The sequence below is a fragment of the Erinaceus europaeus genome, chromosome 11, assembly GCF_950295315.1.
Source record: "Erinaceus europaeus chromosome 11, mEriEur2.1, whole genome shotgun sequence".
Lineage (NCBI taxonomy): Eukaryota > Metazoa > Chordata > Mammalia > Eulipotyphla > Erinaceidae > Erinaceus > Erinaceus europaeus.
Window position 1 is genome coordinate 64,560,600 of NC_080172.1, and position 288,358 is coordinate 64,848,957.

Consider the following 288,358-nt stretch of genomic DNA (forward strand, 5'->3'; position numbering starts at 1 on the left):
AGGACTTAAACCCTCCCCCCCCCCCCCCGCCCAATAACCTCTGGCCTTTCTGCTTGCTGAAACTTAAAAAAAAAAAAAAGTTAGCCCTTTTGCCAATCCCCAAGGAGAAGTCTGAAGTCTTAGTAGAAATGGTTGAAAAATATCATGGATTTAAAGAAGAAAAATGCTATGCAAAAAGTTAATTGGTTTAGTGGTAGATGTGGTTTGGAACTATACACTGTAATCTTACAATCTTGTAACCTACTATCAATCACAAATCATTTTTAAAAGTTATTTAGTGGAGTATTGTTTACTAATTGTGATTTTGAAGTAGTCAAAGGGAATATTATGTAGCTGCTATAGATGATTTTATAGAAAGAAGAATATAGAAAAATGCTTATGAGAGACATTGAAGTAAAGTAAAAAGCCACATTTTCTTCTACATTAGGAGTACAACTATGCAAAATTTTGCATGTCTTAACATAAAGCACCATAGAAAAATGAAGATAATTTACTATAATAGGATTGTGGATACTGTTTCTCTTTTGAATTACATTATTGTTGCTGGCCACCATGTATATGCTCTAAACACTGATAAAATATAGCAATAATTTAGGATTGGGGAGATAGCACAATAGTAGCATGCTAATAAAATAAATAAATGAAAATGCTATTCCAAGTACATGGCCAAACTCCCTGCTGCCTCAGAAGTTCTTAGACTTTTTTATCTTAGCATCTCTGTGATACTAAGATCCTCTGGGCTCATGGAGGAATCTTTTCTTAGCCTATTTAAAATATATATATATATATGACATATATATTTAATATATATTTAAAAAAATAAAGGTTAAAAATATATATTTGGGGGTTGGGCGGTAGCGCATTGGGCTAAGTGCAGGTGGTGTAAAGCGCAAGGGCCAGTGTAAGGATCCTGGTTCGAGCCCCGGGCTCCCCACCTGCAGGGGAGGCGCTTCACAAGCATATCTGCAGGTGTCTGTTTTTCTCTCCCCCTGTCTGTCTCCCCATCCTGTCTCCATTTCTCTCTGTCCTATACAACAATGACGACATTAATAACAACAACAATAATAACTACAACAATAAAAAACAAGGGCAACAAAAGGGAATAAATAAATATTTAATATATATATATATTTAAAGAACATATATCTTCTTAAATTCATTTTAGATAGAGACAGAAATTGAGAGGGAAAGGGGAGAGACAGAGAGGGAGAGAGACACCTGAAGCACTGTTTCACCATACATGAAGCTTCCCCCAGAAGGTGGGGACCAGGAGCTCGAACTCAGGCCCTTGCACACTGTAATGTTTCTCATAACTGTGTGTGCCACCATGAGGCCTCCCTCTTCTTTGACTATTAAATCACTAATGCATACCAGTACAATGCTAGTTACTAAATTTGGGTGCATATAAATACATCACTGCCTTACACTCTAAAGGTGAAAAGACTGACATATAAGTAAACATTATAACAATAGTAAGACAATGTCATGGGCATGATAATAGTTTTATGAAAAAATACTGTGTGAATCTTAGATATAGTGCTCCAAGGGAATCTGGGAAGGTAGAAAGAGGAAGTAACATTTATTCTTGGTCTTGAAGGATAAATAGGAGTTTGTCATCTAGAAAACAGATTAATATAGGGTGGGAGTGGAGGAGAAACAGGCATTCTAAACTGTTTAATGGCAAAGAATTATTAAAAGCATGGAGAGTAGGGGCCAGATGGAGGCACACCCAGTTAAGTGCATATATTATCATGCACATGGACGCAGGTTTCAGCCCCTGCTCCCCACCTGCAGCGGGGATACTTCACAAGTGGTGAAGCAGGTGTCTGCAAGTATCTCTCTTTCTCTCCCTCTGTCTCCACTTCCCCTTTCAATTTCTATCTGTCCTATCTAGTAAAAATAGGAAGAAAAAGAAAAATATATGAGTACTAGGAGAAGTGGATTCATAGTTCAGGTACTGAGCTCCAGCAATAACCCTGGTGGCAGGGGGGAAATAAAAGGTATGGAGTGTCCAGGAAATACCAAATAGTCCTGGGTGAAATATACTCATTTGTTAATTTGTGCAGCCAGTAGTTGTATATTTCTTGTGTCTCAGACATTGGGCTAGATAATAGAGAGCTCAAGAATTATCAACCATGTATATTACTTTTTCCAAAATAATATTTTAACAGGAGTAGGACAGAGATAGATACAGAGGGGAAGACAGCACAGCATCAAAATCTCCTTCAAGGCAGTGAGGTTTTACATATATATATATATATGCAGGAAGTAGGGTGCACTGTCCAGGAGATAGTTTGCTGGCCCCCATGTATATACCCTAAACACTGTTAATAAAAATAACAATAATTGGGAGTTGGATCCCCATCTGCAGGGGGATCGCTTCACAGGCTGTGAAACAGGTCTGCAGGTCTCTATCTTTCTCTCCCCCCTCTGTCTTCTTCTCCTCTCTCCATTTCTCTCTGTCCTATCCAACAACAATGACATCATCATCAACAAAAATAATAACTACAACAACAACAACAACAACAAAACACCAAGGGCAACAAAAGGGAAAGTGAATAATAAAAAAATTAAAAAAATAACAATAATTCAGAATTGGGGAGATAGCACAACAGTAGTATGCCAGACTTGAATACCTGAGGCTGCAGGAGTCCTAGATTCAATACCTGGCATCATCATTGCCAGAATAAACAGTGTTCTCTCTCTTTCTATGTGTCTTTCTCACAAAGATAAACAATTAAATAATAGCAGATATTCACTGAGTGCTTAATATATATTAACTCATGTAATCTTCCTAATAGTTGTACAAAATGGTGCTACTCTTGTTCACATTTACAAATAATGAAATTAAAACTTAAGGAAGTTCAAGGAATTATCCAGGGTCCCATATTATCCTGCAGTGAAACTCCCTACAGCCTATTAGAAGAAATATACAAGGTGAACAGACAGCATAGCACTAAGTTCAAGATACTGATAAAGGAACGTTGAGTAGGGCTCTTGAAGCAATCAAAGGAGAACTTTTGGAGAAGGTGAGTTAAGATGAGTCCAGGAGGGTCAGTAGGTAGGGAAATGGAGGTGTGAGAAGGAGGATAGGGCCATTATGGGGATGACGGACATCAGAGCTTGTGAGGTTTCTTGGAACCAATTTATGAAAAATCTTGAACTGTCTTGTTAGAGAGATGAGATGTTATTCTGTAAGCGATGGTGAAGTGACAAGTTTTCTGCTCTGATTTTCATCAGGAGGCTTAGTTAGTTGGACTGTGATTCAGCCACACCAATTATGAACTCTCAGTGACTTGGGATAATGTGGAGAAGAATAGAATGGAGCGCTAAAAATAATGGACAATGGAAAATAACCCCATCTGTTTATGGAGCCCACCAGGCAACAATTTTCAGTGATGGAAGTGCAGCTGATTTGCTTTATTTGTTTTAGACCCTCTCTTGCTGATGTTATATCTGCTTCTTCTTGAGTACCTGTGACCATCAGCTCAGTCTTAATATCTCAGGAGGTGGCGAGGGTGATAGTCCTTCTGGCCCCTGGGTAGTCCATTTTTATCTCCAGATCCATCCTCCTTCTTAGGTCACTGCTTATCTGCGAAACTGGCTTGAACCAGGATCCTTACTCCTGTCCTTGTGCTTTGCACCACCTGCACTTAACCTGCTGTGCTACAAAGTGCAAGGACCCATGTTTGAACCCCCAGTTCCCACCTGCAGGGACACTCAGCAAAGGTTCTAGACACTCAGCAAAGGTTTGCAGCCAAGAGTGTAGAAGTGAACAGCTCTCCTAGGACTGAGGATTGGAGGTAGGCTATGGCATTAGGAAAAATAGGGAGAATTCTTCTCAAATACGGTTTGTATTCACTAGGTATTTAAATCTAAGTACTCAACAAATACGAAAGTTAGAGAATTATGGCATTTTAAATCTCTCTTTTGGAGATTTACTACTCAAATTATTGTATTAAAGTTGCTGAGTTCCTATAATTGCAAACAGAACTTACCTAGCAGGTGAACAAATATGATTATTTAGGCAGAAGAAAGTTTATTTTCTCCTCCCCCCCCCCTTAATTAGCTTTTTCAATTTCATGAGCATTTAAAGTGGTAGCCAGCTAAGTTAAAAGTTTTTTTTTTTTATTTAACTAAATGGGAAAAGGAGACTATGAGGATGGAGGGGGCCCAGTAGACCTTGGTGGAAAGATATTAGTACTTCAGGGGCCAGGCCATAATGCACTTGGTTGAGTGCACAAGTTTTCATGTAGAAGGACCCAGATTTGAGCCCCTGATCCTCACTTGCAGGGGGAAAACTTCATGAGCTGCGAAGTAGTTCTGAAGGTATCTCTCTTTCTATCACCCTCCTCCCCTCTGAGTTTCTCTCTGTCCTATCAAATAAAACGGAAAAAAAGGAAAGGGGGGAAATGGCCACCGGGAGAGGTGGACCTGTATTTCTGGCTTTAAGCCCCAATGACAATCTTGGTAAAAAATATCTATCTATCTATCTATCTATCTATCTATCTATCTATCTATCTATCTATCTATATACTTTAGTGGTGGGCGTAGTGTAGTAATATGTCAGAAAGAGGTGTGAGTCCCTGTGAAGGTGACTATCTCAAGAAAAGTTATTACAACAAGGATTGGCTAATCACTTTAGCCAAAGGAGAAGTAGTTCTTTCTGTTAGCACTGGAGAACTAGGGAACATGAGTTGTTAATTTGTTAGATTTTTCTAAGCCCACCAAAATATTTCTATTCAAACTCCAGGTCCTACACCTTTGTAGTAAATTTTATTTATTTTAAGATTTATTATTAATAGCTTGTTATAAGTTTGTACGATTACAATGTATAGTTCCACAGCACACCCACCACCAAAGCTCTGTATCCCTACCCTCCCATCTTCCAAAAATAAGCACCGTAGTTCTCATAAGTCTTACAGTTTGTTTGCTTCTGTTTTGTTTGGATTTTTTTGGCAAGTTCATGTAAATCAGATCTCTAGATACCACATATGAGTTATAAATATATTCCCTGGGATATACTAGAACTTCCTTAGCTAGTCATCTGTTCATGGACATTTAGGCTGCTTTCACTCTTTGATTATTGTGAATAATGCAGCTATGAACATAAGGGTGCATATGTCCCTTTGAATTAGTATTTGAGTGTCCTTTGGCTAAAAGCCTAATAGTGGTATTGCTAAATCATAAGGTACTTCCATTTTTATTTGTTTAAGTACTCTCCGTACAGTCTTCCAAAGGGGCTGTGCCAATTTGCATTTCCATCAGCAGTGAAGCAGAGTTCCCTTTTCTACACAACCTCTCTAACATCTGTCATTTACTGGCTTGTTGACAGAAGCAAGGAGTGATAGTTTGATTTCTTCTTTTTCAACCTGTTTGCATTTGATGTCTCTTTCTTTTCTGATTGCAGTAGTGAGGACTTTAAGGGCTATGTTGAATAACAGTAGAGACAGTTGACATATTTGTCTGGTTCCTGATTTTAGGGGGAAAACTTTCAGCTTTTTCCCAATGAGAATGAGGTTAGCTGTGGGTCTGTCATAAATGATCTTGATTATATTGAAGAATCCTTCTGTTTCTAGTTTCTGGAGGACACGTATCACAAATGGGTGTTGGCTCTTGTCAAATGCCTTTTTGGTTTCAACTGATATGACTATGTGATTTTTATCTTTCTTTTTATTGATATGATGAATTACATTGATTTATTTGCAGATATTGAACCATCCTTGTTTCCCAGAGATGAATCCCACTAGGTCTTGGTGAATTATTCTCTTGATGTGTTGTTGGATTAGACTTGCCAAGATCTTGTTTAGGATTTTTGCATTAATGTTTACTGGGATAGCTTCACAGGCAGGAAAGAGAGACGACCAGGGACTCATGGCTGAGTGGTACACAGTGCAGTCTTTATTCATGTGTAACACAGCACAATCTAAGCTATCTCTAATCACAATCTTGTCCTTATATATTCTGAGGCGGAAGAATCAGGTCCGAAGAGGATGTATGTAGGATAGGGGGTGGGGAGAAGGAAAAAGCATGCAAAACAGTGAGGATTAAACCAATGCCCTGGAGGCAGGGTAGTGCTTAGTTAACAGTGGTTATGTAAATAGAATACAGTGTTAATCAGGGGGGATTAAACCAGTGAAACAGAAGGGATCTTAGAAGCAGAATTCAGAAGCATACCAACATTTCCCCTTTCTTTTTAACTAATGGCCATAGTATCAGGAGTGTGGGGTGAACAGAAACCTATATCATACAGGCATTTTCAAAAGAACTGACAGAAGACATGGAGGAACAAGTAAGAGAGCAGCAAGAATCAGTGTGATTCCAAAGGGAGGTCTGAGGGGGTGTTTCTTGCCTCAAAGGGCAAGGCCTATCAGGCAAAAGGGCATTTCCTGTCTCTGGGTGCATTTCATGCCTCAAAGGGCATTTCCTGACTCTGTGGGCAGAGCCTGCAGGTGAGGAGGTGTGGTCTATAGAATCCCAAGGCTTTGGCTGCAAAGTCTATGCACTGCTGCAGTCAGTCTTTGAGAAACCCAGCAGTGCAAAGGGAAACTGCTGTAAAGTTATGTAAAGTGTCCAAGAGGTGTGCCAGTAAGTTCAATAGAACTGTCAGTCCAAAGCAGATGACCACGGATGAAATGCCAGGGGATGAAATGCTGCCCATCTGTTTCAATGGGGAAGGTCAACCACTGTAATTCTGCTTTTCTGTCGAGAGTGAGCTTTGGAGTCTGTGAATCAGTTTCTTCAGATCGTGCCAGGTCACATCACTGGTTTCTTGGGGGCTGCTGTAGTCATGCCATCTTGTGGTCAATGTCAGAGAACAGGGGTCCAAGTGGATTTCCTGGGGTTCTATTTGAGCAGATGTTTTTTCATGTGAAGACGACAACTGTAATTCACTTACTTGTGAAACAAAACTTTTTAAGGTTGTTTAAACAGCATAAGCTCAATAGAAGAACCATGGTTAGAAGCCTCAAGCATGAGAATCATTAGCATAACCATTATGCTATCTACCCCACCCATATTCATACAGTTTTCAGGATTAAACATTTCACATTTATGCCAAGACGTAAAAAAAAAAAATCAACAGAGAAAAAAACAATTTTTGGATTGTTTCGGGATGTCTCTAGAAATCATGGCTATGTCCAGCATTTTTTTTTTTTGTAAAGTCAATGTCATACAAAAATTTAGTCATTCAAATCACTCTCTTATGAAACGCAACTGAAAGCAGACAGCAAACTTAAGATATTCAGAGAGAACAATGAGGGGTGAATCGAGAGAAAAGCCATAGGCAGCTTTTGCTTCTTTTACCTTGAACCAGATTATCCAGATCTCACCATGTAGCATCATGAGTCCCTGGAGGACGTCCTAGTCCAAAAAGCTCTTTGAAATTCCATGTAGGGTGCTTCTGATGGTTCCTGCTGGATCCCATTTTTAAAAACGTCTTCCCATCAAAGAAAGAATCGAATCAGGAGAGTAGAACTAACCATGTGTCTCCATTTTTGGGGACTTCCAGGGTACTGGAGAATGCTCTTCAAGTTAGAGTAGTCCTTCTCCATGGGAAACATGGGAGAGGAAGTCCAGAAAGTCCCAGGAGAAATCTCCACGCATCTCCCAAGCTCTATGATCACGGTCATAAGGAACCAAAGTTCCCGTTCAGGGAACCAAAGTGTGGCCCAGAGCAAAATGTTCCAGAGACAGAGAAACTGTCTCATAAAGAAAGAGTAGAGGCTTTGGGAAACCTCTTCATAAGTAGAAAGGCAGCCCATAGTGGATAGGAAGCCAAACAGCCTTACTTATCTGGGGGATGGGCAGGTTGGATCCCACGTTGGTGCCGGTCCCTGTTCAGGTGCCATTATGCCACCACAGCTTCGCAGGTGGGAGAGAGAGATGACCAGGGACTCATGGCTGAGTGGTACGCAGTGCAGTCTTTATTCATATGGAACGCAGCACAATCTAAGCTATCTCTAATCACAATCTTGTCCTTATATATCCTGAGGTGGAAGAGTCAGGTCCAAAGAGGATGTACGTAGGATAGAGGGTGGGGAGAAGGAAAAAGCATGCAAAATGCCCGTCGAGGCAAGTAGACCTAATGCCCGTCGAGGCAAGTAGACCCCCAGAGGCAAGAAATGTTTTTTTTTTTTTCAGATATGGCCCCCTCAGGCCTTCCCTTGGCAGCATGCTGGTTTTTTTTATATATGTTTCTGTTCACCCCACACCCTTGATACTATGGTCATTTAGTTAAAAAGAAAAGGGGGAATTGTCGTATGCTTTACATTGGCTTGTTCTAGCCCTCCCCCTCCAAGAGAATTGGATGAGTCCTGTTAATTTCGCGGGCCTGCTGGGCCCCGCCCCGAAGAAACCCAGAGAGAGGGTTCCCGAGTGACAGGGTTCCTGAGTTCCGGAGTTCGAGAGTGCCAGAGTTTCAGAGGGCTCTCAAGTACGAGAGTTCCAGAGTGCCAGAGTTCCTGAGTTTCTGAGTTCGAGAGTAAGGGAGAGGGTTCCTGAGTTCCAGAGTAAGAGAGAGTGCTTGTGCCGCCGCAAAGAGACAGCAGAGTTCTGTTTGGTGATTAGTTTGTCTTAGTTTGTGAATCGTTGTTCCTGAATAAAGAAATACAGCTTCCCTGCCCAGCCGTTGTCTCCGCGTCTCTGTTACCCACTGCGAAGCCAACCCAGCCAGCTGGAGCCTAAAAATTTTAACAACACTCTTTTTACAACACTCTTTCTTTTACTCTGGAACTCAGGAACCCAGGAACTCTGTCTCTCTGGCACTCTCTCTTACTCTGTAACTCTGAAACTCTCGAACTCAGGAACTCTGGCACTCTGGCACTCTGGAACCCTCTCTCTGGGTTTCTTCGGGGCGGGGCCCAGCAGGCCCGCGAAATTAACAGGACTCATCCAATTCTCTTGGAGGGGGAGGGCTAGAACAAGCCAATGTAAAGCATACGACAATTCCCCCTTTTCTTTTTAACTAAATGACCATAGTATCAAGGGTGTGGGGTGAACAGAAACATATATAACAAAAACCAGCATGCTGCCAAGGGAAGGCCTGAGGGGGCCATATCTGAAAAAAAACATTTCTTGCCTCTGGGGGTCTACTTGCCTCGACGGGCATTAGCATGGGGGCGGGGAACGGCCTAGGGTCCCAAAGGCAGCTGGCTGCAACTTACTTACTATGAAACAAAACTTGTTATTAGCATATCTACTGCACGATCTAACATTTATAATAGAGAAGGAATTTGAGACTTTTACATATCAACAACGTCTTTTAACCTTTTGTTACACCCATTCAAGATGGAGACACACCCTAGGTGTGGGCCGGAGAGGAAACCTCAGGCATGAGAATAATTAGCATAGCCATTGTGCGATCTACCATTTCTAATAGAGAAGGTAGTGTTTTACATATCAACAAGTCTATTTAACCTTTTGTTTAGACCAACTTAGTTAAAATATATTGATTGTTAACTAATTTTTACCTCAGACTTTAAATGTAAGTTAATTTTTATCTTTATGAGAATTACGTTGAAAACCTTTTTCATTTAACTTTGACTAGTAAGAATTTAGCCTTAAAGCTACTGTTTACCAAACTTTAAACATACACATAAACATGTTCATTAATACACAAGGAGAGAAACCTTTGTTACGAAGACATGTCATTTTAAACACGAATTTAAATCTGTACTGTCTTAGTTGTTGGGGGGGGGGTTCACCATCCGGAGGTAGCTTCCCGTGCAGCTCCACTTCTAGGAATTGCAGGTTGCGATCTCTGCACAAATCTCTGTGTACTCCAGCTTGTCTGCCTTCAGACCGGACCGGCGGCTGTAGATCTCGTGTGCCCAGTTTTGGCAGGGAGCCCGGGGGTCCGGGAGGCCCGGGATGGTTCCAGAATTCATAGAAAGAGGGCAGGCAGGCCATCTTTGTAGAAGGCGTGGGCCTAGGTGCCCAGGGGTGGCGGCCATGATGGGGTGAGGGTTAAACCAATGCCCTTGAGGCAGGGTAGTGCTTAGTTAACAGTGGTTATGTACATAGAATACAGTGTTAAGCAGGGGGGATTAAACCAATGAAACAGAAGGGGTCTTAGAAGCAGAATTTAGAAGCATACCAACAAATGTTTGTTAGGGATATAGGTTTATAGTTGTCCAGTAAAGTCCTTTCTTGTTTTGGGGATTAAAATGATGTTTGCTACATAGAATTTGTTTGGTAGTGCTTGCCCTTCTTCAGTCTTCTGGAATAGCTAGAAGAGTATTGGTGTTAGTTCTTCTGTGAAAGTTTTATAGGATTCATTAGTAAATCCATCTGAGCCTGAACTTCTATTTCTGGGTAGATTTTTGATTACTGATTCAATTCCTAAACTAGAGATTGACTTGTTAAAGGTTTCTACTTACTCTGAGTTAGGCTTAGAAGGTGGTTGATTCTAGAAGTGCATCTATCTCTTCTAGGTTGTCCATTTTATTTCCATAGAAGTATTCATAGTACATCATCTCCCCCAGACAATAATTAGGATCCACTTGCATATCAGATTTCAGGCTCAGGCAAAAAAACCAACCAACCAACCAACCAAACAAACAAACAAAAAACACTAGTTTAGCTACAGGCCCTTTGAAATATAACTGAACCATGCCTATTAGCTACCTACAAAATGGAGGACCCCCCAACGCTTTATCTACGCTATTACAACCTTTAGGTCTATGATTGTTCAACAGTTTGTTTGGCTTTGTATGTTCACCTCTTTTCAGCCACCAGGTTCCAGATGCTAGCAGGATGCAACCAGACTTCCCTGGACAGACAACCCCACCAGTGTGTCTTGGAGCCCTGCTTCCCCAGAGCCCTTCCCAACTAGGGAGAGAGAGAGACAGGCTGGGAGTATGGATCAACCTGTCAATGCCATGTTCAGTGGGGAAGAAATTACAGAACCCAGACCTTCCACCTTCAGCATCCCACAATGATCTTGGGTCCATACTCCCAGAGGGTTAAGGAATAGGAAAGCTATCAGTGGAGGGGATGGTATACAGGAATTATATGGGAATTGTGCAAAGCTATACCCCTCTTATCCTATGTTTTTGTCAATGTTTCCTTTTTATAAATAAAAAATTAAAAAAATAAAATAATAAAAAAAGTGTTCATAATATCACATATGATGCTTTGTATCTCCCATCTTGATTTGTAATTTCATCTCATTTCTTGATTGCTTTTATCATGGCTTTTTCTCTTTTGTGTTTTGTGAGTCAAATCAGTGGTTTATCTATCATACTTTTCCTTTCAAAGAAACTGCTCATGGTTTAATTGCTCTCTCTCTCTCTTAAAGATTTTATTTATATGTGAGAAAGATAGGAGGAGACAGAGAAAGAACCAGACATCACTCTGGTACATGTGCTGCTGGGGATTGAACTCAGGAACTCATGATTGGGAAACTAATGCTTTATCTACTGTGCCACCTCCTGGACCACAGGTATCATTAATTGTTAGGATTGTCTTTTTGGATTCTGTATCATTAATTTCTACTCTGATTTCGACTAATTCCTTTCTACAGATGACTTTTGGGTCTCTGTTGCTCCTTTTCTAGATAGCTCAGTTGTGATGTTATGTAGCTTGAGATCTTCACTGCTCATTAATATGGGTCTGTATTATTATAAACTTCCCTCTTAGGACAGTTTTTGCTGCATCCTACAGGCTCTGGTAGTTGGTCTTTTTATTTTCATTGCCAGACCCATCTTCCTTGAGTGGTAGAGGATTTTGGACCAACCTCCCTTTGGAAAATGGGTCAGTCGGTACCTTTGTTGATCCACATTGAGGGCAAGATTCTGTAGGGGTGCATAAAGTTGTCCATTATGTTGTTCCTGATGGAGATGACCAGTGACAGTAGAGAGAGGGATATGATAGAGGTCTAGGTCCATAATGTCCGTGTGTGAATCCCAGGATTCCCTGACTAAGGCCCCAGGAGATGAGGTGGCCTGGTAGTAGTCAAAGGAGCCATCATTAAAGTATACTGATCTCTTGCCCTTATCCAGATTTTGTAGTCCTTACTTTGTTTGACAAGGTTAGCTTTGGAGTGATTAAAGGAGGTAAAATAGGAAGTAGGTGAGGAGAGTATCCAGGTCAAAGTAGAAACTACTTGATTAAATACTTTGTGGTGTCTTTCTTTAAAAAATTTTTTTATTTATAAAAAGGAAACACTGACAAAAACCATAGGATAAGAGGGGTACAACTCCAGACAGTTCCCACCACCAGAACTCCATATCCCATCCCCTCCCTTGATAGCTTTCCTATTCTTTAACCCTCTGGGAGTATGGACCCAAGGTCATTGTGGGATGCAGAAGGTGGAAGGTCTGGCTTCTGTAATTGCTCCCCCACTGAACATGGGCATTAACAAGTCAATATATACTCCTAGCCTGCCTCCCTCTTTCCCTAGTGGGGCAGGGTTCTGGGGAATTGGAGCTCCAGGACACATTGGTGGGGTTGTCTGTCCAGTGAAGTCTGGTTGCGATTATGCTAGCTTCTGGAACCAGGTGACTAAAAAGAGAGTTAACATACAAAGTCAAAAAGTTTTTGACTAATTATAAATCTAAGGGCTGGAATAGTGCAGATGAAGAGTTGGGGGGGTGTCCATTTTGCAGATAGGTAGTAGGCATATTGCCCTCAATTTGGATCAACAACATTAGAGAAAGTTTCATCCTCTGAAGGGAGAATGGATAAGATACTCTATGCTCCACCTGAGGAAGATGGGTCCTGATATTGGGGTAGCTTGGAAGGTTCCTACTCATGACCACAGAATGTGAGCTCAGATCTATAGGGATGCAGAGGTCACATAGGCTCCTAAGCTGAATATGGGCCCCAGACCAAATAAAATCAGTGGGTTTTATAGTTAACAATATTTATACCTCTTTCCCATATTTGGGAGCTACTCTCTTCCCTGACCCAGCTTTCTGGTCATTTTTTCAGCCATGACATCATCTCCCCAGACAATAACTTGGATCCACCTGCATATCAAATATCAGGCTCAGGGGAAAAAAAACAAAAGAAAAAAACCCAAAAACTAGGGTAGCCACAGGCCCTTTGGAATATAACTAAAATATGGCATCTTTCTACATGGTTGTTACACTTATTGGGTCACTGCAAACTATTGTGTACTTTTGCTTCAAGGTATATATTTTCCCCTAATTTATGGATACATGTGCACATGTGCTCTGTCTTTTGAGCCCTGATCCATATCTAGATGCTGGGGCTTTGTTAGGAAGTGCACCACCCAAAATAGAGTTGAGGAATCCTATTAGCTAGGAATAATCTCACCAGAGTATTGGGACTGAAGGGTTGACATCACAGGTCTATCGTCTGTGGACACAGTCCGAAGTGAAACATGTAGAGGTGGTACTAGTTGCAATGATTAGGTTGAGATCAGCAGGTGTAGTATCAATTGGTATGGGTTGAGAGAAAAATGAGCCATGCCCCAGAGGTTAGTTGAGGAATAAAATCTCTATTTTTTTTGTCTGCTTCTAGAGTATATCCAACCCCCTCCACTCCCATTTAAACACCATTTTAATGCTTCCTATTTGTCTTTGTGATATATTTTGTTTTGTGGTTATCATGAATATTGTGCCTAACTTATAGTCTTTTTCAAGTTGGCTTTGATTCATCAACACTGGACTGTGTTACTGTATTTTGTTCTTTCATTTCCTGTGTCTGGTTTACCCTGTTGTGTTCCTGGTTCTATTCTAATACTGATAATTGAATTAAAGAAATCCCAGTCTTTTGCTTTTTCTTTTCATGTGGTATTCCTATTAGAATTTCTTGCAAGGCAGGGTTGATAGTGGCAAATTCCTTCAATTTCTAAATGTTTTGAAAGATATTTATTTTCCCCTCATACTTGAAGTATAATTTAGCAAGTTACAGTATTTGTGGCTGGCAGTTCTTATCTTTTAAAACTTTGAGTATGCCATTCCATTCCCTCCTTATCTCTAGGTTTTCTGATGAGAAAACTGCCTTTGTATGTGACTTTCTTCTTTTCCCTTACAGCCTGAAATATTTTTTTTCCTCTCTCTAGTTTTAGATAGTTTTACAATAATGTGTCTTTCTGTGTGTCATTCTGCATATAAGAATTTAGGTGTACATTCACATTCTTGGATATCTATGCTTTGAACATTGCTCATATATGGAAAATTCTCTGTGTTGTGCCTAAGGTGTTTGATTTTCATGTTTAAATATCTTGGTGGGGGAGGGGAGATTTTATCCTGAGTTACAGGACTGACTCTGAACTTGATGTCAATATAGCTACTATCTACTGCTATTCCAGCCTCTGTGGGACAATAGCAATGGAGAATCAAGAAGTCACAGCTGTAAAATAGTAAGGTTTTAAGAAATTTTTAAAAATAGTCTTTTTTTTGTTAAAACTGAGATTTCTAAGTGGTGCTTCTCAGCCACCAATTTAATTTGGTGCCTGCCATCTCTGAGCATCGGTTTTTAGTCTTGGGAAGCATTCACTCACCCCATTTCTGTCTACAACCCACATGTGTTTGTACTCATCTGTGGCTTAGGTGATTTTCTTTTTAACAGTTGTTTCTTTTTTCTTCTTCTTCTTCTTCTTTTTTCTTTTTTTAAGTGATTCAATATTGATTTACAAAATTACATGTCAACAGGGATTTATTTTAATTCTATACCATTCCCACCACTTGTGTTCCCCCACCATTCCCACCACCAAGTCCCTCCATTGCAAACCACTACAGTTCTCCCGTAGTTACAGACATGTGTTACCTGTCATCTCTACAACTACCTGTCTATGCTTGTGCGTAATTTCCCCCTTTTCCTTTCAGGTCCAATCCTCTCTTCACCTGCAAGTCACACATGACCCTACTACTATATCCAAATATCTCTCCTCTTTTCATTCTCTCTCTCTGGGACCTGATGGAGTTGGAATTCAGAGCCCTCTTAACCACTTCCTCCTATCGCCTTTCCTCCATTGAGAGTATGGATAAAAATTGTTTTTTCAGTGCAGAAGGTAGGAGTTGTGGCTTTTGTAATTGCTTCTCTGCTAGATGTGGGCGTTGGCAGGTCAGTCATACCCCTAGTCTGTTCTATCTTTCCCTAGTGGGGTAAGGCTCTGGAGGTGAGGTTCCAGGACACATTGGTGAGGTCATCTTCCCAGGGAAGTCAGGATGAAATCATGGTAGCATGTGCAACTTGGTGTCCAGAAGGTGACAGGACATAAGGCGATACAAAATGGTTAATGACCAGGAACAAAAAAGTAGGAACAGAGTAGATGATATTAGGAATCTTAGGCTGGAAGAAAGCTTGGAAGTCCATTTTAAACATTTTTCTTGGGTACCACAGCTATGGTAGTTTTTACTTGATAAATCTTGGATAAAGATATTGTCTGAGAAAATGGTGTCAGAGTAGAGCAAAGGCCTAGAGAGTTGGATTAGGGCAAAGAGTAGCTCCTAGTCTTAAAAACATTCTGTGGAGAGAATTAACTATTTAGTTCCACCAACCTGATCCAGGGCATATATATATATATATATATATATTTGGCACCAGAGCCTGTGTAATCTCTAAGTCCCTATTGGTCTGGGTTCACAGTTTATGGTCACAACTTTGTGGATCAAGGTGATGTTAGCCTCATAAAATGTGTTTGGGAGTGGTTCCAATTTTTCTATTTCCTAGAAGAGTTTGAAAAGGATGGGCATTAGTTCTTCTTTGACTGTTTTATAAAATTTTTTAGTATAACCACTGGGTCCAGGCTTTTGTTGTTGGCGAGGCTTTTGATTACTGCTTCAATTTCTTTATAGTGATTGGCCTCTTAAGTTTATCTATTTCTTCTTGTCTCAAAGTTGGCAATTAGTATGATTCAAAAATGTGTTCATTTCTTCTAAGTTGTTAAATTTAGTTCCATACAGATGTCTATAATAGTCTTGCATAATTCTTTGAATCTCTACTTCACCTGTTGTAATATCTCCTCTCCCATTTCTGAGCAATTTCACCATAGCATTCTTTCTTTTTCTCTCAGTGAGTGTAGCTAGTGGTTTATCTATTTTGTTAATCCTTGCAGAAGCCCATCTCTTGGTTTTATTAATCTTTCTGATGGCATTTTCATTGTCTATTTCATATATTTCTGCTCTTATTTTGACGATTTCTTGTCTCCTGCTGATTGTTGGTCTCTTTGTTGCTCCACTTCTATTTGGTTCAGCTGGGTTGTTAGATGGTTTAATAGAGATTTTTCCTATTTATTCATGTGGGCCTGTATTGCTATGAACTTCCCTCTGAGGACTGCTTTTTCTGTATCTCACAGGGTCTGGTTGCTTGTTTCTTCATTTTCATTGGTATCAAGGTAATTGTTAATTTCTTTTTTGAGCTCTGTAATGACTCATGTATTTCTCAGAAGCATATTGTTTAGTTTCCAGGCTTTCAGAGAATTTCAGTTTATTTTTATCTTCACTTTTTTTTATTTATAAAAAGGAAACACTGAAGAAAACCACAGGATAAGAGGGTACAACTCCACACAATTCCCACCACCAGAACTCTGTATAACATCCCCTACCCTGATAGCTTTCCTATTCTTTAACCCTCTGGGAGTATGGACCCAGGGTAATTATGGGGTTCAGAAGGTGGATGGTCTGGCTTCTGTAATTGCTTCCCTGCCGAACATGGGTGTTGACAGGTCAATCCATATTCCCAGCCTGTCTCTCTTTCCCTAGTGGGGAAGGGCTCTGGGGAAGCAGGGCTCCAGGACATATTGGTGGGGTTGTCTGTCCAGGTAAGTCTGGTCAGCATCATGCCAGCATCTGGCATCTGGTGGCTGAAAAGAGAGTTAACATACAAAGCTAAACAAACTGTTGAGCAATCATGGACCTAATGGCTGGAATAGTGCAGATTAAGAGTTGGGGGGGGTCCTCCATTTTGTAGATAGCTAGTAGGAATATTTTAGTTATATTCTAAAGGGCCTGTGGCTATACTAGTGGGTTTTTTCCCCCCGAGCATTAAATCTGAAATGCAGGTGGATCCAAGTTATTGTCTGGGGAGATGATGTCATGGCTGGAAAAAAGGACCAGAAAGCTGGATCAGGGAAGAGAGTATCTCCCTAATATGCGAAAGGGGTATAAATATTGTTAATTAAAAGCCCCATTGATCTGATGTGATCTGGGGCCCATATTCAGCTTAGGCACCTATGTGACTTCTATATCCCACTAGATCTGAGCTCACATTCTGTAGTCATGAGTAAGAACATTCCAAGATGCCCCAATATCAACCCATCTTCCTCAGGTATAGCACAGAGTATGTTGTCAATCTTCCCTTCAGAGGATGGGACATTCTCTACCATAGTTTTTCCAAGTTGAGGGCAAGGTCTTATGTGGGCCCACAAAGGGATCTATTGTGTTGTTCCTGGTAGAAATGACCTGTAACAGTAGAGAGAGAGATTTATTTGAGGTCTAGACCCATCATGTCTATTTGGGAATCTCAGGACTCCCCAAATAGGGCCCCAGCTGATGGGGTGGCCTGGTAGTGACTAAAGAGTCATCATTAAAGTATGCCAGTCTCTTGCCTTTATTCAGCTTTTGCAGTCCTTGTTTTGATAAGGTTAGCTTTGTAGTGAGTTAGATAACTATAATAGGAAGTAGGTGAGGAGTATATCTAAGTCTAAGTAGACACTATTTCATACTTGATACTGACTCATTATAGAGTATTGTGTATTTTTGCTTTCAGGTATATATTTTGCCCTAATTTATAGATACATGTGAACATATACTCTATCTTACAGGACCTGGTCTATATTTAGGTTTTGGGATTTTTGTTAGGAAGTGAACCACTTGGAATGGATTTAGAGAATGCTATGAAAGGAAAGGTTTCACATGAGTAATGAGGGTGAAGGGTTGACATTCCACCCCTGAAGTCTCTGGACACAGTGAAGTGAAGGATGCTGAGGTGGTACTCATTTCATTGATTAGGTTGGGATTGGCAGATGCAATATCATTTGCTATGAACTGAGAGAAGCATGAAGGAAAGTGAGTCCCACTCTAGAGGTTCCAGGACTAGGGGGAATATAGGCTCTCTAGAGGAAGTGGAAGGTTCCTGGTGTCTTAGGGCTTAAGGAGACAATAGATAGTTATTGCTACAATCACATTATTTGGTAATTGGGTTAACTTTGAAATATGCCTTTGTTAAGATTTGTTGTATGATACACAACACCACCATAATTTATGTCTTTTGAGATTATTTGTATATAGCTTTGCCACCAGTTGCTTCTGTTCTCCTTGGTCTAATCTTTTACGAGAGTCAACATAGCAAAGGCTCAGCCTATGTATTAAAAAAGACTCAGTCTGTGCTTTAAAAAGTTTGAGACATTCAATTTTTCCCCTCTCTTATTAATCAGTGATTTATATGACTACAAATTAATAGCAGTGTACATAAAAACCATTACCACCAACAAAAGACTGTTTCCCATCCCATCCTCCTTCCACATTCCCCCCTCCCCTCTGCCCTGTGAAGCTGAACATCCACCCTCACCATCAACTTAGGGTTTTTACTTTGGTGTCCTACTCCAAATTTAGTCAAATCCTGCTTTTAGATTTTCTTTCTCAACATCTGTTTATCCTATACTCATCTTTATCTTTCTGACTTAGCTCACTTAACATAATTCCTTCTAGCTCCATCCAAGATGAGTCAGAGAAGGTGGGTTCATTGTTCTTAATACCTGCATAGTATTTCATTGTGTATATAAACCACAGCTTTCTCAGCCACTTACCTGTTGTTGGGCACCTGGGTTGCTTCCAGGTTTTAGCTATTACAAATTGTGCTGCTATGAACATAGGTGTACACATATCTTTTTGGTTGGGTGTTCTGGAGTCCTTGGGGTATATCCCCAGAAGAGGAATTACTGGGTCATATTGAAGGTCCATGTCTAGCCTTGTGAGAGTTCTCCAGACTGCTCTCCACAGAGGCTGGACCAATTACATTCTCACCAGTAGTGCAGAAGGGTTCCTTTCTCCCCAAAGCCTCTCCAGCATTTGCTGCTGCTGTCCTTTTTGATGTATGCCACTCTCACAGGTGTGAGATGGTATCTCAATGTTTTCTTTACTTGCATTTCTCTGACAATCAGCGACCTGGAGCAATTTTTCATGTGTTTGTTAGCCTTTTGGATCTCTTTTGTAGTGAATGTTCTGTTCATATCCTCTGCCCATTATTTGGGTTTATTTGCTATTTTGTTGCTAAGTTTGGTGAGGTCTGTGTATATTTTGGTGATTAGTCTCTTTTCTGATATATGTCATGTGAGGATCTACTCCCATTTTGTGAGGGGTCTCTTTGTGTGATAGTCTTTGGCTGTCCAGAAGCTTTTCAATTTGATGTAGTCCCATTGGTTTCTTTTTGATTTAGTCTTCCTTGCAATTGAGTTCGTATCATCAAATAAGTCCTTGAGGTTTAGTTGGGAAAGTGTGTCACCAATGTTTTCCTCTAAGTATTTGATAGTTTCTGGTCTAACATCCATATCCTCGATCCATTTGGAGTTCATTTTTGTTTCTGGTGAGATAAGGTGATTCAGTTTCATTCTTCTGCATGTTTCAACCCAGTTTTCCCAGCATCATTAATTGAAGAGAGTCTCCTTCATCCATTTAATACTTTGGGCTACCTTATCAAAGATTAGATGTCCACAGGTGTAGGGGTTTAGTTCTGGGCATTCAGTTCTGTCCCAATGATCTGTGTGTCTATTTTTGTTCCAGTACCAGGCTGTTTTGATGATGGCCTTAGTTTGAGATCCGGGAATGTGATGCCTCCATTTCTGTTTCTTTTCCTCAAGATGGTTTTGGCAATTCTAGGTGTTTTCTGGTTCTAGATAAATGATTGTAGTTTTTGTTCTAGTCTCTTAAAGAAGTTTGGTGGAACTTTGATGGGTATTGTGTTAAATTTGTATATGGATCTGGGGAGAATATTCATTTTGATGATATTAACTCTTCCAATCCATGAGCATGGGATGTCTTCCCATCTCTTGGTATCAGTTTCTATTTCCTTGAATAGTGACTCATAGTTTTCAGTATATAAGTCTTTCACTTCTTTGGTCAGCTTTATTCCTAGGTATTTTATTGATTTTTGCTGCAAGAGTGAATGGGAGTGATTTCTGGATGTCTTCTTCTTCAGATTTAGTGTTTGCATATAGAAATGCCACTAATTTTTGTACACTGACTTTGTAGCCTCATGCCTTGATATATTGCCTAATGGCTTCCAGTAGCTTTCTGCTGGATTCTTTAGGTTTTTCTATGTATACTATCATATCATTTTCAAATAATGAGACCTTGTCTTCTTCTCTTCCAATCTGTATTCCTTTGATTTCATTCTCTTGCCTGATTGCTATGGCAAGAACTTCCAATACTATGTTGAAGAGTAATGGTGATAATGCACAACCCTGTCTAGTCCTCGATCTGAGGGGGGAATGTTTTCAGCTTCTGTATGAGTATGATGAGTATGAGTATATTGAGTATGATGTTGGCTGTAGGTTTGCTATATATATGGATTCCACTATCTTGACGAATTTCCCATCTATTCCCATTTTTTGTAGTGTTTTGAGCATGAATGGGTGTTGGATTTTGCCAAAGGCTTTCTCTGAATCTATTGAGATAATCATGTGGTATTTGGTTTTGCTTTTATTGATGTGGTTAATGACATTTATTGACTTATGTATGTTGAACCAGCCTTGCATTCCTGGGATAAATTCCACTTGGTTGTGATGAACAATCTTTTTGATACACTGTTGTATCTGGTTGGCCAGGATCTTGTTTAATATTTGGCATCTATGTTCATCAGAGATACTGGTCTGTAGTTTTTCTTTTTTGTTGTGTCTCTATCTGCTTTTGGTATCAGGGTGATGTTGGCTTTATAGAAGGTGGAAGGGAATTTTCCTGTTTCTTTGATCTTGTGGGAAAACCTTAGAAGTATAGGTATTAACTGTTTCCTGAAGGTTTTGTAGAATTCATTTGTGAAGCCTGATCCAGGACTTTTGTTGTTGGGGAGATTCTTAATAAATGTTTCAATTTCTTTGTCTGTGATTGGTACAAGTAGATTTTGTAGTTCTTCTTGGTTCACTTTTGAAAGGGCCTATGTTTCTAGGAATTCTTCCATTCCTTTCAGATTCTCTAGCTTGGTGGCATATAGTTCTTCATAGAAGTTTTTATTGATTTTCTGGATTTCTGTGGTGTCAGATGTGATATCCCCTCTATCCTTTACAATTCTATTTTGAGTCTTTTCCAATTTTTTTGTTTGTTTTTAGTGAGTCTGGCTTGGGGTCTGTCAATCTTGTTTAATTTTTCAAAGAACCAACATTTGCCTTCAATCATCTTCTCTATGGTTCTCTTATTTTCGATGTTGTTTATTTCTGCTCTAATTTTAGTGATTTTTATTCTTCTGGTTGCGTTAGGATTCCTTTGTTCCTCTTCCTCTAAGTCCTTAAGGTGTGCAGTAATGTCACTTATTTGAGATTTTTCGTGTTCTCTGATATGTTATTGTTTGGCTATGAGTTTCCCTCTCAGTACTGCTTTAGCTGTGTTCCAAATACTTTGATAGCTTGTATCTTCGTTTTCATTTGTTTCCAGGAACATTTGAATTTCTTGCTTGAGTGCCTTTCTGACCCAGCAGTTCTTAAGCAGTATATTGTTGAGTTTCCAAATTCTGTGATTTAGATTTCCAAATTTAGTAATTTTATGTTTGTTGTTGAATGTTAGCTTTACTCCACTGTGGTCTGAGAAGATACTTGGGATGATTTCAATGCTCTTGAATTTGTTGATACTGCCTTTAAGGCCTAAAATGTGGACTATCCTTGAGGATGTGCTGTGTGGATTTGAGAAGAATGTGTATTCCAGTTTTTTTGGGTGAAGTACTCTGAAATGTCCAGGAGGTCTAGTCTGTCCATCTCTTCATTTAATTCTCTTGTTTCTTTGTTGATTCTCTGCTTCTTTGATCTAAGTGTGAGAGTGAGGTGTTAAAATCTCCCACTATTATTGTATTACTGTTGATGTATTTTTGTAGTTCTTTCAGTCAGTGTTTGATGTATTTAGATTGTCCCTCATTGGGTGCATAGATGTTAATAATTGTTAAATCTTCTTGGTTGATTGATCCTCTAATCATTATGCAATGGACTTGCCTATCTTTTATTACTTTATTTAAAGTCTATTGTGTCAGAGATTAGAATGGCTGTTCCTGCCTTTTTTTGTGGTCCATTAGCCTGTAGGATAGTTTTCCATCCTTTCAATTTAGTTTGTGTTTCACTTGTAGGGTCACATGGGATTCTTGCAAGCAGCATATAGCTGGGTTGTGTTTTCTGATCTATCCTCCCACTCTGTGCCTTTTAATAGGTTATTTAGGCTACTGACATTTATTGATATTATGGATTTAATGTGTTGTAGTGCCATTATTTGACAACTTTTTATTTGCTCTCCTATATGGCAAGTATTATAGTGATGTTCTTGTTTATAAGTAGCCTTGTAGAACCTCTTTCAGGATAGGCTTGGTGATGGTTGCCTCCTTTAACTGTTGCCTGTCTGAGAAGGTTTTGATTCCTCCATCTAGTTTGAATGAAAGTCTATCAAGATATATTATCCTTGGTTGAAGTCCTTTTTAATTTGGAGCTCGGTAGGTATCTCTTCTGGCTTTTAGAGTTTGAGTGGAGAAGTCTGCTGATAGTCTTATGGGTTTTCCCCTATATGTGATTTTTGTTTTTCTCTTGCAAACTTTAGGATCCTTTCTTTATCCTTACTTCTTTTCATTGTAACTATGATGTTTCTTGGTGTCTTCAGGTCTGGTATGGTTCTGTTTGGGACTCTCCAGGCCTCCTGAATCTTTTTTTTTTTTTATTGTTGTAGTTGTTATTGATGTTGTTGTTGTTGGATACTACAGAGAAATTGAGAGAGGAGGGAAGACAGAGGGGGAGAGAAAGATAGACACCTGCAGAGGCCTTTTGAATCTTAATGTCCTTTCTGTTGTTTAGGTCTGGGAAGTTTAGGCCATCCACATTTATGGTGATTATTGATAATGTGGTCTATTTATATGCATTCTGATTTTTGTTTTGAGTTTGTTTTAAATTATTGATTCTTTTCCCATTTGTTTCTATCTATCCTTTTGTGTGGATGAATTTCTGTGGTGAATTCCTCATTAATTTTTCTTACACTTTCTATACATCTCTATTCCCTGCTTTGTTTTGTGGTTACCACAAGTGTAATAACTAGCATTGTGCATCTAGAAAAGTATTTTTTAAGTTGATCTTGATGAAAATACATTTGAAAGAATTGCTTTGTCCTTTAATTACTTCTCTTTTTTTGTTCTTTACTATTTTTATTATGTTCTTAGTTCTGGTTTACTGCTGCTTACCCCACTTAGAATGTGTATTTCTTTGCTTCCTCTTTTCTTATGGAACTCTGTTCAGTAGCTCTTGCAAGTTACTGTTGATTGTGGCAAATTCATTTCATTTTTGACTATTTGAGGAAACCTTTATTTCTCCCTCATATTTGAAGGATAATTTTGCAGGATGAAAGGTTTATGACTGGAATTCCCACTCCTTTAGAACTTTGAATACATAATTCCAGTCCTGGATGTGGTGATCCTCACTGCCAAGCTCATTGTCTGGTGCCATCTGTCTCTGGGACTATCTTTATTCCTGGGAATTACTTCCTCACCTCTTTTCTGTCCATAAACTTCAGGTGTTTGTACTCCCCTGTGGCTTGGTGAGTTTTTGAAGGGATCCTGGTCATATTTTGTTGAATTTTCATGTGATTTTTGTTTCTTTTCCTAGTTGACTAGGGAGAGTAAAATTCAGCGACTGCTACTCCATAGCCATGCCTCCAGAAGTCCCCTGTAGTCACTGTCTAATTTTTGCATAGGAGAGTTTGCGAAACTGAGGTTAAACTTGTATTGTAGTCTGCAACATGCACAATGACATTTGGAATCTTATTTCTAGTCATGTCTGCTCTGCAGCTACAGAAGTTAGGTAATTTTAGTGTTGATACAGACAGTTTTTAGTTCCTTGATCATTCATGCCTCCCTCTGAAAGCTGAAATCTTTAAATTTATCATTCTGTGTAAGTTATTTAGTGTTGTCAGACATAGCCAGACTCTGTAAGTCACCATCACTGTCACCACAGTCAAGTGCAGCAACTACTCGGCTTTCCAATGTCTGGCCTTGAATAGGTTCTACATCCCAAACAACCACAAGTGATGATTTGAGAAATTGTAAGGATGTCACAGATTTACAGCACTTTACTTCCCACTTGTAATGAGAATATTACTGTATGTGTGCTCAAACAGGCCAGCAACCCTAATTCAGAACCCCAAAGTTTTCTTTCTAGGAACACTCCTGATACTATATCAGTTGTGTATCAGAAATATAAAACCACTCTAGATATTTTCAGTAAAGGAAATTTAATACAAGGAGTTGGCTATATATTTATCATAGGAGCAAAAAGGAAAGGAGAGACTCTGGAAAGCCAAACTGGAAGAAGTGGCACCTAACAATTAGGAACTGCTAGTATCCTTAGAATGAAGTTTATGATAGCAGTTGCTACAGTGCCCTTGTAGAAGTCACTTCAGTATGTTCATCAAAGGAAGCTGTCTATGATAAAGACTGGAAACAGATAAAACATAATGCCTTGACTCAGACTTCAAGAGTTTGGAATCTCCCCAGCTGTGTGTGAAGACTGTAAACAGATAAAACATAATGCCTTGACTCAGACTTCAAGAGTTTGGAATCTCCCCAGCTGTGTGTGTTATTCCTATAAAAACCAGCAACTGCCACATATTTAGGAGTCCAAACAAGAACATTTCCTTTTTGTCCCTCTTGTTTTTCCAACAGTAATTTAAGATTCCCTTTAAGGTAGTACTAGGGACATAGCCTGAGGATTATGCAAAAGAGTTTCCTGCCTGGGGCTCCAAGTCCCTATGTTCAGTCCCTGGCACCACTGTAAACCAGAGCTGAGTAGTGCTCTATAAAAGTTCCCCTTTAGTGGAATCAAAATAAAAGCCATTTTGCAGAGACAGTTCAAAAGCGTGGCTAGCAGATCATAGTATATAAAACCAGATATGGGGTTGAGGAACACAATACATAAATTACCATGTGGTAATGTGGGATACTGGCTTTTGTTTCTCTACCAGGGTTATCCCTGGGGGTTGGTGCAGGTACTGTTGCAGGCCACCATTTCTGGTGGCCAGTTTTTTCTTTTTTTCTTCTTTCTTTTTATTTTTTGGCATTAAAGAAACTGACATCATAATTGATAATCCCTACATCCCAATCACTTCCAAAAAACAATCTCCAATAGTAACAGATGTTAACAGTGAACTTTACCAAGCCTTTAAGGAATGAAGCATGTGTCTATGTAAACTTTTAGAGATCATATAAAAAGCATCTGGATGAAATGTACTGACTCCCATCTTGAAGAGATGCAGAGAACAGCAATCCTTTCAGTTGACATTCCCTCAGCAAGGTGCTACTGCAGTTGGACCCCAAAATTCTGCTGTTATTTTTTTAAAATTTATTATTATTATTTTATTTTATTTTTAATTTTTAATTTTTTATTATTAAAAAGGAAACACGACAAAACCATAGGATAAGAGGAATACAACTCCACACAATTCCCACCACCAGAACTCTGTATCCCATCCCCCACCCCCTCCCTTGATAGTTTTCCTATTCTTTAACCCTCTGGGAGTATGGACCCAAGATCATTGTGGGATGCAGAAGGTTGAAGGTCTGCCTTCTGTAATTGCTTCCCCACTAAACATGGGCACTGACAGGTTAATCCATACTCCCAGCCTGTCTCTCTCTTTCCCTAGTGGGGCAGGGTTCTGGGGAATTGGAGCTCCAGGGCACATTGTTGGGGTTTTATGTCCAGAGAAGTCTTTTTTTTTTTTTAGAAACTTTAAAACAATATTATTTTTCCCCTTTTGTTGCCCTTATTGTTGTTGTTGGATAGGACAGAGAGAAACTGAGAGAAGAGGGGAAGACATAGAGGGGGAGAGAAAGATAGACACCTGCAGACCTACTCCATCCTTTGTGAAGCGAACCCTCTGCAGGCGGCAAACTGGGGGCTTGAACTGAGATTCTTACACCTGTCCTTACACTTTGCACCATGTGCAATTAACCAGCTGCACCACCGCCCAGCTCCCTTCCTTTCTTCTTTCTATCTTAATACATAAGACACAGAGAGGGAGATTGAGAAGGGGGTGATTAAGAAGGACACCTGTAGACCTGTGTCCCCCTGCAGGTGGGGAGTGGGAGCTCAAATCTGCCCTTGTGCATGGTACCATGTGTGCTCAACTGCTTGTGCCATGCCCAGTCACCTGAACAGAACCTTTTAATATTAGCAGCAGCTCTCTTTCCCTATACCTTACCTTATATGTCTTTATAGTTTATATCTCCATTCCAAAGAATATAACTAGGTTCTTTATAAATTTATCATTACAGTTCTGTTTGGTTTATTTCTATTGTTTTTTTTTGTGTGTGTTCCCTATTTTCTTAGTGTTTAAAACTTCTGAAAATCAGTTTATGAAAATTTCTTTATAGTTTTAGTTACCTGTGAATTTTTTTATCTTGAATTTGAGTTGTCTTTTTTTCAAAGACTTTTCATTGTAACTATGATATGTTTTGGTGGTCTTCAGGTCTGGGTTGATTCTATTTGGGACTTTATGGGCCTCTTGAATCTTAATGTCCTTTTTGTTAAAGAATAGGAAAGCTGTCAAGGGAGTGGTGGGATACAGAGTTCTGGTGGTAGGAATTGTGTGGATTTGTACCCCTCTTATCCTATAGTTTTTTCAGTGTTTCCTTTTTATAAATAAAATAAAAAATAAAAATAAGAAGACTTTTCTTTGAGATGACCCTATTATTTTCTTTTTTAAAATTTTATTTATTTATTTAAGCAAGGATTAATTAACAAAACCATAGGGTAGGAGGGGTACAATTCCACACAATTCCCACCACCCAATCTCCATATCCCACCCGCTCCCCTGATAGCTTTCCCATTCTCTATCCCTCTGGGAGCATGGACCCAGGGTCATTGTGGGTTGCAGAAGGTAGAAGGTCTGGCTTCTGTAGTTGCTTCCCCGCTGAACATGGGCGTTGACTGGTCGGTCCATACTCCCAGTCTGCCTCTCTCTTTCCCTAGTAGGGTGGGTCTCTGGGGAAGCGGAGCTCCAGGACACATTGGTGGGGTCTTCAGTCTAGGGAAGCCTGGCCGGCATCCTGATGACATCTGGAACCTGGTGTCTGAAAAGAGAGTTAACATATGAAGCCAAACAAATTGTTGAGCAATCATGGACCCAAAGCTTGGAATAGTGGAGAGGAAGTGTTAGGGGGTCCTCACTGCAAACTCTAGTGTACTTCTGCTTTCAGGTATATATTTTGCAGTCATTTATGGATACGTGTGAAGATATGCTCTCTCTCACAGAAACTGGTGTATATCTAGGTTTTGGGACTTTGTTAGAAAGTGAACCACCTGAGATGGAATTAGAGTATACTATGAAAGAAAAGGTCTCACCCGAGTAATGAAGCTGAAGGGTTGTCATTCCACATGTGAAGTCTCTGGACACAGTCTGAGCTGAAGCATGTTGAGGTGGCAATCATTGTGTTGGTTAGGTTGTGATTGGCAGATGCAATATTATTTGATATGGATTGGGAGAGGCATACGGGAAAGTGGGCCCTATCCAGACCCTATTATTTTCTATATTAGTCTGTAATTGTGGTAAATTAATGGATAGATTTTCCAGTGTTAGTCCAGTCATAGATCTCTGAGACAAAACTAATGTGGACAGGGTTTTTTCTTCACTTTGTATGGTCATGTAAGACTACAAAAATGATTATGCTGTATTATATAGATAGTTATAGAAATAATAGTCAGTGCATGTCTTTGACCTTGGGAGCACTAATTCAGTTTCCAGTAGAGGGAATGGGGGCACAGAATTCTGGTGGTGGGAAAGATATGGAATCATATCCCTGTTATCTTATAATTTTGTAAATCAATATTAAATCACTAACAAAAATAATAAAAAGCCAAAGTCTTTAAAAAATGATTATGCAAGTTGAAATCATGCAAAGCAACCTTAAATGGGAAAACTTTTCTGGGAACTTTAAAGCTTTTTGACAAGGCAGAGACTAGTAGAGCTGAAAGCTTGTACACTGTAATTTATAACATTGAGAATGAATGTATCATTTCTTTAAAGATATTAATAAAAATATTAGAGTAGTTTGAAATTTGCCTTCTTATCATATATATGCTATATGAAGTTAGTGTTTTGGTTTTTAACTTTTCTCCAATGGAGACTTGTAATATTCCTTTCTATGTTTTGGTCATATTCCAACATTTTATCTTTTATGCTTTTAATGTTGCAAAATACCTGAGAGTTCATCATGTTTTTGTTAGTGTCATTTCCTTTGGGAACTGTTCATGCTTCATAACCACCTCTCTCATCTATGTTGATAATTTTTTCCCCATTAAGTTTCTCTGATACATATCTAGAGTATCTTTAAGGCAGAAATGCCAATATACTTTATTTTATTTTTGTTTTATTTTGACTAGAGCACCACTCAGCTCTGGTATGTGGTGGTGTTAGGGATTGAACCTGGAACTGCTTACATGCAAGACTTATGTACCACGGTGTTATTGCCTCTTCCCAATATTAATTTTCTTATAGTTTTTTCCCCTAAAATTTCATTTACATCTTATTTGAATTTCACTTCTTATGTTATCACTTTTTAATTTCTCTGTTGCCATTTCATCTTTGTCAATTCACTTTCTCAATTGCTCATTTTTTTTTAATAACAAAGAGATTGTCACTAAAAGACAAAGAAGCAACACAACAGAACTGTATGCATTGCTTGCTATCTTTGTGTGGACTCAATAAAAATATGCAGTGACAAATCACTAGAAGACCTGAAAGAAGTGACATGTTTAGTCACCAGTCATGATGAAATCTGTTATTGCACCATGATTTGTTGACTACAGAACTAGCAATGTAGTTGGTATGTTAACATTTACTCACAGTTAATTTACCATTGTAGCTGAAATTTGAAGCATATTATAGGGGAACTGCTTAGTTTACACTATAATAATTGAAATGTATGCATCTATGTATAAACTGTTCAAAGTAAGACTGTCTATTGGATTTAGTTTACTAATACTTATTTAAGAGTTCTGCATTTATCTTCATACTGATATTGTCCTATAATTTTTCTTTATAACTCTTTTGTCTTTTTAGGTTAGTATTATGCTATCTCATATAGTGAGTAGGGGACTATGACTTTTTCCTATTTTCTGAAAAAGTTTGTCTTTTCCTTGAATATTTGATGGAACTTATTGGTAAGACCATTTGGGAGTTATATTCTCTTTGTGAAAAAGTTGTGGATTACAAATTCAATTTTTTGTGGGCTACAATGTGGCTTATTTGAGGACCTGGGTTCAAACTCCCACTCCTCACCTGGGGGGTGGTGGGTGGGTTTGGGAGAGATGTTTCACAAGTGATAAAGCAGGTTTTTCAGGTGTCTATCTTTTCTTCTCCCTCTATACCTTCTCCCCCTCTCAATTCCTGTCTTCCTGTCTTATCAAAAAAAAAAGAAAAGAAAAAGAAAAAGAAAAAAAGAAAAATGGCTACCAGGAATATAGGAGACCCAGGTGGGCAGGCCCTACTCTTCTACACATGGGCACAGGCAAGGCCACCTGCACATGGGAGACCCACTCACTATCCCTTACAATGTGCCTGGAGCTCTCTTCCTGGTTGTGTCCACCCGCCCAGGGTCCCTGGACAAGTAGTGAGACTAGCCTGCTGAGATTGCCAGTTAACCTGGCAAAGACCAGGGGCCCTTCTCAGGGGATAGTGGGGTATTCTGCCACCTAAAAAAGGTCCAACAGGTCTGGCAAGAGAAAACACCACATGTACCTTTTCTGGATATTACATCCAGGAGTTTCCTCTTAGTACTGTGTGGGCTTAACCCGGTGTGCCACTGCTAGACTCCACATCCAGGAGTTTCCTATAGGGCTTGTCTTGGGGGAAAGGAGCTGATCATGTTTACTGGGATCAGGTCAGATTGGCAGCATGAACTGCTTAGCTTCCCTGGACATGATGGAGTGTATTACTAAGGGGAGGCAGGGCAGCAAAGGGACAAGGCAGTCATGCTGCACCGCAAGGTGAGGCTGTCGCCATGGTCAGGGCACCTAGTGTGCTGGGAACAGGCCTATTACACCATCTTGGCTATGAGTGGAAATCTAGATGCTTTGTTTTATTTGGCATTACTACTACTTTTAATACTTCTGTTTGCATATTAGATTTTATTTCTTTAGTAGTCTTTATGTTTCTCTTCTAACTGGGCTGAATAATTTATTTAAACACAAGGTTTTTCACCAAACAAAAAGACTGAAAAAGGATGACAGAGGACCTAGTGGGGGTTATATTGTTATGTGGGAAACTGAGAAATGTTATGCATGTACAAACTACTGTATTCACTCTCAAATGTAAAACATTAATCCCCCAATAAAGGAAAAAATTTAAAAAATAAACACAAGGTTATTACTGACATATTTCAGTCCAAACTTACCATTTATTTTGTGCTTCCTACTTCTCCAAATACTCTTTTTTCCTTTATTTTCCCATATAAACATTTTTAACTGATTTTTTAATCTTCATATTTTTATTCTCTACAAATTTTGATGCTATACATTATAATTTTAGTATTTTTGTGATTTGTCTAAAAACATATATTTACTTTATCAAAAGTAATGTAACTTTACCTTCCTTTTGGTCAACCCTAATTATCTACTATGTATAATAATTTCCTTGTGCATATATATGTGCAGTAACTTTGTGGGTCTAATTTATAAATCAAGTTTGGAAGGAAATATGTAATGGAACTTAAGTATGAAAATTCTCTGAGCCTAAGTTTAAGTTGCATAGTACTCTACAGAGACTTTGCATATGCTATACACAGTCTGGAATTATGGTCAACTTGAGACCTCTTTAACTTATTATTGGACTTTAAAGAACTTTCTAGATAGTGTGAATTATATACGTATTCTTCCTGAATGAGGTCTCATAGGGAATCTTTATGTTTCCTCCTTTATTTTACCTCAAGATGGGCAAACTTCCTTTTATCTCCTTTGTGGGGTTATTCTTTCTAATTCAATCCTTTCATTGAGGGAATCAACTTTTGAGGATTTCAGATTTATGCAAGGGTCTTAGCTTCACCTTAGCATGATTGATAGGCCCTGGCCTTTTCTCCTTTTCTCCAGAAAAGTTCATGAAAATAGGAGCTGCAGGTAGCTAGTGGTGAACAGGCATTTTCAGAGGAGCTGGTAGCTCAGCATTCACAGTATTGGGTTGGTACTTTTGTCGGTTTTTGACTTATATGGATTTTTATATGCCATCTCAGCTATACATCATCCATCTCAAAAATATTTTAAAATATTTCAGATATTCTCTTTATTTCTTTATTTATAGGTAGTTTTTTTTTTTTAAATCTGTTCTGGAATACCATCATAAATGGGAGTCAGAGACTTTAAATTATTGTCTGCTCTACTGATCACATCTCTTTCTCTTTTTTAAATTTTTATTTATAAAATGGAATCACTGGCAAAACCATAGGATAAGAGGGGTACAGTTCCCACCACCAAAACTCCTTATCCCATTTCCCCCTTGATAACTTTCCTATTCTCTAACCCTCTGGAAATATGGACCCAGGATCACTGTGGGGTGCAGAAAGTGGAAGATCTGGCTTCTGTAATTGCTTCCCCACTGAACGTGGGCATTGACAGGTTGATCCATACTCCCAGCCTGTCTCTCTCTTTCCCTAGTGGGGCAAAGATCTGGGGATGTGGGGCTCTAAGACATGTTGGTGGAGTGGTATGCCCAGGGAAGTCTGGTTGACATCATGGTAGCATCTGTAACCTGGTGGCTGAAAAGAGAGTTAACATATATAAAAAAAATTGTTAACTAATCATGAACCTAAAGCCAGGAATATTGCAGATGATTTGGGATCTCCATTTTGAAAATAGCTAGTAGGCCTATTTTAGTTATATTCCAAAGGGTCCATGACTTAGTTCTTGCTTGAGCCTGACATCTGATATGCAGGTGGACCCAAGTTATTGTCTGGGGAGATTATGCCATTGCTGGAAAAAGGGCTAGAAAGCTGGATCAGGGAAGAGAGTAGCTCCCAAATATGGGAAAGATGAATAAATATTGTTGACTGTAAACCCCATTGATTTGATCTGGGGCCCATATTTGGCTTAGGAGCCTATATAACCTGTATATCCCTGTAGGTCTGAGCTTGCATTCTGTGGTCATGGGTAGGAACATTCCAAGCTGCCCTAATTTCAGGACCAATCTTCCTCAGGTGGTAGACAGAGTATGTTATCCAACCTCCTTTGGGAGGATGAAATATTCTCTACCATTGTTGATTAACATTGAGGGCAAGGTCCTATGGGAATCCCCAAAGGGGTAAATTTTGTTGTCTCTGGGAAATGGAGATTACCAGTGACAATGAAGAGAGGGATCTATTCGAGGTCTAGGCTTATCATGTCTGTGTAGGAGTTACAGGACTTCCAGACTAGGGCTCCAGCTGATGGGGTGGCCTGATAGTGACTAAAGAGTCATCATTAAAGTATACCATTCTCTTGCCCTTATTCAACTTTTGTAGTCCTTACTTTGATAAGGTTAGTTTTGGAGTGAGTGAGGAAAGTTTAATGGGAAGTAGGTGAGGAAGGTATCTAGGTCTAAGTAGTAACTTTTTCATTAGGTACTTTCTGATGTCTTTTTAGGTCTTTCTACTTGCTTGCTTCAGTTATTGGCTCACTGCAAACTATTTTGCTTTCAGGCATATATTTTGCCCTAATTTATGGATACATGTGTACATATGCCCTATCACATGGGACCTGGTCTATATTTAGGTTTGGAGGTTTTGTTAGGAAGTGAACCACCAGAATTGGAATTAAGGAGTCCTCTGAGAAAGGAAAGGTCTCACCTGAGTAATAATGCTAAAGGGTTGACATTCTATGCCTGATGTCTCTGGACACATTCCGAAGTAAAGTATGCCGAGGTGGTACTCATTGCACTGAATAAGTTGGGATCAGCAGATGCTGTATCAGTTAGTATGAATTGAGAGAAGAATGCAGGAAAGTGAGCCCCACCCTAGAGGTTCTAGGACTGGGGGAAATATGGGCTTTATAGTGGAAGTGGGAGGTTCCTGCTGTCTTAGGGTTTAAGAAGGGGATAGGTAGTTATTGCTGTAATCAAACTATTTGGCAACTGGATTAACTTTGAAAATCCCATTGTTAGGATTTGCTGTATCATACATGACCTCACCATAATTTATGTCCTTTGATGTTATATATTTCTGGTGAATGTTGCTCACACTGAAGACAGTGTTGGGGAGGCAACTCTTAGAAGGAATTACTGATAGTGCTGCAGAGATTATCACATATTTTAGATTATTACTCAAGTGTCTAATGTATATGTCTTAAGTTGTAAACTTCAGAACACAGGTATCATCTTTACTACTCAGTGCCTTCAACTATCAGAGTACTGTGCTCATTTACTAGTAGAGCAATCAGCCCTATAAGAATCTGTTAGATGATCTCATCCAAACCCTTATTTTACAACACAGTAAAATGAAGCCGAGAGAGATGGCACATCCAGTTAAGTGCACATAGTATTAAGTGCAAGGATATGGGTTTGAGCCCACAGCTCCCCACCTGCAGGGAGGATGCTTCATAAACAGAAAAGCAGGTCTGCAGGTGTCTGTCTTTCTCTCTTCTTCTCTGTCTCCCTCTCCTCTCTCAACTTATCTCTGTTCTATCAAATAAAATAGAAAAATGGCTGCCAGGAGCAGTGGATTGGAAGTGCCAGCACTGAGCCTCAGAAATAACCCTGGAGGCAAAAAAGAAAAAAAGGTGGTACAGTCAGTAAGTCTCTGACCTTTGACTGGAACCAAGATCTTTCAGCCTGTAATTTAGTGGTCTTTCACTATGCCTGGACATATCACAGTGATCCACTGATAATGCATATATATAGCTGCATTTCTAATTAATAAATAATCCAACAAGATTTTATGTAAACATGAATGACATTACATGAATAGTACAAACACTTTAAGGGAACATAGAATTTGAAGAATACTTAAAGATCCACTCATATAATAAACTACTTCATTATCTGGTATACTTTGTATTTGAAAACAAGCATGAACTTTAATGCTTTATATACATAGAAAAGGATTCTAATGATGTGCCTCATATCAGCATGTCAATACTTATTATCTCTGAGGTTGCAAAATTAAGAGTATTTCTTCAAGTTCTAGTTAACTTTTTGGTAGTTTAAGCAAATAGCTTTTTTGAACAAAGCTAAGTCAAATTTCTAGTCCTATAGGCATTTTCAGCACTATGGAGTTCTTCAGCAACTCTGTGATAAATTGTAGTTTGAATGATCTATATTTGGACATTAGTTCTTAGCATATTATATTAAGCTTGAATCTATTTCCCCATGGTCTTTGTTTTTTTGACCCCATTTTTACCAATGGTCATTCACTGAAACTTAAATTTTTACTTTATGTATAAACCTTTTAGACATATGAAGATAGTCTGTTCTCCTCCCCACCAAAGAGCTATAAATCTATTTTATTTATACCTTTAGGATACTTTGTGATACTTGTAATCATTTGAAATTGTCGGGCATTAAGCCAGACCCCCCTCCCCCCGCCCTCCATCCTGTATTTCTGATAGTATGGCATAGTTACATAATCATTGTTTTGCCTGAAAGTTCCCCACCCATTGATCTATCTTCTTTCTACCTCGAGACCCACTCTGCCTGCAGGGTAACATTAAAACCACCATTTAAAACCATCACAACAGTTGCTAAGGAAGTTCTACCTTCCCAGCTTGCCTTTTTCCTTTTTCCACCCCCTTTCCTATCCATTTCCGTTTCTGACTTGCACTTCCGGTTTTCTCCTATAAAAGCCACTTCTGTTTCTGGTTTCTCTCTCTTCCGCATCCTGACCTAGAGGAGGGCAGGTGTGCAGGGGGAGGCAGATTCTGGCCATTGCAGTTTTTGGCTCCACATGGCCTAACCCACTGCACTCATGCCCAACTCTGGGGCTCCTGCATGAATAAAGATTTGTATTGCTACTGCCACAGAGCTTGGTTCCTGGATCATCTCTCCCCTGCCTGTGATGCTAGCCTGGCATGAAATACCTCAGCAGTTCTCTGGGTATCCCAGCCAGAGCAAATATGGTTAGGTGGATCCAGAGTAGATATCAACATACTATTTACTAGCTAACTATTAATAAAGTAGTCAACAAATGCTACGCTACCTGGGGATACAGAATGTTAAAATGTTTCTAATAGGATTCACCATTTTAGGCAGACTTAGGACAGATTATGATCATGTAGATTTATAAAAGTGTGTAAAACCAGTGGTAGCACAGAGTTGTGATTAAATCTCTCAGGGTAGGGGAATGAACAAAGTGTTGCAATGGAAGGGACATTAAATGTCAAGCTGTGCCATGGAGAAGAGAGAGAGGAGATCCGGAGTGAAGAGGGGACACAAATCTTTATTTGTGCTGGCATCTCAGAGTTGGGTGAGAGAGAAGCAGCTTGGGCCACATGGAGGTAGCAAAAATGGCCACCTCACGCAGCAACCTTCCCTGTGTCTAACCACTGAAGTGAAGGGCCAGCAAGAGAGTGAGATGTGGAAGAAGAAGGGCTTTTATGGGAATAGCTCTAGTGAGAATGGGAAGGGGGAGGAGTAACCATAGCACTCCAGGGTAGGATAATAACTCTCGTGGGAATGGGAAGGGGGAGGAGTAACCAAAGCACTCCAAATATTGCGGGGAATAGACAATGCCCTGAGGGCACACCATGGCAGAACAGGCGCTCTGAGAATGTCCCAACTCTCACAGGAACTAGCAATAGCCTGAGGGAACAACATGGCAGATGTGACTGTATCTGCACAATTTCCCAGCATCTCCCCCTTTCCTTTTATCTAATGGCCACAGTATAGGAAATTTAGAGTGGAGCCGGCTTAAATGTTTTTAAGGAATGCCATGCTCAGGTGGGAAGATGTAGAACGTTTTTGTGGGGGAGGGAAGACTTACATGGCCTCTAACCTTGTGAGATTATGTGTCCCCCCTGTGCTCAACCCCTCTGTAGAGAGAGAGACTTACCTGGCGGGACTCATCTCATAGGTTAAGCTATGCCAGGCTCCATCATCTTCTCACAATTTTTCTACATCTTTCCCTATCTTTCTGTCTAGTCATTGCATTAAGATGGGTTAATGTCTGTAAAAGACTCCATCTGTGACTGAGGAATAGTGGTGTAGGGGTGAGCAGAAACCTTTTGGTCATAAACCTGAATGATATAATAAAACAGGAAGGGATAATTAGGGGAGCAGTAAAAGCCAGTGTGATGTCAAGGGAAGGATTTGTGTGCAAAGGAACGTTCCCTGTCTGGGGGGACACGGGTTCATAATGAGGGGGCGTTTCCTGCCTCAAAGGGCAGAACCTGTAGGCAGGAGGGCATGACCTGCCAAGCAGAGGGGCTATTTGGCATTGTATAGTCCTCAAGGCAACAGTCTGTAAAGTCTATGAACTACTCAGGGTCAATCTATGAAAAACCAGCAGCGTGAAGGGAAGGAAGCTGCTGTAAAATTGTCTAGTGTCCAAAGGGTATACCAGCAAGTCCAATAGAAGTCTCAGTCTAAAGTAGGTGACTAAGGGGAGAAACGGCAGGGGGTGAAATGCTGCATAAGGGAGGTCAGTTGCTGGAATTCCACTTCTCTGTAGACAGTGAGCTGGTACCGCCAAAACGTGACAGGCAAAGCAGAAGTAGAAAGGGCAGACAGGCAGTAAAAACGTTCTGTCCTTGGAGTCTGTGAATCAGGTTCTTCAGATCATGTCAGGTGACATCTAGGGTTTCGGGGGGTGTGCCACTGTAGTCGTGCCATCTAGTTGGTGATGTCAGAGTGTGCAGGGGTCCATATGGGTTTTCCCAGGATTCCTGTGAAAGAAACACAAACAATCTGCTTCTCATGGTTAGCAGGACATCTTATTTGAATTTTTTATAGAAAAATAGGTTTGGTGCCTTAGCCAACTGAGTATTGGGGGATGTATCTTTCCTATTTATTTATTATTATTATTATTTTATTATTTTTTTCACTTAATTGAGCCTAGGCGTTTGGCGGGCCTTCTCAACAGCCATTTGTCTTTGGGGGTAGTAAGAGATGTCTGTGGCATGGGTGATGTTATAAAGGGAAATATCTTTAAATTGTTTGCTGACAAAGGCAGGCCTATAGTGGCAAGATGAGACACATCAGTTATGTGTAGAAGAATATGTGAATGCTGTTAATTCACATAAGTTGTATATGGAGGAACTTTTTATAGTTTAATACCTTACCATATGAATAGATGATTCTTCATATGAAGGCTTGATAGCTGTAATCACTTACTTGTGAAAAAAATAAAACTTGTAACAAGTTAGAGGTTTACTATAATTGATACTGCAATGATTATAATTGGTTTAAATATCTTTATGATTTTGTTTAAAGGTAATCTAATGTTACCTCTCATAGCATTCTCTACAGCAGGATCTTCAGACCAATTTTAGTTAAAATATATATTTTGATTTTTTAACTATTTTTACTTTGGACTATAAACAGACTCAGGTTACTTAGAGAGTTAACACATGTTAGTGACAATGGTTTTAACATTTACAGTGCCAGATTGATGCCAGATCTGTTGTGGATTAATTTCCACAAGATAGTTTACAGGGCACATTTGGGTGCCCTCCAAAAGCGCCCTGTATAGAGAATCTGCATTTTAGTTTTGGGGATATATTGTCACGTTGAATATTTAGACTTTACCTTAAATAGTTAGTTACTTTTAGCAAATTAATTTTACCTTGCCTGGTAATAATGTAGCTTCAAGGTTACACTTTTAACCGTTAAGTTAGTATTTAATAAACTCGAAATATACCTGTAAACATTTAGTTATAACACACAGGAGGAGAAAAACTTTTGTTATAAAAACATATCATTTTAAAAACAAATTTATATCTGTCTTTACTCACACAGTTTAAGACTAAGCACTTTACATATATACCAAGACTAATATATAAAAATCAAAAGAGAGAAAAAAAATTTTTTTGGATTGTTTCTGGACGTCTCCAGAAACTTTGCCTGCATCCAGCATTTTTATATAAAGTAAATTACCTTTTAGAGTACTCTGAGAAGATGGGTCATACAAAAATTTTTGGTCATTCAACACACTTACTCGCAAATCACAACTGGCCAGTCATAACACAAGACATCCAGAGAAGGGGTAGGAGAGAGGGCTCTATGAGCCAGATTTTCCAGATTCTGCCATGTTGTATTAAGGGTCCTGGGATGTATCCTGCATCTAGTCCTCTTGTAGTATTTCTTGTTCTTCAGGGGTAGCAGTGCCATCATGCAGGTATTGTCGGATATAGCAGGCAGGAACCCAGACAGGTTTAGAGTAATTCTGTAGGAAAATGCATGCGAAACCCCTCCCCATGGTCAATAGGGGGTCAGGCCCTTTCCAAATCTTATCAAGTGGGTCTTTCCATTTGACCTTAATAGCTGGGAGGGTAGATGGTGTTTGCCAGTGAAGAGTAATAGGAGGTAAGTCCGAGTTATTGTAAATATTAAGGAGATTTAATGTAGTTAAGGCTTTTGCTAGCTGGATATTGGGAGGGTACATTCCTTCTTTATCTTTATTTAATTGAGCCTTAAGGGTTTGATTGGCCCTCTCGACAATGCCTTGTCCCTGTGGATTATAGGGAATGTCTGTGGTATGAGTAATGTTCCAGAGGGAACAAAAATCTTTAAATTGTTTGCTGGTAAACACAGGTCAATTGTCAGTTTTCAGTTGAAGAGGTAAGCCCATTACAACAAAACAGGAGAGCATATGGCTTATAAGCTTTTTAGAGCTTTCTCCCGTCTGAGCTGTCGCCCACATAAATTTAGAAAAGGTATCAATTGAGACACATATTTTTGTTTGCCAAAGTTTGGTATGTGGGTGACATGGATTTTCCAAAGAGCATTGGCTTTTAAGCCTCGGGGGTTAACCCCAAGAGTTTGAATAGCAGGTGTTTTTATGAGAATTGCACAGGAAGAACATGTAGCAAGGGTATATTTCAACTGTGGTAAAGGAACATCAGGAAATCGAGCTCAAAGGCCTTTAAGATTAACATGGGTTAGGGAATGAAAGTCAGCAGGACAGAGACTAGGAAGGTTCCTGTGGAGGCAAGGCGGTCAGCTGCAGCATTCCCTTCAGACAGGGAACCAGGAAGAGGGCTGTGGGAATGAAGGTGTTGAATATACAGTGGTTGGGTTTGAGAACAGAGCATAGAGGCGATTTGAATCAAGAGAGGGGAAAATGGGTTGTCATCAATTTTCACATAGGAATGAGCAAGCCATGGAAGTAAGTTAACAGTATACACACTGTCAGAAAAAAGGTTGAAGGGTTCCGGTACAGCTTTTAATGCAAGGAAAACAGCATAAAGTTCTTTGTACTGAGGGGAATTATCAGGAAGCTCAGTAAAGAGAGGTTTAGGGGATTGTTTGTCTGGGTAATATATAAGAGCAGCAGCTCCCTTTATTCCGCCATCAGTGAAGACTGTAGGAGCAGAGGGGATGGGATCTCGAGAGAAAAGTTTAGGTACTAGTAGAGGCAAAGGAGGTAAAGAAGCTATCAATTTATTAGAAGGAAAATGGTTATTTATTTGTCCTGGAAACCCCATGAAGCTTATGGCAAAATGGGAATGATGGCATATGAGCCACTCTGTATCTGTGAGAGAAAAGGGAAGAATAATTAAATCCGGTTCTTCCCCTAAGACCTGCACAGACCTATTTCTTCCTTGGCAAACTATGAATGCTAATGTGTCTATCTCGGTGAGGAGTCTTGGAGCTCTGTCTACCAGCATGTGAAGCCACTCGAGAACCCCATGGTCTTGCCACAATGCCCCTACTACTGTGGGGGTGGAGTTAAAGATTAGAAGGTTTACCAAAGAGGAGGGGGGAGAATGGAACAAGGTGCATGTCCTGGAGGGCCTGGTTAACCCTTTCCAGTGCCAAGGAGGCCTCGGGAGTTAACCTACGTTTTGAGGAGGGCTGTTTGTTTCCTTTTAACAGGTCAAACAGTGGTTGGAGGCAGCTAGTAGGCAGATAAAGATACTGCCTAATCCAATTTAAATTTCCAAGAAAATTGTAAAGAAGCAAGAGTGAGGTTAGAAGGAAAAGTAACACTAGGTTTTAAGGGATGAATTTGCATTAGAGAAATCTCTGAACCTAAGAAGGATATTGGGGGAATTAGCTGTATCTTCTCAGGAGCTACAGTAAGGCTGCTTTTCTTTAAGGCTGGAATGAGAAAATCACATAGGGCACAGAGATCTGTATCTAATTCTCCCCATCTTAAGACGTCATCCATGTAGTGAAAAACATTAAGGCCCTTATGAATATATGGAAAAAGGGCAGATTTAACAGCCTCTTGACAAATTGTAGGACTATTGGCCATGCCCTGGGGCAGCACCACCCATTCAAATCTATCAGCAGGGCTAGCGTTATTAATAGAAGGAACAGAGAAGACAAAACGTTTACAATCTTGCGGATGCAAGGCAATAGAGAAAAAACAATCTTGTATATCAATAGCTACGACTGGAATCCCATGGGAATTGCAGAAGCAAGAGGCAAACTCCTCTGGGGGGGAGCCCCAGACCTGCACGGTTTTATTTACCACATGGAGATCTTGGAGGAGGCACCATTTTCCTGAGCGCTTTTTAATCACAAAGACAGGAGTATTCCATGGGCTTCTGGAATGACGAATGTGTCCCAAGGACAACTGCTCTCAGACAAGCTCTTTCACAATTTCTAGCTTACCCCTAGGCGACGGCCACTGTTGCACCCAGACAGGCTCATTAGAAAGCCAGTCTAAGCAGGGAGTTTGGTTACGAACAGTGGCAGTTAGTATTGGGGGTGCTGATTAGATCTAGTCTCACAGGAGCGGGTGTTACACTCTGCAGAGGCATCTGTTGGTATCCTAACATCAAGACATTCCAGAAGATCCCTGCCCAGTAGGTTGGTGCTAATATCAGCTACCAAAGGGCGGAAGTGTCTGGTAGTCCCTTCAGGGTCTTCCCACATGAGCGAATCTCGTGTGAGAAAGGCTTGGGTTAACCCTCCAACTCCATGTAAACAGGGTCCTGGGAGGAGTTCCCAATTTTGGGGAACCTCTGCTTGCCTTAAAATAGTCTTTTCTGCCCCCGTGTCAATCAGACATTTAAAAGGAATATTGCCAATCCTTACTGTCATAGTAGGGTGACCTTGTTCTAAAACAGGAGTGGTTCACAATATCTCAGGCCCCAAATTTGTACCATTCAGGGGTGTGCCATCTTTATGAAACTTGGACCAACAATCTCTCTTCCAATGAAAACCTTTCTGACATCTAGGACAAGGTGTTTGTGGCCTCTGGCTCCCTGACTGAAGGCGGGGTTACCCTGACTGGAGGCGTGGTTGCCCTAACTGGAGGTGTGGTTGCCCTGACTGGAGGTGTGGTTGCCCTGACTGGAGGCATGTTCGTAGCTTATCTGGACATTGGTTACGCCAATGCCCTTGGCGACTGCACTGAAAGCAGGCCCTGTTTTGATTATGTGGGTTAGCTGCATAAGCCTGTGTCATAATGAGTGCCCCATAAGAGCCTGGTCTAAGTTCCTGTGTTGCTAAAATCTAATTATCTGGGTGTTGGTGTTTAAGACTGAGGCATGCCTGACGGAATTCTGGAATCTTGCCACATGAGAAAGAGGAGAGAATGGACTTGAGGATTATAAATCTTTCTCTCTAAGGTTGACTGCACCCTGGAAATGAAGTCCGCTAAGGATTCATCGTTTTTTTGGTGAAGGGAGTTAATGGGGACTGAGGCCTCTACTATGGATGGGGTTAATCTCTCCCATGCTTGTGTTGCGCAGATGCGTACCTGTTCAAAATAACTGGTTGGAAACTTGGCTTCTGCCTGCTGTATTCCAGTTTCAAACTCTCCTGCTCCAAACAATGCATTAAGATTCCATTCTAGCTGTTTGTGATTATTTTTATGGGATTGTTTTGAGCATTCATCATGAAAGCATGCCTCCCATTGCAGGTAGAGGGGGTCTGGGAGTGCAGCATGAGCTAAGTCCCTCCAATCTTGGGGGGTATTAAGGTGCTGGAAAAAGCCTCGTATAATGGACTTGGTCCATGGGGCATGAAACCCATCCTCCTTCACTGCCTGCCTGAGTTCTCTGAGTTCTTTGGAGGAGTATGGATGCCACACCTGAGGGTTTTGTCTATTAGGGGCCACATTTACCGGGAAGGTGTGGACTTGGTTTGATGACGTGGGGGAAGGAGTCATGGAAGTGGAAGCTGCTGGGGTGGCAGCTGTCAGAGCTGCCAGAAGAGAACTCTTGGGGAAAACTGTAGAGGAATTAGGGTGGTTAAGCTCCAAGAACATCTCTTTTAACTTTTGTATCTCAGCCTCAAGGTCTCTTAATGATGAGGTATCAGCGGGGGGAGGAGTCATGGAAGTGGAAGCCACTGTAGTTGCTGCAGGAGAAACTGAACACGTGTCTGAGGAAGCAGAACTCTCGGGGCAGACTGCAGAAGGCTTAGGGTGGTTAAGCACCGAGAACATATCCTTTAATTCTTGTATCTCAGCCTCAAGGTCTCTTAATGATGAGGAATCAGCGGGGGGAGAAGTCACGGAAGTGGAAACCACTGTAGTGGCTTGGCTGCAGGAGAAACCGAACACGTGTCTGCAGAAGCAGAACTCTTGGGGTAGACTGCAGAAGGCTTAGGGTGCTTAAGCACCGAGAACATATTCTTTAACTCTTGTATCTCAGCCTCAAGGTCTCTTAACCTTTTGGCAGGACGCCTTATACATATCCTGAGAGTTGCAAACATAGCCAAGAGAACTCACGGTGCAGCTCCAATTAAAGTGTCTCTGAGATAAAGAGCCTGTCCCATGAGAAAAGAATAGAATGTCTGGGATGCCTCCTCGTAAAGCGGAAAAAATCCCATGGTGGGGGGGCAACGCGGGGCCGCAGAGTCAGGCAGCTGCCACTTACCTGTGTCTGGGCGGCTTTTCTGGACCTCAGGCCGGGCCACCCAGCAGGGTGTGAGTAAGGGACACGTTGGGCACCAGGTGTCGAGCTGCGCCGTGGAGAAGAGAGAGATGAGATCCAGAGCGAAGAGGGAACACAAATCTTTATTTGTGCTGGCATCTCAGAGTTGGGTGAGAGAGAAGCAGCTTGGGCCATGTGGAGGTAGCAAAAATGGCCAACTCACGCAGCAACCTTCCCTGTGTCTAACCACTGAAGTGAAGGGCCGGCAAGAGAGTGAGGTATGGAAGAAGGGCTTTTATGGGAATAGCTCTCGTGAGAATGGGAAGGGGGAGGAGTAACCAAAGCACTCCAAATATCGTGGGGAATAGACAATGTCCTGAGGGCACAACATGGCAGAACAGGCGCTCTGAGAATGTCCCAACTCTCGCAGGAACTAGGAATAGCCTGAGGGGACAACATGGCAGATGTGACTGCATCTGCACAATTTCCCAGCAATTGAAGACACATCTTAAAAGGGGAGAATGAATTTGCTTTGGGGCTATGTGGAAATAGACTGGGGCCAACAGCTTCCCCCTAGTGTGTTTTGCTCTTAGGATACAATGGTGTCCTCTTACAAGCTTCTGTCCAGGCAGAAGTATATTGGTAAGTTCATTTCTTGAAAGAAGGTGAAGAGTGGAAATGAGAGCATGACAGAGAACCACTACAGTGTCATAGACAAATCTCTAGGCATTTTCCTCATTTTCTCCCAATCTGTGCTAAAATATTCTCACAGAAAAGTGAAAGAATATAGTCAAACTGTCCCACAGCACTTGATAAGTCAGATTTAGTTCAGAGAGTGGTTTTCAGCCAGACCCTTTGAACTAAATATGTCAACCATTTTCTCTTTATGCCACCTTATTCCAACAACAACCTGGAAAGGGTGACTATCATTGCCACATGTCAGTTCCTTTAAAGTATCTGATTGCACTAATGTAAGCATTTAGCCTTCCAGGAGATCTATTCAGGGAATATGGAATAGGGCTATAGTTATTATGCCATTAATTTGGAACAGATGACCTGCAAGGCTCCATTAATGGGGGAAGAGGTTGAAGTCACCATTTCAGGACATTCATTGTGGATTATGGATAAATAGGTGAACAAGTACAGCGACTAGTCTGGGAGAAAACTGGATGAAGAAAATAACAAAAAAGCTTGAAAGGCCTACAGTTTGAGATGGAAAGATGATGAGGAAGAAAAGACATATAATTATATTCTATGTTATTTTCCTGGGTTCTTAAAATAATTTATCTTTTATTCAGATTAGCTTGAGTGAATCTGCTCTTGAAAACGCCCCCCCCCAAATGCCCTTAAGATCTTCCTTACTTAGTTTACCTCTTAAAATCTTTTGGGGTGGCTAGGTAAAAATTGAACTACTGGCACCTTCCTCAGAAGCTTTATTGCTCTGACTTTGAATGAGAATACAGTTTCTTTTCTGGTCTGTTGGAACTGGTGTTTGGTTAATAATGATAAAAATTTGGAAATATGATCTTGGATATTTCTGTCTGTTTTCTACTCTGTTCACACATGTTTGGCTTCATAAATGCAGAAACCAGTGGCAGCTGACATAGAGAACTGCTGTGATTTTCAGAAATGCAATGATGTCTCCTTTCTTCCAAGGCTGTAGCCCTAAGAGGGATGTTGATTTCTTTTGAGAGTAATGCTTGACTGCAGTGGTAGCAGAGTCACAGTAGTTACCTGCTATCAAGACAGAGACGTAGAAAATATGTTCAGTGTCCCTTGGGCCAGATTAACTTTAATGTTATTCAGCCCAGGTGGTTTCAATTAATTTGCATGTACTTATTGAGCATCTACTGCATCAATTATCTCATTTTTTTCCCTTTCCTTATTCACTCTTCTTCTGACTCCTATCTCTTAATTTATATCCTAAGGACCTTTTCTTCTCCATTACTCCCTGGGGTTACTGACTTATTTCTTAGTTTTACTGCTGAACTTTCTAAAAAAAGTCATCCACAGTTGCTATCTCTACTTCTTAACCTTTCACTAACTCCAAATCTCTGTGCCATCTATTTTCTACTTGCCTCTACTATGATTTGGTTCTCTGAATTTCCCAGTACTTTTACAATGAATGCCTTTCTTTAGTTGAAGTGACTTTCTGTTCCTTGTAACTTAATAATTTCTAAGATGTCCTCATCTTTGAAATTCTCTTCTCTGAGCTCCCTACACAATGATTAGAGTGCTCTATGACTCAGAGTATTTCTTTCCCTCAAGAATCCAAAGATTTCCTTGTTAAAGGCCAATGGGGGAACATCCAAATATTATCTTGCTTTAGCTACAGATTCTCTTTCCATGTTTCTGAGGTAACTGTACACAAACATAGGGAATAGAAAACTGTGAACCTTTCTGTTATTAATTTAGCCCAGGCTTGACACTTTTCTGTAGGAATTTGTAAGCTGAGTTGAAGTATACAGCTTGGGCACAAACTCATGGAGAATTTCTTGCCAGCTGGTTTTCAGGCTTGATTAGGCAGGGGTCTAGTCACTGATGCTGAGACAGGAAACAGAGCAATCTAGTCAGTGGCCTGAAATCTCATCTATGATGTGAGATGAGCTTTCTCTCATTTCCAGTTGGGCCTTGGAGAAAGAGATGAGGGAAGAGGCAGGGATCATAGTAAAGACTTCACTGTATGGAGTTATTACAGTGGCTAGTTATAAAAAATGATTTTCCTTGAAGGTGTGGGGATATATAGAAAGTATATTATTTTGAAAAAGATTTTACCAATACCAAGACATAAAAAAATTGATATAGCTATGTATGTGCTCTTTTAGTCAATATATTAAATGACGAGATCTATTGATGGCACTGTGAATTTATCATTCCTTATGTAGTGTTGATCAAATAATATTTTTAAATGGCTATAACAGTTGTAATGTGACATGAAAATATTTGTAATTTTTTGTTATAGAAGTTACCTGTATTGCACATACAGCTATAGTTTGTCATCTACATTGATAGTAGAAGGAAATGCTCAACTTCAGTTAGAATCTAGTAAAAATGAGAGTAAAATATTTTTCCTGTCCTAGTTCATAGGTGGTTGTAGACATCAAGAAATTCTACCTCCGATGACACTATGGCTTGAAATGCTTTACATCTGCATGTTGCTTAAATTCCTAAGTTTATATCTCTGGACCAGAATATCCACTTATATATTTCATAGGCATTTGTTAAACTAAACATGTCCAAAAATTAATGTCTGCTCTTGTCCTCCAAGATAACTTCTCATTTTTTCTAGTCTCAATAATTATCATATCAGTCATCCTTAGCACTGGAGCCCGAATCCTGATATTCACTATTTATATTTCCTTTTGAAAATCACTTTTGCCTCTAATTTATAAATCATTCCATCATAACTTTACTCACTGAACATTTACTATATGTTAGTTATTTTTCTAGACGCCAGGGAATAAGCAACATAATGTCTAATTGCTTGGTCTCATGGACATGGGAGACATGAAACATCAATAGTAAATAAGAAAATATAGAGTATAAATTATGTATCAGTTAAATGCCTCTAAAATATACCTACCAAATATTTCTCTAGTTGCATTACTTCTTTTCAACTCTATTGATATTCTCTCAGTCTTTAGACCCTTTTATTCCAGTTGTCTCCAGGGCTTCACCACTCTGGAGGTTCGGTAGATATCACAATGGCTATGCAAAAAAGTCTTCTATACCTGAGGCTTCAGTGTTTCAGGGCCAGTCCTCAACACCACCATAAGGCAAAGCTGAGAAATGCTCTGGTAAAATAACAACAACAGTAAATGTGCTGTGACTCTGGCTTAGAGCTACGCTGACTGTGTGGCAAAGTAACACACTATACATGTGAACTATTTTCCTGGTCCAGTCTCTAGACTCTAGAATCTTGCTTGTAATAGACTCCTAATTATAATCTTGGTGAATATTCTCATTCTACTTCTATCTTTTCCCTGAACACCAGCCAGAATGAGGAGAAGATCATGTCCCTCTACTTTTCAGGGACTTTACACTGGGCTAAGAATAAACTTAAAGGGAGTTGAGCAGTAGTGCAGTGGGTTGAGTGCATGTGGTGCAAAGTGCAAGGACCAGCATAAGGATCCAGGTTAGAGCCCCCGGGTTCCACACCTACAGGGGAGTCGCTTCACAGTCGCTTAGGCGGTGAAGCAGGGTCTGTAGGTGTCTATCTTTCTCTCCCCTCTCTGTCTTCCCCTCCTCTCTGAATTTCCCCCTGTCCTATCCAACAACATTGACAACAATAATAACTACAACAACAAGGGCAACAAAAGGAAATTTTAAAAAAAGAATAAACTTAAAAAACTTAGCTATAGGGGCCTGTGCTGTCAGATGCTTGCCTACCTCACAACCTCTTCCTCCACCAACCCCTGTCACTGAATTGAAACTCACTACCTCTACAATCCATAAAAGCATCCATCTCCTGCCTTAGGACTTTTATCTTATTTTAATTCTAGCTAATTCCTAATGACCCTTCAAATCTTAACTTAGTTAACCTTTATCTAAAATGCCACCTCCTTGCTTGTTGGGGAGCCTTTTCCTCACTTCTCTAAATAATATCCCTCTCTCATTCTCTCTTACAGTAACTTTTCCTCCTTTAAAAAAGTGGGATAGTAGTTATGGTCATTATTTTATTTGATATTCAAGTGTCTATTCAATATCTGATTGCCCAACTACACTGAATTTTCCCATAAGGCAAGAATCTTGACAATTTTGCTTATTAACAACGTAACAGTTCCTGGCATATTGTTAGTGCTTAATGAACATTTGGCAATTGAATGAGCTATAAGTTACTCTCCTTTCATCTCTGACATCTTCCCCTAAACTCATTACATATTACAGGCACATGCATATTAAAATTTCTATCTATATTTAAATTATTACCAAGCTAATAAGATACAGTTATCTCAGGTTCATCTATTCATTCATCTATCTAGTCATTCATTTAACCATTACTTATTGAGCACCTTCTAATTACTAGGCACCATGCCAAGCTGTATATAAAATTAGAAGATGAATAAGATGTGATCCTTGGCCTCTAGGCATTTATAACCTACAATAGAATTTAATAAGTTACCTAGTAGTTACAACAGAAAAATGGGTGCTTTTTTGCCATGATCAGCAAGCTAGCATGACAGAGGTGCAGAAGAGATAGACAAGATTTACAACTAGAGGATGAGGGTAGATAGTATAATGGTTATGCAGAGAGACTCTCAAGCCTGCTTTGGAAAGTCCCAGGTTCAATATTCAAAAGTCAGAGCTGAGCAATGCGCTGATTAAAAAAAAATGTGGAATTCAGAAATGTATTTCTGAAAATATTTCTAGAGATGTCAGTAAAACTTTTATGCAGAATATAAACTGGATCTTGAAGGGTATATAGGATTTAGATACTCAGGGGGTGTAGAGGGACCTTACCAGATGAATAAAGAGTAAGTAATGTGCAAAAGCAGAAAGCCACAATGAATATGGTGAACTTCACGAGGGCCTAGTCTATGTAGAGAAACTATAAAAGTGAAGGGTGGGACACGTGCTATTTTGTTGTTTAGTTGATATCTACTGGGGCAATCAGCAAATATTGTTGTCGGACAGAGTCATGTAGTAAGAGGTAGGAGGAGGAACAACAACAAAAAAGACCTGCCTGTATCATTTTGATAAAGATAGATTTGCCTTTTTCAATGAATATATGAACACAATAGGAAGGGAAAGTAGGAAGAGTTGAGAGGAAAGGTTTGTCTTCATGGTTAGGTAGATTGGGGCCAAAGAAAAAGCACTTGTAGAAGAAGTAGAATATTCTTTGGTCTTTAAATTGGGCCACTAACATATAAACATTATAGTATTTTTTTTTTTAGTATTCTTCTTAGATTTCTGTAAATCCAAGAGGGGAAAAATGGTGGTCCCCATTGTGGATATGAAGAATGAAGGGCCCTCCTGGCACAGAACAGCTGTCTATCTAAACTCTTGTCCAGATGGGAGACTAGTATCATAATACTTCAGCAGAGCATTGATCTTTTATCTTGTCTTCAAAGGAGAGTCTATATACCACTTGATCCATATATGCAGACTTATACAACGAGTTGACAATGTGATGGACTATTTAATAATTTGGCTTTTTTTCTTCCTGAAAAAGTATGCCCGGAAAATTAAGTCACAGATGCCTAGTAATGCTTTGTGTTGTCTGTCAGATGCCCAGAGGAGTCAAAAGAGGTTTACTCTTTGGAGATAGGAGAGATAGATCTTTTTAAAAAATTTATCTAATGGGGAATTAATGTTTAATATTCGACCATAAATACAATAGTTTGTACATGCATAACATTTCCCAGTTTTCCATATAACATTATAACCCCCACTAAGTCTTCTCTCATCCTTTTTGAACCTGTATTCTCTCCCCCACCCACCTCAGAATCTTTTACTTTGGTGAAATACGCCAATTCCAGTTCAAGTTCTACTTGTGTTTTCTCTTCCGATCTTGTTTTTCAACTTCTGCATGAGAGTGAGATCATCCCATACTTAATATTTCTGTTTCTGACTTATTTCACTTAACATGAATTATTCAAGGTCCATCCAAGATCAGCTGAAAATGGTGAAGTCACCATTTTTAATAGCTGAGTAGTAGTCCATTGTGTATATATACCACAACTTGCTCAGCCACTCATCTGTTGTTGGACACCTGGGTTGCTTCCAGGTTTTGGCTATTACAAATTGTGCTGCTAAGAACATATGTGTATAGATACCCTCCTCACCTACTTCCTATTACAGTTCTCTCACTCACTCCAAAGATAACCTTAGCAAAGCAAGGATTGTAAAAGCTGAATAAGGGCAAGAGACTGGCATACTTTAATGATGACTCTTTAGTCATTATCAGGCCATTCCATCAGCTGAGGCCCTGTTCAGGGAGACCTGAGATTCCCAAACAGACTTGATGGGCCTAGAAGTCGAATCAATTCCTCTCTACATTGTTACTGGTTATTTCTATCAGGAACAACAAAATAGACCCCTTTGTGGGCCCCCATAGGAACTTTCCCTCAACTTGGATCAATAGTGGTAGAGAATAATCCATCCTCCAAAGGGAGGAAGCACAACATACTCTATACTACACCTGAAGAAGATAGGTTCTGATATTGGGGCAACATGGAATGTTCCTACTCATGACCACAGAATGTGATCTCAGATCTAGAGGGATGCAGAGGCCACACAGGCTCCTAAGCTAATTATGGGCCCCTGATCACATCGAATTGATGGGGTTTAACAGTCAACAATATTTATACCCCTTTCCCATATTAGGGAGATACTCTCTTCTCTGATCCAGCTTTCTGGTCCTTTATGCAGCCTTGACATCATCTACCCAGACAATAACTTGGATCCACTGCATATCAGAGTCTCAAAACCAGGTTCCGTGGGATAGGGCATATGTTCACATGTATCCATAAATTAGGGCAAAATATATACCTGAAAGCAAAAGTACATAATAGTCTACAGTGAGTCAGTATGAAGTTCATAATGAAATAGTGTCTAGTGAGATTCACTCCTCACCTACTTCCAGTTACACTTCACTCACTTTCAAGCTAACCTTATCAAAGCAAGGACTGCAAAAGCTGAATAAGGGCAAGAAACTGGCATACTTTAACTCTTTAGTCACTATCAGGCCACCCCATCAGGTGGGGCCCTATTCGGGGAGTCCTGAGATTCCCAAACAGACATGATGGGCCTTGACCTCAAATAAATCCCTTTCTCCATTGTTAGCGGTCATCTCTATCAGGAACAACACAATAGACCCCTTTGTGGACCCCAATAGGACCTTGCCCTTAACTTGGATCAACAACGATAGAGAATGTTCCATCTTCTGAAGGGAGGCTGGAAAACATATTCTATTCTACACCTGAAGAAGATGGGTTCTGATATTGGGGCAGTTTGGAATGTTCCTACTGAAGACTGCAGAATATGAGGTCAGATCTACAAGGATGCAGAGGTCACATAGGCTTCTAAGCTGAATATGGGCACCAGATGACATCAAATCAATGAGGTTTATAGTCAACAATATTTATACAACTCTTCCATATTGGGGAGCTACTCTCTTCCCAGATCCAGCTTTCTGGTCCTTTTTTCCAGCCATGACATCATCTCCCCAGATAATAACTAGGATCCACTGCATATCAGATTTCAGGCTCAAGGAAAAAAAAACTAGTATAGCCACAGGTCCTTTGGAATATAATTAAAATATGCCTACTAGCTTTCTACAAAACAGAGACCCCCCCAACTCTTCATCTGCACTATTACAGCCTTTAGGTTCATAATTAGTCAATAAATTGTTTGTATTTATATGTTAACTCTCTTCAGCCACCAGGTTCCAGATGCTACCATGATGCCAACGAGACTTCCCTGGATAGACAACCTCACCAATTTGTCCTGGAGCTCTGCTTCCCCAGAACCCTGCCCCACTAGGGAAAGAGAGAGACAGGCTGGGAATATGGACTGACTTGTCAACACCCATGTTCAGTGGGGAAGCAGTTATAGAAGCCAGACCTTCCACCTTCAGCATCCCACAATAACCTTGGGTCCATACTCCCAGAGGGTTAAAGAATAGGAAAGCTATCAAGGGAAGAGATAGGATACAGAGTTCTGGTGGTGGGAATTGTGTGGAGTTGTACCCCTCTTACCTATGGTTTTGTCAGTGTTTCCTTTTTATAAATAATAATAATAATAATAAGTTCAAAAAAAGAAAGAACACAAGGTGAAGACTGAATTAGAAAGGGAGGGGTAAGGCAGAACAAAAGAGACAAGTCAGTCTATTGTAATAGTCAAAGAGAAGAGAGATATAACTTGACCTTGAGTTGTGACTGTGGGAATGAAGAGAAGTGGACACTTGAGATTTATTTGAAGGTAAAACAGACAGGTTTCAGTGATGAATTGAAGGTAGTGGGAGAGGGAGTGGAAGAAATTGAGGATGACTCTACTAAGGCAAATGATCTTTTCCTTGAAGTCATACATTTTTTCAACATGCTACTGACTTAACCCACCCTGCCTTCCATCATTAAAAACCATTAAGACTTTCACTATTCCTTTCTTGGCATTAGTTAGCATCTTAATTCAATAATGCACAATCTGTATGGATCATATTTCAATCTTCACAGCTCATTGAACCTCTTTAAATGGTCTGCAACACACATGAATTAAACATGGTGGGCAAAAGTGAGACTCTTAAGTGGCACACATCTATGTTCTCTAAGACAAGTGTCCTGAGTAGAATTCAGGGAGGGGTTTATTATGTCTCTTAGGAAAGGCAGAGAAAATAAAGCGTCTCAAAGATAGGATATAAGAAATGAAAGGAGCGCAAGTTAAAAGTGTTAAATACTAGGACTGCCAGTTAAGTACCTTGACTGAATTTCTCTTAGGCTGTATAAAGTGATCAGTGTTTTCTTAAACCAGGCTGTACATGTGTAGATACAGAGCCAAAGGGAAGGCAAGAGAGAAATGGGTGGGAAGAAATAAAACTGATCATGGGAAAAACAAACAAACAAAAAAACACCTCCTACTATTTCTTACTATTTGCTATGTATTGTATGGAGTCTGTTGGACAATATTTAGTCTTATTTTATTTTACAGATGAAAAAAATGAGACACTAAGAGGTTTTATTAACTTGCTTACAGACAAATAGCTAATCAGGTATAGAGAAAGAATTTAAATCCTGATTAGTGGAATTGCAAAGTCTGATGCTTCACTAGATTATGCTGTGCTCTTCAGACTGAGCAGGACTAGATAGAAAACAGAGAAGCAGGTAAGTGGGTGGGGGGGCACCTAGGAAAACAAATTCATTTGATACTGCAAAAAAGTTGACCTAAATGAAAGTGAATTTATCCTTAAGGGGGAAAAAAGTAGATTAGTATAAGACATGAGAGTGGATCAAATCTTTTCTTTTTAATTTTTTATTTATAAAAAGGAAAAATTGACTAAACCATAGGATAAGAAGGGTACAACTTCACACAATTCCCACCACCAGAACTCTGTATCCATTCCCTCCCCTGATAGCTTTTCTATCCTTTAACCCTCTGGGAGTATGGACCTAAAGTCATTGTGGGATGCAGAAGGTGGAAGGTCTGGCTTCTGTAATTGCTTCCCCACTGAACATGGGCATTGACTGACAGATCGATGAGAGTGGATCAAATCTTATGAAATTTCTAGAGATGGATACAGTATGTTAGCAGCCTCCTACTCTATTTCCCTGCTGACTGTAGATTTATAACTTCTTCCTTTATTGCTGTTTCTGCTTCCAGACACAAAAGTCTTTTACCTTGAGATAAGCAACAGCACCTGACTCCTTAGACCAAAACCCACCCTGGGAATGGAGGGGTTGAGGAAGAGAGCACTGTAAACCTAAATCCCTGTACAAAAAGCTCTTGCTAAATGAACCAGTTTTATAGGAGCAAAGTTGCATTGTAGTTAGCTGAGATTTGTAACTTGGCATAAAAAATTCTCATGTTAGATACTCAGTTTTAAACACAATGAGCCTTAATTTCTTTATCTGAAAAATAGAAGCTTTCATTTTATGCAGTGAAGGTATATCAAACAATTCTGGGGTTACTGTAGCTGGAGTGACAATGGTAAGCCTCACTGGAGGTGATGTCTGATGTTGGACATAACTAGTGAAAATACCTCAGTTGTGCAGAAGTTGTGGCACGGAGGCATATCAGAAGGGAGTGTGCTTGCCAAAGACCTGAGTTGTGTGAGCACAACTCTGTCCTCCACAACCACAGGCAGAGTACTGTGTACTACTGATCCAAGAATACTATTGTTCGGTAGGTATAATTTATTACTTAATTTTAAAAATTTTATTAGTGATCTAACATTGATTTACAAAATTGTGAGATAACAGGGGTATAATTCCACACTGCTCTATGACCAGAGTTTTGTGTCCTCATTTCCTCCACTGGAAACTGCAGTAGAGGTCTTTCAAGGTCACAGAGATGGGTTGACTAATATATAGGCAGTGGCACACCCAGTTAAGCACACATAGCACTAAATGTAAGGATATGTGCAAGGACCCAGGTTTAAGTCTCCACTCCCTATCTGAAGTGGGGCCTCAAGCAGTGAAGTAGGTCTGCAGGTGTATATCTTTCTCTTCCTCTTTCTTTCTCCCCCTTCTTTCTCATTGTCTCTCTGTCCTATTAAATGAAAAAGAAAAAGAAAGAAAAGAATTCCTGACAGTAAAGAAGTTTATTCTAATAGTGTAATTAAAAAATTAATATATATATATAAGACAATACCATAGAAAAAATGAGTATATATATATATATATATATTCTATGGTATTGGCTTCTCTTCCTTTCTAAATCACACCTACACCTATTACTACTTCTGAATGTCCTTCCTTTTTTCCTCTTCTCTCTCTGGATCTTGATGGAATTGGAGTTCAGAGCCCTCTGGGCATCTTCCCCTAACATTTCTCTCCCTCTGGGAGTATGGACCAAAGATCTTTGTGGGGTGTAGAAGGAAGGTCTGGCATCTGTAATTTCTTCTCTGCTGGACATGGGCATTGGTAGGTTGATCCATTCCCCAAGCCTGTCTCCATTTTTCCATAGTGAGATAGGGCTCTGGAATGGTGAGGTTCCAGAACATATTGGTGAGGTCATCTGCCCGGGGAGGTCAGGATGGAATCATAGTAACATCTGCAACTTAGTGGCTGAAATTTAGTAAGATATAAAGCAGGACAAAAATGACTAATAAATAGGAACCAAAAAATTAGAATAGAGCTGATGAGAATAGGGATTTTAGGGTGGAAAGAAGTGAGGAAATCTATGTTAGGTATGTTCCTAGGGGCCCATGACTTTAATATAATTTTTGCCTGAGTCTGATATCTAACATGCAGGTGGACTAAAAAATTGTCTAGGAAGTTGGTATCAGAGTTGAGAATATAGTGCTTCTTAGCTCTGGCTTATGGGTGTGTAGGGAGACTGAACCTGGGACTTTGGACCCTTGGGTATGGAGGTCTTTTTGCATAGCCACTATGCAACATTCTTCACCCTGCAGTTATTATTCTGACAAATGTAAGTATTCTGAATCACAATCTGTGTCCTATAAGTCCCATTACAACTAGGAAGATAATATCTGAATTTTTTAAGAGAAGGATATAAGATGAAGGATGGCAAAGTGTCAACTGTGGGACATAGAGAAAATATGCTGAAGTTCATAATTTGGGGGAAGAGACATTAGTGAAGGAGAGAGAGGAATATACACTTTTTGGGTTGATGTAGTAGTGACTGTGGTCTGGTCTGGAAATGTTTCAAGCAGTAGAAACCTCAAAAACTGCTGCAAGCTGCAGCCCTGCCTTACTGTGGCATAAAAACCTGCCTCTAGAAGAAAGTTCATGGTATTGGAATGGCTTTGGCTCACAATGGAGCCACTGGTTTTGGAAAGAACCGTTCTGAAGTGTGGGGAAGATACCAGATCTAGAAGTAAGAGACCAAAAGAATTGAGGAAATCAAAGAGGCAGCCCAAATAAATAGGAATTGACTCAGTTTGTTCATCTCTTGGCCATCAAAAGTCAAGTTCTCATTGTTTCTTGTTGTCTCCAAAGCATTGATGTATACAAATGACATGATTTAATGGATCTAGCTATTTACTTTTGGCTTCATTTCAACTTAAGATTCAATTTTTTTCTTTAACTTATATATGGAACCATATCGGCATTGCAAGCATCTCATGCTCACAAACCAGTAAGTACAAATAAAAACAACTCACAATTTATTCTCTCTTGAAATCAGGGTCCCCGTGAACAGCAATAGCTACAGAGGAGGCTGGAAGCTCGCTGTCCCACAAACTCTGAAGTGGAAATCCTTTCACCACATTTCTCTTTTCTTTTTTAATTGACTTAATAATGATTGATAAGATTATAGGATAAGAAGGTTACAGTTCCATACAGATCCCACCACCAGTGTTTCATATACCATCCCCTCCACTGGAAGTTTCCCTATTATTTATCCCTCTGGAAGTATGGACCAGGGTAATTATGGGGTGCAGAAGGTGGGAGGTCTGGCTTGTGTAACTGCTTCTCCACTGAACATGGCTTTGGCAGGTCAATCCATACCCCTAACCTGTTTCTATCTTTCCCTGGTGGGGCAGGGCTCTGGAGAGGTGGGGTTGGTGAGGTTATCTGTCCAGGGATGTCAGGTTAGCATAATGGTAGGAATTGCAATTTGGTGGCTGAAAGGTGGTAAGATATAAAGCAGGACAAAATATTTAATAATCAGGAACCTAGAGATAAGACTATAGCAGATGAGGGAGTCGGGCAGTGATGCAGTGGGTTAAGCACACATGGTGCAAAGTGCAAGGACTGGTGTAAGGATCCCCACCTTCAGGGGAGTTGCTTCACAAGTGGTGAAGCAGGTCTGCAGGTGTCTGTTGTTGTTTTTGCCAGGTTATGTTGTTTTCGCCGGGCTGGCTTCACGGGCGGGTAACAGACGACCAGGGACTCATGGTTGAGCTGTAGGCAGTATCTCTTTATTCATGCAGGACGCAGCACAATCTAAGATGAGCTAAGCTAAACTCAAGTACTGTAAAACTCACAATGCTGTCTTTATATATACTTGCCAAGTAGGGTGGAAACAGGATGTGACATAGAGAGGGTGGAGAGAAAAGTGACTGGTGAAAATCAGAGTGTGACAAGGAGGGGGCAGAGCAGGCGAGAATCCTATCACTGAACCACCAATGCCCTGGAGTGCTTTATGTAAATGTAAAAGTGATTTATGTAAATAGACCAAAGCTCTGAATGGGATTAAATCTATCCCTATATAGGCATATGGTTAAGCAGAAGCCAGGGGGAGCTGGCATACTATCCAACAGTCTGTCTTTCTCTCCCCTTCTCTGTCTTCCCCTTCTGTCTCCATTTCTCTCTGTCCTATCCAACAACAATGACACCAGTAACCACAACAGTGTTAAACAATGAGGGCAACAAAAGGGAAAAATAAATAAATAAGAAAAATTAAAAAAAGAATAAAAAAGAACATAGCAGATGAAATCGGGATCTCCATTTTGAAAAAAGGTAGTAGGTCTACTTTAGGTATATTATAAGAGGCCCATGACTTTACTAATTTTTGCCTGATCCTGACAGTTAACATGAAGGTGGGCTAGAGCTATTGTCTGGGGCAATGGTGTCAGAGTTGGAAATAGGACAAGAAAGCTGGATCAGGGTACATTGCCCTTTTCTTGGGGATCTAGACCACACAGAAAACTGTAGTCTTAGCCAAAGTACCAGGGACTCAAGTTTCTAGCAGGAAGGTGCAGTGTGCCCCTTCTTTCAACAACATGCAACTCAATCACCTGGAAGTAGCAACCTATTCTCCTCCTCTTCTTCTTCCTCCTCCTCTCCCTTCCCCCTCCCCCTCCTCTTCCTATAGCTCCTCCTCCTCCACTTTCTTCTTCTTCTTCTTCTTCTTCTTCTTCTTCTTCTTCTTCTTCTTCTTCTTCTTCTTCTTCTTCTTCTTCTTCTTCTTCTTCTTCTTCTTCTTCTTCTTCTTCTTCTTCTCCTTCTCCTCCTTCTCCTTCTTCTCCTTCTCCTTCTCCTCCTTCTCTCCCTCCTCATCCTCCCCCTTCCTTCTCCTCCTCCTCCCCCTCCTCCTCCTCCTCCTCCTCCTCCTCCTCCTCCTCCTCCTCCTCCTTCTTCTTCTTCTTCTTCATCTTCCTCGCCTCCAAAGTTATTGCTGGGGCTGAGTGCCAGCACTATGAACCCACTGCTCCTGGTGGCTTTTTTTTCTTTCTATTTTATTTTATAGGACAGAGAGAAATTGAGAGGAGAGGGGGAGATAGAGAAAGATAAAGATAAACACCTGCAGACCTGCTTCACTGCTTGTGAATCTTCCCCACAGCAAGTAGAGAGCAGGGACTTGAACCCAAGTCTTTGAGCAGGTCTTTGCACTTGGTACCATATGTGCTTAACTAGGTGCTCTATTGCCCACCTCCCAGTAGCAGTGCCTTCTAATAATTTTAGATAAGTGGTTTCATGAGGCTATGTTTTGCTCCTTGGTGAGTGTGTCTATCTAAGGAAGGGAAGGGGACAAACTGTAGGTTTGTAGACTGTTTCTGGTAGAGAAAAATCTCAAATCACAGAAAAGTTGATAGGAGAGAACCTTCCTCACATGCATGTAAGAATGGTATTAGCGTCCCTGTGAAACTATGATTGGAAAACTATCTACTGATGTTAATACTTGAATTCAATGAGATAGATATAATGATCTCTAAATCAGTCTACAGGTATTTATTAAACATCTACTATGTGCTAAGGGCTCTTCATCTCAAATATTTTCCCCTAAAGCTGTACTGTTGCCTGGAGAAGAGCCCGTTCATTTATCTGTTGTTTGTGGAGTCTCTCCCACTACACTGGCAGAATGGAGTGGTGTGACAGATATAATAAGGCATAAGTGCCCTGGAATCAAGTAGACCTGGGTTTTAACCCTGCCTCTTATTAACAGCTGTGGATCTGGGGCAAGGGACCCAATCTCTATGTATTTCCAGTTGTGTGTCTGTGAAATAGTTTTGTCTGTTGTGCTTATAATGTGTGGGGACAAGGTATGTTGAGCCTTGTTGGAACCCTGGATACCTCTCTGTGAGGATGGAAGTTGCTCACCTATAAGTCTCCCCACCCCTTCCTGACCTCCATCTTGATAGACCCAGAGGCTGCAACTGTTCCCCCTCCACCTGGTATAACTTGACTTGCTCAATGGAATATGAATAAACTTGAAGAGCACCTTTCTCATTCTTAAGTCCCATGTCCTGGGTAAAGGGAAGTCAAGAGCTGGAGTCGTTAGAAGGAAGCTAGTGTCTAAAAAGATCTGATTGGTTCTTGCTGTCAAACGTTTGCCCCTATTTGACTTGTTGCCCTGGCACTCTGCCCCAGCACCTGGCTTCTTTATACCCCATATAAACCCTGCCTTTTTCTTCAATAAATTCACTACCCCTGCCATAGTGTCCAGAGTTCTCACTTTGCGTGCTTACCCCCACTGCGGCCTGTTCTCCTCCTCCTCCTCTATGACACCTTTCTGGTGGACAGGGCAGGCCTTCCAGGGCTTGCCCCACAATAATGTAGGATGGTGAGGAGGATTGAGGTGACTGAAATAAGCACTGCCTAAAGTAAGCCAAGTGTTCTGGAGAGAGAAAATTGTTATTTTATTACTGATTCTGTGTCTTATGCAGTATGTTACACATTTCATCTACATTTAATCCTTGAACTGTCTCTATTAGGAGGGTATGATTATTTGTACTGTACAGGGAGGGCTGTATAGCATAGAACATGCTTTAGGCCAGAGAACTTAAGGTGAAAAAGTGGTCAATGTGAATCCATACTTTGTGGACCCCTTAGGAGGACACTTAGTAAACGAACTCCAGGAGTCAAAATGGGGGCACAGAAGAGAGACAAAACACTTCTCAGAGCCAGAGCAGGACCAATATTGAAGCCCCAATACTTGTTTCCTAAGTCAGCGAAGATAGGTGAGGGTCCACAGAGGGCAACAGGATAGCATATCTAGTAGCCATGGAACAAATGGGCCTCTGGATCAGTACACTTTGAGAAATAGAACAGCAGTGGCCAGAGACCTTAAAACCTTATATTCAGGGAGTTGACAAGATCTGCCTTGGGATGTGGGGTGGAATCATGGGTTCTTCCATTTCTGGTCATCCTCGCCTTCATTTCTACCTGGTCTCTTCATGTCATTTTGACATAGGAAATACCTGGGTTGGGGAAGGGAGGGTAGAATTGGGAGGAGGATGGTGTTTAATAGTCATGGTGGAGAAGGGTAGTGTCTGGAGGCTAAAGCATATATATTTTAAGACAAACTTCAGAAGCCTTATTCAGTTACCTGGTCTTTTGATGTCACTTGGACTGGATAAATATATTTGCCTTGAGAATTCAGAGGAGAAAAATCTATGTGGGACCTGCTCTGTAGGGAGAATACATTGGTACCAGAGTGACAGCAGCGTGAGGAGGATGTTAAGCATCTCCCGCCATCTCCCTGGACCAAGTAGGTAGTTGTTATATGTTCCCATACAAAAGGACCCGGCATTTATTGAGATCCTTTGATGTTCCATGCTGCTCACTGTATATTAGAGTCTCAAGATGAATGCAACACCAGGACTACTCTTAAGGGGGTAAGGTCTGGGCTTGCTTTGGGGCTCCAAGACAGACTCAGCTGTTAAGGGCATTGGCAGAGGAGGGGTGTGGAGAGAGCTTGCGTGAAGACATCCTTACCAGCCCTCTCTGTGGTACTTTGTGGGTTGATACAAGGAATAGGTAGTTTCTCCAAAACAAGCTTCCCATGGGGTATATATAACACACAACACCCAAGTCTGAAAGGCTGAGTCATCAGAAGTTGTGTAAACTCACATTATTATTTTTCTCCATTTCTTTGTTCTTCTTACCCCCCTTTTTAATACCACATGTAGGAGGGTTTCATTGAGCTAATTAGCAAAGTGCCAGGGACAAAGTATGATAGCAAACCGCTTGGGCTTTGCTGAATAATATAGGTGAAGCACAGGATCAGCTTTCTTGTTCTACAACCTGAGCTGCTCCTATCCTGTGGCTGTGGTTGGGTGGTGCAGGGCTGGGGGGAGAAGCAGCAGTAAGGACAAGGAGGGGGGCAAAGACACATATTTTCTCAAGAGGAGAGTTGGATCTCAGACTTCTAGCCCCTGAAGCAGTCTCCATACCCTTGCTTGCCTTCCTTCTTGCACTCATACCATTTCCCCAGAAACTGCAGAAATTGCATTTAGCTTTGGAATAATCATGCTTAGATAAGGCTGCTGTTTCAGAACCTTTCTGAGACAGGATACCATATATTCCTTAAACAATATGTGGTGTGCCCAGGCATGGGGGGCAGGTCCTTCTTATACTTGGTTCAAGTCTTTATTGCTGTTGTTAAAGATCATAGATATCTTGGAGGGGAAGAATGGAACAGAGACTTGAAAACATGGCAATTAATCTTTTTTTAGCAATCACTTTGGAGAGCTTCTCTAACCTGAGATTTTGCTCTATTCCTGGTAAGACATAGACTTTAGACTTCATCATGATGGCACACAATTTGTAATACAACCCCAGATTAGTGCACTGCATCCTGAGCAATGTCCACAGGAAAGATGTGCAGCCCCTGTCCTTGTACAACTCAAAGTGGGAGAATATGGTCTCAGGCTTGACAGGGCTAGGGACAGTCACACATTTTCTTTCTCTGCAGCCAGTAGCTACCCCTGGGAAGAAGGACCATACTCTGAATTCCATTTTTTTCCCTTCATCAGCCCTTAGGGCATCACTAGTCATTGTGTGACCCCAAGGGAAGCATTTACTGTAGTGTTTCTCAACCCACAAAGCAGCCCAGACTCACTCCAGGTCTTTGTTAGCCAGTCTCTGCTCCCAGTGTAACAGTCTAATTAGTCAATGTCTGAAAATTTCAAGACTCAAACTCCTCAGATCATTTGGTAGTCTCTTTCTTTTCTGAGGAAGGAGAGAGAGAGAGAACATGGCTGACTTATAAAATTTACTGTGTCATCATTAAAGCAAGGCACTCATATATTGGATGGATACTACACTGTATTTGTCAACATTTTATTATGGACAATTTTAGACATACATTAAATTTAAAGAGTCCTACTGTGAGTTCTTATGGACCCACAATCCAAGTTCTGTGCTTAACAGTACACTGTACCTTTCCTGTTGTTGCCATTTATGTTCTTCTAGTCATTTTTCAAGCCATCTCAGTTCCTATTCCAAACTACAGATCAAATGAATCAGGAACTCTACAGGTCTTATTATTTTTTTCACATGAGAGACAGACAGACGAAGGTACTTTTATGCCACTTATTATGTTTGCTTTGCCTCTTTTTTTTATGGTGCTAGGGACCAAACACAGAACCTCACATATATATCCAAGGCATGGGCTCTACTACTGCACCACCTCCTCAGCCCATCAACCTGTGTTTTAATAAGCTAGGTTATTCTGATGCTTGCTCAAATTTGAGAAGCACTCAAACTTTTTGATATTCTTCATGGCAAATTGCAGAAGTCAGTATATTTATCTCAAATACTTTAGTCATTAAATATTTATTGGGTACTTACTATTTAAATCCTAAGAACATAGTATTTCACAGCCTAATAGGCTCGAGTTAACTGTCATTACGTTGAGAGAGACAGGGAGGGGAGGGAGAGACAGGCATGTGTTAGGAAGACAAGTAAGTAAAGCAGAGTTGAACATTTTACTTGTGATTATAGCAAAGCAACTGTCTAGAAACAAATAGAACAGAAGCCCATTATAAGTTTTCAAGGTACTTGCACTACTAAGAGATTTCACAATGCTTACCTAGTGGGATTTAAGAATTTGTTACAGATTAGGAGCTGCTGTGGTCTTTCATTCTTCCTTTTTGTCACTGGGAAGTATTACTGCCATTACATTCTCCTTGTTCTGCAATTGTGTTTGGCACAGAGGCTGTTTTCCAGAGTGCTGAACTTGGATCCCCTCATTCTCTGCCAAGAACTGACCTATGCAAAGCAACTTTAACAACTGGATAGATACTTGGGGACCCCAGGCAAAACTCAGAAATGACCTTCTAGGACTTAAAAAAAAATAAAGCCTTTCCACATTCCATTAATAAAAAAAAAGGATAAAGGAAAAAGGAAAAAGAGAAGGAATGACAGAACCTCAAAGTAAGTTTTATTGAATTATTTTGTAGGTCCACAGAGAGTTAAGAAAATAATAAGACCTAAATAAGTAAATTTCCTGAGTCAGTGAATGGCATTTCTTGTAAATTTAAAGATTTTAGTTGAATTGATGTTGGTATATAAGTTAAATGCTTTGTGACACTTTACAGCAGTGGGTCTTAAAGTCTGGTCCCTCAGCAGCGCTAGCATCACCTGGGAACCGGTTACAAATGCAAAATCTCAGCTCCCGGCACAGATCAACTAAATTAGAAGCTCTGGAAATGGGTCTTCCAAACTGTGTTTTTCACAAGCACTCCGGGTGATTTTTGTGTATTCTAAAATTTAACAACTTCTGAGTCTAGAGCAATAACTCTCTTCTGGTTAAACATTAGAGTCAGCTAGAGCTCTGTAAAATATTGAAGCCAGGTCCCACCCATACCTGTCAATTGAATTAAAGTCTGAGAGATTGATGTCCAGGGTTTGATGTATGATTACAGTTGAATATAATATATAGTCAGTGCTGAGTCACCCACATTTTTAAAGAACACATAGAAATACCTACTGAATCAATAAAAAACTGCAGTTCTCAACACTATGACTTCCAGCTATAAGTCTGCTCTTCTGGGTCCCAAAGCTTTTTTGAGATTCACTGAAGACTGACCAGATACTTCATAGCTGCACAAGGATATTTCACTGATATGAAGTAGGATGATACTGGGGATATTTGAATAAAATTGACATAAAAGCTGTATTTTTTTGCCATCATGAATTTAAGGTCTAATTTAGGTCTTGTTTAGATCTAAATACCATCTTATTACAGCTGTCTGAGGAGGTCATCACATTTTTGTCTCTGGCATCCTCCTTCCCTGCACCTCCCTCCCCCCATCCTCTGATTCTTTTTTTTTTTTTTTAAATTCTTATTTTAATTCTCTGATTCTGGATCGACAAGAAAGCATCAATTTGTGGAGTAGGATTCATAAAGCCAAAAGATGTAAAACTTGGGGGGTTGGGCGGTGGCACACCTGGTTAAGAACACATAGTACGAAGTGTAAGAACTCACTCAAGGATCCCTGTTTGAGCCCTCGGCTCTCCACCTTCAGGGGGGTCGCTTCAGAAATGGTGAGGTAGGTCTGTAGTTGTCTCTTTTGTCTCTTTCCCTCTCTATCTCCCCTCTGCATTTATCTCTGTCCTATCCAATAAATGGAAAAAATTGCTGCCAGGAGCAGTGAATTTGCAGTGCTGGCACCAAGCCCCAGCCATAACCCTGGAGGCAAATAATAATAATTTTTAAAAAAAGATGTAAAACTTTGGTAGGTTATACTGAGTAATAAGAATGTGGTGGTTTGAACATATCATCCCTTCATTTCTCTTACGCTGTTGAATCTTTAGTGGGTTTGACTAAAAGGAAAAAAAAAGATAATAGGTGGGTTTGTGCTTTTTTTTTTTTTTTTTACAGGTTTATTCAATTATGAGAGAGGCAGAGAAACAGAATGCCAATCTGACACATGTGATGCTTGATATCAAGCTCAGGAGCTCATACATGCATGTTCAATGCTTTATCCACTGTACCACCTCACAGGTCACATGATTGTACCTTTAAAATATTTTTTGTTTATTTGAGAGACAGAAAGAATTAAAATGGAAGAGGAAGATAGAAAAAGAGACACCTGTAGCACTGCTTCACTACTTGTGAAGCTTCCTCCCCAGTAAGTGGGGACTACGGACTTGAAACTTGGTTTTTGTGCATGGTAACATGGGCACTCAAAAAACTACCTGGCCCCTATGACTGTGTGTGTGTGTTTCAACTGCAAAGCTTTTTTTTTTTTATAAGTCAGGATTACAACTTTTTCTCTTCTTAAATTATTAATGATGTAGGTGGCCATCCTCTGCAGTGTGGTCTGATTCTAGATAAATATGAATGTCTCACATTAAATGAAGCATCATAGCCTCATTGCCATTAAGTTGACTTTGTCTCGGAGCTATGGACTGCGTTTGAGTATGATATTTAAGACCAATAAGAACTTTACCTCTAGGTCTCTTTCTGAGGTTTATAAAATAGCACAGATCTGAGGTTATATAAAAAAAATACCATGTTTCATCATTTTTAAGGGGACCACTAAATGGTAATTTAGAAGGAATTAGGACAGGTTGAGGTCATATGGGAAGGGCAACTGCTATGTTGCTTTACATCTGTCTCATTTGTTTTCCCCTTAAGTCTCAGAGACATTTTTAATCAGGGGTTTAAGAATTGCATATCATTTAAGGAAGCTGAGATTTCAGTCTTAGCAGAGGTAGTGCGGGTGGGGGTGGGGGTGGGGAGACTCATTTCATTTCAGTATGAACATTTGCCAAAGGTATCTTTTCATTCTAGTGTAAAGTTATTTGTGATACATTTAAACTGCTCTTTTCCAAAGTTGCTTCTAGAATCTCCATGTTATTTTCCTGCATTATTTACCATGATGAGCACCCAAAATAGAATTAGCCTGACAGATATAGGACATGGAGAAAAAGCTGGGGTTGGAGAGGTAATTACCCGACCCATCAAGAAAGCTATGACTGAGTTAAATAGGAAAGTTGAGCTCCTTCCTTAAGCACCTCTTAAATGGAAACTGATTTTTGATTATTTAATGGTGAAGGCCTTGGGTTACTTTAGGAGAGGTCTAAGGCTAACTTGGTAGTACCATTTTTCTCCTAAACTACTACAAAATGCAAAGGAGGGAGAAAGTGACAGGGGTCTTTTATATTTAAGGTTGGTTCTTGGTATCATTGTGAAAAAATAACTTTGAATCTGCCATATTTGTCCTTACTCCATGATTTTTTATTTCTTTTCTGTCTCTTCTTCCCTAGGACCAGGACTAGGGTGAGCTAAACACAATACCCAGGTTAGAAACTTAAAGGAAGAATCCTCCTAATTGTCTAAATTCTAGCTATATGCTTGCTTGAGCTTCAGATTTTTTTTCCTTCTTAAAATCTGGACCTGGTTACTGTGATTGGCTCACCCTAATCTGGCCCTTGTTCAACTCACTCTAAACAGTAAATGTTTATCATCTGTGGCCCACATATTTCTTTCCAGCCTTATCACCAGAAAAAAACATATGATAAGTTAATTCCTGCCAGAGTATTCAGAGCATATTGAGTTACTCACTCTCAGGAATATGTATGAGTATGAAGAGGATTTATTTCTTTTATTTACTTAATTTTTAATTTTATTATTTTTTTTGCTTTACAAAATTACATGTCAGCATGAGTTTAAATCCATACCATTCCCACCACTAGACTTCTGAATCTCCGGTCTCCCCACTGCAAGCTACCATAGTTCCTGTGAAGTTGTAGACATGGGCCATCCACCATCTCTACATGTCCACATTTATACATAATTTTCCTTTTTTTCTTTCTGAGCCAATCCTCTCTTCCCTTCCAAGCCATGCATGAAACATTACTACCTCCATGTGTCCCTCTCCTTTTCCTTTTCATTTCTGGGTGCTGATGAAACTGGAGTTCAGAACCCTCTTATCTTTCTCCTATCACTTCTCTCCTGCTGGGAGTATGGATCAAGGTTGTTTTTGAGGTTAAGTAATTAGGAGTTATGGTTTATGTAATTGCTTCTTCTCTAGACGTGGGTGTTGGAAGGTCAATCCATACCCCCAGCCTTCCCTAGTGGGCCAAAGCTCTGGAGATGAAAGGCTCTGGAACGTATTGGTGAGGTCGCCTGCCCAGAGAAGTAAGGATGGAATCATGATAGCATCTGTAACTTGGTGTCTGGAAGGTGGCAGGACATAAATTGAGACAAAATGGTTAATGAACAGGAACCAAAAAGTAGGAATAGAGTAGATGAGATTAGGGATCTTAGGCTGGAAAAAATTTCAGAAGTCCATTTAGGCATGTTCCTGGGGGCACACAGTTATGGTAGTTTTGCTTGAGTTTGATAGCTAGCCTTAAGTTGAATAAGAATACTGTCTGAGAGAATGGCATCAGAGTAGAGAAAAGGGCTAGAGTTGGATTAGGGAAGTGAATAGCTACCATTCTTGAAAAAAAATTTTGTGGCTAAAATTAAGTATTTACCTCCATCCACCCTCCTGACCCAGGGTGTTTAGCACCAGACCCTGTGCAACTTCTAAGTCCCTATTGGTCTGAGCCAATAGGGAACACTACAGACTGCACTCATTTCAGGACCAGTGGCAGGGCAGGTTACTCCAGCCTCCCTTTGGAGACTGGGGCTACCCCTACCATCACTGCTTTATAGAGAAGGCAAGGTCCTGGGAGGACCCACAAGATGCTGTTCCTGATGGAAGTGACCAGTGGTGGTGGAGAGAGGGATCCATTAGAGGTCTAGGGCCATGATATGTGTGTGAGAATCCAAGGATTTCCTAACTCAGGCCCCAGATGATGAGGCGGTGGGATATTGACCAAAAGGGCCATTATTAAGTAGGCCAGTCTCTTGTCCTTATCCAACTTTTGTAGTCCTCTCTTTATCTGATAATCATAGACTTTCTCCCACTTGTTTAAGCATTGATTATCATTTGTTTAACCCAACCAGAATAAGGTTTTTGGGATCTGTTCAAGAGGATTTCTAGGAAGGTAATATTAGCCCTTCCCTAATCCTAGCAATATCTCCACTCATTTAACTACCAGATCACTCTTTGTATCATCTACTAATCAGCTGGGATATCCTCAGTGAACTTGCAGGTTTCCTTGAGGTCTTGCACTTCTGAATATCCTTCATAGCTTCTAATTTGTTTTTGTATTAAATAGGAATTTGTCACTGCCCCAATTAACTGAGAGTCTAAGGCTTAACTTTCAGTTATTAATGGGGAATTTATTTCAGGAGTGGTATTCCTTTTGGAGCAAAGAAACCTATAAGAATAACCATTACATAGACTAGAAAGTGAAAGTCATGGGATGGGTGTTTTCAAGTAGGAAGAGACCAACCTCAAGTGGGGAAGTCAGGGATTGCTTTGTGTAGGAAATGGACAATGAGCTTAAAGAGAGGGTAGAATATAAATCTGGATAAGTGTATGGGGATTCCTTGCAGATGGAACAGTATAAGCAGAGGTGTGGAGATAAGAAAGCACAGGGTATTCCTTAGTAGCTGTACTAATTTACATTTCCATTGAAAGTAGACAAAGATTTCCTTTTATCTACATTCTTGCCAGCACTTGCATATTTTTTCCCAGACCAGTAGCTTTCTTGACATGTGTGCTGTGAGGTGTTATCTGATATTACTCTTGTGAGTATGATTTGCATTGTCCTGTGATCTGTGATGCTGGGCACTTTCATATACCATTTGTGTGTCTTCTTTGGAGATTTGTTTATTCAATTACTTTGCTTATTGAGAGATAAGCAAAGTATCTTATCCTTTTTTGCTACTGACTATTAAAAGTTACTTCCATTTTAGAAATCAACTCTCTACCAGATATATGCCTTGGAAATATATCCTCCTATTTCATAGGTTACATTTTCATTTTGTTGGTTGTTTTCTTTATTGTGCAGAAACTTCTTAGTACCAACTTGCCTGTGCTTTTGGAATACCCAAGAAATTTCACATCAAAGAAATTATTGTTAAGATCCAAGGTTCCTTGAAATATTAAAAATAGAATTGCCGTATGATTTATCAATTCCACTTCTGGGTATATATACACAGGAAATGAAAACAGGGGATCAAAAGATATCTTCACCCTCACATTCATTGTATTATCATTCACAACAGCCCAGATACAGATTAAATTGACATATTCATAGTAGATAAAAGGACAAGGAAAATATATTCTATATATACAATGGAATATTATTCGAACATAAAAATAAAACCCTTTGACCTGTGAGCATATGGGTGACCCTAGAGGACATTTCTCTTTCTTTTTAAAATTTTTAAAAATATTTATTTTCTCTTTTTGTTGCCCTTGTTTTTTTTAATTGTTGTTGTAGTTCTTATTATTATTGTTGTTATTGATATCAACAAAGAGAATTGGAGAGAGGAGGGGAAGACAGAGAGAGGGAGAAAAAGATAGACACCCGCAGACCTACTTCACTGCTTGTGAAGCAACTCGCCTACAGGTGGGTTGCCGAGGGCTTGAACTGGGATCCTTATGCCAGTCCTTGTGCTTTGTGCCATGTGTGCTTAACCTGCTGTGCTACCACCTGACTCCCTCTTTTTTAAAATTAAAAAAAAATTTTATTTATAAAATGGAAACACTGACAAAACCATAGGATAAGAGGCGTACAATTCCTACCACCGGAACTCCATATCCCCTCCCCTCCCCTGATAGCTTCCCAATTTTTTATCCCTCTGGGAGTAAGAACCCAGGATCATTATGGAGTGCAGAAGGTGGAAGGTTTGGCTTCTGTAATTGCTTCCTTGCTGAACATGGGCATTGACAGGTCAATCCATACTCCTAGCCTGTCTCTCTCTTTCCCTAGGGGAAGTGAGGCTCCAGGACATATTGGTGGGGTTGTCTGCCCAGAAAGTCTGGTTGGCATGATGGTATCATCAGGAACCTGGTGGCTGAAAAAAGAGTTAACATATAAATCCAAACAAATTGTTGACTAATCATGAACCTAAAGCCAAGAATATTGCAGGTGAAGATTTGGAGCCTCTGTTTTGGAAATAGCTAGTCGGTTTATGTTAGGTATATTCCAAAGGCCCCATGACTTTATTAATTTTTGCCTGAGCCTGACATCTGATATGCAGGTAGACTCAAGTTGTTGTCTGGGGAGAAGATGTCGTGGCTGGAAAAAGGGCTAGAAAGCTGGATCAGGGAAGACAGTAGCTCCCAAATATGGGAAAGGTAAATAAATATTGTTGACTGTAAACCCCTTTGATTTGATCTGGGGCCCATATTCAGCTTAGGAGCCTATGTGACCTCTGTATCCTTGTAGGTCTGAGCTAGCATTCTGTGGTCAGGAGTAGGAACATTCCAAGCTGCCCCAATTTCAGGACCCATCTTTCTCAGATGGTAGAGGACATTTTTCTAAGAGTGGTAAACTAGACATAGGACAAGTACTATATTATATGCTTATACAAGGACTCTAAACCTGTCAAACTCATAGAAGCAGGGAATGGAATAATGTTTACTAGGGATGAGAGAGAGAGAAGAGAAACAATTATGTATTTATCAACAGTACTAAGATTTAGTTAAGCAAAGTAAGTAAATCCTAGAAATCTTGTAGCATACTGCTCATAGTTGACAATACTATATTGAATGCTTACTTGTGTTGAGAGGAGAGATCTTAAGAGTGATATTATCACAAAATTCGTAAGTAAAGAGTATGGGAAGACTGAAGCCCCAGCTCCACCTGCAAGGGGGTCATTTCACAAGCAATGAAGCAGGTCTGTATCTTTATCCCTCTCTCTCTTCCCCTCCCCTGCCAATTTCTCTCTGTCCTATTAAAAAAAATGAAAAAATGGCCACAGGAACAGTGGATTTTCAGTGTAGGCCAAGCCACAGAGACAACCCTGGAAGTCAAAAAAAAAAAAAAAAAAAAGTATGAGAAGAAACTTTTGGAGACCATATTTATAGAATATATTGTAGTGAAGGTTTTGTGTTTATAATTAGCAATTATATCCATTATCTATGAACATGATACACATGTGTCATGTGTATCAATAATACTTTAGTAAAGTATTTAAAGAAAGGAAATCACAGGGAATGAAATTTGAAAGAGCAAGTGGTTCCACTGGCTAAAGGAAAGAATTCATGAAGTAATGTAAGACAAAGTTGAAAAGAAATGGGGTAAAATTATAAAGAACTCTTAATAAAGGCAGTGAATACCATGCTTTTACCTGTAAACTTCAGGTCAGGGAAAATGATATAACTGGGATGAATATATTTCATTTGAGGAACAGAAAGGCCCATCCACCTGTAATATCACTCCTTTACCCCATTAAGCAATTTGAAGTTCCTTTAGTGATTTATAGATTTAGACTAATAGGCCCTGAATGTTGAACAGCTCCAGAATATAAACATTTATTTATACTTTATTGTAAAGTAGTAAATGACCATGGCCTCTCTAATACTTAATGAAGATTTGGCATTTTGGGGGGGGTATAGTTATAAAAAAGAGGTACTGTCCAAGAAGAGTAGATTTTGCAAATGTTCTTTAGTTTTATCTTCAGGGCAACAAACTGGGGCTATAAAATGTTTACAACACTGGCAGCTGCCATGGAATAAAATGTCAATGATAATAACTAATTTATAATTCACAAATCAATTTCTCCTCCATTATTTCTTTTTATTCTCACCACAACTTCAAAAGAAGGGTAATATTTTTTTTAGAAGTCCAGTGCGCTACCCACTATGCTACAGAGCCCTGCTGTAATTTTTTTTCTTTTTGCTCAATTCTGGATTATGGTGGTGCTGGGAATTAAACCTGGGGTCTCTGGGACCTCAGGCATGAAACTCTGTTGTATAAATTGTGTTTCTATTTCTCCCAACTTGATACAATGATTTTTAAAAAATAATAATAATAATAATTTTTTTACCACTTGGGGCCTCACTACCTTCCCAGAGATAAATACCATAGTTCTCACAAAGTCTTACAATTTTTTGCTTCTTTTTTTTTTCAATTCATGAGTATAAATTCTCTATATTCCACATGAGTGAACCCATCTGGCATTTATCTTTCATCTCTTTACTTATTTTGCTAATCATAATTGTTACTTATTTGTTCTAGCAACATATATGCAGGACCTATGAGTAAAACACTGCAAGAGATAACTCCTACAAACCCTCCCCCCCCACAAAACAATAACTCATAAACCAACTAAAGTTGAGAATGGTGTCAGGGAAGGAGGTGCGGGTAAGGACCTGGAGCAGTGCCACTGAAAAGCCTGCTTTATGCAGAATGCCTCAATGCTGTACAAGAGTAGGCACCCACTTTTTTTTTATTGATTTAGTAATTATCAACAAGACCATAAGATAAGAGGGTTACAATTCCACACAATTTAGTGGGCACCCATGTAATTCCACTGAGTCAATAATGAACAAATACTTGAAAATATGCTGCCCAGAAAGACAGGAGAGGCTGAATGACCTGAGTATATATTTGCAGTCATTAAATTTTTATGGTATTTTGGAAAGAATAGTTTGCTTCACTTCCTCTCTTTGGTTGTTTTCTCGGTCCTTTCCTTCAGCGTGATAAGTGTCTGTCTGTCTTCTATACTGTAGAAGTATGCTGATTCCATCCATGAGCTTGAGCTTGATGATGACTTGATTTAGTCATTTCCAGAGCTGGGACTGCTACAGACTCTGGCTAGGGTTTTCCTAGGTCTGTCAACAGTAAGAAGGGAAAAAGGATAGGGAGGTGAGAAGAAAGTAACTGATACAATGTTAAGCTTCTTTCCTCTGAAGTCTTTTATTGGATAACTTTGCCTCTGGAGGAGAAATACACTGCTGTGGTTCATCTTTTATTTTCTCTCTCTTGTTATAGGACCTCAAGGGCACAAGAATGTAATCCCGCTCTCTCTCTTTCTGAGAGATGCATCTGACATGTGCTCACAGAAGAGACAGATGATGACAATCTTTATATACTCTTCCCATATTTGGGAGCTTTTCTCTTCCCTGATCCAGCTTTCTGGTCCTGTTTCCAACTCTGCCATCATCTCCCCCAGACAATACCTTTAACCTACCTGCATATTAGCTGTCAAGGTCAGGTAAAATTAGTAAAGTCATGGGACCTTTGGAATATACCAAAAATAGACTTCCTAGCTTATTCCAAAATGGAGATCTCATATCTCATTTGCAATATTCTTACCTATAGGTTCCTGATTATTAAACAATTTGTTCTGCTTTACATCTTAATGCTTTTCAGCACCAATTTGCAGGTATTACCATAATGCCATCTTGACATTAGTGATAGGACCTCACTAATGTGTCCTGGAACCCCACCTTTCCAGAGCCCTGTCCCCTAGAGAAAGAAACAGGCTAAAAGTATGGATTGATATGCCAATGCTCATGTCAAGCAGAGAAACAATTACAGAAGCCTTCCACCTTCTATACCCCACCATGATCCCGAGCCCTTGCTCCTGGAGGAATAAAGAACAAGAAAACTTCCAATGGAAGGAATGGGATATGGAACTCTGGTGGTGGGAAGTGTGTGGAATTGTACCCTTCTTATCCTACAGTCTTATAGATCATTATTAAATCAATTAAAAAAAGACCTCCAAGGTTGTTATCACACTCCTCAACTTCAGTTTATAGTACAAAGCAATAGTACTTAAAGCAGCATGGTACTGGAACAAAAGTGGACACTTGGATCAATGGAACAGAACTGAGAGCACAGAAATGAACCCACACATACACAGCTACCTCAGATATGACAAAGGGGGCAAAACCACTCACTGGAGTAAAGAAGTTCTCTTCAACAAATGACGCTGGGAAATTGGACAGCCACATGTAGAAAAGTGAAACTAGACCACCACTTAATATTATATAGCAAAATCAGATCAAAATGGTTAAAATATATGGTATTGGACCAGAGATTCTAAAATATGTAGAAGAAAACATTGGTGAAACATTGCAGGAGCTTCACATCAAGACGTATTTGAAGACTTGACCCCATGGGCATGGGAAATGAAAACAAGAATAAGAAAATGGGAATACATCAAAATAAAAAAAACTTCTATACATCAAAATCAAACTACACAGGGATAACCAGGCACCTTAGTAAGTGGAACATCACACACCTGAGAAGCAACTGCTATCAATCATCTATAAAGAACTGGCACAAATCAACCAAAGAAATAAAACTACCCAATAAAAAAGTAGGCTGAAGAACTAAACAGTTTTCTAACATGACCCACAGACCTATGAAGAAATGCCTCATTTCACTTATCATTAGAGAAATATAAATTAAAATTACACAGAGATTCTATCTGACACCCATGAGAATGCCTTACATTAATAAAACTGGAAAAGGCAGGTATTTGATGAGGTAGTGAAATAAAAGGGATTCTGTTACACTGCTAGTGGGAATACAAACTGTTACAGCCCTTTTGGAAGACTGTATGGAGAGAGTCCTTAAACTAATAAAAATGGAATGACCTTATGATTCAGCAATATCACTCTTAAGTAATTAAGGAAGGACACTCAAACACTAATTAGAAGGGACATATACAACCCTATGTTCATAGCTGTATTCTGCACAACACTCAAAGAATGGAAGCAATCTAAATACCCACTCACAGATGATTGGCTAAAATTTTATGGAATATATATGCTATGGAATACTGCTTTGCAATCAGAGAAGATGATATTTTGTCCTTTAGGACAAAATGATGAAACTGGAGGTGATTATGCTTAACACAATAAGTAAAGAGATGAAAGACAATTACCAGACAGTTTCACTCATATATGCAATCTAGAGAACTGATATATATGAATTAAAAACAAGCAAAAAACAAAACCAGAAGAAAACAAATTGTTTCTAAGACTGTGAGAACTATGATAGCTATATTTGGGGGAAGAGAGTGTGGGCACACAAAACTTTGGTGGTGGGTGTGATGTGGAGCTATTCTTTGTAGTCTTAGAATCTTGTGACCCACTACCCACTATTAATCACAAATAAAAAATGGAACAAAGATAAAGCAAAAGGCCTTGAAGTCCTCATTCCAATTTTTTCTATTTTTAATTAGATTATCTATAATACATTGCAGAATGCAACATATTCTATATGACTATACATATCACAGAAGAGAAGGAACTCAACTTTACATTCAACCAATTATTGAATATCTACTATTTGCCCAATGCTTTCCAGGTGTTTCTGAATTATTGTTCCACTTTAGCTTCACTCAATAACTTTCTTGATAACATTATAGTTTAACAATGATAATAGGGATTATTTCTTGAGATTTGCTCCAGTTAGGCAATATTCTAACCCTGTATGGATGATCTCATTTAATTTAACAAAACTCTAACTAGGATATTATTTCCAAGTTTAATAATAAGGGAACTGAGCTTGAGGGAAAGTAAACAACTTGTCCAACAGAAGTCATCTTAGGGTGGTGTAGATAGCATAATGGTTATGCAAAGACACTCTCATGTCTGAGGCTCCAGTGTCCCAGGTTCAGGCCCCTGCACCACTATAAGCCAGAGCTGCTCTAGTAGAAAAGAAAAAAAAAACTTCTTAGGCACTGAATACCTTAGGTCTTGACCCCATTTGCTTGGCATCAATATTGGGGCTTTTAATGGCTTTGACTGGAATACATATGGAATCTGGAGACATGTTCTGTGCTTGGTTCCTGACTCTGTGACTGTGACCTTGAAAACCTCATGCTCTCTGAAATTTACAAAATAGGGATATAGTCACTTAATTCAATGATTGTTATAAGGATTACAGGATATTCAGAAGGGTGGCTCATTGAATAAGGGGGTCTGCCTTGTCATATGCACAGCCAAGGTTTGAGGCCTGGCACCATATGGGAGTACCATCAGACTGGGGAAACTACTGTTTGTGGTACCTTATTATTTCTCTATCTGAATGAAAAATTTGATCCAGGAGTGGTGAAATCATACATATGCCAAGCCCCAGCTCTGGATAACACACAAACACCTGTTACATAGTAGTTGATCATCATCACCTCCTCCTCCAGCTCCTCTTGCTCCTCCTTCTATCCTCCTCCACCTCTTCCTCTTTCTTCTAAATAAGCAAATGTTAAAAAATAGACCAGCATATCAGTAATTACTCTTCAAACCTTCCCTGTTGGGTCACTCTTCTCTGCCCCTGACAGAATTGTATAGTGTTTCTAGTCACTTTGAAATGTTATAAATTTTATTTTCAGATATTAAAAAGGCCAGGTGGATCTAAATAAATACTTTCTTTTCACATCCAATTTAAAATTTTCTTTTTATTTCCAACTCATCCTTACTCATACTCAGCAGCTATCCATGTGGTAGAGGTGATTGCATCTTTAAACTTTATATTTCATTCCCTCCTACCCATTAGGCTACCACTAGGGCTCCTCTGGGGCTGGGGCAGGAGGGAGGATTGGAGGAAGAGGCACATCCATCTGACCATTATTGTTGTAATATAGCAGCATGGTCTTGTGTGTGGTTTTTTGGTGCCCAAATACAGGCTCTTTCCCAATTGGTACTTTTATGGGTGCTTTGAAGGTTTCCTTCAGGATCTTCCTACACTGGAGACTCTGAATGACCCCCAGTGACTTCATCTAGCTGATTTCTCCACTCTCTCTGCCAGGGTCACTTTACTTAGAGCAGGTCCATGAGGACAACTCTAGGTCAGCTCCTTTCATGGGATTCCCTTGCCACAGGGAAGGACCACCAGTCTCAGGGCACTCAGGCAACTTCAGCCTGCCCCTCAACTTCAGATTAAACCAAGTGAAAGTTTGATGTTACCCTCCTATCTCCTTTACCCCTGTTCTTTCCCAAATAGTATTTGGGTTCTCTAGAAACTCTTGCCCTGGGGGCCAGGTCATGGTGCACCTGGTTGAATGCACGTGTTACAATGCACAAAGACGAAGGTTTGAGCCCTGGCCCACACCTGTAGGGTGAAAGCTTTGAGAATGGTAAAGTAGTGCTTCAGGTGTCTCTGTTTCTCTTTCTATGACCCCCTTATCTCTAAATTTCTGGCTGTCTCTATCAAATAAATAAATATAAAAAGGAAACAGAAAAACTCTTGCCCTTATTTTCCCAGGTTTCATTAAGGGAAGATTTCTTCCATGTACAGACTATATGTATCATCTATAAGTGATTCTCCCTAAGAGAGAGACACTAGGGAACATAGAACTAACCAGGAAACTCAGGAGAAAATCTATACCTCAATGGCCTAGCAGTGGGGCTGTGAAAGTCTCTTTGAATAACCACTGGATTATCTTTGTTCCACCCTGCTTTGTCTCTTGGTCAGGAGTCAGTGATTATGCTAAGAAGACTATTTATAGTCTAAAAGTCCTCAGGCTCCCATAGCCTAAAGGCAATAAAAAGAATAAAAGAAGCTTTTAAGCCACTGAGCTCCAAATCAGGGATTAAAATAATATTGAAACACCTGTCAATTTCCACAAACATGAACCCTTTAAGTACCTGACTTAGACACAAGTCAATTCAGGCAAGAGTGATCAGTAATTTATGAAGTACTGAGAGAGGGACCTCATAACATACTATATAAAATGGTTAAACCAACAAGAAGAAATATTGGAGAATTGAACCGGGAGAAGAGGCCAGCTAAAATCCCCCCAAAGGGTGAAGCATAAAATAATGAGGTCAACATACAAACACTAGTTAAGGAAATAACCACAGGAGTGATTAAAGAGTTTGAAAGAATTGTCATCAGAAATATAGAAACAACCAGTGAGACTCTGGAAGAAAACACTAATTATCTCAAGGTTATTAGAGAATGGAAAGCTGAAATACCTGAGCTAAGAACACAACTAGCTGAGCAAGCTAGAACAGAATCAGAACAGGGTAACAAAATAGATGAACTCCAGAAAACAGTAGAGAGGAGAGAGAATAGAACCAATGAGGCTGAAGACAGAAATAGCAAGATTGAGTATGATTAGAGATAACTAAAGAAGTAAGAGATCTCAGAAAGAGAGTAAGAGATACTGAAAACAACAACAGAGAAGTATGAGATGACTTCAAAAGAAATAATATATGCATTATTGGCTTACCAGAGGAAGAAACAGAGGGAGGGGAAGAAATCATTCTTCAGACCATAATAGCTGAAAACTTCTCTAGTCTGGACAACATAAAAGACATAAAGGTTCAAGAAGCCCAGAGGGTGCCAAACAGAATTAACTCAGCCTTAAAGACACCAAGACACATTATATTGAGAATGGGAAGGAATAAGGATAAAGAAGGGACCCTGAAGGCTGCAAGAGAAAAACAAAGAGTCACCTACAGAAGAAAACCCATAAGATTAGCAGCAGACTTCTTCACACAAACACTACAGGCCAGAAGAGAATGGCAAGGTATCTGTCAAGTGTTCAATGAGAAAGACATCCAACCAGGACTACTTTATTCTACTAGACTGTCATTCAGACTAGATGGAGGCATAAAAACCTTCTTAGACAAGCAAGAGTTGAAAGAATCAACTGTCACCAAGCCTGCCCTGAAAGAATTTCTGAAGTTATCCTATAGTCAGATCACCATAAATAGGCCATATATCAGAACACTCTAAAACTCTACAAGAATGTCATTAAAGCTTCAATATTTGATATCAATAAATGTCAGTGGCCTGATTCACCTATTAAAAAGCAGAGTAGGAAGATGAATCAGAAAATACAACCCAACAATGTGCTGTCTACAGGAAACCCACCTAACTCAACAAGACAAACACAGACTCAAAGTGAAAGGATGGAAAACTATCATACAGGCCAATGGCCCACAAAAAAGGGCAGGAACAGCTATTCTCATATCTGACAGGATAGACTTTAAAATAAATAAAATTTAAAAAGATATGGATGGACACTATTAAATGCTCAGTGGATCAGTCAATCAAGAGGACTTAACAATTATTAACATCTATACACCCAATGAGAAGCCATCTAAATACATCAAACTTCTACTGAAAGAGCTATAGCAATATATTAACAGCAGCACAGTCATAGCAGGGGACTTCAATGCCCTACTCTCTCAACTTGACATACATTATGGCAGAAAAATCAATAAAGAAATGAGGGAGCTAAATGAAGAAATAGATAAACTAGAACTATTGGACATTTTCAGAGTCATTCATCCCAAGAAACTGGAATACACATTCTACTCAAGTCCACATGGCTCATTCTCAAGGATAGATCATATGTTAGGCCACAAAGACACTATCAGAAAATTCAAGAGCATTGAAATCATCCCAAGCATCTTCTCAGACCACAGAGGAATTAAACTAACATTTAACAGCCAACAAAAGATTAGTAATAGAAAGTATATGAGAGAGAGAGTGTGGCAGGGTACTGAATTCTAGGTTAGAATCATTTATCTGTTTATTCATTATTTTCATCAAAACATTACTCAGTTCTCATTTATGATGGTTCAGGGAATTTAACCTGAGATTTTGGAGCCTTTGACATGAAAGTCTTTTGTATAACTTTTATGCCGCCACCTTCATCCAGAAGAATATTTTTAAAATTTATTTATTTAAAAAAGAGACATTAAAAAAACCATAGAATAAGAGGGGTACAACTCCCCACAATTCCCACCACCAGAATTTCATATCTCCTCCCCTCCCCTGATAGTGTTCCCATTCTTTATCCCTCTGGGTGTATGGACCCAAAATCATTGTGGGATGCAGAACGTGGAAGGTCTGGCTTCTGTAATTTCTTCCCTGCTTAACATGGGCATTGACTGGTTGACTGGGAGACTGATACACCCAGCCTGCCTCTCTCTTTCCCTAGTAGGTTGGGGCTCTGGGGAAGCAGAGTTCCAGGACACATTGGTGGGGTCATCTGTCCAGGGAAGTCTGATCGGCATCATGCTGGCATCTGTAACCAGGTGGCTGAAAAGAGAGTTAACATACAAAGCCAAAAAAATTGTTGAACAGTCATGGACCTAAAGGCTAGAATAGTGCAGATGAAGTGTTGGGGAGTACTCACTGCAGACTATTGTGTACTTTTGCTTTCAAGTATATATTTTGCCCTAGTTTATGGATACGTGTTAACATATGCTGTATCTCACGGGACCTAGTCTATATCTAGGTTTTGGGACTTTGTTAGGAAGTGAACCACCTGCAATGGAATTAGAGTATACTATGAAAGGAAAGGTCTCACCTGAGTAATGAAGCTGAAGGTTTGTTATCCCACACCTGAAGTCACTGGACACAGTCTGAAGTGAAGCATGATGAGGTGATACTCATTGTGTTGATTAATTTAGGATCGGCAGATGCAATATTATTTGTTATGAATTGAGAGAAGCATGCAGGAAAGTGTGTCCCACCCTAAGATTTCAGGACTGGGGGAAATAAAGGCTCTATAATGGAAATGTGAGGTTCCTGCTGTCTTAGGGTTCAAGAAGACAATAAATAGTTACTGTTATCATCACATTATTTGGTAATTGGGTTAACTTTGAAAAGTCCCTTTGTTAGTTTTTGCTGTATAATACCCAACATCTTGTATATAGCTGTGCCATTGGTTGCTTCTGTTCTCCCTGGTCTAGGCTTTTGAGAGTCAACATATCAAAGACTCAGTGTATGTATTAAAAAGACTCTGTGATTTAAAAAGTTTGAGATATACAATCAGTTTTCCCTTCTCATATTAAATAGTGATTTATATGACTACAAATTAATAGGAGTGTATGTAAACACCATTCCCACCACCAAAAGACTGTGGCCCATCCCATCCACACACACCCCCAGCAGCCCCCCTTCAATGCCGAATGTCCACCCTCACCCTCACCCCAGGGTTTTTACTTTTGTGCCCTATTCCACATTTAGTCAAATCCTGATTTTAGTTTCCTTTTCTGTTCTTCTTTCTCAACTTCTGTTTATGAGTGGGATCATTCTATATTCATCTTTATCTTTCTGACTTAGCTCACCTAACATAATTTCTTCTAGCTCTGTCCAAGATGGGTCAGAGAATGTGGGTTCATTGTTTGTAATAGCTGTGTAGTATTCCATTGTGTATATATACCACAGCTTTCTCAGCCACTCATCTGTTGTTTTGGCACCTGGGTTGCTTACAGGTTTTAGCTATTATGAATTGTGCTGCTATGAATATAGGTGTACAGATATCTTTTTGGTTGGGTGTGTAGTAAGGTAGTTTATTTGAGCTTTTTCTTGTTCTCTAATATGTGATTGTATGGCTATGAGTTTCCCTCTCAATACTGCTTTAGCTGTGTCCCAAATATTTTGATAAGTTGTGTCTTCATTTGCATTTGTTTCCAGGAGCATTGAATTTCTTGCTTGAGTTCCTCTCTGACCCAGAGGTTCTTTTTTTTTTTTTTGTATTTATTTATTTTCCTTGTTGTTGTAGTTATTATTGTTGTTGCTATTGATGTCATTGTTGGATAGGTCAGAAAGAACTGGAGAGAGGAGGGGAAGACAGAGAGGAGGAGAGAAGGATAGATACCTGCAGACCTGCTTCACCGCCTGTGAAATGACTCCCCTGCAGGTGGGGAGCTGGGGCTTGAACTGATCCTTATGCCAGTACTTGTGCTTCATGCCACATGCGCTTAACCACAGCATACCGCCCAACTCCCGACCCAGAAGTTCTTAAGCAGTATGTTGTTGAGTTTCCAAATTCTGTGACTTTTAGAAATTTTCTGTTTCTTGATGAATGTTAGCTTTACTCCACTGTGGTCTGAGAAGATACTTGGGATGATTTCAGTGCTCTTGAATTCTTGATATTGCCTTTTTGGCCTAACATGTAGTCTGTCCTTGAGTATGTGCTGTGTGGATTTGAAAAGAATGTGTATTTAAGTTTTTTGGGGTGAAGGATTCTGATAATGTCCAGGACATCTAGTCTGCCCATCTCTTCATTTAATTCTCCTGTTTCTTTGTTGATCCTCTTTCGGGGTGTCTCTCTCCTTCTCTGGCAGGGTGGCCTCCAGGAGAAAGGTAACAGGCTGGTTCTTTCTCGCTCACGACAGGGGTGACACGAAGTAAAAGACACCAGGGGACTCTTAGCGTGCCTAGAATCTGAGTCCTAGAGTCCCAGAATCCTAGAGTCAGTTTATTAGCAAAATTGACATGAGTTAAATAGCAAAGCAATGGAGGCAATTATTGTTGAAATATGACATAAATTACAGGTTTCTTAACAGTCAGCATGCCCCTAAGGTAGGGGGCTGGTATGACAGGAATTGATGAGATACAAGACAGTTATTCTCCATAACACAAGCAACTTAATTATCCAAAGGTATTTGAGAGAAGCATAGGGGTTAAACCTGTAGGGTGAGACAGAAAGAAGATGGATATCAAAAGGCCATATAGTTTGGAATTTCTCTTGTCTGGGGTCTGAGGTGTGTGATGAAGTGTGTGATAAGGTGTGTTCTTCTGTGATCAGAAGGTGACTTTGAATGAGTGAATCTGCGGCCATGTGGCCTGCAGTTAATGGAGGGAAGTACTGTGGTATCTGTGGGCCTGAGAGTCAAGAAGGAAAGAACCAAGTCTGAGTTTCCCCCCTTATGCTCACCTTGGTTGAGAAAGACTTACCAAGAGGTTATCTTCTCAGACCTCCATCCAAAGATGGGGGTAGTTCCCCCTAAGCTCTATCAGGCTTACACATGTTACCAACAATCCTCTGCTTCGTTGATCTTCCTAAGTGTGAGAGTGGGATATTGAAGTCTCCCACTTTTATTGTATTAATATTGGTGTATTTTTATAGTTCTTTCAGTATGTGTTTGATGTGTTTAGAAGGTCCCTCATTGATTGGTGCATAGATTTTAATAACTGTTATGTCTTCCTGGTTGATTGATCCTCTAATCATTATGTAATGGCCTTGCCTATCTTTTATTACTTTATTTAATTTAAATTCTATTGTGTCAGAGATAAGAATGGATGTTCCTGCCTTTTTTTGTGGTCCATTAGCGTGTATGATAGTTTTCCATCCTTTCACTTTAAGTCTGTGTTTGTCTTGTTGGGTCAGGTGGGATTCTTGGAATCAGCATATGGTTGGGTTGTGTTTTCTGATCCACCCTCCCAATCTGTGACTTTTAATGGGTGAGTTTAAGCCATTGACATTTATTGATATTATGGATTGAATATATTGTAGTGCCACTATTTAACAGTCCTTTGTTTGCTCTGATATGTGGCTAGTATTATAGTGATGTTATTGTTTATAAGAGGTCTTTTAGTACCTCTTTCAGGGCAGGCTTGGTGATGGTTGCCTCCTTTAACTGTTGCCTGTCTGAGAAGGTTTTGATTTCTCCATCTAGTTTGAATGAAAGACTAGCAGGATATATTATCCTTCGTTGAAAACCTTTTTCATTCAGGGTTCGATAGATATCTTGCCATTCTCTTCTGGCTCTTAGAGTTTGAATGGAGGAGTCTGCTGATAGTCTTATGGGTTTTCCCCTGTATGTGACTTTTTGTTTTTATCTTGCAGCCTTTAGGAGCCTTTCTTTACCCTTGCTTCTTTTCATTGTAACTATAATGTGTCTTGGTGTCTTCAGGTCTGGGTTGGTTCTATATGGGACTCTCTGGGTGTCTTGGATATTAATGTCCTTTCTGTTGTTTAGGTCTGGGATGCTTTCTTTTATTATTTCTTCTAGAATGTTTTATTCCCCCTCTCTTTTTCTTCCTCTGGTAGGCCAATTATATGAATGTTACTTCTTTTGAGATCATCCCATATGTCTTTGCTGTTGTTTTTCAGTATCTCTCAATCTCTTTCTGAGGTCTTTTACCTCTTTCTTTGGTACAAAGCACAAGGACCTGCTCAAGGATCCAGGTCAGAACCCCTGGCTCCCCACCTGCAGAGGGATTGCTTCACAAGTGGTGAAGCAGGTCTGAAGGTGTCTATATTTCTCTCCCCCTCTCTGTCTTCCTGTCCTCTCTCAATTTCTCTCTGTCCTATCTAACAACAATGACAGCAATAACAAAAATTATAAACAACAAGGGCAACAAAAGGGAAAAAATAGCCACCAGGAGCAGTGGATTCATAGTGCAGGTGCTGAGCCCCAGCAGTAACCCTGGAGGCAAAAAAAAAAAAAAAGTGAGACAAGAAGATGGAGAAATAGAAGTAGAAATAATGCTATGTGTTCAAAGACTAGTGAGAAGTTTTAATTGGCTGGTGTTTGAGGTGTTCTAGGGTGAAAGTTTAGAGGACTGATTATAGTGTCCCTGAAAAGAGATCAGGTTAAAGAGTTGAGATGCTGTTCTGTATGCAGTGTGAGTGAGCCAGTCATATTGGTGCTTTAGAGGAGGAAGACAAGGAGGCTGTGAACAACTTGAATAGGGTAAAGACTTGGGAGAGATAGCTGAAAGATACTAAAAGAGTCCTTAAAAGATATGTGAGCAGTGTTAATGCCTGTGTGTCAACTTTCACCTGCTCCCTTCATATATCAAACACTTTCTAATCCTTTAGGGGTCATTTTGTGGGTTGCCTCTTCCAGAAAAGCTTCATAGCTACCCCTCTGCTAAGTCATGGTATTGTCCTCTGCAAGTTCATGGTTCCTGGGTTTGGTCCTGCCAGAATCCTTCTTTAATGTGCTGTAAGTAATTAATTTGTCTTCAGGTCCCTTGGACAGAGCCACTACTTTATTCAATTATGTTTCTCCAGAGATTAGCAAGTCTTGCCCATAGTAAATGCTCAATAAGGTTGCAGATGGGTCCTCACCCACTGGAGAAGATGATGAATGAGTGGCAATCAGGGTGCCCCATTAAAATGTGTTTGTATTCTATCTTCCTGGTAGTGGTCAGCAGCTATGAGCAGAAGCAAGGAAGCAGAACCTAGGCCCATATGGAATAGGAGCGGTGGTTCTGAGAAGATTAAGGTCTCATGGTGTTAGAGGAGACAGCATCCAATCAGATTCCAGGAGCTCAGACTTGATCAAGAGATATTCCTTACAGATTCGGGTGACAGCTATAATTACCAATAGTATTTGTTGGTCATGGGAAAATTTTCAGTTTCTTACATCAGATGCTTCATGACAAGCCTCTGAGCTTGTATTGTAATACTTTTCAGCTGAATTGATTAGACTCAGGTCACACACAGATACTAAATGCCAGAGTAATAATTCAAACTCATTCATCCAACTGCAGATCTAAGGTTTTTCAGCTTTGCCACACTCTTTCTCCTGACACTCGCAGAACTGTATACCAGCCAACAATGGGACCCCCACACTTTCTCATTGGAGGCCCAAACAATTTTATTTTCATGGTGGGTCTTTCAAAAACTCTTGTCTCACCAGCTGTCAGACTGCAAAGGCTGCCAGAGAAAGGGGGGTGGGTGGGAATCAAAGCATCTACTTGACAGCTTCCATTAAATGAAATATGAAGTGAAACACGATGAAATAAAGTTGGGAATTAGATGACAGAGTTTTTCTATAGGATAGAAAAATTTTAAAGCCATCAGCCTGATTATCACTTATTCATCATCTTCTCTAGCTGGTGAGAACCCATCTGCAAGTCCCTTCTTTACAGTCACCAGAGAGAAAAATCTCTTTGAAAAGAGGAATTCCCTACTCAGTCAGTTCAGAAAAAAATTCTGTGTCATGCACAGGTTTCAGACCTCCTAGATGCAAGAGTTTTCCAGTTTCTAGCACCACGTTCCCATTTCCAAAACATTTCTTTCTAGTTTCTGGTTCTTATGTAGTTTCCACATCCCCAAACAGCCTTGCACCTGCAGATCCTATTCTCAGAGTCCTGGAAAGCACCCTCATCACATTCTCAAATATTCATTAATGTAGCCCATTTCTTGGGTTAACATTCATTTTCAAATCATCCCATATTCAAAGCCCATTTCTTCCTATTAATTTTTAATTGGTGATTTATTTACTTAAGATTTATTTATGAGAGAGAGAGAAAGAGAGAGAGAGAGAGGGAGAGGGAGAGGGAGAGAGAGAGAGAGAGAGAGAGAGAGAGAGAGAGAGAGAGAGAGAGAGAGAGAGAGAACCTGGTCAGAGCAGTGCTTACCTCTGCCGTATGATAGCACCATGGACTGATTCTGAGACCTCTGGAACCTCAGGCCTATAAGCCTCGTATCCTATAGCTGATCCATATCTCCCTGTTCCACATCTTTCCATTTTAAACTCTATTCTATTTTCAGGACAGTGCTCCATGCTCAGAATACAGTTCCCAGTACCATGATCACAGTACAGATTTCCCAGGTCACTCTTCCTATCTCCTGCTCATTGTAAGCCTTGGTTTGAGGAGTCTATGTTGGATTTCCTGGTCACCATTACCTTCCTCTCTGAAGCCAGGTTATTTTCTCTGCCATCATTTTCCAATCCCCAGGGAGTGAGAACTGCAGAGAAACTGGGTAAGCTCTAAGTTCTCCAAGAATAAAAGCAAGCCTAAGCAAAATCAGCTCAGGTCTTGTGCAGGGTTTGCCAGTTATTTTCTAAATTTTTAAATTTTAAATGGAGTCAGTGAAGAGGCTTGACATGCATTCACATATTATGTGGGCACAGGAGACATTACCCCTTCCCATTGGGATCAAGTATGGGAAAAAAATTCTCTGTCACTTCCCTCCTTAACCCTGCTTCTCTTATCAGTTTTAATCCTTTATCAAATGTCCAATTTCTACTTCATTACCAGCTTAGAAAAAAAAAAATCTATTCTTATTTCTAATGATTTTTCCCTACAGACCCTTCCCTGTGTATCTCAGCGCAGTCACTGTTTCCCCATATCTGACAACCACTTTCCTGTACTTAGCGTCAGGAGCAGTACATCCTTGTCTCTTATGTGCTAGGTCTGTGACCTAGAGGAAGTCACTAAATCAATGTATTTCAGTTAGGGGGAGAGGCCATTTAGCTCTTGTCTTCAGGGGTTGTGATGAGGCTTGTTGAGAGAACATGGGTGAAATGTGCATGAAAATTGATGGGGTTTACAGTCAACAATATTTATACACTTTTCCCATATTTAGGAGCTACTCTCTTCCCTGATCCAGCTTTCTGGCCCTTTTTGCAGCCATGACATCATCTCCCCAGACAGTAACTAGGATCCGCCTGCATATCAGATTTTAGGCTCAGGGTAAAAAAATACTAGTCTAGTCACAGGCCCTTTGGAATATAACTAAAATATGCCTACTAGCTATCTACAGAACAGAGACCCCCCCGCCCCCGCGCCCTAACTCTTCATCTGTACTACTCCAGCCCTTAGGTTCATGATTAGTCAACAATTTGTTTGGCTTTATATGTTAATTCTCTTTTCAGTCACCAGGTTCCAGATACTAGCATGATGCCAACCAGACTTCCCTGGACAGACAATCCCACCAATGTGTCCTAGGGCTCTAATCTCCCAGAACCCCACCCCACTAAAGAAAGAGAGAGGCAGGCTGGGAGTATGGATTGACCTGTCAATGCCCATGTTCAGTGGGGAAGCAATTAGAGAAGCCAGACCTTCCACCTTCTACATCTCACAATGACCTTGGGCCCATACTCCCAGAAGGTTAAAAAATAGGAAAGCTGCTCCAAAGTTCCAGGTTCAATCCTTTGCACAATCATAAGCCAGAGCTGTGCAGTGCTCTGGTATTTCTCTCTGTGTCTTTCCTTCCCTGCATCTCTCTCAAAAATAAAATAAATAAAATACTTTAAAAAATAGGAAAGCTGTCAAGGTAGGGGAGGGGATACAGAGTTCTGGTGGTGGGTATTATGTGGAGTTGTACCCCTCTTATCCTATGGTTTTGTCAGTGTTTCCTTTTTATAAATAATAAGAAAAGAACAAATGACATTTAGCAAACAGCAAAAAAAAAAAAGCTAGGTGCTGGGGTACACACATGTTCAGGTCTGGTAAAAATCAGCCTGTAACCTGTTAACGTAAAATAAATGTTGACTCCCTGCCAAAAAAGAAAGAAAGAAAGAGAGAGAGAAAGAAAATACCAACCACTGGTTTTCAGTAAACAGTATCTATTTCTGCCTGTCTGACCTGACCCCACCTTCAATATGTAGCTTGCTCTTTCTAAGCTTCATGCTTCAACATGAAGAAAGATGAACCTACACAAGCCACCTCAAGACCTGAAAAGGACTCCCAGGGAGGAAATACAGAACTGGTTCATGCATGAAGGGTTGGGACAGGAGCTAGTAGGTCCCCACAAACCCTGTCTGGGTCCATGTCTGGACCATATGGTGTCTCCTCTCTATTTTCTACCCCTCACTCCACTACTCCCTGATCTTGAATTATCCTAGTATTTGAGCATATGACAGAAATGCCCCTCCAGCCCCACTCTAGATGCTCCTTCAATTCTAACACCTAAAATCAACTCACTTTCTTCCTTAAATCCCAACTCCAGTCTATAGGAAGGAATCTGATGGATGTCACATGCCCTGTCTCCTCCTATTCTTATAGATACTTCTCTGGCCCTTTGCAGATATACACCCTGCACAGCTTCTTGTTCTCTCTCTGTGCTGTTTCTACTGATTATGCAGCAGGGAGGCAACACAACTCTTGTGCCTTCAGCAACTACAATGATGATGCCCACATATATATAAATTGCCCCTGCCCTCCACCTCTTCTCTGTACTCAGTATCCACAGGTCCAGTGACCCACCTGATTTCTTTTTTTCCTTCCCCCTCTGAGGCACTTTAAATTAAAAAAAAATTCATTTATCAACGAGAGAGAGGTGGGAGAGAGAGAAAACAATGTATTGCTCTCTCATTCCTTCACAGGCAACACTGGGATCTAAACTCAGGGCCTCATTTTTGAGAGTCCAATGCTTGTCAACTTCTGACCACAGGAACTTTTGGTTTCACTTGTGCAAAACTAAGCTCGTGCTATTCTGAGTGCTCCCAGCCCACCCCCATCTAATCAGGTGATTTTCCCTCCATTCACCACATTATTCCCCCTCCAGCATGAAATACTCTATTGTTCTTGAGACTGTCCTTTCTTCTATTCATTCCCTATATCTAGGCCACCATCAGCTTTGTAGACTTTATTTCCCAAAGAAATTGGTCCTCTTTTCTCCATCTTCCTTGAAATCATCCCTTTTGTTCAAGCTATACTTATCTCTTGACTATACTACTATGATAGCTTCTAAACTAGTCTCTCTAGAGACTTTTGTTTTACCCTTTCTCTAATATTCTGTTCATTCTCTCTATTGGGGAAAAAAACTTAAGAAAAAAAAAAAACCAAATATTTTTTTTTCCAAATACTTATTTATTCCCTTTTGTTGCCCCTGTTGTTTTATTGTTGTAGTTGTTATTGTTGTTGTTACTGATGTCATTGTTGTTGTTGGATAGGACAGAGAGAAATTGAGAGAGGAGGGGAAGATTGAGAGGGGGAGAGAAAGATAGATACCTGCAGACCTACTTCACCACTTGTGAAGCAACTCCCCTGCAGGTGGGGAGCCGGTGGCTAGAACTGGGGTCCTTATGCTGGTCCTTGTACTTTGTACCATGTACGCTTAACCCACTGTGCTGCCACATGACTTCCCACAAACCCAAATCTTAAAACTCTCTAGTGGGTCTATGTTGAGGTTAAAATAAAATTCTATGTCCTTGATATACTACCTTCCTTGTCCCTTCAACTTTATCTTTTGTTGTTGTTCTAACTTTTTATTCTCCTTATTCCTGTCACACTGGGTTTCTTTTACCCAAAGCCATTAAAAGAAAAGTTAGTGAGAAATATTTCTGGGTAATTAGTCATGAAAGTGCATTGCTTAACCACCCCTGTCTTGTACTGCCTTCCTCCTCCCTTGCTTTTCTTTGGCCTGGTTTTCAATTTCTTATAGGTGATGAGTTCCCTATAATGTTGGTATTCTACACAAAAAAACCTATATTCTTACTATTTGTTGAATATCCCTGGCACCAAATTTCACCTGGAGTGTGGATAAAGATTTTCCACACCAGCAGGATATCTAAGAATTTAATTCAATTCAGACATTATCTACCCAGAGTTAGATACAAAAGATATTCCAGATTAAGTACATAGTCTCCTAGAATTGCCTTCCAATGTCAGATACCAGCTGCAAGGTAAGGGTGCATGGGTATTTGTCCAAGGGTTGTAAACTGAAGATTCTAGGGATCCTTCTAAGACTTCAGGTGCATGCTGCAAGCCCAGATTCTTATCTGAGATTCTGATTTACAGGATATATGTAAAAGGATCCTAGGAAACCCTCCTCAGGCCTGATTAATTTGTGAGAACAGTTCATAGAACTCAGGAAATCTGCTTACTCACTGGATCACCAATTTATCACGATACACTTAACTTGGGGCTGGGCAGATAGAAGAGGTAAACAGGGCAAGGTATGCAGAGTGCCCTCTCCAGGCTTATCATCACCATCACTTCCCCAAATCTTTACATGTCCACCAACCTGGAAACTGCTCAAAACCTCTCCTTTTGCATTTTAAGTAAGGTGTATGACTGATTAATTTGTTGGCCTTAGCAATAGAACTCAACTTCCAACTCCCTCACCCTCCCCAGAGGTCTAAGTTGGGACTCAATGGTCCATCCCTTTAATAACATGGTTGGTTCTCCTGTAAGTCACCTCTCCCTTCGTCATCAGTTGCTTTTTCTAAAAGCATAACTGAACATAACAAGAAACACCTTTAGCAATCTCTACACTTTGAAAATACCAAGGATTTGGGAAGCTCTGAGCTAGGAACTATGGATGAAGACCAGAAATTGCAAACATATATTTATTTAAATCATAATAACACTTCCCCATATTCTTATATCTTACTTAACCTACTCTCAATTAAAATACCACTTATTCAAAGACTTCTTTGATCTCCCAGTTTTGTAGAGTCAACTTTGTCAAGTACTCTCAGAATTTTGTCCCTGTAATTGTCATTCAGAGCACTCACTATCACAAATGAATTTTATAATTTCATCACAACTGTTAATAGTAGGATTAGTTTAGATGAGGAGAGTCATTTCTATTTTTAGTTCTGTTATATCCTCACTGTCTGGCTCATATTACTAGATATTCATTAAAAATTGTGCTGTGAAATTCCAGTTCACCTTGACCCCATCACTTAAAGCCATGGGGGTTAGAATCTAAAGAAAAGTAGACTGAGTCCAATTTTCCATAAGTTAACAGGTACTGACAAGGGTTGAGAAGTTACCCTATGAATTGTTGCACTCCATGTGTGCTTTAAAATTATAAGTCTGTATTACCCTATATTTTCAAATTTTAAAAAACAGGCAGTACATGATTAAAAATAAAATGATAAAGCTGAACTATAAGAAATGACACACCATTCTTTTTAAAAAGTATATTAGTGATTTAATATTGACTTACAAAATTACATGTCAACTGGTATAAATCCACTTCATTCCTACCACCAGGGTTCTGAATCTTCAGTTTCCCCACTGCAAACCACATGGGCCAGCCATCATCTCTACAACTATCTGTCCACATTTATACATAATTTCCTCTTTTTCTTCTTGATCCAATCCTCTCTTCCCCTCCAAGCCACTCATGACAATATTACTGTCTTCATATGTCCCTCTGCTTTTCCTCCTCTCTCTGGGTGCTATTGAAGCTGGAGTTCAGAGCGCTTTTGTCTTCTTCCTTCTATCACTTCTCCACCACTGGCAGTATGGATCAAGGTTGTTTTGGGGAGCAGAAGATAGGAGTTCTGGCTTCTGTAAATGCTTCTCCATTGGATGTGAGCACTGGAAGGTCAATCAACACCCCCAGCCTGTTTCTATCTTTCTCCAGTGGGCCAGAGCTCTGGAGAGGTGAGGCTCCAGGACACACTGATGAGATCATCTGCCCAGAGAAGTCAGGATGACATCATGGTAGCATCTGCAAATTGCTGTCTAGAAGGTGGCAGGACATAAATTGAGACAAAATGGTTAATGAATAGGAACCAAAGAGTAGGGATAGAGCAAATGAGATTAAGGATCTTAGGTTAGAAAAAAGCTAGAAAATCCTTCTTAGGCATGTTCCTGGGGGCACAGAGTTATGGTAGTTTTTCTTGAGTTTGATAACTAGCCTGAAGTTGAATATAAATATTGTCTGAGAAAATGGATGACACAACATTCTTTATATCCATAATACATTGAGGGCTCAAATATTTATTATGATTATTAGCTTGTTATTATTACCAGGACTTCACTACTCCAGACCCACCTTCACACACACATAGGCGCATACACATACATATATATGAATATATATATGAATATATATATATATATATATATATATATATGGAGAGAGAGACAGACAGACAGACACCACAGTACCAAAGTTTCCCTCAGTACTGGCCTCAAACTAGCCTCAAACCTTTGTCATACACATGGTTAAGGAGGTGTGCTTCCAAGTGAACTATCTCATCAGCCCTCAACAAATATTTATTAAGCATTATTTTTAACATTGCACATAGTAGAAATCTATAGCAAGCAGGGTGTTAATAGGAGCTATTTACTATTATTCTGTTCTCACAACAACTGACATCTATCAGTATTTCCCAATTTGGCAGTCTGATAATTAAGAATATCTTCTTCCTATGGGTACAAACTTATATTCTTTTCAGTTCTGAAGGTCATCATTTCTATCCAGTCACAGCCCCAGGGCTGTAAATGGAAGCCTGCTACACCTCCAAGGCTTACATTCTGAGCAGCAGAGACAAAAGCAAAGCTATCTGTAACTCAGACCTCAGCATAAAGCTTTCCTCTGTAAACTCTTGCTCAGAGATTCTCTGATGGTCTGGATGGAGGGCCTTTTTAGCCAAGGGCACCAAATTTGCATGCTCCTAGAAGGAAGTAAGGGAAGGAAGGAGGAAAGGAGCATAGAAGGAGAAAAGGAAGGAATAAGGAAAGAAAAGGAAGGAAGGAAAGAACGAAGGAAGGAAGGAAGGAAGGAAGGAAGGAAGGAAAAGAAGGGAGGGAAAATATGGACGGAAGGAAGGAAGAGAAGAAAGAAGGAAGGAATGGGAGAAAAGGAGGAAGGGAGGAAGGATGGAAGGAGGGAAGGAAGGAGCAGAAGGCTTTATTCTTGACAGCCTGAATTACCCTTAGATCTGTTTGCTCTCTTAATTGTGATTCCTGTAATAAACCTTCCTATGGAGCAAAGATGCTCAGAGCACATGGCCTTTCTTTTTGTACAACAGGGTCTCATTTATCTTCCCTGTCTGAGGTGAACATCTGTTGAACTAAATTGATAACAATAGGGAAGCTGTTATTAACATGGTGCAGGGAGCACCATCCACCCAGATGCTTAGTAGCTTAGTCCTAGAGCTATTTCCTGGAAGACTGGGGATGAAAGAGCCAAGTGGGCAGACTAGGTGATCTGGATGGAATTCTTAGTTACTCAGCCCATTAGCTCTCACAGTTACTCTTTGTGCTTGTCACTTTCCATTTGTTTTCCCTTTGTCTTAAATCAATTCATATTATTCTGCCTCCCTGTCCAGACATGATGTTACCTGGTGCCATTCCAACTACGATCCTGCCTGCATATTAATCTTGACAATGCACCTGTGGTTTCATTCATTCTTACTTCAGCTGTTAATCCAAACAGTTGCATCTGTTTATATCAAAAGAAGAGTTGGGAGCAAGGCACTGTGATTTCACACTTCCATCGACCACTAGCCAAGGTAAGCAATCTGTTAGGTAACTGATATACAAGCAAGAGAGATCACAGAGTTGGTGTTTTGATCCATAGGAAGTTTTCCTTTGGTGGTTATGTGGCTCCTTGTTTCTTCTGAGAGACAGACAGAAATAGAGATAGATAGATAATGTGGGAGTGGGCCTGTGTTTCTTATTTGGGACTGTTCACTGTGTTCTTACTTTCTTACAGAAGCCTATTCATATCAGGCAAGGGCATGTCACTTATATTTTGCCACTTGGCTCTTGGATAGTACTTCTTAGTAAGGTTCCCAGAATACCAAAGCTCAAATCCAATAGTAATGGGCGGATTTTCTAAAATGCAGATTCTCAGCCCTCAATATCTGACTGACCTGAGGATCAGCTCTCTGACTTTAATAGCATCCTTAGGTAGTATGATGCACAGCAGGGTTTCCTAGCCTTGGGGCCCTTGACATTTTGGCCCAGATAAATCTTTGTTGCAGGAACATCCAATGTATTTATTGTAGGGTGGTTAGCAGCATCACTGACCTTGACCCACTAGATGCCACTAGAATGACTACTAACATTGTTTCTAGCCTAGTATCCAGGGAAGGGAAAAAATAACCCCAGGAGAGGATCTTTGATGAAGAAAACAGAGCAGGGGAGTTGCTGAATGAAAGAGCTTTGAATCCCAGTTTTTTCAAGACTAGCTGAGAAGCTTTTGGCAAGAGGTTTTGCTTCTCTGAGCTTCATGCCCCTCATTTGTAAGGTGAAGAAAACATTAACACTGACCTCCCAGTAACTGCTTCCCTCCTGGACATGACAGCTATAACTGGATGTTTGGGAACTGGGATAGGGGGCAAGAAACCTCTCCCCTCTGTGGGCAGTAAGTTGGTGGAAAAGAAAGATAATATGCAAAGAGTGAGTGCAGGTGTATTCTTGGTTGTGTGGGTGGCATCAGTCACAAACATGAGGGAAATGAAAGCTCAAGTGTGCCCATTACCCATGCCCTAAAGATGACCTTCTTCCCTGCTGCTCTAGGCATGGTGACTATAGATTGTCTTTTCACCCATGTGTGCTCATGGCTTGTGATCAGATCTGTGACTTGCTGTGTGCCTACATGTTACCAATGATCCCTGAGGTCACTGGTGTCTGCCAGTGCTTCTTCCTCTGCCCTCCTCCCCGCAGCTGGGGCCATGCAGCTTCAGACTCTAGGGCTCCTAACACCCCTACCCTGCTAGCCTGCAGTCTGTGGGGGCACAGGAAAGCTGTATGATAGGAAGTATATTTTTAGCTGCCCTAGCCCCCTGATGCCTATTTTTAGTACCCAGCATCTTGGCTCCACTCACTGGGAACGTGGCAATTAATTGCTGCTCTACCTGGACTCTGCCAGCCCAGTCGAGTTGGCTCAGCCTCAGGCAGGGTAATTGCAGCGGTACATTCTGGTTTCACAGCTCCATTTCCACCAAGATGATGGTGATCACCATCTGAGAGTTCATTTTTCTAGCATAGGATTTGAAACAATCTGATACCATAATGTTCCATGTCTGGGGGATGGGAAAGGCATCTAGGTTTTGAGGAGATAGTGATGAGCCAGGAAGGAGACAGAGGAAGAGAACTCAGAAAATAAAGCATACGAGAAGGGGAGAGAAAATGAAGGAATAAGGGAAAGGTTTAGAGGTGACTGTGTGGGAAGTGAGGCAGACCATGAGAGGAGAATAACAGAAAAGGAGAAAGGGATCAAACCATACAGTCCTATCAGCTCAGGTGCCTTGGAAAGACTATTCCAAATCCTTATTTACATTTTATCTTTAAAATTATGTGCTCACAACACATAGGTTGTCATTACTGATTTTTTTTTTTCCTGAGTGGAGTAGGGAGTGGTTAAGCCACTTGTCGAGGATTGCATGAAGGAAGTGGAAGAGCCCATGTTTGACCTCAGAGCCTGTTCGCAGTCATGTAAAACAGGGTAGAGAGGGTTTAGGTCATGGTACACCTGGTAGAACACAAAAGTTACCTTATAAAAGAAACCTGGTTCAAGCCCCCCAGACTCCACCTACAGGAGGGAAGCTTCATGAGTGGCAGAAAAGTGCTGCAGTTGTTTCACCTTGTCCTATCTTTGTCCCCCCCCCTCAATTTAATTGTGTCTCTCAACCTGTATAAAAATTACCATTGGTTGGTGGTAGGTGTGATGTACTACTATACACTTTTATCTTACAATCTTGTAACCTATTATTAATCACAAATAAAAATATAAAATAAAATATCTTAAACATTAAAAAAAACAAAACTACCAGGAATGGTGAAGTAGTGCAGGCACTGAGTCCCAGCTATAATCCTAAAGGCAAAAAATATTTTGAAAAAAGGAAATACAGGGGGTCAGGCAGTAGCACACTGGGTTAAGCACACATGAAGCACAAGGATTCCAATTAAAGCTCTTGAATCCCCACCTGCAGGGAGATAGCTTCACAAGCAGTGAAGCAGGTCTGCAGGTGTCTATCCTTCTCTCCTCGTTTCTGTCTTTCCTGCCCCTCTCAATTCCTCTCTATCTTATCCAACAATAGCAGCAGCAACAACAACAATGGGGAAAAATGGCCTCCAGGAGCAGTGGATTTATAGTGCAGCCACCAAGCCCCAGCAATAACCCTGGAGGACAAAAGAACCCTTTCCCTAGCCCTGATTGAATCAACATGATTCATGCAATCTTAAAAAAAATTTTTTTAAAGAGGAAACACAACAACAAAACAAAACAGAACAAAACAAAATCACCACATAGGTTAAAGGATTGGGAAGAGATTGACGTCATAGCTAAAATCCCTGACTGTGTGAGGCTAATACCTTGTCTGTTTCCCTGGGAGGATGATGCTCTGAAAAGAGTGCTATTGATCCAGGTGTCAGGACTGAATTACAGCACTTGCCCTCAATGTGTGTCATGCTGACAGAGTCCCTGTGCTGCTGCTACAGCTGCCTGCCATGCCTCAAGTCAGCAACCAGAGCTATCATCGCTCCGCTGATTCACTGTTTAGAAACACCATCTCCCACCATGTCATTAAGTTAATTGAGCGGGCCAACTTTTCTAAGAAGGGAGCGGGGGCTTAGGGGAACAGAAGTTAATAGCTTCAGATTTGCCCATTTTCATTCACTTCCTGACCTAACACTGCCCAATGCTCTTCTTTGAAATCATCAGGCCCCTGCAGCCCCCTTTTCAAGGAACAGATGATAAATGCTAAGCAGGCAGAAGAGTTTCTTTTTGCTAATGAGTTTGGCTTCAGAAAAACTCAAACCCTGATGGAGACCCTTAGTTCATCTTTCCAATAGAAGTGACAAGAAAACCATTTCCAGCAACAAGGGCCTGCTTATGTAGACAGTGATTGCAAGTCATCTTTCTGGCTCCTGGCTACTGCCACTTCCACCCCTGCATGGCCCTCTATCTCCATTGATCTCCTGAGCAGGTGAAGATTTATACAGGATTTGTGGCTGTCCCTGTCAGGGGCAGAGGGATAGTAGAGGAGATCCCTGATTACCTCTGACATCTTTAGGAAGAGAATTGTTGGATTATGTTGTGTTATGCTATACATGTCATGTCATGTCTTGTCATCCCTAAATTGGGACACATGAGGCATCAGGCTGGTGCTTCATAATATGGTATCTTTCAGGGAGGCAGAAACCAGAGACCAGATCCTGGACCAGTCTGGGGAGCTTCTGGGGAGAATGAGGGAAACAATTTTGAGGTAAGATGTACTGACAAAACAGCTGTGTCAGCTACTTCCATTGCAGGGGATGTGGGAGAGAGGGCTTTGCAGAGGTATTGTCTCTTGAAAGGGGTAGATGCCTTCTAGAATGGCTACCTTTAGAGCACTGAGAGAAGTAGGATATGTGTTAAATCAGCACAGTAAATCAATTGTTATAATATTAAGCTGTGTCATTCTACTTGGGAACTAGTGTAAGTGATCAAGGTCTTAAGCTTCCATTTGATGTTGCCTGGAGCTGACCACCATGGTGAGTGATGAGGTCTGGGGGGTATGGGGGATAGATGTGAGGAAATTCCAGTAGCTGCTGTGCAAGTTGAAATTGTGGGGTGGGGATTGTGTGTGCAAACTCCACTCTTTCCTCCAGAAGGGCCTGACACTGATGGAATAATGGAACAGGTGAGAGTAGGCAGGACTGTGGCGCCACTTTTATAGGCCCTAGTGTTATATTGACACAAAACTGCTGACTAGCGATAGAATAGGAAAGTTATCAGGAGAGCTTGAATGCAGTGCCTACAACTGAATGTAGTCAGCTAGATCCATCATTTAGCTAGTGACAACTGCATCAAGCAAAAGACCACCCCAACAGTTGTTGTAAATCAGAGAACAAATCAGATAGTATTGAAAACGTTTGATGAATGACCTAGGGTGTAACTTTCATTGCTTGGCATGGCAGCTTCAGTTTGAGAACAACAAAGAATAGAAATTACAATTCTTTATTTGTATGTTGACTCTGTACTAATTTTTATTACTATACCAGTTATCATTTTGCCTCTTTTGAATATGACAAATATGTGTAACCCAAAATGAAGAATAGTTTTGGATCAAAATAGCTGACCCAAGTCCAATATCCTGATCCAGCTTAAGGACCAGCAACAGAGAGCATGACCTGGGGATGGGGAAAGCGGGCACAGAAAAGACTTTCTGGAAGAGAATTTTGACCCAGCCTTGGAAGGTCAGCAAGAACATTCTGGGGCATAGCATGCACAGAACAGGGTGTAGCAGGCACTGGACACAGGACACTTCCCCTTTTCTCAGAGGGCAGAGCTCAGCATTTAGGTCCTTGGGACCTACTAGCAACAAACCAGTGGTTTGCCCTTCCCACTCCCACCCTGCCCTCAGTGGCCCTTTGAAAACAAAAATAAAACCAAACAAACAAAAGAACCACCACTGAATCCTTGAAATGTTGGGAACAATTAGAGTAGTTACTACCACAGTACAGAAGGCAATGGGAAAAGGGAGATAGTGAGAGTCTTAATTAATAGTTCCTTGTGGCTTATTCCTGATTTGATCATGGGGCTGATATTTCTGTACTCTATTATAAACTTCATTAAGTTTATTTGCCTGCCAGGTGCCTGCCCTTTCTCCTGTCCTATCCAGTCAGAGATAAATGACTCTAGTGGTTCAGCTGATCCCTTCTCATCATTGCCTCCAACTGTGGACTGGTGGAAAACACGCCGAAGGGAAGTCTAAATGCAGGCACAGCAGGAAAACTAACTTGTCAAATGAGCCCACCAAATTTGCCTATTCACCATTAAGACATTGAGAGGGCTTTCAAGCCAGGTTCCTGAACAGAGCTGAGTTCAAAGCACTAGTGCACACTCCTGAATTTTTGCCTCAAGTTGAAGGCAAACCAAATGATGTGAGCTCAAGACTGTATTCAGGTCAGTGAAATGGTTGAGCAAGCAATTTATCATGACAAACATGGAATCTCAGCCTTGGGAGGGATTGGAAAGGTCATCTCCTCCACTCACCCATCCAAAATTCAAGTCCCTTCTGCACAAGTGATTGTCGAGGCTATGCTTGACCTCCTCCAAGTGACAGGGAGCTAGCTCATAATTTCAGACGCAGTGCATTCCATCCTCAGACAGCTCCAAGTCTACATCCATTCCCATTAACTTCAAACTTATGGCCCTAGTACTGTCACTGATTCAAGATGTTAAAAAAGATAAAGGCTAATTTATCTTTTGTAAATCTCGTCATAGAGTCAAAAGGAGAGATTCACTTGCACCAGGAGTTTTGTTTTCCACCTCAATAAACAGCTTCAACTTTTTTTTTTTTTTTGCTACTAGTTATCACTGGGGTTCTGTGCTGGCACTATGAATCCACTGTTCTTGAAGACCATTTTCCCCCATTTTTATTGGATAGGACAGAGAAAAATTGAGAGGGGAGACAGAGAGAGAGAGAGAGAGAAAGATAGATACCTACAGACCTTCTTCACCACTTGTGAAGAATCCCTCCTATAGGTGGGGAGCTGGGGGCTCAAACTTGGATCTTTGTACATAGTACTATGTATGCTTAACTGAGTGCACCACCACCTATCTCCTCTTCAGCTTCTTCACAAGACATAAGCCATACATCTTCAAATCTATCATTCCTAGATTTGACAAAATATTCCAAATAAGGCCAAACCAGCAGAGAACAGGACTACTAACTTCCTTTGTTTTAGATCTTATGCTTCTAATAACCCTAGCTTCTGTGTCAATTACAGTATTCTGGTAATGAGCCTTCTGAGACAGGCATGGGCCAGCAATAGTGCACAGTAAGAACGTTGCTTATCAGAGCCAGAAAGTAGCTTAGCAGCTTTGGTAAGACCAGTGTTGTATGTTATCGATGCTGATAGCAGATAAACAAACCTCAGAAAGCTCTATCAGTTTAATTAATGGATTGGGGCACAGTCAATCCATGACTACTTTTCAATAGTTTTCTATTAATTAACTGATTATATTTAAGAGTATGCTTTTAGGACCTGTCAATCTTTTAAAATCACAATTAACAGGTAACTTGTTTGTCATAAGGACAATCACCCAAATAATAATAGCTATTAAATGCACATTAACATATAATAATTGTGTGAAGAATAACTAAGTAATTAATTAGCATTTAATGTAATTCATAGCAAATTAGATAGCAAGACTTATTAAATGTTAATTAGCTGTATTAGTTACTGACACCTAAGTGATTCAACACGATAATGTTAATTGATTTATTATTTTTTACAAGTTAATGACTTAACAGAAATATACTTAAACATTTAGAGATTCTTAAAGTCACCCAGATAGGCCAGCAACATGAAAAACTATTGGCATGGGGATTTGGGGAAAAAAACTAAGAAACAGTCCTTCCTGTTTAATTTGGGGCCTCTTCTCAGTATTCATATTTTTAAACTGAATTTCTCAGAGAGTTTTTAGAAGGAGAGTTTGCACAAAACTTACTGAGAGATGGTCTTGGGGTGCATTATGAGGAAACTGAGAGTGAATCAGGGTTAGAGACTGTATAAAAAATGTCTTCCTGTACCCAAAATAGAAGTCCAAAGAAAATTAGCTAAAATGTACAAGACTATTGCAGATGTCATCTTTGTGTTTGGATTCAGGACTCATTTTGGTGGTGACAAGACAACTGGTTTTGGATGATTTATGATTCTTTGGATTATGCAAAGAAAGATGAACCCAAACAAGGCATGGTCTATATGAGATGAAAAAGACCTCAAGAAAACAGCAGAAGGAACGCAAGAACAGAATAAAGAAAGTCAGGGGGACTGCAAAGGCCAAAATTGGTGCTGGCAGAAAGAAGGAGTAAAGATTCTGCAGTGATTTTCTGTGGTTCTTGTCCATATTTTTCATCAAGATGAATAAATTTTAATAAATTGAAAAAAAAAGTGTTAATGGGTGGGATTCTTCTGTGAGTAGTCAAAGCTCACTCTTCATGGGACCATCTGAGTCATCATGTGAATCAGAGGAACACTAACTCTGTGAAGGACAAGAAAGCCATTATTTTTTTGTACCAGCTCCAACTTAGGAGATGATTCTGTCTATCTAGTTCTGTCTGTCTGCCTCACTGCTTCTGCCTGGTCATGTTTAGTATGAGTATTCATTGAAGGCATCTATTATTTTTGGTCATTATACTGTTGAAAATCCAAGCTGGCAGGTGACTAAGAAAGCCTGGACTCCAGGAACACTCTGGCCAGGGCATGACTAGTATCTCCACTCCTTTAAGTTTTCTTACACTAATCATTGGCTTTCTTCATGAGCATCAGAAACATGCCCTTGAGCTCAAAGTTTTATATTTTGGAATTCCATCCTACCAATAAATGGCTCTGAAATGCTTGTGGTTTCAAGTCCAGCAACCTGACAAAGGGATCCACACCCACATGCTGTGCCACTGGGACATAGGCTCTTCCATGGCAAGCTCACAGGACAGATGTTGCTGTGTGCTGCTCCAAGTGCTTCACTAACTCTACAGCACCCCCCAAGACCAGGCTCTGCAGCCAGAACTGCAAAAGTGAGTGAGGTCTTTCCTTTTACTCCTCTTGTCTTGTTTATAGTCTGTGGGAGAAAGAAAAATTATGAGGGGACTATAGGCCATAAGATAAATGTTCATAGATTACCACAGAAAGCCATCTAGACACAGAAAAGAGGCACCCAGCTTAGCGTTCTAAGAGCTGAAGTGAAGCCTGGATCTTAGAGGGGATAAGGAAAGAAAGATGGGGACAGTCATACAGGTGAGAGCATAGTCATCAGAGAATTGTGGGGAGGCCTACATGGTTAGCATGTGGGGTCCCAGAGCAGCCTTTCTGCTCCATCTATCTTCCTCCTTATTCCAGCAAGACAGGAGAGAATGAGTTATAGTAAGTAGGTTTGTCCACTTGAACTCTGTCCATACAGAGAGAATAAAATTTATTACTTAATATCATTTTGTCATTCTTAGCATTGAAAAATTCTACACCTGTGGACATCTAATCTTTGTCATAGGTGCCCAGACTATTAAATGGGGGAGAGGAGAGTTGCTTTAACAAATGGTGTCAGAAAAATTGTGTTCAAACGTGCAGAAGAATGAAACTGAACCACTATATTTCACCAAATACAAAAGTAAATTCCAAATGGATCAAGGACCTAGCTGTTAGATCAGAAACTATAAAATAATTAGAGTAAAATATTGGCAGAACTCTTTTTTTTAAATTTTTTTTTATTTATAAAAAGGAAACATTGAATAAACCATATAATAAGAGGAGTACAACCCCACACAATTCCCACCACTGGAACTCTGTATCCCATCCCCTCCCTTGATAGCTTTCCTATTCTTTAACCCTCTGGGAGTATGGACCCAAGGTCATTGTGGGATGCAGAAGGTGGAAGGTCTGGCTTCTCTAATTGCTTCTCCAGTGAACATGAGCATTGACAGGTCTTTTCCATCTAAATTTTAAAACTATCAATGATACAACTCCATTTACAAAGAAGACTAAAACAAAAATAAACCAATGGTATTATACCAAAGTAAAAAGCTTCTGCACAGCAAAAGAAACTACCTCCCAAACAGAGACCCCTTACTGAATGGGAGAAAATCCTTATATGCCATACATCAGAGAAGAGGCTAATAACTAAAATATAATATATAAAGAACTCACCAAACTCAGCAACAAGAAAACAAATGACCCCATCCAAAAATGGGGAGAACATATGAACAGAATATTCACCAAAGAAGAGATCCAAAAGGCCAGCAAACATATGAAACAATGCTTGAAGTCACTGATTGTCAGAGAAATACAAATAAAGGCAACAATGAGATATCACCTCACCCCTGTGAGAATGTCTTACATCAGAAAAGATAACAACAACAAATGCTGGAGATGTTGTGCGGACAAAGAAACCCTCCTATACTGTGTGTGGGAATGTCAAATAGTCCAACTCCAGTGAAGAGCAGTCTGGAGAACTCTCAGAAGGCTAGAAGTGAAAATCTGTATAAATTGACATCATCCAATGTTTTCCACTCATATTATTCATTCCAGAAATGACCCTGAAATATGCTCTGGGAAATTCTTGTTTTATTTTTAAATTATTATTATTATTATTTTGTTGCCACCAGGGTTATTATTGGGGCTCAGTGCCAGTACTATGGCTACATCACTTCTAACAGCCATTTTTTGTTTTCTTTTTATTAATGATTTAATATTGATAGTAGAGTGTAATGTAATTATAATAGGGGTGTAATTCATACAGTTCCTACTACTAGAGTTCTGTGCCACTCCATTGGAAACTTTCCTATTGCTTATCCCTCTAGGAATATGGACCAAAATCATTTTTGGGGTGCAGAAAGTGGGAGTTACGACTTCTGCAATTGCTTCTCTGCTGGATCTGGGTATCGGCAGGACAATCCATACCCCCAGCCTATTGCTTTCCCTAGTGGAGTAGGGCTCTGGAGAGGTCAGGTTCTAGGAAGCAGTGGTGAGGTCATCTACCCAGGGAAGTCAGGATTGAATCATTGTAGCATCTGCAATTTGGTGGCTAAAATGTAGTAAGGTGGAAAACAGGACAAAATGTTTAATAACCAGTATTCATAAAGTAAGAATATAGCAGATATTCGTCAGGATGCAGCATCATCTAAGTTCATTTCCCAAGTCTACGCTCGACCGGACCTGCCAATATACACGGATATCTTCGCCCACCCTGTCCAATGCTTGACGTCTCGTCACCCAATCTGGTCCCCTACACCTACACTGAACTTCTCTGTTCCAGTCTCTTGGAAACAGAGCTGGCAGTCAGCTGAGGTAAAGAACAAACCCCTCATCACAGACCCCTGCAAGCGTCAACCCGGCTTTGACCTAGCACGTTATGATTGGGCCCTCCTCAATCGCTATGGAACAGGCCACGGCCGGTGCGCCGCTATGTTCCATCACTGGGTAGCCAGAGATGACCCGAATTGCCCCTGCGGCTACAGACAGACTATGACCCACATAGTCAATGACTGCCACCTCTCCAGATTCAAAGGAGGTCTCAAAACTTTACATCAGGCTCAACCTGACGCTGTTGACTGGCTACGGAAGAAGGGTAAACGCTAGAAGAAGAAGAAGCATCTGCAATTTGGTGGCTAAAATGTAGTAAGGTGGAAAACAGGTCAAAATGTTTAATAACCAGTATTCATAAAGTAAGAATATAGCAGATAAAAGTAGGGCCCTTAGAGTGGAAGGAGGCTAGGAAGTATAATTTAAGAATGCTCATAGAAGCCTATGTCTTAATAATCTTTGATTGAACCAGCTAGTTAACATGGGGGTAGACTTAAAATACTGTCTGGGAAGATGGTTTTAGAGTTGAGAGTAGAAGTAGAAAGCAGTATTAGGACAGAGAATTGCTTTCAAATTTGAATATATATATGCAGTTAACTTTTCCATGATGATCTAATCTGGGGCCATATCCATTCATATTTCGCAAGGAGCCTGCAAAACACCAGTCCATATCAGACAGCTTACAGTTCATAATCACAGGTGGGAACATTCTAGGCTGTGCTCATTTCAGAGCTAATGTTCCTCAAGTGGCAGAGTAGGGTGACCTGGCCTCCCTTTGGAGAGTGTGGCAGTCCTTACCATTGCTATTTCATACTGAGGGTATGGTCTTGAAGAAGCTTACAAAAGAGCTTAAAATGACATTCCCTATGGGTGTTACCAGTGATAGTAGAGAGAGGGACCTATTAGAGGTCTAGGTCCATTTTACTAATGGGGAATTCAAGGATTCCCTGTCTAGACCCCGGGGTGATAAAGTGGCTTGATAGTGGGCAAAAAGGCCATTGAGCCAGTGTCTTACCCTTAACCAGCTTTTGTAGCCACTGATTTATCTTTAGGCTTTCTCCCTGTTGTTAAAGCATTAAGGTGTCCCTTGCTGTATCCAAACAAGTATTATGTTTATGGGGTCTGGCCTCAAGTTAGGGAGGAAATAGATCCAGGTTTCTAGTGGGATTAGCTTTTTCTGCATTAACTTGATGATTCTCACAAAGGTTTTCATAAGGACAATAATTTTCCTTTACTAGATATAGAGTTTTTGTCAGTATACCACTTGGCCAATTGTATCATGTTTCTTCTTAAGCTTATCAAGGGGTAAAAATAATGCTGATGCTCTGTCAGAAGAGATTAAAAATAGGGAAGAATATTTCTTCCTTCCTTCCTTTTTTTATAGTTAATTGAGTAGATAGAGTGACTGAAGGAAGTGAAGTAAGGGGAAGGAAAGAAGGGTGTTTAGCCCTAAGTATATTAGAAAATTTATGATGCCTTCTTTAGGTCACTTTACTAGAATGACAGACTTTTAAGGTCTGGCTTTTGGATTAATATGTCTGAGGATTGCCTAAGTGAGGAAAATTCTCAGCTAAAATTTCCTTGAATATGGTCTCTGTTCTTATCACCTTGGCCTCTTTCTCAGGAATTCCTATTACTCTTACATTTAACCTTTCGATTGAGCCTGCAATTTCACAGAGTCGCTTAATTCTTCCTAAACCTTTCTTCTCCCTAATCTTTAAATTGAAAGAGTGGAATAATTGTATCTTCTAGATTGGATATTCTTTTTTCTGCATGAGTGAGTCTGCTTGCTAAGTCTTCTACCTGAGGTTGAACTGCACTCAAAGTGTTTTTCACTGTATATAATTCTGTTTGGAGTTTTTCTTTCATGATTTCTAACTGCTTAGTGAACTCTGTTTGAAGTTCTTCTTATGTGTTTCCTAACTCCTTAGTGAAGTATTCTTTCAATTCTTGAACTTGCTTCTCCATACTATGCTTGATTCTTAGAGAGTCCTCACAATGAGTTTTCTGTAGCCTTTCTCTGATAGTCTCTCTATGTCTATAACTTCTTGGAGTCCTTCTGTTTTACTTTTATCTATATGCATTTATTCATATCTGGAAGTTTGTTATTGCAATATTTGTCTATATGAATTTATTGTGTTGGTTATTACTGGCTGACAGATGGTGCTATTGTTGTGATTACTGGGCTTCCCTTTATATTTTGAGTGGTGTGTAGTGGGGGTCGAGGTTATGTTTCTTGTTATTTTCTTGAGCTGTGTATTGTGTATATATGGTTTCTCTGTATGATCTCAGTCTGAAACCAAGCCTCAGGGTTTGCTGTTTGGTGGCTGCTGTGTTCAGAAAAACAGGGATCAATTTGCCACTTAACCACCAGCTGCCGTGAATTTATTTTATGTATGTGTGCATTAGTTTGTTGACATAACAGACTGCTTTCATCAGAGATGACTCATGAACCAAGCTTGTGGTGGCGAGGCAATGCAATATCTTTATTGATCAGAGAGCCAAGGCTTTTAAAGGGCAGACCCGGAAGTGGCAAGTCAGAAATGGAAATGGCTAGGAAAGGGGTGGAGAAAGGCAAAAGGGAGCTGCAAAGGTAGGAACTTTCTTAGCAACTGTTTTGAGGGTTTTAACTGGTAAGATTAATAATACCCTGGAGGCAGGGAGGGTCTTGAGGGTAGAAAGAAGATAGATCAAAGGAATGGAATGGGTGGGGATCTTCCAGGCAAAACAATGATTATGTAGATAGGCCAGAGTATCAGGAATGCAGGGTGGAGCAGGGGGAGATGGGTTAATGTTTTAAGGAATGCCAGGCTCCTGGAGACAGAAAAATGCAGGGTGATTTGTGAGGCTTCTCACAATTTCCTGACACTAAGGGCTTGAACACTGATCCTTGAACATGGTAATATGCATGCTCTACCAAGTTCACCACTGCACAGCCTCTTATTGTACTTTATTTTGTTTTGTTTTATTACCAGACTACTTCTCTGGCTTATGGTGGTGCTGAGAATTTAACCTGGACTTCTGAGCTTTAGACATGAAAGTTTGTTTAACTACTGTGATATCTCCTTGGCCCAGCTTTCTGCTTTTGTAACGCCCACAACTGCCTACAGTTATGATTCTGGCTTACCTGGGAATGCTCAGGCACTATTTTAGAGAGAAAAAATAAAATTTACTGCGGTATAAACAACAAATCACTGTATTTATCTCTGTCAAGAGTGTTTTCATCCTAAGGGGGGTATACTTGGAGACACCATATCTTAGACTCTTGGAATATCTTTATTTGTAATATTTTTGGCACTTTGGCAATTGGAACAGGAACTGTTACCAAGAAATATATCACTTGGTGACTGTGAAACCAAATTGCATCTTCCTCAGTTATGTTTAGGGCCAGATAGCTGAACTGAAATCCCAGGTAGGCCTGATAACTAGTTATTTATTAGATCTCAAGATTGGGGAGCATGTTGGAGGACTGATGAGGAAAAGGGAAGGATAAACTGGGAAGGGGAGGAGTCTATCAAGGGATATGATCTTTGAGAATAAAAATCAAATGTTACACCTATCCCTGAACAGGTTTACAGAAAAGATAGGCTACAGACAAAAGTTCACACTTGTTTCATATAGGCAGCAGCACAGATTTCTTAAGGGTACCAAGCCTAACTAAATGGTTCTTTTATAGAACAAGCCAAGAATGTCTCACATGGACAGAATGCTTATTAGGTTTCCCTTTCAGTCTTCAAGGTGGGCTTTGAACTCAAGTTCTTTCCTGTGCTAGTGTCTGTGATTAGAGCTGGGAATTACTGCTAGCTTTATCACTGCAGGAAACTTAAGTTCTTTTTTTATCACAGTACTTTATTTATTTATAAAAAGGAAACATTGACAAAACCATAGGATAAGAGGGGTACAACTCCACACTATTCCCACCACCATAACTCTGTATCCCATCTCCTCCCCTGGTAGCTTTCCTATTATTTAATCCCAGGGAAACTTAAATTCTGATGTCAACAAGAAGAAGAGACTGCCCCATGGGCAGCTGACCATAGCCTTTGTGCAGAAAAAAGAGTTCAGAGCCTAAGTGTCCAAGGTCAGAAGAGTTCAAGTGCTCAGCTCTATTTGGAAGGTTCCAATGGAGCCCACACAAAGTGTGAACTAAAAAGAGCAAAGGACCTGTGCCAGTGGTTCAAAACCAAGGGAATAATATGGAACATTGCCCTTGCATCTTCAGGCTGGTTAAGACACCTCAGGAACTGCCTATAAGATGTAGACAGATTGCTAGAGAATAGCTTCCCTCCTTTTCTCCACCTCTCCACCCACGAACCTCCATGACTGCCCAGTTTTCTTGTCTCCTGAGAGGTGAGTCACCTTCATGTCATAATTCAAGTGTTAATCTCCGCATCATGTATGCTAAATTTCTCCCAGCAGGAGATGCTGCTGGTGACTTACAAGTTGTGCTGGCACTGCATTGGGAGGCAGCTGGAGTGGGTGGGCTCACTCCTATTCAGCCTTCAGCCTTGTTCCCTTTTGGGAACACCCTTGGCTTACTGTCAGAGACTGTGCCCTCCCTATCCTTGCAACCTCCTATTTCATTTCAGCCACTCATGCTTGCATGACTTGTACTTTCCTCTCCCCCATGCCCATTGCTCCCACACCTAGAAATTGATGGAGCTTCTCGGTCAGGACCTTGGGAACCTCTGAACCCATCCAGTTTCCTTGGACATGCAACCATTTCTGCTGTGTTTCTCCTGATTGATGGGGGCTCCTAGACTATGCTTTTGGCACCCCCCCACACCCCCCAACTGCATTCCCTGCTTGTTAAAGGCACAGGTTTGGAGTTGTCCTTACCCATCACTTCCATATCTTTTTTTAGACATGGTCTGTGGGGCTCAGGAAGCAGGTAGTGATGCTATGATTGAGAATCATCCATCTTGTTTGGTCTTATCCATTCCCTGTTCTACTCTCTACACTTAACCTGCAATGCTTCACTGTCTATTAGGTTCCCCTTGTAAGTGTGGTTGGTAACCCTTCATAGGCCCAGATTCTTCAGGTTGTATGTGGGATGTGAACTGGATTTATTATTGTTTTGGAAGACTGGGAAGAGGTAGATAGTATAGTCATGGTTTGCAATGAGAAAAACTCCCCCTGAGGAGTGAATGGATGATTGGCCTTGATTTATTTTTTTCATTAGTGATTTAATAATGATTACAAGATTAAAAAATAGTAGGGGCATAATTCCAAACCACCTCCACCATCAAAGCTCTGTGCCACCCCCAACAGTAACCACCATAGTTCTCCCAAGATTATAGTAATGACTTCACTATACATACATATATATATACACATAAATATTTTTCTTCTTTAGAGTTCATGTGTTTCAGTTTTATATATTACACTTATGAGTGAATTCATCCCATAGTTGTCCTTCCATTTCCTTCTTCCCTCTAAGATAAGCAAAACAGTGCTATAGGATCTTGTCCATCTTAGTGATGTTGCAAAATCAAAGGTTCCTTGTCACAAAAGTTCTGGGTCCCAGTGGAACTGGGGTTCAGAGTCCTGTGACTATCTTCCCTTAACATTTTCTTCTCTGGGAGTATGAATCAAATTCTCTTGGGGTGAAGAAGGAATGAGTTCTGGCTTCTGTAATTGCTTCTTCACTGGACATGGATGTTGGTAGATCAATCTTTAGCCCCAGCCTATTCTGTCTTTCCCTAGTGGGATAGAGCTCTGGAGAGATGAGGTTCTGGGACCCAGGGAGGTCAAAATGGAATCATAGTAATATTTGGAGTTTGGTGGCTCAAAGGCAGTAAGATATGCTTAATAAACATAGACCAAATAATAGAACCAATAAAATAGGGACCCGAGAGTGAAGAGAAGCTGGTAATATATTTTGGGTATGTTCCTAGGAGCCCAGGATTTTAGTAATCTTTGTTTGAGCTTTATGTGAAGATAGGTTAGAAATATTATCTAGGAGGATGGTGTCAGAGTAGAGAATAAAACCTAAAAGTGGAGTTAGGGCGGAAAATGGCTCCCAAACTCGAATATATATAAATACAATTAACTGTTCACCACATTGATCTGTCTTAGGCTCATGTATATTAATATTTAGCACACTAGCCTGTATAATTTCTGGGTTCCTGTCCATCTAAGCTCACAGTCCATAGTCACATCTGGGCACATTCTAAGCTACACACATTGCAGGACCAATACTCCTCTAGTGGACCTGATTTCTTATCTTTTTTTTTTTTTTATAGGTCAGGACTTGAATTTTTATTTACTTAACATTACATTCTAGTGTAGAAGAAGTTCTCTGAAACAAAATAGTCATGCTACTCCAGATTTATTATTATTATTTTTTAATAGTCCTCTTCCTGCTTATGGGCAGAACAGGGCTCACACAATCCAGAGGCAAAATGGAGAGAAGATGTTGAGGAATAGGACAGTGGTCTCAAGAGCTCGCAAAGTGAGGCCTGTGCTTTGCAATGCCCAGGGCCCAGCATGGGGAAAGAGAGGGAGATACTGCAGTAGCAGTATCTCCCTCTCTACCTGAATGAAAAAATCAATATGGAAGAATTAAAACTGTGTATGTGTGAAGCCTCACTTAGTTCCACAGAATAAAGTAAAAATAAAAAAAAAAATTTCAAGGAAGTAGTACAGGAGAGTGAGAAACAAGTTTCAAGGAGCAGAAGTAGTCTCTCAGTGGATGCCTTCAGGCTATAAGAGGAAAGAAAAGGAAGTGTTAGAGGACAGGAAGTTAGGGATGGGGCCTCAGCCTCTGGAATCTGACTAGTGACTCTGCCTCATATTTACTGGTACAGGGTTTACATGTTCTCTACTCATATTATCTCCTATAATCCTTACAAGTGCCACTGAAAAAGTCATCATTATACCCATTTGCTGATGGCTCAGTAGAAAGGCAATTTTAAGAATCCTTAGCATTAATGTTAATAAGTCCCTTGCCTTGTATGCACTTCACAGTACAGAGATTTATGGCTAATATATGCGTGGAGAACCTTAGCCAAATGTCAGGACCTTGGGATTCGAATCATCTCAGGGTTGAGAAAGAGTAACTCCATTTACTACACACTTGGTCTGAAGAGATCTGGAGTGATGCCACAAGATATCCTGATGTGGGACAGTCTCATGTGAATGACCCTGATCAGAACTCTGGCAAAGTACTTATTGGTAAAATCATGCATCACATCAAAAATGAAAGAGGAAGGTCAAAGAGGTTTAAGTAAAATGGACATTTGGAGTAAATATCAAGGCGCAAATTACACTAACATCAATGATCAGAACATACTTTCAGGGCAGGGGAGACATAAAAATACAGGTTAGTTAAAACTTAACTACATATTGTCAAATGTCACTATGTCAGGTACACTTCTTTGATTCTCTAAGGAATACAGGGTTTGTCCTTCAGTCATCCTATGTACAATCCCCAGACTCGTGGTTGATGCCAGATGTTAAAATTCATGGATAACTGCATGTTGTATTTTCCTAAGGCTGGGGGCTAGTTAAAAGTTAACTAAACATATTCCATACCTTGCCTTGGAGTGAGAGTTGTATCAAAGGGGAGTCTGAAGCCTTTTTACTGGGCAGGCCTCATGGTATTTTTTTTAGACAAAGTTATGTACCTGGTAATAAACAATAAGCAGATATGTTTTTACAAGCATAGAGGCACAGGGCATAGAGGCACAGGTTAAAAAATCAGTAGGATTTCTAACAGCAAATATCAAGAAGTATGGGATCAGGAAACTTCAACAGAGGTCATTTTGTGTGTGTGGTAGAGGGCTGTTTAGCTCTGACTTATGGTGCTACCAGGGCTTGGACCTGAAAGCACAGTCTTAGACATGGAAGTCTGCTGCATAAAAACCACTGTACTATCTACCTAGTCCTACATACCTATTTTTTCCATATTTATAACAACCCTTTCAAATAGGAAAAGAATTACCATGCCTATTGTACAAATTTAAAAATTTATGTATTCTTATTGCTACCAGGGTTATCACTGGGGCTTGGTTCCTGCACTCCAATCCATTGCTCTTGGTGGTCATTCCCCCCCCCCCTTGGTTGATAGTACTAAAATAAATTGAGAGGGAAGGGAGGGGAAGGTGAAAGGGGGGGGAGAGAGAGAGAGAGACACCTGTAACACTTTCTTTACTGTTCATGAAGTTTCTCTCTTGCAGGTGGGTCCAGGAGCTTGAACCAGGGTCCTTACACATGGTAACATGTGCACTCGACCTGTTGTGCCACGCTCATAACTGCTTCTTTATTTTTAAAAATATATTTGTTTATTATCTGTTTATATGCTAACTATATTGATATCTAGTATATATTTAATATTTTATTTATATATTTACTAAATAGAGACAGAGAGATATTAAAAGGAAAAGGGAGATAAAGAGGGAGAAAGACAAATGCTGCATTGCTCTACCACTCATGAAGCTTCCTACCTGTCTGGGGGGATCTGGGATTTGAACGTGGGTTCTTGCACATTTTAACATGTGCGCTCAATTAGTTGCAACCACCACCCCACCCCTTTATTGTGTCTTTTTTATAATCACTATGAACTAGTTTTCACTACTCAATATTTCATAGAAAAACATATTAAGGCTTAGGTTAGCTATTTTGTACTAAAATCTCATGTCAAGTTATGGTGTTTGGATTAAAACCCTTGAATTAATGTCCCTCTGGTTTCAGTCACTTTGAATCACATCACTTTGCCTCATTCATTATATGTGAAAGTACATACCACCTGGAACAGGACACTTTTCATCTTTACCAATTTGATTTTACAAATCCTATAGAGTATTACTATTATTGTTATTTACTTTATTGAGGGTTAATAAATTATAGTACAGTTATTGACACATGAGTATAATTTCTTATCTCCTTGTGATAGGTGTCCACAAAATATTCTCACCCCTAACTTAGGTCTTTTTTCACCATCATGCATATAGTCCCCCAGATCTTCCTCCAGCTACCCAGTCCAATCACTCCCCTTCCTTTCTGAGAGTCAATGCAATACATCAAACCCAGTCCAATTAAACACTTCTTAAAAGTCCATTATGTTAAATGCAGAATGTTTCCTCTGTTTGGGAGTATGTACTTTAGGTGATTTAGTTTAGGTAATAAGCTAAATTCTCTTTTTATTATTATTTTGTATTTATAAAAAGGAAACATTGAAAAAAACCATAGGATAAGAGAGGTACAACTCCACACAGTTCTCACCACTAGAACTCCATATCCCATTCCCTCCCATGATAGCTTTCCTATTCTTTATCCTTCTGGGAGTATGGACCCAAGGTCATTGTGAGATGCAGAAGGTGGAAGGTCTGGCTTCTGTAATTGCTTCCCCACCAAACCTGGGTGTTGACAGGTTGATTCATACTTCCAGTCTGTCTCTCTCTTTACCTGGTAGGGTGAGGTTCTGGGGAAGCAGAGCTACAGGACACATTGGTGGGGTCATCTGCCCAGGGAAGTCTGGTTGGTATCATGTTAGCATCTGGAACCTAGTGGCTGAAAAAAGAGTTAACACATAGAGCCAAACAAATTGTTGACTAATCGTGAACCTAAAGGCTGAAAAAGGTCATATGAAGAGTTGTGGGGGGGGGGGGTTCTCCATTTTGTAGATAGTTAGTATTCCTATTTTAGTTATATTCCAAGCAGCCCATTACTATACTTTTTTTCCCTCATCCTGACATCTGATATGCAGGTGGATCTAAGTTATTGTCTGGAGAGATGATGTCATGGCTGGAAAAGGGACCAGAAAGCTGCATCAGGGAAGAGAGTAGCTCCCAAATATGGGAAATATGTATAAATATGGTTAACTGTAAACCCCATCAATTTGATGTGATCTGGGGCCAGTATTCAGCTTAGGAGCCTATGTGACCTCTGTATCCCTGTAGATCTGAGCTCACATTCCGTGGTTATGAGTAGGAACATTCCAAGCCCCAATTTCAGGACCCATCTTCCTCATGTGGAAGATAAGAGTATGTTGTCCAGTCTCCCTTCAGAGGATGAAATATTCTCTATCGTTTTTGATCCCAACCAAAAAGATATGTGCACACTTTTTTCCATAGCAGCACAATTAATAATAGCTAAAACCTGGAAGCAACCCAAGTGCTGAACAACAAATGAATAGCTGATAAAGCTGTGGTATATATACACAATGGAATACTATGCAGCTTTTAAGAACAATGAACCCACCTTCTCTGACCCATCATGGATGGAGCTAGAAGGAATTTTGTTAAGTGAGCTAAGTCAGAAATACAGAGACGAGTATGGGATGATCCCACTCATAAACAGATGTTGAGAAAGAACAGAAAGGGAAACTCAAAGAAGGATTTGACTGAGTTTGGAGTAGGGCACCAAAGTAAAAGTCTCTGTGTTGAGGGTGAAGGCAGATTTTCGGTTTCACTAGTGTGGGGGCTGCAGGGGGGACGATGGGATAGGACACAGTCTTTTTGTGGTAGGAATGGTGTTTATGTACACTCCTATTAACTTGTAGTCATGTAAATCACTATATAATTAATATGAGAGGGGAAAATTGATTGAATGTCTCAAACTTTTTAATGCACAGACCATAGGCTGTCTTTAAAATGCTGACTGTTTTAAAAGCTTAGACCAGGGAGAACAGAAGCAGACCAGTGGCATTACTCTATAAGATACAGCTATATACAAATAATGTCAAAGGACATAAATTATGATGATGTTGTGTATGATACAGCAAATCCTAACAGAGGGATTTGCAAAGGTAACCCAATTGCCAAATAATGTGATTACAGCAATAACTATCTATTGCCTTCTTAAACCCTAAGTCAGCAGGAACTTCCCACTTCCTCTATAGAACCTATATTTCCCCAGTCCTGGAACCTCTAGGTGGGACTCACTTTCCTGCATGCTTCTCTCAATTCATACCAAATGATATTGTATCTGCTGATCCCATCCTAGTCAACACAAAGAGTACCACCTCAGTATGCTTCACTTCACGCTGTTTTCAAAGACATCATGCGTGGAATGTCAACCCTCCATCCTCATTACTTGGGTGAGACCTTTCCTTTCATAGGATTCTCGAATTCCATTTCAGGTGATTCACTTCCTAACAAAGTCCCAAAACCTAGATATAGACCAGGTCCCATGAGATAGGGGATATGTTCACATGTATCTATAAATTAGGGTTATTGGTCATCTATATGTATTCTTACCTAGTCTTTTGCAACTCTTGCCACAACCACCTGATTGAACTTGCAGATTTAGAAAGACAAAGGGCTGCATCAAAAGTCATGTAGTCAGGCCAGGATGCAGATCTTTTGAATCTTGGTACATTCTTTTTTCCATTTTGTCATACTCTATCCTGAATGATCAGTGTCCATTACACTGACCAAGGCCCTCTGTCCATAGGATAGTAATTTCTGTCCTGATAGGGTCTCATAACCTTAATGGGGCTGCCCCTTTATCCTGTCTTCCCCTTACCCACTGCTAGCCTCCTCTCCCCCACCCTCTAAGGCGGTCAGGGGACCCATAATGACCCAGTTTGCTTTGAGTCAGTTCTACATTGCCCAAGAAGATATCCCTGTATGCAGGCTAACTGTGCCCAGGTCTGGCTCTCTGAGAACTTATAGATGCTGGTATGCTGGTGCTGAGATGCTGTGCCTGACCCACAGGCAGTCACACTCAACACTGGAGTCTGAGTCTGAATCTAATCTTATACAGAGGCTACACTCCTGCCAGCCCTCCCTCTCCTCCACTGTAATTAAGCTCAGGGACCACAGCTTCAAGGCCCATACAGATGCACATCATCTATGGGCAGATTTTTAAAGCATTTATTGCTTTGTTCTTGTTATTGCTTATCATTACTGGGTTTTAAGACTCCAGATATCGTGCTCGCTTCGGCAGCACATATACTAAAATTGGAACGATACAGAGAAGATTAGCATGGCCCCTGCGCAAGGATGACACGCAAATTCGTGAAGCGTTCCATATTTAAAAAAAAAAAAAGACTCCAGATATCTTTGGGGCTCAACCCTTGATTTCCAGGGGGAACAAAGTGAAAAATGAAACAGAATGCTTGGGAGGCTGGGTGACAATTAACGATTAAGATGAGTAAATGGGAAAGACAGGCATTTACCCTCTTTCCAGGACTAAATGAAAAACATCTGTCCTGCCTGCTGATTCCTAGAGAAGAGTAAGAACGGTGGCAGACAGGAAGCTTCATTACTGGTGTTACTTCCCAGTCATTTTATGACTTTTTAAATATCTGCTACTTTTACTTATCTTGATAAATCATTTAACCTAACATGACTCACTCCCTTTTCTGTTGATTGGGTATAATGATGGTACCACCATAACGGGTTTAACATAAACTTAAATGAAATTTAAAAGGATCTCAGACCTGGGCAGTGAACCACCTGGTAGACTGTACATACTATACTGCATGAGGAACTGGGTTCAAGTCCTTGGTGCCCATCTACAGGGAAGATGCTTCATGAATGGTGAAGCAGTGCTTCAGTTGTCGCTCCCTCTCTCCCTTTCTCTTAACTTTTTCCCTCTCCTGCTTTGTCCTCTTTCTCTATTGGGAAAGAGAACAACAACAACAACAACAAAAAAAAGGGCACCAGGAGCTGTGAAGTCACGTTGCAGCCATCAGGCACCAGTGATAACCCTGGTGGGAAAAATAACATCAAATAAAATATGAAATCAGAGGTGGTCAGGCGGTAGGGCAGCTGGTTAAGCGCACGTGGCACTAAGCGCACGTGGCACAAAGCGCAAGAACCGGCAAAGACCGGCTTAAGGATCCCAGTTCAAGTCTCTGGCTCCTCACCTGCAGGGGAGTCGCTCCACAGGCGCTGAAGCTGGTCTGCAGGTGTCTTTCTCTCCCTCTCTCTGTCTTCCCCTCCTCTCTTGATTTCTCTCTGTCCTATCCGACAATGAACGACATCAACAACAACAATGATAACCACAACAGGGCTACAACAACAAGAGCAACAAAAGGGGGGGGGGGTAAAAAAAGGCCTCCAAGAGCAGTAGATTCGCCCAGCAGTGACCCTGGAGGCAAAAAAAAAAAAAAATTGAAATCAGAGCCAAGAATGGAACACAGTAAAATTTTAGCTACCTTTATTATTACATGCACAGATTGGCTTAATTAAGTAGGACTTTCAAAATAGCAAATAGTAGAGGTGATAGAGAATTTCTTATGTCATTTCTAAAACACAGTAGGGTCATAAATAAAACATTATACCCAAATATGTTGGTTTACTCTGTGAGGCAATACTTTATTTATTAAAGAGTTATATAATTTTCTCTTTCTTAAATTATATAATCAAAGATGTATTAGTTTTATATAATCTTTTACTCAAAAATTATGAAACAGTTTTCCTTTTTGATCTATTAATGGTTTGTTCATAAGATACTTCTTTTTATTAAGCTATATTTGCATTTATGAAATAAATTTTACTTAATCATTGTGTATTTAAAGCATATAATAGTGTTTTAGGTATTATTTGTATTTTTTTACATTTAAAAACTTATTTATTTATTTTTTACTTTTTTATTGGGAGATTAATGTTTTACAGTCGACAGTAAATACAATAATTTGCACATGCATAACATTTCCCAGTTTTCCACATACCAATACAACCCCAAATGGGTCCTCTGCCGTCATGTTCCAGGACCTGAACCCTCTTTGTACTATTGTCTTGCATCGTATTTTTATCACTGACAGTAGTCAGGCTGAACTCCCCTTTCTGCCCTTGCTATTGATGTAGATTTGATTTGAAAAAATGATGGATTGAAAAATGAATTTATATGCCTGTTTGTGTTTTTTTTAGACTCTAAAAAAGACTGGCCAATGTGGAATTTTCCCCTTCTTTATTTAAAAGAATTTGAAATGGAAGTTTCAGGTCTAAGATTTTTTTTTGTTAAAAATTTTTAGAATTCCTGTCCTAGTTATTGTGGTTAGGCTCCTACTTTGTAAGGGAATGTTTGGATAAGTGTGTTTTCAAACAAAGCAAAACAAAAACAATTGCTTATTTACCTGAATCCTCAACTTTCTGAGATACTATTATGAAGAATAACATTTTCTTATTTAACTTTCCTTTTTTTTACCCTGTGATTTTACTCACTCTCATACTTCATATTATGGATCTTTATTTCTCTACTTTCTGCTTGCTGCTTACAGTGTCACAATTTTGTCTAGTTGTGGATATTTTCAAAGACTTATCTATTGGACTTGTTTAGCATTTTGACTGTTATCATTTCTTCATTTTTAAAAAATTTTTTATTTAAGAAAGGATTAATGAACAAAAACATAAGGTAGGAGGGGTACAACTCCGTACAATTCCCACCACCCAATCTCCATAACCCACCCCCTCCCATGATAGCTTTCCCATTCTCTAGCCCTCTGGGAACATGGACCCAGGGTCGTTGAGGGTTGCAGAAGGTAGAAGGTCTGGCTTCTGTAATTGCTTCCCCACTGAACATGGGTGTTGACTGGTCAGTCCATACTCCCAGTCTGCCTCTCTCTTTCCCTAGTAAGGTGTGTCTCTGGGGAAGCTGAGTTCCAGGACACATTGGTGGGGTCTTCAATCCAGGGAAGTCTGGCTAGCATCCTGGTGGCATCTGGAACCTGGTGATTGAAAAGAGAGTTAACATACGAAGCCAAACAATTTGTTGAGCGATCATGGATCCCAAGCCTGGAATAGTGGAGAGGAAGTGTTAGGGAGGTACTCACTGCAAACTCTAGTGTACTTCTGCTTTCAGGTATATATTTTGCAGTAGTTTATGGATACGTGTGAACATAAGCTCTCTCTCACAGACTGGTGTATATCTAGGTTATGGGACTTTGTTAGAAAGTGAACTACCTGAGATGAAATTAGAGTGTACTATAAAAGGAAAGGTCTCACCCGAGTAATGAAGCTGAAGGGTTGTCATTCCACACGTGAAGTCTCTGGACACAGTCTGAGCTGAAGCATGTTGAGGTGGCAATTGTTGCGTTGGTTAGGTTGTGATCAGCAGATGCAATATTATTTGATTTGGATTGGGAGATGCATACGGGAAAGTGGGCCCTCTCCAAGGGTTCCAGGACTGGGGGAAGTAGTGGCTCTATAGTGGAGATGTGAGGTTCCTGCTGTCTTAGGGTTCAAAAAGACAATCAATAGTTAATGTTATCATCACATTATTTGTTAATTGGGTTAACTTTGAAAAGTCCTTTTGTTATGGTTTGCTGTAAAATATCCAGTATCTTGTATATAGCTGTGCTATTGGATGCTTCTAATCTACTTGGTCTAGGCTTTTGAGAGTGTCCGCATATCTAATACATAGCCTATATATTGAAAAGATTCAGTTTGTGTTTTGAGAAACTTTGAGACATACAATTGATTTTCCCCCTCTCATATTAATTAACTAGTGATTTATATGACTACAGTTTGCTAGGAGTGTATATAAACACCATTCCCACCACCAAAAGACTGTGACCCATCCGGTCCACCCACTCCCACCCCCCACTGGCCCAGGAAGCTGCATGTCTACCCCTCACCACTGGGTTTTTACTTTGGTGCCCTACATACAATTTGATCAGGTCCTGCTTTTAGTTTCCCTTTCAGATCTTCTTAGTCAACTTCTGTTGATGGGTGGTATCATCCCATACTCATCTCTATCTTTCTGACTTAGTTCACTTAACATAATTCCTTCTAGCTCTGTCCAAGATGGGTCAGAGAAGGTGGGTTCATTGTTCTTCATAGCTGCATAGTATTCCATTGTGTATATATACCACAGCTTTCTCAGTCACTCATCTGTTGTTCGGCACCTGGGTTGCTTCCAGGTTTTAGCTATTATGAATGTACAAAAATCAGTGGCATTTCTTTATGCAAACACTAAATCTGAAGAAGAAGACATCCAGAAATCACTCCCATTTACTGTTTCAGCAAAATCAATCAAATACCTAGGAATAAAGTTGACCAAAGAAGTGAAAGACTTGTACGCTGAAAACTATGAGTCGCTACTCAAGGAAATAGAAACTGATACCAAGAAATGGAAAGATATCCCATGCTCATGGATTGGAAGAATAAATATCATCAAAATGAATATTCTCCCCAGAACCATATACAAATTTAATGCAATACCCATCAAAGTTCCACCAAGCTTCTTTAAGACAATAGAACAAACACTACAATCATTTATCTGGAACATGAAAACACCGAGAATTACCAAAACCATCTTAAGGAAAAGAAACAGAAATGGAGGCATCACACTCCCAGACCTTAAACTATATTATAAAGCCATCATCATCAGCATGGTACTGGAACAAAAATAGGCACACAGACCAGTGGAACAGAATTGAAAGCCCAGAAGTAAATCCCAACACCTATGGGCATCTAATCTTTGATAAGAGGGCCCAAAGGATTAAATGGAAAAAGGAGGCTCTCTTCAATAAATGGTGCTGGGAAAACTGGGTTGAAACATGCAGAAGAATGAAAATGAACCACTTTATCTCACCAGAAACAAAAATCAACTCCAAATGGATCAAAGACCTAGATGTCAGACCAGAAACAATCAAATACTTAGTGGAAAACATTGGTAAAACACTTTCCCACATACACCTCAAGGACATCTTTGATGAATCAAACCCAATTGCAAAGAAGACTAAAGCAGAAACAAACCAATGGGACTACATCAAATTGAAAAACTTCTGCACATCCAAAGAAACTATTAAACAAACAGAGAGACCCCTCACAGAATGGGAGAAAATCTTCACATGCCAGACATCAGACAAGAAACTAATCACCAAAATATATAAAGAGCTCAGCAAACTTAGCACCAAAAAAGCAAATGACCCCATCCAAAAATGGGCAGAGGATATGAACAAAACATTCACCTCAGAGGAGATCCAAAAGGCTAACAAACATATGAAAAACTGCTCTAGGTCACTGATTGTCAGAGAAATGCAAATTAAGACAACACTAAGTTACCACCTCACTCCTGTAAGAATGGCATACATCAAAAAGGACAGCAGCAACAAATGCTGGAGAGGATGTGGGGACAGAGGAACCCTTTTACATTGCTGGTGGGAATGTAAATTGGTCCAGCCTCTGTGGAGAGCAGTCTGGAAAACTCTCACAAGGCTAGACATGGACCTTCCATATGATCCAGTAATTCCTCTCCTGGGGTTATACCCCAAGGACTCCATAACACCCAACCAAAAAGAGGTGTGTACTCCTATGTTCATAGCAGCATATCTTCATTTTTTGATTTTAACTTTATCTTTTTTTTCCCTCTGGGGGTTATTTCTGCTTTTTCTCATAACTTCTTAAATTGACTACTAACTTTCATTTTTTCTTGTTTCATAGTTAAAGAATTTAACTCTGTGATGTTTTCTTTTGGCTATATTTTATGAAATTTGGTAAATAATGTTTTTGTTACTATTTTCTAGATACTGGTGTGTGGTCTTGACTTCCCCATTGATCTAGTAGCTGTTGGGTTGTTGGAAAAGTCATGATACATTTTTTGCATAAAAACATGTTATGGCTTTTCTTATAATTATAGTACTTATTTTGCCATATGTGTCAGTGTAATATGCGCCAGTAGTATTATTTGGTATAGTAAAATATTGATTATATCATGTAAAAGAAATTAATTATATATCATTATTAATAATATTTTATCAGTAAAAATATCTAGGCAAATTAGCATAGCTTTTATTTGGGTAGAGCAATTTGGCAATTACAAGCCAAAAAATGTTTAAATACACATATCCTGTAACCCAATAATTTTGAATTATAGATATTTTTCATGAGAAACATTTGAAAATGTACACAGAGGAATGATGTTTATAATTATATATAAAATCAAAGATTTAGAATTAACATATGACAAACTTGCTCAAAGGACGACTAACATATGTGTTTTTCATATGAGAATGATCATAACCGTTAAAGTTGGAAGCTAACAAAAGAAGTCAGAAAAAGAAAAAGAAAATGAATCAAATGGAAAAGATGTAATAAAGTCAAAAGCAGAAAATTAGAATTGAATACATTTTTTATAAAATATGTTACACCCAGACTAAGAAAAAGTTTATGCAGGAATAATAAAGATAAAAATCAGATAATTTTGTCCAAAATGGCAAGATATCTAAACTATCACTTAAGTTGAAATTAGTATATATTATTTTAATATGCAATTAATTTACATGATATTACTGTATACCTACTATGTATATATTTCCTACTTAGTAAATATATAATCAGTTTGAGTCCTCTGGGAACCAGAATGACAGGACCAGAATAAGAACCTCAGGATTGTTATTGGGGGTAACACTATGAAATATAAAGGAGAAAGGGAGCAGGAACTGACTAGAGTGCCATGCAGATGGGGCATTATGGAGTGGAAAATTGAGCAGGAGCCTCATACTGAAGTGAAGTCCTGGAAAATTATTGGCTGGGTCAAAGGCAGTGTTGGACCAAAAACTACCCATAAGTTGTAAGAAAGCATCAGATCATAGTATCCCCACTATGTTCAGTCAACTTGAATAAGCGGCCTCAGTTTGAATGCTCTAGTGGGACTTGATGATGACACAGCTGGAGGCCATTTACCCTCTCTGTGGTAGATTCTCTTTTGAACATCTGAGTGACTCATACCTACCAGAGTCCACCCCTTAAACTGCAGGGACACACCTCTCTAAAAATGTTTCAGTAGCAGATCTTCTAGGGCTTTCTTGAGCCTCCTTTTCTAAGAGAAGCCTTTTTTATGCTGTTTTCATGTGTTAGCTGGGAATTAATCCAGGGCCTTGCAGATACAACCCACCTCTGAGCCACTCTAGGCCAGTTATTCTATTTTATATTGTCATGAGAAAGAGAGAGGGGAAAAAAAAGAGATGAAAACTACTCCATCACCTTTAGAGTTCCACCACCTGTGGTCCTCTCACATGGGATCAGGAATCAAACCTTGAATCTTACATATGTGAAGGATGTGCTCTACCCTCTGATTCATATCCCCAACTATTCCTAAGAGAAGTCTTTGAAGAGGAGGGTTAGTGTGAGTCTCCCTGACTGATAGTCTTCCTCTTACACTATACATTCAATCCCTCTCAGCTGTTGCATCAGCACATTGGGGACTTACCTGGTTGCACAACCCAAATCCTTACTCCTAGAGGGTCTTACTTCATAATCAAAATGTGTCAAGGGAGCACCAGGAGGCATTGAAGTTGAGCACTTGACTCCCTGTCCCTTTGAGTAACATCAACCCTATTGATACCTGCTGATCTGAGTTAGATAGCCCTGTCCTCATCTGCTGATACCTGGATGTAAAGGGTTTAAAGTCACCAGGTGAAAACCATTATTTGTACTTCAGTGGTAACTTTGCTATGTCCTCAGGCAAGAGTGTGCCCCTTCTGGGGACTAGGATCTCTAATCCTACAGAGATTAGAGTTACAGAGAAAGGAAACAAAGTCTTCCAGTAGAGCATCATAGTAGATTCACTTCTAGTGGTCCCTGACTCAGTGTTTACACTGCCTCCTAGGGTATGGTACTATATATTTGACAAATATTGCCTCCAAGCCCCAGTTATGCCTCCAGAACATTACAATGTTCTATCAAGCCTACAACCTCTAAACAATGCAGTGTCCAATACAGCCAGGGGATTCCCATGGACAAGGTGCACTCTCACATCTATAGTGAATGCTTCATTCTGGGCATTTCAATAACTGGATAATTACAAAGATCTTCAGTTTGTGTCGACTCCTGTGTCCACCCCCATGCGTCTACTCCAAACCTTCCTGTCTTTAGTATTCTTTTTACTTTCAAGGCTTTGACTAGCCACGCAGATCATTTGTCATTGATCCTATATCTAGGTGTTTTCTCACCTAACATCATTGTTCCTTCCATTACAATGTACGTGAGCAAGTGCACCACATACATACTGAGAGGATTTCATTCATTGTCCCCAGTGTGACTGTAGTACATGTCGTATGCTTTACATTGGTTTGTTCTAGCCCTCCCCCGCCAAGAGAATTGGATGAGTCCTGTTAATTTCGCGGGCCTGCTTGGCCCCGCCCCAAGGAACCCCGAGAGAGGGTTCCTGAGTCCGAGAGTTCCGGAGTTCCTGAGTTCGAGAGTTTCAGAGTTACAGAGTAAGAGAGAGTTCCACAGTGGAAGAGATTCAGAGGGTTCCCCAGTACGAGAGTTCCAGAGTGCCAGAGTTGGAGAGTTCCTGAGTTCAAGAGTAAGAGAGAGTGTTTGTGCCGCCGCAAAGAGACAGCAGAGTTCTGTTTGGTGATTAGTTTGTCTTAGTTTATGAATCGTTGTTCCTGAATAAAGAAATACAGCTTCCCTGCCCAGCCGTTGTCTCCGCGTCTCTGTTACCCGTCCGTGAAGCAAGCCAGCCCGGCTAGAGCCTCCAAATTTTAACAACAAGTACATTCGCTCTGCTTTTTTTTATTTTCATCTACATTTACAGTTGATCCATGTGTAAAGGGAACAAACTTTTCTATTATCTGTTGTTCCTTCCCCACCCCACCCCAACCCCCATTGACTCTGATGAGTACATGGGGGTGGTAGTGGCTCTGAGCTATATACAATGCAAGTTACTTGTCCCTCATGACCCTGCTAAGGTTTAATCTTCAATAAAACTATCCATCTTCTAATGGATTGTTCCTGAACCCACTTGTCATATTTCTTTGTTGTGTTCAGCACACCACAGATTGACACTAGTAGCTTAGTTTTCTATGGCTAAATTTTGTCACTGCTAGGGGTTTAGTTGCAGTCCAGGAGCTCTACAGAATTAGATTCTCATCTAACTTCAGAATCCCAAGGGTCTGTACTGTGATGATCCCATTAGGTTTGTAATAACATTCACTGCATCTTTTGTCACTGTTGACACCTCCATCACCATAGACTATCACTATAGACTGTATAACCCAGGCAGTAGTTCCTCCTGCTTCAGGACTGACTCAAATCTGGCAGTCTCCTTTGTTAACTAGTTTGTGGGTTGGACGAATACTCCTGAATGTGGAATATGCCACCTCCATATTTTGTTGGGAATGCAAACTGAAGCAATTTGTCTTTTCTTTGTATATGACATCTCAGCACCCCCATGACCACTAATTCTCTATTTACTGGAGTAAAAGCTTCCTGAATCTCCTTTAAGAATCTTCCATTCTCTGCAACAAGCGACTAAATCCTCCTCTGTAGTAACCACCTCTTGCTCATGCAGTCTAATCAGCTTGATGTCACCAGTGTGTCACAATGGATCAATGTGCTGCTCTGTGGGATGACTGGATATTCTTGGCCTCATTTTATATATTATGACAGAAAGTAAGAACATAATGTAACTCTGGCAAAACTGATGGAAAATATTATTTGTTTCATGTTAAGTTTGGACTGTTCCTGATTCCCCTTCTTATTCAGGGCAGCAAAGAATATATTTGCCAATTCTGTAGATACATACTATGCACCTGAGACCTTATTACTCTGCTCTAGTAGAGATACTACATTTGACTATGACTGGGCTAACAACCAGTTGAACATGGAAAAGTTTATAGTTATTCTCTAGGATCCATTCATTTTTTATTGGAGTTACACTAGAGAATCAAATAGAAAGATCAAAGGTGCTACTAGCCCCTAACACTTTGAAGATACTATCCATCATTACCATCCTTCCAGAGATGCTATCTAATCCTTCAATTACTATGATGTCCAGAAGTGGGGCTGTTTAAGGTCTTCTCATGATGCTACCTTACAGGCCAGGTAGTGCTACAGAGTTTACCTAGCTGGTGGTTATGTCAATCCCAATTATAACTTCAGTGATAAGGAAAATGACCATAGACCTAGTGTGCTGATTGGAAACCAATTTTGTCAGATTGTCCTTTGTGCCTGAATCCTCTGTGTCCCCACTTCTCCAAGGGCATGACGAAAGTAAAGGCCAATGTCAACTTGCACTTGGTGTCCAATAGTCCTCTAATTGTCTGGGCATTTATCTATACCCAACTTGCAAACATCGGTGGATACATTAGAAGGACTGAAGGTGTCTTTAAGTCATACATGTGCTATGTTTACACAAGTTCCTTCATTCAGAGAAACCAGACATCTTTTAAGATAATTTCAGGATTTAAAAACTGACTCGGCAAGGGAGCATGGCTTTTCATTGGAACAACAAACCTTTTCTTCCTGATAATACAGCTCTTGATAATACAGCTTCTCTTGATTATATATATTAAGTTGGCCCTTGCTGGCTGCCCATCCACTTTGGCCCCACCCTGTTCTCTTAGTCATCTCTTTAACTCTCTATAGGTCAGTCTGACTTAGCTGGCACTCTGATTTTGCCAGTAACTATAGTAATTATATCTTTCTGCTTTCTGATGGTTAAATGTTGTCACCTAACCTCTACCGCTGGGCTGCTGGATATTTGGAGGGTATCATCCTCAGTGCTAATCAGCTAAGCCCTGGGAATATCTAACCACTTCTACCACTAGCCTTGACCTGCAGAAAGGAACCACAACCAAACATTAGAGCTATACAGGCAGCCCTCTCACCAGAGTGCTCCAGGTAGATCTTCTGGCCTCACTTCCCTATATCTTTCCTTACTATCTACCACAATACTATGCATTTCAACTTTATTTGGTGTGGAGCTTCATTTTTTTCCTTAAGGTTTTAAAGTCACACTAATAGATAATTGTCCCATTCCCCCAGAGACTTTATTGGGATGTTAGCTTCCATCTCCCAGGAGACTACCCTAATGCCAATGAACCTTGGTTTATCCAGCCTTATATCACCTTGAGCATGCATCTTAGAAATTCAATCAGTGGAAATTTCTGTGATTCTTACCTGAACATATCAGCTCATTTTCATAGCTCCTTTGGTGCTACTACTTCTTTTCTCTCTTCTTAGCTGGTTATGCTGAGATTTACCTTTAGTTATCAGAATGATGGCTAGGTGAGGCAAGGATGATTCCTGAAGGGCATCTGCTGCCTCCAATGTGAAAAGCTACTGATATATCTTCCCAGGCAAGGCAAGTCCTACTGTTTTAACAGGATGGATGGTCATTCTGCAGTCCCTTAATCCCTCAGGGAAGTTGCAGAGACACACTTCTCTTGGGACTCCACCTGGACGCTCCATTAAATTTTTCAATCTTATTCCATTTTTCACATTTTTTCCCATAAGGCACTAGAATTTAGCATAGCTAAGGTAGCACAACTGACTTGACTGAGTTGCCCAACTGTATTTGAAACCTTATAATCTTAACTGTGGGACCCTGAGTTTTCTCATTCTCTCAGTGCAAGAGCCAATAGCTTCTTTAGTTTTATTGTGGGGAAGGTAGCATAGTGGTTATGCAAAAAGACTCTCCTCTCTGAGGCTCTGAGGTTTCAAGTTCAGTCCCCACACCACCGTAAACCAGACACCATAAACCAGACTTGAGCAGTGCTCTGGCAATAAATAAATAAATAAATCTTTAAAAAATTTTATCTGCTTATGAGAGAGAGAGAATGAAAGAGGATATATACAAAGAAGGACCAGAAACCTGCTTAATTCTGACATAAGATAGTGCCCGGGATTGACCCTGCAGCCTCTGAGACCTCAAATTAGTAAATTCTGTGCTTTAATAGTTGAGTTATTAATCTCTCTGCCTCCTGAAGCTTCTCTTTCTTTCTTTCTTTCTTTCTTTCTTTCTTTCTTTCTTTCTTTCTTTCTTTTCTTTCAGTTAAACAAATATTTATATTGCTTGAATCTATAGACACATTTATGCAACCAAAGTAGAGGCTGTGGATGATCTTCTAAAAAGGAACAAAGAAGGAGAACTGGATTGATATGGGTCCTCCATGTTCAATTACAGTATTTCTAGTTAATTAAGCTATCTCCAAACAGCTAAAAATAAGCTCTAAATCTATAAAATGCATCATACTGCAGCATTTCTGAATTAGTTCACTGTGTTCAAATGTAATAAAAAAGCTCTTAAATTTTTTCTCTTAAATTCAACTTTGATCCATATTAACATTTCATCTTTACCATTTTATTTGCATTTTCCTCTTGTTCCTAACCAGTTTTTACTTTTTTCCCTAACATTTCTGAGTTATTTTAAGTGTCCCTCTTGTAACAACAACACATTATTAAAAATTTTAAGCTCAACTTGAGATTTTTTTCTATTGAAAGGGATTTTCAAATCTACTTATCTTTATTGTTATAACACCTTTGTGGGTTGACTGCTATCATTTTGTTTTATGCTATAGCAGTTGGGTTCTTGTTTGTACACAACAGAAACCTAATTTATCTAACATAGCAGAAAAAGAACACATTATGGGATGACAAGAAAGAAATTCAGGTGCAAAAATACATTATGGGATGGTAAGGTAGACAGAAAGTCAAGTGCAGAGAACAGATAGGACTATGGATGGCAAAATGGAGCTGGGAGCACATCACTTCCCCAGGGACCTGTCATTACACTGAAGCCAGATTTTTGCTACTTCCATCCCCATACTCAATTCTACCACACACTGAACTCTTAGCTTCATAGCAACCATTTCAAAACAATCTCTGATCACCCTTGAAGCTTGGGTCATTCCCTCAATTTTCGGAACCTTGAGATGGGTCATCTGACTGGCCCAGATGCCAGGGAAAAGTTGATGTGCCACCTTAAGCTCCAATCTCAGTCTGATGCTGAGTAACTAGTAAGAAAATCTCAACCAAGAATGTAGCACCATCATAGTGTAACAGGCCTTCTTGCCTGCAGTTTAGAGATCCTAGGTTTAGTCCCTGGCACCACCATAAGCCGGAGCTGAACAGTGTTATCATAAAAATACAAAAACAAACTAATAAACATCCCCCATGTGCCTATATTGTTATATGCATAACCAAGCAGGATCCTCATGGAAACAGAGGAAGCTTGGATACTGTGGAGTTTTTCCTATCTTTGTCTCTCGGTCACTGTCTCTGTCTTGATGAAAAAGACAGCTTCAAGCCACAAAATACTGGCAATAACAAAACAGTAACAGAAGCACCCACCACCCAATGTATGGTTTATTTATAACTTCTTTTTCTTTCAAGCATTTTAGGTCTGTTTTATGAGTATATTTGGAGCTGGCTACAGTCAGCAGCAAGCAACTCCCAGATCTCAGTTTGTTTATATAGTAAAAGGCAAGCAGGCAAGCTTTCATTCACATTCCCATACAGTGTGTATTATTGAGACTGGGGCTGAAGCTAATATTCTTACACATAGAGGGACCTGGGATCTTTCTATAATTTCTTGTTTCTCTATTTTCCTCTGGATCATTGGAACCCTTTCCATTCAGCCCAAGCACGGACAGAGAGAGAATGGAATATTGTGCTTGGAAGCCTCTAATAGCCTAATCCCAGAGGTGGTCTACATCCCTCTGCTCAAGGTCCACTGACTAGAACTTTGACATATGGCTACACCAAGCTGGAAAATGCTGTATGTGTAGATGATGGATAGGCTCAGGAGGAAGAGACAAGTACAAGCAGGCTTAGCCAGCATAAAGCTCTGTGTGCTAGGAGGTTAAACCGAGTTGGGAGTTTTCATTCTTATTTTGATTTTCCTTTAAAAAAAGAACAGAGATTTCCCTCCAGATTCTGCCATTTAAATCATCTATCAGTCTTTATTTTCAGTAGTTTGAATTTTCTTTCTCCTTTCTGTTTCTTTGGAGATTTTAGTGGAAAGCTGATAAAGGCTTCACTGGGGAATGCTCACCAGATGCAATTTTGAACTGGAAAGTCTCCTTGAAGTCCTCCTGGTAAATGTTTTATTTTATATTGTTTTGAACAAGTATGAAGGGTTTATTGCCAATAAGCCACATTTTGTTAGTGTCAGATCATCATTTCAGCTTGCCAAGATTCCTTTGTATCTTGATGCCATCCTTAGGGATAAGGTTGGGATTTTTATAGGAGCTTACTGTCCACCAGACCTTCCACCTTCTGCATCCCACAATGACCTTGGGCCCATACTCCCAGAGGTTTAAAGAATAGAAAAGCTATCAGGGGAGGGGATGGGATGTGGAGATCTGGTGGTGGGAATCGTGTGGAGTTGTACCCCACTTATCCTATGGTTTTATCAGTGCTTCATTTTTATCATTATTTACAGGGGAGGTAGAGGTGAGTGAGTCAGGTGGAGACCACTGGTGTCTCTCAATAGCTTTATGACTGGTTATCAAAGTATTTTTAGCAGCTTCTTCTGGTGCCCTCTGTCCTCTTTTGCTGCCTACATTTGTTTTCTTGGTGCCATTAAAGGCCAGTCTGTATAGTGAGAAGGAGCTCAAGTTAGAGGAAGAGACACAGACACACCAGTTACTGTTTCTCTTCCTTCTGTTTTTTCTATCCCAGGCTGCCCCAAGGTCAAGTTGTTGGGGTTATTGATTGATCTTTGATTATAACAGAGGAAACTGTGGTCCTTGCCCTGAAGGCTTTTGTTGGACAATGACTACATTGTATTTGGGAAACTAATGTTCATACAGGAGTGCTATTACAGTTAATTTATATGAAAAACACTCTCGAGCATTTCCTGACTGCAAAAATAACTTTTAAAATCATATTAAATAGGGATGTTCTACTTTTAGGTAATAGAAGAATCTTATATTTGTATGAAATAATTAGTATCTTCATTCTACAAATAAGGATATTATGCATCAAGGAAGAAAAATAATCTGCCTCTGGCCATAATAGCTACTACATGAAAAATAAGAAACTTCAATTCATAATGAAATAGTGTCTACTTAGACTTATATACCCTGCTCACCTATTTCCTATTATACTTCCCTCACTCACTCTCAAGCCATCCTTATATCGTTTTGCAAGGTCTGCAAAAGCTGAATAAGGGCAAGAGACTGGTGTACTTTAATGATGACTCTTTAGTCACTATAAGGTCACCCCCAACAGCTTGGGCCCTAGCTGGGAAGTCCTGAGATTCACAGACATGATGGGCCTAGACCTTGAATAAATCCTTCTCTCAATTTTTACTGGTCATCTATATCAGGAACAACAAAACAAAACCCTTTGTGGAACTCCATAGGACCTTGCTCTCAACTTGGATCAACAACGGTAGAGAGTGTTCCATCCTCTGAAGGGTGGCTAGACAACATAGTCTATGCTACTACACCTGAGGAAGATGGGTTCTAATATTGGGGCAGCTTGGAATGTTCCTACTGATGACCACAGAATGTGAGGTCAGATCTACAGGGATGCAGAGGTCACATAAGCTCCTAAGCTGAATATGGGCACCAGATCAGATCAAATCAATGGGGTTTAACAGTCAACAATATTTTTACACCTTTCCCATATTAGGGAGCTACTCTCTTCCATGATCCAGCATACTGGTTCTTTTTCCAGCCATGAGATCATCTTCCCAGACAATAACTAGGATCCACCTACATATCAGATTTCAGGCTCAGGAAAAAAAAAGAAAAAACTAGTCTAGCCACAGGTCCTTTGGAGTATAACTAAAATATGCCTACTGTCTATCTACTGATTGAAGACCCCCCACCCCAACTCTGCATCTGCACTACTCTAGCCTTAGGTTGATGATTAGTCAACAACTTGTTTGGCTTTATATGTTAACTCTCTTTTCAGCCATCGGGTTTCAGATGCTTGTATGATGCCAACCAGACTCCCCTGGACAGACGACCCCACCAATATGTCCCATTCTGTGAGGGGTCTCTATGTTTGTTTAACAGTTTCTTTGGATGTGCAGAAGCTTTTCAATTTGATGTGGTCCCATTGGCTTGTTTCTGCTTTAGTCTTCCTTGCAATTGGGTTTGATTCATCAAAGATGTCCTTGAGGTGTAGGTGGGAAACTGTTTTACCAATGTTTTCCTCTAAGTATTTGATTGTTTCTGGTCTGACATCTAGGTCTTTGATCCATTTGGAGTTGATTTTTGTTTCTGGTGATATAAAGTGGTTCAATTGCATTTTTCCGCATGTTATAACCCAGTTTTCCCAGCACCATTTATTGAAGAGAGCTTCTTTTTTCCATTTAATCCTTTGGGCCCCTTATCAAAGATTAGATGTCCATAGGTGTGGGGATTTATTTCTGGGCTTTCAATTCTGTTCCACTGGTCTGTGTGCCTATTTTTGTTCCAGTACCATGCTGTTTTGATGATGATGGATTTATAATATAGTTTGTGGATCTGGGAGTGTGATGCCTCCATTTCTGTTTCTTTTCCTCAAGATTGTTTTGGCAATTCTTGGTGTTTTCTGGTTCCAGATAAATGATTGCAGTTTATGTTCTATTCTCTTAAAGCTTGGTGGAACTTTGATGGGTATTGTGTTAAATTTGTATTTGGGTTTGGGGAGAATATTCATTTTGATGATATTAAATATTTCAATCCATGAGCACTGGATGTATTTCCATTTCTTGGTATCAGTTTCTATTTCCTTGAGTAGTGACTCATAGTTTTCAGCATACAAGTCTTTCACTTCTTTGGTCTACTTTATTCCTAGGTATTTGATTGATTTCTTTATGATAGTTTTCTATCCTTTCACTTTAAGTCTGTTTTTGTCCTGTTGGGTCAGGTGGTATTCTTGCAAGCAACATATGTCTAGGTTGTGTTTTCTGATCCATCCTCCCACTGTGTGCCTTTTAATGGGTGAATTTAATCCATTGGCATATATTGATATTATGGATTGAATGTATTATAGTGCCATTATTCATCAATTCTTTATTTGCTCTGATATATGGCAAGTATTATAGTGATATTCTTGTTTATAAGAGGTCTTTTAGTACCTCTTTCAGGGCAGCTTGGTGATGGTTGCCTCCTTTGACTGTTGTCTGGGTCCTTGCACATTGTAATACATGCACTCTATCAGGTGTACTACTACCCAGCCCCTACTTATTTATTCTTAATGGTGGGAGGTGTAAAGTATATAAGAACTTGAACTCTACCTTAGGGGTCATTTCCTGGTATGCCCCTAACCAATGGACTCCTAAAGTTACCAGTTTGGCAGGTCCTTTAATCTTCCCTTGGTTTTTCCTCTCACCCTTTAGTATGTAGTATATAGTTGTGGTCTATATATACTATGGTATAAGAAGAAACGATGAAATCTTCTCTTTTACTATAATGTAAAGAAAAGTAGAGGGACATATGTTGAGTGAAATAAACCAGATTGTCATATTATTATATATAGGTAAAAAACAATACAGGCTGAAACCCTAGTAAACTATGGTCTCAATTACAGCAGACCTGGGAACTCAGAAGGGAGGCTATAGGAGTACTAGAGGGAGGTTCAAGTTCTAATGTCCTATGGAAGATGGTTTGATGGGTGTTGAAATATACTAATCCTTATTTTGAGTAGTGAAAATATAACCTCATGATAACTATTCTGCAAATCTACATTTCCTTGATAAAGTGATACTGAAATTGAAGGGGAAAAAAATCTCACCACCAATTCTATTCTAGGCTGGGGCTGCTAATGAAGAGGCAGAGCCATTTGTAAGCCTAAAGTAATGTGAGCTTCCTCAGCTTGCAGTGGAGAAAATGCTGTATCTGTGTCATCTGGGTAGCCTTACAGAAAACCTAATCTCAAAGCAAAGCCTCTGTAATTCAATCCCAGTTACTCCATGATTTTACTGCATTAGTTAGCTGCCAAGAACATCCCTTATTTGGTGAATCACCCACCTCTGTCCTTCCAAAGACCCCCACTAAAAGAATTCGTCATTATTTTCCATATGCTGTCTTTTTATTTTCCTCTGGTTGAGAAATGATTTTCAAATTGAACCCACTCCTTTCTCCTGCAACCTTGAAAACCCATTCAGATCCCAAGGAAGGAATCACTAAAAGGTATTTTCATGTTCTTGAGACAACCCCCAAGCCCCCCCCCAAAAAAAGTGAACAAACAAACAAAAAACTAAAACTTTGAACCTGAGTAGGTATTCCAGTAGCATAAGGGTGAAGTGGACATAGCCATCTAATCCTCTGGCCTATGAGAAGTTTACTGTCTGAAGACTGAGTTTTGTCTGATTTCTTTAGAGTAATGGTTTTACTGAAAGAACTGATCTAAGTAAAAGAGAGGAGTGACATGTGCTTTTTGTTTACAATTTTTATTTTCTCAAAATTTTTTGACAACACCAAAGTTAAACACTAGACTCTTAGAAAATCATTTTCCTCATAATCTGAATTGTATCAACAAAAGGTCAGATATGCAATGGATTCTGGAAGGAAAAAATAGACACAGGCTATTCCGGATCAACTTTAGCTTAGTAAATTAAAGAAAGAAGCATATACTGGGTTGTCAGAAAAGTTTTTTTTCTATGCAAAAATGCATCATGACTTTTCTGACAAACTAATATTATGTTGTGCTGGGTGGGTTTCAGAGTCATTACTCCTGTGCTTTGAAACCTCAGACCAGATACCTACACTCTTTCAACTTCAGTTCTCTTTATCTGTAAAGTAGGGTTATATTACAATTACCTCACAGAATCATGAGGATAAAATGAGATGCACTTTGTGAAATGTGCTTTGCAAATTCTAAGACACTTTAAAAACAAATGGTATTTTTGGTTCAGATGAAATATTGAGCAAATCTCTTTTTGCTATATTCCTTTTACTTCTCCTGATCCCAGCTGCTTAGAGCAAATCTCTTGACCCAAAGTCAAATGTCAGAAACGTTTCGCTTTGTGCTCTGTGACTTGCTAAACACATTCTCAAGTAAAAGATCCATTCTTTTTTCTCTTTGTTTCTCTTTTTGTCTTTAAGGTCTGCATAGATAACACTGATAACTTTAATTAATAGGTGCATGAAGCCTTTTTAATTTAAATATCAACTTGAAGTATATTTCCAATGTGTATGAGGGATTCTTTTACATGGATGCATGCTCATTTTATAGACATAATTACAAGGTTCATAATCAAGCAGCATGTAAAGCAGAGATCCATAAGCTGAATGCAAGTTTTCTCAATACAAATTTCTGTCTTCTAGAGTGATACTATACCCCACACAACACTGACTCCTTGCAATCTTAGAGTTTAGATCAGAGAGGGACTCAGGTATCAGAGACTCAGGTAAGAGTACAGAAGGGTTTATACAAATAAGTCCCATGGTATTAGGAAAAACTGCTATGCTGAAAAAGAATAGGCTCCAGAACCTAGCAGTTAATGTTTCCCCCATCAACTTCTAATAATTTTGTTAGAGAATGAACGCAGTCTATTCTCAGGGAACTTGCACTATTGCCACATGACTCACTACTATCTATAAGGATCTCTATGAAACTGTGGTCTCAGATTTTATTTGGCAATGGTGGTAGTGACCATCATTGGATTGAAAAAGAAGCTGCATCAGTTCTTAAAACTCTCTTTGGAAGAAATGGTCCTTGAAATTTAAAGTTAGTAGATATGGTGAGGAATAATCTATAGCTCAGGATGATCAGTATTCAAAGAAATAGACTGAGAATGCAATAAGAGTCTATGTGTTTAATTGTTCTATTCCCCATAGTGGGTGTTTCCTATTCCACTGTACCTATAACATAAATTTGAAATAGTTTCCATAAATATAAATTAATATATGTATAATATGCTAGTACATAATGTTCTTGCAAAGTACTTAGGTTTTTGCTATTTTTCAAAATTTAATTTTCAGCAGTTTTGTTAAATAGTTTCTTCATCTGGGTTTTCTGGGTAAAGAATCTGATGTGAAGACCTATAGAGTACTTACTTATAAAGGCATAAAATTTCAGGCAGCAGGAGTAAAGGGGGAGTGGTAGCTAAGTAGGAAGAGAGAACACCAGTATAGAGTGTAAGCATTGTTGAGCTGGCTGCTGATACATGTGAGTTATTGTTTGATTTCATAGTGTAGAAATCAAAATGTATAAATTGTAGCCAAGAATAGTCAATCTGAGGGGAAATGGAAAATAATTTAGCCACTTTTTCTTCTCTCCTACTAGTGAAAGATTTATCTTTTAGAGAATCAATTCTCTTGCATTTGGGGGTGGGGTTCAAATGTATTGATGTCAAGTAGAACTCTGTAACACCTTGGTGAAGAAAACACTGTAACAGGAGGCAGTCTGCTTTAGGTACAGGTATGGAACTATAGCTAACTGAAGTCAATCAAAGTTTGTGAAGAGCTCATTAACACAGTAATGACTGAAACAAGACACAGCAGTTAAGTAAAATGCAAGAGGATATGAAGTGGAACTCAAGAGGTGCTGATACAGTCCACCCCTTGTACTACACCTAATTATATCTGATTTACATTTAATAATATGGAGCCTCAATTTGTGTGAGAGCAAAGTTATTTTGATTCTTTTCTGAAACATCTACCCTGAAATAATCCAAGTCTAACTTACCAGAGTGTCTCTTTCAATGTGGTGACCAGAAACAATCTCTGAAATAAGGGAAAGAAGATTAATGAAATAAACTATGATGTTCATTGTTAGATCTTGCTCCAAACCATAATCACTACTTGAAATCTCCTTCCTGAATTGCCTGTCCTATTTTATTTCTCCACACTTACCTAGGTTAGTATACTGCTTACTAAATGGAGTGACTCATACTTGTGCTCTCCAAGTATCTAAGCTTGTTTAGAGAGCTGAAGTTGTTGCAGATGCCCATCTATGATTTCCACTTGCTATAGAAGCACTAGATATTTATTAGTAAAATCTTTGGGTACCCAACATTTTCTCCTTGTCTCCATTCCTGCCCTTACTCTGCGATGCATTATGCAATGCTGACTGGCTTCTTGTGGCAAGAAAATTTTAATAAACTTACAGATTCAAGAATTTGATTCTTTTCCTATAGAAATTCTTTTCTTTAGTTGCTGATACACTGTCATGAAGACCCCAAAGTGAGCACCTGGCAGAAACAGTTTCAAAATCAGTGTGTACAGAACTTTAGTAGTAAGTGTGGGATGGAACTATAACTTGTAATCTTAGAATTTTGTAACCCATGATTAGTCACAAATACAAAAAAAATCCTATGTGTAACCCTTACTGTGTTCCAGAATGAAGATACACTTTACTGTTTCTTGCTGTATAGGGTCTCTAACCTAGTAGAAGAAATGACTTCAGGATGGGTCACTGAGAATGAGGATGAGAGGGCCAAGGCTACTTCATATCTTGGTTTCCCTGTCCATATACCACTGCTACTGGGTTATAGCACCACGTGGCAGTCTTTGGTTCACCCCATTTGCTACATCCTAAAGGGGAGTGACCAAATTTATAAGCATTATCCTAAGGTAAGACTTCAGATGAAACTTTAAGAGATTAATCTCTCAAATTATTAGGTCAGCATTTTTAGTTGATGGAGTTCAGGGAAAGACTAATGAACTCATGACCATGTGCCTATTATCATTCTTGCTTTGTTTTTAGATAAAGCCTTTTAGTCTTACACAATGTTATATCTGCAATATGTTGCTAAATTAGATGTGTATAAGCTACCAGTGTTGGTATTCAAATGGTGCCCAATGTCAATGGAGCCCTGCTACTCCCAGGATAGAAGGGATTCAGTGTTAATGACTTACCACTGTGTGGTTGACTAGGTTCTTTGAAGAATAGTATCATATCAAGAGATTAGTACAGTGGCAGTATGTATAGAAGTGAGTCCTGGTAGGTGGGACCCCATGTTGTTTGTACTATGTATAACCTCTATCCCTGCCATTATGTTCACTTTGTGAATGACTCATTGTGCCAGCACTTGAGTGGCTAAAGACAAGATTGATGACATTGATGAGAAGGGCCACACTCACTCATCTAATTGTTCAGAACTTTCTCTTTGCTGCATCTTCTCTGGAGGGCATTATCTTGAACTTAAAGATCTGTATGTTCTGTTCCCATTCCTTAGATATGTATTAACCATATGTGATTAACCAACCAATCCATTTATTAGTGTCAAAAATGCCTCTTCTCCCTCCACCCCAGCAGATGAACAAGTGTAACTTTCTCTGGTCTGTCCCCTGGGACAATTGCTCTTTTCCATCACACTTAGGGCCATCCCTGGTTGGGAATATATTGTGTTAGAAGTTCATTTAGTATCAATAAACTGTTGAGTCGTCTGTGAAATCTGATTGCATGTTTTCTCCTCCATCAGTAATTGTAGGAAAGCCCCACAAGGCCATGGTTTGAAATGAAGAAATGCACTAGAGGTAGATGACAGGGAGCTCTGGACCACATAGTCCTGTGATTTATTTATTTATTTATTTTCTATTCTTTTAAATTTTATTAGTGATTTAAAATTATAAGATAACAGGTATATAACTATCCCCATTCCTTTGTTCTCTGAAGATAGCAGATATGAGGTAACTATTATTTCTACTACTATCTGCCTATATTTGTATACATTTGCTCATTTTTCCCCCACGGTTCCATCTTTTCTTTCTACGTCACACCTATTCCTACTATTATTTCCAAATGTCTTCCCTTCTTTTTTTCCTCTTCTATTTCTTGGTCCTGATGGAGCTGGAATTCAGAGCCCAGAGGGGAATCTGTTAGAGGTCTAGGCCCATCATGTGTTTGTGGGAATCTAGGAATTCCCTAGCCAGAGCCCCAGATGATGGGTTGTCTGGTATTTACCAAAAGGGCCATTAGTAAGTGTGTCAGTCTCTTGCCTTTATCTAGCAGTTGTAGTCCTTTTTTTTTTTTTAAGTTTTTATTTATAAAATGGGAACACTGACAAGACCATAGGATAAGAGGGGTACAATTCCATATAATTCCCACCAATGGAACTCCATATCCCATTCCCTCCCCTGATAGCTTTACAATTCTATTTATTTATTACCTTTTGTTGCCCTTGTTGTTTTATTGTTGTAGTTATTATTGCTGTTGTTATTGATGTCATTGTTGTTGGATAGGACAGAGAGAAATGGAGAGAGGAGGGGAAGACAGAGATGGGGAGAGAAAAACACCTGCAGACCTGCTTCACCGCTTGTGTAGCTAAAGCAACTACCCTGCAGATGGGGAGAGGGGCTCAAACCGGGTTTTTTACTTGGTCCTTGCACTTTGTGCCACGTGCACTTATTCCGTGGCACTACCGCCTGACCCCCAGCTTTCCTGTACTTTAACCCTCTGGGAACATGGACCCAAGGTCATTATTGGGTGCAGAAGGTGGAAGGTCTGGCTTCTGTAATTGTTTCCCTGCTGAACAACTGAACATGGATGTTGACAGGTGGATCCATACTTCCAGCCTGTGTCTCTCTTTCCCTAGTGGGGCAGGGATCTGGGTAGGCGGAGCTCCAGGACACACCGCTGGGTTATCTTTCCTGGGAAGTCCGGTTGGCATCGTGCTAGCATCTAGAACCTGGTGGCTGAAAAATAGTTAAGATAGAAAGCAGAGAAATTTATTGACTAATCATGAACCTAAATGCTGGAATATTATGGATGGAGATTTGAGGTCTTCGTTTTGGAAAAAGTTTGTAGGTCTATTTTAGGTATATTCCAAAGGGCCCTTACCCAACTAGTGCCTGACATCTAATATGAAGGTGACCTAAGCTACTATCTCAGGGGGGTGGGGTGGGAGGTGGTGCCATAGTTGGAAAAGGACCAGAAAGCTGGATCAGGGAAGAGGGTAGCTCCAAAATATGGGAAAAGTATATAAATATTGCTAACTGTAAACCCTGTCGATGAACTTAAACTTTCTACCAGTTGCCAAAATGCTGAATGTCATGTGTTGTATCCAGCCAGTACTAAGTTTATTAGGTCTGCCTTCTGTTGGCCTTTCTATTGGATTTCCAAGCTTATTTGCTCTAAGTCTGATCAGTTAGAGATTTTATGATACCTGTGATTTATTTAGACATTTCGAGCCTACTTGGGTCTGATTCCGAAAGTACAATTTCAATTAGATGTTTTTTTCTGCATTCACCTGACTTAGTGACTTGGTGGCTGTGATAATTTCCAGCTCATGATGGGTAGCTTAGGTCATATAATCACTTGGTATTCAAGGGTCAACCATTTAGTTTCTGCTAGAGTCCAGTTGCATTTGAGGAGTGATTTTTCAAATGGAAAGTAGTAGTTCTCTGCAGCAAAAGTTAAATTGCCTTATTAATAACTTTATGTTCTATGCTTTAATTCCTTTTAAAGCTTTCCAGGTAAGAAGACTTATCCACCACCAACATCTCAAGCAGCACCAGATCTTCCAAGTTATACATCCACAGGGCAGGTGGTTGTTCTACCACTGGTGCTGTCACAAAGTTCTCTCATTCTTGGTAATATTTAAAGCCAACAACCCAAAATTCTGATCTGAGGATTATACCCTAGTGTGATGTACTTTGTGCTAAAATCCAAAGAAGTCTATTGGCTCTATTTCTTTCTTTTTCTTGTTATTTTGTTTTTATCTATTTTTTTGCTACCAGGGTTATCACTGGAACTCTTTACCTGTACAATGAATCCACTGCTCCCAGTAATCACTGTTTTCTTCCCCCCCCCCGTGTGTATGTGTGTGTGTGTGTGTGTCTTTTGTTGATAGAAACATAGAGAAATTAAGAGGTAAAGGACAGATAAATGGGAGAGAAAGATGGACACCTACAGCACTGCTTCAGTGCTTATGAAACTTCCCCCTGCAGGCCTGGGGTTAGAATCTGGGTCCTTGCACATTGTAATACGTTCACTCTATCAGGTGTACTACTACCCAGCCCCTGCTAACTTATTCTTAATGGCGGGGGGGGGGTGTAAAATATATAACAACTTGAACTCTACCTTGGAGGACATTTCCTGGTATGTCCCTAACCAGTGGACTCCTCAAGTTACCAATTTGTCAGGTCCTTTAATCTTCCCTTGGTTTTTCCTCTCACCCTTTAGTGTGTATATGTATTGCCAGGTCATCTGAAGTATTTTTCTCTTTCTGTTCACGAATGCTATCTTGTAAGGTATTAACAGTAGGCCATGATAATATTCTCTAGAATTCTAATATGTTCAAGATCTCTTGATCTTGTGATGAAGAGTTAGCATAGTTCTGGAGAAAGACAAGGAATGCATGCTGCTGTCTCAACCATATGCAAATAACTGATTTTATCATTGTCTTGACAGGAGTCCTTGAACAGATATTTGCCGGTTCTGTAGTTGCATACCAAGTGTGAGAGGATGAGTTAGTCTACCTCAGTAAAGGTGTCACATTCAACACAGCCATGATGACTGAGACTGCCACTTCTATTAGTTCACTACTAAATGCAGATGATCATTTAGTTTTTGCAAGGACACCCCAGTAAATGAAAGAAAGCTCTGGTAACCTCATCACTTCTATACCTTTTAAAGCTTTGATGGTGGTGCTAGCCTCTGCATTTATTTTGACCTGTGCTTCTGGTCACTGTTTTTAATAGTGCAGATGGTAAGGAACTGGTCCATTCCAGAGACGTCCATTTGACTGTAAATATCCTAAATTACCCTTATCTCACAGGTCAGGGAACCTATTGGTATAGATTTACTTAACAATTGTTAACCAATTATACTTGTGGAAAATAGACCCAATATAAATAGGTTTATAGACCCAATATGAGATTGTCTATTACCAACATTTTATTTATTGTCTAGCCTCTTATCTAACTAGAACCACGACACTCACTTCAGATATCATGAATCAGTGTCAAAATGCAGATGAGATAGTTTTTGAAAAGTTAAGGTATATCCTTTCCCTAATGCACCATGGCAATGACCACTGGCCCCTAATGGCAATGATTAAAACAATAATTATCATATATACTGACTGGTATTTTAGCATCCTTATTCAAGGAGACCCAGCCTTATCTCTAATCAGTGGATTGTGAGTCAGTATTACCTTAGGTCAAGAAAATAAATATGAATAATCAATTTATTTATTTATTTATTCATTTCTCTCATTATTATTATTTTTAGAGGTATACCTTTTTAATGTTTTATTTCACTGCTCCTGAATAATTTCCCCTCTTAATTTACTCAGATACACACACACGCACACGCACATGCACACGCACACACACAGCAGTGGGTGGGCGGGAGAAAATAAACACACAGTACAGAAGCTTCTTCTAATGTCGTGGGACTCCCATGTGATGTAGAGACTTTAACCTAGGTTATATTAATGCAAGGTAGGTAGCCAATCCAGTAAACTAGACCTGTGGTCTATAAACTTCTATTTTGATGACTGAATGACCAACTCTTAAACTTCTTTTTAATTTTTTTATTATCTTTATTTATTTATTAGACAGATACAGCCATAAGTCAAGAAGCGAGATGGTAATAGGGAGGGAGAGAGAAAGAGAGACACCCGCAGCACTGCTTCACCACTTGTGAAGCTTTCCCCCTGCAGATGGGGACCAGGGACTCGAACCTGGGTCCTCGTGCATTGTAATGTGCACTCAACCAGGTGCACCACCACTCAGCCCCAATTTTTTCAGATTAAAAGAATAATATAAGTGAATCTTCCAAAACTAAAACCTTTAGTTTTTTTTTTATTAGAGGGTGAGTGGGTAGAAAGAGAGATAATACTACTGCTTCATCACATCTGGTGTCTTAGGCATGCAAGACATATACTTTAGAGCTTAACTACTTTCCCAACCCTGAAAGAACTTTTAAAAAATTTATATGACTTGATAAACACTCTAGAAGTTACCACAGTCTGCTAACTAAAGCCTGGTCCTAGGCTGAATCCAGTTCATAGCATATCACAAGAACTGGTTGTCCTGGCAACTCTTCTCAATTCAGTGTTTAATGAAATCAGACTGGTAGCTTGAAAACGATCATGGTGGGAGTATTTATGTCATGGAAATAGGCAAATGGTACAAGTAATCCCCCCCCCCCCAGGGAGCTGGTTGTTTACCATTTACCAGCATATCATTTCCATTGCCATGGATTTTTAATGTTCATGTTTCTTTCCCTTCTTACAATTTTTAAAAATGCTATTGGATAGAGATAGAAAGAGAGAAGGAAGGAGGAGATAGAGTGAGATCGAAAGAGAGATAATACCCACAATACTGCTTCCATAAATACCATCCATAAAGCATTCCTCTTGCAGGTGGAGATGAAGGCTTGAACCCGAGTCCTTGCATACTGTAATGTGTCCTCTTAACTGGCTGTACTACTTCCTGACCCCCAAATTTCTCTCACTTCTACTCTGTTCTTATTGCCCATTACAGTAGTTATGTTACTTTGTTTCTGATGGCTAAGTACAGCCACCTAATCTCCATCTTTTCTTTATCCTATGAAGTCCATTAATAATAGGAATCCCAGTTTTATGCAGTACCTCTCACCAGCAATCTCAGCATACAAGTAAAGTCAACACTAAACTTCTCAAAGGAGCAAGTACCTGCTCTCATCTAAATGTCCCTTAGTACAATAGTGAAGAGGCTGTTCTTTAGGTCATTCTGGAGAAAATGGTCAAGTAGTGAGTTCTCAGGTCTTACAAAATTCATACATTCTAACATACCTGCTTTCCTAAGTCCTATAGCTCCCTTATTCAGAATACTACAAGAAAATGAAAAAAAAAAAACTCCCATTAGTTTACTATAAGACTGATGTTATCAAGTCATTCCAAAATATTGTAAAGGTAACTTGGAGGTATCCTTTACTGAAAACAGGTGAGATTCTTCCAAATCAAAAAGAGGAAAGTATTCTATTTACTCCTTTTCTCACAGTGATCCATTTTGCTGCCAGTACACATTGTCAAGGTTCTAAACAATTCTTTCCTTTTAGAATAGAGACTGTATTTCACTGCTTGAACTGATCTTGGTTATTTTCCTGAAGGCACTGAGGGTTAGTGGATGATTTTTTTTAAAAAGTTATCATCTTGTGAAGAACCTGTCTCAAGTGAATTGACTCAAGATCTCCGGGTAAGAAGCCGTCTTCTCTAGCAAGGGAGAGGAAGAACTTTTGCCAACTTGTAGGTCAAAGAGGAATGTGAAAGGGAAAGATTCTTAGACTTGTCCACTCAAACACCCTAATCCCGATTTCATGATTTCTTTCTTTTCCAAGTGGAGAAACTGTGCACTGGCTTCTCACAACAGTTATAGTACCTTTGCCATAAGATCTTGGGACTGATTCCAATATTGTCCAGCCTGAGGCTTTATAGTAAGTCTTAAAGTTTCCAGAGAAGTTGTCTGGCTTTCACTTTGTGCTTTCACTTGGCTTCTAGCTCCCCAAAGCCTCTCATTTTCTTTAGTAAAGGTTTCCGACACTGTCAGGCTGGACTAGTGGCTCTGCCTGTGGATTCTGAGACAGACAGACAGAGTTTTCAGGTTTAAAACCTGTCCTTCCCAGAAGCTGGTGATTCACTGGGGGGAAAAAAGATTTCCAATGTGGTGGTCCAAGAAGTGGCACAGTGAATAAAGCACTGGACTCTCAAGCAACAGGTCCTGAGTTCAGTCCCTGGCAGCACATGTACCAGGGTTATGTCTGGTTCCTTCTCTTTCTCCTCCTATCTTTCTCATTAACGAAGAAATAAAATCTTAAAAAAAACATTCCCAATGTGTTAACAAAAGTTAGCTCACCCCATACAATTATCAGTGTTTCTATACTTTTCAAGTGCCACAGCCATCACATATTTCACTATTTCATCCCTATTACTATGAAATAACTTTTGCATTTTAATATCATTGTGTCATTACTACCTTCCCCAGTATTATTAGCAAGGGTATTCTCATTACTGTTAGGCTCTGAGTAATTCATCTCCCAAATCCCATTCTAAAGGTCTACTTTTCTATTCCTATAATCAGTTATCTTCTAGGCTCAAAGTATGGAAACTGACAGCACAGAAGAGAGACTGGTAAGGGCTGGCAAAATAACTTGGGTAGTGAGCTGCTTTTCTATGTCAGTGACTCATATTTGAACTTAGCCCCCACCACACTGAAAGAAATTTAGATGCTACCCCTCCTTTCTCTCTGCCTCTCTGTGTTACTCTTTCTATCCCAAAAAGCACAGAGTGATATTGTTTGGGAGATGAGAGAGAGACAGAGACAGACAGACAGACAAAGGCTTGTGTGCTATCACTTCATTAGACAGTACAACCCCAGGTATCAAGAATAAGATCAAGAGAGCAGAGCAGGGGAGAGGAGCATTATTGCAAGGATATGCCTTCAGCTGGCTGTTACTAAGTGTGACTGATGACTTGACTTCACTGCACAGACTTTAAGGGATCCATGTAAACAGCATCTCAATAACTTCCAGCCTGAGGACAAAAAAAATGGGGAAGAACTTATCCATACTTCTGTCTTTTAGCTGTCAAAATGTCACTCCATGAAGCCCTAACTTTCCTACATTTCTAGGTTGTGCATGTGTGTATACCAAGTGAAGTCCTGACATGTTTCTTGCTAAACTATGGACATTGGGGTAGACAACAAGAGCTGTGCAGCAGGGGACATGGCAGGGTGCTGTCAGCTGTGCCAGAAACCTGGCACTCATATCAGTGTGGGTACTTCAGTAACAGATGAATTTGACACATACAGGCACTCTGGACTGTAAGCTTCTTGAGGGTAGAGATCATGGTTTAGGCATCTCAGAATCCCCAATGTTATTATTATTGGCACGGTTATATTTATCAATAGTTAACAGTTAATGCCAATTAAATTGAATGACATTTCCTCCATTTTATTTTTTTCTGATGGAAAGAGAGAGGAAGAATAAGCCTAATGTACTGTCATACCATTTCTATGATATTCTGCTTGTCTGTTTTTTTAATGTGATGCCGGTAGTCAAACCCAGCACCTCTTACATTCCAGGCATGTGTTTTCACTGTTGAGCTACTTCTCCAGCCTCACTCTCTCATTTTAAACATGAAGATGATTTCTACATTTAAAATGGAAAAATCAAGATTACCAGAATTCCCAAGTCTAATATACTTGGTAAACAGAGGAGTGGAGGCACAAATTCTGGCTTTACTCCTAGTTGTGCTGAAGGTAATTCTCAATTAGCTCCACAGTAGCTATTCTTGCAGAGTTAAAATCCCATTCAGCTTTCCCAAGCCAGCTCCTTCCAGAACTCAAATAAGCACTGAAAAGTAAATTGGAAACCAGCCATTACATCACATGTTGTTTTGCAACGCACAAATCTTCCCCATTCAAAGGTGCAATGGCCAACATAATGAACTATACATATCAGTCCCTATAAATGAAGAAGAAAGGGCTGGGCTGAGTGTGTTGTAATCATTCCTCAGAGTGTAGTAGTCTATAGGGGGTTTCTCCTACAGGCCTGAATTTGCACCTCTGCTGACTTTCAGATGCCAGATTGACCTCATTTCACTCTCTGAGTGATGCCTCAACCCCAGGCTCCTCCTTCCCTTCTTCCTCTTGGCCTCTTGAGCATTAATCAGCTTCAACCTTCCCTAAGACCTGGCAAGAGAGAGAGAGGCAGTACCTACTTCTTAGTAAACTCAAACTGTCACTGAAGATGAAAGATGAGTGCAAAATCTTGGAGCATCCCAGCTTCCTAGCATGCTAAATGCAGGGAAGGAAACCAGGCAGGGAATCAGTTGGGAGGTGCCCTCTAGGACAGGTCCTTGTAGATGGAGCAGGGAAGTCAGCAGCCTCCTCCACCCTACTTCCTCCTTCCCTGTAAAGGCTCCTTCAGTGATGTCACCATGTATGCAGCAGAGTGAAACTGATTAGCTGTATTTTTTTTTTTCCAGCAAGATTGTTGGGTGTGTGGTCTATGGTGCAACACATTCTTCTCTGCAGCAAGTAGTAGGTGAACAGCATTTCCCAAGTTTACCATAAGTAGAGACAGATTTTCCAGAGCCCCCAAATACTGTTCTCTTGAGCTCTGTGTGGATTGGATTCCTTGGAAAAGCATGATAGTATCTTTGCTAGTTTCTTTATTTCTTTCATCCTTTTTCTTTCTTCCTTTTAAATTTATTGGGGGATTAATATTTTACAGTCGACAATAAACACAATAGTTTGTACAAGCGTAACATTTCCCAGTTTTCCATATAGCAATACAGCCCCCACTAGGTCCTCTGTCATCCTTTTTCCAGGACCTGTATTCTTTCCCCCACCCACCCCAAAGTCTTTTACTTTGGTGCAATATACCAACTCCAGTTCAGGTTCTACTTGTATTTTCTCTCCTGTTCTTGTTATTCAACTTCTGCCCAAGAGTGAGATCATCCTATATGCATCCTTCTGTTTCTGACTTATTTCATTTAACATGATTTTTTTCAGGCTCCATCCAAGATGGGCTAAAAACAGTGAAGTTTTTAATAAAATTAACCATTTTTAATGGCTGGTTAGTATTCCATTGTGTATATAGACCACAACATGCTCAGCCGCTCATCTGTTGTATGCCTGGGTTGCTTCCAGGTTTTGGCTATTACATATTGTGCTGCTATGAACATAGGTATATACAAATCTTTTCGGATGTGTGTGTTGGGTTCCATAGGATATATCCCCAGCAGAGGAATTGCAAGATCACAGGGTAGGTCCATTTCTAGCCTTCTGAGTGTTCTCCAGACTGCTCTCCACAGAGGTTGATCCAATTGATACTCCCACCAGCTGTGCAGGAGGGTTCCTTTGACCCCACAACCTCTCCAGCATTTGCTGTTGCTACCTTTTCTGATGTATGACATTCTCACAGGAGTGAAGTGGTATCTCACTGTTGTCTTAATTTGCATTTCTCTGACAGTTAATGACTTGGAGCATTGTTTAATATGTTTGTTGGCCTTTTGGATCTCTTCTGTGGTGAATATTCTATTCATGTCTACTCCCCATTTTTTGGATGGATTCATTTGTTTTCTTCTGGCTGAGTTTGGCAAGCTCTTTATATATTAAACTTTTGTCTGACATATGCATGTAAAGATTTTCTCCCATTCAGTGAGGTGTCTCTTGATTTGAGTAGTGGTTTCTTTTGCTGTGCAAAAGCTTTTTAATTTGATGTAGTCCCATGAGTTTGTACTTGCCTTGGTCTTCTTTGTAATTGGATTCGTTTCATTAAAGATGTCTTTAAAATTTATGCAGAAAAGAGTTTGCCAATATTTTCCACTAGGTATCTAATAGTTTCTGGTCTAACATCCAAGTCCTTGATCCACTTGGAATTTACTTTTGTGTTTAGCGAAATACAGTGTATCTGTCTCATTCTTATGCATGTTTCAACCCATTTTTTCCAACACCATTTGTTGAAGAGACTCTACTTTCACCATTTAATAGTCTGGGCAACTTTGTCAAAGATTAGATGTCCTTAGGCATAGGGGATTCTTTATGGACTCTCAATTCTATTCCACTAGGCAGTGTGTCTACTGATTTTCCAGTACCAAGCAGTTTTGATTACAATGGCCATATAATACAATTTGAGATCTGCGAGTGTGATGCCTCCAGTTCTGTTCTTTCTTCTCAAGATTGTTTTGGCAATTCTAGGTCTTTTCTGGTTCCAGATAAACATTTGTAGCATTTGTTCTAATATCCTAAAAAATGTGGTTGAGAACTTTATGGGGAAAACATTAAATTTGTACATGGCTCTGAGTAGTATATTCATTTTGATGTTAATTCTTTCAGCCCATGAGCATGGAGTATCTTTCCACTTCTTTGTGTCTTTTTCTATTCCCTTGAGTAGTGTCTCATAATTTTCAGCATACAAGTCTCTCACTTCCTTGGTTAGGTTTATTCCTAGATATTTTATCAATTTTGTTGCTATAGTAAAAGGAGTTGATTTCTGGCATTCATTTTCTTCTAATTTAGTGTTTGCATAGATGAATGCCACTGACTTTTGAATGTTAATTTTGTAGCATGACACCTTACTGTATTACCTGATGATTTCCAAAATCTTCTTGCTGGATTCTTTAGGTTTTTCTGTGTATACTATCATGTCCTCTGAAAATAGGGAGAGTTTGACTTCTCTTCCAATCTGTATCCTTTTAATTCTTTGCTCCTGTCTGATGCTATGGCAAGAACTTCCAACACTATGTTGAATAGTAATGGTGATAGTGGGCAGCCCTGTCTAGTACCTGATCTGAGTGGAAATGCTTCCAGTTTTTCACCATTGAGTATGATGTTGGATGTAGGTTTGCTATATATAGGCTCCACTATCTTCAGGAATTTTCTATCTATTCCCCCTTTTTGTAGTGTTTTGATCATAAAGAGATGTTGGATGTTGTCAAAAGCTCTCTCTGCATCTATTGATATGATCATGTGATTTTCGTCTTGCATTTATTGATATGGTGAATCACATTGATTGATTTATGTATATTAAACCAATCTTGCTTCCCTGGGATAAACCCCACTGGTCATGATGAACAACCATTTTAATATACTGCTCTATTCGGTTGGCTAGAATTTTTTTCAGTATTTTAGCATCTATGTTCATCAGAGATATTGATCTGTAGTTTTCTTTTTTGGTTGTGTGCCTGTCTGCTTTTGGTATCAGAGTGATATTGGCTTCATAGAAGCTGGAAGTGAGTATTCCTGTGTCTTCAATCTTCTGGAAGACTTTTAAAGCAGAGGTATTAGTTCTTCTTCGAAGGTTTTGTAGAATTCATTTGTAAAACCATTTGGTCCAGGACTTTTATTCTTGGGAAGGTTTTTGATAACTTTTTCAAATTCATTGGCTATTATAGGCCTGTTTATATCATCTAGTTCCTCTTTATTTAATTTTGGAAGTTCGTGATATCTAGGAAATCATCCATTTCTTCCAGGTTTTCTAGCTTGGTAGCATACAGTTGTTAATAGAAGCCTCACATGATATGTTGAATTTCTGCTTTGTTAGTTGTAATATCTCCTCTTTTTCTACAATCTTATTTATTTGGGTCTTATCTCTTTTTTGTTTCTTGAGTCTGGCTAAAGGTTTGTCGATTTTATTCACTCTTTTGAACAACCAACATTTACTTTTCTTGATCTTTTGTATGTTTTTCTTATATTCAATGTTACTTATTTCTGCCCTAACTTTAGTTATTTCTGTCCTTATGCTTGCTTTAGATTTCCTTTGTTCTTCTAGGTTTTTAAAGTGTGCAATGGGGTTGTTTATTTGTGCTTTCTCCTTTTTCCTAATGTGTGCTTGTATGGCTATGAACTTCCCTCTCAGAACTGCCATAGCTGTGTCCCAAATATTTTGATAGCTTGTGTCTTCATTTTCATTGAATTCTCGAATCATTTTGATTTCTTCCTTTATTTTCTCTTTGACCTAGTAGTTGTTAAGTAGTATACTATTGAGCTTTCACATTTAGGGACTATTACTAATCTTTGTTGATTGTTAGTTGTTAGTTTAAATCCACTGTGGTCTGAGAAGATGCTTGGGATGATTTCAGTGCTCTTGAATTTGCTGATATTGTCTTTGTGGCCTAACATTTGGTCTTTCCTTGACAATGACCCATGTGGATTTGAGTAGAATGTATATTCCAGTTTTTCTTGCGATGAATAACTCTGAAAATGCCCAATAGTTCTAGTTTATCTATCTCCTCATTTATCTTCCTCATTTCTTTATTGATTTTCTGCCCGGATGATCTGTCGAGTTCAGAGAGTAGGCTGTTGAAGTCGCCTCCTATGACTGTATTGCCATTAAAATATTGCTGTAGCTCTTTCAGTAGATGTTTGATGCATTTAAATGGCTTCTCACAGGGTGCATAGATGTTAATAATTGTTAAGTACCCTTGATTGACTGATCCTCTGAGCATTAAGTAATGTCCATCCCAATCTTTTCAAATTTTATTTATTTTAAAGTCTGTTGTGTCAGATATGAGAATAGCTGTCCCTGCCCTTTTTTGTGGACCATTGGCTTGTATGATAGTTTTCTACCCTTTCACTTTGAGTCTGTGTTTTTCTTGTTGAGTTATGTGGGTTTCCTGTAGACAGCGTATTGTTGGGTTGTGTTTTCTGATCCATCTTCCTACTCTGTGGCTTTAATAAGTGAATTCAAGCTATTGATATCTATTGCTATAATAAATTAAAGATATTTTAATGCCATTCTTGTAGAGTTTTAGAGTGTTCTGATATATGGCCTATTTATGGTGGTCTGACTGTTTATAGGAGAACTTTCTGAACTTCTTTCAGGGCAGGCTGGGTGATACATAACTCTTTAAACCGTTGTTTGTCTGAGAAGGTTTTTTTTTTAATGTTTATTTATTTATTCCCTTTTGTTGCCCTTTTTTATTGTTGTAGTTATTATTGATGTCATTGTTGTTGGATAGGACAGAGAGAAATGGAGGGAGAAGGTTAAGACGGAGGGGGGAGAGAAAGACACCTGCAGTCCTACTTCACCGCTTGTGAAGAGACCCCTCTGTAGGTGAGGAGCCAGAGGTTCGAACTGGGAAACTTCCATTAGTCCTTGCACTTTGTGCCACCAGTGCTTAAGCCACTGCACTATGTACCGATTCCCCTGAGAAGGTTTTTATTCCTCCATCTAGTCTAAACGGCAGTCTAGCAGGATACAGTAATCTTGGTTGAAAGCCTTTCTAATTGAGCACTTGATAGATTTCTTGCCATTCTCTTCTGGCCTGTAGTGTTTGTGTGGAGAAGTCTGCTGATAAACTTATGGGTTTTCCTCTGTAGGTGACTCTTTGTTTTTCTCTTGCAGCTTCCAGGATCCTTTCTTTATCCTTATTCCTTTTCAATCTAAATCTGATGCGTCTTGGTGTCTTTAATCTGGGTTAATTCTGTTTGGGACTCTCTGGGCTTCTTGAACCTTTATGTCTTTTATGTTGTCTAGACTAGAGAAGTTTTCAGCTATTATGGCCTGAAGAATGCTTTCTTCCCCTGCCTCTCATTCTTCCTCTGGTAAGCCAATAATGTGTATATTATTTCTTTTGAAGTCATCCCATAGGTCTCTGTTGTTGTTTACAGTATCTCTTACTCTCTTTTTGAGATCTCTTACTTCTTTTTTTAGTTGTCTCTAATCATACTCAATCTTACTATTTCTGTCTTCAGCCTCATTGACTCTATTCTCTCTCCCCTCTACTGTTTTCTCGAGTTCATCTATTTTGTTACCCTGTTCTGATACTGTTTTAGCTCGTTCAGCTAGTTGTGTTCTTAGCTCAGCTATTTTAGCTTTCAGCTCTCTAATAAACTTGAGATAATTAGTGTTTTCTTCCAGAGTCTCATTTGTTGTTTCTGCATTTCTGATGACAATTCTTTCAAACTCTTTACTCACTCCTATGATTATTTCCTTAACAAGCATTTGGATGTTGACCTTACTATTTTGTGGTTCACCCTTTGGGGGGCTTTTAGTTGGACTCTTGTCATGGTTCATTTTTTCAATATTTCTTCTTTTTGGTTTAACATTCTATATAGTATGTTGTAAGGTCCCTCTCTCAGTGCTTTTCAAATTACTGATCACTTTTGCCAGGATTGACTGTGTCTAAGGAAGGTACTTAAAGAGTTCACAGTTGTGGAAATTAACAGTAGTTTCAATATTATTTCAATCCCTGAGTTGGAGCACAGAGGCTGTTAAAAGCCTCTTTTGTTGCTTTTCTTCCCTGTAGGTTATGGGAACCTGAGGGCTTTTAAACTATAAGTAGGCTTCTTAGCTTAATCACTCACTCCTGACCAAGAGATAAAGCAGGGTGAGGGAAAGATAGCACAGTGGTTATGCAAAAAGAATCTCACACCCCGAGGATCCAAAGCTCCAGGATCAATTCAGCTTCTCTGCTAAGCTGGGAAGCACTGCTGGGCCCTGTGAGATTCTAAACAAGGCCTGTTTGTAATCTGTAGGTTCTGAGGCAATTATTCACTATGTTCTCATCAGGAGAACAGTGTGGAAAGGCTCCCATTATAAAGCCCCACTGCTAGGCATCTGAGGTGTAGCTCTTCTCCTGAGTTTCCTGGTCAGTTCTCTGTTCCCAGTTGTCAGCACAGGGCCTCTGTCCTGCTGCTCTAGCCTCTGAGGGCAGTAGCAATGGAGACTCACAGTTGCATTTGATGAGTCTTAGGGGAGTTCTCTCCTCCCTTCAGCTGTCTTTTTGTTGGTAAAATAGACTGGAGGTGGTGCCTCAACTGGTAAACTGCTAGACTGTTACCAGCCACTCAATCTTTCCTTAGGCTCTTCCCTGTCCATGAACCACAGGTGTTTGAACTCACTGGTGGTTTGGTGGGTTCCTGAAGTCGTTCTAGTCCTGCCTTGTTGTGGTCCCAGGAGGTTTCCTTTCTTTGCTAGTTTCTTGAGCTTCACCATTCATAACAAAAGTTCAATCATATGATGAACTTTCTCTTTTGTAACTACTGTTGTCATTATAGGTTAAATATTTGTATACAGGTATATATGCAAAACGAGGCTGAAATAACCAGTGTTTGTACATGTAACTATTTATATTGTTTGTATTCTAACCTCCCCCATTCACCATCCTGCCTCAGCCCCCAAAGCCCTTTCACTAAACAAATGGCCTAATAACTGCTGTTTATAGAGTTTGTAAAGATTAAAATACTGTACTAAGGATTTTATAGGTAGTGTTTCACTTTACTGTCACAATAATCCTATTGGTAGACTGTTTGTATGAGTCAGAGTTAGGAGTCTTTTGAGGCCCAGAGAGGCAGAATGATTTGTATGTTGCTGTCCAGTCAGCAAGTGGCAAAATCAAATTTAAATTCAGATCAGAAGAGTCTACATTCCAATCTTTTTCCATAGTGGCAACTCTACCTTTAAGGCAAATCAAAGGATAAACAAATATTTACCTACTGTGTATGAGGTTTTGAGCTAGAAACTTCCACATAACACTCTCATCTTATTTTATAAGAAACCAAACTGAAGTCTTGGCTTGTTAGCAATGGACACAACTGGTATTTGGAGCCAGGTGGTGGCACACCAGTTGAATGCATATGTTACAATATGGAAGGACCTGGGTTCAAATACCCAAGCCCCACTTGTAGGGGTAAAGCTTTGCAAGTGTGGAGCAGTACTGCTGGTGTCTGTATCTGTCTCAATTCCCCTCTCCCCTTTTGATTTCTGTCTCTAATAAATAAATAAAATATTAAAAATAAATATAAAAGATTTTAAAGAATCATATTTAATTATGATACCCTCCTTTCCCCACTTTCTCCTTCTCACAATTCTATCTTCTCTCTATAATCATGTATTACATTTTTTTATTTTAAGATTTTATTTTTTGACAAGGAAGAGGGTATCACACTGGCACATGGGATACTAGGGCTCAAACTTGGGAACTCAGGTTCTCAAGTTGAGGGTGTCTTACTCAATGAGTGACCTCCTGACACCCCCCCCATCAATTTAACTAAGGTTTGTGTTTTATTTTAGAATTCTCTAGAGGTACTTTATGCACTGTGATTAGCTAAGTATTTGGCCCAAGGGTTAGGAGGTACCTGAATAATGGTAATTCCTACTACCCAACTTCATCTTCTGCAAATCACCTTGCAAAGATTTTTCTCAAGACTTCCTCTCCACTCCCAGGAGAGTAGAAAAGGGACAATGAGGACCAGTGGAAGGATCCCGGATTGAGCCCCCCATTTCCCAGGGGAATCGCTTCACAGGCAGTGAAGCAGGTCTTCAGGTATCTCTCTTTTTCTCTTCCTCTCTGTCTTTGCCTCCTCTCTCCATTTCTCTCTGTCCTATCCAACAATGATGACATCAATAACAACAAGAATAATAACTGCAATAAAACAAGGACAACAAAAAGGAATAAATAAGTATTTAAAAATAAAAAGAAAAGGGACTGCTTTTTCTTTGTATTCATATGAAGGCCAGAGGTTCCTCTGTGTAGACAGGTGTTCCCTGCTCAGAGCTGAGCCTTGTAGAAGGTTTAACTCAGCTCTTTCAGGGACACTTAAAAGAGCTGAGACATCAGGCAAGCTTAAACCTATGTGACTACATCAAATTAAAAAGCTTCTGCACAGCTAAAGAAACCACTACCCAAACCAAGAGACCCTTCACAGAATGGGAGAAGATCTTTACATGCCATACATCAGATAAGAGGTTAATAACCAGAATATATGAAGAGCTTGCCAATCTCAACAACAAGAAAACAAATAACCCCATCTAAAAATGGGAGGAGGATATGGACAGAATATTCACCACAGAAGAGATCCAAAAGGCTGAGAAACACATGAAAAAAATGCTCCAAGTCTCTGACTGTCAGAGAAATGCAAATCAAGACAACAATGAGATACCACTTCATTCTTGTGAGAATGTCATACATCAGAAAAGGTAACAGCAGCAAATGCTGGAGAGGTTGTGGGATCAAAGGAACCTGTACTGCTGGTGGAAATGTCAATTGGTCCACTGTCCGTGGAGAACAGTCTGGAGAAGTCTCAGAAGGATAGAAATGGACCTACCCTATGATCCTGCAATTCCTCTCCTGGGGATATATCCTAAGGAACCCAACACAACCCTCCAAAAAGATCTGTGTACACGTATATTCTTGGCAGCACAATTTGTAATAGCCAAAACCTGGAAGCAACCCAGGTGTCCAACAACAGGTGAGTGGTTGAGCAATTTGTGGTCCATATACACAATGGAATACTACTCAGCTATAAAAAATGGTGACTTCACCATTTTCAGCCAATCTTGGATGGACCTTGAAAAATTCATGTTAAGTGAAGTAAGTCTGAAACAGAAGGATGAATATGGGATGATGTCACTCTTAGGCAGAAGTTGAAAAACAAGATCAGAAGAGCAAAAACAGGCAGAACCTGAACTGGAATTGGCATATTGCACCAAAGTAAAAGACTCTAGGGTGGGGGTGGGGGGACAGTACAGATCCAAGAAGGGTGACAGAGGACCTAGTGGGGGTTATACTGTTATATGCAAAACTGGGAAATGTTATGCATGTAAAAACGATTTTATTTACTGTCGAATGTAAAACCTTAATTCCCCAATAAAGAAAAGAAGGAGGAGGAGGAGGAGGAGGAGGAGGAGGAGGAGGAGGAGGAGGAGAAGGAGAAGGAGAAGGAGAAGGAGAAGGAGAAGGAGAAGGAGAAGGAGAAGAGACATCCAATCTACACTAGGGCTGTTTTTCCTTCATTTCTAAAGAATTAATGAATAGGGAAAGTTTGCAGGATCTCTGCATATAGGCTTTGTTTTTCCCTTCTTTCTTGTTTTGCAAAGAAAGGCCCCTGCTGGCCTTTTAAACCCAAGGAAAACTTAACAAACACTTGCTTAGAACCACCTAGCTTTTTACCCTGCATCAAATAGCCTGCCCCTACTCTGGAGATTTGCGTTCTAATCCCTGCAAAGGAGAGCAGAGAGGAGGCAGGATATTGAGTCTCATTAAATCTCTTTGCTGTGTCAGAAGTCTTTCCCAGGGGGCATGTAATACTCTCTTCATAATTCTAAGCCCCTCTCACAGGTTGGCAGCTCCTTTCTCTTAGCTTATATTCTTGGCTAAAACTGTGTTCATAGGGATTTTTCAGAAGCCTCCCCAAATACCTGTTTACCTACTTCCTCAAGCATTTCTGAGAGGGCCAGGGATGTGGCAGCAGACTCTGAAGACAGTTTCAGTTCTTGCTAATGAGGCTCAAGCTTATCAGCCTCAGGACAGGGCTCCAAGAAGTGGTGGAAGGGGGAGGGTCTTAGGAGGGGACCCCCACCCAGCATGGAAGGGGACCCCCCAGTTCTGCCCCACTTCCATAGGCCTGAGCTGACTCTCATTCTGACATATGTCCACCGTGCTTAAAGCTGCTCACTCAGTCCTCAGTCAGTCAAATAAATGCCTGCTCTGAATCTCCTGCTCAGGTCAGGACCGAGTGTGGTCCTCACCCTAAACTTTGGAATCTCCAGACTCTTTGTCCAACCATCAGGCATCTCTGAAAACTGTTATCTGCAACTTTCCTTGGAAATGTAAACCAGTATTTTTTTTAGTGAGATTGATCTATTTTCATGAATTTTGTGATGCCAGATGTTAAGCCCTGATTTGGGATCTTTCCTGGAATAATAACATAATTTATAAGTCTCAGCCACTCTTTCACATGTTTTAATCAATTGAATTGTATATAATGCTATAAAGTACTGCCATTATTTACCTATCTTTAAAATGAGGAAACTGAGACACAGAGAGGTTAAATTGTGTCTCAGTTTCTTTATCTTAAAATTTAGGAAAGCTGGGGCCATTATCTGGTCATTTTCATACCCTTTGACATGATATTAAACTTCTCTGACTAATTAATTACCAAGGGTTTTTTTTTTTTCCCCTGCCTGCCTTTAGGGTCTTTCCACCAATCTCCTCCACTTCCATTTAAACACCCTTTTTTATCCTCACTTTCCTAGGGGAGATTCTAGTCTAGCCAAGATAAACTGTTCTTTTTTTTGTTTGTTTGTTTTATTTAAGAAAGGATTAATTAACAAAACCATAGGGTAGGAGGGGTACAATTCCACACAATTCCCACCACCCAATCTCCATTTCCCACCCCCTCCCCTGATAGCTTTCCCATTCTCTATCCCTCTGGGAGCATGGACCCAGGGCCATTGTGGGTTGCAGAAGGTAGAAGGTCTGGCTTCTGTAATTGCTTCCCCGCTGAACATGGGCGTTGACTGGTCGGTCCATACTCCCAGTCTGCCTCTCTCTTTCCCTAGTAGGGTGGGTCTCTGGGGAAGCAGGGTTCCAGGACATATTGGTGGGGTCTTCAGTCTAGGGAAACCTGGCCGGCATCCTGATGACATCTGGAACCTGGTGACTGAAAAGAGAGTTAACATACGAAGCCAAACAAATTGTTGAGCAATCATGGACCCAAAGCTTGGAATAGTGGAGAGGAAGTGTTAGGGGGGTCCTCACTGCAAACTCTAGTGTACTTCTGCTTTCAGGTATATATTTTGCAGTAGTTTACGGATACATGTGAACATATGCTCTCTCTCACAGAAACTGGTGTATATCTAGGTTTTGGGACTTAGTTAGAAAGTGAACCACCTGAGATGGAATTAGAGTATACTATGAAAGGAAAGGTCTCACCCAAGTAATGAAGCTGAAGGGTTGTCATTCAACACGTGAAGTCTCTGGACACAGTCTGAAGTGAAGCATGTTGAGGTGGCCACCGTTGCGTTGGATAGGTTGTGATCGGCAGATGCAATATTATTTGATATGGAATGGAAGAGGCATACGGGAAAGTGGGCCCTATCCAAGGGGTTCCAGGACTGGGGAAAGTAGAGGCTCTATAGTGGAGATGTGAGGTTCCTGCTGTCTTAGGGTTCAAAAAGACAATCGATAGTTCATGCTATCATCACATTATTGGGTAATTGGGTTAACTTTAAAAAGTCCTTTTGTTAGGGTTTACTGTACATTACCCAGTATCTTGTATATAGCTGTGCTATTGGTTGCTTGTGATCTACTTGGTAAAGGCTTTTGAGAGAGTCTGCATATCAGTTGCACAGCCTATATATTGAAAAGATTCAGTTTGTGTTTTGAAAAATTTTGAGACATACAATTAATTCCCCCCTCTCATATTAATTAACTAGTGATTTATATGACTACACTTTACTAGGAGTGTACATAAACACCATTCCCACCACCAAAAGACTGTGACCCATCCCTCCTACCCACTCCCACCCCCCATTGTCCCAGGAAGCTGCATGTCTACCCCTCTCCACAGGGTTTTTACTTTGGTGCCCCACTTACAATTTGGTCAGGTCCTGCTTTTAGTTTCCCTTTCAGATCTTCTTAGTCAACTTCTGTTGATGAGTGGGACCATCCCATACTCATCTTTACCTTTCTGACTTAGCTCACTTAACATAATTCCTTCTAGCTCTGTCCAAGATGGGTCAGAGAAGGTGAGTTCATTGTTCTTGATAGCTGCATAGTATTCCATTGTGTATATATACCACGGCTTTCTGAGCCACTCATCTGTTGTTGGGCACCTGTGTTGCTTCCAGGTTTTAGCTATTATGAATTGTGCTGCTATGAACATAGGAGTACACACCTCTTTTTGGTTGGGTGTTATGGAGTCCTTGGGGTATAACCCCAGGAGAGGAATTACTGGATCGTATGGAAGGTCCATGTCTAGCATTCTGAGAGTTTTCCAGACTGCTCTCCACAGAGGCTGGACCAATTTACATTCCCACCAGCAATGTAAATGGGTTCCTCTGTCCCCACAACCTATCCAGCATTTGTTGCTGCTGTCCTTTTTGATGTATGCCATTCTTACAGGAGTGAGGTGGTATCTTAGTGTTGTCTTAATTTGCATTTCTCTGACAATCAGTGACCTAGAGCAGTTTTTCATATGTTTGTAAGCCTTTTGGATCTCCTCTGTAGTGAATGTTTTGTTCATATCCTCTGCCCATTTTTGGATGGGGTCATTTGCTCTTTTTGTGCTAAGTTTGCTGAGCCTTTATATATTTTGGTGATTAGTTTCTTGTCTGATGTCTGGCATGTGAAGATCTTCTCACATTTTGTGAGGGGTCTCTTTTTTTTTTAATAGTTTCTTTGGATGTGCAGAAGCTTTTCAATTTAATGTAATACCATTGGTTTGTTTCTGCTTTAGTCTTCCTTGCAATTGGGTTTGATTCATCAAAGATGTCCTTGAGGTGTAGGTGGGAAACTGTTTTACCAATGTTTTCCTCTAAGTATTTGATTGTATCTGGTCTGACATCTAGGTCTTTGATCCATTTGTCATTGATTTTTGTTTCTGGTGAGATAAAGTGGTTCAATTTCATTCTTCTGCATGTTACAACCCAGTTTTCCCAGCACCATTTATTGAAGAGAGCCTCCTTTTTCCATTTAATCCTTTGGGCCCCCTTATCAAAGATTAGATGTCCAGAGGTTGGGGATTTATTTCTGGGCTTTCAATTCTGTTCCACTGGTCTGTGTGCCTATTTTTGTTCCAGTACCATGCTGTTTTGATGATGATGGCTTTATAATATAGTTTAAGGTCTGGGAGTGTGATGCCTCCATTTCTGTTTCTTTTCCTCAAGATGGTTTTGGCAATTCTACGTGTTTTCGTGTTCCAGATAAATGATTGTAGTGTTTATTCTGTTCTCTTAAAGAAGCTTGGAGGAACCTTTATGGGTATTGCATGAAATTTGTATATGGCTCTGGGGAGAATATTCATTTTGATAATATTTATTCTTCCAAACCATGAGCATGGGATATCTTTCCATTTCTTGGTATCAGTTTCTATTTCCTTGAGTAGCGACTCATAGTTTTCAGTTTATAAGTTTTTCACTTCTTTGGTCAACTTTATTCCTAGTTACTTGATTGATTTTGCTGAAAAAGTAATGGGAGTAATTTCTGGATGTCTTCCTCAGATTTAGTGTTTACATAGAGAAATGCCACTGATTTTTGTACATTGATTTTGTAGCCTGATACCTTGCTATATTGCCTAATAACTTCCAGTAGTTCTCTGCTGGATTCTTTAGGTTTTTCTATGTATACTATCATATCATCTGCAAATTGTGAGAGCTTGACTTCTTCCCTTCCAATCTGTATTCCGTTGATTCCTTTCTCTTGCCTGATTGCTATGGCAAGAACTTCCAATACTATGTTGAAGAGTAACAGTGACAATGGACAGCCCTGTCTAGTCCCCAATCTGAGGGGGAATTCTTTCTGCTTCTGTCCATTGATTATGATGTTGGCTGTAGGTTTGCTATATACAGACTCTACTATCTTGAGGAATTTCCCATCTATTCCCATTTTTGTAGAGTTTTGAGCATGAATGGGTGTTGGATTTTGTCAAAGGCTTTCTCTGCATCTATTGAGATAATTATGTGGTTTTTGGCTTTGCTTTTATTGATGTGGTGAAGGACATTGATTGATTTACGGATGTTGAACCAGGCTTGCATTCCTGGATGAATCCCACTTGGTCATGATGAACAATCTTTTTGATATGTTGCTGTATCTGGTTGGCCAAGATCTTGTTTAATATTTTGGCATCTATGTTCATCAGAGATATTGGTCTGTAGTTTTCCTTTTTTGTTCTGTCCCTTTCAGCTTTTGGTGTCAGGATGATGGCTTCATAGAAGTTGGAAGGGAGTATTCCTGTTTCTTCAATCTTATGGAAAAGCTTAAGAAGTATGGGTACTAACTGTTTCCTGAAAGTTTTGTAGAATTTTTTTGTGAAGCCATCTGGTCCAGGACTTTTGTTGTTGGGGAGGTTCTTAATAATGGTTTCAATTTCTTTGTCTGTGACTGGTGCATTTAGATTTTGTAGTTCTTCTTGGTTCAGTTTTGGAAGGGCATATGCTTCTAGGAATTGTTCCATTTCTTTCAGATTCTCTAGCTTGGTGGCGTATATTTCTTTATAGAAGTCTCGCAGGATTCTCTGGATTTCTGTGGTGTCAGTTGTGATATCTCCTCCATAGTTTACAATTCTATTAATTTGAGTCTTCTCTCTTTTTTGTTTGGTGAGTCTGGCTAGGGGTTCATCAATTTTGTTAAATCTTTCAAAGACCCAACATTTGGCTTCATTGATCTTTTGTATGGTTCTTTTATTTTCGATGTTGTTTATTTCTGCTCGAACTTTAGTGATTTCTGTCCTTCTGGATGCTTTAGGGTTCCTTGATCCTCTTCCTCTAAGTCCTTGAGGTGTGCAGTAAGGTCGTTCATTTCAGCTTCTTCTTGGTGTTTAATATGTGATTGTATGGCTATAAGTTTCCCTCTCAGTACTGCTTTAGCTGTGTCCCAAATATTTTGATAGGTTGTGTCTTCATTTTCATTTGTTTCCAGGAATATTTGAATTTCCTGCTTGAGTGAGTCTCTGACCCAGTGGTTCTTAAGGAGTATGTTGTTTAGTTTCGAAATTCTGTTACTTTTAATAATTGTCTGTTTGTTGTTAAGTGTTAGTTTTACTCCACTGTGGTCTGAGAAGATACTTGGGATGATTTCAATGCTCTTGAATTTATTGATGCTGTCTTTGTGGCCTAACATGTGGTCTATCCTTGAGTATGTGTTATGTGGATTTGAAAAGGTGTATTCCAGCTTTTTGGGGTGAAGGACTCTGAAAATGTCCAAGAGTTCTAGTCTGTCAATCTCTTCATTCAATTCTCTTGTATCTTTGTTGGTTCTCTGCTTTGTTGATCTGTCTAAGTGTGAGAGTGGGGTATTGAAGTCTCCCACTATTATTGTATTACTATTGATGTATTTTTGAAATTCTTTCAGTAAGTGCTTGATGTATTTAGATGGTCCCTCATTGTGTGCATAGATGTTGATAATTATTAAGTCTTCTTGGCTGATTGATCCTCTCATCATTATGAAATGTCCTTGCATATCTTTTATTACTTTATTTAATTTAAAATATATTGTGTCTGAGATGAGAATGGCTGTTCCTGCCCTTTTTTGTGGTCCGTTAGCCTGTATGATAGTTTTCCATCCTTTCAGTTTAAGTCTGTGTTTATCTTGTTGTGACAGATGGGATTCTTGCAAGCAGCATATGGTTGGATTATGTTTTCTCATCCATCCCCCAGCTCTGTGCCTTTTGATGGGTGAGTTTAAGCCATTGACATTTATTGATATTATGTATTTAATGTATTGTAGTGCCATTGTTCAAAAAAATTTTTTTTTGTTTGCTCTGATATATTGGCAGTATTATAGTGATGTTCTTGTTTATAGGAGGTCTTTTAGAACCTCTTTCATGGCCGGTTTGGTGATGGTTGCATCGTTTAACTGTTGTTTGTCTAAGAAGGTTTTGATCCTTCCATCTAGTTTGATTGAAAGTCTAGCAGGATATAGTATCCTTGGTTGAAACCCTTTTTCATTCAGGGCTCGATAGATATCTTGTCATTCCCTTCTGGATTTTAGAGTCTGAGTGTAGAAGTCTACAGATAATCTTATGGGTTTTCCCCTGTATGTGACTTTTTGTTTCTCTCTTGCAGCCTTTAGGATCCTTTCTTTATCCTTACTCCTTCTCACTGTGACTATGATGTGTCTTGGTGTCTTCAGGTCTGGGTTGATTCTGTTTGGTACTCTCTGGGCCTCTTGAATCTTGATGTTCTTTCTGTTATTCAGGTCTGAGAAGTTTCCTTCTATTATTTCCTCTAGAATGTTTGCTTCCCCTTCCTCTCTTTCTTCCTCTGGCAGGCCAATTAACGAATGTTACTTCTTTTGACATCATCCCATATGTTTCTTTTGTTGTTTTCAGTGTCTCTCAATCTCTTTTTAAGCTCTTTCACCTCTTTCTTCGTTTTCTCTCACTCATCCTCTGTCTGACTAATTCTGTTTTCTGCTTCTGTTAGTCTGCTTTCCCTTGCCTCAGCTTCTTTCTTCATTACAGCTATTTCAGCTTTCAGTTCTCTAATTGCCTCAAGATAATCAGTATTTTCCTTGGGGGTCTCAACTGTTGTTTCCCTAATGCTGCCATTCCTTTCCTCCAATGTTGTTTTCATTTCTGTGATTAATAAGTTTATTATTGCTTGCATACTTTTCTTATCTATGGTTACTTCTGGCTGATTTGTAGTTTCTTCTGGGCTCTTGTCTTCATTCATTGGAGTAGTAGTTTTATTTGTTTTTGATCTACCCATTTTTTTGATTTATGTATTTCTTTTTTTATGCTCTGTTGTTCCTCAGCTGTTGTGTCTTGAGTACAAGTAATAATATACTAAATACCTTTATGACAATTGCGCTCACCAACCTGAGGAATTACAGTAACAACTGAAGCAAGTATTGAAGCAGTTTTATCACTACCAGCTAGCCAAAAAATTTCTCCAGTCCGTGAAAATATAGTAACCAGATCCCAGTGAAGAAGAAAGAGAAAAGAAAGAAGGGATAGCAAGAATAGACGGTTATGCAAATCTACTATCCACTGTATATTCTATGGGTAACAAGAGGGGAAAGGGAACTAGAGAAGAGATACACACATAGAGAGTCCACTCTGAGTCAGATTTCTTCCCCAAAATAATTCACAAATTCGGAAAGGCAAAGAAGAAGGAAGAAGTGTATGACAAGATAAAAGAAAAAAAGAAAAAGAAAAAAGAGACAAGTGAGAGAAAAGGGAAAAGATAAGAAAAAGAGCTGTAATTAAAGAGCAATGAAAGGAAAGGTTTTTTTATTACTTTATTTTTAATTTAATTTAATTTAATTTTTTTAATTAGCTAGGAGGAGGAGGGAGGGGAGAGTCTGTAGAGGAGGTAGGAGTAAGGAGACAAGTTCCTCCCACAATAGATAAGATTCCCACTACCCTAGCAATGACAGATACCCTAAGAGTTAATTCTAATCAACCTAAAGGGGGGGAAGATATATGCCTTTATATAATATTAATAATAAAATAGAACAGGGTAAAAAAACGAAAACCCATCCCAGATTACCTCAAACCTCGTGATTAGAGGCTTCTGATTGTTAAGAATGAGAAAAAAACAAAAACCTCAGGACTAGACAAGGATAGCTGAAATAGACAGTTATGCAAATCTGCTATCCACTGTATATTCTAGGGGTGGCTAAAGGAGGAAGGGAAGTTGAGCAGAGATACTCACAGTGAGAGTCCACACTGAGTCAGAATTCTTACCAAAAATAATTCCCAAATGTATATCAGTGAATTCAAAAATGCACACTGTTTGGTGGTGTGGGGCTGGGGGCTGTGGCTTTGGAAGCTGTAGGATTAAGGAAGAAAGGATGACAAGAATGAGAAAAAGAAAAAAAAAGAAAGAGAGAGAGAGAGAGAAATGAAAAATATAAGAAAAAAACAGTCATAAAAGAGTGGTGAAAGGAAAGAGTTTATTTATTTATTTATTTATTTATTTTTAATTATTTAATTAGCTATGCGGGGTGAGGTGGGGGGGTTGGCTACTTAGAAAGAAAAAGGCCAGAGGTTTCAGAAGGGTATAGACTTCGAATGAATGATGCTCCCTGGTGGGATAGGAATTTGATGAAGACAGAAGCTCAGCAGGGCAGCCTGCTAGGAGCTGGTCCCCAGGGACTGGTTATGGGGGGGAGCTAGGGGGAGGTGGTGTGCTTAATAATTAAAAGTAAAAAAATTTATTTTCCCTTTTTTTCTACTCTGTTTCTTAACCCAAATTAAGTTATAGTCACCTCCTTGGTGTCACTGCTAGGACCCCTTATTGACTGCCCTCTAAAGGCAGAAAATCCTACCGTTTCCAGAAGATGTGGTCAGAGCTCAAGCCACTAGCAGCTTCTCAGTCCTCCATCTTCCAAAAAGTTCCCGATAAACTGTTCTTTATCAATACAACCATACCATTTCCTCTACCATTCTCTACTTGCTCACCCACCACCACCTTATTTGAAGGTTTTCTTCTTCCACCCCAGATGAAACACCATCTTGCTTTCCTTCCAAATTCATTCCTAATTGTCATCTACCCTAGGAGGATATGCTTGTTAACCCAGTCCTTTCCATCTTCTGATTTAAATTTATTTGTTGCTTTCCTTAGGGGGAAGTGGAAAACTAACAGTATTTTCTACATAAGTAACACCAGAGACTTCACCAAAGAGAATCTTGACCCAAGACAGGGTAACCTTCTTCAAACCCAAGGACTCTGTTCTATTATCTCATTCATTGCTTCCTTCTGGCCTTAGCCAGAACTGTATTACACTGAACTGTATGGCACTGTATTGCAGCTTAATACTAATGTAACAAGGTGCAGTATTTGTGCTAGATGTGCTTTTAGACTGGGGTTGATAATATCTATATGTACATAAATAATTATGATGCAATGCAAGTTAGCAAGTCATCAGTGTTTCAGCAGTTTTGAGCTGACAGCCGTCACTTAGATGGTGGCAGGGAAGACAAATCAAATGGCAGAGGTAACATTTGTCTATGACCTGGAGGAGTGTATTTATTTTGTAGGCAAGGTGGCCAAAACTAAGAGATAGTTTATAAATGGCAGTGCAGAATAAGTATCTGGGGTTGGGTGACAGCATCTGTGTGAAGAAAAGGTGAAAAACTGAGTTGAAATGCAAATTGTGGTCAAAAGAGAAAGACCTCTGTATATTAGAGAGTATACTTGAGAATTACAGCTATTAGAAAACAAGAAGCAGGATTTTATAGTGCATGCAATTAGGAGCCTTTGTAGGATTTTGAGGTGGGAGAGAAATAATCACAAGTAGTTCTGATAGCCATGTAGAGGAGTTGTTGTATTATATCCCTGTTGTAGTGGCCTCTGTAGACAACTAAGCAAAAGAGTAAAGACCTAAGTAAAGGCAAAGCAATGTGAATGAACAGGAATGGATGACTGTGAGAAGTATATCATTGGTAGGCTAAATTAGCTTTGTCATATGACTAAATACAGAAAGGAAAAAAATAGGAAAATGGGGGGTCGGGCGGTGGCGCAGTGGGTTAAGCGCATGTGGCACAAAGCGCAAGGACCGGTGTAAGGATCCCGGTTTGAGCCACTGGCTCCCCACCTGCAGGGCAGTCACTTCACAAGCGGTGAATCAGGTCTGCAGGTGTCTATCTTTCTCTCCCCCTCTCTGTCTTCCCCTCCTCTCTCCATTTCTTTCTGTCCGATCCAACAATGAACAACATCAACAATGGTAATAATAATAACCACAACGAGGCTACAACAACAAGGGCAAAAAAAGGGGAAAAATGGCCTCCAGGAACAGTGGATTTATGGTGCAGGCACCGAGCCCAGCAATAACCCTGGAGGAAAAAAATTAAAAAATAAAAAATAAAAATAGGAAAATGAGGGGACAAATGGAGATTTTTGGTAATGGAGTGGAATAAGGAGGGCTGATGATAACATTTTGATGTGCCAAACTCTAATGGAATTTTTATACTTAATTTGGAATAATGGCAGAAGTTGGAATAGTGTAAGCCTGATAGTTCCTAGTAGAATGGGAATACTCAGAGTCATCAGGGATTTGTTTACCTTCTACCCAAGCCAAAAATAGACTTACCCACCTACAAATACTGCCTTACTTATTCTTTATATGCTATTACTGACCCACTAGGCCAGAAGGCACCACTTCTGCCTCAATGTAATTTTTTTTTTCATGGTTAGCTTGGATCCCTGCCAGAATCCTGGATCATAAAGAAGCTTCCAAATGAACATGACCGGTCTTTTCTCTAGTTTCCACCTACACTATTTTTCTTGGTGTTACTTACAGAGTAATCTTTTTAATGTATTAAAAAGAAAATGGCTACTAACCTTTTGTCTGATGTATGGCACAAGAAGACCTTTTCCCATTCCATAAGGAATATCTACTTGAGTGGTGGTTTCTTCTGCTAGGCAGAAGCTTTTCAATTTGGTACAGTCCTATTGGTTTGTTTTTTTGTTTTTGTTTTCCTTGTGAATAGATTTGACTCATTGAAAATGCCTGTAAAAATTAGATCAGAAAGAGTTCTGCCAGTGTTGTTCTTTAAATATTGATGGTTTCTGATTTAACTTCCAAAATCATTGATTTATTTGGAGTTTACTTTTGTGCATAGTGAGAGAATCTCCTTTCTCCATTTAATATTTTGGGCTCCCTTGTGAAAAAAAAAAAGGATGTCTGTAGAACTCACCAAAGTCAATAACAAAAAATAAACAGCCACACCCAAAAGTGAGGAGAGGATATGGACAGAATAGTCACCAAAAAAATAAATGAATAAAAATTAAAAAAAGAAGGAAAAGAAAAGAAAAAGAAAGAAAAAGAAATCCAAAGAAATGCAAATAAAGATAAAAATGAAAAAAAAACTTAAATCCTTTGAGAATTCATACATCAGAGTGCACAGAAAAAACAAATGTTGGAGAGATTGCCAGGGTAAAGACATTTAAATTGGTCTGACCCCCATGGAGAGCAATCAGGAGAATTCTCAGAAGGCTAGAAATGGACCTCCCCTATGACCTGTTGATTCTTCTCCTGGGGATATATCCAAAGAAAACAAACACACTCATTTAAAGTGATCTCTGTATCCTCATGTTCATAGCAGCACAATTTCTAATAGTCCAAATTTGGAAGCAACCTATGAGTCCTACAACACATGAGTGGATAAGAAAACTGTTCATATATATATATATATATATATATATATATATATATATATACTTTTCTGCTATTAAGAATAATGAAGCCATCTTCTTCACCTTATCTTGGATGGAACTTGAAGAAGTCATGTTAACTGAGATAAGCTGGAAAGAGAAGGATGCATATGGAATGATCTTGCTCCTAGGCAATATTTTAAGAAACATGAATAGAAAGGGAAACATAAAGTGAAACTTTGGATGGTTTAGTGTATTGCACCAAAGTAAAGAACTCTGGGGAAGGAGGAGAGGGAGAGGAATTGGAGGACAGGGATCTTCAGGTTCTGTACATGATGATGGACCTAATTTGGGGTTGAGAGTGTGTTGCAGATATCTATTTTGGTGACATGAGAAATTGTACCCATGTGTCAACAACTATATTTAAAATCATTACTCTCCCAGTAAAAAAAAATAATAAGGGAGAAAAATGGCTCCCAACCTTCTATCAATTTATTTTTATTTTTATTAGTAATTTAATAATAAATAACAAGATTGTAATTGCCAGGCTAGTATCACGGGCGGGAGAGAGAAGATATAGGAACCGAGATTGTGGCAGTAGCAATACAAAATCTTTATTCATGTGGGAGCCCCAGAGTCTGGCAAGAGTGCAGCGAGTAAAAACCATGTGGAGCCAACCACGATGGCCTGCCTCTACCTCCTGGTTTGCACTCCTGACCGCCTCTAGGTTGGTAAAAGAGAGAGAAACCAGAAACGGAAATGGCTTTTATAATACCATAAATGAGAGGGGCTGGAAATGGTAGGGGCTTCCCTAGCAACCATTGCCAGGGATTCAGTTGGCGGAATTAGCCAAACCTTGTGGGGACTTAGGAGGGAGACCTTTAATCATTTATAAGACAAAGCAGAAGATTGGTATGTAGATAATAATACTAGCATTGAAATAGGGTGGTTTGTGAGCCCTGCCAAGCTCAATCACATCTGTACAATTTCCCAACAGTAATTAACAGTGATACAATTCCAAATAGTTCCCACCACCAGAGTTCCATGTCCCATCTTCTCCACTGGAAGCTTCCCTATTCTTTATCCCTCTGGGACTATGGACCAAAATTCTTTTTGGAGTACACAGGGTGGAAGGTTCAGCATCTGTAATTGCTTCTCTAATTGAACATAGACATTGACAGATTGATCCATACCCCTAGCCTGATTCTATCTTTTACTAGAGGGGTAGGGTTCTGAATAAGTGAGGTTCTGGACACATTGGTGAGGTCATATGCTCAGGGAATACAGGATGGAATTATGCTAGAATATGCAATTTAGTGGCTGAAAGGTGGTAAGATATAAATGGGAAGAACTGCTTAATAAACAGGAATAGAGCACATAAAACTATAATTTTGTCAATATTTTCTATTTTATAAATAAATTAAATTAAAATAATAACTGGAGGTCTTCATGTGGGAAGAAGCTAGGAAATATGTCTTAGTTATATTCTATGGGGCCCATTATTTAAAATGATCCAAAGTCAACGACAAGGAAAAATTTTGCTGGCCATTAGGGAAAATAAAGATGTTAGGCAAAGAAAAAAAGAAGAAGAAGAAGAAGACAAAGGCAGAACTATAAGACTTGTGGGGGCTGGTTCTCCTCTGCACTTCTGCCGGCTACCACGAGGAGGAGGGGTGTGTGTCACCCCAGGGGTCCTGGGGTCCCTTCTGACTAGGGAAATGTGCAGAGTAAACACACCAACCACTCCAGGAGAAGCTTCAGAGACATCTCATTTATTTGGGGATACAAGCAGGAAGATATACCAAGGGCTAGGAAAAGGTTAGGGTTAAGCCATACACATAATACAGGGTTAAATCTTGACCTATCAGGTGTTTGATCATTACTGGGACGTTACCATATAAGGTCTGGTCATGGACTTACTAGGCATGGGCAGGCTTCTCTCTAAAGGTGAATTATGAGCACCTCAGGCAAAGGGGAAGGGGGCAGTTAAGCAACACCAGGATATTTTCAGTGGGTTTCAGTTGGCCATATATGGTAATTTATGGCCATTGTTTTTTGTTGTTGTTGTTATTTTGTTTTTCTTTTTATTTATAAAAAGGAAACATTGACAAAACCATAGGATAAGAGGGGTACAACTCCACACAATTCCCACCACTAGAACTCCATATCCCATCCCCTCCTCTGATAGCTTTCCTATTCTTTAATCCTCTGGGACTATGGACCCAAGGTCATAGTGGGATGCAGAAAGTGGAAGGTCTTGCTTCTGTAATTGCTTCCCCGCTGAACATAGGCATTGACAGGTTGATCCATAATCCCAGCCTGTCTCTCTCTTTACCTAGTGGTGTGGGGCTCTGGGGAAGCAGAGCTCCAGGACATATTGGTGGGGTCATCTGTCCAGAGAAGTCTGGACGGCATCATGTTGGCATCTGGAATCTGTCTGAAAAGAAAGTTACCATACAAAGCCAAACAAATTGTTGCATAATCATGAAGCTAAAGGCTGGAATAGTGCAGATGAAGAGTTGGGGGTTGCTTCATTTTGTAGATAGCTAGTAGGTATATTTTAGTTATATTCCAAAGGGCCTGTGGGTATACTAGTTTTTTTTTTCCCCCTGAGCCTGAAATCTGATATGCAGGTGGATCCAAGTTACTGTCTGGGGAGACAATGTCATGGGTAGAAAAGGAACAGAAAGCTGAATCAGGGAAAAGAGTAGCTCCCTAATATGGGAAAGGTGTATAATTATTGTTGACTATAAACTCCATCAATTTGATGTGGTCTGGGACCCATATTCAGCTTAGGAGTCTATGTGACCTCTGCATCCTACTCTAGATCTGAGCACACATTCTGTGGTCATGAGTAGAAACATTCCAAGCTGCCCCAATGTCAACTCAGCTTCCTCAAGTGTAGCATAGAGTATGTTGTCCATCTTCCCTTTGAAGGATGGAACATTCTTTACCATTGTTGATCCAAATTGAGGGCACGGTCCTATGGGGGGTCCACAAGTGGTCCATTTTGTTGTTCATGATAGAGATGATGAGTAACAATGAGTGAGGGATTTATTTGAGGTCTAGGCCCATCATGTATGTTTGGTAATCTCAGGAATCCCTGATTAGGACCCCAGCTGATGGGGTGGCCTGTTAGTGACTAAAAAGTCATTGTTAAAGTATGCCAGTCACTTGCCTTATTCAGCTTTTGCAGTCCTTGCTTTGATATGTTTAGCTTTGGAGTGAGTGAGAGAACTTTAATAGGAAGTAGGTGAGGAGGGTATCTAACTTTAATTAGATAATATTTCATTAGGAACTTTATACTGGCTCACTGAAGACTATTGTTTATTTTTGCTTTCATGTATATATATTTTCTCTAATTTATGGATACATGTGAATATATGCTCTATCTCATAGAACCTGGTCTGTATCTAGATTTTGAGATTTTGTCAGGAATGGAATCACCTGGAATGGAATTAGAGAATCCTTAGAAAGGAAAGGTCTCATCCAAGTAATGAGGCTGAAGGGTTGACATTCCACACCTGATGTTTCTGGGCACAGTCTGAAGTGACGCACGCTGAGGTGATACTCCTTGCATTGATTATGTTCGGATCAGCGGACGCAATATTATGTGGTATGAATTGAGAGAGGCATGCAGGAAAGTGAGCCCCATCCTAGAGGTATAAAGGTTCTAGAGGAAGTGGGAGGTTCCTGTTGTCTTAGGCTTAAGAAGACAGTAGATAAGTCATTGCTATAATAACATTATTTGGCAGTTGGATTAACTGAAAATTCCCTTTGTTAGGATTTGCTGTATCATACACAATATCACCATAATTTATGTCCTTTGACATTATTTGTATATAGTCATGCCCTCTGCTGCTTCACTAGGCTTTTAAGAGAGTCAACATATCAAAGTCTCAGCCTATGTTTTAAAAAGACTCAGTTTGTGCTTTAAAAAGTTTGAGACATACAATCAATTTTTCTCCTCTCATATTAATTAAATAGTGATTATATGACTACAAATTAATAGGAGTGTATGTAAACATGATTCCCACCACCAAAAGACTGTGTCCCATCCCATAACTGCCCCTGCCCTGTGAAGCTGAACATCCACTCACACCCTCATCCCAGGGTTTTTACTTTGGTGCCCTACTTCAAATTCAGTCAAATTCTGCTTTTAGTTTTTCTTTCTGTTCTTCTTTCTCAAGTTCTATTTATGAGTGGGATTATCCCATACTCATGTTTATCTTTCTGACTTAATTCACATAATATAATTCCTTCTAGCTCCATCCAAGATGGTACAGATAAGATGAGTTCATTGTTCTGAATAGCTGCGTAGTATTCTGTTGTGTATATATACCAAACTTTCTAAGCCTCTCATCTGTTGTTGGGCACCTGGGTTGTTTCCAGGTGTTAGCTATTATGAATTATGCTGCTATGAACATAAGCATACACATATCTTTTGGTTGGGTATTAGGGAGTCCTTGGGGTATATCCCCAAGAGAGGAATTACTGGGTCATATGGAAGGTCCATATCTAGTCTGGTGAGAGTTCTCTAGACTGGCTCTCCACAGAGGCTGGACCAATTTACATTCCCACCAGCAATACAGAAGGATTCCTTTGTCCCCACAACTTCTCCAGCATTTGTTGTTGCTGTCCTTTTTGATGTATGCCATTCTCACAGGGGTGAGGAAGTATATCAATGTTGTCTTACTTTGCATTTCTCTGACAATCATAGACCTGGAGCAATTTTTCATGTGTTTGTTAGCCTTTTGGATCTCTTATGTAGTGAATGTTCTGTTCATATACTCTGCCCATTTTTGGATGGGGTCATTTGCTTTTTTATTGCTAAGATTGCTGAGCTCTTTGTATATTTTGGTGATTAGTCTCTTGTCTGATGTATGGCATGTGAAGACCTTCTCCCATTCTCTGAGGGGTCTCTGTTTGTGTGATACTTTCTTTGGCTGTGCAGAAGCTTTTCAATTTGATGTAGTCCCATTGATTTGTTTCTGCTTTAGTCTTCCTTGCAATTGAGTTTGTATCATCAATATTGCCCTTGAGGTTTAGGTCAGAAATGTTCCAACAATGCTTTTCTCTAAGTATTTGATAGCTTCTGGTCTAATATCCATGTCCTTGAACCATTTGGAGTTGATTTTTGTTTACTAGTGAGATAAAGTGGTTCAGTTTCATTCTTCTGTTTGTTTTAACCCAGTTTCCCCAGCACCATTTATTGAAGAGAGCCTCCTTCCTCTATTTAATACTTTGGGCTCCCTTATCAAAGATTACATGTCCATAAGTGTGGGGGTTTAGTTCTGGGCTTTCAATTCTCTTTCACTGATCTGTGTGTCTATTTTTGTTCCTGTACCAGGATGTTTTGATGATGATGGCCTTATAATATAGTTTAAGATCTAGAAGTGTGATGCCTCCATTTCTGTTTCTTTTCCTCAAGATTGTTTTGGCAATTATAGGTGCTTTCTGGTTCCATATATGATTGTAGTTTTTGTTCAATTCTCTTAAAGTCGCTTATTGGAACATTTATGGGTAGTGGGTTAAATCTGTATATGGCTCTGGGGAGAATATTCATTTTTATGATATTAATTGTTCCAATCCATGAACATGGGTCGTCTTTCAATTTCTTGCTATCATTTTCTATTTCTGTGAATAATCCATTTATAATTTCTATTTCCTTGAACTCATAGTTTTTAGTATACAAGTCTTTCACTTCTTTGGTCAGGTTTATTCATAGGTATCTTATTGATTTTACTGCAAAATTAAATGGGAGTGAATTCTGGATATCCTCTTCTCAGATTTAGTATTTGCATAAAGAAATGATTTTTGTACATTGATTTTGTAGCCTGAAACCTTGCTATATTGCCTAATAACTTCCGATAGTCTTCTGCTGGATTCTTCTGGTTTTTCTATGTGTACTATCATCTCATCTGCAAATAGTGAGAGGTTGACTTCTTCCCTTTCAATTTGTATCCCTTTGATTTCTTTCTCTTGCCTGATTGCTATGGCAAGATCTTCCAATACTATGTTGAAGTGTAATCATGATAATGGACAGCCCTGTCTATTCCCTGATCTGAGGGGGGATGATTTCAGCTTCTGTCCATTAAATATGATGTTGGCTATAGGTTTGCTACATATGGACTCCACTATCTTGAGGAATTTCCTATCTTTTCCCATTTTTTGTAGTGTTTTGAGCATGAATAGATTTGTATTTTGTCAAAGGCTTCCTCTGCATCTATTGAGATAATCATGATGTGTTTGTTTAGCTCTTCTTGATGTGGTGAAAGATATTGATTGACTTACCTATATTGAACCAGCCTTGCATACCTGGGATAAATCCCACTTGGTTATGATGAACAAAATTTTGATATACTACTGTATATGGTTGGCCAGGATCTTGTTTAATATTTTGGCATCTATGTTCATTGTCATCAAAGTTCAGCATGCCAGTATACCAGGATAGCTTCGTGGCAGTAGACAAAAGACCAGGGACACAAGGCTGAGTGGAGAAGCTGTATTTCTTTATTCACGAGCCAATGGTTAAAAAAACTAATCTAATCTAATCACCACACAATTCTGTCCTCAATCTTTCTCCTCTGGCAGCAGCATCAGGAACTCAGGAAGTACGTAGGGTAGGGGGCAGGGAGAAGGAAGAAGTGTGAAACGAGCAAGGGCTAAACCAAATCTCCCAGAGGCAGGGGGAGTGAGACCAAACCAATATAACAGAATGACCATGTAAATAGACCACAATGTCAAGCAATGTAACAGAAGGGATCCCAGAAGCAGAACTAGAAGCATACCAACAATTTCCCCTTTTCTTTTTAACTAATTGACCATAGTATCAGGAGTGTGGGGTGAACAGAAACCTATATCATACAGGCATTAAAAAAAAAAACTGGCACAAACATGGAGGAACAAGTAAGCGAGCAACAAGAACCAGTGTGATGCCAAGGGAAGGCCTGAGGGAGGAGTTTCTTGCCTCTGTGGGCAAAGCTTTATCAAGCTAAAGGACATTTTCTTGCCACTGTGGGCTTCTCTTGCCTTGACAGGTGTTTCTTGACTCTGTGGGCATTACCTAGCATGAACAGGGGGGAGTATGGCCTGTAGTGTCCCAAGGCATCTGGCTGCAGTCAGTCTTTGAGAAACCCAGCAGCATAACGGGAAGCTACTGTAGGGTTATGTACCAGTAAGTCTGTACCAGTCTAAAGCAGATGTCCACTGAAGAATTGCCAGGGGGTGGGTTGTTGCATGAAGGTCAGCCGCTGGAATTCTGCTCTTCTGTAGAGAACTTGACAGCTGTAATTCACTTACTTATGAAACAAAACTTGTACCAGGTTAGAAGTTTATCACAATTGATAACTCGATGATCATAATTGGTTTAAGTATCTTTATAAATTTGGAAGGTCTTTCTCATTTCATTTTAAGGCTGCTTACCCAATTTAAGCACAATAAAATGTGGTAAGGCAAAGAACCACTGCTAGAGCCTCAGGCATGAGAATCATTAGCATAACCATTGTGCTATCTATAGTTCCTAATTGAGAAGGTATTTGAGAGCTTTACATATCAATAATGTCTTATTTAACCTTTTGTTACACCTGTATAAGATGGAGAAACACCCTATGTGTGAGCAGGTTTTTTAGACCAACTTAGTTAAAATATATTGATTTTTTTAAAAGAAAGGATTAATTAACAAAACCATAAGGTAGGAGGGGTACAACTCCACACAATTCCCACCACCCAATCTCCATAACCCAACCCCTCCCCTGATAGCTCTCCCATTCTCTATCTCTCTGGGAGCATGGACCCAGGGTCATTGAGGGTTGCAGAAGGTAGAAGGTCTGGCTTCTGTAATTGCTTCCCCGCTGAACATGGGCGTTGACTGGTCGGTCCATACTCCCAGTCTGCCTCTCTCTTTCCCTAGTAAGGTGTGTCTCTGGGGAAGCTGAGCCCCAGGATACATTGGTGGGGTCTTCAATCCAGGGAAGTCTGGCCAGCATCCTGGTGGCATCTGTTACCTGGTGATTGAAAAGAGAGTTAACATACGAAGCCAAACAAATTGTTGAGCAATCATGGACCCAAAGGTTGGAATAGTGGAGAGGAAGTGTTAGGGAGGTACTCACTACAAACTCTAGTGTACTTCTGCTTTCAGGTATATATTTTGCAGTAGTTTACGGATACGTGTGAACATAAACTCTCTCTCACAGACTGGTGTATATCTAGGTTATGGGACTTTGTTAGAAAGTGAACCACCTGAGATGAAATTAGAGTGTACTATAAAAGGAAAGGTCTCACCCGAGTGATGAAGCTGAAGGGTTGTCATTCCACACGTGAAGTCTCTGGACACAGTCTGAGGTGAAGCATGTTGAGGTGGCAATCGTTGCGTTGGTTAGGTTGTGATCGGCGGATGCAATATTATTTGGTATGGATTGGGAGACGCATATGGGAAAGTGGGCCCTTTCCAAGGGTTCCAGGACTGGGGGAAGTAGGGGCTCTATAGTGGAGATGTGAGGTTCCTGCTGTCTTAGGGTTCAAAAAGACAATCGATAGTTAATGTTATCATCACATTATTTGTTAATTGGGTTAACTTTGAAAAGTCCTTTTGTTATGGTTTGCTGTAAAGTATCCAGTATCTTGTATATAGCTGTGCTATTCGATGCTTCAAATCTACTTGGTCTAGGCTTTTGAGAGAGTCCGCATATCAAATACACTATGTATTAAAAAGATTCAGTTTGTGTTTTGAAAAACATACATTGATTTCCCCCCTCTCATATTAATTAACTAGTCATTTATATGTCTAGATTTTACTGGGAGTGTACATAAACACCATTCCCACCACCAAAAGACTGTGACCCATCCCTCCCACCCACTCCCACCCCCCACTGTCCCAGGAAACTGCATGTCTACTCCTCTCCACAGGGTTTTTACCTTGGTGCCCCACTTATAATTTGGTCAGGTCCTGCTTTTAGTTTCCCTTTCAGATCTTCTTAGTTAACTTCTGTTAATGAGTGGGACCATCCCATACTCATCTTTATCTTTCTGACTTAGCTCACTTAACATAATTCCTTTTAGCTCTGTCCAAGATGGGTCAGAGAAGGTGGGTTCATTATTCTTGATAGCTGCATAGTATTCCATTGTGTATATATACCATGGCTTTCTGAGCCATTCATCTGTTTTTGGGCACCTGGGTTGCTTCTAGGTTTTAGCTATTATGAATTGTGCTGCTATGAACATAGGAGTACACACCTCTTTTTGGTTGGGTGTTATGGAGTCCTTGGGGAGGAATTACTGGATCATATGGAAGGTCCATGTCTAGCATTCTGAGAGTTTTCCAGACTGCTCTCCACAGAGGCTGGACCAATTTACATTCCCACCAGCAATGTAAAAGGGTTCCTCTGTCCTCACATCCTCTCCAGCATTTGTTGCTGCTGTCCTTTTTGATGTATGCCATTTGTACAGGAGTGAGTTGATATCTTAACATTGTCTTAATTTGCATTTCTCTGACAATCAGTGACCTAGAGCAGTTTTTCATATGTTTGTTAGCCTTTTGGATCTCCTCTGTAGTGAATGTTTTGTTCATATCCTCTGCCCATTTTTGGATGGGTTTATTTGCTTTTTTGTTTCTAAGTTTGCTGAGCTCTTTATATATTTTGGTGATTAGTTTCTTGTCTGATGTCAGGCATGTGAAGATCTTCTCCCATTCTGTGAGGGGTCTCTCTGTTTGTTTAATAGTTTCTTTGGATGTGCAGAAGCTTTTCAATTTGATGTGGTCCCATTGGTTTGTTTCTGCTTTGGTCTTCCTTGCAATTGGGTTTGATTCATCAAAGATGTCCTTGAGGTGTAGGTGGGAAAGTGTTTTACCAGTGTTTTCCTTTAAGAATTTGATTGTTTCTGGTCTGACATCTAGGTCTTTGATCCATTTGTAGTTTATTTTTGTTTCTGGTGAGATAAAGTGGTTCAATTTCATTCTTCTGCATGTTACAACCCAGTTTTCCCAGCACCATTTATTGAAGAGAGCCTCCTTTTTCCATTTAATCCTTTGGGCCCCCTTATCAAAGATTAGATGTCCAGAGGTTGGGGATTTATTTCTGGGCTTTCAATTCTGTTCCACTGGTCTGTGTGCCTATTTTTGTTCCAGTACCATGCTGTTTTGATGATGATGGCTTTATAATATAGTTTAAGGTCTGGGAGTGTGATGCCTCAATTTCTGTTTCTTTTCCTTAAGATGGTTTTGGCAATTCTAGGTGTTTTCAGGTTCCAGGTAAATGATTGTAGTGTTTGTTCTATTCTCTTAAAGAAGTTTGGTGGAACTTTGATGGGTATTGCATTAAATTTGTATATGGCTCTGAGGAGAATATTCATTTTGATGATATTTATTCTTCCAATCCATGAGCATGGGATATCTTTCCATTTCTTGGTATCAGTTTCTATTTCCTTGAGTAGTGACTCATAGTTTTCAGTATACAAGTCTTTCACTTCTTTGGTCAACTTTATTCCTAGGTATTTGATTGCTTTTGCTGAAACAGTAAATGGGAGTGATTTCTGGATGTCTTCTTCTTCAGATTTAGTGTTTGCATAGAGAAATGCCACTGATTTTTGTACATTGATTTTGTAGCCTGATACCTTGCTATATTGCCTAATAACTTTCAGTAATTTTCTGCTATATTCTTTAGGTCTTTCCATGTATACTATCATATCATCTGCAAATAGTGAGAGCTTGACTTCTTCCCTTCCAATCTGTATTCCTTTGATTTCTTTCTCTTCCCTGATTGCTATGGCAAGAACTTCCAATACTATGTTGAAGAGTAACGGTGACAGTGGACAGCCCTGTCTAGTCCCCGATCTGATGGGGAATGCTTTCAGCTTCTGTCCATTGAGTATGAGGTTGGCTGTAGGTATGCTATATATAGACTCCACTATCTTGAGTAATTTCCCGTCTGTTCCCATTTTTTGTAGAGTTTTGAGCATGAACGGGTGTTGGATTTTGTCAAAGGCTTTCTCTGCATCTATTGAGATAATCATGAGGTTTTTGGCTTTGCATTTATTGATGTGGTGAATGACATTGATTGACTTGCGGATGTTGAACCAGCCTTGCATTCCTGGGATGAATACCACTTGGTCATGATGAACAATCTTTTTGATATGTTGCTGTATCCGGTTGGCCAAGATCTTGTTTAATATTTTGGCATCTATGTTCATCAGAGATATTGGTCTGTAGTTTTCCTTTTTTGTTCTGTCCCTATCAGCTTTTGGTATCAGGGTGATGTTGGCTTCATAGAAGGTGGAAGGGAGTATGCCTGTTTCTTCAATCTTATGGAATAGCTTAAAAAGTATGGGTACTAACTGTTTCCTGAAAGTATTGTAGAATTCGTTTGTGAAGCCATCTGGTCCAGGACTTTTGTTGTTGGGGAGATTCTTAATAACGTTTTCAATTTCTTTGTCTGTGATTGGTGCATTTAGATTTTGTAGTTCTTCTTGGTTCAGTTTTGGAAGGGCATATGCTTCTAGGAATTGTTCCATTTCTTTCAGATTCTCTAGCTTGGTGGCGTATAGTTCTTTATAGAAGTTTCGCAGGATTCTCTGGATTTCTGTGGTGTCAGTTGTGATATCTACTCCATCGTTTACAATTCTATTAATTTGAGTCTTCTCTCTTTTTTGTTTGGTGAGTCTGGCTAGGGGTTTGTCAATTTTGTTTCATCTTTCAAAGAACCAACATTTGGCTTCATTGATCTTTTGTATGGTTCTTTTATTTTCGATGTTGTTTATTTCTGCTCGAACTTTAGTGATTTCTGTCCTTCTGGATGCTTTAGGGTTCCTTGGTCCTCTTCCTCTAAGTCCTTGAGGTGTGCAGTAAGGTCGTTCATTTCAGCTTCTTCTTGGTGTTAATATGTGATTGTATGGCTATAAGTTTCCCTGTCAGTACTGCTTTATCTGTGTCCCAAATATTTTGATAGGTTGTGTCTTCATTTTCATTAGTTTCCAGGAACATTTGAATTTCCTGCTTGAGTGAGTCTCTGACCCAGTGGTTCTTAATGAGTATGTTGCTTAGTTTCCAAATTCTGTGTCTTTTAATAATTTTCTGTTTGTTGTTAAATAAAATATATTTTTTTTTAACTAATTTTTACCTCAGACTTTAAATGTAAGTTAATTTTACCTTTATGAGAATTATGTTGAACACCTTTTTGATTCAACTTTGCCTGGTAAGAATGTAGCCTGAAAGTTACATTTCTAACCTTAAAGTTAATGTATACCAAATTCAAACACACACATAAACATGGTCTTCAATACACAAGGAGAAAAACTTGTTATGAAGATATGTCATTTTAAACACAAGTTTAGATCTATACTGTCCTAGCCATTCAGGGGGTGCGCCATCTGGAGGTGGCCTCCTGCGCAACTACACTTCCAGGAATTGCAGGTTGCCATCACTGCATGGATTTCTGAGTATTTTAGCTCCTCTGCCTTCAGAGCCGAGCTGGGGATCTCATCCAAGGGGCCCATTCCCGACAGGGAGCCCGTGGTCTCTGGGTGGTCCGGGATCTGCCAAGACTTCATAGCAGGAGGGCGGGTGGGCCGGCTCTGCAGAAGGCGTGGGCCAAGGCACCCCGGTGCTGGGGCCAGGATGGCATGCAGCTGTGCCCACCATGCCTGCTGCCCTGCTCCCAGCGGCTGAGCAGTGTGGAGGGAGCCCATGCCCAACGCCCCGTACCATGCAGCGGCGAGCAGGCTCCTGCGGGCGGGCAGCAGGCGGAAACCAGAGTGTGGCCCAGAGCGAAATGTTCCAGAAACAGAGAAACAGTCTCATGAAGAAAGGGCAGAGGCCTTTGGAAACCCCTTCATAAGCAGAAAAGCAGCCCATAGTGGATAGGTATCCAAATGTCTTCACTTATCTGGGGGGTGGGCCAGTCAGGTCCCACGTTGAGGCGCCATATATCATTTTAGTTCGGTACACCAGTAAGCCAGTCTAGCTTCACGATGGTAGACAGAAGACCAGGTACACAAGGCTGAGCAGAGAAGCTATATTTCTTTATTCATGAGCCAACGGTTCAAAAAACTAATCTAATCTAATCACCACACGATTTTGTCCTCCATCTTTCTCCTCTGGTGGCAGTGTCAGGAACTCAGGAAGTACATATGGTAGGGGGCTGGGAGAAAGAAGAAGCGCAAAAATAGCAAGGGCTAAACCAAATCTCCTGAAGGCAGGGGGAGTAATACCAAACCAATGTAACAGAATGACCATGTAAATAGACCACAACATTAAGCAATGTAACAGAAGGGATCCCAGAAGCAGAACTAGAAGCATACCAACAGTTCATCAGTGACATTGGTCTGTAGTTTTCCTTTGTTGTTGTGTCCCTATCTGTTTTTGGGATCAGGATGATGTTGGCTTCATAGAAGGTGGAAGGGAGTGTTCCTGTTTCTTTGATCTTGTGGAAGAGCTTTAGAAGTATAGATATTAAGTGTTTCCTGAAGGTTTTGTAGAATTTATTTGTGAAGCCATCTGATCCAGGTCTTTTTTTGTTGGGAAGATTCTTAATAACTGTTTCAATTTCTTTTTCTGTGATTGGTGCATTAGATTTTCTGGTTCTTCTTGGTTTAATTTTGAAAGGGCTATGTTTTTAGGAATTCTTCAAATTCTCCAGATTTTCTAGCTTGGTGGCCTATCATTCTTCATAGAAGTTTCACGTGATTTTCTGGATTTTCATGGTGTCAGTTGTGATATCTCCTCTATCATTTACAGTTCCATTTATTTGAGTTTTCTCCGTTTTTTTTTTTTTTAGTGAGTCTGGCTAGGGCTTTGTCAATCTTGTTTAATTTTTCAAAGAACCAACATTTGGCTTTATTGATCTTGAATGAAGTGCCTCTCTGACCCAGCAGTTCTTAAACAGTACGTTGTTGAGTTTCCAATTTCTGTGTCTTTTAGCAATTTTCTGCTTGTTGTTGAATGTTAGTTTTACTCCACTGTGGTCTGAGAAGATACTTGGGAAGATTTTAATGCTCCTGAATTTGTTGATACTGTCTTTGTGGCCTAACATGTGGTCTATCCTAGAGGATGTGTATGTGTGGATTTGAAAAGAATGTATATTCCTGTTTTTTGGGGTGAAGAACTCTGAAAATGTCCAGGAGGTCTAGTCTGTCCATATCTTCATTTAAATCTCTTGTTTCTTTGTTGATTCTCTGCTTCCTTGAACTAAGTGTGAGAATGGAGTGTTGCAGTCTCCCACTATTATTGTATTACTATTGATGCGTTTTTGTAGTTCTTTCAGTAGGTGTTTGATGTATTTAGGTGGCCCCTCATTGGGTGCATAGATGTTAATAATTGTTAAAACTTCTTGGTTGATTGATCCTCTAATCATTGTGTAATGGCTTTGCCTAACTTTTATCACTTTATTTAATTTAAAGTCTATGGTGTTAGAGATGAGAATGGCTGTTCCTTCCCTTTTTCGTGGTCTATTAGCCTGCATGATAGTTTTCCATCCTTTTACTTTAAGTCTTTGTTTGCCTTTTTGGGTCAGATGGGATTCTTGCAAGAAGCATATGGTTGTACTGTGTTTTCTGATCCACCCTTCCACTCTGTGCCTTTTAATGGTTAAGTTTAAGTTATTGACATTTATTGATAGTATGGTTGTAATGTATTCTAGTGCCATTATTCAACAACTTGTTATTTGCTTTGATATATGTCAAATACTATAGTGAAGTTCTTTTTTATCAGAGGTCTTTTAGTACCTTTTTCAGGGCAGGCTTGGTGATCCCTCCATCTATTTGAATGAAAGTCTAGCAGGATATACTATCCTTGGTTGAAACCCTTTTTCATTCAGTGTCGGCTATTAAGTCAGCCCCCCTTGCTCCATCCTGCATTGCTGACACTATGGCCTATTTACATGATCATTGTTTTACCTGAAAGATCCCCATGCATTGATCTATCTTCTTTCTACCTCAAGACCCTCCCTGCCTGCAGGATAATATTAATCCCAACAATTAAAATCCTCACAACAGTTGCTAAGGAAGCTTCTACCTTCCCAGCATGCTTTTGCCTTTCTCCACCCCCTTTCCTAGCCATTTCCATTTCCAACTTGCCGCTTCCAGTTTTATCCTATAAAAGCATTAGCTCTCTGATCAGTAGGTCCTGTTTGCATTACCACGCTGCCATGAGTTCCTGAGTCATCTATCTCCCATTTGCTCAGTGAGTAGCAGCCCAGGCTGAGTCTGGTTGAGTTCTCTCCAACCCAGAGAGCACACACCCGGGGAAGAGGCACTCCCACACTAGCCCAGCATATGGCACACCAGTGTGGGACCTATCCCCCTCAGCTTCCCAGATAAGTATATGGCCACTTGGCTCTCTGCAGCCTCCTGTTTAATGAAGGCACTGCACTTCTTTTTCTCCTTCTTATTTTCCTGAGACCCCTCTGTCATGGGCAACCTTCCTCCTTATCAAGAGGATTCCCAAACCCTCTACTCCTTTTTCTCTAGACAGTTTCTCTGTCTTGGGGACATTTTGCTTTAGGCCACACCTTGGTTCCTCTTGACCATGCTCATAGTGCTTGGAAGATATGCTGGGGGCCCCCTCCTGTACCTCCCACAGAGAAGGGCAAATTTAATTTGGGAAATGGGCCGAGTCTAAGAGACCTTGAGGCTGCAATTCAAGATTTAAGGAGCAGGTTATTCTGCTTGCCCAGCACCATACATGCTTTCTAGAGAAAGCAAAGCCTGCCCCAATCCTGCCCCATCCTAAGCCATCTACATTTCATCCAGTGGCTCCCATTTCAACAGACACATCTCTGGCTGATGCTGCCACATCGGCAGTATCCCCCTGCCACTTTTAACAGAAGCAGGACATCATCCAAGACCCATAATGTAACATAGCAGGATCTGAAAAATCTGAAAATTTGCCCAAAGACAAAAACCTCCCTACCACTTCTCTCTCCCCACCTCATTCTCTCTGAATATCTTAAGCTTTCTGTCTATCCCCTCTGCTTCCACTTGTATTTTGTAAGTGATTTGAATGACTAAATTTTTTGTACGACCCATTTTTCTCAGAGTAATCTGTAACTTAATTGACTTTATATAAAAATGCCAGCCATGATTTCTGGAGATGTCCAGAAACAATCCTAAAAAAAATTCTCTTTTGATTTTTTTAAGTCTTGGTATATATGTGAAACATTTAGTCTTAAACTGTGTGAGTGGAAATGGTCCAAATAAGACAGTACAGATCTAAATTTGTGTTTGACATGATATGTCTTTGTAACAAAAGTTTTTCTCCTCTTGTGTGTTATAGACTACATGTTTATGTGTGTTTGAAGTTTGGTAAACATTATCATTAAGGTTAAAAGTGTAACTTTGGAGCTACATTCTTATGAGACAGTTAAATGAAGGGGCTTTCAACACAATTCTCATAAAGGTAAAATTAATTTGCTAAAATAACTGAGTATTTTATGTAAAAGTCTAAATATTTAACATAACAATTCATCATCTCCAAAATTAAAATACAAATTCTCTATACAGGACATTTTTGGAGGGCCCTCCAAAATGCCCTGTGAACTAATCTTGTGGAAATTAATCCACAACAATTCTGGCATTAACCTGGTATTTAAATGTTTTAAGAAACATTTTCACTAACATGTGTTAACTCTCTAAGTAACCTGAGTATTGTTTAAAGTCTAAGGTAAAAAGTAGTTAAAAATCAATATATTTTAACTAAATCTGGTCTGAAAATCCTGCTGTAGAGAGACTACTACATGAGGTTATATAGGATGACCTTTCAATTTACTCTCTTTAAAATTCAATCAGAGTCTTTCAAAATAGGTATCACACACCTAGTGTGTGTCTCCATCTTAAATTGGTGTAACAAAAGAACCTGATTCATAGACTCCAAAGGACAGAACTTTCCGCTGCCCTTCTTTCGCTCATCACTGTCTGTCCTTCCTGCTTCTGCTTCACCTGTCACCTTTTGGCAGTTTCAGCTCACTCTCTACAGAAAAGCAAAATTCCAGTGGCTGTCCTCCCCCATTGAGATAGACATGTGACATTTCTTCCCCTGGTCATTGGCATTGGACTGACTCTTCTATTGGACTTGCTGGTACACCTCATGGACATTCCCTTTACTTTGCTGGGCTTCTCAAGGACTTACTGAAGTAGTCCATGGACTTTGCAGCCATCTATCTTGGGACTCTACAGTGCCAAATAGCCCCTTTGCCTAGCAAGCCACAAGCCCCTTCGCCTAGCAGGCCAAACATCCCCTTGCCATCAGGCACTGCCCCTCAGAGTCAGGAAACACCCCCTCACCATTAGGCTGTGCCCTTTGTCAGTAGGAGACGTCCCTTCACTGTTAGGCTCTGCCACTCGGAGGCAGAAAATGCCCCTTTGCCATTAGGCCCCACCTTCTTTGCCCATCAGATAGCCCCCTAAGCCCACTAGGCCTGCCCTTTGACATCACACTGGCTCTTGCTACTCCTACTTATCATCCCCTGTCTTCTTCCAGTTCTTTTGAAAATGCCTGCATGATATCATTTAGGCTTCTGCCCAAAAGGTTTCTGTTCACTGCTACACTGCTATTCCTCTGAAAGAAATGGAGTCTTATACAGACATTGACCCATTTAACTATGGCCATTAGATAATAGAAAGAGGGAGATTTCTGTAAATTGTGAGGATGTGGTTGAGCTTGGCAGAGCTTGAACCTGAGGGGTGCGTATATCCTGTTAGTCTCTCTACTGAGAGGTTGAGCAAGGAGGGACAGTAGTAACCCCAAAGGTGTGCCTAGTCCTAGCATACTCCCTGCCTCACAAAGCACTGTGCATTCCAAATACTATGGCATTAGGTAAAAAGTAAGGGGGAGATGTCAGGCATAAAGCCAGCCCCCCCTGCTCCATCTTGCACTGCTGACACTATGGCCTATTTACATAATAAATGTTTTGCCTGAAAGATCCCCACCCATCCCATTGATCTATCTTCTTTATACCTCAAGACCTTCCCTGCCTGCAGGATAACATTAACACCACCAGTTAAAATCATTGCAACAGTTTCTAAGGAAGCTTCTCCCTTCCCAGCATTCTTTTACCTCTCTCCACCCCCTTTCCTAGCCATTTCCATTTCTGACTTGCCACTTTTGGTTTTATCTTATAAAAGCATTTGCTCTCGGATCAATAGACCCTTTTTTCATTACCATGCTGCCATGAGTTCCTGAGTCATCTATCTTATGTGTCGCTGAGTGAGTAGCAGGCCAGGCTGAGTCTAATCAAGTTCTCTCCAACCCAGAGAGCATGCACTCAGGGAAGAGGAACCCTCAGCTAGCCTGGCAATTCAGGGATTGATAGGCACTTGTTGTGTTGATTAGGTTGCAATCCATGGATGCAATATTATTTGATTTGAATTGAGAGCAGCATGCAGAAAAGTGGGCTCCACCCTAAGGTTCCAGGACTGGGGGAAATATAGGCTCTTTAGTGGAAATGTGAGGTTCCTGTTGTCTTAGGGTTCAAGAAGACAATAGATAGTTACTGTTATCATCACATTATTTGGTGATAGGGTTAACTTTGGAAAGTCCCTTTGATAGGGTTTGGGGTATAGTACCCAGCATCTTGTATATAGCTGTGCTGTCGGTTGCTTCTGTTCTCCCTGGTCTAGGCTTTTGGGAGAGAACATATCAAAGACAGCCTATGTATTAAAAAGACTCAGTCTGTGTTTTAAGAAGTTCTAGACATATCATCAGTTTTTAGCCTCTCATATTAATTAAATAGTGGCTTATATAATGTTTACACTTTAATAGGATTGTACATAAACACCACTCCCACCATCAAAAGACTGTGTCCCATCCCCCCACCCACCCTGCCCCCCCACCCTCTGCCGTGCTGGGAAGCCTAATGGCCACCCTCCCCTTCACCAGAGTGTTTTTACCAGAAAATACCTAGAATTGCCAAAACCATCTTGAGGAAAAGATACAGAAATGGAGGCATCACACTCCCAGTTCTCAAACTATATTATAATGCCATCATCATCAAAACAGCCTGGTACTGCAACAAAAATAGGCACACAGACCAGTGGAACAGAATTGAAAGCCCAGATCTAAACCCCCACACCTATGGACATCTAATCTTTGATAAGGGGGCCCAAAGGATTAAATGGAATAAGGAGGCTCTCTTCAATAAATGGTGCTGGGAAAACTGGGTTATAACATGCAAAAGAATGAAATTGAACCACCGTATCTCACCAGAAACAAAAATCAACTCCAAATGGATCAAAGACCTGGATGTCAGACAGGAAACTATCAAATACTTAGAGGAAAACATTGGTGAAACACTTTCCCACCTACACCTCAAGGACATCTTTGATGAATCAAACCCAATTGCAAGGAAGACTAAAGCAGAAACAAACCAATGGGACTACATCAAATTGAAAAGCTTCTGCACATCCAAAGAAACTATCACACAAAGAGACCCCTCACAGAATGGGAGAAGATCTTCACATGCCAAACATCAGAAAAGAGACTGATCACCAAAATATACAAAAAAATATATCTTAAGATGTGTACATATGTAGAGTGAATATCAGGACTTGGTTAAATATTTTATCATTTGTGTAATCTGGGAAAAGATATAATCAAGATTTTATACTATTTTGAACTTTTCTATAAATATAAAATTGAGTTAAAAAAGCAACACTTTCTAGTTATAACAAATAAAGAAATATTACAACATATGTATAATGTAAGACCTTGGTAGGATTACCACTGCTATGCAATCAATAAATAGAATACCTTTTTTTTTTTCTCTAAGGAAGAAATTCTTTACTCTGGGGTGGGGTGGGGCAATGATTACATTAAAACTTCATTTGAATTGTAGCAAAGTTTTTGCTCTTTGTTAGAAAGACTGGACATTCAAAGTCAGGAAAGAGGTGATCTAGGGGACTAGAACTTTCTCAGCACATTAAACACCTCTACTAACTATTTTAATAACTGTGTCCTAGAACTTTGGCTCCTACCTATGATATGGTAAGTGGAGCTATTCTCAATCCAAGTGAAAACCACGAGGGTTAAACCTCTATGATATCTGATTTTCCTTCACCCTCTTCTTGCTCTAAGCTCCCATATTGTCTGGAACACCCAAGCACTACTTATCTGGTCAGAGTCTTTGAAAATTTCTCTCTAGCAGCCTGTTAGTTATACCTTGGTGGAAAATTGATATGAAATAACATAAATACTTGGAGACAAATGCACTTATATATTAGCAATAATTCAGCCTTATTAACATTTTTTGACAATTTTTAGATTTCTTTTATTGCTTCCATGGTTATCACCTGGGCTCAGTACCTACAGGATGAATTCACCATTCCTGGCAACCATTTTTCCTTTTTTTTTTTTTAATAGAGACAGAAATTAAGAGGGAGGTGGGAGTTATAGGAGAGACCAAGAGAGACATCTACAGTGACTTTTTGCTTCACCACTGGTAAATCTGCCTCCCCATAACACCCCCAGCCCCCAGCCCCCAGCCCCAGCAGGTGAAGACTGAAGGTTTACCTGGGTCCTAGCATATATTATGTGTGCACTCTATCAAGAGCATCACCATTCAGCCCCTCAGTGTATCTTTATTTAATGCTTTCTCCCCATTACAGATTATCATTCTTTTTTTCTATCCCCTTACTAAAGCCAGTGACCTTTGGATGGCCCTGATCCTTCAATAGCACCTATGTTTGAAATTCAGGTGTTGGAAAAGTAGCTTTGTGTAGCCTATATCACTCAAGCTTTGTTTTCACATGAACTACTGTCTTGGAATAGTCCAGTTCTCTAACCTTGTTTCATGCATATTTCCATACCAAAGGATTAAAATCAGATCTGACATGATATGGATTATTTATATGGATACAGTCCCACTAGACTGCTAATAATGTGATATATGCACTTGCTATCCTGCTATTCTGGTGCTAGGAAAACCAGTTGTACTTTACACGGTAGTTAGTTGCCACTGAGAATATAATTTCTTAAAAAAAGAGAAAAAAACAAACCTTCAGGACTGAAAAGGAGAGACTGTAGTTTTGAGCTCTGAGTACAGTCCTTGGGATATTGTGACTCAGTATCCCTAGATAATGGTTTCACCAAACACTAAAATCAACATCTAAAATAGAATCTTGGTTAAACTAAAGATTGTCTTCACCTTCAATATGACTTCTCTCTCTGTCCTTGAAGGGTACTTTGGCACTGGGGAAGTCAAGACATATGATACCCCAATAAGACATTTAGATAATAAAGTATAGGTTGTTTTTTTTTAATTTCTTTATTGGAGAATTAATGTTTTACATTTGACAGTAAATACAATAGTTCATACATGCATAACATTCCTCAGTTTTGCATATAACAATACAACCCCCACTAGGTCACCTGAAGGACCTGTATTGTCCCCCCCACCCACCCCAGAGTCTTTTACATTGGTGCAATATGTGAATTCCAGTTCAGATACTACTTGTGTTTGTTCTTCTGATCTTGTTTTTCAACTTCTGCCTGAGAGTGAGATCATCCCATATTCATTCTTCTGTTTCTAACTTATTTCACTTAACATGAAATTTTCAAGGTCCATCCAAGATTGGCTGAAAATGGTGAAGTCACCATTTTTTATAGCTGAGTAGTATTCCATTATGTATATATACCACAACTTGCTCAGCCACTCATCTGTTGTTGGGCACCTGGGTTGCTTCCAGGTTTTGGTTATTACAAATTGTGCTGCCAAGAACATATGTGTACACAGATCTTTTTGGATGGATGTGTTGGGTTCCTTAGGATATATCCCCAGGAGAGGAATTGCAGGGTCATAGGGTAGGTCCATTTCTAGCCTTCTGAGAGTTATCCAGACTGTTCTACACAGAGGTTGGACCAATTTACATTCTCATCAGCAGTGCAGGAGGGTTCCTTTGACCCCACAACCTCTCCAGCATTTGCAGTTGCTACCTTTTTTGATGTATGACATTCTCACAGGAGTGAAGTGGTATCTCACTGTTGTCTTGATTTGCATTCCTCTGACAATCAGAGACTTGGAGCATTTTTTCATGTGTTTCTTGGCATTTTGGATCTCTTCTGTGCTGAATATTCTATTCATGTCCTCACCCCATTTTTGGATGGGTTTATTTGTTTTCTTGTTGTTGAGTTTGGCAAGCTCTTTATATATTCTGGTTATTAGTCTCTTGACTGATGTATGGCATGTAAATATCTTCTCCCATTCTGTGAGGGGTCTCTTGGTTTGAATGGTTTCTTTTGCTGTGCAGAAGCTTTTTAATTTGATGTAGTCCCGTGAGTTTGTACTTGCCTTGGTCTTCTTTGTAATTGATTCGTTTCATTGAAGATGTCTTCAAAATTTATGTGGAAAAGAGTTTGCCAATATTTTCCACTAGGTATCTAATAGTTTCTGGTCTAACATCCAAGTCCTTGATCCACTTGGAATTTTCTTTTGTGTTTAGTGAAATATAGTGTATCTGTTTCATTCTTGTGCATGTTTCAACCCATTTTTTCCAACACCATTTGTTGAAGAGATGCCTCTCTCCCCATTTAATATTCTGGGCAACTTTGTCAAAGAATAGATGTCCATAGGTGTGGTGATATTACTTCTGGGCTCTCTATTCTATTCCACACATCAGTGTGTCTATTCATGTTCCAGTACCAAGCAGTTTTGATTACAATGGCCATATAATACAATTTGATATCTGCAAGTGTGATGCCTCCAGTTCTGTTCTTTCTTCTCAAGACTGTTTTGTCAATTCTAGGTCTTTTATGGTTCCAGATAAACATTTGTAATATTTTTTCTATTCTCCTAAAAATGTGGTTGGGATCTTGATGGGGATAGTATTAAATTTGCATATGGCTCTGGGTAGTATATTCATTTTGATAATTTTAATTCTTCCAACCCATGAGCATGGAGTATCTTTCCACTTCTTTGTGTCTTTTTCTATTCCCTTGAGTAGTGACTCATAATTTTCAGTATACAAGTCTTTCATTTCTTTGGTTAGATTTATTCCTAGATATTCTATTATTTTTGTTGGCATACTAAAATGAATTGATTTATGGATTTCAACTTCTTGTAACTTAGTGCTTGCATAGAGGAATGCCACTGACTTTTGAATGTTAATTATGTAGTCTGAAACCTTACTGTATTGCCTGATGATTTCCAAAAGCTTCTTGCTGGATTCCTTAGGTTTTTCTATGTATACTATCATGTCATCTGCAAACAGAGAGAGTTTGACTTCTTCTCTTCCAATCTGTATGCCTTTAATTCCTTGCTCCTGCCTGATTGCTATGGCAAGAACTTCCAACATTATGTTGAATAGTAAGGGTGATAGTGGGAAGTGCTGTCTAGTACCTGATCTGAAGGGAAATACTTCCAGTTTTTCACCATTGAGTATGATGTTGGCTATAGGTTTGTTACATATAGACTCCACTATCTTCAGGAATTTTCCATCTATTCCCATTTTTGTAGTGTTTTTATCATAAAATATTTTTGTAAAAGGATTTCTCTGCGTCTATTCATGTGACCATATGGTTTTTGGTCTTGCTTTTGTTGATGTGGTGGATCACATTGATTGATGTATATATATTAAACCAATCTTGCATCCTTGGGATAAACCCCACTGGTCTTGATGAACAATCTTTTTAATATACTGCTGTATCTGGTTGGCTAGAATTTTGTTTAATATTCTAGCATTTATGTTCATCAGAGATATTGGTCTGTAGTTTTCTTTTTTGTTTGTGCCCCTGTCTGCTTTTGATATCAAAGTGATGTTGGCTTCATAGAAGCTGGAAGTGAGTATTCCAGTGTCTTCAATCATCTAGAAGACTTAAAAATAGAGGTATTAGTTCTTCTTTGAAGGTTTTGTAGAATTCATTTGTAAAACCATTTGGTCCAGGACTTTTATTCTTGTGAATATTTTTGATAACTGTTTCAATTTAATTAACTGTGATGGGCCTGTTCATGTTATCTAGTTCCTCTTTACTTAGTTTTGGAAGTTCGTAGGTATCTAGAAAATTGTCTATTTCTTCCAGGTTCTCTAGCTTGGTGGCATATAGTTGTTAATAGAAGTCTCTCATGATATGTTGAATTTCTGCAGTGTCTGTTTTGGTATCTCCTCTTTCATTTACTATCTGATTTATTTGGATCTTCTCCCTTTTTTGTTCTGTGAATCTGGTTAAAGTTTTGTTGATTTCGTTCACTCCTTTGAAGAACCAACATTTACTTTTGTTGATCTTTTGTATAGTTTTCTTATTTTCAATGTTATTTATTTCTTCCCTAATTTTAGTGATTTCTGTTCTTCTGGTTGCTTTAGGGTTCCTTTGTTCTTCTTCTTTTTGGTCTTTAAGATATGCAATCAGGTTGTTTATTTGTGCTTTTTCTTGTTTTCTAATGTGAGCTTGTATGGCTATGAACTTCCCTCTCAGAACTGCCGTAGCTGTGTCCCAAATATTTTGATAGCTTGTGTCTTCATTTTCATTGAACTCTCGAATCATTCTGATTTCTTCCTTTATTTACTCTTTGACCTAGTAGTTGTTAAGTAGTATACTATTGAGCTTTCACATTTTGGGACTATTACTAATCTTTTGTTGATTGTTAGTTGTTAGTTTAAATCCACTGTGGTCTGAGAAGATGCTTGGAATGAGTTCAATGCTCTTGAATTTGCTGATATTGTCTTTGTGGCCTAACATTTGGTCTTTCCTTGACAATGACCCATGTGGATTTGAGTAAAATGTGTATTCCAGTTTCTTGGGATGAATGACTCTGAAAATGTCCAATAGTTCTAGTTTACCTATCTTCTCATTTAGCTCTCTCATGTCTTTATTGATTTTCTGCCTGTATGATCTGTCGAGTTGAGAGAGTAGGCTGTTGAAATCTCCTCCTATGACTGCATTTCTGTTAATATACTGCTGTAGGTCTTTCAGTAGTTGTTTGATGTATTCAGATGGCTTCTCATTGGGTGCATAGGTGTTAATAATTATTAAGTCCTCTTGATTGATTTATCCACTTAGCACTAAGTAATGTCCATCCCTATCTTTTTAATTTTATTTATTTTAAAGTCTGTCATGTCAGATATGAGAATAGCTGTTCCTGCCTTTTTTTGTGGACCATTGACTTGTATGATAGTTTTCCACCCTTTCACTTTGAGTTTGTGTTTGTCTTGTTGTGTTAGGTGGGTTTCCTGTAGACAGCATATTGTTGGGTTGTGTTTTCTGACTCTGTGCCTTTTAATAGGTGAATTTAGGCCATTGCCATTTATTGATAACAAAGACTGAAAATATTTTAATGCCATTCTTGTAGAGTTTTAGAGTGTTCTGATATATGGCCTATTTATGGTGGTCTGACTGTTTATAGGAGACCTTTCTGAACTTCTTTCAGGGCAGGGTTGGTGATAGCTGATTCTTTCAACTATTACTTGTCTGAGATGGTTTTTTTTTTTTTATCCTTCCATCTTCTCTGAATGACAGTATAGCAGGATACAGTAGTCTTGGTTGAAAGCCTTTCTAATTGAGCACTCGGCTGATACCTTGCTGTTCTCTTCTGGCCTGTAGTGTTTGTGTGGAGAAGTCTGCTGCTAATCTTATGGGTTTTCCTCTGTAGGTGACACTTTGTTTTTCTCTTGCAGCCTTCAGGATCCTTTATTCTTATTCATTTCCATTCTCAATATAATGCATCTTGGTGTCTTTAATATGGGTTAATTCTGTTTGGGACCCTCTGGGCTTCTTGAACCTTTATGTCTTTTATGTTGTCTAGACTAGGGAAGTTTTCATCTATTATCACCTGAAGAATGATTTCTTTCCCTCCATCTCTTTCTTCCTCTGGTAAGCCAATAATGCATATATTATTTCTTTTGAAGTCATCCCATAGTTCTCTGTTGTTTCTTTAGTATCTCTTACTCTCTTTTTGAGATCTCTTACTTTTTTTTGTTGTCTCTAGTCATACTCAATCTTGCTATTTCTGTCTTCAGCCTCATTGACTCTATTCTCTCTCCCCTCTACTGTTTTCTGGAGTTCATCTATTTTGTTACCCTGTTCTGATATTGTTTTAGCTCGTTCAGCTAGTTGTGTTCTTAGCTCAGCTATTTTAGCTTTCAGCTCTCTAATAACCTGGAGATAATTAGTGTTTTCTTCCAGAGTTTCATTTGTTGTTTCTGCATTTCTGATGACAATTCTTTCAAACTCTTTACTTACTCCTATGATTATTTCCTTAACTAGTGTTTGTATGTTGACCTCATTATTTTGTGGTTCACAATTTGGGGAGCTTTTAGCTGGACTCTTGTCATGGTTCATTTCTCCAATATTTTTTTTCCTTGTTGGTTTAACCATTTTATATATTATGTTATAAGGTCCCTCTCTTGCCTGGATTGACTTATGTCTAAGTAATGTAATTAAAGGGTTCACAGCTGTGGTAGTTGACAGTTGTTTCAATATTATTTTAATCCCTGATTTGGAGCTCAGTGGCTTAAAAGCCTCTTTTCTTCTTTTTCTTCCCAGTAGGCTATGGGATCCTGAGGGTTTTTAATTATAAGTAGGCTTCTTAGCTTAATCATTCACTCCTGACCAAGAGATAAAGCAGGGTGGGGCAGACATAATCCAATGGTTATGCAAAGAAACTCTCACAACCCCTCTGTTAGGCCACTGAGGTATAGATCTCCTGAGTTTCCAGGTTAGTTCTCTGTCCCCTGGTGTCAACACAGGGCCTCCCTTCCACTGCTCCAGGTTCTGAGGGCCGTAGCAATGGAGACTCACGGTTGCATTTGGTGAGTCTTAAGGGAGTCCTCTCCTCCCTTCAGCAGTCTTATTGTTTGTGAAACAGACTGGAGGTGGAGTCTCAATTGGTAAACTGCTGGACCAGCCACTTAATCTCTCCCTAGGTTACTCTCTGTACATGATCCACATGTGTTTGCACTCACAGGTGATTTGGTGTTTTTCTGAAGTCATTCTAGTCCTGTCTTTTTGTGGTCCCAAGTGGTCTCCTTTGATATTCCTAGTTGACAGGGGAGAGGAGAGAAACACAGCTACTGCTGCTCCATAGCCATGCCTCTGGAAGTCTCCAGACTTGTATTTCTTAGGATAAATTAAGTATAGTTTCATTGAATATTTGTTCCTGGTTATATAAGTGACATGAGTAATATATGCCCACTGAGGAAATTTTAGAAATAAAAAGGCATAAAGAAGAAAATTAAAAAATGTTCATTATTCTATCTACCCATAAAATTCTAAGTGTTCACTTTAAGTTCTTTGTAAATATTCCAAAATGGAAGCAGATCACATGTACAACTTTACAGCCTGGATTGAACACATTACATGATATCATGCATGTAGCCAGGTTTGATTATATAACCTCAAACTCATCAGGGTACAATGGTTGGATATTCTTACTTTTTCAATAATTACTACTACCATACTTTTCTCACTTGGGAAAGACAGCAGTGACAACAATGCAATCTGACTCTAGCTTTTTCAGTCATATACTTTCTTATTAAAACTATCTCTTTTAAGTTATTAAGTTTGGCCTTTCAGATTAAAAACTTCAGTTTCATAATCAGTGATTTAGAGCATTCTTACTATTCTCCAAGAGACTGACTATTTTCAGTTAATACTGTAAAGGACAGTACAGAGGAGGCAGAGGGTGTAGTCTGTCCTTTCTTATATGTATTCCTTCTTTTCTCTGCCTTTATCCTTATTGTATAGGAATGCATAGGGGAAGAAAAAAAATACCTTCTGGGTGATGTTTCTCAGAAAACTCCTGCTCCTTTTGTCCTATTATTCTAAGCTCTTTGTTCATATATGTGGGAAAAATGTCCACGGAACAACTTGTCTTCACAACTCTCTTTCCAATTCTGTGACAATCCTCTTCTGTTCCATAATATTTGTGCTCTTACACTCTCCCCAATACTCTGAACTTAGCTTCTATGTACCCACTAGGATGTCAAGAAAGATTATGGGTGCTACCAGAAGGAAGTAACTTTTGTTGATTCCTGTTAGTTGCTGGATGCCAACATATTTTATTTTTTATTATTGTTGTTATCATTGAGGTTTCACCCCTCTGATATGAATGTTTTAGAGACAGAAAAAGAAGAGACACTGATGGTACACTTGGTTGAGCACACATTGTCATATGTGAGACCCTGGCATCAAGTCCCATCCGTAGGGGGAAGCTTCACAAGTGGTAAAGTATGGCTATAGGTCTCTTTCTCTCTCTCTTCCTCTTCCCACCTCACTTTTTTCTGTCCTATCAAATCAAAAGAAAGAGAGAGGGAGACCATATCACTGAAGTTTCCTTCAGTTTTATTGGATTCAGGTTGGGTTGTGCACATGGCAAAAGCAATGTACTATCCAAGTGAGCTATTTTTTCCATCCTTCATATATTTTAAGATTATGTTTTAAGTATTATTCTTTTTTAATTAGTGATTTAATAATGATTAACAAACTTCAAGATAACAAGAGTGTAATTCCATACATTTCCCACCACCAGAGTTCCATGTCCCATCCCCTCCATTGAAAACTTCCCTATTCTTTATCCCTGTGGGAGTATGAACCAAAATTCTTTATTGGATGCATAAGGTGGAAAGTCTGGCTTCTACACTGTACATGGACATTGACAGGTGGATCCATACCACCAGCCTATTTCTGCCTTTTCCTAGTTGGGTAGGGCTCTAGAGAGGTGAGACTTCAGAACACATTGGTGAGGTCATCTGCAAAGGGGTTCCAGGATGAAATCATAGTAGTATCTGAAACTTGTGACTGAAAGATGGTAAGATATAGAGCAGGAAGAACTGTATAATAAGTGGGTACCTTAAAGGCATTCCTAAAGGTTGGAATAGAGGAGGTAAAATTAGGGGTCTTCTCTGCAATTCCTCTCCTACAGATATATCACAATGAACCAAACACAACTATCCAAAAATATTTATGTATACATATGTTTATACCAGCATAATTTGTAATAGTAAAAACCTGGAAGCAACCCAGGTGTCCCACAACAGATGAATGGCTAAGTAAGTCATGATATATATATTACTCAGCTATTAAAAATGATGAATTCACCATCTTCACCTTATTGTGGTGGATGGAGCCTGAACAAATCATGTTAAGTGAGATTATACAGAAAGAGAAGGAAGACTATGGGATGATCTCACTCATAGATAGAAGTTGAAAAATAAGAATAAAAGGGAAAACACATAGCAGAACTTGGACTGGAGTTGGTGCATTGCACCAGTGTTGTTTTCGACGGGCTGGCTTCACGGGTGGGTAACAGACGACCCGGGACTCATGGCTGGGTTGTACGCAGTATCTCTTTATTCATGCAGGATGCAGCACAATCTATACCAAGCTAAGCTAAACTCTAAAAACTACAAACAATCTTGTCCTTATAAATATACTAGCCTAGTAGGGTGGGAACAGAATGTGATGCAGAGAGGGTGGAGAGAAAAGTGACTGGTGAAAATCAGGGTATGACAAGGAGAGGGGGCGGAGCAGGCAAGAATTCTATCACTGAACCACCAATGCCCTGGAGGGAGGGTGGTGATTGTTAACAGCAGTTATGTAAATAGAATGAAGTGGTTATGTAAATAGAATAGTGTTAAGCAGGGGGATTTAAACAAAATGAAACAGAAGGGGTTTTTAAAAGCATACCAACACACCAGAGTAAAAGACTCTGGGGTTTCAATTTTTATGTATGTGGAAAATTGAGAAATGTTACACATGTACAAACTATTGTATTTTATTTTACTATTGACTGTAAACCATTAATTCCCTGTTGGTATGCTTCTAAGACCCCTTCTGTTGCACTGCTTAATTGCTGTGGTCTATTTACATAATCACTGTGTTACCTGGGAACCGCCCTGCCTGCAGGGCATTGGTTTAATCCCACTGTTTTGAACTCTCTTTTTGCTCCACCCCCTCTCCTAGTCACACCCTGTTCTCCCCTACTAGTTTGCATTCTTTTTGACTCTATCTTCTCTATGTCACATCCTGTTTCCACCCTACCTGGCCAGTATAAATGCAGCTGCTCTTCTTCTTCTTCTAGCGTTTGCCCTTCTTCCGTAGCCAGTCAACAGCGTCAGGTTGAGCCTGATGTAAAGTTTCGAGACCTCCTTTGAATCTGGAGAGGTGGCAGTCATTGACTATGTGGGTCATAGTCTGTCTGTAGCCACAGGGGCAGTTCGGGTCGACTCTGGCTCCCCAGCGATGGAACATAGCGGCACACCGGCCATGGCCTGTTTGATCGCGATTGAGGAGGGCCCAATCATAACGTGCTAGGTCAAAGCCGGGTTGACACTTGCAGGGGTCTGTGATGAGGTGTTTGTTCTTTACCTCAGCTGACTGCCAACTCTGTTTCCAAGAGTCTGGAACAGAGAAACTCAGTGTAGGCGTAGGGGACCAGATTGGGTGATGAGACATCAAGCGTTGGACAGGGTAGGCGAAGATATCCATGTATATTGGCAGGTCCGGTCGAGCGTAGACGTGGAAAATGAACTTAGATGATGCGGCATCCCGACGAATATCTGGCATGGCGATGTTGCTAAGGACTGGCAGCCATGGAACCGGGGTAGAACGGATGGTTCCAGAAATTATCCTCATGGAGGAATATAATTTGGAATCGACCATGTGGACATGGGGGCTATGGAACCATACTGGGGCACAGTATTCTGCAGTGGAATAGCATAATGCCAGGGATGATGATCGTAGTGTAGAAGCGCTCGCGCCCCATGAGGAGCTGGCCAGTCTTGCAATGATGTTATTCCTCGCGCCCACCTTTGCTGCAGTTTTTATGAGATGTTCGTGAAATGACAGAGTGCGATCGAGAGTAACGCCAAGATAGACTGGCTGGGCTTCATGCCGGATTCTCATATTGCCAAGCTGCACATTAAGCTCACGCGAAGCCGAGGCATGGTGTAGATGGAAAACAGATGATACCGTTTTTGCAGTGCTAGGGATTAGTCGCCATTTTTTTTTACAGTAATCAGATATCAGAGACATGTCTTTCGTGAGTGTTTCCTCGAGGATGTCGAACTTTGATGCCTGATTTGCACAGCAGATGTCATCGGCATAAATGAACTTCCTAGAAGAAGTTTCTGGGAGGTCATTGATGTAAATATTAAATAGCGTAGGAGCCAGAACAGAGCCCTGGGGGAGGCCACTTGAGACAAGTCTCCATCTGCTAGACTTGTCACCCAGATGCACCCGGAATCTTCTGTTTTGGAGAAGAAATGATATAGTGTTGGCCACCCATGGAGGCAAGCATCTTGAGATCTTGACTAGGAGACCACGGTGCCAGACCGTGTCATAGGCTGCTGTGAGATCAACAAAGACAGCACCCGTCTTTAAATTCTTCTGGAATCCATTTTCAATGTAAGTTGAGAGGGCCAGGGCTTGTTCGCAGGTAGATCTTCCTGGGCGGAAACCAGCTTGGGCGGGTGATAGGAATTTCTCTGTAAGAGGAGAAATACGTGGCAGAAGCAGCCTCTCAAGGAGTTTGTAACACACGGAGAGGAGAGAAATTGGTCTATAGCTGGCGGCCAGTGTTGGGTCTTTCTTTGGTTTCAAAACTGCTGTTATCTTCGCACAACGCCAAATTTTGGGCATAGATTCAGATTCCAATATGTGGGACAGGAATGAAGTGAGCCACTTCTTTGCCATGGGGCCCAAGTTAAGAATGAGTTCTGGGGTGATGTTATCATAGCCAGCAGCTGTTCCCGGTTTAACCCTCTTCAAAGTGTCTTCCAGTTCAGACAGTGTAAAGGGAGAGAGTTTTGGAGATGGACAAGATAAACGGAAGTGGGATGACCACTCATGGGAAATTTCTCTTTTCCAGACTGGGTCGATCTTAGCATGTCCAACTTGAGTTAGGTAACTGGCCACTGAGTTTGGAGATACGGGAGGATGCTCTTCTGATATAGCACACAGTGGAATTGCCTTCCGACTCCAAGAGTCCCAGAGTCTCCCTCCTGCAATGCTAGCCTGGCAATAAAGATTGAACTGCGTCCCACTCAGCCATAAATCCCTGGTTATCTCTCCCACCTGTGAAGCTAGCCCGGCAATTCCACAGTAAAGAAATAAAAAAAATTACTAGTCTTGTGTGGGAAGATAGGAAGTCTATTTATGTATATTCCAAGGAGCTCTTTAGTAAAAATTATTTTAGTAATTTTTGCCTAATCCTGATAGCTAACATGCAGGTAAACTAAGAATATTATCTGGGATGATAGTGTCAAAGGGAGAACAGGGATTATGACAGATTAAAGCTGGATTATGACAGAGAGCAGCTCCCAAATATAAGGAAAGTGTTTAGATACCATTGGTTGTTAATCCCATTGATCGGACATAGAACCCATATCTATTCATATTTAGCACAGAAGCCTCTGTGACCTCTGAATAACTGTAATTTTGAGCTCAAAATCCATAGCCACAGCTGGGAACATTCTAGACTGTATTCATTTCAGGACTAGTCTTCCTTGAGTGATAGAGTAGGTTGGCCCAGCTGCCCTTTGGAGAGTAGAATAGTCAGTCCCTACTATTGCTGCTCTGTGGTGAAAGCAAGTTCTTATAGAGGCCCACAAGAGGGGTTATAATGATATTCCTGATGGAAGTGACCAGTGATGGTGGAAAGAGGCCTAGGCCCATCATATCTATGTAGAAATCCAAGGATTCCATGACTAGAGCCCCAGATGATGGACTGAACTGGAATTGACCAAAAAGGCCATCATTAAAGTGAGCCGGTCTCTAAGATTCTTTCTTTTAAAAAGTTTGTGATAAAAAGAGACCACACCACTGCTCCATGATATGTACTGCTAGGGATTGAGCCTAGGGCCTTATAAATGCTCCATTTGAGTTTCACCCACTGAATCATTTCCCTTGCCTTGTGTTAATTTGCAATGTCCTCTTTTCAGACCCATATCTTACACATAGATATAATTTTTACAATGAGAAAATGAGGCTCTAAACATTTAAATGACTTATCCTTGGTTATATAGTCCTGAGTAGAACTAAAATCTAGCACTACATCTAACAATATCTGCAAGCATGTATTCAAGAGTGGGGAGTGGATGTAGAGGTGGGGGTTTGACTACTACTGTCATTACAAAAATGATGGTTCTTAGACAAAGTGACTTGCCCATGGGCACACAATGATATAGTCAGGGCAAGAACTGGACTCCAGATCTCTGAATTGCCTAGACACAAACTGTCCTTCTGTGGGACCACACAGTTCTGAAGGAAAAATTCTAGATGTAGCTGAAAGAGAGGGGCAGAATCTCAAGCTAGCAAGGCCATGCAGGTAGCTGACACCAGACCAAGAATCCCTGTGGCAGACCATGCATTTGGTGGCTCTTGCCGCACTGAATGCTGACCTCCTTTTGTTCCCTTTCTTATAAAAGGTTATGTCCTCAAAGAGGGCCCTACCAAGACTTACTTCAACTTTCAGTGAGGATCTGGAGTGGAGGAGGTGGACAGAGAGAGGAATAGAGGAGAAATGAAAAATTAAGAGAGAGAGAGAGAGAGAGAGAGCAAAACAAGGCAGAGGAAAAAAAAATCAATGCCTCATTGCAAGCAGGTGGGAGCTGCTGCAGTTGTGATGAATATTTACCGTGCAGCAGTCTAATGATTTTAGAAATGTTTTTCCGACTGTACCGAGCACTTGTGGGATTGTTTTTCAAGAAATAAAATACATTAAAGCTCAGTCATTAAGAGCTTAAAGGGGGAGGGAGCCCAGGCTCCAAGCCCATTAGCACACCATGTAGTTAAGTAAGGGCCTCATTCCTAATGCATTTTTAATTTATTCTGCTTTGTAAAATAAAACTTTAAACTGCTCCTTGTACCATCAAATTTGTAGGCATCTCTTGAGCCTGTCCCCATCCTGGGAGCTTAGGTGAGCTACAGGCTGGTCACAGCTGAGCTGAGGCTTAAATGTCCTGTCCACTAAATTTAGGAAGCTCTGGGCCAAAGCCCCTCCCCCTGCTGAGAAGCCACCCAGTGCTGGGAAGTTGCTGAGGGAGATGGGAGAGAGGAGTTCAGGCAAAAGGTCAACCTTGTGGCTTGAATCCCTTATAAATCACATACATCTAGGAATCAAAGATCCTGGAGGGACCATGCATGAAAGAGTTAACATTCTGAGGATTTTGGAGAGAATGAGAAAGAAAGAGGGGTGTGAACTCCAAGAACCTGGAATGCATTAACTCACATGGTTCTCTTGACAGTCCTTGGACATAGGCAGCTGATTATGCAGCCGAGAAATTGCATCTTCCAAAGGCATCAGCCACTTGCTCAAGGTCAGATTGTGTAATAGTAGGTGACAGGTTTCACTTTCAGATCTAGGTGAGGCTGGCCTCAGAGCCAGGCTCTGGTAGGGCTAGGAGAAGAAACAATAAGACAACCATGTAAAGATCTTTTTTAGACGCTGCTCCTTCAGTGAATATGGAACAAGATGGAAACCTTATTCTGTCTCCATAAGAAGTGAAGAAAGCGGGAATCAGGTGGTAGCACAGGTGGTGCAAAGCACAAGGACCGGCGTAAGGATCCCAGTTCGACCCCCTGGCTCCCCACCTGCAGGGGAGTTTCTTCACAGGTGGTGAAGCAGGTCTACATGTGTCTATCTTTCTCTCTCCCTCTCTGTCTCCCTCTCCTCTCTCCATTTCTGTTTGTCCTATCTAACAACAACGACATCAATAACAACAATAACTATAGCAATAAAACAACAAAGTCAACAAAAGGGAATAAATAAATAAATAAAATATTTTTTAAAAGAAGACAAGAAAGCTGTTTGAAGGGAATAAATAAATAAAATAAATATTTTTTAAAAAAGAAGACAAGAAAGTGTTTGCCTCAGCTGACTGTAATAATTTGGACTTTTCTTTTATCCTCCTTTCCTATCTAGTTTCTTCTTGCAAATCTATCTCCTCTTTCATTTAGCTGAAATATGTCCTGAGATATCTTCCCTGGTCACCCCACCTAAAAGAGTCCTACAACCAATACCTAGGACTCCTGTGCCCTTATCCTACTTCCTGTTTTCTTAGCACTTGTCACCACTAGGCTCCTGATTATTTGTTTATTTGCTTGTTTTCTATTTCCTTCACTAGACTGTAAGTTCTGTGTGGGCCAAGGGTTTCATTTTTTTTTTTGCCTCCAGGGTTATTGCTGGAGTTCAGGGATGCATTGGATCAACCTTCTCGTGGTGCATCCCGTGAGTACCCATTCACTGGGGAAACTGACGATCCTTCCTAGCCGACTGAATCCACATGGATCCCAGTCACTTTCAAAGCCAGCAACAAGCAGCTCCTGACAGCTTTCAACCTGACCTGTTGACTGGCTACGGAAGAAGGGCAAACGCTAGAAGAAGAAGTGCCTGCATCATGAATTCAATGCTCCTGGAGGCCATTTTTTTTCTCCTTTTGTTGCTGTTGTTGTTGTATGTAGCCTTGTTGCGGTTCTTATTGTTGTTGATGTCATTCGTTGTTGGATAGGACAAAGAGAAATGGAGAGAGGAGGGCAAGACAGAGAGGGGAAAAGAAAGATAGACACTTGCAGACCTGCTTCACCTCCTGCAAAGCGACTCCCCTGCAGGTGGGGAGCCAGGGGCTCAACTGGGTTCCTTACCGGTCCTTGCACTTTGCGCCAAGTGCGCCTAACCCTCTGCACTACAGCCCGACCCCCAAGGGTTTCATCTTTTTTGTTATGTCTGCAAGAGTGTCTGGCATATAATAGATACCAAAGAAGTGCTTGTTGAGTGCATAACTCTAGAATCCATCTTTCTTACTGCACCCCACTGGTGGCTTAGTGACAGTAGCTAATCTATGTCAGTTTGAGAAGATTACACAAGAAGTTGATCACTCAGAGGACAAACATTCTCAGAATAGTCACAGACTCTCTGGAGCCAGAAGATGATGCACAGATTAATCAAAACAGTCCTCTAAGTTTAGAGAAGAAACATCCCAGAGAGGCAAACTTAGAGAGGAGAACTTAAAGTAACACAGCTTGCCAAACCAAGACTCTTTATGCCCAGTTGAAATCTTCATACACTGGATCTGAACTCTAATTCCCTGCTAGTATTGGAGGTCTTCTCAGTTTTCAATTATTTTTTAAGATAGAGATAGAGAAGCAGAGAGACAGAAACAGAATGAAAGAGACCATAGCAGTCTTCAATGCAGTGGAGGATGGGGTTTACACATGGCAAAACAACACACTATCCAGGTAAGCTATTTCATAGGCCCTGAAGGTCTTGTTAAATGATCTACACATTCTCCAGTCTCTGTGAGAAACTATGCCAGTACTATAGTTCAGAACCTTACCAGGCTAGGATGTTTGAATGCTGAGCCTCTTAACCAAGCCAGGCTGTGATATGTAGGAAGTGAGGCTCTATGCTTATTTCCATGTCTTCTTGCTTACAGCCCCGACCCCTGGCTAGCTATAGTCACCAGGACAGTAAGAAGCTCTATATTGGCATGATTTCTGAGCTCTAGAAAGTTCCCCTTGTTTTGTATCTGCTGCCCACAATGAAGCATACTGACTTGAAGCCACTCAAAAGGGTGAGTAGTAGAAGATCAAATACAGGAATCCTAAGAAGTGGCAGTTGAGCATGTTCACAGGGTGAGAGTGGGAAGACCCTGTCTCACTATGAACTCCAGGTATCCAATGTGGTTCCATCTTCCATCCTTACTTTGAGCACCAAGAGGAGGTAATGACTCAGGAGACATCTGTTTCCAATAGGCAAACTCCCTAAGCAGAAAGTTCCAGATTTTCCATTAAATATGAAGAAGAAACTCCCACATTTATTAAACAGCTACATGTGTCCAGCATCATATCAGCTGCTTCCTTCACTATGGTTTTCAATCACAGCAGATAATATTATTCCAATTAAAAGTTGGAAACCCTAGACTGAGAATGGTAAGGGTGAATATGAGTTGGTGTCCACAGACTTAACTGATCCAGACAGCTCTGATCCTTTAGCAGGGGCAAGAATCTTTGAACAAAGTGACACAAGAGATGGGTGGTATGATAATCAGGCCGGGTCACTCCATCCTGGGGAGGTTATCATCTCAGTGGGTATCATTGCAGGAGCTGTTCTGTGGACCACAGGAGGAGCACTGCCAAGAAAATTCTTTGAAGCCAAAGCAATTACCACCTCCAGCTTGTTACTGTCGTGGTGATCCATGAGGCCAACTCAGGGCTCAATGTAACCACCCTCTGATCTGGGGAAGATGCATAATGGGTCCGATTACTAGGCCTAGCTTAATTGCCATTTTTAATCTTCATTAGTGAGGCAAGTGGTGGGTAGGCCCTTTGTGTTCCTTTTCTCCACACCACAAATGAATGCAGATCTCAAAGGGGCTAAATTCAGACCTGATAGCTATGTCTCTTCTCTACAGTGTAACCCGGACTTCTCTCTCCTGGGAAAACACAAGAAGCTTCTTTAATACCTTTTCATGGGGGAAAAATTTCTCTTCTATTTCTTTTGTTAGCTCTGCTCCCTCCCCTACCTCTGGTATTTTTCAGCTTGCCTCACACTTTATTTTCAGGCTATCAATACTAACAAATCACTTTCTGATTTCCATGGCAACTTGCTACACACAGTTTGTTGGCAAAATAACCCACAAGTATATGATGTTGGTGGTAATTGGATGGGGAAATGGCCTCCACTAACAGTCAGGTCTGGGACTTGTGCTGGCCTGCTGGGAAATGCAGACTGTTAAAAAGTCTGGCCTTTCTGTTCAGTAGTCGTGAGTTGCTAGTTCATTTACTTTTCTAGAGAAAGAAAATCACACATTTGGAAAAATGCAGCTTACTATGTAGACAGATAAGGCAGGTGAATGGAAGGACAGTGTATGATGATGAGTGAAAGGATGAGGGCCCAGTAAGACTGAAAAGAATCCTTGATGAACCCAACCCCAGCTAGGAAGCAATAATTGTCCTCCTCTAAACTAACCTATCCACTTTCCTTCCTCTGTTAAATATTGCCTATAACTCAGTGCAGGACTTTCTTATATCCTAACCAACTACTGAGGATAAGGTTCTTTTGGGATCATAAGAAATCATCTTGTCTGATGACCTAGCTTCTTATGTGAGGAAATGAAGATCTGTGGAGATAAAGTGATGTTTTCTGTCATAGAATAATCATATGGCAAACATGAAGCCAGAGTCTTAAGCTGTTGGAGGTGGAATCTGTATTTTTTAACTTTTAATTCAGTGATTTTTCCATTTAATGGACACTGTTGTATTAATGGAAACATGGGCTCACATACAAATCTATCTATTCGCTCATTCATTTACCTTTCCATCTATTCATTCATCTACTCATCTACCCAAGTACTCATCCAACTATCCAGTTATCTATCCATTCATTCACTTGCCTACCTATCTACACACACACACACACACACACACATCTATCTATACATTCACTTCTCTATCTATCCTTCCATCCATCCACCCATCCATCACCTATTTAACCATTCAGCCATTTGCTCATCGGCCCATCCACCCATCCATCCATCCATCCATCCATCCATCCATCCATCCATCCATCCATCCATAATCCTTCCTTAATATATTTTGAGCTAGTATTTATGACTAAGTAGTAATTACTTCATAGTTGGTACCAAGTTATTTTGATAATCTCTTGTCAACTTAGTTAATAATCAGTCCATGACACTTCCTGAAAGGACCTTTTACCAATTAAAGAATGAATGGAAGAACAAAATGTTTATTCTTACAATAAAAGATTACTCTGGGGATTCTGGCGGTGGCACAGTGGGCTAAGCACACGTGGCACAAAGTGCAAGGACCGGCATTAAGGATCCCAGTTCAAGCCCCTGTATCCCCATCTGCAGGGGAGTCACTTCACAGGTGGTGAAACAGGTCTGCAGGTGTCTGTTTTTCTCTCCCCCTCTCTGTCTTCCCTCCTCTCTCGGTTTCTCTCTGTCCTATCCAACAACAATGACATCAATAACCACAACAATGTTAAACAAGGGCAACAAAGGGGAAAATAAATAAATATTTTAAAAAAAGATTACTCTGGTACAAAAAAGAATGAAGTAAATTCATGGCATATTAACAACCCTTATAAACATGTTAAGTGAAAGAAATCAGAAACAGAAAAAGTACCTGGTCTGTGATTCTAATATAGAAAATAACAACAATAGGTAAAATTATCAGAGACAAAAACTCTGGAATTTTTCAGGGTTTAGAGGTAAGGCAGGTTTGGCATGTGTATAACTATTTAATGTGTATAAGATTTTATTTTGAAGTGATAAAACACCTTTTGGAATTGACATAGCAGGGGACTATACAACAATGTAATTATATTGAAGATTGCTGAAATGTACACTTTAACATGCTTAGTTTTATGTTATATCAGTTCTACCTCCAACTACAAAAAACAAAATCAATTTTTTTCTGTCCTGGACTGAGAAGATGCCTGGAGGAGGGAGTGTTTCCATCATATTACAATAAGAAGTGATAAATAGCTACTTTGTGTCTCTTGAATATGGGAAGTTTCCTACAAAAAAGTCACTCTAAAATCAAAAGGGCCTGACTCCAACGAATTCTAGCACATTGGGTTGTGTGGGCCTAGGCTCCAGCTAGGATATTTATTGGGCTCTTCTCATCGCAGACTCTGCTCCCACCACAGTCTCACCAAAGGTAAGGTCACAGTTAGTTGTGTGAGTAGAAGCCACAGACCTTGAATTTAAAACAAATTTAAATTGGAAAGTCCTCAGCAGCTTTACTTGCTGTCATTATTTTTAATAAATTTCTATCACTCATGCATTCAGTTATGAGTGTCATCAGCACATGGGGGGAGTTTCAAGGTGCTTTCTAAAAACGTCAAGTTTATTAGACTCTCACTCAAAGCTTAGTTAATTTTGCTGTTTTGTTCTTTACTCCCTTCCACCTTTCTTTCTTTCTTTCTTTCTTTCTTTCTTTCTTTCTTTCTTTCTTTTTCAGCTAGTCTAAGCATATGGACTGTTTTTTTGGTTTCTTTTCTTTACTGGCTTGGAAATACTTTAATGAGTTTTGCAGAGACTTGGAACTGGAATGAATGTAAGAAGGGCCAGTGGTCCCTTGCAGGTGGATAGGAGGGAGGGCCTATTTGTTTTGCCTAAAATGTCACTTCTTGGTTCACTACTGGGGAAAACAATGGTCTTTTCTTCCTCAGAAGTAACCATGGGACTCTAAGGTTTTTTTTTTGTTTTATTCTTTTTTTTAATATTTATTTTATTTATTTATTCCCTTTTGTTGCCCTTGTTGTTTTATTGTTGTAGTTATTATTGTTGTTGTCGTTTTTGGATAGGACAGAGAAATGGAGAGAGGAGGGGAAGACAGAGAGGAGGAGAGAAAGATAGACACCTGCAGACCTGCTTCACCGCCTGTGAAGCGACTCCCCTGCAGGTGGGGAGCCGGGGTTCGAACCAGGATCCTTATGCCGGTCCTTGTGCTTTGTGCCACCTGCGCTTAACCCGCTGCGCTACAGCCCGACTCCCGGGACTCTAAGGTTTTAACCTCCACTTTCTTTTTTGTTTTGAGAGTGGGGGATTTCTTCCTTCTCTCCAATAGTCTCTTCAGAGAGCTCACATAAGACATTATAGACTTCGAATTAATAAAGGACTCTCTGCTTGATATCCACACTCACCCACTTTAGATATTGACTTCTTTCTTATCATCCTTGCCTTTCCTGGTACAGTTTTTTTTTTATTTGCTTGTTTACTTGTGATTTAGAGAAAAAAAATAACACTGAGACTAAGGAGATTTAATATCTTTCTTTTCCCCGCTTTTACTAAACTGTCACAGGGTGCATTGAGTACTTCTGGACATGTGAGATTAGTTAACTCATACATCTTTGGGAAAAGATCCCCATTGTCGAGTATTATTACCTTAACTTCTCCACACTTGAGTCAGTCTCTCTCTCTCTCTCTGTGCGTGTGTGTGTGTGTGTGTGTGTGTGTGTGTGTGTGTGTGTGTGTGGTTGGAATCTTTCTCAGGAAGCACTGAAATATTCTCACTGTTGGGTAGAAAGTTCTGACAGTTCCTTTGTGTTCTCACAATCCACACAATCTTCAGTGTATTTGATGATCAAGATGAGTTCTAATTGAGGCTATCAGTGACTTCATTAGATGATAATTCTCTATTTTCGTGTCTCCTTGGAGTCCATGGTCTCCCTTCTCCTTTGTGTGTGTGTGTGTAGTTCACTGTTATTAGTTGCAGCTAATTTCTTTTCAACCCCATTTTTTCCTTTTCTAATTTTCAAAGCTACACTCTTCACCATATTTACTGTGTTGGCTGCATCCCACAAGTTTTGATATGAAGAATTTTTGTTCTCAACTATTTTTAAATACCTACTTTTTATTTGATCCATTATTTGTTTACAAATGTGCTATTGCTTTTCAGATGTGTGATCCTTTACTGGTTCCCCCTTTGTTATACATTTCCAACTTAATTGTATAACTCAGATACTGTGATCTCATAACACTATTTAATGAGATTTGCTTTATGTCTTACGACTTAATCTTTCTTATTTATTTATTTATTTATTTATTTATTGCCAACAAGGTTATTGTTGGAGCTCAGTGCCTGCACAACTCCACCACTTTTTGTAGCTATTTTTCTCTTTCTTTTTTTTCTAGATGAGGATGAAAGACAGTCACAGGGAGAGACACTGAAGCACTTCTCTGCCCATGAAACTTCTCTCTATAGGCATTCACATGTGGTGGCCTGTGACTCAAACCCACATATTTTTACATGACAATATGTGTAGTTTACTGAGTGAGCCACCTACCAGTCACCTAATGATTTTTTAAAATAGTCCACTGGTTCTTGAAGAGAGGTTATTTCCTTATTGGTGGATATAATATTCTTAGACATCAACCCTTGAATTGGATCAACCTTTGAATTGTATTGGTCAAACTTAACTAATCTCTTTGTTTTTTATATACGTCAATTACCTAAAGAAGGAAGTCAGAATCTCATACCTGATGACAAATTTGCCAAATCATCTAGACTTCTACCAAGCTTTCTATGTGTTGAGCTTGCTGATGTATCTAGATTTATTTCTACAAACTTATTTTCTAATTGTTCTATATTTTTTCTGTTTCTCACTCTTTTTTCTCCTTTCCTGTCATTTTTGTTTTGATTGATGAAAATGTTTTTCTCATTGCTAGTAGGTTGATTTTTTTATTATGCGCATCTAAAACTTACATAATATATATATTTAATTTGTGATCATTCAGATAACATTAAGATTTGAAGTTATATTACTAAATATTACAAATTTAGAATTATTATCTTACAAAGTTGATCATTGGTTGATATATTTTTTTCATGTTCTTACACCCAGTTTTTATGTCTTTATATTACAAATACAATTTACATAAATTGAAAAGTCTAGTCAGGTGGCTCAGGAGGTGTTTGAACAGGTTGAGCATATCCCTTGCATATGGGACTGCCCAGGTCCTCATCTGTGCTCCTGGAGAGGTGTGCTAGTCTCTCTCCCTCAAAATAAGAAGTTAGAAATAAACACATAAACCCTTTAAAAACCTAGTCTGGTAACTTTTCCTTCTTAACCGCAGAGTTTATAAGTTTGTATTTGGTGAGATTCTGATATATTTCACTTTATTTCTATCATTTTACATTTTGCTTTATCCCCTTTTTATATTTCTCTTTTTTCTTGTATTGCTGTCTTTGGGCTGATTAAAGTTCTTCTAAAATATTTTTTAATCTATTTTTCCTCTGCTGGCTTGAACATTATGTTTTATATGTGTATGACTTAGTGATTGTTCTAGATATTTTAATATGCAGACTTAATTTAACAATGTCTAAAATTAACCGGTACCCATGTCTTCCTCCTCCAAATTTAAAAGCTGTAAAATGCTTGAATTTCATCATCCTTTTTACAGCTAATACATTATTTTTGTCTAGTATTTTGAATTGCAGTTGTCTGTAATCTCACAACTGAGATTTTGCTTCCTTGAATGCTTTGTGTAGTCAATGATTATTTAGATTAATCCACATAGTTTTAGGTATTATGTCATCATTTTATCTTAGATATTCCACACAGGATGCTTTCCCTCTGCCTCATGTACATATTTTAGAATTTCTGTGAGAGTTATTTGCTTCAGAAGATGGTTTCACTAGGTGTGGAACTCATCCTTTTGAGACATTTGGTCATTTTCTAGTTTCTACTCTTACTGTTAGAAGGTCAGCCACCAGTCTAATTACCATTCTTTTAAATTTGATCTGTCTTTTCTCCTTGACTTAAAAAAAATTAAAGTATAGCGTTTCTTACTTTAAAGTGAATAAGTCATAAATGTGCAGCCTGCTAAAGTTTCACAAAGTGAATACACTCATGTAATGATAACTTGGATGTGAAAGAATGAAATTAAAGCCTTATGAGCACTCTAAAAGCCTTCCTGGATATTTATCATTTTTCGGGGTATCTCTCTCCTTCTCCGGCAGGGTGGCCTTCAGGGGAAAGGTAACGGGCTGGTTCTTTCTCGCTCACGACAGGGGTGACACGAAGTAAAAGACACCAGGGGACTCTTAGCGTGTCTAGAATCTGAGTGCTAGAATCCCAGACTCCTAGAGTCCGTTTATTATCAAAGTGGACATGAGTTAAATAGAAAAGCAATGAAGTTAATTATTGTTGAAATATGACAGAAATTACAGGTTTCTTAACAGTCAGCATGCCCCTAAAGTAGGGGGTTGGTATGACAGGAATTGATGAGATATAAGACAGTTATTTTCCATGACATAAGCAACTTAATTATCCAAAGGTATTTGAGAGAAGCACAGGGGTTAAACCCATAGGGTGAGACAGAGAGAAGATGAATATCAAAAGGCCATATAGTTTGGAATTTCTCTTGTCTGGGGTCTGAGGTGTGTGATGAAGTGTGTGATAAGGTGTGTTCTTCTGTGATCAGAAGGTGACTTTGAATAAGTGAATCTGCGGCCATGTGGCCTGTGGTTAATGGAGGGAAGTACTGGGGTTTCTGTGGGCCTGAGAGTCAAGAAGGAAAGAACCAAGTCTGAGTTTCCCCCCTTATGCTCACCTCGGTTGAGAGAGACTTACCAAGAGGTTATCTTCTCAGACCTCCATCCAAAGATGGGGGTGGTTCTCCCTAAACTCTATCAGGCTTACACATGTTACCAACAATCATTCACTCCCATCCCCAACTATAAAAACTATTACCATATGTGGCTTAGATCTGGCATGCCAATTTTTATCTGGCTTGTCATTTTGTCATTGTTGGCCTATAGCTTTTTACTCAGTTACACATTCCCAGAATTTATTGGAACTCCTGGAATTGAAGTTTGATGTCCTTTAATAACTGTGTGAAATATTTAACCATTAACTCTTTCACCATTGTCTCTTATTTCTTTATTCCTGTTAAGTACATATTATTATAATTTCTTACTTTACTTTCCATAGTGTCCAAACTTTATTTCATACTTTTATCTCTTTAGCTCTCTATGCAATATTTTAAATCTTAGTCCTTCAATTCACCAACTCCTTCCACAACTATATTAAATCTACTGTTATATTGTCCATTGAGCTTTTAAATTATGCTTTTCACTTAAATTTTATTTCACACATGTTTGGTCCCTTGATATAGTATCTTTCTCTTTATTCATTATTTCAAACTTATTTTATATTGTTTGAAACATCTTAATCATGGGTATTTTATCTCTATATTCCATGTCTAGCAATGTTTATATGTAAAATATGTAGGGTTTTGTTTCTTATCATGCTTTGCCTTTATGTTCTGCAGTTTTTAATAACTTTGTGTTACTTGAAAGTTTACCTGAGGAAATTATAAGGGCTCATGTGAAATTGAATTCCACCAGAGAAAATGTATGTTAGCTTCTGCCAGGCACTTGGAATTTGTACCAACTCAAAGTCACTTTATTTACTTTATATTTTAGTAGAGACAAGCAGAGACAGAGAGAAGGACTGATAGACCACAGCACTAAAATTTCTTTCAATGCTGTGGGGGCTGAGTTTCAATGTGGGTTGTGTGTGTAACAAAGCAAGCATGCCATGCAGGTGAGTTATTTTGCTGATCCTGTTTAACAAGTTTTTACTGGACACAGTGGGCACAAGTATGTGGTGATCACAAGAGTGGGATCAGGACAATCTAATTTGTCTTACTTTCTCATCTCTTAACCACTTCTAGTTGACTGGAAACAGATATGTTACTTAATGTCACTATGCCTCTGTCTTCTCATCTGGAAATTGGAGATAATAGCAGTATCAATCCTATGGGATCAATGAGGGTTAAGTGAATTAATACATGGCAACTGCTTAGAATCATTCTTGGCATGTAGCTGTGTTTAGAGCCAGATGTTATCTACGATGATGACAGCTGTAACAGCAATGACGCTGAGAGTGTGACATGCACTAGGGATGCAGGTAGCAACACAATGGATAAATAGTAAAGGTCTCCTCCCTTCTGTGGCTTCCAGATTTGGGTAAGAGCAGGAGAGGGGATTGCGTATCTATAGGCTTTGTAGAGAACTTGGCGCTAAATTGAATAGACTCTAGAGTCATCTGCTAAAGTTACAGCCTGCTTCAAGCCAGAACAATGTTTGATGAACAAAAGGAGGCAATGAGTCTGCAGAGAATTCTGCCTAGGAGCCTCTCAGTGAACTATGCAGAAGAAGGCCTACAAGTAAGGAATGTATTCTGTGGTCCAAGCCTGTACCCCCTTGCAGCAGGAACAGAGGATTAATGATGCAATCAGAGTGTTAATTCTTTATCTGGAACAAATCGTTTAGGACCCACTCATCCTCTTCCAAGCCAGCAAGCATCAGTGTAGCTTGGTGGTAATGTACTGTGAAAGTGGCTGACCCCTGCCTCCCACTCTACCAACCCCAATACAGACACAGAGCCCACACAACAGCCTTCCATCCCCAAGCATCACTTCCTGTGGGCCCCTCAAAATGGTAAATCCCTCTCCTCCTTGTGCATCCTCTAGCCTTCCCCAGGTTGTCCCTTCCAGCAGGAATGGCTTGAACACCTCAGTCTCTATGGAATATGGTGTATCTCTGAAATACAATTCATGTTTGGGATGGCAGCAGACTTTGTCCTTAGACCAGGCTGCATTTGCACCATGCTTTGTAAAGTGTGAGCAAACCTCTCTGAGCTTCAATTGCCTCATTAGAAAACAGAGATAATAATAGCACCACACAGGCTAGCTCTGAATGACAAATGAATAAACACATATGGAGAACGTGGTGTAGAATAGATGCTCAATTCATGCTACTCCCTTTCCTGTCCTTGGGCCTCCAGGGCTTCATCTGTGTACCTGTAATTTAAAAATTACCCTTTGCTCCTTTGCCATGCAAGCAGGCCAGGTTTGAGGCCACTTCCCACTGCATTGGAGGAACCATCTATGCTGTTGTCTCTTTCTTTCTCATTCTCTCTCTCTCTTTCTCCTCTCTCTCTCTCTGAAAAAAGTTAGCCTGAGGGGCTGGGTGGTGGCATACTTGATTGAGTGCACATGTTACAAGGACCCAGGTTTGAGTCCCTGGTCATCACCTGCAGGAGGAAAGCTTTACAAATTGTGAAGCAGTGCTGCAGGTGTCTCTCTTCCTCTATCTCTCTCTCTTATCTCCTCCTGCCCTCTTGATTTCTGGCTCTATTCGATAAATAAAGATAATTTTTTTTTAAAAAGCCTGGAGTGGTAAAGTCCCAGTGATAAAAAAATAAATTGAGACTTTTCAATCTTCAACACCAGTAAGGGGCAAAGAACGACATCCAGCCATCATATTTCTCCCCCTCCTTCAAATCCTCATCTTCCTCCTTCTCTACCTTTTCCTTCTACGACACCTGCCAAACAGTGGCCACATGAAGTGTATGGTGGCATAAGGGTGCAAACACTGATCTCTATTTTGGATAAAATGAGCAAGTAGGTTATAGTGAGCTGAGACCTCTCTATAATGGTTTTCATGCCCAGTTGTCTCAGCTCTCTTCTTTCTTGGAGTCAGGAAGTTATCTGAATTGTAAATTAATTCCAAAGGCTAACTGATAGAAAAGACTTATTCTGTCTTCCTTGACCTCCAGGGCACTTCCAGTCATTGGATAAAACTATTCTAAGGTAAACACTTGTGAGTGTTTGTGTTGGAGGGAAATCTGAAAACAAGAGGACCCTTTGGGCCTCATAAGAGCACCTTGGGTTGAGGACTTCCTATTCCTTGAAAGTGTGCTGCAAAGGTTGCTACTCTCTACCACCCTGTCCCTCTCCTTCAGGCATTCTTCTAGCTTGGTGGAAGCTGAGCATGTGCCATGCAGACCTTCCACCAAAGGGAATGCAGTTGAGGAGTGTCATTCCAAGCCTTTTCCATTAACTTCTCTCTTTTTTTTTTTTAAGTGGCTGGAGCTCTATTTGAGTGACAAAATACCTGACCAATCAGAGCCTCATCCCTACCTTGGAAAGACTACCTGGAGGGTTTGTTGATTTATTTATTTATTTATTTATTTATTTATTTATTTATTTATTTTTGGAAACTTCTTACAACTGGCTGTCTTTGCTCAGGCTGCCTGCAGCCAATCTATCAATCCAAGATTCAGACTGACTATTAGGGGTTTTCTACTATATTTTATTACTACCACTATTATATACACGTGTCCCTTTTCCATCCACCTTCTTCAACATACTCTATGCTATACCTGAGGAAGATGGGTAAATATTGGGTCAGCTTGGAATGTTCTTACTCATGATCATAGAGTGTGAGCTCAGATCTATAGGGATATGGAGGTCACATAGGCTCCTAAGCTGAATATGGGCCCCAGACCAAATCAAATGGATGGGATTTACAGTCAACAATATTTATACCCTTTCCCATATTAGGGAGCTACTCTCTTCCCTGATCCAGCTTTCTGTCCCTTTTCCAGCCATGACATCATCTTCCCAGACAATAACTTGGATCCACCTGAATATCAGATTTCAGGCTCAGAGAAAAAAACAAAAACACTAGTATAGCTATAGGCCTTTTGATATATAACTAAGAGATGCCTACTAGCTATCTACAGAATGACCCTCTCAACACTTCATCTGCAGTATTTCAGACTTTAGGTCCATGATTGTTCAATAATTTGCTTGGCTTTGTATGTTAACTCTCTTTTCAGCCACCAGGTTCCAGATGCCAGCATGATGCCAACCAGACTTCCCTGGACTGATGACCCCACCAATTTGTCCTCAAGCTCCCCTTCCCCAGAGCCCCATCCTACTAAGGAAAGAGAGGCAGGCTGGGAGTATGAATTGACCAGTGAATGCCCATGTTCAGGAGGGAAGCAATTACAGAAGCCAGACCTTCCACCTTCTGCATCCCACAATGGCCTTGGGTCCATACTCCCAGAGGGATAAAAAGTAGGAAAGCTATCATGGGAGGGGATGGGATATGGAGATCTGGTGGTGGGAATTGTGTGGAGTTGTACCCCTCTTATCCTATTGTTTTGTTAATGTCTCCTTTTTTTAAATAATAAAAAGAAAGAAAACAGGAATCTTATGGAGGAGGAAAAAACAGTCCTGAAAAATCTGCTTGGTTCATTTCTTTTTTCTTATTCACCTAATCACAAAATAAAACTTTGTTGGGACCAACTCTGTGCTCAGCATTATTCCTGTGATTAGATACAAAGACAAATAAAGCCACCTGCTATATTTTTCAGAGCAGAGAATGTGTTTGGGATGCCTACATTATAGCAGACATAGGCATCCATCAGAACAGACCGTGGCCCTGCCCTCCTGCATGACCAGCTGGCTCCCCTGCCTGGTAGGAGCAATGATAAGTCCTTCAACTCTCAATGTCTGCTCCTGAGGTGTGGCCAGTGCCCTGTTCCTCTCTGCTATGTTGACATCACCTTGCCTTTGTGATAACAGTGGCACAAAGAACACAAAGAGAAAGAGTATTAGCAAGGCTTTGATGGAAGAGAGGCCACTGTGTATTATTGAGTGCAAAGTTATTCCAAGCACAGAGGGTGAGAAGAGCTTGTCTTCTTTTCAAAGGCTCTGAATTTCCTTTCATCTCCAGAAGAGGCTCCTCTGTCTTCATCGTCTTCACCTGCCTTTTCTCCCAGACCCTCTCCACTTTTTCCACATGCCATCCCCAGCCCATAACTCCCAGAAAATCAATTGTCTCTCCAGTCAATTGCCCATGGCTGTGGAGAAAGCATATGAAAGGGTTACTTTCTCTGAATTACAGCTGTGACAGAGCAGGAGGCTGTTTTACATATGTCGGCTTCACAGTGCCCAGGAGAGACGGCCAAGTTAAACTGTAACAACAGTGCTCCATGCCACCAGGCGGCAAATGGATTTTGGTTCCGCTTTAATTTCTAACGAATTGCCATGCCCACACCACATCCATCAGCAAGAACCGAACCGATACTGCTACATTAACAGCCTTGTTTAGCGGCTACCTCCCTTCCTATTACACCTCAGTCTGATTAAATTGTTATATAAAGAGAAATGTTTTGCAGTAAATATCTGTTGGGAATTTCAATCAGGGCTACCCTTGCTTAGTCATGGTTCTTTTCTTTTCAATTAATGAAGCTTTCATGGTCCTAAGGAGCTTGGGGGGAGAACAACAGGTGGCTTTAAGGAGCCTGGGGGGAGGGGCGGAAGAAGGAATAGAAATGGGGACCTGGGAACAAGTCAGAGGTTTCTATATCTACTGACCTTACGTGCAACGTGTGTGTGTGTGTGTGCGTGTGTGTGTATAATAGGTTAATAGATGCAGGTTATTCTGGGAACCCTGACTAGTTTACTTTATGTTCCCTGCAATCTTGACCTATCACTTCCCAAGCCAAGTTAGCATGGGGTATCCAGAAAGAAGGGAGAGACCTAGGGTAAAGGAAGACAATACTTCATGATTTAAAGAGCTCTAGGTCCTCTGTCAATAAATGTTAAGCAATTCTATGCCTCAGGTCCTCTTCCTGATACTTTATGTATCATAAGCAGTATTATCCTTATAAGGACCCAATGAGGTTGGCATTTTCATCTTCACTTTATAGGTGTGCAGAGGGAGGTGATGAAAGAATGGAATGAGTTATCTAGTTTGTACACTTAGTAACCCTGTATTTATCACCCCACACACACATACACACACCACACACTGCCACGTATCACACACATCCCATGCTCAGTTTTCTGGAATGATGACTACTTTTAAGAATCTGCCTATTCAGGGTAGTAAAAAAAAAAAAAAAAGAATCTGCTTATTCAGGGTAGTAAAAAAAAAAAAAAGAATCTGCTTATTCAGCTGTGTGATGAGTATTTCCTGGGGATATTGGATACTGAAGATGGTTCTTGCTGCAAAGGAGTTGGTGATGTGGTTAGTGCATGGGTAATAAAAAGCACCTGTGTAAGGGTTCAAAAACAATTGAAAAGGCTAACATCAATAAAGATTCCAAAGTAAAGAAAAAAGATAAAGAAACTATACATACAGGCATGAGCTTCCTTTCAACGACACTCCTTAATAAGCAGGTGCTTAGAACTGTGGCAGGGAAGGGGGTTTGCACCAACTCTGATCAGAATGCACAAGCAGCCCATCTACAGTGCTTCCCTGGTTGTGGTGAATGTATTATCAAGCCCCAAAGATACTGGTGGATATAGGTGGGAAGCTGGAAAGGAAAGCACAAGCTCAGGGTAAACCCCCTCCAGTTTCTCTCAGGAGCCAAGAGGATTCTAGCAGCTGTAGCACAGGACCAGGGAGGGTTAATTCTCTACCCTCACCTCCCAAGTAGAAACTCCTTCAGCAGAGTTGGCAATGAGGCTGTAGAAGGGAATAAAAGGGACTTCACCTGACTGCTCATTGGCTGTGACGGACTGTAGCCACATAGAATTGATGAATTGTTGAGTCAGTGTTAAGTTCTGACCACAGGGAATAAAAGCTGAGCTTTTTGACTCACTATGAAATGTTCTTTGCCTTTGGAAGGGAAAAAGGAGACATGAATAAACTTTCCAAGAAACTAATTAACCCACAGACTGTTCCTCTTGTCATTCTAATGCAGACAGAAAGTGATATTGGACACATAGTCCAGAAACAGCCCATCAGGACACAAAGTAGACCAGTTTAATCATTTTTCTCTGGCAGATAATGAAGCTGTTTCATTTCATTTTGTTTTATATCATGTCAGACTCCTCCTGCCCAGTGACTAAAGGGCTGGCATCTTGCCAGAGAAAGTGAGCAAGAGTGAGAGTACAAGAGAGATATCTTGGTTTCTAGAAGTAAGGTGGCTTCTTACCACCCACTCAGCCTTTGTCATTACATATAAAATGTCTGTGTTTAGGAATGTGCTGTGAAGGAAGAGGAAGGGGAGTGGGATTGCAAAATTTTCAGGAGCAAAGAGAACTTGACTGTGAGGAGCCTTGTGTAGTCCTATCTACCTCTCAGTAAGAATGGAAGGAAAGGACTTGCTTTGTCATTGACTCATAGCCTCATTGGACATAGTGTCCTCTTTGCATGGCCTGACTTAACAGTGTGGACTTTGGAAGGTTCCATTCTCCTGCAAGGGAGGACCAGTGGCCCAATTTACCTACCAGGTGACACCTCCAATTCCTAGAGTTTGGAGGCTGTTCTTATCATTCTCCCACCTTCCTTGTTCTTCTAGCTGCAAGGAGCCTAGGCCTCCACTCTCTGCTTTGTCTCCTAACATATCCTAATCTTCCTCTCCTAAGGATATACCCCAAGGACTCCATAATGCCTAACCAAAAAGATATGTGTACACCTATGTTCATAGCAGCACAATTCTTAATAACTGAAACCTGGAAGCAACCCAGGTGCCCAACAACAGATGAATGGCTGAGAAAGCTGTGGTATATATACACAATGGAATAATACTCAGCTATGAAGAACGATGAACCCACATTCTCTGACCCATCTTGGATGGAACTAGAAAGAATTATGTTAAGTAAGATAAGTCAGAAAAACAAAAACGAGTATGGGTTGATCCCACACATAAACAGAAGTTAAGAAAAAAGAACAGATAGGTAAACTCAAAGCAGGATTTGACTGAATTTGGAGTAGGGCACCAAAGTAAAAATCTCTGGGTTGAAGGCAATGGCAGAAGTTCTGCTTCACTGGGAAGGAAGGGGGGAGGAATGAAGGATGGAACAGGACACAGTCTTTTGGTGGTGGGAATGGTGTTTATGTACACTCCTATTGACTTGTAGTCATATAAATCACTATATAATTAATATAAGAGTGCATAGATCATAGACTGAGTCTTTGATATGTTGACTCTCTTAAAAGCTTAGACCAGGGAGAACAGAAACAACTGGTGACACAGCTATATACAAATAATCTGAAAGGACATAAATTATGGTGATGTTGTGTTTAATACAGCAAATCCTAACAAAGGGATTTTTCAAAGTCAACCCAATTGCCAAATAATATGATTATAGCCGTAACTATCTATTGTCTTCTTAAACCCTAAGACTGCAGGAACCTCCCACTTCCTCTATAGAGAGTCTAAATTTCCCCCAATCTTGGGACCTCTAGGGTTGGGCTCACTTTCCTGCATGCTTCTCTCAATTCATACCAAATGATATTGTATCCATCCATCCCAACCCAATCAACACAAAGAGTACCACTTCAGCATGCTTCACTTTAGACTGTGTCTAGAGACGTTAGGCATGGATTGTCAACCTTTAAACCTCATTACTCGGCTGAGAGCTTACCTTTCATAGGGTTCTCTAATTCCATTCCAGGTAGTTCACTTCCTAATAAAGTCCCAAAGCCTAGATATAGACCAGGTCCCATGAGATAAAGCATATATTCACATGTATTTATAAATTAGGGCAAAATATATACCTGAAAGCAAAAGTACACAATAGTCTGCAGTGACTCAGTGTAAAGTTAGTAATGAAATAGTGTCTAATTAGATACCCTCCTCACCTACTTCCTATTATACTTCCCTCGCTCACTCCAAAGCTAACTATATCAAAGCAGTGACTGCAAAAGCTGAATAAGGGCAAGAGACTGGCATACTTTAACAATGACTCTTTAGTCACTATCAGGCCATTCCATCAGCTGGGGCCCTAGTCGGGGAATCCTGAGATTCCCAAACAGACTTGATAGATCTAGACCTCAAGTAAATCCCTCTCTCAATTGTTACCAGTCATCTCTATCAGGAACAACAAAATAGACCCCTTTGTGGGCCCCCATAGGACCTTGCCCTCAAGTTGGATAAACAATAGTAGAGAATGTTCCATCCTCCAAAGGGAGGCTGGACAACATACTCTATGTTCCACCTGAGGAAAATGGGTCCTGAATTTGGGGCAGCTTGGAATGTTCCTACTCATGACCACAAAATGTGAGCTAAGATCAACAGGGATGCAGATATCACATAGGCTCCTAAGATGAATATGGGCCCCAGATCACATCAAATTGATGGGGTTTAGAGTCAACAATATTTATATACCTTTCCCTTATTTGGGAGCTATTCTCTTCCCTGACCCAACTTTGTGTTCCTTTATGAAGCCATGACATCATCTCCCCAGACAATAGCTAGGATCCACTTGCATATTAGGTTTCAGGTTCAGGAAAAAAATAGTATGGTCATGGGCCATTTGGAATATAACAAAAATAGGCCTACTAGCTATCTACAAAACAGAGACTCTCAAAACTCTTCATCTGCACTATTCCAGACTTTAGCTTCATGATTAGTCAACAACTTGTTTGGCTTTATATGTTAACTCTCTTTTCAGTCACCAGGTTCCAGATGCTACCATGATGCCAACCCGACTTCCCTGGACAGACAACCACACCAATGTGTCCCAGAGTTCCACTTCCCCAGAGCCCTGCCCCACCAGGAAAAGAGAGAGACAGGCTGGAAGTATGGATCAACCTGTCAATGCCCATGTTGAGTGGAGAAACAATTACAGAAACCAGACTTTCCACCTTCTGCACCCCATAATGACCCGGGATCCATACTCCCAGAGGGATAAAGAATAGGAAAGCTATCATGGGAGAGGATGGGATATGGAGATCTGGTGGTGGGAATTGTGTGGAGTTGTACCCCACTTATCCTATGGTTTTGTCAGTGTTTTCTTTTTATAAATAAATTTTTTAAAAAAAGTCTGACCAGGTCTTCTGCATCCACTCTTACTGTTACAGCACTTTTGCAAAGCCCTATAACCCTATACTTTTTTTCTTATCCTCAAAATAGAAACACGTAGACCTCACCATTTGCTAGGAGGACTCAGTGGAATAAATTGCCCAGTATCTTTGCAAGGAGGGTCACAGCAGTGCTCAGGAATGGTTGGATATTTAGGTAATGACCATCATCAAACCATCATTGACCTCTCAATGAAATCCTCAAAGCCAATGGCAGATTGAACTTCCCAAGGCCCCACCTTTGCCATTTGTGTGAAAGTAGCTACAGGCCCTACTGAATGTCAGTGAGCTGAAGACCAGATCCTCCAGCTTGACATCCAAAGCATCCTTTGACCCATCCTTTCCTTGCCAGCCCCATCTCTAACAATCATACAACACAATGCTGTTGTAATAATCAGCCTGGCCTTTTTAATGTGCTCCTCTCACACTAACCTCCCCTTACAACAATTCAATGGACACTTCATTTTACTGATGCTGATATTAATAATGACAGTAGAAATAGTAGGTAACATTTGTACATGGATTTAAATTTTTTAGAATTTATACTTTTAGATATGTATGTAGATATCTATATTGCATGCACATATTTATATGAAATAACTGCCTAGTAAACTAGTTGGAAGGATGGGTACAAGTTAACACTTACTAACCATCTTCCAGATGACAGTCATTATATCTAGCAGAATATGAATCTGAAATTGAAGGACTTTGGGCTTTAAGACAGGGCCAGATGTTTTGGGGTCAGCACTTCTTCTGAGTACCTAACATCCTTCCCCATGCATAAAGCCATCTCCAGGTCCCCTGGGTTTGGTTAGACTTGCTGACTCACACAAGACACAGATGCTAAGACACACACGGTTGCACACAGTGCAGAGAGTTAATGTGGCATAAAGTCCTCCATGGAAGTATGTCACTTCCATGTGGCCCATACTAGCAGGCTGAATTACAGATCTTTGAAGCTTTGCATCTATTCCCCTTCACAGCACACTGGGCATCTTGCAATGAAATAAATGGCTGCTTCTGGTTTGTCCTGATTCATTGGCCCTCATCACCACCAGAGCCACTGGACTGTGCTCTTTTTTAGCTCAGACCCCTTCCTTCCATTTGTCCTCTTTTCCAACCTCCAGCACGTGCCTAGTCTCTGTTCCTCTTATCCTGACTTCACAAACAGTAAGAGTTATGAGACACTGGACTTAACATTTACAACATCTGTTTCTACTTGGAAGCCCTAAGAGCAATCAAATTCAAGGGTGGGGGGGGGGTGCTGAAGTGTGCACGGGACATGCCTTTCAGAGTAATTTAGAGTAATATGGCAAGAATGGGTTCCAGATGGTTGGTCCTTGATATAACATTCCTCTACCCTAAGAGGACTCCTAGGGCTGGGAGAGTAGAGGTCACAACTCTAGTTATTGTGCCAGAGGTGGACCCATGGGGCTGCCACATGTAGTAAGCCTCTCTCAGAGCGCCACAAAAGGTCAGACTGTGTTACAGCATGCTGGAGAACAGAGATGCCTGGCATAGAGCCATGCAGACTCCAGGGTGACCTTCCACTTAACCTCTTTGAGCTTCTGTTGCATGATTGGTAGAGTTAAAATAATTACTTCTCAATGCTGATATGAAGAAATGGATATAAAAGCTCAGAGCTCAGCACCTGGCACCCATCCAGCTGAAGCTCAAAAATATTTATTTGTGCATTTGACAGTCTTGTCCGACCTGCACCATGGGACTGTTGAAAGAATGAAAAAAGTACTTTGTGAACTTCAAAACAAGTACAAATTGGAGGTACTGATATCTTAGAAGAGGGACCAGCAAACTTTTTCTGTGGAGAACCAATTATAAATATTTCCAGCTCTTGTGAACCATAAAGTCTCTGTTGCAACTACTCAACTCTATCAGTTTAGCAGGAAAGCTGCCACAGACCATAGACAGGTGTGACAATAAAACTTTATTAACACAGTGTATGGAAAGTTTGTTTTAATCTGGATACCATGGTTTACCATCCTGTGTTAAAGAGGGTTAACACTTGTGTTAAAATGGAATAGGACTGTCAGGAGCTTGGTATTGACTGTGGGACTATGTGAAAGCTTGGTAGAGCTTAGGGAAGCTCTCCCCATCCTTGGACGGAGGTCTGGAAAGACACCCTGCTTATTAGCCTCTCTCCATAGAGATGAGCCAAGAGGGAAAAGTCTCCCAGACTCAGCTTTCCCTTGTTAGCCTCTCAAGCTCACAGAAAGCCTACACTCTCTCTCACTTAGCTTCTCTCTGCTAGCAGCAGGCCACATGGCTGCCTGCTTTAAGGTTCACTCAAAGTTCACATGGTCACCCAAAGTTCACACATCCACCTCACTTTTGATCACAAAGGAGAACACACTCCATCAAACACCTCCCCAACCCAGACAGGAGCCTCAAAACTCTATTTCTTTATAATCCTTGATATCTATGACTTACATCAAACCTTGTTTATCTTTCTCTCTATCTCACCTTACTGGTTTAACCCCTATGCTTCTCTCAAATGCCTTTGGATAATTAACCTGCTTGCATCATGGAGAATAATTGTCTTGACTTTTATATATCGCATCAATTCTTGTCATACCAGCCCCCTACCATAGGGGCAAGATGACCTTTAAGAAACCTGTAATTTCTGACGTATTTGAAAAATATTCTTTGTTTAACTTTCTATATAAACACAAGCCCATCCTCAAATAAATGAGTGTTTGTACCAAGATGCTCCCTGATGTCTCTTGTCTAGATCTTTGAGCCCTTTAGAGCCAAAGAGGGAGAATCGGTAAGCTTACCTCCTGGCTGGAGCCACCCCATGTGAGTCCCAGCACTTCACCTCTCTCTTTTGCAGTTCCACATGCAGTTTGGTATAGGTTCACTGGAATCCTAATATTCTCTCTCACACACCTTCTCTCTCCCTTAAATGTTTTATGATGGGGAGAGAGCCAGAGCATCACTCATACACATTCAAACATCAGTGATTGAACCGTTTGCTTGAAAGTCAAATAGCTTATCCACCCAACTTCTTATGAATTCCTTCTTCTAATAGGAAAATTGGATCTGGGAAAGGAACTTAAGAATTACTGTTTTTTTTTTTTCCAACTATGACACCATCTCCCCACAACTTAGGTCATCTGCGTGTTAGATGTCAAGCTCAGACAAAAACTAGTAAGGTCATGGGCCCCTTGAAATATACCTAAAGTAGATCTACTAGCTTTTTCCAAAACAGAGACCCTAAATCTTCATCTGTAATATTGTTGTCTTCAGGTTCACGATTAGTCAACAATTTCTTCTGCCTTATATCTTAACTCTCTTTCAGCTACCAGGTGCCAGACGCTATCATAATGCCAACCTGACTTCCCTAGGCAGACGATCCCACCAAGATGACCTGGAACCCCACCTCCCCAGACCCCTACTCCACTAGGGAAAGAAAGAGAAAGATCGGCTGGGAGTATGGATCAACCTGTCAACGCCCATGTTCAGCAGAGAAGCAATTATAAAAGCCATACCTCCCACCTTCTGCATCCCATCATGATCCTGGGTCCATACTCCCAGAGGGATAAAAATAGGAAAACTTTGAAGGGAGGAGATTGGATATGGAGTTTTTGTGGTGGGAATTATATGGAATTGTACCCCTGTTATCCTATGTCTTGTCAATACTTCCATTTTTATAAATAATTAAAAAACGAATTATTGTCCTTTCAGTGTCTTGTCAGTCTGTGGAACTGGGCCCAGGAAAGAATCTAGTGGGTCACATGGTCAGTAACATGTCAGGGCAGAAGCCCATCTTGAACAGAGGTTGCACAGTCAAATACTAGCAAAGTAGGAAATAAAAAGCAGTAAAAGCTCTAACTGCCATTCAGTCTGCTGTTTCCCCACTTTTGGTTGAGGTGTAGTACTGAAGTGTTTTCTGCTGTGAGAAATCACCAAAAAAGGCTGATTATAAGTGGCTACTGACACTCAAGGCCAGACTATGACAGAGAGTGCTGGAGATTGAGGTGAACTAGATAATCACTTTCTCCATTCACAGAAACAAAGGGGAGGAAAAAAGATGATGGTTGCTACTCAGCTCCCATTGAAAGCTTCCAACTGGAAATTAGAGACCAGGGATCTATCATTTCTCAGCATCCGTTTTAAATTGAGATTTTCTTGTAATTTATCTTGATTTGAGGTATTAAATTTATTAAAATAAACATCTAGGGACTGGAAGGTAGCTCACCTTGATAGTGCACCTATTTTGTCATGTTCATAGCCCAATTTCAAGCCTGACCCCTTACTACACTGGAGGAAGCTCTTATGCTATGTCATACACACACTCTCTCTCTCTGGTAGTTAACCCAAAGCAGTGAAGCCCTGGTGACAGCAAAACATAAATACATAAAATAAAGGGGGTTGGGCAGTAGCTCAGTGGGTTAAGCTCACATGACACAAGTGTGTGGACTGGCATAAGGATCCTGGTTCAAGCCCCTAGCTCCTCACCTGCAGGGGAGTCACCTTACAAGCACTGAACCTGGTCTGCCGGTGTCTATCTTTTTCTCCTCCTCTCTGTCTTCCCCTCCTCTCTTGATTTCTCTCTGTCCTATCCAACAACAACAACAACAGCTATAACAACAATAACAACTAAAACAAGGGCAACAACAAGGGCAACAAAATGGGAAAAATAGCCTCCAAAAGCAGTGTATTTGTAGTGCTGGCACCGAGCCCCAGCGATAACCCTGGAGGCAAAAAAAAAAATACATAAAATAAAATAAAATAAGCAATCTGGGCCAAAGAAAACAGATCTAAAACTTTATGAGAATCATTTGCACTTCTGAGTTTCTAGATCTCCAGAAACAAAAGCTTCACATTTTGCTCTAGACTATGAAGGGCTATTTCTACTGAGTGGAAGGAAAAGTTTCTGGGGTGGATGGGGTAGGGAAGGAGAGGGATCTGGGAATTTTCTGTATTCAGAATTCCTTAGTCTGCATTTTATTAGCATTTGGGACCAAATGACTATGTTCTGGGAGTCTGTTCTATGTATTGTAGGAAGTTTAGCAGCACCATTGGTCTTTGTTCACTAGTAGTGAGTAGCAACCCCTTCTCAAGTAGTAACAGGAAGCAAAGGTGTGTCTAGACTTTGCCTAAGGTCCCTGGACAGACAAAAATCACCTGGGTTGAGAACCCTGGGTTAGTCCCTCCAGAAACTGAGAGAGGATCCAGGGAGGGATAGCACAAGGAAGCAGGTCAGTCAAGAGCCAGTGCTACAGCTGTGGTGAGTGGGAAAATAATTAGAAATAAGCAAATTTCAATTTAGACCTACATATTTGTGATTGCTTGAGATTCAAGTAAAGTTAGTGATTATTTAAAATTCCTAATTAGAACTTAACATAAGTGAGTGGAGGTCTGGACTAGGAGCAGGGCTGAACTGGTGGAATAGAGGAGCAGGGAAGATGAAGCAACAGCTGGCAACAGTTTGACAAAGAGATTCAGCTAGTTAGGAACAGGGAGTCCTGCCAGGGAATCTGGCGGCTTTGATTTGGGAACTACTCAGCCACTGCAGCACAAGACCCCAAAGGGAGTTGAGTGGCCAGACTCCCAAGTCCTGGGGTAGGAGCCCAGCCAAATTCCAAGGAGAACATGGCCTCGCAGGATAGAGACAGGTAGGACAAACTTCTGTACACCAGAAGGAATGATTCCCAAGAGAATGAGTAGATGCCCTAAGGTATCCAAATCCCATGGTGCTATGCTTTACAAAAACTAGTTTTGTGGGTCAATCAATTCTTTCTCCCTGGACTCAAAAAACACAACAAATGTAGATGATTCCTTGGGTCACTGGCCAAATAAATATTAAGAAATAGATAAATCTAGGGGCTGGGTGGTGGCACACCTAGTTGAATGCACATGTTACAATGCTTAAGGACCTGGGTTTGAGCCCCCAGTTCCCCACTTGTGTGTGGGGGGGAAGCTTTATGAGTGGTGAAGCAGGGCTGCAGATGTTTCTGTCTCTCTCCCTCTCTATCTCCCCCTACCCTCTCAATTTCTGGCTGTCTCTATCCAATAAATATAGATAATAAAAAACTTTTAAAATAGATAAATCTAAATGTTTTTAGGGTTAAGCTTTGGATACAGGAACTGAGGGTCAGAAAAACATGGAGGCATAAATGCAGGAATTTGAAGGAGGGATGCTCTGATATAGGAGGTGGTGTATGGGTGAGGAGGCAGCTCTGAAGTGGGCAGGGGCAGAGTGTCTTTGAGGAAGGAGAAGGAGCTAAGATAGAAGATACAGGCTAAGGGGAGTAAAGAGTCAGAGATATAAGAGGTGTAGGGCCTGGAGTGTGGAGGAAGGAGGAGCTGCCCTCGGAGTCACTCTGGCCTTTTTTCTTTTTTTAATAGAATGAGAGTAATGCAGATAGGAAGATACCACAGAACCAAATCTTCTACCAGTGCAGTAGGGACCAGGTTCTAACTCAGGCTGCATACAGAGGTAAAGCAGACATGCTATCCTGGTAAGCTATCATACTGCCCACCTATTCACAAGTTTTAATCTGAAATGAGGCCCTAGTAGATCAAGGTTTTTCCCTTTGGGTTTCTTGCTTAGATGCCTGAGATTGGAAAAACAGAGCTCAGATGATCAGGAAAATAACTCACCTGAATCATGCACCTGCCTGGCCATGTGTAAGACCCAGGTTCAACCCTGGACCCCCACCACAGTGGAGGAAGTTTTGGTGCTATGGTCTCTTTCACTCTCTCACTTTGCTTCTCTGTCTCTATCTGAAAAAGTCAACCCAGAGTGGTTAAACCCTGGAGTTAAAAAAAAAAAATCACAGCTTACCTGGCCAAGTAAGAAATGTCCCTGAGTCCTTGGTTGCTGATTGTCAGGTTGGAGGCAGTCTGAGGCCCCACCATGCTTCTGGGAACCAAGAAGCCAGAGCTGTCTGGAGGAGACAGAAGCCTAAATCTCAGTCCTCTAACCAGGCCAGGCAGCACTCAGCAGTCCCACTGATGGGAATAAACAAACTGAGATGCAGAGAATAGCGGCTCAGTCAAGACCACCCAGTCAGGAAACTATAGGTCTGAATACTATGCTAGGGTCGGTTATATAGTCCATGTTGCCTGTCATAAAAGACCACAACTGTGGATGCAGAGTTAAAGAGGAGGGGAAGGGTTCAAGCTGATGTGTAGGTAGGATTTTTGATGTTACTGGGGAGGTCCCCATGAAGTGCCTGGGACACTTCAGCAAGAGGACACAAATGCTTCTGTGAGTCTCAAGACAAGACTTGCATCCACAGCCTTCCCAGCCCAGCCACCAGTGCACATCTCTGACCTTATTTCCCTTTGACAAAGCATGCCTGGTCTTCAATAATGCAGGCCCCCACCTAACACAGCAGAGGCCTGTCACCCAAAAATAACTTGAAAAGCAGGCAGAGGGAAGCAGATAAGCATTCAAAATCATTTATTTATAGCATGGAGCACAAAGCCAGCAAAGAGACTACAGGCATGAGACAGCCACAGCACCCCTTGGGGGGCAGCTGGTGGCCTCTTCCCACTTCACAGAGCTTCTTTAGAAATATGCTTCTTGATCAAGTCTCACAAGAGTGGGTGGGGGTGGAGGGTGTATTACAGAGCAGTCAAGGCAAGATGATGCAAGAGGGTGAAGAGGAGAGAAGAGTAAATACCAGGACCCTTGTTCATTGTTACACTAGATAGCTTCCACAGAGAGTACTGGAAGGTACCATGATCCTTATTACTTCAGAGTTTATACTGAAGCCAGGACCCTGTTATAGCTGTTTTGGTAGAATTCCTGTCTGGAATATGAGTTTTAAGTAGATTAGCATTTTCTAACTTGGCTGAACAAGATGTACTTCGGCTGGCTCATGCCTTCTGGGGGTGAGGTGCCTATGTCTGAGTACTTTTTATGCCTACTATTTTCCCTTTAGTTACACCCTCAGGCCCATGGTATAGAAGATAGTATACAGTCGGGATAAAACATCGGGCATGAGGCAACCTCTAAATCCCCTTCCAACTCTTGAGTCTGCAATTCCAGAATGTTCCAGCCTAGAATTATAGTCTTTAGTAAAGGAACATCAGGAAAAATTTGTTGCATAAACAATAATTTCAAAGGAACAAAAGGAATGAGAAGCCAGAGGATTTAAGACTTGTATAACAATCATTTCCGTAGGAATTTCAATAACGGTGCTTTTATAGCTTTAAGAATGTACTTTTTAAATGAAAACTAAAAATAATACATTGTTTGATGAAAACTGACAACACCCAACATAAATGCCACTGAAACCCGAACAACGCATACAATCAGACCCCAAATCAACAAGATTCCATCAAAATGAATGGCCATCTGGTTCGTAGCCACAGATGGTCAACTAATATTCGCAGGGCTGGTAGAGTAGCCAATCACCAAGACAGAGAGAGCAACTATATGATTCTGCACTGTTCACCACTGATTCTTTCCCTCACTCAGGATGATTGTTGCCAATAGCAATCAAGATAAAACCTACAGTGGTTAGTGAAGGCAATTGTAATCCTTAATTGATGAATCATGTTATATCCAATTCAATCTATGAAAACTTGCAAAGTGGGAGAGGCTGAACCATGCAGGGGTTGGTTCTGTCCTTAGATGCCATGATCTAAAATACGCCATGGAAAATAGGTCTGTGCCAAGGACTCCATATGTGTCTCATGATGTGCCAGGGAAAATAACAAGAATAGGAGACTATCTATTTTCAAGGAATTGAGATTGCTATAGGGAAGAAAGATGATTAATTTATCCCCCACCCCAACTCACCACGTTAAAAAATATAATTTGTTTTGAAATGATTTTTAAGTGACTGCAAAGTTGTAAGTATAATACAAAGAATTCGTTACCATACCTCTTCACCCTGGTTGTGTCATTATTAATATTTCACAGCATTTGTTCCTGTCTGTGCTATGATTTCTCTATTTTCAATATCATTAGTCTTTTCCCAAACCATATGAACTGAGTTGCAGATATGATGCTCCTTCTTCTCCTAAATAGTTCAGCATGTATTTTTCCCCTAAACCAGGACATTCTTCATAATCTTTTTTTTAACTTTTTATTATATTTATTTATTGGATAGAGACAGCCAGAAATCAAGAGGGAAGGGGGTGATAGAGAGGGAGAGAGACAGAGAGACACCTGCAGCCCTGCTTCACCACTCATAAAGCTTTCCCCCTGCTGGTGGGGACCGGGGGCTCAAACCCGGGTCCTTGCGCATTGTAATAATACATGCGCTTAACCAGGTGCGCCACCACCAGGCCCCCATTCTTCATAATCTTATAGTTTGGCAAACTTCAATCAATATATCACCATCCAATTCACATTCCCCATTCAGATCTTGTCAAGTTTCTCAACAGTGATTCCCTTTTGATCCAAAATGCTATCAAGGAGTATGCTTTGTCATGTCTCTTGAGTCTCCTCCATCTGAGATAGCTTCTCATGCTTCCCAACTTTCATATCCTTAATGATTTTTAAGCATTAGGCTTTCGATTCTCTAGGGTGTCCCTCAACTTCAGCATTCTGATGTTTCTTCATGGTCTCTACCAGGTCATGTTCTTCTCATTATATCATATTGAGGGCACACAATATGTATCTGTCTCAACTCTGCTTGACTCTCTGGTAATCTTGCCAATTTCTTCACCTTAAACTTGCTATTTTTCCTCTCTGGAGTTTAGCAATATTGCACATAGTACCAGAATTTTACTCCTCATCTAACCTTACCCACTAGCCTTAACTTCCATTGGAAATGCCTGTCTGAATTAAACCACTAGAGTGGATGGTTGCCAAACGTTTATTTTTTATTTTTATGATCTCATCCTCACTTGTATTTTAAAAGAAACTTTTCTTTCTCTCTTATGTCTTTGTTTACTTTTTATTTATATCAGTATGCACTTAACAACTCCTATTTTAATAACTTGTATTTTTTAATTTAATTTATTTATTAGATAGAGACAGGAAGAAATTGAAAAGGGAAGATAGAGAGGGAGAGACAGACACCTGTAGCCCTACTTCACCACTCGTGTGAAGTTTTCTCCCTGCAGGTGAGGACCAGGGGCTTGAACCCAGGTCCTTGTGCACTGTAATGTGTGTACTTAATCAGGTGCGCCACCATCTGGTCCCAATATCTTGTATCTTTTACTCTAATTGTTTCAATGCTAAAATTGTCCCTGAGTTCACCAGCAAGAATACCACATTGTGGTTTTTGTGTTTTTCTGATGTGACATCATCACTCTGAGCAGCTGCAGTATAGTACAATCGATATACTCCAGGATCATCTTGTACTCTCCCTATCTTAGCCTAGAATCAATTGTTTCTCAAAGAAGTAATGGTTCTTTTTAGTGGTAGATGGTATGTAAATACTAAGATATAAGCTGGCAATATGCTTGTTGTCACTGTGGTGTCATTGCTTCTAAGCTTGCTAGGTTGATAGAGCTAGGAAATGTATGTGATCGTCTGTTATATAGCACTAGAAAGCACTTCTCATTGTCAATGAGATACAATCATACACTTTATAGTTTTAGTAATGAGGTTGTGTGGATTTAGATATATGCTAGTGTATAAACTCTTCCTAAATATGTCTTTTAGCTTAATGTTACATTCCAATTCAGCTATTTTCTAGTTGTGTTCAGGTTCTTTGTTGCTGCACAAAAAAAAATGATCCTAAAATGCAGTAATTTAAAAACATATTTGTTTTATATGTTTCCAACTCTATATGTCAGCTTTGAGGTAAGGTTCATCCTGGTAGTTATTAAGTTTCAAGAAGTGTTGGTTGAGGTCATCCAGGTGGCTGGGCTGGGTCAGGAACTCCTAGGAAGCATTATTCATGCCTGGAACCTCAGCAGTGTCTCTCTCTGCAGATAGTGAGCTTGGCTTTCCTCACAGAATGGTGGTATTAGAGTGGCTGGAATTCTAACATGGAGGCTGACTTCTGTGACGGAATGTCCCAAGGGGTCAAAAATGAAAGCCACAGATCTCTTAAAGCATGACTTCAGAGATTACCACTGTGTCTCATTCTATTGAAAAAAAGTCAGCTACAAAATTTGGGTTGTATGATGGTGGGAAAATAGAATCCACCTTTCCATGAGGTAAATAGTAGTGAATTTGTAGTCATCTTTAACTCAATACAACTTTATTAAGCAAATTACTCTTTGCTCTTCTCTATAATAACAGTAGTTTCTACTTCATTAAGTTGTGATACTTGAATAATTAAATATATACAAGGTGACATCAAACTTAAAAGCTTCTGCACAGCCAAAGAAAATATCACACAAACAAGGAGACCACTCACAGAATGGGAGATGATCTTCACATGCCATATATCAGACGGGACACTAATCACCAAAATATACAAAGAGCTCAGCAAACTTAGCACCAAAAAAGCAGATGACCCCATCTGAAAATGGGTAGAGTATATGATCAGAACATTCACTACAGAAGAGATCCAAAAGGCTAACAAACACATGAAAGATTGTCAGAGAAATGCAAATGAAGACAATGTTGAGATACCACCTCACCCCTGTGAGAATGACATACATCAAAAAGGACAGCAGCAACAAATGCTGGAGAGGCTGTGGGGACAGAGGAACCCTTCTGCATTGCTGGTGGGGATGTAAATTGGTCCAGCCTCTGTGGAGAGCAGTCTGGATAACTCTCACAAGACCTTCCATATGACCCAGTAATTCCTCTCTTGGGGATATACCCCAAGGACTCCATAACACCCAACCAAAAAGAGGTGTGTACACCTATGTTCATAGCAGCACAATTCTTAATAGCTAAAACCTGGAGGCAACCCAGGTGCCCAACAACAGATGAGTGGCTGAGAAAGCTGTGGTATATACACACAATGGAATACTATGAAGCTATTAAAAACAATGAACCCACCTTCTCTGATCCATCTTGGACAGAGCTAGAAAGAATTAGGTTAAGTGAGCTAAGTCAGGAAGATAAAGATGAGTATGGGATGATCCCACTCATCAACAGAAGAGAAAGAAGAACAGAAAGTAAAATAAAAGCAGGATTTGACTGAATCTGGAGTAGGGCACCAAAGTAAAAACCCTGGGGTGAGGGTGAGGCTGGATATTCGGCTTCCTGGGGTGTCAGAGGGTGAGAGTGACTGGGTGGGATAGGACACAGTCATTTGGTGGTGGGAATGGTGTTTATGTACACTCCTATTAATTTGTAGTCATATAAATCACTATTTAATTAATATGAAAGGGAAAAATTGATGTCTCAAACTTTTTAAAGCACAGACTGAGTCTTTTTAAAACATAGGCTGAGTCTTTGATATGCTGACTCTCTCAAAAGCCTAGACCAGGGAGAACAGAAGCAACAGGTGGCACAACTATATACAAATAATGTCAAAGGACATAAATTATGATTATGTTGGGTATTATACAGCAAATTCTAACAAAAGGAATTTTCGAAGTTAACCAAATTAACAAATATTGTGATGATAACAATAACTATCTATTGTCTTCCTGAATCCTAAGACCGCAGGAACCTCACATTTCCACTATAGAGTCTATATCTCCCCCAGTCATGGAACCTTAGGGTGGGGTGTACTTTCCTGCATGCTTCTCTCAATTCATACCAGATAATATTGCATCCACAGATCCCAACCTAATAAAAGCAATGAGTACCACCTCAACATGCTTCACTTCAGACTGTGTCCTGAGACTTTAGGTGTGGAATGACAACCCTTCAGCTTCATTACTCGGGTAAGACCTTTCCTTTCATAGCATTCTCTAATTCCATTTCAGGCAGTTCACTTCCTAACAAAGTCCCAAAACCTAGATATAGACTAGGTCCTATGAGACAGAGCATATATTCACACATATCCATAAACTAGGGCAAAATATATACCTGAAAGCAAAGTACACAATAGTCTGCAGTGAGTACCCCCCAACATTTCATCTGCACTATTCTAGCCTTTAGGTCCATGACTGTTCAACAGTTTGTTTGCCAGCATGATGCCGACCAGACTTCCCTGGGCTGATGACCCCATCAATGTGTCCTGGAGCTCTGCTTCCTCAGAGCCCCACCCTACTAGGGAAAGAGAGAGGCATACTGGGAGTATGGATTGACCAGTGAATGCCCATGTTCAGCAGGGAAGTAATTACAGAAGCCAGACCTTTCACCTTCTGCATCCCACAATGACTTTGGGTCCATACTCCCAAAAGGATAAAGAATAGGAAAGCTATCAGGGGAGGGCATAGGATACAGTGATCTGGTGGTGGGAATTGTGTGGAGTTGTACTGCTCTTATCCTATGATTTTGTTAATGTGTCCTTTCTTAAATAAATAAATAAATAAATAAATAAAATATGGTGCCTATTAAAGTATCTGGATATAGTAACTGCAAACATGATCCTATTATTATTATTATTATTATTATGTTTATACCAAAAACATAGGCAGCAAAAGCAATAAATGGAAAGTGAGATTACATCAAACCAAAACACTTCTGCACAGCAAAACAAACATCCAATATAAATTAAAAGACAACCTATAAAGCAGAAGAAGTTGTTTGTAAACCATATATATGATAAGGGGCCGATCTCCAAGGTATGCAAAAAAAAAAACCCTTGTAGTTTAATAGCATAATAATAACAACAACAATAATAATAATGATAACAAAATACAAATAACCCCATTAAATAGTAGGAAAAAGACTTAAACAGAAATTTCTCCAAAGATGACATACAAATACCAGTAGGCTTATGACAAAATTCTAAGCACCTGCTGATGTTGTGGGACTACAATAAGGAATCAACTTCAGGTCTACTAGGATTGATATTGCTTTAAAAATGACAGCAAATATTGGTGAAACTGTGGAGAATTTTAAACCTTGTATGATAAGAATATAAATTGGTGTGACCTCTATAGAACTACCATATGATCCAGCAATCTCACAAACCCCAAAAGAACCAAAATCAGGATCTTGAAGAGATGGCTGAAATCCTGTAGTCAGTGCAACATTATTCACAGTAGCCAAGATACGTAAATAAGCTAACTGTCCTTTGGAAGATGACTTGATAAAGAAAAATATAGTATATACATACAATGCAATCTCATTTAGTCCTTAAAAAGAGGGAAACCTTACCTTTCATAATAAGATGGATGAACATGAAGGACATTATGCTAATTGAAATAAGTTTGTCACTAAAGAACAAATACATTGAAATTTCACTTATATGAAGTTTCTAAAGTAGTCAAACTCATAGAAAAGAAGAGAATATGATAGTGGTCTCCAGGCCTGGAATGGAAATGAGGAGTTATTTACTAGGTTTTTCAGTGTTGCTAGCTAGATAAATTCCAGACATCAGATGTACAATATAGTGTACAATACAGTTTACAATATAATATTATGAATTGTAAAATTTGTTATCAAGATAGATTTTATGTTAAGTGTTTCTAACATAAGAAAAAAAAGCATTCACGGAAATTTGACAGGTGTTCAATGTGTCTACTATTTTGTGGTGTTGTATCATAAGTGTTTGCATGTGTCCAAACTTATAAGACACATTGACTATATTTAGTCCTTTACATAGCAACTATGCTTCAACAAAACCACTAAAAATAGATGTAAAGAAAATGATGATTTCCCATTCTGGACTGTCATATCATAGAGAGCAGTCATTGTATTTAATCCATCATTACCCTTTGATGTCCCTATGTGGCATGGCACTTTTAGTATGTTAGCTTGAAGTGTATGGAATTGGCTGAAGTGTGGCCATTTTGACACACAAAGATTGTTTTCCAGGTTGTGAGGGTGATCTAGTTGCCTCATCTGGCACCCACTGATTGCCAGGCCTCAAGTCTGCCACTACCAGCTTCACCTGGTCCAATGGTCCCATTTCTCTTTATAACTCCCAGTTGATCCCTGTGATTCCATTCTGGGTTTATCTCCTACAGTGTATTCTACTCTCAGAACCCTAGGTGACATTTAAAAATGAAAACTAGGCCACAGCGCTCATCTCTCATAACACAGATCTCCTCCTACATACTCCTTCTCATCCATTCCTTTCTTGTCACATAGCTTTCTATGGTTCTTTAGCAAGCAAACTCATCCCACTCTTGGGGCTCTCCTGCCTGGGACATTCTTTCTCTAGACTGACATGGCCAATCTCTCAACTTTGTTCATATCTCTACCCATCTATGAGTTCTCCCAGAGGGACTTTCCTACCTTGACAACCTCTCTCTCTACAATGGAGGGGAGTCTTATCTCAGATAATCAGTTATCTCTCTCCACATGATATTCAGTATGGCATGGCACTTGGCATAAAGAAGACACTCAATAAATACTTAATTAATGAAATAATAAACTGTAAATGAAGACTGACAAAATAGCTCATTTGGCTAGTGCAATGCACTGTCACATGCACTAATCAAGTTTGAATCCAGTCTTTACCACATTAAAGAATGCTTCAGTACTGTTGTGTCATTCTCTCTCTCTCTCTCTCTCTCTCTCTCTCTCTTTCAGCTTAGAGCAGTGAAGGCCCAGAGATGACAACAAAAATTTGCAAATGGGAAAAGAAACCTAACCACCAAATGGTCTCTCACACTTTGTGAAGACTATGGGAATTATCAGAGAGTGGGGCACAGAATTTTGGTGAAAGGTGTTGTAACCTATACATTCTTTGTATAAATATGGAAGTGTACCCTTGAATTCCTATAATTTTGTAAACCATTGTTAGATCACTAATGTAAAATGAAATAAGATGAACAATAAGAATTTTAAATATAATAGAGACTTGGGAAACTGGGGGAAGGGAGTAAAAGGCATGGGAGAGGCATTTTTATAAGTATGGATATATGATTCCCCAAAGTGACATGCTTATTAAGGGAAACATAGGGTCAGTGGATCCTCTGGCACTGCCATGGTTAACACTCTTGAAAAGATTAATGGCAGTCAGGGCATTTGAGATGGCCCCTAAGGATCATACAAGATTTTCCAGCCATCAGAGGACAGGTAATAAACTGTCCAATGTGGGAAAAACCCAAAGATTTTCTGTATGCCTGGAGCTCAGTGTCTAGTGGAATCTGGGAACCAGCTCAGAAGTGGGTTGGATGGGCTTTATTCTTTGATCGGTGAAGATCCTCTGAAAAACTATAAAGGGAAGAGGAAACTGACTTTCATTAAATGTCTGCTAGGTAGCAGGCACCAAGCTAAGTAATGGCACATTCTATAGTGATCTCCTTGTATTATATTGAGGGAGAAAATGAACCCAAATCACTTAAAAATAGTGCATGAGAGAGGAAACTCTAGTAGTAATGTGCCGAATTGGCTGGGTGGGAAAGATCTGTAGAAAGGAAACTAACCAGAAAGCAAGAAGTGAGGTGAATAATGGGAAGAAGAGGCAGCTTCAAAGCACATTATCACAGAGGCAGTTAATATGTCCATTGCTTATATAGATGCATTGTGTATACATATGTGCACATATTTATAGGTATTGCTAATTATAGTGATATCTGTTGACATCTAAGAAGAATAAATGAGTATAAATTTAGACAATTCAAACAGCATGGATGACTGTAAAATGCAAAATTTGTTCAGGGCCTGAGAGGTAGCTTATTAGATAGGATATGCAAACAGTCTAGGACAGAGCTCACATACTATTTGGGAGGTGATGTGTCACCAGAAGAGGCTCTGGCTCTGGTGCTATGGTTTCTCCTCCACACCCCTCTTTCTCTGTCTCCTTATCTGAATGAAAGCAATGGTAGTAGTGAGATTTGCACATTTTTGAGGTCTCAGATCTATAAAGCAAACAAACAAAAGTATTTTTCTCTCCTTCCCCCTTACCAGTTCTTATCTTCTAACTATGGCTAATGCTTTTTTATGAGTCTATGAAAGAAGTAGTGGTATTACTAGGATTTGGTGATAGAGAAATGGACAAGATACTCTTGAAGTTTCAAGATACTCTTGAAGTTTCCTTCTTGGATAACATAGGTATGGCAATGCCACTGTCAGTTATCATCCAGGGGCATAGAGGATTCTGTCATTTGGGCACTCATGCATGGAGGGAGGCATTCATCCTGTCTTTCCTTCTCTCTCTCTCTCTCTCTCTCTCTCTACCCAGCTATCCCAAACAGAAAAGGGGCCATTTTTGTGACTTCACATTGCCCCACCCTCACATTACATGTCTCCTGAATCAAGATAGCTTTGAATTTAAAGATAGAGCAAAAGATCTTAAGGAGTCTGTACCATCCTGGAAGCCAAACTCAATTCAAAAGCAAACTACACAAGGTTAACTAGGCAACTGAATAAATGGGAGAAGATATTTACACAATACACATCAGACAAAGGACTGATATCACACAACCTGAAATATTTTTTCTTGTCCCTGGCTTTAGATAGTTTTACACTGATGTGTCTTGGTGTGTGTGCTGTTTTGGATTCAAGAATTTAGGTGTACATTTATCTTCTTGGATTTCTATATATTGAACATTGCTCATGTATGGAAAAGTTTCTATTAAAATATCTTTGAATATGTTCTCTACTCCTCTCTCCCTCTCCTCTTCCTTAGGGATCCCAATAACTTTGATGTTTGTCTTTCTGATGGAGTCTACTATTTCAGAGAGAAGTGCTTCATTTTTCTTAAACTTTCCTCTCCAAGAATTTTAAACTCACAGAGTGTGATGGTTGTGTCTACAAGTGTTGATATTTTGTCTTCCACCTGATTAAGTCTACTTCTGAACTGCATTTAACCTGAACTGCATTCCAAGTATCCTTTAGACCCTGTAGTTCTGTTTGGATTTTTTTTTTTTTACTATTCCAAAGTGATAAAAGTAATAAAAGTAATTCTTTGGTAAAATGATCACTGAGCTCTTGAATCTTAACTTTCGTTTCTTGAAGTGATTTCATAATGATTTTTTCTGAACTCTCTTTTTTTTAAAGATCTGTGTGTCTGGGTTTTCTGTCATTGCTGTCTGTGTATCTCTCAGTTTCAGTTCTGGCATTTAGTGTTCTTTTGTTGTTGTGCCAGCAGTAGGTGCTGTGGCTAAGGTGTTTGATTTCTCTATTTATATATCTTGATGGGGCAGCAGAGACTTTATTCTGAGTCACCAGGCTGGGTCAGTGTCCCTGATGTCAATATAGGGTCTCTCTGATGCTATTCCAGTCTCTATGAGGCAACAGCACTGAAAATTTGAGAAGTCACAATTGTAAATTGGTGAGCTTTTAGGTGATTTTTTTTCTTTTTAACAGTTCTTTGTTGCTTAAACTAGGACCCAGAAGCTGCCAATCTCCCAATTTGGTTTCAGCCATCCAGAACATGGGTTTTTAGTCCTGGTGATTGCTTGCTCCCTCGCCTCCTTTCCATCCACAGACGACATCTGTCTATTCTAACCTGTGGCTTAGGTGGCTTTACTTTTTTCTTTCTTTTTCAATGGTTGTTTCATTGACTCAGATCCAGAAGTGGTGTGCCTCAGCTGTCCCTTCCCTAGCATCCCTGAGTATGGCTCTTGAGTCTTGGGAATGTCTCCCTCACCACTTTTCAGTTCAAAAGTCACACGTTGCTGTACTCACCTGTGGTTTGGTAAGTTTCTGAAGAAATTTTGGTCATATTTTGTTGAGCATTCAGGTGGTTTCTGTTAATTTTCCTAGTTGACCAGGGAGAGTGAAAGGAGGCTGCTGCTATTTCATAGTCTCACCTCTGGAAGGCTCTGACACATGAAATTAACCACCACATGCCTCCATATGTATTTATGTGTCACTTGATGAACAGGATGTGTCACTTGGTGACTAGGATATATTCCAAGAAATGCATTATTAGGAAACCTCATCATTTTGTGAATATTTATGTGGCTAGTGAAACAGATCATTTCAGTAGTGTGCTGCTTTGCCATGTGCATATTCCAGGATCCAGGTTTGAGCTGCTCTCTGCCACATCAAAGGAAACTATGTTGATGTGCTTTAGCTCTCTCTCTCTGCCTCTCTTTCTCTATCAAAACATGAAAATAAATAAAGCGGCATTATGCAGTACATAACTGTTTCTATAAATGTGTGTAATATGTATGTATACATGTATTCATGCAAGTATGCATATATATTCATATATATGTGTATTATTTTTTTTTACTTTGACCAGAGGAAGATGAAAACATTTAATCTCTTATTAATTCACTCTGAAATATTAGCTCCATTTTATAAGGAAAAAGTTCTCTTATAAACACCAGCAGAATAGCTTATGTTCATTCTGGTTCTGAACATCTTAGCTTTTAAAATTATGGGGGATATTATTTTTATTTATTTACTGGATAGAGACAGCTAGAAATCAAGAGGCAAAGGGGTTATAGAGAAGGAGAGAGAAAGAGAGATGCCTGAAGCACTGCTTCACCACTTGCAAAGCTTTCCTCCTGCAGGTGGGGAACCAGGTCCTTGTGCATTGTAACATGCACACTCAACCTGGTGCACCACCACCTGGCCCCAACATCTTAAAGTTATAACTAAAATTTTTATTGTATTGAAGGATTCATTCTCATCAGCGTTCTTAGCACCATGTAGAGTATTTGCTTGGTGATATTTTCATAAAGTTCCTGTTAGTAGCGAGTGTTCTTGGGAACTGTAGCACCTGAAGTGGAGATAAAGATGAAAGCATATAAAGGGCATTCAGAGTCATGGCAGGGTGAAGAGAGGCTGGTTTTCATGAAGTAATCAGTCTAGCCTCTTTTTATAAAGTGGAAATGAAGGATAGGAAAAAGAGAGGCATGAGTTCCTCCTGGTAATTACTAGGAAGAGACAATATCAAGTTCAGAGACCCAAAGGGTTATGGGCATGTTTAAGAAGCAAAGAAGGTCCATGTCATTAGAATATGACATGATTCTAGAGTACATGCTACATATTTGTGAGCCCCAGAGACTCATCCTGGAAACATCCACTCTATGCCAATCCCCAAAAATGTCCAAGTGGCCGGAGTGAAGTAAGAAAATACAATAGATCAGAGAAGGAGCATCAAGAATGAGTAATGCCTTAAGAGGGTTGGTTGTAGTAATATTGGAAACCATTGGAGAGTTCTGAGCTTAGCCTATACATAATCTGATTCATATTATAAAAGTGTCACTGCATTTATGGTAATGCCAAAATACCTCAGCATAATGATGTAACAAAGGTAAAAGAAGGGAGACAGATGGGAGGCTATTCAGCTGGTTCAGGTGAAGGATGATAGAAAAGTAGAGAACAAAAGGGTAGCAGTGGAGAGGATAATTACTTAGTGGAGTTTTGACAACAAGCTCTCTGGAAAATACAAATAAAAGCTCTGATTTTTAGCATTTGCCAATTTCTATGGTGTAACTATTCCTACCATGTGTGATATATGAAGCTCCTTTTGTCTTCACAGCCAGCTCACAGATTTCACAAATAGTAACAACCATCTCAACACACCACTGTACTTTCAGGTCTGTAGATATTGTATTGATAGAAATGATAGGATGGAAAGTGAGTTAATGTGGCCTGTGAAAGAAAGGGAAGGGTTCAGAATGGCGATAGGATTTTTGACCCAACCATCAGAGACAGATCAATTGATTGATCTGGTAGAGCTGCTTTTTGATGGCATGGAATGTAGGAGGATTAATTTGAATCTGGGTAGGAATATCGGGAGCCTTGTTTTGGATTATGCCATGTTTATATAGCATGAAGGCATCCAAATGAATATGTCTAGCAGGTATAATTGATGGGAGAACTTTGGGCATCATATGAAGCTCTCCTTTCTCAGAAGGGCTCACCAGGCCTAGTTTCTGCATAAATTATGTTCATAGTGTGCACCTACAACAGAGAGCTGTCTGGATTTTTGGCTTGGAATTTTCATCTGGACTGGGCATTTTGTCAGGGGGCTATCTGAGAGCAGGCAGCGTATATAGCAAGGGTCAATGAGGGCCCAGGATTAAATACTATGTTCTTCTTCTTCTAGCGTTTGCCCTTCTTCCGTAGCCAGTCAACAGCATCAGGTTGAGCCTGATGTAAAGTTTCGAGACCTCTTTTGAATCTGGAGAGGTGGCAGTCGTTGACTATGTGGGTCATAGTCTGTCTGTAGCCGCAGGGGCAGTTCAGGTCATCTCTGGCTCCCCAGCGATGGAACATAGCGGCGCACCGGCCATGGCCTGTTCGATAGCGATTGAGGAGGGCCCAATCATAACGTGCTAGGTCAAAGCCGGGTTGACGCTTGCAGGGGTCTGTGATGAGGTGTTTGTTCTTTACCTCAGCTGACTGCCAACTCTGTTTCCAAGAGACTGGAACAGAGAAGTTCAGTGTAGGCGTAGGGGACCAGATTGGGTGATGAGACGTCAAGCGTTGAACAGGGTGGGCGAAGATATCCACGTATATTGGCAGGTCTGGTCGAGCGTAGACGTGGGAAATGAACTTAGATGATGCCGCATCCCGACGAATATCTGGCGGGGCGATGTTGCTAAGAACTGGCAGCCATGGAACCAGGGTGGAATGGATGGTTCCAGAAATTATCCTCATGGAGGAATATAATTTGGAATCGACCAAGTGGACATGGGGGCTACGGAACCATACTGGGGCACAGTATTCTGCAGTGGAATAGCATAATGCCAGAGATGATGATCGTAGTGTGGAAGCACTCACGCCCCATGAGGAGCTGGCCAGTCTTGCAATGATGTTATTCCTCACGCCCACCTTTGCTGCAGTTTTTATGAGATGTTTGTGAAATGACAGAGTGCGATTGAGAGTAACGCCAAGATAGACTGGCTGGGCTTCATGCCGGATTCTCGTATCGCCAAGCTGCACATTAAGCTCACGTGAGGCCGAGGCATGGTGTAGATGGAAAACAGATGATACCGTTTTAGCAGTGCTAAGAATTAGTCGCCATTTTTTACAGTAATCAGATATCTATGTTATTGTGACCTAGGTCCTCTTCTGAAGAAACTTAGTGTACAATTGGTGATGATATAAGAAGAGAGAACAATACAGTTTTCAGAATGGTCATGCATTCAACTGACACAAACTGGGCCTCAAAAAATGGGAAGCATTTTCCTTGGGGAAAGAGAGAGGATACCCCTGAGTCTACAGGAGCAAAGGAAACCAGCTAACTGGAGACTATACAAGCTCAGCGATTATAAGAATAACCATAATAGGGGAGTCGGGCTGTAGCGCAGTGGGTTAAGCGCAGGTGGCGCAAAGCACAAGGACCGGCATAAGGATCCCGGTTCGAACCCTGGCTCCCCACCTGCAGGGGAGACGCTTCACAGGCGGTGAAGCAGGTCTGCAGGTGTCTATCTTTCTCTCCTCCTCTCTGTCTTCCCCTCCTCTCTCCATTTCTCTCTGTCCTATCCAACAACAACAACAACAATAATAACTACAACAATAAAACAACAAGGGCAACAAAAGGGAATAAATAAATAAAATAAATATTTAAAAAATCTTTAAAAAAATAATAACCATAATAATATAGTTTGGACATTTAAAATACCTCTGGAAGTGGGAGGTGGTAAAGCCTGTCACTTGTGTGCCTGAGACCCTGATTTTAAGCCCTGGAATTCCATAAAATGACTGGACAAGGCTCAGGTTTCTTTCTCTCTGAAAAAAAAGTACTAGTTAAAATGATTTACAAAATAGCAATAAAATGTCTCACACACATAACACATATACATGCTGACCAGTTAAAATAGCTTATAAAATGCTCCATATATATGGCATACTTATATGTCTAATTAGTTTATCTATATACCATTTCATTCTTATAGCAACCTAAAGAAACCAGTAATAATGTCATTCCATTTAGCAGATGAAAAAACTGAAGTTTTATGGTCCCACTGCAAGTATATAATGGAGAAAGTATTCTGATCCAGACTGCCTGACTCCAGAGTCCTCACTCTTAGCAAATGAGTAAAATGGAAAAGAAAGGGGGGGGGTGGAGACTCAAATGTGCTTAGGTAGGCAGGGTAGATAAGCAGAGGAGGATGTCCAGGGTCTCCAAGAAGGCCCCTCCAGGAACATGACCTCATTAGGACTCTTGAGAGAGAGGTAGGGACAAGCCCTCCAGACAAGGCTGCTCATCAGTGTTGGATTTCCCCAATGACTTTCCTTCCTGAATCATCACTTCTAAAAGCTACTTGTCTTGAAAAGAAGAAATGAATTTGCTCAGTTTTATTCCTCATCTTTGGATAACATACAGAAGCCACTTAGAGCTTAATATTAACACTGTACATCAATGTCGACCTGCTCTAAGTGGCGCATGTCACAGTTCAGCCATCTGCAAACTCTAAATGTTAGATGATCTTGGTTCCTTCCAGCCACTGAGGCCAGAAATTCAATGGCAAGCCCTTCAGTCCTCAGTTCAGAATTCTTACAAGATGATGTGTGTCAGGGCTGTCTGGCAGGGAGACCAGACAACCTGCCCTATCTCTGTCACCCTGTGTGAACAAATGTTAGCTCTGCAGCTTGGCAAATAACAATAATAATAATAATAAATAAAATTTTATATATATATATATATATATATTTCAGTTTATTCCCCAGATATGTCAATACTCCAAGAACCCATAGTCCTTAAAAGGATGAAAGGTGGTTTTAGAGTTCTAAGCTGCCTTCCCCTTCCAACCATGCCTCCAGTGCTGGCTGTTCTTTTTTCTGCCTTGTACTCTCTGTCTCTTTCTGTCTTTCTACTTACATGCTGCCATAGATCCATCCTTCTTACCTGGCTAGCTTTTCCCTTGGGGGTACTCATTTTCTTCCACTACCCCCATCTCCCCCTGTGCTTTTTTTCTCTGTATCTCTGGCCCTGCTTTTCCTAGCTAGAACCATTCATGATCTCTTCTGTCCTTGTTTCTTTACTGAGGTGTAACTTACACACAGTGAAATGAACACATCTTGGTGGACAACTCAATGGATTTTAATACAGATGTATGCCCATGTGACCACCACCCAGATCAAGACCTGGAATATCTCTCTCCAGTACCCCAGTAGGCACCTAGGGCCTCTTCCTTAACTGAATGGGTGCCCTTTGTTCTAATTTCTATGATGATCTTCCTTGAATTTCCTCTAAATTAAACCACACAGGGACCTGGTGGTTGAGTGCATGCATTACCATGCTCGAGGACTTAGGTTCCCAGCTGCACAGGGGAGGGGGAATTCATGAATGGTAAAGCAGTGCTATGCACCTCTCTCTCTCTCTCTCCTCTCTCCACTCTCAATTTCTATCTCTATCAAAAAATAAAAAAGGAAAAGTAATTAAAATGACTGCGGGGAATGGTGGATTCATTGTGCAGGCACCAAGCCCCAGCAATAACCCTAGTGGCAATAAAAAAAAAAAAAATTAAAATGGGGTCCAGGCAGTGGTGCACCTGGTTAAGTGCTCACGTTACAATGTACACAGACCCAGGTTCAAATCCCTGGTCCCCACCTGCAGGAGGAAAGCTTGATGAGTGGTGAAGCAAGTCTACAGGTCTCTCTCTCTCTCTCTCTCTCTCTCTCTCTCTCTCCCTCTCTCTCTCTCTCTCTCTCTCTCTCTCTCTCCTCCTCCTCCTCTCAATTTCTCTCTGTCTCTACCCAATAATAAATAAAAAATATGTTTAAAAAAGTAAATAAAATAAATGACATCACACAGATATGTCATGTCTAGTTCCTCATCATGGTCCTATTGTAAGGAGGTAACATATTCACTCTGCCTGGTCCCTATGGAGACCCACAGCACAGAGACTTTGGGCTTGACCTGGCTCAAGAATCCTCTCTGGAAGCATGAACTGGCTTTCAAAGCCCCTGACCCCTCCCCTACTCCTTGAATTGTGGTCTGTTTTGAAGGGATGTTCTGTCCCTCCCTGACAAAGCCTTTGGCTCCCTCATGTCCCAGATGTCCTCAGCTTCCCTTCCTGTCTGTTTTAAAATGTGAAGAGCCACAAATCAGCCTATGGGATTGCAAGCCAGGCCTACTGACTCCATAAATTTCACTTTCTACTAAGTCTCATCTCCATGGCTTTACCACCAAGGCCAGCAGGCAATTTGCTGAAGCCCACTCCCGTGCCCCTGGAGCTGCTTGTTTCTAGAGCACATTTCCCTGAAGGGCCAGGAGAGCTGTCCAGGGTGCTTCCTGAGGCTGTACATGGGAGCAATAGCTACCCCAGCCCCAAATTGACTTTCCCTTCTTAGAAAGCTCATGAGATTCCAGGGAACCTGTAATTCCGTGGCTGGCACCCTGAAATGAGAGAGCAGGCTCAGACACAAAAAATCCTGGGAGGAGAGGAAACATAGCAGCACATTATATGCAGATGATGGCCTTCTATTTCTTTCCTCCCCATTAGCAAAGACATTTAACACTTGCTAACAACTGACAGAGAAATCTTTTCTTGGAAGACACTTGAGAGAGGGGGAGGAAATGGATGGCTTTTATAGCCCTGGGGAGAGGAACACAGGTAGAATCCATCCAGAGCTCCCCTTAAATGCCATAATTTTGCAAAAGCAGGCCCTTTTCTCAGCGCCCTGCCCACCCCCACACACAGACCTAGATGAGCAACATATTGTCCTTAGATCCAGTAAAGAAACCACACCCATGAGGCTTGGGGAGGGAGTGAGAAGACACACAGCACAATGCCCCCAACCCCAAGCACTCCTACCCTCTGTCACCTGGGACCTCCTATTCTGTTGAGAGGGCCACCTTGTCACCGAAGAGTGTGCATTTGAGAGGGAAGTAAGAATTTTCACAGGTGTTCAGGTCTTGTAGAAATAGGTGTATTGCCTGCAGGTGCGGACAACATAATTCATCTGAGCCTTAATGTTCAGGCTAATTGACTCACATTCTCCCAAGCATGTGCAAGAGCCACTGGTAGGAAAGGAGCACTTGGGGCCTGCCCCACACTCATAGTCAGAGTCTGGGTGACAGCCTAAGGTTATTCCAGCCATCTCTGTGGCTCCCACACCCAGTCCCCAGGGGAAAAAAAAAACACCTTTCATCACCATGGCCCTCATGGGATGAAATCAAGTGTGAGTTTGCCCCTTGTCTCTCCACTGGTCTCCATTTAACCCCATCTCCACCACCAACTTCTTCCTGACTAGAGAATCCTTGACAGAAATTTATGTACTCTATAGTACCTGCTCTGAGGGTTCATGCAGACATCTTCTGAGCCAATCCCTGACCCCTCCCCTCACTCCAGAGAAAATTCCAGAAGGAAGAGATATAAAAGTTCACATAATGTTACCCCAAGTCCCAAGTAGAACTGAGACTGTGATCCTAAGTTCAGGTATCATTTCTGGGAGAATCAGGGGGAGAAGTCAGGAGTGGGCAAGCACTCAGGCTGAGGGAACCCAGCAGGTACCAGGACTCTGTCTTCATGGGGTGTGTGCCCCCCCCCAAAAAAAACCCTCATGTTTCAGACTCTATGTTTTCTCCTGGGCCCCCTTTTGCCTCACTGTTGGGGGATGTCCAACCCAAACATATCTTAAGAGGTTTGTGTAGAAGGGGAGTAAGATCTACGTAAGGAATAGAGAGGAGAAGGGCTTGAGGAGAGATGCAAAAGAAAGGAGAGGAAGTAGCTGGTATAGGAAGAGTGAACTAACACAGAGATAGTGAAGGTGGATGTTTGGGAAGTTTAGGCCTATGATACTGTATAATGGTCTCAGCATCAAGTCATCAGGACAAAATAACTATACTGTTCATTAATATTTATGGAGATGTGGATACAGTTTGTGTGTGTATGTCAAAGATTTGTGTGTGCACTTGAGTGTGTATATGCCTCTGTGTGTGTGTGTGTGTGTGTGTGTGTGTGTGTATTTAGGATGCAATAATTTCTGAGTCTTGTCTCATATAGCTACAAATTCTATGGCTCTAGATGAGCAGGGTGCCCAGGGACATGGCAGTCTGCTCTGCCACCTGCCATTCCCTGCCTCAGGCTTAGCCTCCACTTTCCTCTTGCCAGCACTCAAAACAGTCACCCGCCTGTGATTTTGCCCCCTGGGACAGCATCTGACACTCTCCATTGGAGGCTTCATGTTAGATAAGGTCTGGAAGGTAACCAGGAAGTGGCAAAGAGGCACTTGGAGTAGAAATTTAAAGGGAGAGGCAGGGTGCCTCACAGAGATGAGAGGCAAGGAACATGGCTGGGGGCTCCTGGACTCAGCTTTGTTGATTTCTCATAAGCTTTGAAGATTGGAAGGAAGGAAGAAAAGAGGATTTTCTTCACCCTCCTTTTTCCAATAAGCACTGGAACCACTCAGAGTTTGAGTATAATCCTTATTGACTCTATCTGCTGGGGGGTGGGGAGCAAGAGAAAAAAGAATTTCAGGGGATGAGGGCATTAACTCTCCAGTCCCCTTGGAGCCCCTGACCTGCCTTTTCTCCTTCTTTGCTGCTCTACTCCAAAAATGTTCACAAGCTCTGACTATAGGAAGCAGTAGGAACCAGGCCCAGACCCAGGCCCAGGGCCAGCTGGTGAGGGATGGGGAGATGTAGGGAAACCCGCAGCCTTTGTGTCTTCTCTCTGCCTTGGCTGGAGGCCAGAGAGAATCCCGGTGGCAATGGACACTTGAAAGAAAGCCCCGGAGAGGAGAGCTCAGACAATCACTAAAAAAGGAAACCACAGTTTTCATTATCCCCTAAATTAGGGGGTTCTTTGTGCTATCACATCTATTCTTAGTTTCAAAAATTAAAAAAAAAAACTGAACAAAAAGCAGAAGAGAACTCAGGCACACAGAAATAGGGGAACCTCCAGTAGGCGCTATAAAGAGCTGCCTTGCTCACAACTAGCTCTTCCTAGGGTGGCCCCCACCAGTGACTGATGAAGGTGGGTGTAGCAGCCCAACCATTTCATCCCTACAAATTTTCCTGTGGCTACCATCAGAATGGTGCCCACCCTAGCTGCCCTCTTCCTCTTCCTTCCACAAGTATAGCTCTTCCCTGTCATCATCCTAGCAAGTCTCAGAGTCCTCATGTTCCCACCAGTCTGACACTTATTCCCCAGTTTTGTCCCTGAGAGTGTAGAAGTGGATGGAGAGAAACCTCCCTGTTGAGGATAGGGAAGTCCAAACTATGGAGGGTGCAGCACCCACAGGAGCAAGTGGTTGAAATGGCTTTGGAAGTAGACAGATTCCTGTGAATCTTCACTGTCCTCTGAGAAGCAAATCTGTTATTTGGCTGAAGGACTTTGGGACTGACAGGAGGGGTGGTTTAACATTCTCCACAATCTTATTTTCTGGGAATTTTGGAAAAGTCTTGAGTCTCTTCTAGTAGACTGTGTTTCCTGAGAGAAGTATCTATGTCTGTCATCCTGGTGGGATGTTTGCTGAAAGGTATAGTTGAACAAATGACTGGAGGAATGTCATGTGCTGTGACATGAGCAGAGCAGGTGTATCTGGAAGCATGTGAACTGACTGAAGTGTCATCACAGTCCTCTCCTCACCCCCTGCCTTTAGACTGAGAACTGTCCACCTCTTCTGGAAGCATGCTCCAGGGAGAAAAGGTCTTGCTGCAGGATTGGGTCCAGAGCTTAGGCACCTAAGGGAAAGACTTTCCATCACTACTCCAGAGTGCTTTCTTCCAGTTCATCCCAGAAGATGCCCTCTTTGAAGAGGGACCTATAAGGAAAGTGCTCTTTCTTAGGGCCACATGCGGAGAATGGTCTATGTACTGGGACAAACTAGAACTACTTTGGATAGATTTTTCCCAAATCAGGTCAGTATTATATATATTTTTTCTCACTCATCCATCCAGTGATTTTATTGAACACCTTCTGTGTTCTAAGCACTGTTTAGGGCATCAGAAAATAATGCTACATAGGATAGAAATGTTCCCCCATTCATGGAATGGTCAGCAAAGCCTTGAAAATTGTTTGAATGTAAATCTAGCCAAAATAATTAAGGTGGGTGTGTTGGAATGTCACAGGCATAACTTATGCCAGCAGAAGTCACATACCATGAAGACCCAAGAATAGGAAAGCTATCTGGGGAAGGGATGGGATACAGAGTTCTGGTGGTGGGAATTGTGTGAAGTTGTACCCCTCTTATCCTATAGTTTAGTCAACATTTCCTTTTTATATAAAAAAAAATTTTAAATAAAGACTAGCACTGGAATCTGCAGTGCTAGACCCCAGTGCAGATCCCCAGGCTCCCAGGAAGGAGTTATGTGATGTCTCTTCTCCATGCAAACTTGTCCTGTGGCTGTGACAGCTGACATAGTTCTGGCAGGAAGCAACTCCCCCAGTCCTACCCTTGCAGGATCCTCCAGGTCTAGTACACAGGACCAACTCCCTTTCCCTCTATCTTAATATTTAGTCTCTTGGGTTCAGATGTCCACCTCTAATCCATGTCAGGTAAGAAAAGTTTGGTAGTTCAAAATGGCAAGTGGAGTGGTAGTGGGTGGAGAAAGGGAGGAATTTTATCTTCCCTCTTAGTCTCTAATTTGTTGCATGAGATAGACGTGGGTTCTATGCTGAGACCTGCTCCTCTCTCTGCTGTCCCACCAAAACTGAAGGCTGACATCGCCTACCCCAGACAATGACTCTGAGAAGGGAGCCTATTAAGGTTAAATGAGTCCTCTCCTGCTTTTCAGCCTGGGGAATTGTTCCATAATTAAGGGGGGAAGTGATTAATACAGAGACTGGGAAGTCCCATATTTCATCCTTATTGCTGTTGAATTAGCAGCATAACACATCATGTTTTATTATAACTTTATAATAATTACAGTTATTACTGAATCCATGTATATGGAAAAGACAGAAATATCATCGTTGTATTAATTCGTGAGACCCTTCAATGGGATTTATGGAGCAATAAGTGAATTCCAACTACTTGGCATGAAACAAAAGCCTTATGTAATACAGGACTTTTATGAGTTATCATGAAATACAAACACCTCATTTTACATAGCAGTAGGTAGGCTGTCCTGATTATTTTTCCTATTCCAGGCAGACTGCCATGATTTAGAGGGTTCTGTTTATCGTAGACCTAACACCCACATTCTCCCAGAATGATTCAACAGTTCACAAATGTCAGCCAGAGTGTTAAGGTAAGCTTTTTACATTTGCACAAGCTTTTATAGTGTTCCAAACATGACCACAGATATGACCTTTTTGCTTGAAAGTTCAAGCAGAAAACTATTTTGAAAGCTGAGATATATTGTCATCAGAGCTACAGACTCTGCCCTTGGTGGCTTTTCGTGGGTGAGGGAGAGTGATGGAAAATTGATGTTACTCTCTAAGTCTGGGCCACTTAAAAGAAGTTGCAGAGCCCTTGACAATGATCATATGCAGTCCAGAGAAACCTGCTTGAGAAAATTCTAAATAGGAATGACAAAGGACAGGCAAAAGCAAGTGCAAAAGCCTAATATTTAGCCCATAAAAAAGAATCCTTGGAAAAACTGAGATAACCATTAACTATCTGAAGGACTCTTTTGAGTAGGTGGGAACAGACTAATTCTCAGGGTTCAAGAAGAGGAGGCAGGTATTGGAGGGGCAAGCCTGAGATGTAACGTAACCTAGTGACAGATTCCATGTGTTCCCAAGGCACTACTTTCTTCTGGCAGAGAGACTCAGTAGTTCAGCAGCCAACAACACTGACCTATTAGTGCTAACTTCCTGTTGTCTAAGGAGCTTCTTCATGGCTTGATTCAGCCAGTATTCATCTAAGACTGTTCATGTAGATAGTGTAGGTGATAACCCAAAGGAAAAACAAGCTATGAGATGCTGGGCTAGCTTCGCGGGTGGGGGAGAGATGACCAGGGACTCATGGCTGAGTGGGAAACAATGCAATGTTTATTGATAAAAGAATCTGCATTTATAGTTTCCAGGAAGGAAGTGGTAGGGTGGAAAACAGGATGTGACTAGGAGAGGGGGTGGAGTGGAAAAAGAGCGTGAACCAGTGGGATTAAACCAGTGCCCTGCAGGCAGGGTGGGTCTCCAGTAAAACAGTGATTATGTAAATAGACCACAGTGTTAAGCAATGCAAGCAAACCTAATATAATAATCAAAACAGAAGGTCTTAGAAGCAGAATTAGAAGCATACCAACAATGAAATGTGGGAGGCCATTTCTTCTCTGCACATTGGCTGGAAAGCGCCTAGGTGAGGGTAGAGATGGGCCACCCCGAGGGTCCTGGGAACCCTGCTGACACCTGCTGACAAGGGAAAGTGCAGAGAGGAATAACATGACCTCCTCCAGGGGAATCTTCAAAGAGACAACTCACTTGTTCATTCAGGGGTACAGGCAGGTGGATATACCCAAGGGTTAAAAAAAGTTAAGGTAATCATTAAGCCGCACACACAATACAGGGTTAAGTCTTGACCTATCAGGTGTTTGTTCACTACTGGGAAGTTACCATACAAGGTCTGTTCATGAGCTCACCATGCATAGGTAGGCTTCTCTCTAAAAGTGAATTATGAGCACCTCAGGGCAGGGGGAAAGGGGGCAACTAAGCAAGACCAGGATATTTGCAGTGGTTGTCAGCTGGCCATATATGCTAACTTATGGCCTTTGTTCAAAGGGAATGAGGAAGCATGTGCAAGAAAGTTCCTGGTTTGGAAAACACCATCCATCATAAGGTCATGAGGTCAGGTGAGGACCCCACTATTGCCTCTCCTGTGAGGAGGGGGCTTTGAGTTGACCCTCTCAGACCCTCATGGAGATGATGGCCTGGATTTCCCAGACATCTAGCTTTTCCCCACAGTAAAACAGGATAAAGTAGAAAGGAAAGGGAGACTATAGGAAGGAAGAAAGGAGAGGTGGAAGAAAGGAAAGAAAAGGGGCTCTGATACTAATTATCTATTTAGTGCTAACTAGATAGGGTCATATAGTTTATTCTGTCCTGAGGGCTCTGGAGGCAGGTGCCATTTATCACCATTGTTATATAGGAAGAAACCAAGATTCAGTGAAGTTACAGGGATTTCCCCAAGTCATTAGGTCAGCCACATTTAAAAAAAATTTTATTTATAAAAAGGAAACACTGGCATGTTGGGGGAAGATGGCAGACTGAGAAGCTTCTAGGCTTGAGCTCTGATCACATCTTCTGGAAACGGTAGGATTTTCTGCGTTTAGCAGGCCAGTCAATAAGGGGTCCTAGCGGTGACACCAAGGAGGTGACTATAGCTTAATTTGGGTTAAGAATTAGAGTAGAGGTGGCGCGGACTAGTGGGCGGGCTGCTACAGACTTCCCAGGCGGCGGCAGGCAAGGCGGGTGCGCCAGGCACTGTCCTCGGCCCGGGAAGGTGGCTCCTCTGCCAGTTGCAGAGCACTGCTGGGCGGCCGGCAGAGGACCAGTTGGTAGCACTGTAACTCAGGGGCTTTCTCTCGGGAGTCTCCGGGGACCACCGTGACCCTGAGGGCGGATCCGAGGACATCCTTGAGTACAGCTCTCATTGGATCAAAAGGAGTTGGAGCTAGTTTTTATCTTTGATAAATCCTTTAAAAAAGCTTTGGGGGGGTTTCCTGGAAGATGGCAGACTGAGAAGCTTCTGGTGGCTGAGCTCTGACCACATCTCCTGGAAACGGTAGGATTTTCTGCCTTTAGCAGGCCAGCCAATAAGGGGTCCTAGCGGCAACACCAAGGAGGTGACTGTAACTTAATTTGGGTTAACAATTAGAGTAGGGAAAAAAAGGGAAAAAAAAAAGGAAAAAAAAATTTTTTTCTTCCTTTTAATTTTCAAGCATACCTCCTTCCCGCACCCCCCCCCATAACCAGTCCTTTTCTTTACCAAATTCCTGTCCCACCATGGAGTATCATTAATTCTAAGTCTATACCCTTCTGAAACCTCTAGCCTTTTTTCTTTCTAAGTAGCCAACCCCCACACCTCACCCTGCATAGCTAATTAAATAATTAAAAATAAATACATTTTAAAAAAACCTTTCCTTTCACTGCCATTTATGACTGTTCTTTTTCTTATCTTTTTCTTTTTTCTCTCTCTCTTTCTTTTTTTCTTTTATTTTTCTCATTCTTGTCATCCCTTCTTCCTTAATCCTACAGCTTCCAAAGTCACAACCCCCAGCCCCCACACCAACAAACAGTGTGCTTTTTTGAATTCACAGATACACATTTGGGAATTTCCTTTCACTACTCTTTAATTACAGCTCTTTTTCTTATCTTTTCCCTTTTCTCTCTCTTGTCTCTCCCTCTCTCTCTCTCTCTTTTTTAATCTTGTCATACACTTCTTTCTTCTTTGCCTGTCTGAATTTGTGAATTATTTTGGGGAAGAAATCTTACTCAGAGTGGACTCTCTATGTGTGTATCTCTGCTCTAGTTCCCTTTGCCCTCTTGTTACCCCTAGAATATACAGTGGATAGTAGATTTGCATAACTGTCTATTCTTGCTATCCTTTCTTTCTTTTCTCTTTCTTCACTGGGATTTTGTTACTATTTTTTCACGGACTGGAGAAATTGTTTAGCTAACTAGTAACGATTAAACTACTTCAATACTTACTTCAGTTGCTACTATAATTCCTGAGGTTGGTGAGTGCAATTGTCATAAAGGTATTTAATACAGGGTTACTTGTACTCAAGACACATTCTTCTTCTTCTAGCATTTGCCCTTCTTCCATAGCCAGTCAACAGGTCAGGTTGAAAGCTGTCAGGAGCTGATTATTGCTGGCTTGGAAAGTGACTGGGATCCATGTGGATTCAGTCAGCTAGGAAGGATCATCAGTTTCCCCAATGAATGCGTACTCATGGGATGCACCACGAGAAGGTCAATCCAATGCATCCCAAAACAAGACACAACAACTAAGGAACAACATAGCATAAAAAAAAGAAACACATAAATAAAAAAAATGGGTAGATCAAAAAAAAAAAAAACACCTACTCCAATGAATGAAGACAAGAGCCCAGAAGAAACTACAAATCAGCAAGAAGTAACCATATATAAGAAAAGTTTGCAAGCAATAATAAACTTATTAATCACAGAAATGAAAACAACATTGGAGGAAAGGAATGGCAGTATTAGGGAAACAACAGTTGAGACCCCCAAGGAAAATACTGATTATCTTGAGGCAGTTAGAGAACTGAAAGCTGAAATAGCTGTAATGAAGAAGGAAGCTGAGGCAAGGGAAAGCAGACTAACAGAAGCAGAAAACAGAATTAGTCAGACAGAGGATGAGTTAGAGAAAACAAAGAAAGAGGTGAAAGAGCTTAAAAAGAGATTGAGAGACACTGAAAACAACAACAGAGACATATGGGATGATGTCAAAAGAAGTAACATTCGTATAATTGGCCTGCCAGAGGAAGAAAGAGAGGAAGGGGAAGGAAAAATTCTAGAGGAAATAATAGAAGAAAACTTCCCAGACCTGAATAACAGAAAGGACATCAAGATTCAAGAGGCCCAGAGAGTACCAAACAGAATCAACCCAGACCTGAAGACACCAAGACATATCATAGTCACAATGAGAAGAAGTAAGGATAAAGAAAGGATCCTAAAGGCTGCAAGAGAGAAACAAAAAGTCACATACAAGGGAAAACCCATAAGATTATCTGCAGACTTCTTCACTCAAACTCTAAAAGCCAGAAGGGAGTGGCAAGATATCTATTAAGCCCTGAATGAAAAAGGGTTTCAACCAAGGATAATATATCCTGCTAGACTTTCATTCAAACTAGATGGAGGGATCAAAACCATCTTAGACAAACAATAGTTAAAGGAGGCAACCATCACCAAGCCGGCCCTGAAAGAAGTAATGAAAGACCTCTTATAAACAAGAACATTATTATAATACTCGCAATATATCAGAGCAAACAAACAAAAAATTTTTTTGAACAATGGCACTACAATACATTAAATCCATAATATCAATAAATGTCAATGGCTTAAACTCACCCATCAAAAGGCACGGGGTGGGGGGATGGATCAGAAAACATAACCCAACCATATGCTGCTTGCAAGAATCCCATCTGTCACAACAAGATAAACACAGACTTAAAGTGAAAGGATGAAAAACGTACAGGCTAACGGACCACAAAAAAGGGCAGGAACAGCCATTCTCATCTCAGACACGATAGATTTTAAATTAAAAAGTAATAAAAGATAGGCAAGGACATTTCATAATGATTAGAGGATCAGTCAGCCAAGAAGACTTAACAATTATTAACATCTATGCACCCAATGAGGGACCATCTAAATACATTAAGCACCTACTGAAAGAGTTTCAAAAATACATCAATAGTAATACAATAATAGTGGGAGACTTCAATACCCCACTCTCACACTTAGACAGATCAACAAAGCAGAGAACCAACAAAGATACAAGAGAATTGAATGAAGAGATAGACAGACTAGACCTCTTGGACATTTTCAGACTCCTCCACCCCAAAAAACTGGAATACACCTTCTTTTCAAATCCACATAACACATACTCAAGGATAGACCACATGTTAGGCCACAAAGACAGCATCAATAAATTCAAGAGCATTGAAATCATCCCAAGTATCTTCTCAGACCACAGTGGAGTAAAACTAACATTTAACAACAAACAAAAAATTATTAAAAGACATAGAATTCGGAAACTAAACAACATGTTCTTTAAGAACCACTGGGTCAGAGACTCACTCAAGCAGGAAATTCAAATGTTCCTGGAAACAAATGAAAATGAAGACACAACCTATCAAAATATTTGGGACACAGATAAAGCAGTACTGAGAGGGAAACTTATAGCCATACAATCACATATTAAACACCAAGGAGAAGCTGAAATGAACGGCCTTACTGCACACCTCAAGGACTTAGAGGAAGAGGAACAAAGGAACCTTAAAGCAAGCAGAAGGACAGAAATCACTAAAGTTAGAGCAGAAATAAACAACATCGAAAATAAAAGAACCATACAAAAGATCAATGAAGCCAAATGTTGGTTCTTTGAAAGATTAAACAAAATTGACAAACCCCTAGCCAGACTCACCAAACAAAAAAGAGAGAAGACTCAAATGAATAGAATTGTAAACGATGGAGGAGATATTACAACTGACACCACAGACATCCAGAGAATCCTGCAAGACTTCTATAAAGGGAATAGATGGTAAATTCCTCAAGATAGTGGAGTCTATATATAGTATACCTACAGCCAACATCATACTCAATGGACAGAAGCTGAAAGCATTCCCCCTCAGATCGGGGACTAGACAGGGCTCTCTACTGTCACCGTTACTCTTCAACATAGTATTGGAAGTTCTTGCCATAGCAATCAGGCAAGAGAAAGAAATCAAAGGAATACAGATTGGAAGGGAAGAAGTCAAGCTCTCACTATTTGCAGATGATATGATAGTATACATAGAAAAACCTAAAGAATCCAGCAGAAAACTACTGGAAGTTATTAGGCAATATAGCAAGGTATTAGGCTACAAAATCAATGTACAAAAATCAGTGGCATTGCTTTATGTAAACACTAAATCTGAAGAAGAAGACATCCAGAAATCACTCCCATTTACTGTTTCAGCAAAATCAATCAAATACCTAGGAATAAAGTTGACCAAAGAAGTGAAAGACTTGTATGCTGAAAACTATGAGTCGCTACTCAAGGAAATAGAAACTGATACCAAGAAATGGAAAGATATCCCATGCTCATGGATCGGAAGAATAAATATCATCAAAATGAATATTCTCCCCAGAGCCATATACAAATTTAATGTAATACCCATCAAAGCTCCACCAGGCTTCTTTAAGAGAATAGAACAAACACTACAATCAGTTATCTGGAACCTGAAAACACCTAGACTTGCCAAAACCATCTTGAGGAAAAGAAACAGAAATGGAGGCATCACACTCCCAGACCTTAAACTATATTATAAAGCCATCATCATCAAAACAGCATGGTACTGGAACAAAAATAGGTGCACAGACCAGTGGAACAGAATTGAAAGCCCAGAAGTAAATCCCAACACCTATGGACATCTAATCTTTGATTATGGGGCCCAAAGGATTAAATGGAAAAAGGAGGCTCTCTTCAATAAATGGTGCTGGGAAAACTGGGTTGAAACATGCAGAAGCATGAAAATGAACCAATTTATCTCACCAGAAACAAAAATCATCTCCAAATGGATCAAAGACCTAGATGTCAGACCAGAAACAATCAAATACTTAGAGGAAAACATTGGTAAAACAGTTTCCCACCTACACCTCAAGGACATCTTTGATGAATCAAACCCAATTGCAAGGAAGACTAAAGCAGAAACAAACCAATGGGACTACATCAAATTGAAAAGCTTCTGCACATCCAAAGAAACTATTAAACAAACAAAGAGACCCCTCACAGAATGGGAGAAGATTTTCACATGCCATACATCAGACAAGAAACTAATCACAAAAATATATAAAGAGCTCTGCAAACTTAGCACCAAAAAAGCAAATGACCCCATCCTAAAATGGGCAGAGGATATGAACAAAACATTCACCTCAGAGGAGATCCAAAAGGCTAACAAACATATGAAAAACTGCTCTAGGTCACTGATTGTCAGAGAAATGCAAATTAAGACAACACTAAGATACCACCTCACTCCTGTGAGAATGGCATACATCAAAACGGACAGCAGCAACAAATGCTGGAGAGGATGTGGGGACAGAGGAACCCTTTTACGTTGCTGGTGGGAATGTAAATTGGTATAGCCTCTGTGGAGAGCAGTCTGGAAAGCTCTCCGATTTCTAGACATGGGCCTTCCATATGATCCAGTAATTCCTCTCCTGGGGTTATACCCCAAGGACTCCATAACACCCAACCAAAAAGAGGTGTGTACTCCTATGTTCATAGCAGCACAATTCATAATAGCTAAAACCTGGAAGCTACCCAGGTGCCCAACAACAGATGAATGGCTGAGAAAGCTGTGGTATATATATGCAATGGAATACTATGCAGCTATCAATAACAATGAACTCACCTTCTCTGACCCATCTTGGACAGAGCTAGAAGGAATTATGTTAAGTGAACTAAGTCAGAAAGATAAAGATGAGTATGGGATGATCCCACTCATCAACAGAAGTTGACTACGAAGATCTGAAAGGGAAACTAAAATCAGGACCTGATCAAATTGTAAGTAGGGCACCAAAGTAAAAACCCAGTGGTGAGGGGTAGACATGCAGCTTCCTGGGACAGTGGGGGGTGAGAATGGGTGGGAGGGATGGGTCACAGTCTTTTGGTGGTGGGAATGGTGTTTATGTACACTCCTAGCAAAATGTAGACATATAAATCAGTAGTTAATCAATATGAGAGGGGGAAAATCAATTGTATGTCTCAAAGTTTTTCTAAACACAGACTGAATCTTTTTAATATATAGGCTGTGTATTTGATATGCGGACTCTCTCAAAAGCCTAGACCAAGTAGATTAGAAGCATCCAATAGCACAGCTATATATAAGATACTGGGTACTGTACAGCAAACCATAACAAAAGGACTTTTCAAAGTTAACCCAGTTGCCAAATAATGTGATGATAACATTAACTATCGATTGTCTTTTTGAACCCTAAGACAGCAGGAACCTCACATCTCCACTATAGAGCCCCTACTTCCCCCAGTCCTGGAACCCTTGGATAGGGCCCACTTTCCCGTATGCCTCTCCCAATCCATACCAAATAATAATCATCCGCCGATCACAACCTAACCAACGCAACAATTGCCACCTCAACATGCTTCACCTCAGACTGTGTCCAGAGACTTCACGTGTGTAATGACAACCCTTCAGTTTCATTACTCAGGTGAGACCTTTCCTTTCATAGTACACTCTAATTTCATCTCAGGTGGTTCACTTTCTAACAAAGTCCCAAAACCTAGATATACACCAGTTTCTGTGAGAGAGAGCATATGTTCACACGTATCCATAAACTACTGCAAAATATATACCTGAAAGCAGAAGTACACTAGAGTTTGCAGTGAGTACCTCCCTGACACTTCCTCTCCACTGTTCCAAGCTTTGGGCCCATGATTGCTCAACAATTTGTTTGGCCTCATATGTTAACTCTCTTTTCAATCACCAGGTTCCAGATGCCACCAGGATGCTGGCCAGGCTTCCCTGGATTGAAGACCCCACCAATGTGTCCTGGAGCTCAGCTTCCCCAGAGACACACCCTACTAGGGAAAGAGAGAGGCAGACTGGGAGTATGGACCGACCAGTCAACGCCCATATTCAGCGGGGAAGCAATTACAGAAGCCAGGCCTTCTACCTTCTGCAACCCTCAATGACCCTGGGTCCTTGCTCCCAGAGGGATAGAGAATGGGAAAGCTATCAGGGGAGGGGGTGGGTTATGGAGATTGGGTGGTGGGAATTGTGTGTAGTTGTGCCCCTCCTACCTTTTTGATTGATTGGTTTTGTTGATTGATCCTTTCTTAAATAAAATAAAATAAAATAAAATAAAATAAAAAAAGGAAACACTGACAAAAACCACAGGATAAGAGGGTTACAACTCCACACAACTCCTACCACCAGAACTCCATATCCCATCCTCTCCCCTGATAGCTTTCCTATTCTTTATCCCTCTGGGAGTATGGACCCAGGGTTATTATGGGGGGGAGAAGGTGGAAGGTCTGCCTTCTATAATTGCTTCCCTACTGAACATGGCATTGACAGGTCGATCCATACTCCCAGCCTGTCTGTCTTCCCTAGTGGGGTGGGGCTCTGGGGAAGTGGGGCTCCAGGACACATTGATAGGGTTGTCTGCCCAGGAAGTCTGGTCGGCATCATGTTAGCATCTGGAGCCTGGTGGTCATCCACATTTTTGAATGCCTGCTTTGTAAGTTACACTGCCAAGCATGGTGCCAAGTCTAGTGCCAGGATGTAGGAGGAGTTTCCTGCTTGTGTACGCTACAGATAATGTGAATATTAACATTCCATCTAGCCCTTTGAGCTGAATATGAGTGTAGTTGTCTCACAGAACCCAAATGGTAAGAGACACTTAAGGTTAAAAAAAAATCAGTTATGGGGCCAGGCAGTGGTACACAGGGTTAAACACATATAGTATGAAGTGCAAGGTTATATGCAAAGATCCCAATTCAAGCCCCTGGTTCTCCATCTGTAAGGGGTCACTTTATAAACTGTGAAGCAGGTCTGCATATATCTATCTTTCTCTCTCATCTCACTATCTCCACCTCCTCTCTCAATTTCTCTCTGCCCTAGCCAATAAAATGAGGAAAAAAATGGCCAAAAGGAGCAGTGGATTTGTAGTGTGGCACCAAGTCCCAGGGATAACCTTGGAGAGAAATAAATAAATACATAAGGCAGTTACTATGAAATATAGACTCCATGGAATACTATTCTGAAGTCAAAAATATTATATATTTGGGACAAACTGGGTGGAACTGGAGATGATTAGACTTAGAGAAATAAGTAAAGAAGTGAAAGACTGAGTGAACACATGAAATTGAAAAAAAAATCTCTTAAGACTGTGAGAACTATGGTGATTTTTTTGTGGGGGAATGTGGGGGTACAGAACTTTGGTGGTGGTTAAAGTGTGGAACTATGCCCTATTATCTTATAAGCCACTATTAATCACAAATAAAAAGTGGTTTGGAAAAAGTCAATCACTATTTGATAGAGGAGTTACTGTGGAATATTATTCTGCAATAAAAATGAGGGAAATGTACCTGTCATTTGGGACAAAATGGATGAAACTAGAAGTGATTATTATATGAAACAAGGATATAAAGGACAGTTGCATATTATTTCACTCTTATGTGTTGGGAACATGTGTGAGCCTGATAGAGCTTAGGGAGAACCACCCCCATCTTTGGATGGAGGTCTGAGAAGATAACCTCTTGGTGAGTCTCTCTCAACCGAGGTGTGCATAAGGGGGGAAACTCAGACTTGGTTCTTTCCTTCTTGACTCTCAGGCCCACAGATACCACAGTACTTCCCTCCATTAACTGCAGGCCACATGGCCGCAGATTCACTCATTCAAAGTCACCTTCTGATCACAGAAGAACACACCTTATCACACACTTCATCACACACCTCAGACCCCAGACAAGAGAAATTCCAAACTATATGGCTTTTGATATCCATCTTCTCTCTGTCTCACCCTACAGGTTTAACCCCTATGCTTCTCTCAAATATCTTTGGATAATTAAGTTGCTTGTGTCATGGAAAATAACTGTTTTGTATCTCATCAATTCCTGTCATACCAGCCCCCTACCTTGGGGGCATGCTGACTGTTAAGAAACCTGTAATTTCTGTCATATTTCAACAATAATTACCTCCATTGCGTTTCTATTTAACTCATGTCAATTTTGTTAATAAACGGACTCTAGGATTCTGGGACTCAAGGACTCAGATTCTAGATTCATGCTAAGAGTCCCCTGGTGTCTTTTACTTCGTGTCACCCCTGTCGTGAGCGAGAAAGAACCAGCCAGTTACCTTTCCCCTGGAGGACACCCAGCCGGAGAAGGAGAGAGACACCCTAAAACTTATGTAGAATAAAGAGGACTAAATCAAATGGACATGTAAAAATGATCACAATCCAGTTGTTTCCCAGGCTGTGGAGATTCTGTTGGTTACCAAGGTGTTGGCCATATGATTTTGTTGGAACATGCAGTGACTTACACATATCATGCAAGGCTATGAAATAATACCCACCAAATTTTACAATTCTGAAAAAAAAGACTGTTAAATCACTAATAAAATAAAATAAAACTTGCAAACATAATAAAAACTAGGGATCATCTTTATACACAGCACAGGTTCCCTTTACAACACCTCTGAGAAGCAATCATGTGATCTATATGTGAGCATCTTCAGTGATGGGTTAATTCTCCATGGGGATGTCCCTTCTGTGGGGCGTCCTTACAAGTACAACATCCTTCTTTATATCTGACCTTACCTGTCTCACTTGGGAACACTCCCACCTGCCTTGCCATCATTTCAAAGCACAAAAGTTTTCCTCAGCCACAAGAATAGATGGTGGACTTTGTTGGTGTCATTTCAGGCTCAATATTCACTTCCTGGTTTGCTATTCTGTGATGCAAAGATAGAGAAACAGAAGACCCCTTCTCCTCAAAAGAGGTCAGCATCACATTCTGCTGTACAGAGCATGGAACTATCCCCTCTCTACAGAGTCCAAAGGACCAGTCAGTCCATGTGGCTAACATCTGTCCCAGAGCTGCCCACTTCCCCACAAACACTGTCCCCATCCCCACCATGTCCAGGGCTGTAACTGAGATCCAACTGGCTTTAAAACTGGTGTCCTCACTACCACAGCCCCTGTCCTACTGGGGTTGTGCAGAATGATGATTTCTCAGGCACACACTCAGCCCCTTTAGATAATTAGTGGAAGAGTCCCTCTTTTGTTGTGTATAGTACTGAAGAGGGATCAATTTGTCTCCCATGTAACTAGGGAAATGAGGTCACACACCAGCTTCTATAGGTCAGCTGCCTTGGGAAGGTGATTCTCCCCTCACAGTCCTGCAGTAAGGATGTAGAAGAAAGACAATAAACATAGGGCCAAGAGACTTCTGTTCTTTCTTTATCACTACTAAGGTGTGAGCTTTGGGGTGCATGTTTGCCCTCTCTGATTCTCTGGTCACTCATTTTTAAAATGGGAAACTGGGTCACCAAATGGTCCCTGTGATGCTTTCCAAGCACTAAAAGTTTATGATTTTAAGTAGATCACAAAATTATGAGTACATCAAACCAAAGCTTGAGACTCATGTTGCAAAGTCAGAGTGTCACTTACATATCAGATGACATGATGATGTTCTGAATTCTTTAAGTTCCAAAAGCATGTGAGTCATTTCCCTAGATCACTAAGAAGTAACCAGAATGGCTGGATCCTGGGCAGAGATAAAGTCTTTTTTCTACCTGCCTACACCCCAATTTAATAGCACCAACTCTGTTGAAAGGGCAGGTCCAGGTCATGGCAAAAGATGTGCCCAACAGAATTTACTACCAAAGGACTGGCGATTTTGTTTGATGAGAGTTTTGTGATGGTAGAATTGGAATGTTTGGAAATGTGAGAGAGATAAAGTAGCAATAATCACTTAGTGACTTAGTGTTGTGGTCTGTGAGGTGGTACAGTGGACAAAGCACTGAGATCCTGAGCATAAGATCCTGAGTTATACCCCCAGCATCAAATGTGCCAAGGTAATGCTCTGGTTCTCTCTCCCCTCTCTCTATCATAAATAAATAAATAAATAAATAAATACTTTAAAAAATTCTTGGTGTCTATAATAACTGCACCTAGCACTTTTGCTGAACACTTCACAGAAGTTTGCTTGCATATACAGTGCCCAAATGGAGTTTTCTGACTGCCAGTATTATTTATTCCTTATTCTGGATGCTGATTGTAGTAATATGTGAACTGTATGAAATTCATTGAATTTAATACTTAGGACCTGAGATTCTTCTCTCCCCTCTCCATATATACAAATATATGTGTATGTATATGTATAGGTATGTATATATATATATATATATTCATGTTAATTGCATATATATATACATACTTATAGTTGTATATATGTGTTTATATATATACATATATAAACACATATATACAACTGAAGTCAACAGAAATTTTGAGGGGTTTGCCTTATTTAATCCTCATAGCTATACAGAATGCAGATGCAGCTTTCCATGTTTTGTCAGTGTTGACAACAAGGCCCACGTATTTTTCTGAAGTCACAGAGCTAGAAAATGGCAGCACTGGGCCAGAAATCAAGATCGAACTAGTTTCAATGTTAATACACTCCACATAAGAAACCTCTCTCTGGACTCTGCATGGGTGGGTGACTCCTGGATTCCCCTCTTTCCTCCAGTTCCTACCCTCACTTATGCGACTGTATGAACATGAAACCTATCCTAAATCCTAGTTATGAACTGGAGGGCTTGGATTGAGAAAGCATAATAAGGTAGACCAGATGGTTTCAGAAAATCAATAAACCTTCGTCTTCAAAGAAGCTTCCAGTCCCTTGGGGGCTAGAGATAGGACACAAATGCAAACTGCTGACAATTGATAGGACAATACCAAGCACCAGCCAGACTTTGAAGAGGTGCTGCTTTCCCTGCCCTCTGGTAGAAAGAGGCTAGATGGGGGCTAGGGTTATCTTAACCCTTTTCAGTACAGGATGTTGATGAGATGGCCAATGGGCTATGTACCTGCTGGCAATGTAGGCTGATGTGACTGGGTTAATTAGGTTTTATTAGTAGACAAGCACTTCATGAATTGTAATGGAGTATCTGTGCAGCTGGTGGTAGTGGTGACTAAGAGTAGGAAGAAGTGATTATAGGAGATGCGGAGGCTCCATTAAATATGGATACCCTGGCAATGAGTGCCACCAGGACTGACCTTTGTGGCTTTATCACATGGCCTGCCTGGCTCAATAGACCATCATTGTCTCTGAGACCTTGGTTCCTGGATCTACATGCTCTCCTCTCTGAGGGAAAAACAATTGTGAGCAAGTGTGCAGAAGGAAGAATGGACCTAGTGTCAGGCTTAAGAAAGAAATAGGTAGGGGCCAGGTGGTGACACACCTGGTTAAGTGCACACAAGCAACTGGTTCCCACCAGCTGGAGGAAAGCTTCATAAGTGGTGGAGCGGGGCTTCAGGTCTCTGTGTGTGTGTGTGTGTGTTTCTCTCCCACTCTCTGTCTCTCCCTCCCTTCTTAATTTCTCTCTATCTCTATCCAATAATAAATAAATAAGATTAAAAAATAAGAAGGAGGTGGGACTGGGCAGTGGCACACCTGGTAGAGTATATGTCCAGGTTCAAGCTCCTAGTCTCCACTTCTAGGGGAAGTGTTTCACAAGCTGAAATAAAATGTTCCCCAACTGCACAATAGACAGACAGGTGTGTCTGCTGTTCCTGCACTTCAGCAAACCTAGGGGACTAGAAATGTAACTAATCAGGATAAATCATTTTGTTTCGCACAATGTAGCCAACCAAATTGTATGTTTCATTTTGTATTCACTTGCATCTTAGCAGCCAGGATTGGGTATGGAACATAATCAATCCACCTCATGCTTTGTCTTACATGATGACTCACAATGTGACTGATTGCTTTGCACATTACCCTTGAACACACATTTGATTGGTGCACCTTGTAACCGATCAAATGTACCACCTTGTAACCAATCAAATGTACCATCTTGTAACCAGTCAAATGCACACCACTCCCAGCTTGAAGGGTGTATAAGCGACTTTCCAAATTGGAGGGGGGTAGGGGGGTTCTAGTGTGGGGCAAGTATCTCCCTGCCCTCCACACAGTCATGGCTTCAGACTTGTCCTTTAGATCTGCTACACCCCGGAGCTGAAACACTTAGAGTTGTAACACTCAAAGCTGTAACACTCAGAGCTGTTCTCAGATATTTTTCCATAACAAAGTGGTGCTGCAGTTCTCTCTCTTCGTCTCTCTCTGTCCTCCTTGTCTCTCAAATTCCTCCTGTCTCTATCCAATAAATAGTAAATTAAAAATTAAAAAATAAATAAAAAGGTGATGAGAGTCCTGCTGTGGGTGCAGGGGGGCAGTAAGAGTCTGGGGGTACAATCATAAGAGAGCTGCCTTTTAAAAAAAATTTATTGTTGATTTAATAATGCTTAACAAGATTGTAAAATAACAGGAATACAATTCCATACAGTTCCCACCACCAGAGTTCTGTGTCCATCCCCTTCATTGGAAACTTCCCTATTGTTTTTTTTTAATTTATTTATAAAATGGAAATACTGACAAGACCATAGGATAAGAGGGGTACAATTACACACAGTTCCCACCACTAGAACTCTGTATCAAATCCCCTCCCTTGATAGATTTCCTATTCTTTATCCCTCTGGAAGTATGAACCCAGGGTCATTATGGGGTGCAAAAGGTGAAAAGTCTGGCTTCTCTAATTGCTTCCCCGCTAACATGGGCATTGACAAGTCGATCCATACTCCTAACTTCCCTATTCTTTATCCTTCTGGGATTATGGACCAAAATTCTTTATGGGGTATAGAAGGTGAAAGGTTTGGCTTCTGTAATTGCTTCTCCGCTGGACATTGATGTTGGCAAGTCAATTCAGCCTGTTTCTATCTTTCCTTAATGGGCACGGGCTTTGGAGAGTGAGACTTCAGGACACATGGTGCTGTCATCTGCCCAGGTAAGTCAGGATAACATTATAGAAGTGCCTGCAACTTGGTGACTGAAAAATCAGATATAGAGCAGAACATGTTTTTTTAATAAATAGAAACCCAAAGGTAGGAATAGAGCTGATGAGATTAGGGGTCTTCACATAGGAAGAAGCTAGGAAATCTATTTTAGGTATTCCAAGGGGCCCACGACTTTAGTTATTTTTGCCTAAACCCAATAGCTAACATGTAAGTGGACTAAAAGTGTTGTCTGGAAGATGGTGTCAGAGTTGAGTGTAGGACTAGAAACTTGGATTAGGGCAGAAAGTAGCTCCAAAACATGAGGAAAATGTATAAATAACATTTACTGCTTACCCCATTGATCTGACCTAGGGCCCATGTATATTTTATTTAGCACAGGAGAGCTGATTCTTAAAGTGGTGACTCCAACTCTACGAAATGTGTGCGGATGTGCGCACACACACCCCCACAAACAGAGACAATTCTTCTCTCTTGCTCTCTTTTTTTCTTAGCTGTGCAAGGCAAGAGGTTTGTGTACCAAGAAGCTACAAGGGTCAGGCTTCCAGACAGCCATGGAGGCAAGCACAGACACAGTTGGAACTAAGCCAAAGCCTCACACAGGGTGAAGCCTGGGAGATGGAGAAGACAGGTCTCCTGGTAGAGAGAGGGGCCTGGAACCAAGTGTTTAGACAGGGGGAAGACATATTTAGCTTATGGAAAGACAGAGTGCAGGATGATAAAGTGGATTATGGAAAAAAGAGGCCTGAACAATGAAATCCTCCTCTGTTTCTTGCAGCCCTGACAGCATGACAAATGCAGAGAATAAACTTTCCTTTGGCTTTTTCTCACTCCACCCTGATTTTCCATTTGTCCTCAAAGAAATAGCCCAGAACCACTTCTTTTTCTTAACTTTTTAAGAAAAAAATTTTGGGTGTTTGAAATTTACCTCCATTCCACCTCACAAATCCATTTGTCTGTGGACCTGGCAGCAGAGTTTGCACAATGAGTCTCCTTGGGGACCCTTTGCTGCACTCCCCGTCTTGGACCTTGTGCCTACCAGCCCTTTACCTTCAAAAGCTCTTCTTTCCCCTCTTCTACTGATTCAACCTGCTCACCTACTGAAGCTCATGTCATATGTAACTCCCTTGGAGAAGTCTTTAAGAAGCAGCTATGGACAATTACTGCTTCTTCTCTATGGGTAAAAGGGTGGAACCTGGGGTCAAAGGCATGGGTTCAAGTCCCAGAACTACTTTTCTGTGGGAAGCTAGTCACATAACAGCTTTCAACCTTGGTCTCCATATTTGCAAAATGGAGATGATAACACCTTTATAGGGTCCAAAGAGTCAGTGACATAAGCATTCATCCAAATGTTCTATAAATTGTAAAGTATATACCAACGTAAGAGTCTACTTAGGATTTTGTCTCTTTGGGCGTTTGGTAGCAAGTCCCAAGTTTTTCTTCTCTTTGTGTCCTCAGCACCCAGTGTAGTAAATGTTCCTTGTTTGTTCACTGAATGAATGAATGAGTGAGGTTGGAAAAGATAGGTGTATATTTATCTCTTTAATTTTTTAAATAATTTTATTGGGTATTAATGATTTGCAATATAGTTTTTAACACATAGGTACAATTTCTCATGTTCCTGACAGGTGACAGGTGTCTGTAAAATAATCTAACTTTAAAAAATTCCTGATAGGTGACAGGTGTCTGTAAAATAATCTAACTTTAAAAAATTCCTGACAGGTGACAGGTGTCTATAAAATAATCTTACTTTAAAAAAATTCCTGATAGGTGACAGGTGTCTGTAAAACAATCTTATTTTAAAAAAATCAGATTTCACATCACTTTTCTCCTGCATACATCAATAAACACAGATCTCTAAAATGTACTTTTCTACTTATTATTTTTATTTATTTATTTATTTATTTTATTTAAGAAAGGATTAATTAACAAAACCATAGGGTAGGAGGGGTACAACTCCACACAATTCCCACCACCCAATCTTCATATCCCACAACCTCTCCTGATAACTTTCCCATTCTCTATCCCTCTGGGAGCATGGAATCAGGGTCATTGTGGGTTGTAGAAGGTGGAAGGTCTGGCTTCTGTAATTGCTTCCCCGCTGAACACGGGCGTTGACTGGTCGGTCCATACTTCCAGTCTGCCTCTCTCTTTCCCTAGTAGGGTGGGTCTCTGAGGAAGCAGAGCTCCAAGACACATTGGTGGGGTCTTCAGTCCAGGGAAGCCTGGCTGGCATACTGATGACATCTGGAACTTGGTGACTGAAAAGAGAGCCAACATACAAAGCCAAACAAATTGTTGAGCAATCATGGACCCAAAGCTTGGAATAGTGGAGAGGAAGTGTTAGGGAGGTACTCACTGCCAACTCTAGTGTACTTCTGCTTTCAGGTATATATTTTGCAGTAGTTTATGGATATATGTGAACATATGCTCTCTCACACAGAAACTGGTGTATTTCTAGGTTTTGGGACTTTGTTAGAAAGTGAACCACCTGAGATGGAATTAGAATATACTATGAAAGGTAAGGTCTCACACGAGTAATGAAGCTGAAGGGTTGTCATTCCACACGTGAAGTCTCTGGACACAGTCTGAAGTGAAGCATGTTGAGGAGGCCATCGTTGCGATGGTTAGGTTGTGATCGGCAGATGCAATATTATTTGATATGGATTGGGAGAGGCATACGGGAAAGTGGGCCCTATCCAAGGGTTCCAGGACTGGGGGAAGAAGAGGCTCTATGGTGGAGATGTAAGGTTCCTGCTGTTTTAGGGTTCAAAAAGACAATGGATAGTTAATGTTATCATCACATTATTTGGTAATTGGGTTAACTTTGAAAAGTCCTTTTGTTAGGGTTTGCTGTACAGTACCCAGTATCTTGTATATAGCTGTGCTATTGGTTGCTTCTGATCTACAGGGTCTAGGCTTTTGAGGGAGTCTGCATATCAATTACACAGCCTATATATTAAAAAGATTCAGTTTGTGTTTTGAAAAACTTTGATACATACAATTGATTCCCCCCCTCTCATATTAATTAACTACTGATTTATATGTCTACATTTTGCTAGGAGTGTACATAGACACCATTCCCACCACCAAAAGACTGTGACACATCCCTCCCACCCACTCCCACACCCACTGGCCCGGGAAGCTGCATGTCTACCCCTCACCACAGGGTTTTAACTTTGGTGACCTACTTACAATTTGGTGAGGTCCTGCTTTTAGTTTCCCTTTCAGATCTTCTTACTCAATTTCTGTTGATGAGTGGGATCATCCCATACTCATCTTTATCTTTCTGACTTATCTCACTTAACATAATTCCTTCTAGCTCTGTCCAAGATGGGTCAGAGAAGGTGAGTTCATTGTTCTTCATAGCTGCATAGTATTCCATTGTGTATATATACCACAGCTATCTCAGCCACTCATCTTTTGTTGGGTTGCTTCCAGGTTTTAGCTATTATGAATTGTGCTGCTATGAACATAGGAGTACACGCCACTTTTTGGTTGGGTGTTATGGAGTCCTTGGGGTATAACCCCAGGAAAGGAAATACTGGATCATATGGAAGGCCCATGTCTAGCCATCTGAGAGTTTTCCAGACTGCTCTCCACAGAGGCTGTACCAAATTACATTCCCACCAGCAATGTAAAAGGGTTCCTCTGTCCCCACATCCTCTCCAGCATTTGTTGCTGCTGTCCGTTTTGATGTATGCCATTCTCACAGGAGTGAGGTGGTATATTAGTATTGTCTTAATTTGCATTTCTCTGACAATCAGTGACCTAGAGCAGTTTTTCGTATGTTTCTCCTCTGTAGTGAATGTTTTGTTCATATCCTCTGCCCATTTTAGGATGGGGTCATTTGCTTTTTTGGTGCTAACTTTGCTGAGCTCTTTATATATTTTGGTGATTAGTTTCTTGTCTGAAGTCTGGCATGTGAAGATCTTCTCCCATTCTGTGAGGGATCTCTCTGTTTGTTTAATAGTTTCTTTGGATGTGCAGAAACTTTTCAATTTGATGTAGTCCCATTGGTTTGTTTCTGCTTTAGTCTTCCTTGCAATTGGGTTTGATTCATCAAAGATGTCCTTGAGGTGTAGGGGGGAAACTGTTTTACCAATATTTTCCTCTAAGTATTTGATTGTTTCTGGTCTGACATCTAGGTCTTTGATCCATTTGGAGATGATTTTTGTTTCTGGTGAGATAAAGTGGTTCATTTTCATTCTTCTGCATGTTACAACCCAGTTTATCGAGCACCATTTATTGAAGAGAGCCTCCTTTTTCCATTTAATCCTTTGGGCCCCCTCATCAAAGTTTAGATGTCCATAGGTGTGGGGATTTATTTCTGGGCTTTCAATTCTGTTTCACGGGTCTGTGTGCCTATTTTTGTTCCAGTACGATGCTGTTTTGATGATGATGGCTTTATAATATCGTTTAAGGTCTGGGAGTGTGATGCCTCAATTTCTGTTTCTTTTCCTCAAGATGGTTTTGGCAAGTCTAGGTGTTTTCAGGTTCCAGATAACTGATTGTAGTGTTTGTTCTATTCTCTTAAAGAAGTCTGGTGGAGCTTTGATGGGTATTACATTAAATTTGTATATGGTTCTGGGGAGAATATTCATTTTGATGATATTTATTCTTCCAATCCGTGAGCATGGGATATCTTTCCATTTCTTGGTATCAGTTTCTATTTCCTTGAGTAGCAACTCATAGTTTCCAGCATACAAGTCTTTCACTTCTTTGGTCAACTTTATTCCTAGGTATATGATTGATTTTGCTGAAACAGTAAATGGGTGTGATTTCTGGATGTCTTCTTCAGATTTAGTGTTTGCATAAAGCAATGCCACTGATTTTTGTACATTGATTTTGTAGCCTGATACCTTGCTATATTGCCTAATAACTTCCAGTAGTTTTCTGCTGGATTCTTTAGGTTTTTCTATGTATACTATCATATCTTCTGCAAATAGTGAGAGCTTGACTTCTTCCCTTCCAATCTGTATTCTTTTGATTTCTTTCTCTTGCCTGATTGCTATGGCAAGAACTTCCAATACTATGTTGAAGAGTAACGGTGACAGTGGACAGCCCTGTCTAGTCCCCGATCTGAGGGGGAATGCTTTCAGCTTCTGTCCATTGAGTATGATGTTGGCTGTAGGTTTGCTATATATAGACTCCATTATCTTGAGGAATTTCCTATCTATTCCCATTTTTTGTAGAGTTTTGGGCATGAATGGGTGTTGGATTTTGTCAAAGGCTTTCTCTGTATCTATTGAGATAATCATGTGGTTTTTGGCTTTGCTTTTATTGATGTGGTGAATGACATTGATTGACTTATGGATGTTGGACCAGCCTTGCATTCCTGGGATGAATCCCACTTGGTCATGATGAACAATCTTTTTGATATGTTGCTGTATCCAGTTGGCCAAGATCTTGTTTAATATTTTGGCATCTATGTTCAACAGAAATATTGGTCTGTAGTTTTCCTTTTTTGTTCTGTCCCTATCAGCTTTTGGTATCAGGGTGATATTGGCTTCATAGAAGGTGGAAGGGAGTATTCTTGTTTCTTCAATCTTATGGAAAAGTTTAAGAAGTATGGGTACTAACTGTTTCCTGAAAGTATTGTAGAATTCATTTGTGAAGCCATCTGGTCCAGGGCTTTTGTTATTGGGGAGATTCTTAATAACAGTTTCAATTTCTTTGTCTGTAATTGGTGCATTTAGATTTTGCAGTTCTTCTTGGTTCAGTTTTGGAAGGGCATATGCTTCTAGGAATTGTTCCATTTCTTCCAGATTCTCTAGCTTGGTGGCATATAGTTCTTTATAGAAGTCTCGCAGGATTCTCTGGATTTCTGTGGTGTCAGTTGTGATATCTCCTCCATCGTTTACAATTCTATTAATTTGAGTCTTCTCTCTTTTTTGTTTGGTGAGTCTGGCTAGGGGGTTTTATCAATTTTGTTTAATCTTTCAAAGAACCAACATTTGGCTTCATTGATCTTTTGTATGGTTCTTTTATTTTTGATGTTGTTTATTTCTGCTCTAACTTTAGTGATTTCTGTCCTTCTGGTTGCTTTAGGGTTCCTTTGTTCCTCTTCCTCTAAGTTTTTGAGGTGTGCAGTAAGGTCATTCATTTCAGCTTCTTCTTGGTGTTTAATATGTGATTGTATGGCTATAAGTTTCCCTGTCAGTACTGCTTTATCTGTGTCCCAAATATTTTGATAGGTTGTGTCTTCATTTTCATTAGTTTCCAGGAACATTTGAATTTCCTGCTTGAGTGAGTCTCTAACCCAGTGGTTCTTAAGGAGTATGTTGTTTAGTTTCCAAATTCTGTGACTTTTAATAATTTTCTGTTTGTTGTTAAATGTTAGTTTTACTCCACTGTGGTCTGAGAAGATACTTGGGATGATTTCGATGTTCTTGAATTTATTGATGCTGTCTTTGTGGCCTAACATGTGGTCTATCCTTGAATATGTGTATGTGGATTTGAAAAGAAGGTGTATTCCAGCTTTTTGGGGTGAAGGACTCTGAAAATGTCCGAGAGTTCTAGTCTGTCAATCTCTTCATTCAATTCTCTTGTATCTTTGTTGGTTCTCTACTTTGTTGATCTGTCTAAGTGTGAGAGTGGGGTATTGAAGTCTCCCACTATTATTGTATTACTATTGATGTATTTTTGAAATTCTTTCAGTAGGTGCTTAATGTATTTAGATGGTCCCTCATTGGGTGCATAGATGTTAATAATTGTTAAGTCTTCTAGGCTGATTGATCCTCTAATCATTATGTAATGTCCTTGCCTATCTTTTATTACTTTATTTAATTTAAAATCTATCGTGTCTGAGATGAGAATGGCTGTTCCTTCCCTTTTTTGTGGTCTGTTAGTCTGTATAATAATTTTCCATTCTTTCACTTTAAGTCTGTGTTTATCTTGTTGTGACAGATGGAATTCTTACAAGCAGCATAAGGTTGGGTTATGTTTTCTGATCTATCCCCCCACTCTGTGCCTTTTGATGGGTGAGTTTAAGCCCTTGACATTTATTGATATTATGGATTTAATGTATTGTAGTGCCATTGTTCAAAAAAAAATTTTTGTTTGCTCTGGTATATGCTAAGTATTATGATGATGTTCTTGTTTATAAGAGGTCTTTTAGAACCTCTTTCAGGGCCGGTTTGGTGATGGTTGCCTACTTTAACTGTTGTTTGTCTAAGAAGGATTTTTTTTAATTTTTTTTATTTATGAAGGGATTAATTAACAAAACCATAGGGTAGGAGGGGTACAACTCCACACAATTCCCACCACCCAATCTCCATATCCCACCCCCTCCCCTGATAGCTTTCCCATTCTCTATCCTTGTGGGTGCATCGACCCAGGGTCATTGAGGGTTGCAGAAGGTAGAAGGTCTGGCTTCTGTAATTGCTTCCCCGCTGCTAGGAGCTGGTCCCCAGGGACTGGTTATGGGGGGGGTATGGGGGTGGAGGTGTGCTTAATAATTTAAAAGAAAAAAATTTTTCCCCTTTTATTCTACTCTATTTTGTAACGCAAATTAAGTTATTGTCACCTCCTTGGTGTCACCGCTGGGACCCCTTATTGACTGGCCTATTAAAGGGAGGAAATCCTACCGTTTCCAGAAGATGTGGTCAGAGCTCAAGCCACTAGAAGCTTCTCAGTCCGCTATCTTCCGGGAACCTCATACTTTTCTACTTATATATAACTTCACTAGTGAAAGTAATACATTACTAATATTATCAAGTGCCACCTAATACCTTGAGTGTATTCAAAATATTTTTTCATTTGTTATTAGTGACTTAATATTTATTTACAAAATTATAAGATAATATGATATAATTCCACACCTTTGCTACCACCAGAATTCTGTGTCCCCATTCCCTCCATTGGACATTTATAGTTCTCCCAAGGTCATAGAAATGGGCTATCATTTCTATAACTATATATTTGTATATATTTGTGATTTTTTCTATGATCCTGCCTTCTCTCCCTTTCAAAGTAACACCTACTACTTCTGAGTGCCTTTCCTTTCCTTACCTCCCACCCTTACCTCTTCTTTCTCCAGGTCATGATGGAATTAGAGTTCAGAGCCCTCTGGTCATCTTTCCCTAACATTTCTCCACCTCTGGTTGTATGAACCAAAATTCTTTATGGGACACAGAAGGTGGAAGGTCTGGCTTCTATAATTGCTTCTCCACTGGACATGGGCATCAGCAGGTTCATCCATACCCTCAGCTTGTTTCCATCTTTCTCTAGTGGGGTAGGGCTCAGGGGAGGGGAGTTTCTGTGACACATTGGTAAGGTCATATGCCCAGGGAGTTCAGGATAGAATCACAGTAGTCTATACAACTTGGTGGCTGAAATGTAGTAAGATATAAAGCAAGTTAAAAGAATAAATTAAAAGTTAAAGAATAGGAAAGCTATTAGGGGAGGGGATGGTGGTGGGAATTGTGCAAAGTTGTACCCCTCTTATCATATGGTTTTGTCAGTGTTTACTTTTTATAAATAAAAAATAAAAAAGAAAGATTAGCAACACACCTAATGGGTCTTTTCAAGTCAAGAGTTCTTCTTTTTTTTTCAAGGTTTATTTCCTGAATGTGGGCCCCAGATCAAAACAACAGGGTTTACAATCAACAATATTTATACACTTTTCCAATAATTAGGAGCTACTCTTCCCTAATTCAGCTTTCTATCCCTTTTTCCAGCCATGACATCATCTCCTCAGACAATAACCTGGGTCCATCTGCATATCAGATGTCAGGGTCAGGAAAAAAAATTCAAAAAGCTATAAAGCAAGACAAATTGTTTAATTAACAGGAACCATAAAGTAGGAATAGAATAGATGGGGATAAGAATTTTCATGGTAGAAAGAAGCTAGAAAGATTATTTTAGGTATGTTCCTAGAGGACCATGACTTCAGTGATTTTTTTTTTCTGGACCTTGATAGTTAACATGCAGGTGGACTAAAAATATTGTCTGGGAAGATGGTGTCAGAGTTGATAATAGGACTAAAAATTTGATGAGGGTAAAGAGTAGTTCCCAAAATTGAATAAAATATATAAAAACAGTTAACTTTTCATCATGTTAATCTGACCTGGGGCCAATATCTATTCATAGTTAGTGAAGGAGCCTATATAACCTACAAGTCTTTGTCATCTGTGCTTGAAGTCCATGGTCATAGCTGGGAACATTCTAGGCTGTACTCATCAGGACCAATCTTCTTCAAGTAGCAGAGTGGAGTGACCCAGTCTCTCTTTAGAGAGTGGGGCAGTCACCCCAGTGTATTTTAATTAGTGTAATTAATGTTGTCACTAACTGGCCCATTACCTGATGAAATTAATGGAGATCATCTGTCTCCCAAAAGCAGTTTTTCAGTCTTCTGGAGGCTCTGAGGATATGAGAAGATCACACATTCTCTGTACTAAGGGAGAATTTCTGAGCCCCAGCTGTGATCTACCTGTTCTCCAAGGTCTCTCTGTTTCTACCCTCAGATCTCTCTACTTATAGCTTTTGCCACCTTTCTGAAACTGAAATTCACTGTATTTTAGACTAAATTATTGACATCTAGGCACACACATATGTATAGAATTTTAACAGTAGTCTCCGTACACCCCATATCTTGTCTCCAAATCTCTTCTTCTTTATTCCTAACCTATGGTCAAGACCACACCTGCACCATTTCCAACCAGTGCTTATAAAACCCTCCCTGCCCTTTTCCCCATAGCTCTTAGAGACCCCTCTCCAGAGGAATTAGTTTCTTGCTGATAAGGCCAGTTTAGAAAGATGCTCAAGGCAAAAATTAAACTCAGCAATGTCAAATCCCACTTTGAGACACATGGACTGTCTTGCTTTCCTACCTCTGTGCCTTAGTTCCAAGCACTTCTCTCTCCCTCTCTGGTGTAAAGAATGTCTTTCTGTAGCCAGAGTCCAAACCTACCTTCCTTATCTGGGAATAGAATCAGAGTGCCTAGACCAACTCCTTTCTGAGAAGCTTGGAACACACATTCTGGGCAAAAGAAAATACTGCCTGGAATTCCTCAGTCTGTGGAGCTCACAGCTGTATGCAGCTGTCCTCAGGGAGATACTGAAATTTTGACCACTTCAAGGGAATACAGTGGGTAGGTAGATGGGAAGTGGAGCTGCAGAGTGTCAGGCAAAGTTCTGTAGATCACCCTCTAACAAAAGCATTCAACTATCTCTGCATACTTCAAACAGTAAAGATTTGACCACCCAGAAAGGAATGCCTACCACAGAGCTGGATCCAAAAGCTGTAATCATATAATTATGGATTAGACTCAATTCTGCACAGTCTAGGTCATGTCTACAAGCCAAAAGCATTGTACATATGGGAAGGGCTCTGCAGAGCCCTTTTTGAGTGTGTATGTGTGTTGACTTAGATATGAATGCCTATTTATAAATGTGTTTAGGTGGGTCTGTTTGTGCCAAGGGAGTTTTTGTGTACATGGCTGACTATCTCTGGGAGTGTGTGTTAGTGCCTGTGGGTACTACAGGTCTTTTTCTGTGTTGGTGGTCTTTGTCTTATTAGGCATTTATGTGTGAGGTTTTCTACCTCTGTCTCTGTGTGTGAGTGATTAATGCAAACAGTGAAGACAAGACATCTGATGAGTCAAAAACAGCCCACTCTTCTTAAAAAAAAAAAAAGCATTTTTTTTCTTCTTTCCTTTTTCCTATTTTTTTTTCTCTTGTCACCATGGCTTTGATGAGTCCTTTTCCTAAAAGATTCTATCTCTCCAGGAAGACTTTTTTTTTCTTTTTGCCAAATAAAAGACGAGAGACAGGAGGGAAGAGACAGCGAGAAGGAGAGACATCAAAGCACCACTCATAAAGCTTCCCCTTTGCATGGTCTCCTTGTGGTGGCCTAGGTCCTCAAGCATGGTGAAATGTGCACTCTACTGAGTGAACTACCTTTCAGCTCCTGCTTTTTCCTTTTACTGAACCTTATTGCTTAAGAACTTGAATAGTGACTGAATTTATGTACTAATGGAGCATTATGCACTATTCATCATTTTACTGGAGGGTATGTATATTGAGTTAACTGACACATGGTTACCATTTCTTATCTCCCTGTGGTACATATCTGCAAAACACTCTCAGCCCCAACATAGGTCCTTTCCATTATCATACACAAGCATCTAAAGCCCTCTTCACCACTTCCCTTATCTTCTTCCCTAGAGTCTTTTGCTTTAATGGAATACACTCCACTGAGTCCAAGTTTTGCTTTGTTTGTTTTGCTTTTCTGTTTTTGTTTCTAAAGTCCCACCTATAAGTGAAATCATTCAGTATTTATCCTTCTCTTTTTTACCTATCTCACTTAACATAATTACTGAGCAACCCAGGAACTAATATGAGCATACTGGATGTTCAAATATGAAGTCCCAAGTTTGATCCCTGGCATTGCAGAGTGCAGCCATGGTTCTCTCTCCTTCTCTCCTAAGAGAATTATCTACTCTTGTCTATAACAACAGGCTACAGAAACATCTAGGAAGATAATAGCAACGTTAACTACAGAATACCCACTAGTACTCCATAGTGCTATAATCCTGAAATCCTAGCAGACACCAGGAGCAGTGCTGAGATAGCTGGGGGCACATTTGCCTGTGCACTTGAAATGACATTGGGAAATGAAGTATAGAGAGCCTGGGGCATGTATGGTTCAGAGGCACAGTCAGTGTGTGTGTGTGTGTGTGTGTGTGTGTGTGTGTGTGTGTGTGTGTGTTCCTAGGTTGAGCCATCACATTCTCTGTGTGTCTTCTATAGAGTTCCTGGAGGCACCGCTCATACTAAATACATGGTGAATGCTACATCCTAGAGTTGCACACACAGAGACCATGGGCAGGATGGGAGGTGCAGGGTTCCTTTTTTACTATACCACTGGTTTGCGTCCTGACATGTCTATAGCTCAACTCTCTCTTGAGCCAGAACTGCCACCCTATGCCCTTTCTTGCTGTAGCGCTGGGAGCTAAGGCTAGGGCTGGAGGTAGCCCAGACATATTCATATTGGCTGGGTATCTCAGGGTGTGGGAACACAGCTAGGCACAGAACTGTCTTCTTTTGGAAGATTGCAGAGACTTAGAAAAAAAGGACTTTTGCTGCTCAATAGGGAAAGAAATCAAAGGAAAGGAGGGAGAGAAGGTAAAAAAAAAAAACGTAAAAAACTTATTTTTGCTTTGGAAAGGTCAGCAGTGGGAACTTGTTTAATTGTCAATATACAGCCAGTTTGAGCAATCAGCTGCCTTCTCCAGATCAATAAACACTGATCACCTAATAAAATGGTGTAGAAGCAGCAGGGGCCAAGGTGAAGTTTGCTGGAGGGAGGAGCACTTGAAATCAACATTCTGCTCCTTGGGGGCAGGATGTTGACTGAGTCCCACACTGGCCCTACCAGCCCCTGGTAGAGCTCTCCTATAGCCCTTGGGAGCCAAAGGACATCACTCCTCACATTAAGGTGCACAGCTCCATGGCTTGCTGTGCTTGCTTATCATTGTGAATTTGGGAGCACCATTTGGAAGAGGGGTATTGAGCCGCCTTGTATCTCATTGGAAAGTCACCCAGTCTCCCAAGGCTCAATCTGCTACTGAGTAAAGCTTCAGTGGCATATTTGGCCCTCAGGAAGAACTGGCATTCCAGAGGGATAAGCAGGACATTTTCCACTGGTCAGTGGAGTCTTTGCATATTGTATCTTTTTTTTCCACACAACATGCATGTGAAGTCAAGAAGGCATAGGGAATGAGGTAGCAGTGACCTTCCTCTCGGAACCATCTGTGCAAACGTTTGGTCTGCAGATGGGCCATCTGGTAACCCCCCAGCTCCCTTCAAGGATGCACAGTTTTGACATCTTCAGCCAGCCCTAGCCATAGGCACAGTGCTGATAATCTACAGGACTGTGGGCTTGAGGAGCAGGAAAGGGGGACAGTGACACTTTCAAAGAATGGAGGACGCTGTTAACATGTCAGTCCAATTATGGTAATGTGCTGGGGTAATTGGCCCTCCAAGGGCGCAGGGGATGCACATGAGTACAGTAATTGCAGGTTCACTTTGCTCTGCATTCTTTATACAGCTTTGGTGACTAATTATTAGTATTTAGCAAGTGGATATTGTCATCTTCAAAGCAGGTGCAGCTGGGACTCTGGCTCTGGAGCTGAGGCCAGCTAAAGGTCAGCTTCTGCTTGGGGATAATTAATTTGTCTTTTATAGATCTGAAATATGCTCTAAGCTTGTCTTTTCCTTTTTTTCTTGCAAACAAACAAGCAAACCAAAGGGAAGATGAATATAAATTGTGGTTTATTTCAGTGTCCTTTCCATTAAAAGGCCAAAATTAACAAATGGGGGTAAACAATTGAAGGAGGGTCATGTAGCTATATCTTATCTAGAGAAAAAGCCAGAAATGAATCCCCCAGGCAGGACCTATATGAACAGGGAAGCCACGTGGCCTGGGGTGACCATCAGCTGGTTAATATGACCTATATTCTTCATAGTCTATTTGTTTGTCTGTATGTTGGACACAGTCTGTATGTTGGACACTGAGGCATTTTGTTTCTAAGAACTCCAAAAGGAGGGGGCGATGATAAGAGTGGAGAGTTATTGAGCACGTAATGTGCATTCGGATACTCATTTTACTTGTTTAAGTGAAATGCTACATAACAACCCAAAGGAAATGCAATAATTCTTACCATTTTACAGTTGAGAAATTGAGACTTGTAGAACTTAACTATACTACTCCAAACTGAAGTAACAATCCATCTTTAATCCTATGCACCTTGTCAAATGCTTAACAACCCCCCCTTATGTAGTGTGATGTCACATTTAGCTCTCTGGCCTGCAACAACAGCCCTCACTATTCTGCCTTATGGAGGACTAAGAACCCAGACACTTTTTATCTACATCAGCAGAGCCTTGGAAGACCACAGTCTGAATTAATGTTATGCCATGGGTATCGTGCTTGTAAGAATTTTATCAGAGACAAGCTAGAATTCAGCATGGCTAGAGACAATGAAGAAATAATCCCACACAACATACTGCTGCTTCCTTGAATCTCCCCAATATCCCTGGCCACCAGAGCCCTTCCCTTATCTCAGCTGCCTCTTGCCCTACAAAGTATTGGTTTAGTTCAGTCCTCAGCTACTTTAATGAACTGTTTTTCATGCTCTCTGACCATGCCCTATCTAGTTTTCTCTCCAGTGAGGATCCAAATGCAGTTAGGCCTGGAACTGGCTATATGTGCTTTCATTGTTCATGGGACATGCAGGTCTGCCCTGAGAAGGCTTGGATGGGAAAAGTATATATCCCTTTTTTCATATAGGCAAATTAAGGGTAACATCGGAGAGGTAGGTGTGGTCCATTTGTATGTATGCATTCCAAATTCAAACTAAAATTTTAGACACTTTCAGAAATTTCTTTGGATTCATCTGCCTTGCAAAAAGGAATTGCAATCATATCATCCTGAGAAAATACTGGGTGAGGTGAAAGACATGTATAAGGACGGACTTACAGGATACAGGAGCAGGGGCTTTCAAGAGTTCATATTTGTAGCCAGGACTTGCTCCTATGACAGGGCAACAAAATTTTATTCTGTGATTTTACTCCAGTCTACATATTGATGCAACCAAATGAATCCCCCTCTTTACAACCTGACCTCCTTCTTACTGTGAAATGATCTCATTTCAAGGCGAGCCACAAGAGGTTTGGCTGGGCACTCGACAAGCCGGGTACATGCCTGGCATTTGCAAATCTTCATGCAAAATGCAGGTTTTTTTTTGTTTTTTCTTTTTAAAGACAGTAAATAAACCCCATCCAGAGAAATCTTGGAAAGGTCTGCTCCCAGCCATGAGACTGAAAAGAAAAGCAATTGCTTTCCCAGCCCTCACAATTATTGTCTGCTGTTCTTCTTGAATGTTAAGGCTTAAGTCATTTTTAATTTTAGATCAGGAACAATCTGATTTGGGGCCAAGGTCTTTTCTTTTCTACTGTCCTCCAGAATGTATTAAGCTGTGGTGTTTTTCCACCTTCATCCTGCTCTGTTTCAGCTTTCCAAGTGCCGAAAGCTGAAATCCCACGAGAATTTGAGTTTCAGCCAGGAAAATGGCCAGCTTGGAGACTAACCAGCCAGAAGTTCAGGCCACTACTTTTCAAGACTTTTCAGTCTAACCCCTGTCTGTGCCTACTTCCTCAGCCTCTACTTTTATACAGGCTGCTCCCTGATCAGCATCTTCTTGCTCCTAGTCTTTAGTGCTTCCAATGGCTCCATTGGACTCCTAGACTATGAGATCCAGAGGAAAAACCTGCCTAGAGCTTCAGAAAGACTAGGCAGGGGCAGGAGTAAGTGAAGACACCTGGACCTTATTTTAGTTTTGTTGGCAGAAACCTACTGCCTACTCATCCTGGTTTGTGAAACCTTAGCTATGTCCTCTAGATATTCTGACACTTCATCCAGGATGAGATGTATGGACGTGAATCCAAGAGCTGAGGCCCATAGACTTTTCCTCTAGGCTAACTTTATCCCCTTGTTGGCACTGACGTTCCATCTGTTTGATAAGACTTTAGACTCCGATTTTTGTTCCTTCAGGGTCTTCCCCCTTCTCAGCAAGTCTCTAGACTGATTCTGATTCTAGCCTTTGACCCACTCCATATTCTTTAACATGTAGTTTCTAGTCAGGTCCCAAGATTGGACCATGGTAGACTATTGTTTAACAGTATAAGTTGGGTCCCAGCTTGGCCTTTCAAACTTGGTGGATATTTCTTGATAATGAGCTGTCTCTGGAGAAAGGTGTTAACCAGCTGATTTAAAAAGATCTGAAATTCAGGTCTAGGCAGTGGCACACCCACTTAAATGTATGCAATACTATGCTTAAGTACCCAGGTTTGAGTCCCCTGCTCCCCACCTACAGGGGGGAAACTTCATGAGTGGTGAAACAAGTCTGCAGGTATCTCCCTCTCTCCCTCTCTATCACTATCTCCCTCTCCTTTGATTTCTCTCTGACCTATCCAATAAAATAGAAAGGAAAAATATGGACTCTAGGAGTGATAGATTCTTCATGCTGACCCTAAGCCTCAGCAATAACACTGGTGACAAAAAAAATTAAATTTCTGTTGGAATTCTGATCCTCACCATCTCTTTCCAAGCCTCTGACAAGAGGGATGCACTGGGTAGAGTAGGAGGAAGAGTTCACAGGAAATGGAGGATTGAAATGGAGAAAATTTAATTCCATCCACTGCCTGACCCTTTGTAATTCCACACTGTGAAGCCTAAGAAAGTGACAAAATATTTATGCTTTTTACTTCCCTTGACCTCAGCCTTTCTTGAGAATTTCTGACAAGGCTGTCAGAAGAGAACCATCATACAGCTGAAAGATTGGTAAGGTGCTAAAGAGAGCAGCAACAGCTGATGGGACAGCCTCTTCTCATGGAGGTATCAGGGTCCTCCTTGGGAATCCTTGCCTGGCAGCTAGCTGTATGAATAAAGGAGAATCAGCTTGGAAAGAGATGAGTGCTTATGGGCTGCTTTCATGAAATTTTCTCTGAACCCAGCCTGAAAGCTGAGGGAGAAGGGCCAGGGTAGGTGTGTAGGGGCAGGAGACTTGCTTTCCTAACATTCTGACCATATTAAGGATTTATCCTTGCACTGGAGTTTCTGCAAGGATGTCAATGGCTTGCCCTATTTCTTCTCCCCCAACCCCCAAATGACTGTAGGCAAGTTGTTCTCTACTGTATTATATCTCCAGGTCTGCTTTATAATTTTGTGCTTTCAAATTCTATGAATAATTTTGTATGCTATAGACAGTATTCTAGCTTCAAAAAAATAGCTTCTTTCTCCAGAACTTTGGTTAGAGCCCCTTAAATGTAGCATGGCTAAAAGACCCAATTAAGTCCTCACCTAGATCACAAAGCTTTTTCTGAGACTTGTTCTGAAGATTCAGTCTTTGGACTCTTCTTCCCTTCTCAGCTGTAAGCTACCCCTCCTTCCTTCCTTTTGGAGTATGAGCTTCTGAAGTCCCCAAATTACTTTTTATATGCTCTGTATTTCAATTCCCCAAAGGGAACATTTTTTTCTTCATTCAACAGACATTGTATGTGCCCTCTATATTCTAAGCCAATAGTCAATAATAGTACATTATTGCTGCAGTAATGCCCTTGTAAAAAATTGCTTCAAACTGTCAATGGTTATCAACAACAAATATTTACAGTTTTTGTTCACATGATTACAGGTTGACTCAGAAAGATTTTCCTAGGGTTTCCGATTGAATTTAAAAATGATTCACAGAACGTCACTGAAACAGCTTTCCAGGGAAGCCTTTCTCATGGCAGGTGAAGTAGCCCAAGAAATCAAGGTAAGCCAAGTTTATTTAAAGGCCCTAGCTAAAGACTGGTTACTTTTTCCCACTAATATGCCATGTGCCAAATCAAGTCACAAGGATGAATTGCAAATTAGTGAGGTTGGGAAGAAAACTCTACTTATAGATAGGCAAGTGTGGAAAAAGAAGGATTACAAACAAATGATACAACAGAATACAGAATAATTTCTACTTCCATAGAGTTCACACTAGTCACAGATGTTAATAATGCAAGCAAGTAAATTAATACACAATAAGCTGCAATAGATGTTATAAAGATTAATGGGAGGTACATACTTTAAAATTTTTTACTTTCTTTATCAATGAGAAAGAAGAGGAGAGAGAGAACACCAGAGCATTATTCTTGCACATGTAATGCAGGACATAGAACTCTATTAGGTTCATGATTGTTGAACAATTTGTATGGCTTTGTATGTTAACTCTCTTTTCAGCCACCAGGTTCCAAATGCTACCATGATGCCAACCAGACTTCCCTGGACAGACAACCCCACCAATGTGTCTTGGAGCTCCGCTTCCCCAGAGCTCTACCCTACTAGGGAAAGAGAGAGGCAGGCTGGGAGTATGGATTGACCAGTCAATGACCATGTTCAGCAGGGAAGCAATTACAGAAGCCAGACCTTCCACCTTTTGCATACCATAATAACCTTGGGTCCATACTCCCAGAGGGTTAAAGAATAGGAAAGCTACCAGGGGAGGGGATGAGATATGGAGTTCTGGTGGTGGGAACTGTATGGAGTCGTACCCCTATTATCCTATGGTTGTGTCATTGTTTCCTATTATATATATAAAGAAAGAAAGAAAGAAAAAAACTCTAGATTGCAAGCTTGAGAGTCCAGTGTTTTATCTACTGCATCACTTTCCAGGTTGTGAGGTGCTTACTTCTAAACTAGATAACTTTGAACAATTCTCTATGAGGTAGTGTCCTTTAAGCTAACATCTGAAAGTTGAAAAGGAGCCTGGTATGCAAACTGAGGGCAATGAGCTTTCCAGCCAGTGGACATAACTTGTGTAAAGGCCCTGAGTAAGCAGTCATCTTGGATTGATCAAAGAACTGGGATTAGACCCACTGTGGCCAGAATGCAACAAGGAGATGAGAAGATGGTGTGAGTTATAACTCATATGAGTTATCACTGGAGATCTCTGCAGGGATCACATCATGTAGTACCCTTACTTGAAACCAGTCTCCCACACATGCATAGTATTGTCCTGCCTTTGTTCAGTGCTGCTAAAGAAAACAACTACATCTCCTTTTTAAAATCCTTTAGAATAACCACTGTGTGAAAGTCAGCTTACATAATAAAGGAAAATAAAATAAGAGCCCCATTGAGTCTCTGTATTGCAAAAATTATGCAACTCATGAAAACTTCTGTCCTAAACAAATGAAGGTCAAAGACCTGTCTTGGGGGAGTCACTTAACAGTGTAGCAGGCCTAACAGCTAGCACAAAACAGTTTTATAAGAAGATAGGTTACTGCATTCATTGTTTTAGTTGGCCCTTAAATCTGTCCCTGGCACAAGGGAGCTATTTGGAGAGATGATTAGGATTTTGTCATGAGGGTGGTATCACATAGATTTTTCACTTGTCAAGACTCATTCAACTGCATACTTTAAATGAATACATGTGAGGCCAGCAAGATAGCAAGTTGGCTTGCCTGGAAATATGCCTAATGCTTTGAACCTGGATACCACAACATTGGTAGAATTTCTGTGCTGTGGTGTTTCTTCCTCTCTCTCTCTCTCTCTCTCTCTCTCTCTCTCTCTCTCTCCCTCTGCCTCTCCCTCTCCCTCTCCCTCTACATCTTCGTCTCCCTCTCCCTCTCCCTCTCCCTCTCCCTCTCCCTCTCCCTCTCCCTCTCCCTTTCTCTCCCTCTCTCTGTTTCCTCCTATCTGAGAAAGTCAGCTTGGAGCTGTGAAGCTCCACAAAGACAAAAAAAAAAAAAAAAAAAGCTTACTAAATGTAAACTTGATTTAAAAAGTTTTTTAAAAAAGTAACCCATACATAGAAAACAAAAACAAGGGGTTCCCGAAAGATGGCGGACTGAGAAGCTGCTGGCTGCTTGAGCTCTGACCACATCTCCTGGAAACCGTAGGATTTTCTGCCTTTAGTAGGCCAGTCAATAAGGGGTCCTAGCGGTAACACCAAGGAGGTGACTATAACTTAATTTGGGTTTAGAATTAGAGTAGGAAAAAAGGGGAAAATTTTTTTTTGCTTTTAATTTTTAGGCATACCTCCTCCCCCTTCCCCCCCCCATAACCAGTCCCTGGGGACAAGCTCCTAGCAGGCTCTCCTTCTAGAAGCTTCTTTCTTTACCAAATTCCTGTCCCACCAGGGAGTATCATTCATTCTAAGTCTATACACTTCTGAAACCTCTGGCCTTTTTTCTTTCTAAGTAGCCAAACCCCCCCACCTCACCCTGCATAGCTAATTAAATAATTAAAAATAAATAAATAAATAAAAAACCCTTTCCTTTCACTGCTCTTTTATGACTGTTCTTTTTCTTATCTTTTTCTTTTTTTATCTCTCTCTTTTTTTTATTTTCTTTTTCTCATTCTTGTCATCCTTTCTTCCTTAATCCTACAGCTTCCAAAGCCACAGCCCCCAGCACCCACAACACCAAAACAGTGTGCTTTTTTGAATTCACTGATACACATTTGGGAATTATTTTGGGGAAGAATTCTGACTCAGTGTGGACTCTCACAGCGAGAGACTCTGTTCAACTTCCCTTCCTCCGTTAGCCACACCTAGAATATACAGTGGATAGTAGATTTGCATAACTGTCTATTTCAGCTATCCTTGTCTAGTCCTGAGGTTTTTGTTTTTTTCTCATTCTTAACAATCAGCTGCCCCTGATCACAAAGTTTGAGGTAATCTGGGATAGGGTTTTTATTTTATTATTTTTACCCTGCTCTATTTTACTATTAATATTATATAAAGGCATATATCTTCCCCCCCTTTAGGTTCATCAGAATTAACTCTAGGCATATATTTCAGTGCTAGGGTAGTGGGCATCTTATCTATTGTGGGAGGAACTTGTCTCATTACTCCTACCTCCTCTACAGACTCTCCCCTCCCTCCCTCTCCTAGCTAATCAAAAAAAATTAAATTAAATTAAATTAAAAATAAAGTAATAAAAAAACCTTTCCTTTCACTGCTCTTTAATTACAGCTCTTTTTATTATCTTTTCCCCTTTCTCTCTCTTGTCTCTTCTTTCTTTTTCTTTTTTTTTTTTATCTTGTCAAACACTTCTTCCTTCTTCTTTGCCTTTCTGAAATTGTGAATTATTTTGGGGAAGAAATCTGACTCAGAGTGGACTCCCTATGTATGTATCTCTGCTCTACTTCCCTTTGCCCTCTTGTTACCCCTAGAATATACAGTGGATAGTAGATTTGCATAACTGTCTATACTTGCTATCCCTTCTTTCTTTTCTCTACTTCTTCAGTGGGATTTGGTTACTATTTTTTCACGGACTGGAGAAATTGTTTGGCTAACTGGTAGTGATTAAACTGCTTCAATACTTGCTTCAGTTGCTACTGTAATTCCTCAGGTAGGTGAGGGAAATTGTCATAAAGGTATTTACTGTTGCTAGTACTCAAGACACAACAACTGAGGAACAACAGAGTATAAAAAAGAAATACATAAATCAAAAAAATGGGTAGATCAAAAACAAATAAAACTGCTACTCCAATGAATGAAGACAAGAGCCCAGAAGAAACTACAAATCAGCAAAAAGTAGCCATAGATAAGAAAAGTATGCAAGCAATAATAAACTTATTAATCACAGAAATGAAAACAACATTGGGGAAAGGAATGGCAGTATTAGGGAAACAACACTTGAGACCCACAAGGAAAATACTGATTATCTTGAGGCAATTAGAGAACTGAAAGCTGAAATAGCTGTAATGAAGAAAGGAGCAGAGGCAAGGGAAAGTAGACTAACAGAAGCAGAAAACAGAATTAGTCAGACAGAGGATGAGTTAGAGAAAACAAAGAAAGATGTGAAAGAGCTTAAAAAGAGACTGAGAGACACTGAAAACAACAACAGAGACATATGGGATGATGTCAAAAGAAGTAACATTCGTATAATTGGCCTGCCGGAGGAAGAAAGAGAGGAAGGGGAAGGAAAAATTCTAGAGGAAATAATAGAAGAAAACTTCCCAGACCTGAATAACAGAAAGGACATCAAGATTCAAGAGGCCCAGAGAGTACCAAACAAAATCAACCCAGACCAGAAGACACCAAGACACATCATAGTCACAATGAGAAGAAGT

General features: G+C 40.2%; 1 non-coding gene across 1 annotated transcript; it reads left to right on the top strand.

Annotated features, from left to right (window-relative positions):
* The first annotated feature begins 115,031 nt into the window (after positions 1 to 115,031).
* LOC132541538 (U6 spliceosomal RNA) lies at positions 115,032 to 115,138 on the top strand. The gene has a single exon (XR_009552683.1). It is a non-coding gene; the product is annotated as a U6 spliceosomal RNA (small nuclear RNA).
* Positions 115,139 to 288,358: the final 173,220 nt, after the last annotated feature.